This window comes from Thunnus maccoyii, chromosome 19 (genome assembly GCF_910596095.1).
Source record: "Thunnus maccoyii chromosome 19, fThuMac1.1, whole genome shotgun sequence".
NCBI classification, from domain to species: domain Eukaryota; kingdom Metazoa; phylum Chordata; class Actinopteri; order Scombriformes; family Scombridae; genus Thunnus; species Thunnus maccoyii.
This window is the reverse complement of record NC_056551.1, coordinates 21,273,068-21,561,425: the sequence shown is the minus strand read 5'-3', so window position 1 is coordinate 21,561,425 and position 288,358 is coordinate 21,273,068. Positions and strand designations below refer to the sequence as shown.

At 39.8% G+C, this 288,358-nt stretch overlaps 7 protein-coding genes and 2 long non-coding RNA genes across 24 annotated transcripts; 4 read left to right on the top strand and 5 right to left on the bottom strand.

Moving 5' to 3' along the window:
- Positions 1 to 11,794: 11,794 nt before the first annotated feature.
- Positions 11,795 to 15,647, bottom strand: LOC121885927. Its single transcript, XR_006092635.1, has 3 exons — positions 15,372 to 15,647; positions 14,427 to 14,566; positions 11,795 to 14,327 (listed from the first exon to the last, which is right to left on the bottom strand). It is a non-coding gene; the product is annotated as an uncharacterized LOC121885927 (long non-coding RNA).
- A 15,147-nt stretch (positions 15,648 to 30,794) lies between these two features.
- Positions 30,795 to 37,280, bottom strand: LOC121885571. The gene is made up of 2 exons (XR_006092584.1): positions 36,660 to 37,280; positions 30,795 to 32,093 (listed from the first exon to the last, which is right to left on the bottom strand). It is a non-coding gene; the product is annotated as an uncharacterized LOC121885571 (long non-coding RNA).
- ppp1r26 (protein phosphatase 1, regulatory subunit 26) lies at positions 36,192 to 49,217 on the top strand. The gene is made up of 5 exons (XM_042395167.1): positions 36,192 to 36,396; positions 42,382 to 45,754; positions 48,072 to 48,186; positions 48,370 to 48,455; positions 48,526 to 49,217. The coding sequence occupies exons 2-5, from the start codon at positions 42,453 to 42,455 to the stop codon at positions 48,563 to 48,565; spliced, it is 3,543 nt and encodes a 1,180-aa protein (XP_042251101.1). The 5' UTR covers positions 36,192 to 36,396; positions 42,382 to 42,452; the 3' UTR covers positions 48,566 to 49,217.
- A 704-nt stretch (positions 49,218 to 49,921) lies between these two features.
- On the top strand, positions 49,922 to 53,158 carry mrps2 (mitochondrial ribosomal protein S2). Its single transcript, XM_042395160.1, has 4 exons — positions 49,922 to 50,031; positions 50,249 to 50,365; positions 51,328 to 51,448; positions 52,191 to 53,158. Exons 1-4 carry the CDS (start codon positions 49,968 to 49,970, stop codon positions 52,735 to 52,737), a joined length of 849 nt encoding a protein of 282 aa, XP_042251094.1. The 5' UTR covers positions 49,922 to 49,967; the 3' UTR covers positions 52,738 to 53,158.
- Positions 53,159 to 57,013: 3,855 nt separating this feature from the next.
- On the top strand, positions 57,014 to 64,125 carry dipk1b (divergent protein kinase domain 1B). Its single transcript, XM_042395487.1, has 5 exons — positions 57,014 to 57,666; positions 58,247 to 58,381; positions 61,359 to 61,466; positions 62,089 to 62,265; positions 62,604 to 64,125. The coding sequence occupies exons 1-5, from the start codon at positions 57,598 to 57,600 to the stop codon at positions 63,414 to 63,416; spliced, it is 1,302 nt and encodes a 433-aa protein (XP_042251421.1). The 5' UTR covers positions 57,014 to 57,597; the 3' UTR covers positions 63,417 to 64,125.
- Positions 64,126 to 66,194: 2,069 nt separating this feature from the next.
- On the bottom strand, positions 66,195 to 70,107 carry LOC121885820 (proteoglycan 4-like). The gene is made up of 2 exons (XM_042395591.1): positions 69,268 to 70,107; positions 66,195 to 68,563 (listed from the first exon to the last, which is right to left on the bottom strand). Exons 1-2 carry the CDS (start codon positions 69,455 to 69,457, stop codon positions 66,501 to 66,503), a joined length of 2,253 nt encoding a protein of 750 aa, XP_042251525.1. The 5' UTR covers positions 69,458 to 70,107; the 3' UTR covers positions 66,195 to 66,500.
- A 1,074-nt stretch (positions 70,108 to 71,181) lies between these two features.
- On the top strand, positions 71,182 to 95,408 carry ttll11 (tubulin tyrosine ligase-like family, member 11). 2 transcript variants are annotated; one of them, XM_042395192.1, is made up of 11 exons: positions 71,979 to 72,064; positions 72,219 to 72,453; positions 77,669 to 77,768; positions 78,094 to 78,227; positions 81,035 to 81,325; positions 81,446 to 81,730; positions 81,831 to 81,926; positions 82,015 to 82,127; positions 90,364 to 90,609; positions 90,690 to 90,796; positions 93,628 to 95,408. In XM_042395192.1, the coding sequence occupies exons 2-11, from the start codon at positions 72,298 to 72,300 to the stop codon at positions 93,939 to 93,941; spliced, it is 1,842 nt and encodes a 613-aa protein (XP_042251126.1). In that variant the 5' UTR covers positions 71,979 to 72,064; positions 72,219 to 72,297; the 3' UTR covers positions 93,942 to 95,408. The 2 variants fall into 2 exon arrangements, with proteins under 2 accessions (XP_042251125.1, XP_042251126.1); XM_042395191.1 differs by having other exon boundaries at positions 71,182 to 72,453.
- Positions 95,409 to 98,193: 2,785 nt separating this feature from the next.
- LOC121885269 (disabled homolog 2-interacting protein-like) lies at positions 98,194 to 247,328 on the bottom strand. 15 transcript variants are annotated; one of them, XM_042394554.1, is made up of 19 exons: positions 243,729 to 244,452; positions 242,471 to 242,595; positions 235,654 to 235,783; positions 182,456 to 182,577; positions 174,665 to 174,783; positions 136,678 to 136,831; positions 134,730 to 134,828; positions 131,454 to 132,008; positions 118,140 to 118,284; positions 116,799 to 116,943; positions 116,051 to 116,287; positions 115,751 to 115,952; positions 114,104 to 114,291; positions 111,317 to 112,226; positions 109,178 to 109,315; positions 104,020 to 104,222; positions 103,848 to 103,935; positions 101,984 to 102,173; positions 98,194 to 100,169 (listed from the first exon to the last, which is right to left on the bottom strand). In XM_042394554.1, exons 1-18 carry the CDS (start codon positions 243,826 to 243,828, stop codon positions 102,006 to 102,008), a joined length of 3,828 nt encoding a protein of 1,275 aa, XP_042250488.1. In that variant the 5' UTR covers positions 243,829 to 244,452; the 3' UTR covers positions 98,194 to 100,169; positions 101,984 to 102,005. The 15 variants fall into 15 exon arrangements, with proteins under 15 accessions (XP_042250488.1, XP_042250492.1, XP_042250491.1 ...); XM_042394558.1 differs by lacking the exon at positions 243,729 to 244,452 and adding an exon at positions 247,290 to 247,328 and having other exon boundaries at positions 98,194 to 102,173; XM_042394557.1 differs by lacking the exon at positions 243,729 to 244,452 and adding an exon at positions 247,178 to 247,283 and having other exon boundaries at positions 98,194 to 102,173.
- Positions 247,329 to 266,449: 19,121 nt separating this feature from the next.
- zgc:63972 (protein CutA homolog) lies at positions 266,450 to 271,725 on the bottom strand. Its single transcript, XM_042395847.1, has 6 exons — positions 271,621 to 271,725; positions 270,947 to 271,095; positions 269,400 to 269,459; positions 268,499 to 268,544; positions 268,359 to 268,408; positions 266,450 to 267,520 (listed from the first exon to the last, which is right to left on the bottom strand). The coding sequence occupies exons 1-6, from the start codon at positions 271,723 to 271,725 to the stop codon at positions 267,418 to 267,420; spliced, it is 513 nt and encodes a 170-aa protein (XP_042251781.1). The 3' UTR covers positions 266,450 to 267,417.
- Positions 271,726 to 288,358: the final 16,633 nt, after the last annotated feature.

Genomic DNA, 288,358 nt, shown 5'->3' with positions numbered 1-288,358 from the left:
GGAGTTTCCTCATTGGCCGTTACTCTTTCAAAATGAATCGGCGTGAGATGATGGAAGCGACGCAGTGACTGTCTCCGTGACTTTCTGCTCCGAGCTCTGACGCTCTCAGCTCCGATGTTAAATGCAGTGAAGTGAACTGTTTAAACAGACGCGTACCAGCATCTCTGCGTCTCCCCCTCTACATCCAGTGTCTCGACAGGCAGGAGAGACGCTCCGTGGTGCATTTGGATTTTATGACTGAAATAATACCAGGCTGCAAGCTTTGTATTTCTCTGACATTTACAACATGGTAAAACATGAGACTCATATAACTGTTATATCATTTTAGTGTGGGACAGCTGCTCTGCAGATGCGCTTGATTTGACAGTTACTGCAGTAACTGGGCGGAGATAAGCTGCCTGAATTTGCGCCCAAAATGCTGATGTCAAAACTTTCATTTATAATTTGAGAGAGAGAGAGCACACAATTAAAATGAGAGACATCTGCAGAGTGAAACAGATGAAAGAGCAGGGGGAGTTAACAATAATTAGAATAGTTATAATTAGAAGTAAAATCAGTTCCCTTTCAAATCAAATATCACAAGATATGAGTGGAAAGTATGGTTGTTGCAACTGCATTTATAACCTTTTGTTTTGACTCAAACATAGCTTAACTATGTCATGTGATATGCTACACCGGGACCCCTACAGAAAATTGCGAATGAACATTTAATATCCAGGAATTCACATTATAGACACTACCACTGACTATCCCTGTAACACATTGGCCATAAACGGTCGGTCCACCCATATACTAGGTTTTGACCTAGTCTTGTTTTTGGTAATTTACAAAACTGGTTATTTTTTTATATCTAACTGTGCTCAAGAATTCACGTAAATGAGAAACGTCAAATTAAAATGCATAATTTCAATGACCAGTTACATTTTAATATCACCGCGCCAATCACAACACATCATTAGGTAGAGACAAATGTATTTTGCCACTGTTAGCTAGCTAGCGTTCTCTGTGGATCCTGCTTCAGAAAACATGTCTCTATCCACCGTGTTGGAAAATAAACTGATGGAACTATCAGCAGACAGCAGCCTGAAGCTTCAGCTCACACAAGTTAACCTTTCTGGATACTGGCTGCCAGTCAGTATCCCTCTCTGTCAAAACAGGCTATCAAATTTCTGTTGCTTTTCACCACCACCTATTTACTGAGTTTCCATTGTGACTGTCACAAAATCAAAGGCAAGGAACAAACAACAACAACAAAGCTACTTGGAATGCTACTCTGCACGTCAGCTTCACAGTCATCCCACCACAACTTTTTTGTCATGTTATGTTTATTTATGTATTTATGTATGTATGTATTTATTTATTTATTTATTTATTTAAATCAGAACCCCTGATTTAGGGGAAATGCTAAAGAATAGCTGCTACATGCACAAGACTTCAATTCACATAAAAAATACACTTTTTTACAGCAAACAAGTCACACTGCATGGTGGAGTTTGAGGATGGTCCACTGTTCCTACTGTGAAAGGATGACTTTAAGGGAAATGCAACATTAAATTAAAATGCATTTACATTGGGAGATTTTTTTCTTCTTTATTATGAATTTTAAGCTATTTTATTTAACTACACATAAATTGTATACTGTACAGTGTATTATACTGACAAAATTATACATTTATACATTACTAAATTGTTAATACATTCACAACATAAACTTCATGCTCAGTGTTTCCTGTTTGGTGTCTGTGTAGTGCTTGCCTGCCTCCTGCATCTAAATTCTCTTCACACTATAAAAATACTTAATTGATTATTTTGTAATCACCCGGTAACATGCCACCATAAAATCTTGTGTTCGACATGTATGGATGCATTTTATTGCAAATTGATTCCTTCACTCAGAGTGTTGGTTTAAAGGAGACTTATCGTGCTTTTTGTGATTTTGTGGTCAAAGGTCCAAAACTTGAGGTGAATGGATGTAAAAAAAGTCCCCTGTAAGTCAAGAGAAAGGGCTTCAGCCTATCCTGAATGCTCCTTTTGCAAAGGTACCTCTACTTCCTTCTTCATGTGGATGTCTGATTGTTCGCCCATGCCCACAAACAGCCATCCGTTCCGTAGTCTTTGTTGCTAAGGTCATTTCACCAGTTGTTCGCGTTGTCCACTAGCATATTTCAGATCGGATTCGAGCTCAAACATGTACAAATGTATTTGAGAAATTTCTATTTTGAGTAAAGAACGAGAAAAAGAAATGTAGCCTAATACTTATACTACTGTTTGTCTACGTAGCCTTTAGGACCACCGGAAGTCTGCCAACAGCCAGAGGAGGAGCTTAAAGAAACAAGAGCTAAAACGGCCTGTTTCAGACAGAGGCTGAACTGAGGGGCTGCATAAAGAGCCAGTATAAGGTAAATAAGGAACTGTAAATCATGTAAAGATGTCCCAGTAGAGCCCCAAAATAATTTACCATGTTGTAAATGTCAGAGAAATACAAATATGGTTTTCTTTTACTCGTTTTCAAAAGGTACAATAAATACTGTGGCAGGTATGCCAGGGCCATGAGCTTTGTGCTACATACCTATTCAGTTCAGCTTCCAATCAATCTTGGAATGAAATGGCTAGTACCAATGCACAATAGATGTAAGATAAATGGATCACAGAAAATCAAATTGGGGGATTCGTACAATGGCAGCATAAATACCTATGGGAATACATATGTGAGAATGCTCTTCATTGATCACAACTCTGCATTCAGTTCCATCATTCCCTCAAAATTTGTCTCTAAGCTCATTGATCTTGGGCTGGAGACCTCCCTCTGCAGCTTCCTGATGGGCAGGCCCTAGTTGGTGATAATCAGGAACCACACCTCCTCCTCGTTGATCCTCAGCACGGGCGTACCACAGGGCTGTGTGCTCAGCCCCCTTCTGTATTCCCTGTTCACTTATGACTGTGCTGCCAAGCACAGCTCCAATGTTATCATTAAGTTTACTAACGACATGACCATCCTGGGCCTCATCACGGACAACGATGAGATGGTCTACAGAGAGGAAGTGAAGACACTAACCAGCTGCTGCCAGGACAACAAACTCTCTCTCAACGTCAGTAAAACTAAAGAGATGATCAGGGACTACAGGAGACAGCACCCATCCACACTGGTGATGCTGAGGTTGAATGGGTCAGCAGCTTCAAGTTCCTTAGTGTGCACATCACTGAGGACCTCTCCTGGTCACTAAACATGGACACCATGGTCAGAAAGTTCGCAAGCAGCTCTATTTCCTGAGGAGACTGAGGAAGTTTAGCATGAAAGCCAGCATCCTCACAAACTTCTACAGGTGCACCATTGAGAGCTTGCTAACAGGCTGCATCATGGTCTGGTACAGGACCTGCTCTGCCCACAGCCACATATCATTACAGAGAGTGGTGGAGGCGGCACAGCACATCACCAGCAACAGACTCCCTGCTATTCAGGATATCTTCCACCCGCAGTGCCTGTGGAAAGCACACAGCATCATCAAGGACCACAGCCACCCACCACACAGACTGTTCTCCTTGTTACCGTCTGGCAGACGATACAGGAGCATGGCCACATGTATCACCAGGCCATCAGGCTTCTCAACTCATGCATCTGAATACTCCACATTGCATATTTGCTTACCTGCTTGTCTGCACTGTCTACTGTTTACTGCACTGCTTACATAAAAAATTCACTATCAACCATGACTGCTGCTATTGAACCAGGACTAGGACTGCTACATACCCAATGTGCAATACTGTTGTATGTACTCATCACTTATTGCTGAGCTGACCTGTTTTCTCATCCAACACATTTCATTGTACCATTGACCTACATATGACTAATAAAACTGAACTGAACTAAATTTTGCAATCTAATCTAATCTCATTACATTGTCTTAAATAGATGTGACAGAAATCCAAATATATAGGATCATTATGCCATAGATTCAAAGTCTGTTCCAAGAAAACAATAGCCAAGAGTTTTAATAACACAATCTGACAGTATATTAAATCCTTGTAGCTTTAATGCTATTACATTGTCCTGTGCAATTGCGTCCAAGTTTGCAATTATCTTTTGATCAGCAGAGAGAGTTTATTAGAGGTGTTATAGATTACACACCTGTCTCAGGGTATCAGATAATCCCCCAACTCTAAAGCATTAATTTATTTATTTTCTAATTCAATCAGATATCAGAATAATGTTGTATTTTCTTGTTACAGAGTGAAATGTAAAGTTCACTTCTTGTGTCTCATCACAACTTACATTTTCTCTTGTCTCTGTAGTTTCACCTCACACAAACTCTCAGGCTCAGCATTCCCTTTCTTTTATTTCCTCTGCAACTTTAACTATCTTTCTTCCTTTACCGCCTAACTTGTGCTTGATATGCAAAAAGCAATAAACATTCTTTTTACTGTTGATCCCTGGATGTGTCTTATGCAGTAGATTTCCGAGCAGTATATGCATAATTTCCTTCCCAGAGTCACCTTCTTCATTTACTGTTACTTGAACGCTGCACACCAACAGAAAAACATCCCTAAAAGAACATGAAACATCAGCTGTGACAGTCATTTGCTTCACATTCATCCAGTGGCAACACCGCTAGAATTTAAACATGTTTCTTCTTTAGAAATAAATGGAACAGTTCAAATAAGATTATAAGGCAGCTGTGGGTGTTTTTGTGCAGAACAGAAATAACTCAGGAAGAGGTACATTTTGAAATGTGCTGTTCACAGATTACAAGAAAACATCATAAAATATCATCAAAACCGTATTATTTCCAAATTAGTCTACAACAACTTCCAAAAGAACTTAATTAGGGGAAGAACTGTTGTCTAAGAAACCTAAAATGAAACTTGTGGAGATTTCAATAATCACCATTTTAGATTTTAGTTGTTAAAGGGGAACTTGACCTATTTTACACATAAGAGCCTGTTTATAGTCATAGTGAGTGGTGTTTAGCCTGTGAAAACAGTTGAATATGTATAATGTCTTCTTTGGCTCTGGTGGAGCTTTGTCAAATTTGAGAAAAGCCAAGATAGAGCCTGATAATGTCATCAATTATCTTAACTTGGTCTTGGAGACCAAACATTTTCAATAGAAAAACTGGAAGTCTGGAGTTTGAAAGACATTTAAGAGGGGATCTAACAAAAAGATATTATTGGTTGCATTATGGGATCCTGTTTTTGGACCTTGACCCAAGCCCCAAGGAAGTGTGCTTGGCTTTGAAGCCAATTTGACATAGTGGCCAAATCATGTAATTACAACCTCTGGGACCCAAAAAGCATTTATCCCGCACACAATCATTGGAAAATGAGCGGCTATAAAATGATGGATAATTTTTTAAGCCTCATAACATGCACGAAATGACTCGTTGCACTCAGCTCTCTCTCTGGTGTGCATGCTCTATGGGTGCTGCATGAATTTGTATACCCAGAGTTAACCCCGGTTTTTCAGCAAATATCTGTTTCGCTACTTTCTTTACCAGAGGACAATTTTTTTTCATAGAGAGCACATGTTATGGACAAAAATATCTCATAGCCTTCATCTACATCTTCCACATAGACTTTATTCCAATCTTGATTCATTAGTTCTTCTTTAAAGGCATACTATGCAGGATTTGTCGGTTGCTGTTTGTAACATTCAAAGTTGGCCCCTCCCCGGCTCAATGACACCAGATCCATCCCTACATCCCCAAATGTATCAATGCATGATCCTGGTGTTCTATATACACAACTTATAAATATATCTTTTGATTTCTCAATCTCAATTTCTACAATGATACATTGTCTATAGCAAGTGACATACTACTCACAAATTTAATTTTATAATTTTATCAATGTATAAAGCAATTCCTCCACCCTTTTTTTTAAAATCCTATTAATAAAAATCCTCTCATATCCCTCATTTTTGACCATAGCAGCTTGATCTTCGTTGAAACAAGTCTCAGAGATCGCTTTTACAGTAAATTTCTTGTCATGTTGTCTTAAACAATGTTGGATCTTTGAAAAGTTTGTATTAAGGCTCCTGCTATTGAAATGTCTTATTGATGTCACTCCATCTATTTTCACATTTTTAATAAACTGTTCTTCAGTGTAGTATTCACTGAAGATTATGCATGTTGTGGTAAAAATGATTCTCAGGATCAATATCTCTCTCCGTATCTTATAATTTATGCTTTGTGTAGTCAAAAGTTTTCAGTCCTAGACTTTCATATCTCGTATGCTTTTTGGTTGCCAATCATATTCTTCAGATGGTGATAAATAACATCTTTATTTAATGTCTGTTTTTTAATGTTTTTTTTTATATTTCATATTAATGTATATAGTACATAATAGAAATGCACAGGAGAGAAATGATGGATGTGCTGTATATGATCAAGCTGTATCATATTCCCAACAGTAACTGTGTTTGCGTTCTTTCATTGTGATGTTTGATAGGGAGTGACAGTAGGAAGGTTCGCCTTGTCCCACTACTGAATAGGAGACTACTGCAAATACTATACTACATGCAATCACTGTGTTTACCGTCTTTCACTCACTGTGATAAAGGTTTGCAATAGAAATGGCTTTGCAGGATGTCTGTTATTGAAAAGGAGCAGATAACTGAGTCTCCAACTTCCTTAGACTCCCTTGTCTTCACTATCAACAATCTCGACTGACATCAGAAAGTTGTGGGAGCCCATGGCAGCTTCAGTATGTGCATAAGTTCCAAAGCTACTCAAGCTACTAAATGGTAAATCCACCTCAAACAACATGATCACTTTCAGGTTTGTTAAGATTCTTGTAAAAATCAAACATGTATTACAGTATGTATGGCCCGAGCTGGCCTGACTCTCAGTTCAGAAGCAAGAGATTTAAATCTCTTTACAAGATAATGTGTTTTGACCGACAAAGGTGCCCTGCCTTATCTCTGGTAGGAAAGTGCAGACAGTCCGCAGTCTTTAAAAGCAGTTTTCAAAGGTCACATCATTGTGCATATGTGTGTGTGGTTTAGAAAAAGAATCAGGGTAAATTGGAGGTCAAAGTGGAGTCAGGAAAGAGGATTACAGGATTCATCGGAAAAAAATGGAGAGTTCCAACTTTAAAAGGAAGATCTTTCCACTGAGGTAGGATGCTAAAAGCGTTAGGGCTAGTCCAGATTAATCAATATGGTTTTGAAATCTTATTAGTGGAGTTTGAGAGATCTGTCTGTGTGACGGATACAATCAAACAATCTATTCGCGTAAAACGTGTAACAGTATATCTGATCTGCATGTGTCATTAGTCCATTTTGATTTTACTAATTCAATGCGATGCAACATAAAGGTACATCTTTCATTCTTCTCCTGTGTGTCATGGAAGCAGTTCTCTCCATCACTCTCCTCACGTGTTGTTTACAGTGTTTCCTGGAGAAATGTGGCCTGACAGTTGAAATGATCCAGGTAAAGCAGGAGCGTCCTTGGACTATGCCTGCAGGGAATTCTAATAAGATGAAAAATGCCAGAAGTGCAAGGGCTTTCAGACAGCCTGCGAAGGAAATATGCAAAAATAAAAAAGCCAACAATTTATCCACAGCATGAATTACCAGCTATTGTTAGCTTGGACTGCCTTTGTGTAGGCACACACTGGACTGGAATAAATGATAATTTATCCTTATTGTAACAGGAACAATTTTTTTTGGCTATCTTTCCATTAAGCTTTTCCCCTCTGCTAAAATATTCATACATCATCAATGAAACACAAAAGTGTTCAACGTGAAGATACATGCGAATTAACAGGCCAAAGTCCTCATAGTATCTAATATAAGATGTGTTGAAATAAAAGCTGTAAATAGATACAGACAATGACACAGTAACCTACTAATCCCGTAGCACACATCCTGGGTATCTCACACACTGACACACTAGCATGCACACACAACCATGCAACAGTGGTCATCCCCAGATAAATGGGCAGAGAGATGTGGTGTGACAGGCCATTGAGCCCTCTACAGCTTTAATGAGGCCTGCAGCCAGCAGGGACTGACTGGAGTAGGTATACCAGTATGTTTCCATTACTACTGTACAACAGCAGCAGCTGAAGATCCTATAGAAATGACAGGACACATAAGGCCCAGTGCACAGACTGGGCCATATGTGTCACTGTGGAAGCACTTACTGGAGCTCTGGGATCTGGAAACCAAATAAAGCTGCCTGGACACAGAAAGAGGAGATGAGATGTTATCAACTTCCTTCCTAGAAGATGCATAGTACTTCCCTAGAAAATGTAATTAGAAGCTGTATTTGAGATATATTTAACTGTTAAAAGGCATACTGCTCTGACAGAGATACAGGAAATTTTAGAAAAATTGCAATTTTGATGTTTGGTCATTTATCTTACATCCTTTGTGCATTAGTACTAGACATTTCATTCCAAGATTCATGGAAGCTGAACTGAACAGGTATCACAAAGCTCATGGCCCAGGCATACCTGCCACAGTATTTACTGTACCTTTTGTAAACAACAACAAAAAAAATGTAAAAGTGGACATATCATGCACTTTTCCAGGTCTATATTTTTTGTTACCGGAATATCTTTGCATGATTTACAGTTAAAAACACTCCTTATTTATCTTATACTGTACCTTTATGCAGCCCCTTAGTTCAGCCTCTGTCTGAAACAGGTCATTTTAGCCCCTGTCTCTTTAAGGCCCCTCTCCCGATGAGCCCACTCTGTTCTGATTGGTTTGTTTCGAGAAGCTGCCCCTTGGCAGACTTCCTGCGGCTCATCCCTACATCCGAACATGTTCAAGCCTGATTCCAATCCACATATGCGAATGGACAATGTGAACAACCTATGGAACAAACTTAGCAACAAAGACTACTGAACAAATGGCCATTTGTGGGCATGCACAAACAATCTGATGTCATCACGAGGTGGAAGTAGAGGTAACTTTGCAAAGAAGCGTTCAGGGCAGGATGAAGCCCTGGCTTTTGACTTGCAGGGAGCATTTTTACATAGGCTCATTTCAAGTTTTGGACATTTGACCAGGTTTAACATGGACATCCGGTATCATGACAGTATAAAAATAACAGAAAATCATAAAAAGCATGCTACGTGTCCTTTAATATCCTGTCATTTTCAAAGGAAAAGCACACTGACAGGCTTGACATATTCAAAAGAGGAGACAGGTGAACTTCTCCTGCACAGAATTCAGTTGGGTGCTCTGCTTTAAAAACAGGAAACAGCAGTGTTTGTTTTTTCCAAAACAAAGTCAGAAAAATGATGACACTCCAGAGGTCAAAAAACAGCAAAAGAATCATCGATCTTTTGGGTTAATTTATTTATAGGCTGACAAATCTGCTGATGCGCTTGTACAGTATGACAACTTTGAGCTTGCTATTTAATTCTTTTTTAAATTTCTCTTTATATCTTTTCTCCTTTTCTTTTTTATACATATTTGTTTAATTTATTTATACATATTTATTTATTCATTCTTTCTTCAATTCATTCTTTCATTTTTTTCTTTTCCCCCTCTTTTTTTGTATAATTGGAGGCTCTCCTTGCAAGTGCACAAGGTGCAATAGCTTTCTGTTGTAATGATGTGTCCTTTAAAAACAGAGTTCAATGCTGTCATACATACTCTGTTAAAGGCCTCATGCCAAAACATGCCACCAGATCTGCCAGCCTATAAACTGTAAATAATTTAACCCAAAATATCAACACATGAGGTGATTCTTCTGCTTTATTTTATTTATTGTTTTTTACCTCTGCCTTTTTTTTCCTGACATTCCAGTACAAACAGGTTCTACATATTTTGTGTGGGGGGATGAAAAATGCAACTAGACTCCCCATTTTTGCTTTTTAAAGATTATGCCTCTATGTTTTCATCATCAACATTATCAGTGTACCAATATATTCATTGTATTCAAAGCATGTCACATTCAATTTGTCATCTCATGCTGTTCTACGTGCACGTGAATTGAATGTGAGTAAAAAATATGGAAATCCACCCAGGCAGTTCTCACTTCATTTTTGTGGTCCAGTATAGATTTGGACATCACAATAGGGCCACAGGGCACAACCCATCCACCATGTCATTATTCTTTTATTCCCAGAGTAGAGACTCCTTTTTGTCATTTCCCCTGGGCTGAGCTGAGTCCATTTGAAGAACCCATGGGCCTCCAGACCTGAGTACCCGGAGGGAAAGAGATGAGCAGAATAAAAAAAAAGGAGAAGTAACACAGCAAAACAGGGGGTTAGACAGAGAGAATAGCAGAAAATGTAGGAGGACTAACAATAGATGTGGATCTGAGAGTGGCACAGGTGGAGAACATTTCAGTGTGTGAGTGAGTCTGTGAAAATTAGGAATTGTAGAATTGGTAGAAAATCATTACACACTGTTCTTTAGCTTTGCACCATTGTTGTTGATAAATGCTTTGCAAAACCATGAACAAGGAAACCGACAAGAGAAAAGCTGCAGATGTCTCAGAATCAGATTTAAGCATTTTAAAATACTGTATGTAAAATGCTACAGATATACAACACATTTTAAAAATCATCATAATGTAGAAATGTGTGCTTGCATCTACTTCATTTTGCACATCTGTCAAATAATTCATTCATAAATACACTGTATAAGTTATATAATGTGCACATAATATGCAATATACATTATTTATTATGTATATAATTTTCAAAATGTTCAAGTGCTGTTACTTCTTGTGCTAGTACTCTCTGATTGTCTTATATCACATTCACAGTTGCTGCAATGACCCATTTTCTATACGGAGATCATTAAAGTTTCATGTGAATCCAGCGAAAGGGGAATAAAAACATAACACGGCTTAAGATTTTAACAGTGCATCTTTGGACCCAGAATAAAACATCACAGGATGAATTTTATAAAACAAAGAATAAATAGACAAAAAAACAAGTGAATCACTGGGGATAGAGTGTTGTGTGTTTGTTGGAGGGTATGTGTGGCTAGTGGGGTGTACGACAGAGTATGAATAAGTATGAAAGTATCTATAATCACGTAAAACAAAATTCAAAAACATTATATGTTCAAAATGAGAAATCACATGAGAGGTTATTCATATTTTATTTTCATTTAAACATGTTAGTTTGCTTATTTATATGTTTTTGTGTATGGATTACCAGAAGATGCATGTTTTGTAAAATAGCAGTGTCTTGTAATCCCATGTAGGGTAGGCCCGATGTCTGGCATGACACAGAAATAAAAATACAACTAACTATCAGGGTGAGGCTGTTATTATCAACAAATCCAATTAAAAGATAAAAATCAAAAATGTGTTTGTTGATCACTTAATATTTTATGACTCTCAGCTTGTCTGTGGCACTCAGCCCCGAGCCCATTGGTTCCAAATGAGGGAAGAGGGAAATATTACAGTTTTTTCTTGATTGCTCAGACACTTTCTTGAAATTATGCTCCATTTCCTAAAACTCTAAACACAAGTGCATAATGGCGCACTCATCTTCACAAACTTCACAAACTTGTCAAAAGCAAACTCTCCACTCAAAACCATGTAGTCTCACATCTAAACCAGACTTTGCCTTCAGACATCATACAAAAGCCATCAAATACACAAAAACTACGAAAATAGCCATTACACACGGATGTGATCAATTCAAAACACTACTGTAAAAACCTGTTACTGTAATGAATAATGGCACTTATGGTTTTCCCCCAAGAACAACCTCTTTACATAATGGACACAATATAAAGACACAACACATGTATACATTTTCAAAAATTTTAATTTCTTAATGTATTGTAGTAAAATAAACTGAAATTGAGTGAAAAAGTAAATGTACTGTGAAAACATGCAACTGATTAAGAATACAGTAAAATAATTTTTATGTATTTACCAATATAAACCAATGAAAAAAAACCAATTTGAACATAAAGAAAGAAATCACATTTATTCTGCCTCAGGTCTTTGTGGATCCATTGTTCCAAAACAAGTGAGCTGACCCATGACCCTGTTATCTATCTATCCCGAGGTTCTGATTGGTGTGTGAACAATTTTGACTCTTAATGTTTCCACTCTGAGAATTGTGTGTTAATTGGGTTGCGGCTGTGATGACTTGAGTTAATGATATCGAATACCAGTGCTTTCTAAATGAGCACATGAGTGAAAACAGGGGAATAGTGTTGATAGTTTTGGGGAAATGGGTCTGTTTTTTGGTAGATGGCGTCATGGTTTGGGATTTTTAGTTAATAGGTCCAGTTATAGTGTGTAAGCAATCGATGTGCATCCAACTGAAGTAACAAGAAGAAAAACACATTTTTTAGCGAAGGGGGACTTTAAGGCAGTAGGATGGTATAAGTGGGATTCACTTACATAAACTATAACACCCATGTTCAGTGTTATGAAGGAACATGTTAACAGGGTGCAATGATGTGCCTCATAGACGATGAAGCCCTGTGGCACAGAGGATCATGTTTTGGCCTCACAGACAAAACGTGTTAGTAGTATCAATTAATTGCTGACCATGTTGATGTTTTCATTTGGAAAATTTTTGTCTGTAAAGTTATTGTTTTTTAAAGGATACAAAGAAAAAGAGCAATCTCAAATTTGATGCATTGATGGACAGTATTAATGACCATTGTCCTCTAATTTTAATAATGTGGTGTTATTTAGTCTGCTCTATAGCTAATTAATCTGTTTCATAGCTACAGTTTGTTTCTGTATTTGCAGCAGCCAGTGACATAGCTGACACAAGAATATTAAGTTGAAGTGAATGCGACCAACTATAATATTTTTCCAGCTGACATGTGTGATGGGTTCACTTGGCTAACTTCTGGGTTCCGTAGCCTTTGATTTAATTTATTGTTCTCCATCTCAGTTCAGTGGCTGCTGGCTTTGGAGGGGGCGAAGGTTATAATAAATGCTCAGAGTCTTTGGACCTCAATATCTTTGTCAAAATACAGAGTGACATTCCAGTTGAATAGACTCTGAGTGCTATAAACAGCAAGGCATTGTGTTGTAAAATGGCTTCATGCCCTTATTTCCCTTTTGCCTGCTGTGTACTGAGTGCTCTGACACAACCATGACAGATGCAGCCTGGTAAAGTGTGTCTGGGTCCGACAACTCGGCCTCCACCTGACCACCTTCATAAGCACTCTGCCATGAAGACCTGAACACTGTACCCCTTGTACACACATCATGACAATATAAATATCAAATGATTACATGTACACAAGATCAAACTGTTCATTAAGGAAACTCTCATGAACTAGCTATGAAAAGTGCATGTTAAAGACATCTGAACTGACATGCATATGGTATGATCAGAGGAAGGCACACTGTCTATCCAAGCTTACAAATGTACATTAATAATTCAGCTGCAGTTTTGTTCAGATCCACGCTGTACGGTTCATCTGGCTGCTGCCAACAGACTGATGTCTCGTCTCCTACGCACAACCCTCCTGAGGCGTCTATTTCCAATGCAAGACCAAACTTTGGAGAATCAAATTGACACAGTCGCAAGGATCATCGTAAGTTGAACATTCTATGCTAAAACACTGAAGGAAATCACTCTTATGCTTGGTGCATATTTTTATTTCATATTTGTATTTCACCATTTTTTAGATTTTCACCCAAAGTCATAATTAATGAATCTACGTTTTCAATAGTAGAGAGAATGTCTTTTGTCACTCTTTGGCTGTCTTCTTTGTTGGTTTAGCTCTATTTTGGCTAAATTAATTGACATAGCCTGAGTGAAAGAGAAGAGTGTAGAATAAGATCAGGTTGTTGTCATCTTGTGACACATTTTGGCACAAGCTGTTCTCTGTGTCCTGCAGGTCAATTACAACAAATAGCATCAGTGTTAGTATAAGTTTGTGGTGTTGAGCAAATGTCTACTACCTCCATCAACCTACATTGTCATATCTACTTCCAAATTCCAGTCCAATCCACACTGATGCTGAGCAAGCTGCTGCTTATCTAAAAAAAAATCATACAGACTAGAATCTATTATACTTGAAATGCCCAGAATGCTTGTGTCTTGATTGTATCTGACTGATAAAATTTCAATTATGTGCCTTGAATTGGCAACAATCTTTAGGGAGGGATTCCTTATTAAAATCCTGATACCTGTCAGCTGTTGTAATTTACCTGCTCCGCCTTTCATTCAGAGTGCAGACTTCCATTACACTTTTTTCAATTGAGTTTCCCCAGGGGAGCCAGTGCATCGCTAAATAAATTGCTCTTTTTCCAACAAATAAGTTTTAAGCCTTTGATCCATGGAGAATTAAACTGTGCTTCCTGGAAGTGTGGCCATGGACAACCGCACAGAACCTGAGCATGTGGCCTAAGTCCAGACTCGCCAGCATCCTGTCAACAGAAATGAATGGGCCATTAGCTCAGTGCAACTTCTTCACCTCCCATAAGCTGCCACTACAGCAAAGTCTCTCGCAGCAAATCCCAAATCACCTCAGGTACGTGGGCCTCCAGGCATGCCAAGAAACCCTAAGCCTTTCTCAGCAGAAGGTAGTGCTCAACCTCTAGTCCCAGAAGATGAAGATCACATCAGAGGGAGCATAGTGGGCTGAACAACTGAGAGAAAAAAAGACCTGTATTCACAGAGAGAACAGAAAAAATACTGATAAGAAAAACTGCTTGTTCTATTCTCTGATATTTTTCTACCGTCACATCATAAAACAGGTCAAACAGACATGTCAGTCATCTTTATCAAAATCATTTTCACTAAATCTCATCATTAAATTTTTAGTCAGGTTCTCGGTTTCAATAAAACCACAGCCAAACAATTGAAATAAACAAGACAAGCAGCATGCTGTTTCACATCACATTCAATTATATTACCAGTTCAAACATTTGGAAATATAAACCATGAATAATACTTGAAAACAAATCTGATGCCATTAATAGTATATGTCAACGGCACTAATAACAATCTCAAGACAGATTGTTAACTTTGAAATAAAAAAAGGACACACAAACAAATCAATCCTTCCAGACAGAACTATAATTTTGCGCCATGCACAAGTATTGGTTTATGAGTTTGTTTGATCTATTTGTATTTGTCTTATTTTTGTTATGGTAGAGACAGCTCTGACACTCACCATGGTGTTATTTGGATGTGTTATGGCAAAATTGAAAGGGAAGTGGTCAATATGTGTATGTTTTTAGTTGCGATTTTGAAGCTGTAATAAACTATTTTTGACTGCCAGAGTGGAAGAAAGTAGACCCCAACACAAACTTAATAACAAAGCCTTGATATGCCAATTTATCCGATTCCTATTGCGGACCAGATAAACAAACACATTCTTTACTTACACATCCAACAGGAACACAGCAATATGGGCATCCCACTGGAATCTAGACTACCTGTCAAGTGCAAGACCAATATTCACTCACTCTTTGGATCTGGTTTGGTCCACCAACTTCTCAGAAAAAATATACGGTATGTGTGTCTTGCTGGTTTGGTAGATGTTCAGCTGTCTTCACTAGCCACTTGTTTACTTCAGCTCTCCACCAATTCACGCTGGGCAGGCAGTGCACAGTCAGATGGTGTCCACTTGAAAAGCCGAAAGGGTTGTATAAGAAACAGGATAAGAAGGTCTGTTAAGGGACCAGCATGTAGGATTTAGTGGCATCTAGTGGTGAGGTTGCAGATTGCAACCAAATGAATACACCTCCCCTCGCTCCCCCATTCCAAGCGTGTAGGAGAGCCTACGATGGCTGCAAAACTCGGAAAAAACGCAAAAGGCCCTCTATAGAGCCAGTGTTTGGTTTGTGCGTTCTTTGCTACCGTAGCAACATGGCAGGCTCCATGGAAGGGGACCCATCTACTATGTATATATAAAGGGCTCATTCTAAAAAGCACAATTCTTATTTTCATGGGATTACACACTAATTAAACATACATATTAAACATACTTATGAATATTATATTCCATTTCTGCCAAGTCCGTTCTGCTAGATGCTACGAAATTCTACACACTGCACCTTTAAAACTGTGAGAACTCAAGAAGCTAACCAAGACAAAAAGAAAAAAGAAAGAAAGAAGAAAAACAGCTGCATAGAGCGGCGGACAAGGGTGTTGATTAGCTATAGGTTCCGCAGCACAAGCAATCCCTTAACGCTGTGGGGATTTGTGTCAGAGTTGTATTTATTATTTTGTATTCCCTCCGAGTTTTCTTCCAGACTGAAATATCTCAACAACTATTGGATTGATTACCATGGAATATAGTACATCATTCATGGTCTCCAGATGGTTCCTAGTCACTTTGGTGATCTCTTGAATTTTCCTCTGGTTCCACCACTTGCAGGTCAACAAGTTTTCACTTATCCATTGAAATATTTCAATATCCAGTTGAATGAATTACAATACTGTGGCGATCCCCTGACTTTCTATCTAGCACCATCACCATAAATTTCATCAAGTTCAATACTTTGGTTTATGACCAAATACCTGCAAAACTCAGCTTTATTTAATTAGCAAATGTTAGAATGCTAACATGCTAAACTAAAATGAAGAAGAAACTAAGACTATGGTAACTATATCTGCTAAATATCCATTTTTTAGCATTGTCGTTGTGAACATGTGAGCATGCTGACGTTATAATTTAGCTCAAAGCACCACTGTGCCTAAATACAGCTTCACATGGCTGCTAGCATGGCTGTAGACTGCATGCTAGTACAGTATGCAAGTAAATTGATATGAATTGCATCTTGAGGTTGCTGGGATTACTTAGAACTGAACTTTAGGAGGTATAATAGACACACATTAGTTGTAATTGTGCACTTGTCTCGGTAAAATGAGCCAAAGTCAGTTATCTCATTCATTGTAGCTGCAGGCTTGTCTGTTTTTTTCTCCTCAACTGAGATAGACGACAGACAGAAGAGAAAGACTTATTCTTCAAACAAAATGACAACCGGGAGTCAAGAAAAGAGCAGATTCAAAATGCAGTGGGTGTTAGCAACATTTTCAGAAGTAAGAATGGCAGCCTTACATTTTTTTTTATCATTTCTTGACACCGACTGTAAGTACCAGTGAGTATAGTAAACTGCTGCAAACTGCGACCAGGAAAAGTTAAACCAATATAAAGGTTGACCGCTGAAAATACCACATCTGATAGGTTCAAGTTATAATGGAACAATCAAGGATGCTGAAATTAAAAGATTATAATGTTTTTAAGGACAGGCATGAGGTTAGTTGTTGTAAGTCTGATATAGCTGATGCCTCTATGAATCTCCATTGTTGTCCATTGACTATTAGAACAAAAGTGCTTGGTCTATCTGGGAATTTGTGATGATTGTGGTGCGTAATTGTGACTCCTTTGAATCTCTGTGACCTCTTGCTGGTAAGATGTATTTTTTAGCAAACCAGAAATACAGCCTGTCATCTGTAGTTCCCACATTTATTCAAAAAAGATACCCAGTACCAGGACAATTGGTCTTTCTTACCCTACACAGCGCTCGTGTGCACACACTGCTTACAGTGCTGGTTCACACTGTGTCCTCCTTCCAGGCACATTCATCAGTTTACAGAGCTGATATTAAATTGTACTTCTTGTGGTTCACACTGGATCTTTCCTCCAAGCCTCCTCACAGCACGACAGAGGACAAAATAAGCATGAACAACATAGCAATTTCTGTGATTATAGGCCTATGTGTTGTGGTGAAAAATGAGCATAGAAAAAAATGTTTCTCTCCTGTGCAAGCTGCTTTGAATCATTCTCATTTCTATGCAGCTGTGATTGCTGGCTAGTTAGCATACAGTTAATGTTTCATAGCAGTAGCTTTGAATTTCATATGCATCTCAGAGACTTAATGTGATGAACTAGCTTCGATAGAGGTTAAAGTGAATCACATTAAGAATTGTTTGAAAAAGCACTCATTGAGAATGTAACTTCAATTAACTCAATTCCAATAGACAGACATTGCAGCTTGCAATTCCAGTTCAATTCAATTTCAATTTCATTTCAGTTTTTTGTTTACCAATGATGTGGTAGAACTATATATGAAGAAACCAAGTACAAAATCTAATTATGGGTCACGTCTACTAGCATGAAAGTGGGATGGATTAAGCTCAAAATTAAAATAAATCTTTAAATGCTACATTAGTGTGTAGTGTGTGAAAGACAGAAAAAGTAGCCTGTGCTGAAGTTGTTGTTTTAATACCTACAGAACTGTTTGATTCAGCTATGTGTTTTGCACATATGAATTTTTTAGAGGATTCCATGAACACAAAAAGGCCTCCTGGGAAATTCCCCTTTTGTCCAAATCTGTGATAGCAGTGGGTCTTCTCCAGTAGTCTGTCTGGTATGTTTCCACACTCCTGTTGTGGGATATTAGTTTGGAGCGGATAGACAGAAAATTTAAACATAATGGGCAGAAAGGCGAGATGGAAAAGAACAGTAAAGTTGCCAATAATGGGGTGTCAACCTGATATAGATCTTTACTGCCCCCCACTGGTGGAGATATACAAGTAATTTACTATTGAACAGTGACTGAAAGAAAGAAGAAAGCATTTTTTAATTCCTAGATATGAGCATGTGGTTTTTAATCATTATGTTCCCTTGAGTAATTTCTATGGCATTATGATAGTACAGTTTACACTACTGTAAAATGCCCAACCTTTATTATTTTTTTCCCACATGATTCAGTAGCCTACACCTGTGATTAGTATTCTCACATGCTGGTAGGCTCCCTCTGGCTACATCAACATTTCCTCCATCTTTTCAAACATGTTCCTCACACTCTAGCTGAAAAAAGTAGGGCTCTGGAACATTACGCTATCTCTGAAAACCTTTAGGCACTACAGTGTTGTCTCCTAGCAACCAACAAAAAGGGTTGCCAGTGCAGAGAGAGGTGACATTATCCCAAACCACCATCCAGTGATTCCGTGTCTATAGTGGAGTACTTGCATATCCATGTTTTATTGAAAGTAATATGTGGCTGAAGACCACAGAGGAGCAGTTTTTCTGGGTTTTTTTTTTTGTTTGTTTGTTTGTTTGTTTTTCATAGATTGCTTTAACTGCCACAGGTAAACCATTTGGATCAATAATGCAGCATCTTACCAAGCTTCTGTGGGGCTTTTTTTCCACCCATAAAAAAAGTTGATAAATAACTAGATTGAATGTTTGTTCCCATTTTCACCTGAGCCAGACTGTGCATTATAAATTATGCGATAAGCTATGTCCTCTGAGGAGAAAGCTTAACTTAATGGATTGGCTCCTTTCAGTATTTTGGTAATTTCTCTTTGAAAAATGTAGGAATGCATAAAAGTAGATAAAACTCTTGAAAGCTTTTACCCTGGAGCCTCACTCGATATATACATAGCCTGACATGGAAGCAGGACAGAGCACACAGGAACAAACATTTTGACCTGCTACAGAAGCTGAATTTATATTTCATGCCAGCTGCACTGCTGTAGAGATACAGGGAATCTTTTCAGTGGAGATTTCATATTTTCACTATGCCTCTACATATCTTTTTTGCCTTGTATAAATGTTGAGTCGGCTTGATGCTATAATACAGCAGGATAATGTGGAAACAATGTAGGGCAGCGTAGCTCTGCTGGGAAATTCTGATCTCTACACCTGCCAGGCACCTCTCAACCTGCATGGACAATTGCAGTAAAGGAGAGTCCAGCCTTATCTGAAAGATTGGTTCCAGATCCAGAGTTATCACTCAATATCCTGCACTAGCTCCGGCTTATTCAATCAGAGAGGAAAAGTCACGTCTCAATAGTCAGTTTCTGAAGCCAAGGTGTCAACCCGTCAAGCCCCCCTGCTTTTGCCTGTCACACAACTGACAATGCACCGGACTTGATCCTTCACCTGTTCTTGCGGGTTATAAGCCCATTTGGAGGCATAGCACCATGTTGTTTCTTTTGTCTGAGTCTGAACTAGCTACTAGGTGAGCGGCCAGAAAGTCCATACCAGGGCTGACTCCAGGAGAAAACCCCACATTCCCTATTCCAGCCAAGGTCACTGTTTTCTGTTGGAGCCAGTTCATAGGGACCTAAGGGCCCCCTTGCCCCAAACCAGTTTGCTTTGAGAAACCCTCTCAGGAGCTACTGGCCCTGACAATGCAGCTCTCAGGGTCAAAGGGGCAAACAGACCTCTTAATGACATGATGGGGGGTGGTTGCACACTATCTTCCAATATCAAAATGCAATTACAAAGTCTATTTTACATTAAAACTGCAAATCAATATTAAAATTACAACTGTGTTGTAGTGTTGCTCATAGTGACAATTATCATCCAAGCCTGCAGTTCTCAACAGCTCTATGGAGCATTTTAGCATCCTTCAACTGATTGTTTTGGTGTTATGGATCATAATTTTACTGATTTTGGTTCATTCTCACTGCTATCATCAACTCTATTTGCAGCCACAATGCTCTGATAAACTCACTATACACCGCTACCCAGCACCAAACTGAAGGCAAAGTCAGTAACTAGCTGGTGAACATAGCGGTGCATTTAGCTGCTAAAGAGCCAGATGTTTTTCTCGGGAGTTGGTTGAGACCAAAAACAGAGCTAAAACAAGAGTGAATATTTGACTTGCATTCATCATGTGGACAGAAACATGACTTCAAATGAATGCTAATGTTGCTCTGTGTCTGCTGGATGTGTAAATAAACAACTGTTTGCTAACAAATTCAACTTTATAAGAGGATAATATGTTGATTTTGTGTTTTTCTGCCAAACTTTTGGCAGCAAGTGGCCAGAAAAAGTAATTAACACTACTTAAAATATACAATTAACATTCATGGTCTTAGTTCAGCAATATCAAACATGATATCATTGAAAACCCAAAGGGAGGGTTATAACATAAATAATTCTAAATAATGCTAAATAAAAAGCTGCTGTGGAGATGGTTAAAAGAGACTTGCTCCTAAAAGGATAAGTTCAATATTCATTGTATGTAAACCTTACTAGACATATACTATTCAAAGTTCCTGCACACTGTAAGGTTTTACTGACAGGTGTGTAGAATCAAAAACTCTTGTCTTGACAAATAGTTTATTTATGTGTATAATACAAAACTGTTAGCTTTTAATAGTATATTCCTAGAAAAGAAAGAGAGTCCAAGTGATGAACTGAGTGCAGGATTCTGTGGTTTTCTTTTCTAGGCATACAGTATTACAAGCTACAACAATTTAACATAATATAAATAATTAAAAATATGTTGTATTAGTGTTCGTTTGATAGCTGTTCATGCACATTTACATATTCCTATCCCCCATTTATGCTCTTTTATCAGAGTTAGATGTTCATTTGTTCATCTGCATGATGGAACAGACTCCATCACTTCTGTGTGTGTGCATGAGGGAATAAGAGAAAGACAGAAGAGGCACATTTTGTGAATCTGTTTGGATTGTCCCAACCTCCTGTATAAATTATGGCAGAGATGTGTCATAGAAGGTGAGAATATTAAATGTGAAATTGACTTTCAGTATGCATTTTCATATCGGCAAACGATGTGCATTCGGACATGAAAATGTAAAGTGAGTTTTTTTGTGTGCATTGTATGAAAACTAAATGCTATTGTGGATTTGCATTTTCATTTGAATTATGGCTGCATTGCAATTCCATACAGTGAAAGCATAAATCTACTCAGAGAATGAGAGTGTATTTTAGACTACACCTCCACACCTCTCCACTTCTCAAGTAATCCCTTGGCACCACACCCATCACACATACACACACAAGAAAACACACACATTCACGCTTACACCCCCACTATTCCCCAGTGTGACATGCATATTTTATAGACAACCTTTCACTCCAATCTCAGTCCTGAACCTGCGGGGGCATTCTGGTTAAAAGTCACATCGACTAGGTAAACATTTTCTTGCAGGCTGCCAAAAAACTCAGCAGGTTATGTGATAACTTCCATCAGTGTTAATCTTGGCATCTGAGTGGATCAGGATCAGGACTTATGGAACTGTCACCCCACTCAAAAACAATGTTCTTTTCTGTTATATTTAGTATTTATTGTTGACTAATATAATAAATGGTGCTGACTCTAACTGTAGATCAGAATCTGTGGATTTTTAATACTGGATGTTAAGTCTGTATATTGATCTATATCATATTTTGTTACATTTTGTATGCTGGTTTGCATTTGTGTAAGTTTTATTTTGCTTTAGACTTTGTAATATAATCTTGTATGCCAAAACACTATTCAATTTTGTTCGATGCACATCATTTAGCGATGACAAATTTAGCTTCCTTGTTTCATTTAGAGTTGCAGCAATTAGTCAATTAATCGATGAGTTGATCAACAGAAAATTAATAATTTCCAGCTCCTTAAATGTGACTATGTGACTGACGATTTTTTTAGTCCTCTATTATGGTAAACTGAATGTCTTCAGGTTATAGACTGTTGGTTGGGTCAAAACAAGACATCTGAGGTCATCATCTCGTGCTTTGGGAAACAGTGAACGACATTTTTCAACATTTTCTGATATTTTATAGATCGAACAACTAATCAAGAAAATAATCGACAGATTAATTGATAATAATTTGTTAGTTTTCACTAATAGGCATAAAAAAGTACTCATTTTATGCATTTTTATTTCTATATCACATCTTCCCTCCAAAATGACCTCTCTAGTTACATATAATCCAGCATTTTTCTATGATAGCAGGTTTAGTGAAGAGGCGACAGCTCAACTTAACTGGCAAGCTTTGCGTTACACAACGGATTCTTTCTGTCAAAACATGATGTACAGATGTGTAAATGCTGGTCTATTGAATGAAGTCTCCTGTGTTTATCAGTGTTCATGGCAACGCTGTTCCACACTGAGCCTTCAGGGAGAAAGGAAGGCATTGCACATGATGTCATCTGGGCTTATAATGAGGTTGGATGTGGTTGTAAAAGCCCCAGAGGAAGAATTACTTGGAAAAAATAAAGGACCCATGGGGATACCATATGAGACATATGGATATATTTTGTAATTCACAAACACTCTCAAAGGCATTGGGTGTCAGCTGCTGAAAGCTCGGGAAGTTATGATTACAAAGGTGAATGCAACTGTTTTTAAATATTTATGGTTTCTCATTGCTCAATACTGTATATTACCAGTTACATTTAGGAAAATGAATGTTCCTTTCTTCCAGAGCAAAAACAAAAACAAGCTCATAAGTCCTCATAATGCACTTCTTGGAAGATATTTCTCTTCAACCAGACAAGCTCTACAGTTTGATAGATTGTGGAGTGGTTTGTATTACAAGTTCATCTTTAAGATAAAACATTAAAGTAGCAAATTGAGGTGTTTCTGTATGCAGTAGATGATATATTATATATCATAGATACAAAAGGATGTGAAATTAAAGGAAAAGCAACATTAAGTGTGTTAGTGAGACCACCATGAAGCCTGATAAACAGACTGAATTAACATTTTGTTTCACTTTATTCAGCCTGACATTGTCTTCAATTTAGAAGATTTCTTGTGCTGTATTTTGTTTTGTTTTGCACTAACAAATCAGTAGCAAGTGACATATCTGTCCCAACATAATTTTAAGTTGATACAGAGGCTGCATTAGTGACTGCTAAGAGCAGTTAATATTTCTCACATTGGCTAAAGAAATATGTATTAAGAGTTGTTATTTCCGTAAGTCGACTTACAAGACAGCTGTGTTGATCTCATCCACTCTTGTCACCATTTGTCTGGCCATTTTTCTGTTGCTTTTTTCCATGAATGTTGTTTGTTAGCTAGCTAGAAATTAGATGATGTCCCCGCTCCTAATCGTGTCTGCTCTTGATTGTCTCAATTATTCCTCTGACTAGGCAAAACAGCCATCATGGGCAGCAATTCAGAGGTCTGGAAATGGGCTACCGCTATGAGCCTCTAGCACATCTTCAGTGCTTCTTTACAAAAAAAAAAAGTCTCCAAGTCTCTCGGACTCTACTTGAGGGATAAACACCATTCTTCCAAAAGATATTCCCTCATTTGGTGTTTTGAGGAAGGTGATGGACATATTGCTCCAAAATCTCCCGTAGCTGAGTTGAGGTCTGGTGACTGTAAAGGCCACAACATATGATTCACATCATCTTCATACCCATCAAACAATTCAATGACCCTCATGCCCTGTATAGAAGCATCAGTATGTAGTCTTTGTTTCTCCTCTCATTTACTTGGGTTTTTCCTTTAATTTGTATATATATATATACATATGTATATATAGTCTAGTAGTAGATATGTCTACTGTGGTACAACACAACACAGACTTAATAAATACACATTTCATTTATCTAAATATCAAGTGTCTGATTTCATGGGCAAAATCCGTATCAGAAATTACTCATTTCACTCACTTATTGCATGGAAAATTTCAAACATATCTTATTCTATAGGATAGAAAAGATGCTATTACATTCTGAAAAGAAAACACACTACTATTCTCTGATGCCATGTTTTGTTGAGCTTTTGAAATAATTTCCATTTCACAGGGAAAAAAAAAAAAAAGTCTCTCCAACATGTACACTGATAATCTACGATAAGCACCATCCTACAAAAAGATTAATCAAATTCAAATGACAGAGTGAGTGAGTGGAAAAAGTGAGTGAAAAAACTCCCAAGTGCATTACTGCCATGTTATTTTCATGACAGGAACTCATCAGATCAGCATTCCCTATGGAGTGGAGGTGTTGAGGGCACACATCTACTCTCTCTCTCTCTCTCTGTGTCTCTCTCTCTCTCTGTGTCTCTCTCTCTCTCTCTCTCTCTCTCTCTCTCTCTGTCTCTCTCTCTCTCTCTCTCTATCTCTCTTGCTCTCTCTGGAATATTCCATTAAGCAGAGAAAAGGGGGTCTGGAGGACAGCTGGGCACAGCCAACCTGCTGAGAGAGAAATTAAATGTACTTTCTTCACTAATCAATACCCCACTGTGTGGAGATGATAGTTGTAGGGGTTAGAAATTGAGTGTTTATCTGGTATGACATTGTCCTCAAAGCTGAAGGGGTCATCGCAAAGTTTAGCTAAAAATACAGGCTCGCTAAATCAGCCTTTTATCTCACCTGTCTCTGGGTGACCTATGATAAATGAATTCATAAAAGAGATAAATGTATTTTTTCATGAGCTAATGTATTCCTTGATGGTCCCTAGATTGAATTAATTTTCACCAAGTATATAATAATAATGAAATAAACGTTCTTATGTATCCTATGGTGTCCCACCATCATTTGTCATTTCATGCCACTCATTTTCATCCAGTCTGAATTTGAAATGTCTATTCTGGAGCACACTGGAAGTACTGTGGTACAGCCTCCACCTCCTCCCACCCATTTTCAACCATGCTACACCAGACAATCACATTCCCATACTGCACATGCCATCAAATGATTACAGACAATGCAAAATGGACAAAAATGACATCTGATCCAAAGACAGACTGTTGTTGTTGTTGTTGAATGTTGTCTCTGAGGTCGAGAGAGAAAAGTGATTATGCAACAGGGCCTCTGTGTGACATTGCAGAGCATTACAATGCCCTGACTGTGAAAAAGCAAGGACATAAACTTGTAATGATAAATATGCATACCACAGTGAAAGCCTTCGACATCTGCAATAGCAGGAGAGCCAAATGGAAAAGGACAAACGCTCATGTTCACTTGTTGATCAATAGCAAACATGCTGATAAACAGTACTTTCCCCTGAGTGGGATACAAGCGCAAATTAAACATGGCACAAATGCTGAGCTGAATTAAGCAGATTTCCCTTCTTGATTATATTGGTATTTTTACAAATGCATCTAAGGTTGCTGTGGAGAAGGATCCAGAATACTGCTAATAAACAGAAAAGAAAAAAAAAGAAAGTAGAATCTCTTGATGTGACAGTTTGCCTTTTCATGATACCGCAGCTCTGCCATCAGCCTCTCCTGGTGTTGTGCATATTCACGTTAATAGGATGTCAAAGATCAGTGAATCATCCTATATGTCAAACCTGACAGGCTAAGTCATTGTTTTTTATCTGAGAGGCTCATATTCACCCCCAGAATAGAAAAGCTCAGGGGAAAATAACCTGCCAAAATGTAAATCAATCATAAAACAATATGATTGACACAGTTTAGATGTAGGTACCTTCAGTATACAAAATGAATTTCAACCCTATTCAGCCACTGGTGTTGTCTTATTTATGTCTGTGTATACGACAGCCCAGATGGTAAAAAGATTCAGTATTTTACTGAAGGCTATTGAAATGCAACTTACATCCACAGGCTGCTTTGTTATCACTAAGTTGGAGGAACATAACCAACTTTTATTATTTTGTTTGACATGCCATTTTCTTGATTTGTTTGTAGATGATACTGAACAGTCAAAATGTTTGCTTACTCAGTTGAGATATTCAATAATTTGTGAAAATGGTTTTCCACCCAGAAACTGAGTTTGATGCTCTTTATACTCTGTCAGTATATTGTAAGAATTATTACTGGCTTAAATATGCTGCTATTCGTTTTTCTTTTCAATACATATCAACACCGGCCCACTGTGTTTGTGTGTGGGTGGACCTGCATATGTGCATGTGTGCTGAGTGGGAGCAGGGGCACAGCTGGGGTCTTGGCTTTCTCTCTAAACACTATCTTCAAGCCTTTTTACATCTCATTGTAAAACCACCTCTTACCAACTCTTGAGCTCTCCTTCTTTCTACAGTATCTTTGTGTCTGCATGCTTTGTCCTGTTTTTTCCTTGTCACTTCTTACTGCTGCAGTGTTGTCCATCTCATATGTACTGTATAAATTGCGACATCCCTTCTTCTTTATGATTATTGCCCTCCAGCAAGTTAAATCTAATTATTAATCAGATTTGATCTCTAACAACAGACACAACCCAAGATTCCTATTCAACACCATGGATAAGGTCACTAAAACAAACCTGCCCACACCGGTGTCCTGCTTTGCAGCTGAGGTTTTTAACAACTTTTTCATTGAAAAGATTGAGCTAATCAGGAATAATATTACTGGTAAGGCTGTGTGCCTCTCCTCTGATCCCTTCCACCTTCTACTTCTTTCTCATACAAATTATAAAACCATTAGCCACTTTTTTCAGTTTGATCCAGTTGATTCAAACACTCTCTCTCAAATTGTCACTAGCTCCAAACTAACCACATGTTCTGGATCCCATCCCTGGCAACCTCATTAAAGACCTGTTCACTGTTATTGGAAATCCTCTTGACATCATCAATAAATCCCTCAGTTCTGGTATCGTTCCCACTGCTTTAAAAACAGCTGTGGTTACACCATTATTAAAAACATCCAACCTTGACCCACAAACTCTAAACAATTTTAGACTGATCCCAAATCTCACATTCATGTCCAAACTGTTAGAAAAGGTGGTTGCTACCCATCTATCCAGTAATAACCTCTTTGATGAGTTTCAGTTTGGTTTCAGACTCAAATACTCTACTGAAACTAAGGTAACTAACAATCAATTAATTGATTCGGACTCTGATCTCTCATCTGTTTTGCTGTTACTTGATTTAAGTGCCGCCTTTGACACTGTGGACTGCGACACCCTACTACGACATCTTGAGAACCTTATTGGTCTCAATGGGTTGGCACTTTCTTGGTTTCATTCATACCTCAGTAATAGAACAGAAAGCGTTACATACAATAATACAATGTTTTCCTGCTCTAAGGTCAAATACAGTGTCACACAGGGATCAGTACTCAGACCACTTCTGTTTTGTGTTTTCTTGTTGCCTTTGGGTCACATTTTCAAAAAACACAACATAATGTATCACTTCCACATTGATGACACACAAATCTATCTTCCTGTAACAGTCAATTACTCCTCCCAGCTGGTTAAATTTGAGACGTGTTTGTCAGACGTCCATCACTGGATGTGCAATAATTAATTAATGTGAGATGCTGCTTGTTGGTCCAGCTAGATTCACATCACTTTTTTACAGACTTTTACATTTATCTTGATGGCTGCACAATTTCTCAGACCCATACAATTAAGAATCTGGGAATAGTATTCAATCCATCTCTTACATTTGAGCCGCATATCAAGTATAAAACACAAACTGCCTTCTTCCACCTTCGTAAAATTGCCCAAATACGCCCCATTTTATCAAATTAAGATGCTGAAATCCATGACTTCATAATATCTAGAATAGACTACGCAATGTACTTTTCTCTGGCCTACCTGAGACAGCAACAAAAGGTCTTCAACTGGTCCAGAACGCAGCTCCCAGACTCCTCATAATTTCTAAAAAGCTGGATCATATAACACCAGTACTAATGTCTCTGCATTGGCTACTGGTTCATGCAAGAGCTGATTTCAAAATCCGCCTTCTTACCCATGAGGCTTTAAATATATTGGCTCCCTCATATATCTCCAGCCTTATAGCTCCATATACTCCATCACGTCCTTGACGTTCCCTTGGTGCCAGTTACTTAATTGTTCCGCGATTCAATAAGAACGCTTTTGGTGGTCGAGTCGTCACCCACCAAGCTCCACCTCTCTGGAATAATCTACCACTGCACATTTGGGAGGCAAGCTCTGTTAGTACTTTCAAATCCAGGCTGAAAACACATCTTTTTTCTGTTTACTATGGCTGTTCCTAATTTTACCAGCTGGGATCCCAAATCACTAACTGTTTTCCTCCTTGACATGTAGCTATCCCAACCGTGTTGGGATTATATGACCCTGTTTTAAAATGACTGGCCTAAACATTGTTATATTAACATTACTACCTGTGTATGTGTGTGTGAGTGCGTGTGTATGTGTGTGCATACTTTTACATGTAATATCGTGTGCTTCAATTTTCTGTTGTTGTTTTTATTGACTTGTAAAGTGTACAGAGACTCTCTAGGTGATGTGCACTTTAAATAAACTGAAGTTGAAGTTGAAGTTATTGCATGTTGTATTAGCTCAGGTGAACCCCAAGAAGGAAACTGCAGAAACAGACAGGGCTGCAAACAAGTACCAGCTGACTCCTACAGCTTCCTTTGGACAGGTATATTGGCAAAAAGGCTCATCTGCCTTCCTTTTCCAAACCACCAGCTGTGAAATCACACACACATGCCAGTAAGACATGTGCACTTTTGGTTTTTGACAGGCGCATTAAGAAAAATAATGGCCCTGCCAAGTGGCATTTCGAGCTCTGGATCAGTTTCATATTGGTTAATAAACATTAGCCATCATATCACGTTGTCAGGCTCCTCTAAGGAGCTGATGCAGCATGAAAACAGAGAAATTAAGATTGAACTTTGCAGTGTGATTGAGGCTGTTACTGTACTACCTTTCTCTTATTTGAATACTACAAATACTGCATAGAAAAAAAACTGAAGCTCCACAGTGGATCTCTGCTGCCCCCTATAGCAGCAATACTACAGGAGTTATGACCAATATAATACATTAAATGTATACAAAGTATACACTAAATGTCTAATTTGAGAAATCCAACCTCATATCGGAGGTTTTGCAAAATATATACTAAGGATGGAAAGGTTTCCATGTGAGAATGAAAAGTTTATGATCACTGCAGATGCTGCTAGTGCATCTTGATGCTGTGATTCACAGCAGAACATGAAGTGCACACTCCTCATTACTGGTTTATTAGACTAAAGTTCAGAGTACCATGTGTTGTCATGCTCCTGGGTCTCACATTGACTGTTATCATACTGTATGTAGAGATGATTGGAACTGAATAAATATGCACTATTTCAACCAAAGGCATTATGGAAGTTGTAGTTGCAAATGAAGTATATGAGAATATGTGAAATCTTACTGGTCTCTAGATCAATAGAGTGACTCTAATAAAACATTAATTTTATGGTTTTGTAAGTTACATTTAATATATATATATACATTTTTATCAATGCTGTGCACTTTTAAAACTGTGCTTATGTCTGTTTGGAGAAACTAATGATAGAGGAAGTACTTTGTGTCTGTTCTTACGCAGGTCTACACTACCACCTGGTGGTGCATTGCAGAAAAACACACTCAAACATAATGTAGTTCTATTATGTAGGGATGAACAATAACTTTAATTGCTATTAAATGTGATCATGATTTCAGTTTAGCAGGTGGTGGAATATGTTATGACGTAACTGGCAACATTTCTGTTTTTTTGCAAAGTAATGAAATGTATTTGGCAATGTTAAGATTCATAAATCAATCTGGATTTATTCATAAACCCTAATCAAGTCAAGTCACAATCTGTTCATGCAGATCGTGACAAATCAAGCTCCATGGAGATTGCAGCAGGTGTTGTTCAAGATTAATTCCTGTTTTATTTTCAGTTTTTTTTCTAAATAACAATGGGGATTAACACAACTGTGTATGTAACAGCACATCACTTAACTATTGTGTGTGTGTGGGGGTGTGTGTTCTACACCAGTCTTACACTTCTCCCTTTGGACTATACCATTTGTCTTTTTGAGTACAATTTCATGTTTCTTGTTCTCGCAAGTCCAGTGAGGAGAATTAGTTGTGGTATGGTTAGTTTTCTTATCACTTTCTTTTGTAAAAATCTTGTTCCAACTGTGTGGGTTTTTAGCACATGTTCTATTTTCTGCTTGCTTCTGCTTTTGCTCCTTAAATTCCAACAAATTATGGATTTCATGTGATCCATTCCAGCTTTGATGAGCACCTTCAGGCTCACTGGATAATGAGCACACACAAACGTGGTTGAAATTAATGCAGTTTGAGGCAGTTTCAGGTTTTCTAGATTAATGCCAACATTGGTTTAATTTATGGCCTGTCCAGGAAACCGGTTGCAGATTCTTTGAGGACTTGTTTCCTTGACATCGAATAGTATGAGAACTGACATTCTGGGAAAGGACACAGATAAATGATTGTGAGCACACAATCAGAATCAGAATCAGAACCTGTTTTATTAGCCAAGTATGCAATGATACAAAGAATGTGTCTTGGCGTTTGATCCTGGGATATCAAAACTTGAAATGAGATATTGACTGTACAAAGGAAATATGGACTGTGCTATGAACAAAGAAATGAAGTGTATGAAACGTATGAAGGTGACAAGTGCAAAAATTAAATGTGACATGTAATAAAAATGCAATAAATAATTAAATTATTTAACAGTGTAGGTAGAATGCAATGTATAATGTTAAAACCAGTTTGATGAAATATATGAAAGTGACAAGTGCAAGGATTAAATAAGGAATGTGAAATTTAAAGTCCCGTTTGATAACAGTACAGTTCAGGTTATTATGAATCTCAGTCTTTTTCCTGAGGGAAGAAGTTCAGAGAGTCTGTGTCCAGGGTGGGATGGGTCAGAGATGATCTTGTTTCAAATGATGCGCTGCAGCCACTAACTGTCCTCTTCAGTTGCTGCACTGTACCAAACAGTGAAAGATGATGTGAGGATAGACTCAATGATGGCAGTGTAGATAAAAGGCTGCCTGCATCAGGTTGAGCTTCCTCAGCTGCCTCAGGAAGAACATCCTCTGTTGGACCTTCTTGGTCACAAGTATTTGGACTTATGACATAGTCTCATACAGTATTGTGGTTGGTCTTTCTGTCTGCAGTGACTCATCCTTTGTCCATAATCGAAACAAAAAGTATAGGTCAGAGTAGAAGCTAGGCTAATCATCAAGATCCAGAAAGAAAAATTCAGGTCAGGACAAGGTGTTAGTAAGTTCCACCTGCCTCAGGGAACCAGTTTCTGCACCACCCTCTTCTCAAATAACTACAAGGTCTAGCCTTGTTAATGTATTCGGCAGGACTAAATACTAATTGCCAGCAATTACCTGCACTTCCCTGCAAATCCTACAGAGCAGGACGGGAAATAATTAAAACCCTGTGGAGCTTTTGACCATCTGAAGTGCTGTAGAGCAATGTTTGCATCATATGTTTTAGCAGGCATGCAGGGATACACATGCATATTGCAAGCATTGCAGGGGTGACATGATATACATTTCTGCCCTTTGCAGAGATGCAAAAGCTGCAAGCTATTGTGAACAATGCAAGTTTCATAACTTTGAAAAAGAATATTTTACAAATGTTATAGTGATAAACACTGAATGTAGTTCTTCAGGTATTATGCTCCCGCTTGTCCTCCGAGGCTGAATTGAGGAGAGTTGCTGTCCATGGTGCTGAACCTCTTTTTTCACTTTGGTGCCTCTCTGCCTGCATGGCTAAGCTTCCACAGCTGACAGCATTTTTTGGAGAGGAAGTGGCAGGAGAGATAGGGAGAGAAAGTCAGGCTGCTTTGTATTTCCATCATGCCTTTTATTTATTAACAAATGAGTGATGTGGTCCTCTGACGCCTATTCTCGGTGCAACGTCTGACTCAATTATCACCAAAACGCAAACAACTAGCCCACCATTTTTTCATTTGTATGTAAATGAAAATGCCAAATGACCCGGCAAAGTGCATTTCAAGGTCAGGGTAATACCAATATGTTGTAGTGCTGCCATTTAAAATAGGGCTGTAATGGTCCAGTCACATTACTGCTGGTGCAACTCAATTTCCTGCAGTGAATACCAGCGTGAAAGGAACTGCATAGTTAGTGTGAACAAGAGGCCAAAATTGGGGGAAGAATGCCTTTTTCTGTCTCTCAGAGGAGAAGATCCCAAATGTTATCTACTCAGAGTAGTACAATTGCAGAATATTGGCTCCTTGTGCTTCAGCACTTTCTCATGGGAACACAAAACTGTCTTAGGAGGCGCACTGATTTTGCCTGCACAAGCGAAACACAATGTGAGCAGAAGACTGACATGCCATAAAAGACTCATATGGTTTCCTTTTATTTTTTACAGAGAAAATTAACTTTTTTTTACTACTATAGTAGTCATAGTCAGATTACTTTACTTATTGAAACCTGAAATTAAGATGAAAATACAAATGAAGTCACATCTGTTAACAAAATTAAACATTAAGGTGCAAGCTGAGGACCATTAATTGCCAGTTGCACATTTCACTTGAGTCACAGGCCTCTTTTTTAGCGATATCTCCAAGAATCTTTCCCTTTTACTTTATATTTCCACATGGCTCATTGCGGGGGAAGATGGGATCTGCATGTTGAAAATTAGGCCTGTGAAAAAACTTAACCCAAACTATAACCTACTTAACCCACTCAGTTACTTATAGAACTATCTAAATAAAGTATGATCCACAATTACTAGCACAAACCTAAAGTATTGATTAATAATGGTTTATTCATGGCAGACACGCATGTTGTGGAATGAGCACAGCAGCAGCTTAGCATAGCCCACATCCATTTAGCACCTATTGTAATTATAGGGACTGTTTATACAAGCCATGCAACTAGGCACAATGCTCACAAAACTGGGATGCCTGGCCAGTTTTCTCTATGCACAGATTTCACGTCAATATATAAAGAAACTTTACAATTGTTGTCATTGATTCATATATGTGTATAAATGTCTGCTTTAAAAGTAATAGAAAAAAATCACATAGGCCTGGCCACAACTCCAGACATCATGAGGATGAGGAGGAATTTGTGGAGAATGTGAAGAGCATGAAAGAGTTAAACATCAATCTGGAAGTGTGTGGTGAAATGTCAGAGCTGAAGTCGGGACAGTTTTAGACTTGAGAATCTAAATTCTCATTGGATGAAATATTATAGCATGAAATCAGTTAGTGCGTAAAATGCTCTTTGGCTACAGTGGGAACTGTGGAAATTCTAATTATAATGTAGATGTTACTTTTTCTGACAGGCTTAAACTGATTTATAGTGACTCAGTTTACTCTTTTAGTATCTGTTGTACTTATTTATGCTATTCTGGCACCTTTATTAGTGTTCTCATCTGCATTTATTGATGTTTACCAAATGTGTGATATAAGACTATCATTAATATGTATACATGATTTATGAAATATTATAGTTTTCCAACAGCACTCACCATTTTTTAAAATGAACAATAGCTCAGAGTTTAGATATATGCTCTGTATCACTCCAATTCTAATACAATTATTATTAAGAATATTTAATAATGGTGACATAAAGGACTTTAAAGGACATGTTTGTTCACTTTTTGCTTTATTTAGGTTTACTGAATATGTACAATACAAAGACTTTTTCACTAAATGTATCTCAAAGTGTACTCTCATATTTTACCCAATATAACAATGTATAACAAGGCAACTTCCAATCTAAATGGACCAAAAGTTGTTCAAAAAGTAGTAATATCTCTGTGCTTGTCACTTACAGTCCAAATATGGCCATCCAGACATAATTGGCTGAAAGTTTATATCGAAAGTATTTTAAATATGTTCCCAATAAACAAATGCACAGCCAGACATGGCTTAGATGTACTGTCCTGTTTGGCATTACAAATATTTTCCATATTGGATTATTTATTTTATAGGCATAAATTGTAGTAGACTCAACTGGCCAGAAGATGGGCTTCAGTTAACCCTTCAGTTAACTCAGCTCTTCTGTGAACACCTTGACTCTTGAGCCCCTTTAACTTTTTTGCACTTTGTTGATTGTTGCACCACTTTCTTGTTGTTTATGGTATTTCTTATGTACTTGTCTACTTCCAGTTGTTTCTTACTTTAATTAAAAAATGAATTAATTAAATTGAAATTTAAAAAAAAAAAAAAACACTCTGTCTAGCGCTGTTTCTCGTTGCACTTGTACCTGGTCAGCTACTTAAGAATTAATACTAGGACTCTTGAGTCACTGTCCTCTAAAGCTTGATTGTCTTGCCAAATGATGAAATGTAAATATAACCCTGTTTTAAGGTTACACTGTCAAATCAATAAACCTTTATAAGAGGAGTCTCAATCAATAATCCTGTGATCTGTTACATGCATGATACGAGTCCTTTCAGGTCTGCTGGTGTCTAAAGAAAAACTCAGAATCCTAAAATTGTGACATGCTGAGGATTTTTTTTATGGGAACCGATATAATGGGAACTGATGGGAATGGAAACTGGTGGGAATTTATAACCAGCATTTGAAATTACATTTATGTAAACAGCGAATGTGAAATGACTAAAGGTGTCATCTTTGAGCTCAGATGCCATTTTGTATTTAGAGGTTGAATCACTAGTGACTTTTTAATGTTGAGCAGGTAATGCAGCCTCTTCACTTGGCTTTTAGCAAAGCTTTAAATCACTGTGTTGGTAAATCCAATGTAATTGTGATTCTCGGATGTTTTAATGTTGATGTTGTTGGAGGTTTATGGCCACACCAGCTGGTTAGGTGCAGTTCTTCCTTTTGGGACATATTATATTGCTAAGTTGAATTATTCTTGGCAAATGCATCACCTTTTAGTATATTGTACTGGTATATGTAAGGGATAATGCCCAACAAGGTGTCCATTATCAGGAATTAATGGATGACGGAGAGGCCAGAACTGTCCGACACACAGGTGCTAAATGGACACAATAGTACACAATCTGCAAAATACCTCTTTAGAGGTATTTTGTATAAGTGGTGTACTGACTTACAGATATACATCTTGTCAGGAACTTTTTCTTGAGGATGCAAGTTGTGAATCCACCAATGTGACAGACTACCAAAACTAAAATGTATATACTGGAATGATACGAAACTTCAATTTTTTATAGGTTTAGGCTTATATCTTCTTTGTAAACCTTGCAATATCAACTTAAATACTCATTTCAGTGAAGGGTCACAGGGCATGAACTCTAATTGAGAATATAAACTGAATGTAAGAAAAGAATAATTCTCTTTTCCTGGATTTTGAATGTTATTTTTAATGTCTGTATTGTCTGAAATCAATTTTAAAACACACCACAAATGGGGATACTCTTTACAAAGGCGATCTTTATAAAGGCGGTGGTTGTTGTTAAGTTGTAAGTTTGTTCAGTACTTTATCCTCATATGAAAATACAGATGAGATCGATGTCTAAATGACCCCCAAAACACTGACATGTGACCTCATGGAAACATTATAGCTGCGTTTTAGAAGCATAATACAGATATTACAATAAAACTTTAAAATATCAAGCAGATATCATGTCGAAAATGCACTGGAAATTGTAAGATAATGTAAGTTTTTCCAACACAACAGTTGATATCAGACTCTGGGATACTATACTTTTTAAAAATATATTTATATATATGCATTTGTTATTGTAGCCTACACTAAATTGTTCCCAGAAATGCCTGATTTAAATAATCATTATAGGCTTGACTATTTAAAATTGGACATTTCACTGTGTTTTTTTAAAATAATAATGTGAAATATGGTCATACAAAACGTAAGCGAACATATTTTCCGGGTAAAAAGGGTGATGCCATGTTTGAAAGGGTCCACGCTTGGCTGGACCCAGGGTTTAAGGAAGCTTGTCCGCCCGGCCGGCAGTCAGAGGGGGACTCGACGGCGAGAGCTTCGGGAGGTTGTGTGAGCCGGTGACGGACGCCGAAATATCTCCACGACGGCTCACCTAGCATCCTAAATCAACGCAGCAATGAACAAACTCTTTCTGTAGCGGTCGTTTTGTGTCATATCCAGGTGAGTTAAACTTGTGCACTGTCTGGTTTGCGGCTCTAGCTGTGTGAAAATAGCCGAGGCTAGGAGTGTACGCTGTGGCTCAATACAAAGCCTTTCTTTGCGGGAGAAAATGCCGGGGCTGCAGCAGCCGGGAGGCCCGCCTGTGTCTTTCAAGTCACCGACTAGCCGCGGTTATCCCTCCAACGTATCGCACCATCTCGCTCTTCTCTCCTTAAAATGTAACCTTTCTGTGTTATACACTACCTTAACTGGACATTACTTACGTTTAACGCGTTTAACAACCAAACGCGGTTGGTTTTTGACAACCGTGGCCGGTACCAAGAAACATGGTTGCTCTGCGGAGTCTCCTAGCGCTGCACGCCGGGCATCGGTGCAGTCCGCGCCGCTAGAGGGTTACGGGGATAGCCGGGGTTGCTGTGTTGCAAGCAGGAAACAGTCCCGGGTAAAAAAAAAAATGCACGCAACAACACGTTTCGTTATGTAATACTGAATTTGCGACTCACTAATGTTGGCACGTCTGTCTAAAACTTTCTTTGTACACATGATATGTCAAACTAAGTTGGCATACGTTTTCAGCTCGGTTTATGTGCTTTTTTTGGCATTTATCCGCGGGGCGTCTACAGTCGTTACGTGAGGTTGTTTTCTACCAGTTATAATCTGTGATGAGTATGTTTCAAAGGTGGGTATATAATCTCTTGGTGTCAGGCTGTAGTCGGGTTGCCCATTCGCCCCTGCAGGTTGCACACTGAGCCAGAAGGGAGGATTTACATTTTTGGTGGGTACAGGCTAGCAGAAGCTCCTGCATAGCGACTCCTCGGCGGGGTTAATGTCCTTTCGACAGCTTGTTCGTGCAGGCACCACTAGTGGCTGTTGCGGGGTGTAACTTTGAGCACAGGACAGTCTCATAGCAGTCCTGGGTTCAAAATGCTACATTATCGGGGGTGATATTTGTGTGCAAGAATTGGTAATTAAAGGACAGCTTCACAATTTTTTCCAAGTCTGTCCTAAAACAACAGTCAGGTGCCCAAATCGACACTGACAGATGTTTTGCTTGCTGTAATCATTCCTCCTGTTCATACTGGCCATTAAGAGCTGCCTTCATAATGCACTTTCAATGTAAGGGTTGGTGGACAAAATCCACAGCCCTCCCTCTATGCAAAAAGTTTATTTTAAGCTAAAATCAGGCTTCAGCTGTCCAAATTGGTCAAATCAAGTCAATATATTTCAAAGTTGTTGTCATTTTAGTGCCACACTCCCTTCCACTGCAGCTGAACAAGAAAACACTGCCCATTGAGACCCAACGAGAGTTTTTTGTTTTTTTTTAACTAAAAAGACTGTTACTGTGGAAGATACCCAATTATTTGACAAACTTAGGCACCTGAAGCCTCATATTATCTTCAGATACACTTTTGAAAACATTTTTGCTCAAAATGACCACTGTGGATTTTGTCCCCCATCACTTACAATGGAAGCACATTTAAAGGGGATCTTCTAATGGTCAGTATGAACAGGAGGAATTATTAGGCTACATTGAGAAAAAACTGTTTCAATTTTCATATGGGCACCTGATTGTTGTTTTTAAGACAGACCTAAAAAATTGTGAACCTATCCTTATAATCCTCCCAAATACACATGTTTGCACCATTTCACAGAGCACAACTAAGATGCAGTCTTGTAGAATATGTCTAGCTCATGTCAAAGAACATAACTTTGTGTTTATAACATGCAAAACCCAAAATATATTCACTAGCAGTCCATAATCAAGATGTATGAAACTAGGCCAGCAACTAACAATTAGGCTATTTTAATTACTTATCAATCTGCTGATTTATTTCCACAATTAATCAATGAATCATTTGGTCAATAAAACATCAGAAAATGGTGAAAAACACCCATCACAACATCCTGAATTATAAGGTGATATCCTCAAATGTGTTATTTTATCCAACCAACAGCCCCAAAATATTAAATTTACAGCAATATAAGACCAGGAAAAGCAACAAATTCTCAAATTTGAGAGCCTTGAACCAGAAAATGTTTGGCATTTTTGCTTAAAAAATTCATCAAACAATTATTTGATTATCAAATTAGTTGCAGATAAATTTTCTGTCGATCAACAAATTGGTTAAGTGACTAATCATTGCATCTCTATATTAAACCCAGTTTCATTTACTCGAGTACTGTACGTAACAGTGCAATGTGTAGAATTTAGTGGCATTTAGCAGAGCAGACTTGACCTGAAAATAAGAATCGTGTTTTCGTTACCTTAGAATGAGTCCTTTATATCTTCCAAGGAAGCGGGTCCTCTTCTACAGAGCCTGCCATGTTGCACCGCCATGTTACTACAGTAGCCCAGAACGGACAAACAAAACACTGGCTCTAGAGAGGGTCTTTCACGTCTTTTACGAGTTTTACGGCCACCGCAGGTTCCCCTAGATGCTTGCCAAGGGAGGGGGAGGGGTTTCAATTGGTTGCAATGTGCAACCTCACCACTAGATATCACTAAATGCTACATACGGAGCTTTTAAACAGTTAATTTTTTGTTAATTGAACTTGTCTTGAACATTTCCAGTTTACCCCTGCTCTATGGCATTTCAAAAGGGAATATTGCATTTTTTACTCCACTACAGATGATCTGAAAGAAAGCTAGATGCAGATTAAGATCTATAACGGTGCATTGTTGTACAATTATTATTATACAATGTAACATTAAATAAAAACAGCTGAACTACATTAAACCCCAGAGTATATTAAGTAGTTAAAATCTGCTCCACCCTCACCTGCTACAACATTAAAATTGATTCATCAGTAATGATAATCTAATAATATAATGTGTAATAACATGACATAGAGGTGCCATTCTTCCTGCCTAAAGAGTACTAAGAGTTATCATTTTCATTTCATTATCATTACATTTACAGCATAACATCATTGCATTTGTGGATAATACTTCTGTACTTCAGTAAAATCTTCAATGCAGAACTTTTACTTGTCAGGGACTATTTTTACATTGTGACACTGCTGAGTAAAAGATCTGAATACTTTTGACACCACTGATTGGACTCCAACCTCTTCATGACCTGACGTCTTCTACTATTTATTTGGTATTGAATTACACAGCAGGATGTGTGCGCAGTAAGAGCTGTCCATCAAAGAGTGAACGAAGAGCGCTTAAACAACCTCCGATGCAGAATTAAAATTGAGGGAGTGGAACAATTGGATAAACAGGATAATTTAACACCATTCATTTGAGTGAGTGGATTCAGTAATGACAGCTTTGGATTCAGGATGGCAGCTGTATTAAAACACAGCTGCCATCCTGTCACTGACACTCCTGGTGCATACATAACCGGACCAGCCACAACAACCTGTAACTTCAGTTCCTGCAGCTATGACAATAATCGAGAGATTAATCGATAATGAAAATAATCATTAGTTGCAGCCCTACCACAATACCCGATGGGCTCAATAAACTAATATCTGCTGTTCTTAAATTGATAAAGTGGGATCTGCGGACCTCTATTGGCGCACACAAAAGTGATGGTTTTATTTTGCCACTGTAATCTTAGGAGGACTACAACTAACGATTATTTTCATTATCAATTATTGAGACAGCTATTTGTCAATTAGTCATTTGGTCTATAAAATGTCAGAAAATGGTGAAAAACGTCAATCTGTGTTTCCCAAACCCCAAGATGACGTCCTCAAATGTCGTCTTTTGTCCCAACCGACAGTCCACAACCCAAAGATATTCAGTTTATTAGTTTATTTTTTCTTTAAAAAATGTCCCAAAACAATTATTAAAATAGTTGCAATTAATTTTCTGTCCATTGACAAACCAATTAAATGACTTATCATTGGGGATCTAAATCTTAGCATTAGGAGAGCATGTATAAAAGTGACCTGAGATCATAGATTTCTTTCACCTTTTTTATTATTTGGAGTTGAACTGTGTTTAAAGAGTGTATCTTAATCAGCTGAAGTGGATTGTTTAATAACTACACCAGAACAGTTCCTAATACTTCTTTCTTATTTTTTTAAACATTTTCCACCCAAAGCCACAATCGAATCATCAAAGAGGGAAACAATGAACTAGTCCGAGAGTGAGCTGCGATAATGACGTGTGCAATGAAAAATCATCATATTTCATGATAGAGTGGAATATTGTTTTGAAATGCAGTTGTATTTTTTTTCTTGGAATAAAATGTATTAACGCTCCAACCAGAGCTTCAGGGAATCCCGTAGGCTGGATTAATAACCGAGCTAATTGGGCAACAGCCCTGATGTCTCAGACCCTCAGGGGCCCGAAGGCCCCAGGTTCATTGTGTGGCAATTACACTGTGGAAATTTGATTTATTCAGATATAAATTAAATTATAAGGGCCTAAAGTGTCTCTTGCATTTTTAATCTCAATCTAATCCTAATCTGTTTCTAATCCTAAACCCTGTTTAGTAGGGGGATGTCAAAATCAACTTTTAATACCTTAGTTACAGTTGACCTTATGTTTATGTCAACCTTGGCTTGTTTCACTTTGTGTGTTGATTGCGTATTGGACCGTCATTTTGCATTTGTTCATCTTGAAGCAACTGTAGAACACATCTGCAGGTTTTTGCGGCCATCGGAAAACTTGCTTTTTTTGGCATGCTCCAAAGTTTTGGCTGGAAGACCTGAGTTTATCTGCCATAATTTTTCAGAGCTGTAATGAAGTCCATTCTTTCCCTCAGAGTGACAGAATGTTGATGCACTTGAACTCTTCAGTTCTAGTGGTTTCATACTCAACAGATTCCCTGTAGTGTTTTGGTGTAGAACTGAGAAATCACTTTTATGCACTTGACTTGACTAGAAAATGGGTCCAAAACAAGACTATGAGGAGGCATTGGACATGCTGTGCATGGCACGCAAATGTCTCAAGTCTCCCAGAAATTCCATGAACCGCCAACAAATGAGCACCAACTCCTGCACCCCCAAGCAGCAAGGGAAATCTCCCAAAACTATGCAGCACCATTACATTTACATGATAACACAGTCTGCATAAGTGGTGCAGGGTGGTTGCAATGAGTTCCTCCACTGGATGGCAGCAGTGCGCTGACAATGCCCATTCAGTTCGACATTCAGGATGTGTAGATGTGTGCTTTGAGATCTATTTTGATCAAATATCACTTGTGTGAATTTGACTATATTTCCAAGTTGATGTGCATATCTTCTTAATTTAATTAAGTCAAATTGTAGGCTATGCAACTGACAATTGTTAGTATGGAGGTACTTTTTTATTTTACAAAAAGTCATGTTTTCTTTTGTCAGAGTGAGAGCTCAACAATAGTGGCAGACATAAATTGCAGCATCTTCAATACTGAAAGATTAGTCCCTTAATTGACCAGTTAATCAAATGAAGTGCACTAGTCAACAACAATTTTTGTAATTGATTGTTAGTTATTTATCAAGGAAAAATGTCAAACCTTTACTGGTTCTAATACTTTAAATGCTGATTTTCTTTAGATTTTTTAGACTGTTGGTAGAACAAAACAAGCAATTTGAAAACCTTATATTTTTGCTGTGGGCACATTCACAATGTTCTTACATTTCATAGAATAAACAATTATTGTAAAAATAATCAGCAGATTAACTGATAATGAAAATTGTGAGTTGCAGACCTCATTTTGTGTGGCAGTAGTCAATAGTAGTACTCAGCTACCTGAAACTCCCTTGAAACATCCCTCAAATCTTCCTGAAATAAATTCTCATAGTTCAAGATGTCCATGCATGATTAGTCAACATGTAAATTTAGACATCTTTAGACACATTTTTGTGGGTGGGCCCATTTGCAATATTGCAGCTCTCACAAAACACCACAGATCTGGCGTGTTGATACAGAATGACTATATGCCATCAAAATACTTTTACATAATCACATAAAAATTCAACATATTGGGGCTTTAATTATCAGTGCAGTTTGACTTACCTGTCTCTGTTTGTTTTTTCTCACAGATTGAACAATGTGATTGTTCTTGGAGGCAGCCGCACTCCTATGGTCCAGGACCTCACCTTACTTCACTAGAATGTACTTGATGAATGTACCTCCTGTCGCAGCGACTCACACAGAATGGAGAAAATGTGGCCCACCTGGAGGCTATAGCCTTCCAATCTGCTTCAATGACTCTGACACTGAGTTGTCCACCAGAGGCACACCTATCTCGGATAAGGTCCAGATGATCATAGAGAGTCTAAGGAGCACCCAGTCCTCACTCGAGATGGGCGACGAGATCGAGGGAAATGTGCTATCAGGACAGGAAGGTCATCCCCAAGTCTGCAAGGTTGCAGTGGGTTCTTTTGTAGGAGCCAAGTCCAAAACTAAAGGTCCCACTGAAAACCAGCAGGCAGGTGTTTCCTCCCCAATCAACCATGAGAGCAGTGACTCTGACAGCGATGATTCTGTGGACAGAGGAATTGAGGAGGCAATACTGGAATACCTGAAGGAAAAGGATGATCACAAACGCAAGGCGGAACCATGCACCACTTTCCTCCAAACATCCAAAATTCCCAGGAAAAACCCACCTATTCCTGAGGTTTCCAAACAGAACTCTGACAGCAATACATTTTTGATTGCAAGCAACCAGTTTCCAAAAAGTGTCAAAGCTGAGACCCCCACAGCACCAGCTGTCATACCTATAAAAAAGTATATCAAAAACAAGGCCTTTCTTAATGACAACACGGTTAAGAAATTGGAGTCAAATAAATCAGCCAAAAGTTTACAATTGGCCAAAGAGCAGGCAAAGAGCCCTTCAAAAACAATCGACCTCCTTAACAAAATAAAGTCCCCAGTCACAGTTAAGGAGGAGGAAGATTCAAATGATTCCAGTAGTGATGATGGCATCGAGGAGGCCATTCAAAGATATCAGTTGGAGCAAAAGGAGCAGCAGAACAGAAGGGAAGCATTCAAGTCGCCTGCATTCGAAGAGGAGTCTGACTCTACAAGTGATGATGGGATTGAGGAAGCTATTCGCAGCTACCAGCTTGAGCAGCTGAAAGAGAAGAGCGTCCTGAAACCGTTCTTACACAAGCAAAAGCCCATAAGTAAGTCATTAATACAGGCTGTTGGAAGTACAAGCACGGAAAACATGAAGAAACACAAAGTGAGAAAGAAAAAGAACAGAGCAGAGAGAGAAGTGAAATCTGTTCTACCTCCATCTGTTTTCATACCCAAGAACACACTTTCTGACAGCCAGAGAGGTAAAGGGAATGGATTACTTTCACTGAAAGTTGAAAGTTTTAAGGAGCAACCTACACCTGCTCCTCCAAAGGCCAATACAACTGCAGAGCTCATGTGTGCTGAGGCAATATTGGACATCTCAAAGACTGTTATGCCTGTGACCTTCCAACATAGTGTCGGCCTGAGCAGCTGTGCCCGCAACGAAACTTCCTTGCAGTCTTCACTTCCTGACAACTGCCCAGATGATGAAAGTGACGAAAGCTCTATTGACAGCGAAGATGGGATTGAGCAAGAAATCAGGAAATTTCTTGAGCAGAAGGCACAGATGCACAACAAGCCACCCAGCTCTGCTGTGACTCAAGAGCCAAAAAGTATGAACGAACCAGAGAAGATGAAAACAAAACAAGTTGCAACCCAAAAGAAACCTCCAAGATTGTCCTTGACACAGAGAAGAAAACACAAAGAGGAAAACTGTAGTGTTTCCAACGCATCAGGGATAGATGATGTTAAAGATACAGCCCCTAAACCTTTACATGAGCATAGACAAGAATCAAGCCCATTGGTATCTTCCCAGAGAAGTCAAACACAGCCAATAACTGGATTACACAACACAGATCAAAGTGGAGACAAAAGCAGCTCACTTGACAGTGATGAGGACTTAGACACAGCTATAAAAGACCTGCTCAAGACAAAAAAGAAGTCAAAGAAAAAGACAAGAGACTTAAAGCGGAAATCAAGGAAGTGCCTCAAGGAGGAAAAACCACTGCTAGCGAATGCTTTACAGGCCAAAAAGTTAAAACCTGATCCTATTTCCAAGCGTAGTGCTTTGAAAAAGGTTCAAAAGAGTAAAGATGACATGAGAGACAAGTCTACATTGAGTAAAAAGACAATTTTGCAACATAAACAAACTAGCAAGAGTAAAGAGCATAACATGCATGAGGATGAAACAGAGAAATTGAAAGGGACTGAGGGTCAAGACACCCCACTGCTATACAATGCTCAGACTCAGACAGCTCTTCAGATAAAGGAAGACAGCAGTTCAGTAGACAGCGATGATAGCATTGAGCAAGAGATCAGAAGGTTTCTGGCTGAAAAGGCCAAAGTTTCCACTGCAGAGAAAAGTAAAGACGGAGAGGTGTCAAGGAATGGTACTGTCATGGTTGGTACCCCACTTCAAGATGAAGACAGTAAACAGGAAAATCAGCTGGCTGAAATTCCAAGGAAAAGTATCACTCCCCTTTCTGGACGATCTCCTCTGAGTAGTCCCGAAAGTAAACCACCTCAAGATAGGCCGCAACTTCCAACGCCACTGAGTCTGCCGCCAGACAACTCTATCTATTCTGTCAGTGCACAATCATGTCTATCCTCAGTCCAGTCCTGCAGCCCCAGTCTTTTGGAGCCAGCAGACGGGGCAGGGGTTGCTAGATCTGAGCAAAGGTGGCCTTCAACTGGGAGAGGTGATATCCAGGATGTCACTCCACAGATGGAGAGAGTTCGGCCAGTTTTGAATCCCAACATTGCTCATTCTCGCTCTGAGTCAATCAAGTGGCGCCAGAGCCTTGGACTCCCCACTAGTGACAAAAGGACTCTCAGTCGAACTCCATTCCATATCACCTCGTCTAAGATCAGCGAGACTGCATCAGAAATTCCTCCATATCAAGGTCGGGGCATCGACCTCAAATCGCAGACTCCAGTCACTGTTTGGTCCTCTGCAAGGACCAGCAGAGCACCTTTCACCTGCTCTACAGAGAAAACTGTAAATACCACGTTTCGACCGCCTGTTTTGAATCTTTTTTCCGCTGCCAGGGAGCTCCCAGGAATGTCATTTACACGGAGCTTTGCGCCTGGCCACAGTTCGCAGTGCCCTATAGAAGAAGAAACAGAGAGTATGGTGCACATGTCTAAAGACAAGAGCGTGTTTGTCGAACTGGAATCTGATAGGACCAATCATGTCCAGGTCAGAAGCAGGGAAAGGAGCGAGGGAAAGGAGAGAGCGAACTTGCTAAGTGAGATAAAAAGAGAGGGCGAGAGCATGAAGATAGATGATAAAGAAGTACATCCAGAAAGAACAGAGGAAGAATTTATAGATGAGGCAGATTGTGAGTCAGACAACAGGAGAAATCCAGAGAAGAAGCAGGGCTTTTCCACATTGTAAGTATTTCTTTGGCCACTATGTCGCACATAGCATCATAATCCAATTTCATCACTTGATTGTGCCCTGCTAATAAATATAATGTAGGTTATGATCAAGTTCATTTATAGGCTCTAAGGGAATGTTTGTTGATAAGAAAAACGAAAACAGGCATTTTTAAAATGTGTTTGTACATTTATATGGCTATGTAACACAACAGCAGCATCATGAAACTTTTTTTTGTGCTCTGAGATTAATTCATATCACTGAACCTTTTGAAAAGCAATACGGTGACATTTTGGCTCAGGAGGCAGACTGGCATGAAAATTAACCTCTTAATATGATAAAATAAAGGTTAAGGCCAAATGCTTAAAATTAGGATGTATCTTTTTTATGTAGTGGGACAACACGATGAACAAAGTTCATCAGAAAAATACTTGCTGTTATCACATAACCTTACGCAATTTACCTGAGATAGGTTTACTTTAAGTGGAAGACCTTTTTATGTGCAAAAGTTAAAAAGTCTTTATTGCTGATGTTATTGTAATATGTTTCCAACACTGCCTTCATGAAGGGTATTTCAGTAAAAACCCCAAAACACAACATAGGCTATATTGTACAATTAGATTCGATCCATTCACGTTCAGCTGTACAGCTTGGTGTGAAACAGAGAAGAGACCAGTTAAAACACTATTGGATAATTAATCAGCAGCTGTTTTTTTATCATCAGTTAATTGTTTCAGACATTTTCAAGCAAAAACATCCAATATTTTCTGGTTTCTGCTTCTCAAATATCAGGATTCGCTGCATTTCTTTGTCAAATAGCAAATTGAATATTTTGGGGTTTTTTGACTGTTGGGTCAGCCAGAACAAGACATGAAGATTATGAGAAATTGTGATGGGCATTTTTTTACTTTTTTACATTTCAAACAATCAGTTTGAATAATTGGCAGATGAATCAATTCTTAAAATAACCTTTTAAACATTATTAGCTATGTTATAAAAACTTATGTAACGTGATTACATTTATTAAAATAATTTGAATTATGTTAGAAAATTAGACAAGTTAATAGAACGAGACCAAAGCACGAAAACCAACTCTTCATTTTAAACTGGTTATTTTATCACCCAGCACTTATCTCTTTCTAAATTCTGAAGTCTTTCACTGATCGATTTTGATGACTGAAACTCTGACCAGACTGCGCTCCTGGAATATTCATTCACCCCCACAACTTATGAAGCATAATACATTTTGCTGTGACTGAACCTGCCCAGTTGTCAACCATTTACTTTATATACACTCTTTAGTTGTGGTTGCTGGTGTGGTCAGCCCATACTTTACTCTTTCCTCCCCAAGTAGTACCTTCCATCCAACTTGAAAAATGTGTCTTTACTTCATCCCTCACCCCAAAGAACATTTTTTTCATCTCACACTGCTGGAGCTCTAAATCAGTCCCTTCCTTTTGTGCTTTTAATGATGATTATTTCAGAAAATTTCCCCTCTCACCTCACCTACAAATGCAGGATCGCCTTTTTAACTTTTGCACATAAAGAGTAAATAATCCAGGGTACACTTCTAAAACAAGTTATTCCCTTCACCCTCAGTATATACCTTTTTTTTTAGGGCAATTTCAGAACGACAGTCGGTACTGGAAAACCAAAAAACCAAGCAGGGATGCAATCTTGTATCCTTTCAAGTACCACAGAGATATTAATATACTACATTTCCCAACATTATTTCTTTTTCAGACACTGAGCCCTTAGTTCACTGTGTGGTTTAAATTCATACATTTTTAATAATCAGTTGTCAGTGAAAGCCACTACAGCAGTCTTGGACTTCTGACCTCTATGACTGAAGTGTTCCAGATGCCACAGAAGCCACACATTTACTCGTCTCTGTCGCTCTGTCTTACTAGACTTGATATTTAGTGTGTTCATTTCTTTCTGTCATGTAAAAGTTTTCTTGAATTTCCTATGTGAAAAAAAAGGCTATTTATTTTTGTTTATCAAAAAAAAAAAGTTACTGAACATGCTGTGCATTGCCAGGTTTTGTAAATATTTTGTAAGAGGTGTTTTCTTTTCTTTTACTCTTTCAGATAAAAAAAAAAAAAAACTTGCTGTGTCTTTTAAGTGCATCTGTGTAATAAAGAGTGGAATCAAAGCAACAATGCGTCTTCTTCATTAATAATATATCATTTATAATATTGGAACACTCCTCATGGTGATGGAAAATCTACCGTCTTTTAATTTACGAGCTATACTCACTGGCTTGAAGATGGTCTATGAAATGAATGACTGGGGAGTGGTCTCATGCATGTGCTGCTCTGCTTTGCTCAGGTCTTTGTCCAGTGCCATTGACCCTGGCATCACCTTCAGACCTTGCATAGCTCTTACCACAGAGGAGAGAAGCAGGACGTTCAACAGGAAGTACCTGACTGATAAATACAAGAAGGTACCATTATGTAGAAACAAGACAGAGTTTGCACCACTTCACTATTTGTATCCCTTTAAATCATTCAATGACATGTTAGCTATGCTCACTAGTCAATCATTTGCAAGAAAACTCAGAATATTTCTTTTACTTTGGCTGTCGAATCCAGAGATTGTGAAATACTGTATTGCACAATGTTTGCAGGCGACAGCTGCTCTGAGTAGTGTTTTCGTGCAGAAGAAGACTGTGCAACATGTCAAAAGAAAGCTTCAGTTCATTTCGGTGAACAGGTACGTGATCCAAATGGTTTTAACTCCACAAGTGGTCGCAGTAAAATAAGACTATTTTCATCTTTTTCAGGAGAAATGAAGCGCCGACCCTGCACAACATAAATAAATAAAAAGTAATTATGCATTTGAAACATTCATGTGTTTGATATTACAACATGAGGGCTGTTTTTGATAATTATTTTGAATTTTGTAAAGTTTTTGTTTCTGTAAGGTTGGATGTTTCAGGATAATGGCAATTTTTCATTTTGGATTTGACCTTTTTTAACTTTTTCTTTTAGTTGGGATTTTGGAAAAATCGTTTATGCCATGTTTTGTAATGTTACAATTTATATATTAAGGACATTCTACAAAATATATAACATTAAATGGCAGAAAGTTTTTGTTCAAATAGATGAGGACAATTCTTTGTCTTTTTTTCCCCTTGTTTTGAACCATTAAGTGAACCCTAAATTCCAGGAACTGCCTGAATATTCTGCCATTTTTCTTGACTTTATTGTCTTATTGTTGTTGTCTCTTTTCATGTTGCTCGTGAAAAATCAGAGTTCAGAGAGGTTTCAGGCTTTCAAGTTAGTTGCAGTTCTTAAAAACTCATATTTGCTCACCCTGTACCAGAGAGATAGCATCAACATTTTGTCATAATACAGCTGTTGTTATTGTAAGAAGAATATTTGTTCTATATAAGGAGATGTTGCGTAACATTAACACTTGTAATGTTAGTAGGATTGTATTTATAAATAAAGTTGTTAAATGAAAAAAAAATCACTTGGGCTCATGGGTATTGTAGTCTATGATAGAAAACTGCCACAACAGTACTTACTACACAGCAATTCATGAACTACAAACTGACTGCAGAATATTTTATTTTTATTTGTCCAGAATATGCAAACAAGAGACATTTATTAAGGAATGAGCTGGGACATAAAGGGATTAAACACATGGACCTTAAAACAATCTTCACAAACAATCTTGGAAATTCTGGTTTGAAACATATCCTTACCTTTAAAAAAAAAACATATTCTTAACTTAAACCAATGTCTTTCTTGAGTTTCTGTAAATAATGATTAGTTGGACGAAAAGGATTTTAAAAGATATCTTGACTTTGTTAATTAAAAAAGAATGTATGCAGCAATAGCCAAACTCTTTCTCAACAAATATATCCAGTAAATGTGGACCAATATGATAAAGCAGGGGGTGTACTTATGATGTCTTGTTGAAAAAGTTGATGGATTGTTTTATTCTTAATGTGTTCACTCTATGCTATGAGGAACAAGTTTTCCCAACTTGTTTCAAAGACAATTAAGAAAAAAGTTGGTGTTGAATAAATTCAACATAATTATAGTGTTGACCATTTTCGTTAAATAACTGAATTAGCAATGAAATATTATATCCTCCACCTGTCTTCAAGACACAGGACTGATGGCAAAAATATAAGGAATATGTAACACAACAGTAGGTGGCGATAATACTTCGGCTGGCTGCTATTAAAACCAAGAAGAAGAACTACAGACACGCATGCGCACTTTGCTGACCTTCTGGGGTAAGCAAGTAAGCATGGCAGCCCGGACACTGATGAAAGGTATCTTTACATAATTATTTTTAATTGTCCAATGCAGTGAATATTTTGTGTTTATGTCACAAGTGTTAGAAATAACGGTGACATTGTTTTGCATGTAATTGTGCTTGTAATTCTAACCAAGAAAACTAGCAACTTAGCTTACAGCTAGCGTAAGTAGTAGCCAGCTGGGTACAAGTTAATATCAGTTATTTAACTGATATTTGTGTCTCATATTAAGGACTATGGGGGCTACGGTACTCACGGGCTGCTACGATCGGGTTTTCCTGTGGTGGACAACATTATACCACCGCAGCGTCCATCAAACCACCTCAACTCCAAACTGACGATGTTTCAGGTGAGCTAACAGATGTAGCAGCATATGATATAACGTTAACTTACTTGGTACTGTGTTTTGTCTCCAGACTTTGAACAATATTATTCCTATAAATATAAGTACATTCACTCAAATACTGTACTTAAGTACAATTTGGAGGTACTTGTACTTTATATGAGTATTTCCATTTGATGCCACTTCCACATTTCAGAGGGAAATATTGTACTTTCTACACTACGTTTATTTGACAGCCTTAGTTACTTTTCAGATAAAATATTTGACACAATGGATAATATAACACGCTTTTAAAATACAACACATTGTTAAAGATTAAACCAGTTGTTTCCAACCTTTTTGGCTTTTGACATCTTACAAAAAGCAGTGTGTAGTCGGGGTCACATTTTAGATGTCTATGAGTTGTTAACAGCTCCACCAAATAGTGATTTTCCCCTCTAAACTTCTCACATGGTTTAATTTCAATAAATGTTCAAATGATCCAATATTTCACCATAAATCAAAGATTAGAGAAAAAGTCCTAAAACTGAAAACAGATTTGTGTATCAGAACTTTGTTTTTTCTTCTTTTCTCTCCCATTAATCATCTCACGACCCCTCAGATTTATCTGGTGACCCTTTGGAGGGGCCCGACCCCTAGGTTGGGAACCACTGGACTAAACTAGCTAACTGTATATGAAGTAATTCGATATAGCTCCACCACAACAGTAACATGCCGCTCTAACACTGATGCTTCAGTATTAATAATCTAATGATGTCATATATAATAATATATCAGTCAGAGGGACCAAACCACTACTTTTACTACAGAACTTTATTTACATTTTGCTGATAATACATGTATTTTACTTGAGTATGATTTTTCATGCATGACTTTTACTTGTAATAGAGTATTTTTACATTACTGTATTGGTACTTTTATTTAACTAAAGGATCTGAATATTTCTTCCAACACTTTCTTACACACAGAAAAAATTATGAGCCTGCCACTCCAGAAGCCAGACTTTTTCCGTGTGTCTGAGCTCTTCTCGTTGAAAGACCTGTTCGACGCCAGAGTGCATCTTGGTCATAAAAAGGGCTGCAGGCACAGGTTGGTATGACTTTTATCCACAGCTCATTGAATTGTTTGACTAATGTGTGTCACAGGGATTAGCAGTCATTAGAGACATAGGGATGGGAATTTTTGATATAATCTAGACCTGCCACTATTACTCAATTACTCCATCGATATAACAATTAATCAGCAACAATTTTGATAATAGGTTAAGCTATTATTTAAGTAAAAATGGCATAAATTCACTGGTTCCAGCTTCCCAAATGTGAATCTTTTATGGTTTTCATACTACTCTATAATAAACTGATTATTTTTAGGTTTTGGACTATGTCAAGTCAATTTTATTTGTGTAGCCCAATATCACAAATTGCCTCAGGCGGCTATAATGGATTTATTATGTATATGAAAAATGCGATCATTCCAGTCGCCTCAAAAACAGAATAGGACCTGAGCCAAACGACCTCCATCATCATGGAGACTTGGGAAGACGACAGACTACACATATACACAAGGGAAGCTCATATCACAACATTGACATACACAGAGGAAGAGGAGACAAGCTACCACATACAAGGGAGACAGAAAGATAATATATGTACAGTATAGGTTGTGTTTTACAGCTTTTGCTGAAATACCCCTAATGAAGGCAGTGATGGAAACACATTACAATTGGCTGCAAGTTTAGGTTCAGTATCCTGCTGCGTTGTCTAATTTAAGGACTAAATCCCATTTTAATTTACGACTTCTTTAACCTGACAGTAATTTTGCTTTTTCTTAGGCTTATGGAGCCATACCTTTATGGCTGCCGTTTGGACCATGATATAATCGACCTCGACCAGACCGTGGAGCACCTTCAGCAAGCCCTGAACTTCACCGCCCACATAGCGTACCGCGGAGGCATCATACTGTTCATTAGCCGCCGGCGTCAATTCGGCCACCTGGTGGAGAGCACCGCTAAGGACTGTGGAGAGTACGCCCATACGCGGTACTGGCAGGGTGGCCTCCTTACCAACGCCCCCACCCAGTACGGCCCAGGAGTCCGCTTACCAGACCTCATCATCTTCCTCTCCACTCTCAACAATGTGTTTCAGCCGCACGTGGCGATCAGAGATGCGGCCAAGATGAACATTCCCACGGTGGGTGTGGTGGACTCAAACTGCAACCCCAGCCTGGTGACGTACCCTGTGCCTGGGAATGATGACACTCCAGCTGCCATGGAGCTGTACTGTCGCTTATTTAAGATGACCATTAGCCGTGCCAAGGACAAAAGAAGACAGATGGAGCTACTGCATGGCCTGACGGCACCCTCCTCACCAAGCTCGTGACATAACATATTCTTATAAAATAAAAGACATTCAATAACGCAGTTAAGAGTCAAGACTGTCTGCCGCTCCCCTTCATCTTGCATCTGCACTTGGAAAAGATCCGATGTTTGCGTTCAGGGCCGCAGTGCTGTCTTGTGTTACGGATGAATGTTGTGTGTATGTCACTCATTAATGTATCTTGTTTCTGTAACATATGGTCTTTCTCATTTAATATTTTTCTTACAGTATATCTTTAAAGATGCATCGCAACTATGTCCACATTGTAACTGCCGTGCACCGCTGATACAAGAATTTTTACATGGACTGCCATATTCTGACTTTTGACAATCTCATTTAGACAGGACTTTGTGTTACTGTTGCATTCATGTTCACGATCCCAGGCTGTAGAACATAACCCAAACTAAAATCCTTTTCATGACAACGGAGTGTCAAGTCTCACTCTTATTTTCCTGGATCTAAACTTCCTGTCATGTTGCAACTGTGGTGTACAATTGAGGTTAATGTTTGGACATATTTTGCAGGGAACACAGTTTAAACCCAGTCATTTTATGGCAAAACATAAGAGTAAAACATGTGTGAAGCTTATGGTAGACAGGCTGCTCCAAAGAGTGTGTAAACATCTTCTAATGCCTTTTGAGTAATCTGGCAATTTTGAACTACTTATACCCTTCATACACTTTATAAAGTGTATTCTGACAGTGACCCTATTCCGCTTCAGGGAAATTCATAAGCAAACAACGCTTCATCATTCAGGTTGTTGTTCTTCTAATTGGATTAATATTCATATGTAAACATCGTGTTTAGATATGAAATTTCTTTCCACAAGCAAGAAGAAAAGCACCTCTGCTAAAGGTCTTCAAGATAAACAAGTTGTGCAGTTTCTAATAAAATATGCATCACACAGTGTTGTCATTTCTGTTCATCTTACTGATTTATTTCAGTAGAAAACTAATGGTTTGAATTCTGGAGATAATTAATATTCCTTTGTTTTTGTATAATATATTTGTTCAATAGCTCTTTTTTTCCGCCAGTTTGGTGGTTGAACAGACTCAGCTAGACTAATACATTCAGTTAAACTCAGATTTTTATTGTCTCACAAGAGGAATTTCTTTTTTGCAGCAAAGGCAGCACAAAACATTAAGTATAAATGCAATAAAAATACATGATCGGATCTTATTTACTGAGAAACTCTCAGATTGAGTGATGTACAGTTTTAACTTGCATGGTAGACCCATACTAACAGTACAACTTTATGAAGAAGTCTCAGTAAATTAAAAAAAACAACTTTTTTTTTTATGGCACCACCACTCCATTATGTGTTTTTCACAGATTTACAAGAACAGAGGACAATGACATACAGTATAACACCTATTATTCCACTGTAGGCTGTTTGTGAACTACATGAAGTTTTGTCACTCTCACTTCCTGTAGCAAAGAGCAGGACCCCCAGTGATCCCACAATAAGAAACTCATCAGCTATGAGCAAATCATCTTATTCATATTTGTCCTGCTGGAACCAATTCAAGGACTTCCTCTGAGTAATCCTGAGTTGTTTGACAAATACAGGTCTTGTCAGTCCAGGAAGGGGATTTCCTCTTGTGCAATCCTTCCCAAGGTTTCTTCCAGTTTCGCTTGTTAAAAAGTGTCATTTGAAGTTTGTCCTTGCCCGCTTGGGGAGGGAATGTCCTTACTACTTGGGTGTGGCATAACTTTACTACATGAATTGTTCTGTTCTCTTATATCAACAAAAAACAAACATTTCCTCAACACAAATTGAATTCTCAACTAATTCAGAGTTCAAGGAACAAGAAACGCCACTTAATCTAGTCAATACTCCACTCCACTTCTCTGTTTCCTATTCTATTTCTGGGACGAGGTGCTTTATCTTCTACTTCTCTTTTAGCACAGTGTGGAATTTGACTTGTGAAATGAAGGATTTTCAACTGATACAGGCTATGCCCATTTTTGCCTGGAAATATTCTCTGCCATTTAGGATTTTTTGCTTCCGTTGGTACATATTTCACCTAATCTTCACCAAACTTGGTTAATATCATATTTAGATGACCCAGGACAAAACTTATGAGTTCACTTCTGGGTGTCACTTATCATTTGTCTGTAATTGGTTGCCAAACTTTTGAAGGTGTGGATGATGCCCATATTGGGCCAGAACTTTCCAGTGTTAGATTGGATTGCAACCTAATTTGGGAATGTTGTACATAAAACAACACTGCACAAGTGTGTAACATTTGATATAATTCTACCCACAGTAAAGTAACATTGTAACATAATATTTCTTCAATCTTGTTGTCTTTAATAAAATGAAATTTGGTACACCAGGTCTCCATGAGAATCTGCACGGCATACTGAATCATGGCACCGATAGCCCTACCCTTAAAATACCACCATACTACTTATTAACTGCAATATCTCTTAAACGTAATATACCATGGTAACCAAATTCTGCAAAGTTGCATAGATGGGGATGCTGAACAAGTGTGTTGTATTTTCAACAATGCTTTGCAAGTTATTCCGGCTGTCAGCATGTAGCCCACTTTTTTAGGTAGTCTGCCAACTGTAGGACAATGCAGGAGATATCTAACATTTGGTGTCAGACTGTTTTCAGTCGTTGACTGTCTCAAGTCTGTGATCCCAGAGGACACTTATATCTCCCCTGGTGATTCTATGTCGGACCTGAACTATAAACTGGACTTTTGCCTTTGGTCTGATTTACGGCAAGTGACACACCTGCTCAGCTGGACTGAGGTCAGGTGATGACAATGCCAGTGGAGAACATTACATATACAGCAGAGTAAAGTCCATCATTCAGATGGACTTTACTGCTCTCTACTTATCAGCTGCTAGTTTCTTCTGGCTGTTTCCAGGTTATCCTGGTGCAGTCACTGGATGAGTTTATGCATCAGCATACCAATGGAGGTCCCACACCTGTCAAATAGGACACATGACATTTATTATATTTATATTTCTTTACTTTGCAGTCTGCATGCACAAAAACAATGCTGGTAATGTAAACATTTGTGAGCTTAATAAATCAAAAACGCATGTCAAAACACCCCTAATCCCTACATATATGACTGAAGAGGTTTCAGTTAATTCACTTCTCCCATAACTTTAAGTAGAAATTTCACATAGCAAATAATCTAAATGATGTGCAAAAGCTGATAATAATAAAGGAGTAACGTTAGCATAAAACCGCAGTTTGTTAGCTACCAATCAATTAGCATTGCTAGCGTTGGTTATCCTCTGAAGCTAACAGTTAGCTACGGTGGTGGGCAGGTAAATAACTTAAGCTGTGTTTGGTTGGAAAGGTTAACTTGATAAAGTCATGCACACAACAAGACAAACAGACCACAAACATACAGTTGAACTCACCTGTACGTAACTTTGAAAATCCCTTGGTTGGTTCCGCCGCCTCTGTTTCTTTCTTTCTTTCTTTTTTACATAGTTTTATCTCCAACGTGTGTAAAAGAAGTTATGAATTATGTTCATTATTTAGGCTATTTGTTTATTTATTTATTGTGGCCTCTCCTTAAATTGAGCTGCGGCCAACACGCTTCAAAACGCGCAACTTTTACTTTGAAGGCGAGCTGTCTCTGTTTCCGGCTCCCGACTTCCTGTTTCAATTTTCTTTGCATAGGTTGGATAATGGAACAAGCGGACACTTTAGCGTGCTGAATTGTATTACACCTCTTAAGACAATTAAATCTGGTAATACCCTCAAAAATTGGGGTTTTCAACAACTGCAAATGAATTATACTTCATGCACGGACATTGATGCTACTTTGTACTTCTACTCCACAACAATGCAGGAGGAAATATTGTACTTTTTATTCATCTACTTTTATTTGACAGCCAGTTACTTACTTCAGATTAAACTTTTACATTAAATAATGTAGCTATATAATATATAATTTTATAAAATACAAAAAGTTAAAGATTAAATTAGTAGTTCCCAAACTTTTTGGCTTATCACCCCTGTGTGTGCCCAAAGAGGTACTAGAACTTTCCAACATTTCACAAAAAAAGTTTGTTTATTCTTCTTTCCTACACCCAGGTGATATCACAGTCACAACTGCCAAGTAGACTACTTTTACTTTACTTTAAGTACATTTAGCTAATAATTCTTCTGCACTTTTACTTCAGTAGGATCTTAAATGTAGGAAGTACATTTGCTTAAGTAAAGGATCTGAGTCATGGATGTATTATAAGAGCTCTTATTATGCATCCATGATCTGAGTGTTTCCTCCACTACTGTAAATATGTAAAGGCAGGGTGACCTGTGTTTCCTCAATAAGGACAGGAAACGCAGGCAAGATTTTTTGTCGGAGGTACAAAACCATGGCACAGCTGAGGTCCCGCATCTTTCCCTTTAAAGAAGCGCAGTGATGAGTCGCGGGGAGAGAGAGGCTGCGAGCTCACCGGGAGACCCGCTGGCTATTTATGTGTCACAATTATGATCAGTGTCGACGAACAGACTGTTTCTTACATTCATGGGATTCGCTTGTGATGGCAGCTGGACGCTGAAGAGGAGATCCTGAGATTTTTCTGGCTCATATGGAGCTGAAATCTGAAGGACGCGCTATTATTTTTCTCCGGCGAATGATTTTTGATCAAAGAACTGGATTATGAAACCAATTTGTATAAACCATTTATGCTTTGTCAGCCCCGTGTGCTGTCAAAAAAGATTTAAAGGCTGAGGAAATTATCATGGCATATGCTGCGCGTAATTATTAGATTGAGTTTTGTGTGGGTTTTTGCGACGCATGGCGTAGGTTGCAGTGAGGATGTGATCAGACAGGAATCCCTGGTTTCTCGCTCCGCTGCCTCCCAACAGAGTCGCTCATGATGCCCAGAGCTTTGCGGAGACTGGTTCATTTGGTGCTATTCTGCCCTCTGTCCAAAGCCCTGCAGGTACGGACAAGCATGCTGCAGCTGCTTTTGTTGCCATAAAACGGTCCACACACGGTTTACCTGCGTGCATGTCAAACACACAGGGCAAAATCTGCGTCGATGGCTTCCTTGTACAGTGCTCATAAATCACATATCATAATTAACATATCGGCTATCTCGGTTTTCTCTTAAAGTCAGCTGTTCATTCATTCATCCATTGTTGTGTGCAGGCCTCAGCAGTGGGAAGTAATTAAATACATTTACTCAAGTACTGTAGCCTACTTGAGTACAATTTTGAGGTACTCGCACTTTATTTGGATATTTCCATTTTATGCTACTTTATGTTTTACTCCACTACATTTATTTACAACAACAACTTGAACTTGTGATCAATTTAATTTGTTACATTGTTATATATGATTATATGAACATTGAAGTACTGCTTACATGTTAATGCCACAATGATCCAATAATATAATAACATAATACTGCCAGAGGCCATTCTGCATAATGAGTATTTTTTACTTTTAATACTTTACATTTTGTTGCTAATACCTCTGTACTGTTACTTACTGTATTTTCTTCTCTCTCCCCTCCAAAGAGTCGTCTCCCAGCCATCAAGGTGAAATACCTTCTCCTGGCATGGCTGGGCATCCTCATTGCCAGCTGGGTCATCTACATGCAGTATGCCTCCTACTCTGAGCTCTGCCGTGGGCATGTCTGCCATATGGTCATTGTAAGTATGGTTTCTCAGTTTCATGAAAATCAATATCATAACTTTATCAGTGTGACAGTGACAAAACTGATCATCAAAATGATCATTTTAGTCATCTATCAAGCAAAAATGCCAAACATTTGCTGGTTGCATCTTCTCAAATGCGATGATTTTAAGCTTTTCTTTGTCAAAAATGATAGTAAACTGAAGGTCTTTGCATTTTTGCATCATCTTGGTCTCTAAGAAGCTAAAAGGGGCATTTTTCTCTACTTTCTGACATTTTACAGACAAAATGATTAATCAAGAAAATAATCAACAGTGAAAATAATCGTTAGATGTAGCCCTAATATCAGGATGGTACAGGAAGGTGAGGAATCATAAATTTAGGTTACTTCATCATCATGTCTTCACATTCAGCTGCTCAACCAAATCTGTACTCCAGTGTGGTTATGCTTTGCCCAGCTTTATTGATTTAATATCATGTTACTGATTTAATGGTCACTTAGTGGTGTATAACCACAGTATAAGATCCGCATAACAGGTGCACCACAGGGCAAATCCAATATAGGAGGACTATAATTACACACATTCAAATCAATACAGAAGTGATTTGTTTTGAGCCGAAAATACACTATTATATGTCTACAATCTGGCAAATTTATACAATTTTGGAGTATGTTAGAGGAAGATTTGGACCCAGCTAATTTGTTGTTGTTCTAGCTGTGTCTTAGACCTGCAGACAATCCTAAGGCAGAAAAAGAAGAATAGGCATAATACAGGCTACATAGAATAAGAAAATAACTTTCCAGCTGCTGCAGTAAAGCGCTTCAACACCTAAATAGTATGCAAGGTTTCAAAACAAGGTCGACTGGACAGGAGGACTTTTTTGAGGAAGATGAGGGACAGTTTAGGGACTGCTTGTGTTGGCCTCCTATTTCAAACAAGACCTTTAATGCAGGGCAAAGATACAGCCTATAGCTTAACTACTCTCCTACTGTGTCCAGCTGTTCCCAGAGGTTTCAGCTGTCGAGAACAGAACAGGCATTGACATTTAACGAGTCTCCGAGGAACAGGACGGTGATTTACAGGAAAACTAATTAATGCACGATGAAAGATCAATGATGGAAACTCAATATAGCCAATAATCAGATCTGCACAGCAGTGTGTGTGTGATTGCATGTTCACGGATGTACAGTTAGTGAACGTGTGTGCCGTTGTTTTAGACGGTACACACAATGATTGGAAAAAGGGGGAAACAGCTTGCTTTGCTCTGCCTCGGGCATCTGATTATATAGTGCAAACTACAATGAGTGACCTATATCAGTACAAACAGTGCTGGAGTACATTGGTGAAGCAGGTCACAAATGTCCATGAAAGATCTTAAGGAACACCTTCTTCCCCCCAGTTCCCAATTTTTAATCTTTGTGCAAAATTTCTGGGTTGTAACAGCAGCTTGCATTGTCTTCTTTTGAACATAAATGCCATTTAAAACAATGCAATCTTAATGGCTGCAGTTTGGTGCTCCTGTTTAGTAGGATGATTGCAAAAGCTTGCATTGAGTAAAGGTTGGAGGTGAGTAGAAAAAAATAAATTGAGGTGGTTGGTATACCTTGATATGACTTGTGTTTTTAATTCATTAGCTTCAGATCCTTTTGCCTTGTGTGTTACTGAGGTTTCATACTCCATCTGTGTGAGTGTGAAGGTTGACACATCACATGACCTCTGATGGCTGCTTCTGAGCCAACTGGAGGAGTTTCCACCACATCAGAGCTGACTACTGTACATTTAAAGCCCACATACAGTACGATTGCATTTTTAGAAACATATTCACACATTGTTATCAACAGAATATCTGTTTGCACAAATGTATTGTCAGTTAATGTCTTTTATTATTTGACTTGACTGCTGTTCATATTTTAGCAAGTTATTCACAGTATAGGTACACACTATTGGAGTGCAATAGTGTGTACCTATACAAACCTATAATAATTGTGCCACAGTAAATGAAATCACGTCAGATTGTAGTGTGTTTAATGATGTGTTGATAGTTATAAATGTATCAAAATGCAATGGAACATTTGTGTATACTGAGATCAAAATAGCCTTACTAGGTAAATGCCATTTAAGGAAAAGTTTGTGATTTTTCATGTTTGTCTTAAAACTATAGACAGGTGTCAATATGCACATTAAAACAGGTTTTGCCTGCTGTAATGATTCCTCCTGTTCATACTGGTCAATAAGAGATCCCCTCTTAATACACTTAATACCTATCACATTAATATCAGCATGAAACTCAAACACTTAGTCGAAATCCAAGTTTGATTATTATACTCGTATACTTATATACTAGCACTGGTAGTATAGTATGGTACCCTGTGCTGTTTAGAAAGTTATGAGACAACATTACTGATATTTGCAATGCAGAGCTTTTGCAGTCGATTAAGATTTTTGCCACACTTGGACTTGACCTCCTTGGCATCTCTTTATCCATCTTCCCTAAATTGTCTAATTAAGTCCAAATGTTTGGACATACATTTTGGGATGCCATGTGTCATCTGGCTGTGCTTAGAGTGTTGCTCTGGACATACATTCCAGTAATTTTTTCTCTTCCCATGTGTGGAAATACTTGTTGTTATTTTTGATGGTAAACCATCCTGTACCTGTGCCCTTTAGCAGGTGGAGATATGAGATTTGCGGAGCAAGTTGGTCTGTGGTGGAATAAGTTGAGATGTTAGAAATTCATGGCACACGTGAACAGAGGAAGTGGAGGCAAAAAAAAGGCTAGTTAGAGGACAATGACTTATGTCAGTAAACAATGTCCGCATAGGTTCTGGTAAGTGTTTACTGACATTGGAGGGTGAAATAAACAGAAGTCTTAAAATACTTGATGTATATACTTGATGTTGGATTTAGCTTTGCAAGAGAGTGAAACACTTGGGAGATTTTCCTGTCGGTTTCCTGTTGTTAACTCAGTGCATTTCCTGTTTCCTTTTTACAGTGTGATCACTACAGAAGAGGTATAATATCAGGCTCATCCTGCAAGGCATTGTGTGATCAGAGATCTCTAACCCTGCAGCGCTGCATGTCCACCTCCTCTACGCATCAGGTAAAATAAACACGGACCGCACACACACACCTACTCAGTAAATCTCGACTAAAGAAAACAGTCAGGTTCCAAACAACCACAAGTTGCACAAGCATTTTGCACATTTAAAATGTTTTATTCATATAACTGTTGTGGCACAGTTTTCATTAATGCTTTTAAAATATTAGCACATAACTCTCAGGCTGTGGAATATTCAAATTCAACCCCCCCCCCCTCACACACACACACACACACACACACACACACACACTTCAGTAAATGGTAAATATAATGTCAATAAGATGACATTCTCACTTCATTAGGGAAGAACATTTAATTTGTTTTTCTAAAGGAAAACAAAATTTAGTATAGGGGTTACCCACTAAATCAGTAAAAATAACACCAAAAATTGGACCACAGGAGAAATGTTTGGTCTATATTTGGTATCAAATAGAAAATATGTTTTATTTCATGTGAAAAGCGTAGTGCTCATTTGAATAACAGCTAATTGTAAATCAGTGTGAAAAGCAGACCTGTAGGCAGTTGTAGTAAATCATAAATGCCTGTAATAACAAATAATAACAAAAACATAGCATGCAGACATATTGCATTTCTTACTGTCCTCACACTTTTCTCCTTGCAGGTGTACAGTGGACTGTGGAAGGAGAGACCTGTTGTGATCAAGTGCAATATTGAGGATCAAGTGAAGACCGACGGGACTCCGGACTCTGTGCTGCGACAGGAGATGAGCTTGTTTGACAAACCCACACGTGGAACCTCTATGGATGAATTTAAAGAGATGCTGCACAGTTTCCTCAAGGTATTTTTTTCTCAGTTAATTATAATCTGTCATAATAAGATATATTGTATGGAACAACTATCCAGCACCCGATTAGACTCCAGATCAACTTTTGTGTGGAAATCAACCAAATCAATTGAAAATTCAGTTGCGTAGTTGCCTAATATATACAAATAAATGTGCCAATATGTATGAGTATGTGTAAAAAGTATGTGAATCAATTCATCTCAGATATAGAAACGCAAGGTAAACACAGGCTGTATTAAGGGATTGTGTTACAGACTACATATTAATTACTTATTTGATGTTTTTATTAATTACCACACAATAACCAAATTGTGTCTACCCCCTTCCTGCAGGCTAACCTTGGTGAGCAGCCATCTTTGAGCACTTTGGTGGACAGGATCATCACCCTGGCCGATGTCAACCAGGATGGAAAAGTGTCTCTGGCGGAAGCCAAGTCTATCTGGGCTCTTCTCCAGATCAATGAGTTCCTCCTGATGGTGGCACTGCAGGAGAAGGAGCACACCCCCAAACTGCTAGGCTTCTGTGGAGACTTGTATGTGACAGAACGTGTGGGCCACAGCTCCCTCTACAGGCTAGAGGTGCCTCATTACCTGGAGGCTCTGGTCCCAGAGGCCTTGAGTTCCAGCCTGAACCACTGGCTCGCACCAGCCTGGCCCCGCAGGGCTCGCATCACCATCGGCCTGCTGGAGTTTGTGGAAGAGGTCTTCCATGGGTCCTACGGGAGTTTCCTAATATGTGATGCCAGTCCTCGCCACGTGGGCTACAACGCAAAATATGACTGCAAGATGGCCAATCTGCGCAGTGTGGCATCTGAGGCAGTTGTTCGGGGATATTTGAGGGGACGCCGCTGTGAGACAAATGCAGACTGTACATATGGCCGTGACTGCACGGCCACCTGTGATCGACTAGTGAAGCAGTGTAATACTGAGGTTGTACAGCCCAATCTTGCCAAGGTGTGTGTGTTGCTGCAGGATTTTCTGCTTTTTGGAGCACCTTCAGATCTCCGTGGGGATCTGGAAAAGCAGCTACGCACATGTGTGACACTCAGCGGTCTGGCAAGCCAGATGGAGGTTCACCACTCTCTAGTCCTTAACAACCTGAAGACATTATTGTGGAAGAAAATTTCTAACACCCAGTACTCTTGAAAGCAGGTTGAGACCATTCAATCTGTATTTCTACATAATGAGTTAATTCTTACATGAAAATATGAATAGTTATTGCTGATAAAACTTTGCAAAATGTTTTAGAGGGTGGTGGTGTAAATGTATTTTCACTCTACATTGACTGTGAATAACAGGAAACTGTGAAATAATGAATATACAATATGAAACAGCAGATAAAACAAACTTGTTCCCTTAAAACTCATAAATGCCCTGTCATGCCTTTTTTTTTCAAATGCTTTATTTTGAGAAGCACATTCATCTATTTAGACATATTGTTCTCAGGACATTGCCAATAATTTTATTTGTAAAATTCTGTAATTAAATAATTTGTTTTTAAAATAAAGAAACCAACACTGGATGATTTAAAGATTAATACATCTTTTGTCTGTTCTCAGTAGAGACAGAATGTCAAATTGTGATGAGGTGTGACAGTTTTTATACAACTGTAAATAATGTTAGACCATTGTTGTTTCCTGTGTATAGGTGAATCTGCATTTAAAGCAGAGATAAGATACAAATAATGGATGGAACAATGCAGTTTTACAGTAGCCCTGAAATGTCCTTCCTTGCATTCATCTGATATTGATAATGCATTCAAATCAAACATGAAACAGACTGGAGTTGTAAAGGATGATCAGATATGATTAAACCTCACTGGTCTACTAATCCATAAATAAAGTTGGTTCAAAAAATGATTTTTCTCCACATTTTTCTTCATAACCTGGTTCTGGTGTTTGATACATAAGCAGGAGTTAATACTGCACAGGCTCATGCCAACGTATTATCTACTCAGGAAGGTGTTTTACCCTAACATTTGAAACATCACTTTTCACAGTATAAAGAATAAATTTATTATGAGACCAGCATGTTTTAGCTCATGGGTCCGTGCATGAAGTATAATTCGTTTGCATGGAACAGGCGGACACTTTAGTGCGCTGAATTGTATTGCACCTCTTAAGACAATGAAATCTGGTAATAACCCCAAAAATTGGGGTTTTTATTATACAACGTGAACAACTGCAAATGAATTATACTTCATGCACGGACCCTCATGGCCTTTATCAGGGTTTTAGACATTTAAATAACATGGGTACAAAACAAAAAAGTCAATTAGTTGTGTACAAGGACACACTTGTCAGCCAATGACTGCCATTATGGACCTAATATGGTGTCATTTATGTCCATTACTGGATACACTCCTTGCCTATCTGCCAATCTGGGGATGTGATTGGCCTCAAACCACATGACCACATACCCAACCCGTTTGCTGTATGTGTGAATACCCCACTGGCTGACGTGTGTCTGTTTGTATATGATTGGTTTTCTTATACGTTTTGTTTTAACCTTTGTAAAAAAAAATTTTGGTTGTTTCACAACCATCTTATTTAAATGTCTAAAACCCCTAAAATGTCTAAAACCTTGATGAAGGCCACAAACCTACATGATTATACTTAGCACCATAGTATGTACAGTATACACTTCAATAAAGAATTTATGTATGGTGGTGCCTTTCAATTTAATACAATAAGTCTATGATATGAACATCGCTAGTTCTATTTTATCAGATCATAAATTGACATACATTTGTTTAAATGAAAATCCAAAACAAATGCAAAAGTCCTGTGGTCACTGAAAAGTTAAAAAACAAAATTCTTTCAGACACTCTTTTTGTAAAACAGGTAAATTTAAAATATTAAATTAGGCAAGGACATAAAAGAGTCTAATTCAGACAGGGGTGGAACATTTACAGTATGTTTGAACAGTGATGATGTTTTGCTGAAATAAAGACATCTGAGAGTAGAACAAGTTCTTGGCAAAGCAGTGTATGTCATTTTGATTGCCAAGACCCACTCAAGACATCACTGGTTCAACTGAAGATTATCGTACCTTTACAAATAAATACAATAAATACACTAAATATTCACTGTTTGTGTTTATTGTATACTGCTGTTGTAAAAATGTTACAATGTTTAGAAAAAAAAATTTTTATTCAAGGATTGTACTGAACCAGTTATGTAGCCTAAGCCTCACTTGTACCTGAATTGTGCTTCTTCACGACTGCAATAACTTTAGAAGTATGAAATATGATATCTAGGGGTGGTGTGCCCGAATACAAATACATTATTCGGCAAAGCACAAATAGTGTTTTGTTTTGTTTTTACGAATATTTATTTTGTACAAATATTTTAAAAATTATTTGTTTTTGGGAAGAAAAAAAATGTATGGTATGTCAAATACCTGCATGTCTCTTTCCTCTGCTCCACTGTTATGTCCATCAGCAGGTATAAACAAGGGGAGTCACATCCACCTGCTACATGATGCACATTTCCTACTGACACATGCAAAGTGCTCCCAAGGGACTCTCCATAACATGTTGTTCCCCTTCTCCTTTCCACAAAGTTAGGTTGTAAAAAAATAGGCAATAAATGAAAAGTGCAAAGCAATAATCGCCTTTGAAGTTCTTCCCTACATGTTACAGGGCGTGCTGTCTCTGTGTTATGGGTGTATAAATAGGTGGAGGTCTGCCTGCAATGAGGCAATGAGTAAAGCTTTAGTTCAGTAGTCAGTGCAGTGGTCCATCTATGATCTGGGAGACTCCAGTTCAAGACTCGGTGTGGGGACCTCTTTTGTAAGGTAGTTTATTCATGAACACTTATTGTAACACTTTAATATTCTAAAATTAAAAGTGAAATAAAAACAAACAAATAAAAACAAAAACAGGATTTTAAAGCGTCTTTCCACTTCTATTAAAATACAAATACAAATGATTTTGCTGCCTCAACAAATATAGATACAAATACAAATACTGGCCCCTCTGCACATCCCTAATGACAACTGTACAATTAATTTTAAGTATTCTATTGATATAAGAAGCCAGAGGAATTAATGTTGTGAAGTCATGCCAAACCTAAGTAGTAAGGACACCCCCCTCAAGCGGGCAAGGAAAAACTCCCAATTATACCTTTTAACAGGTGAAACTGGAAGAAACCTTGGGAAGGACCACACAAGAGGAGATCTCCTTCCTAGACTGATAGGTGCCAAGTGGGAAGCATGACAAAACTGAGATCAGGGCCTGTATTTATCAAACAAATCAGGATTATTCAGAAGAAGTCCTAGAATTGTTTTTTGTAGGACAAAATATGAATAAGATGATTTGCTCATAGCTAAAAAGTGTCTTGTTGTGGGATTACTGGGGGTTCTGCTCTTTGCTACCTGCTGATATTGGGACTGAAGACTAGGTTGCAAAGTGATGTTACGCAACCTGGCAGAGTGAGGTTGAAGGTCACTGAACTGTGCCTGCACATGGCTGTATCTAATAATATGAACAGTATGTGCTAAATTGGTGTATGCAGAGGACTCCGGAGACACTTGTGACAGATTCATACTGTTTGTGCCCTTGGACACAACACCTCGTCTACTGTAGGCAGTGCCCTTTTTGCTATTAGACAGGTTGCTTTCTGCACCAGTTCTTTTTGTCACAGGTTGTGCCCTGGTTCTTATTGGCGCTAGTTCTGGATCTGCAATAGGCCCTCCCTTTGGTCTGTATGGAACCCGTAACCGAGATGATCTACACTTTTCCTCTAACTTTTGTAGCTCCAGATGCCTGTTTACTGTAGGCTCTATATCCACCCAAATTGGCCCCAATTCCCTGTCAACTGCAGACCCTTCTATGGGTTTATTGTGATAAGGACAGTCAGTCAGACGGCAAGTAAAGACACCACTGACACGTCCCTTGGTTGATTTTTGTCCCTGTGAAGCAGCTTTTTGTGGGATAGGTGGGAGCACTTGCCATGCAGATGGTAGAGATGGTTTTGTCTCCTTTTGATGGGGAATCCTGTCTGTTGATACCCGACGTTTCTTATCCCTCTCTCCACGCAGTGGTGGCACTGGTCTCAGTTGACTAGTAGAGGTAGGTATCTCTTCAGCAGTGAGACCAACACTCTCCTGTCGATGGGGAATCCTGTCTGTTGATATCCGACGTTTCTTAACTCTCTCTCCACGCAGTGGTGGCACTGGTCTTGGTTGACTAGTAGAGGTAGGTATCTCTTCAGCAGTGAGACCAACATTCTCCTGTCGATGGGGAATCCTGTCTGTTGATACCCGATGTTTCTTAACTCTCTTGCTATGCAGAGGTGGCACCGGTCTTGGTTGACTAGTAGAGGCAGGTATCTCTTCAGCAGTGAGACCAACACACTCCTGTTGATGGGGAACCCTGTCTGTTGATACCCGACGTTTCTTAACTCTCTCTCCATGCGGTGGTGGCACTGGTCTTGGTTGACTAGTAGAGGTAGGTATCTCTTCAGCAGTGAGACCAACACTCTTCTGTCGATGGGGAACCCTGTCTGTTGATACCCGACGTTTCTTAACTCTCTCTCCATGCGGTGGTGGCACTGGTCTTGGTTGACTAGGAAAGGCAGGTATCTCTTCAGCAGTGAGACCAACATTCTCCTGTCGATGGGGAATCCTGTCTGTTGATACCCGATGTTTCTTAACTCTCTTGCTATGCAGAGGTGGCACTGGTCTTGGTTGACTAGTAGAGGCAGGTATCTCTTCAGCAGTGAGACCAACACTCTCCTGTTGATGGGGAATCCTGTCTGTTGATACCTGAAGTTTCTTAACCCTCTCTCCATGCGGTGGTGGCACTGGTCTTGGTTGACTAGGAAAGGCAGGTATCTCTTCAGCAGTGAGACCAACACTCTCCTGTCGATGGGGAATCCTGTCTGTTGATACCCGATGTTTCTTAACTCTCTCGCTATGCGGAGGTGGCACTGGTCTTGGTTGACTAGTAGAGGCAGGTATCTCTTCAGCAATGAGACCAACACTCTCCTGTCGATGGGGAATCCTGTCTGTTGATACCCGATGTTTCTTAACTCTCTCTCCATGCGGTGGTGGCACTGGTCTTGGTTGACTAGTAAAGACAGGTATCTCCTCAGCAGTGAGACCAACACTCTCTTGTCGATGGGGAACCCTGACTGAAGAAACTCTACGTGTCTTTCGGCACACCTCAGGGGGAGGTGATACAGTGAAGGATTCAGAGGATGCACTGGGCATTGTGGATATAGGAGAAGGAGGGTCCTCCAGGAATGTTTTTGGCGTCTCTGACCTCTCTCTTCTCAATATGTTATTCTCTGCAAAGGACCATAAAAAACAGGAATAAAACATTTTTTAAAAATAAAAAACATGGATATGGGTACAAAACATTGATCTCACTATTAATACATTACACAGTTCAATCAAGTATCTGTAATTTTTCCAGATCTGTATAGTGCATACTTTGTCTAGAATAGACCTGATGTAAAAAAGCAAAAGTAATATGTTTGACAGCTGAGTGAATCGTTAGGAAAATGGTTTCCTAAAAACCAAACTATTTATTAGAGTTAATGATCACCACTGGGCATTGCAAGCAAAGATTAAAAAACATATTCAAGACTTTATGACCACAATGGTCGGCTGATTACAGGTGAACTTCTCAATGTGTAAACCAAAGCAATGAGGAGAATCACTTGACATAGGCCCGTTTGTCTTTGACATTGTGTCATTTAATTTAATGGGAAATTGAGCATGAAATATCAAGAACAAACTCATGGTGCTCTTTGATTTTCCAGGTTCAAACTAAATTAACAGCCCATATCATCCTGCATATAATGAATTGAAACTGCTGACGATTCTTTACTTAAATCTTAAAGTAAAGAACATTATCTGTACATATAACTATCTATATGATATCATATTTATAGATTTTAGCCTATGCTTGCAGTTAACTGCATGTTTGATCCTTAGATTCTCTTCTTCTACACATTGATGCCTAAATCAAAATACCACTCTGACTTACCCCACTGCTCTTGATACCTAAAGGCGACATCCTTGATATCTCTTGATTCCTCTTTGCTGAAATGTGTCATTTCATTCACATGTGTAGACAGAAATTTCGGTGTGTCAAATGGCTGTGTGAGGAGTGTTGCTCTGGACATACACTCCAGCAAGCTTTTCATTCCATACGGTAAAGATTTTCTAGTATTCATCTTTGACAGTTATAACGGTCCTTTACTTAAGACAACGTGTGAAAATGTGTGCAGAATGTCTGGTTTGCACTGGTTTGTGCAGCAGTTCCAATTTGTTCCTTTGTGGTGTCATAGAGGGAAGATTCCGTTCTGTTACACACACACACACATGCACACACACACAAGATTTGTCAACATATTATTGCTTATAAATATTTAGTATTTGCAATAAAATTATTATTGTACACACATTTAGCAAAGTGGACTAGAAGAATACCACTGTGGTAATCTGTTGAGTAAAACAAACTTAAGACAATCAGCAAAATAACGGAAGCACAGTGCATGAATCCACATGATAGTGACAAGAATTTCATTATTTCTAAGCATGTGAAACCACCATAAAATGGCCCTCATCAGCGTATATAAAGGTGTTCCATTGTCACTATTTAGTTATCCATAAAATGTTTAGTTTTCTTTTGGGATAGGCAGATCTAGATGTCTCCCTATGTTACACAACCGTGGTCCCTGATCTCTCCTTGATTGGCCATGATTGATATAATACAGCATCAGTTTCTAGCTGTTCTGCAGGTGTATTAATTACATTGAATGGTTAGATCACTCAGTTTCATTACTGTGGATTGATTTACAGAATGTGTATGTTTGAATGTGTGTGCTTATGTTGAACCAGTGACTTCAGATACAGTTATTTTTGATCATTAAATTTTTGGTCTTTCAGTCATTTTTGATGAGTATCAACTTGTGATCACTGTTTGTCTTTACCAATGCAGGGTTATTTTGTCTTTGGAGTATCATCATGACCTTTATTTCTGCAAATCAGCGCAGATCTTTTGAAAACCTTTTTAAAATAAACTTGTCTTCTTTTGCTTTTTCACCCTCTTACAACTTAATATTTTGTGGGTTGTGCACTTGTGTTCATGCTTTTATGAATCACAGCTTTTTCTGTTTTCTCTCTTTCTTCTCTCCCTTCTGTAAACACTTTATAACAACTGTCTTAAATATGTTATTTATAATTATTATTACGCTTTATTTATTCAGGAAATCTCATTGAGATCGAGATCTCTTTTGCAATAGAGACCTGAGAACAAATTACATACACACAGGATCACAATAAGAAGGTTCATTCACATCACAACCGCAAAACAATCAACAGACACAAGTACTTTAAACCATCACAAACATTATGGAGAAAATCAGCTAGTAAAATTTTAGTTCCTCGAAGGAACAAGTTTCTAAGCTTTTGCAGTTCATTCCAGCAGTAAATAAAGTTTGCTTACTTACTGTTGTTTTATGTGTTCATATATAGGTCTACATACAGGGAGCAGTACTATATTTTTGTGTGTAAAACTGCGGTATTTGTTTGAGGACTTAAACTCTTTATTATTCGCTAGAGTAGGGGGATACAGCCACTGAAACATGGCACCCCCTTATTGCCTTCAGGTGCTGTCGGAAATAATACTTTCTCCTAGCTGGATACCAATTGAAAAGGTAAATAGTATGGGTATAAAGAATTTCAGGGGTACCATTCCCCGTCTATAAACCATAGATAAATACATATAGAAAACTGCACTCGGTTGTATGTGTTATTTTGTGTTTGTTTTTAGTTATTGAACTGACAGCTGTAGTTTGTGTTTTTCTACACAGAAACCATGCACACTGACGTATGAAAATCAAACTGTGATTGACATTCGCAATCTGATAAACACCGCTAATTTTCCGTCTTTATTTATAGTTAATAAGCAATAAGTCGAGAGGCAAAAAAAAAGACTTCTAAAATTAGGAGTTAAGAGGAGCCCAAAGGCAGCAGCAGGGTTCATAGCAGATGGAGGCTGGACAATCGACGGTTCTGCCTTCTGTTCAACAGCACAGAGACGAAAAAAACATACACAGAGCAACGAGACGACCATGGGCATAATCACACCGCCGGTGGCAGCTATAAAAAAGTAGATAACGGTGCCTGTCAGGTAAAGTCTGCCATGAGTTAAAGCTAATTTCGCCAACGGCACTCAGAACCATAATGTTAGCTTAGACGCTAAATGAAGTTTGACAGGCTAACGTCAGGTTTAGCTCCAGTGTTGGCTACAAGCGCTGCCACTAGCAGCTAGGGCAGTCTAACGCCAGCTTGTGAGAGCCGCTAGCCTTTATGAAGTTGCTCGTTGAATTATTGTGGCAGTTGGCTAATGGCGTTAGCTAGCGTTAACGTTAGATGTCAGCCGGTCGTAGCTAACCCGTATAACGTTGAAGACTGAGAGCATATCTCCACCGTCTGCTCCCTCTCTCTGGAAAATTACGCGACTGAAGGAAATGGCTTTTACTGTTTAATTAGCCTTTTGAGCTAGCAATGCGTACTACATTATTTCAGAATAACGTTAGCTTGCCGGCGTCGGATTACTGTTCTCTGTGGTACAACTGTGCCCAGCCCAGCAGCGTAAGTTATAGCATTTCGCATAATGAGTGATCATTATGTAAAAGTCAAGGTTCAACTCGAGCAAATGAAATCATTTGGCGAGGATGCGGAGAAGCAGGGTGTGGATACTGACGAGCAGGAGGTGCCAGTGTCTTCTCCCCCTGCTTCTGTCTCACCAGACCCTCAAAGCATCACCATAGCAGGTAGAGATGCGGCCAACACCTCCATCACTTATAAACATAGGGGTAAAAGTCGCAGTAAGCCTGGAAAAGATGACAAGAACTCTTGTGGGAAACATATGTCAGACCTGTCATTGCACGGCTCTGTTTCTGGCCATATTGGGAAAAACTTGAATAGGCTAGGGAATGAACGGACGCTCCATATCAGAGGAACTGGAAAGATACTGCAGGGCAGGTCGGAGACCAATGGAAACTATATGACAATCCATCCATCCAAAAACATCCCAGAAACACGCCGTGAGGACGGATTCAAACATGCAAGGAAGAGAAGACCTGTGACGGTGGATACCTCGAAAGCCAAAACCTCGTTGGAGGCACTGAAGTTGAGCATCAAGCAGCTGCAGTGGAAAGAGGTAAGAGGAAAGAGGTGTGCTGCATGTTTGTCTTGCAGTAAATGTTATTCACCCTTTTACTGTGTCGATTTCATTCTTTTGAGACAATGGGGTGGTTCAAGAAAGCAGCAGTGATTTGTTTCATCCAGAGAGGACATCAGCTGCTCAGTGCATCAGTGTTTCATTTGGATGACAACCAGCTTGAGCTCGGGTCATGATGGATGTGCAAGGATGAAAAACTCTTTTTCTTCTAGCTTAACAAAACAACAACCGCCTTCCCTGATTTAGTTGTCCCTTTTTGTTTTTTTAAATGGTGACTCAAGCCATTTAGGGGGTTCAGTTTGATCAAAAACCTGCATAAGCATGCATCTCAATGGCACAGTCTTTAAGACCTGCTGGGATTCAGTAGTGTCTGAAGTCATAGCTATTAGAGAGCATCTGTAATGCTAGCAACCATTTTGCCACCAGCAATATAACAGTTGCCCTGACTGGAGAGTCTTCTTTTGATTGATATGGGGGGGTTGATGAGCTGGGTTCAGATTTGAGGGGTCATGCATAAGTAAACTAGGACTGCAAATAACCGTTGTTTTCATTATCGATCAATCTGCAGATTATTTTCTGGATTTTGGTCTTTAAAATGTCTGAGAGTAGTGAAAAATGCCGGTTGTCATTTCTTTGAGCTCATGGTGGTGTCTTCATATGTCTTGTTTTGTCAGATCAACAAGCCAAAATCAAAAGATATTCAGTTTATTGTCACACGATACAGAAAAGCATCACATATTCACATTTGAGAGGCTGAAACAACAGATAATTTTCTGTCGATCAACTAATCGTTACATCTCTAGAAACATGAGGATTTAATAGAGATTTATGAAAGTCAAATAGATTTCATGGAGCAAGTTTTGACATCTTTGCTGAAAAAAAAACTTATTCACATTACTCATTTTATTCATCTAAGTGTCTAAAGTCCAAATATATTCAGTTTACTATCATATATGACAAAAAAGCATGAAATCATTACATTTAAGAAGCATTAAGAACCAGCAAATATATGGCATTTTTGCATGAAAAATAGCTAAAAAGATTATTCGATTATCAACATAGTTGCTGATTAACCTTCTGTGGATGGGCTAATCGATTAGTTGACAAATTTTTGCAGCTCTAAGGCAAAGGCTACCTGAGGTGTCTCTAAAAATATGTTCTTAATCATGAAAAATGTACAGCTGGACTTGTATGAAATTTCGGTGTTTTTAAATGAATCTTATTAAACTAATTTATTGAAATGGGTAATAGAAGCATTGTTTATATTGAAAGCTGCAGCACCTTATACAAAACTTTCTGTGTATATGTCTATGTGTTTGTCATAAACTGAACATGAAGTTGGCCCTACTGATCTCTTAGAAAGTGGACAGAGGTCTTGATCTAATGGTAAGATAAAGGAGTACTTGTCTAAAGATATGTTGATGAATATGCCCATTCATTAACCTGCATTGAATATGATCTTGGAAATCTGTTGGAGATAAATGTGTCATCAACCCTGTCTGACCAACTGTAAAATAACCTATATGGACACTAAAATGGATTAATGGAGTTGCTTTCTCGATGACTTCTTATTGTTTCCTATTGCTTATTTATTTCCAGTATCTCTATCAAAGTTTGCACTGAAGAAGTAATTGATGGAGATCATTAATTAGATGACTTGATCACCTCCAAGCCACAACTTGAAAATGTCAGTTTGATGCCTCTAATCTAAGAAAAGATGCCCTGATGAAAGTTGTTCTGAATGAAAAGAAATGGCTTTAAAATATTTATGAGAGAACTAATTGATCCAGCTCTCCGTTCTCTGAGCCACAAACACCATCTGGTCTTTTCACAAAGCAGTTTGAATGTCAATAATACCTGTCATCAGCCATTATTAACATGCTCTCCATTATGCATGAGAAGTAAAGAAGGGCAATGCAATGAGACAGGTGAAGTAAAGACTTTACTTATCACCGGTGACCGCGCGGTGACACTTAAGCCCAACCAGGTCTGCTATCGGAAACGGTCGACAGTAGGCCTATACATTACCACGCTTTTGTACTCATGATGCACCCCCAACAAAGTCAAGGGCTCTATAGATCCTGTGTCACTTTGAAAGTACCTGTCAACATCTTTTGAAGGGTTGAAACTCCAGTAGCTTCGCTCTATTCGTATGTAAATTATAAAATCCCTTAAGCAATTCGTCACACACATAACAGCTACGTAGGTTTACAACAGAGGATACTCGATACTTTTGGAAAGTTTATGAGGGCATTTTTATGAGTGTGATATATTCTTTTTTCTTGGCCTTAATGTTGATTTACATCTAAATTACTACGTCTTTACATCTACAGTAATTTCTGGCCTGAGAGAGTGCTTGACTTTCAGCATATGGTATTTTCTTAAACAGTGGGAATGATTAGCCTTAAGCTCCTCTAATCCAATAGACTCTAAGTCCTGATTTAAGCAGAGAGAATGGCAAGCCCGAGGGTCGGAGCGACAACTTCAAAAAATTAGACTAATAACTGCATTTAATCAGAGGTTTCCTATTTTTATTAGGATCCTACAGATTAAACTGACATTTTGAATTAAAGTACGTAAGCCTGCCACCTAGAGGCTTCCTTAGAACATGTTTGGGAAAATAACGGCCCTGCATATCTGAAACTGGAAATGCTATTTACCACAGGCATGACAGAGAGGATGTTCCCAGTTGCTGCTTTCTTACTACGGTAGCTAAGACAGAATGAGCCAGGCTGGGCTTCATTGAGCAATGTGTATTCATTCACAAAAAGGCTCAGAAAATGAACATGTGACTAAGTCCACCATAAAGGGTTGAATATGGTCCTATTTCTACCTCTCCATATATAAAGGAGATGGCTATTTTTGGCCCTGATCCCTAGTAACTACTCAAATTAATTTAACCTCCTTCCCTGATGCGATTAGACAGTTACACGCTGGAAACTCTGTGGAAGTATTTATAGCTGTCAAGCAGGGTTTCCCTGTTTCACATGCTCACATGTTTAGTCATTAATGAGGAGCAGTTCTGTCACAGATCTATCTTGTAGCTGGGCAGCAGGGTGGGTCGTATCAGAGTAGAATTCAGGAGTGGTAATGATATCCCGCTGACCTTCCAATGCTACTTGACTTAGAGTCATGGATTTTTTTTGTAGGGCAAGTGGAAGAGAAATTTACTTGCCCCACCGGACAAGTTCAAAGTCATAAATAAATGAATAAATAGACCATGTGTCTTCACGTTATGTGCCACTCATTACTCTACTCGCTATTTGATTAAATGAATACATTCAGAATAACAAATGCATTTTTTCCCCCATGATATGTCCAACTCAGAATGGGATAGCTCAGTGCGTAGGTTGTGTGTTTAGCGAGGTTGTGGGGGGTTGCCCTCATGTTGGTGCACTTAATACCAGGAACCACACTTTTTATTTCTCTAAATGTGTGGAAATCTGATGTTTTCACATCACAGATGTTGAACAACAGCATATAAGTCCCAGTGAAATGGAAGTTACAGCGTCTGTAGCTTCTGTACTGTCATTGTTATCCACACAAGTGACTTTTGTCAAGCCCTGGTAAAATAAAGTTCAATTGAATTATTCTCATCTCACTGTTGATGATTTGAAACTCAAATAGGGGTATGCCTTTTTAAAATTCCATTTTGTATGGATTAGGGCTTCAACAAATGATTATTTTTTTCTTATCAATTAGCCCATTAGTTGTTTGGGCTATAAAATGTCAGAAAATGGTAAAACATATCAGTTTCCCAAAACTCAAGGTGCAACCTTAAATGTCCCAACCAACAACAATCAATAACCCGAAGATATTCAGTTTACTATCATAGAAGACTAAAAAAACGAGAAAATATTCAAATTTAAGAACCTGGGACGAGAGTATTTGGACTTTTTTTTTCTTAAAAAATTACTCAAAACAATGATCAATATCAAAAAAAGACCAATTATCCAAATAGTTGAGTAATTTTCTGTTGATTGACTAATCAATTAATGGATTGGATGCAGCTCTGGTTAAGGATGTAGTGTGATCCCACAGACTATAAGAACAGAGAAAGCCAAAAATAAAATGTAAATAAATAAATAAAAATGTATAGCGAGTACTACAGTGTTACACCATTTTATTGCCTGTTTGGAACTCTACGATTGATTACAGTGCACATAGATATTTTATGTTGAACGTTAATTTTCTTATTTAAACAGTTGGGAGAAAACTTCCCTGATGTCACAGGATTAATCGTCCTGTTATAAGTAGCTGCATCACAACCACTGAGGTTACACCACAGTCACATGAGTATTTGTGTTGCGCCCACAAGCTGAAAGCATCTCCTGTATTTCTGTTTAAATGAGACTATAATTATGACTTTGATTAATACAGTGTGTGTAAAGAGAGCATCAACCTAGTTTGTTAAAAAGCTGAATGTAAATTTGACAGAACATAACATAAATCATCCAGTAACAGACCTCAGCGGCTAATGAAATTGGTACAGAGTGCTTCAATTAATGAAATGCTGAGCAGCAGTGCATAGAGGAGATATAAAAGCTGTCTTAGTAGCCGTTCATGTATCAGTCAGGGGTCCAAACACTGCTGGAACTCATTTTTTGTTTCAAGAACTTGTTTAAGAAAGGATACTTGTCTGTTCTTTGATATGAGATGGCATATAGGGCTGAATATTCAAACATTTTATACTTAAACTTGTATAGAGTTTGTACTTGATTATCTGTCAATCAAACAATGACTGTAATATTCTGTCATTTTAACTGAATTGTAACAACACATTTGGTGCCCAGTATGCGGATTATGACGTGTGAGTGCAGGCAGAAATAGAGACGTAGTGGACAAAAGCCGTGCCTTGTGCCAGTAGGATTTTCTAGCTCTCTAAATCCTTTTATAGTCACATCCTCCCCTCTTCCCCAGCTCATCACAATACAACAAGCACTACCAACCATCTTTAGGAGAGATTATCCCTGCACTCTGGGATCAACGGAGACAAACACCTTACCAATGTTCTGAGTCATACTAACAGATTAAGACTTTATTCTATTTACAGATGCAAGAAAGCATGTTTTTTCTAAATATAATTGTTTTAATCTAAGCATAATTATTTTAATCTGTCTTATCATTCTTTGTTTTTATAGTTCATCCTCTGTCACTTTTATTTTATTTCTCCCCCCTCCTTTCTTTTCTGCAGTTTCCTCTGGGAAGACGAGCAGCCTGTGATATCTACTGGCATGGTGTTTCCTTCCATGACAATGAAAATATTGTCTCAGGGCAGGTGAACAAGTTCCCAGGTATTTCACTGCCTCCTTACTCCTTCTTCTTCTACACTTTCTCTTGACATAGAGCATGTACATGCTTGGAAGGGGAAGGGGAAGAGGAGGAGGAGGGGTATTCAGATGTTTGCAATCTGCAACCTCACCACTAGATGCCACTAAATCCTACACACTTCACCTTTAAAGCCTCACTGATCCTTGATTGCTCCAGTGCTGACCTTTTCACGCCATAGTAATAATCATTACTTTTGAGACTCTTTAGTAAGAAATGTACACCCAAATCTACATCACTTAAGTATCCTGACTTGTATTCATCTCTGAGACTATGCTTTGTGCATTGCAGGAATGATTGAAATGCTGAGGAAGATCAACCTGAGTCGCGCAATGCGGACTATGCAGGAGATGTTCCCAGAAGAGTACGACTTCTATCCCCGTTCCTGGATCCTACCTGAGGAGTATCAGCAGTTCGCCACACAGGTATCGTGTACACACAAGACACCCTGTTTGCTCCAGAGCAGCTGCAATAGTTACATAAATGTAATGATAATAAAAGGGTTATAGTGATGATTGCACTTCTGGAGATCTGTGCAATAACTAGATACTGTGTCTTGGCTGAGCAGAACTGAGCAGCCATGTAACTGTATCATAAAATATTGCATTGGCTCTGATCACACGGATAAGATGACAAAAAATATGTGTATACAACAATGCATAAAAGGAGATTTAAAAAAAGTATGTAATGGAGGTTTTTATTTAAGAATTTATCTTTATTTTACCTGGTAAATTGAGGTCAGAAATGTACTTTGCAAGGGAGACTTGGCTAAGATGGCTCCATAAAAAGTTGCAGAAAAAAATGCAAAACTCAGGCAACAGATAAAACAATACTAAAAAAACAAATCACAATGCTAAGAAGGGTAAGATAAGCTTAGAACAGAGATGTAATTTAGCATATAATTTATAGAAAATATCAAAGTTCTCAGTAAAACTCCTTTTGCAGATTAATCCAGGTTACTATAGCAGAAACCATTAAGGCTGTCTTTCTCGTTCTGTCCTTAAATTAAGGACACACAGCAGATATGTCTTGATAGAAATAAACACAATATAAAAATAAGGCTTTAAAAATATCAATGACCAAGACGCCATAGGGACAGAGATGGCTAGTTTCTTTTTGCCATCTTCCCTCCTCTCTGTAATCTGAACTTGCATTGTGGAGTGTGACCTGCTTTGATTTGTTGTTTCATGTACTTGCTTCGTTGCTCACTTTCCACAAGGGCAAAAGACAGATACTTATTTATGGTCTGTCATCTGGCACCTCTTAAAGGATATGGTTGGCAATTTTCTATATTTTTCTTTTGCAGAGCCAAACCACCAATGAACTCATCCTACTTTAAAGTAGTGTGTGTGTGTGTATCCAAAGCCTGATATATCTTATTCCTCTGTGGCATAGACCTCCGTTGTTGTCCTTGGCGACGGAGAGTTTGGTCATGTTAGTTTGTTTAGAAACGGCTCCAAAGACTAATAACAGTGATCATGTTTTCAGTCTCCAAAGAGTAGTTCCTTGCTACATATTACAACCTCTTAACTTTATACCGAAAGTTATTTAAAATGTACAAAGTAGTACAAAGTCCTGAAGTTGCCACCAGCCATATCCTAACACATGGGTGAATGTAGTAGGATTATCCATCAAAGGAAATACAGTATATTTAATATACAGATATTCGTCCAGTCATCCAGACCAAGGCATCAGGTTTTCAAGAATAACCTTTTAAAATCTTGCGCTTTGTTATCAAATGTTTTTCTCAGTGCCGTGAAGTCACTGACTTTTACTTTAGGTCAAATATGCAACCCTTAAATTTGTAATCTTTGTAATCTGATTGATTTTGGCAGGAGGCAGATTAATCTGGGTTTCTATTGACAGTAATGATATCATTGAGGGGTTTTAAGTTTTCAGTGATGTATTATTGGTGGAGTAATTGCAAGGGCAGATGGTCAAACGTTCTGATTCAAGGAAATTATGAATTGCAACTATATATTTTGTCCAGCAGGGGGCACCAGAAGACTGCAAAACTACTTCTCACCAGACAGAGCTATTAAAGTCTAAGGCTTTCCTTCCTTAATTAATTAAATACTTGTTCTGTATGTCACAGTGTCTATAAATCAGCAAGCATTAGACACTCAAGCCAAATAAATATTACATCTATTAGTTTTACAATCTATCTGAAACAGAAATATTTATAAGGCTTGGCTTTGACTTTGCATGATACATGCACTATTTAGTTTTATGATTCTGTAACATTTCTGGAGAACTTAAGCTTGTAGGTAGAGATAAAGTCCAAGTGAGTTTATGCAAAATGAGATTATTATGAGACTTATTCAAAATCCAAGTAATCTAAAGCCTTGATGACTGCTGCCTGGTTTACATGGATATAGTTCGGCTAGAAGTTAAATTCATTTAACCATGTAATACAGCAAGGAACTCTTTGAGGGTTCAGCTCTGGAAATAAGTTAGCTACAATTTCTTCTATATAATGTTGGCTTCAGAACTTTGTCATGTTCTCATGTCGTGTTAATGTTGGACATTTGTTATTAGACTTAGAAGCAAGTAACTAACATTAGTAAATAATGAATTTGCAAATTTGGAAGATAAAAAGTAACTTAAAGGTGCCCTGTGGAGTTTTCCTGTAAAGGAGCAAAGTTTCTTATTACAGTCTGTTTCTCATTAAAACACATTGTGTGTATCCCTGAAGTCTAACAAATTTGTTGAATGTATTTCTTTCCTCATAAAGCATGTGCAAACCTGATTTTTTTTATTTATTTATTTTTAACATTTCGAAACCTGCATTGTTTACTTATAGCAAGCCTCTTCTTTGCTGCCTTTTGCCTTCTTTGCTGCCTAGTGCATTACTGCGTTCCTTGGTGCATTACTGTCACCTGTAGATCAGTGGAATAGTGTGAACAAATTGGCAGGAATGTGTATTGCATCACCCGCACATGTGTGTCCTTGTGTACAAGACAATCAAAACGGGGACCCACTCAGGAAAACAACACTCCGAAGCACTGTCGGTAGTCAAAAACTCTATAGAGTACCTTTTAGCTTGAATGTAAAATTAAATCTCTCCTGTAAATGTAAATGTAACTGTATAATTATATTGTCACATTTTAAATTCTGAGCATTTGCAGTTTAGTTTGGTTTGGTTTTGGATCTTGGTTTGAAGGAATGTAAATCAAGTGATACCAATAGCCGATGAAGATTTTTTTCTTCTCCACTCCCACCTCTGCTATAGATTCGCATGGTGAAGGAGAACGATCCTACACTGAATCCCACCTTCATTGTCAAGCCAGATGGAGGCTCTCAGGGGGACGGCATCTACCTCATCCGTGACCCTACTGATCTAAAACTCATGGCGGGCTCACAGGCCAAACAATCTGTAGTCCAGGAGTACATCCACAAGCCGCTACTCATTGACAAGCTCAAGTTCGATATCCGCCTCTACGTGCTGATAAAGTCCATGGAGCCATTGGAGATCTATATTGCCAAGGAAGGCCTGACACGCTTTTGCACCGAACCCTACCAGGTAGCCATGACGCCAGCAGGTTCCCCTTAAAGTTGTTAATTTGCTTTGATGCTCTGAAACATTGGCATACAGAATTCAAGTAATCTGATCTTTAAAATCACTCCTCCTCTGATTTTGTAGGAGCCAAGTCAGAAGAATCTGAGCCACGTCTTCATGCACCTTACAAACTACTCCCTCAACGTCCACAGTGGCAACTTTGTCCACTCAGACAGCCAGAGCACAGGCAGCAAGCGCACCCTCTCCAGTGTGCTGTACAGGCTGGCAGCTAAAGGTGTCGACATCAAGAAAGTGTGGTCGGACATAATTGCTCTCGTCATCAAGACTGTCATCGCTGTGGTGCCTGAACTTAAAGTCTACTATCAGGCTGATATACCTCCTGGTAAACCTGGACCTACATGTTTCCAGGTGAGTAGCCTGTAATTTACACTTTGTTGAGGGTAGAACGTAAATTCTTATGTAAAATACATCTAAGATGAATGTATTTAAGCATATGTTTGTGTCTCAGATATTAGGTTTTGACATCTTACTGATGAAGAACCTGAAGCCAGTATTACTAGAGGTCAACTCCAACCCTAGTATGAGAATAGAGCATGAACAGGAGGTAAGAGTGAATGTCAACATCTGTACAATAATAGTATTGTCATCATTATTATTCACTTTGTTATAATAAATGTTTGTGTGTATTCCAGGTGACACCAGGAGTTTTTGAGTATGTTCCCAGTCCAGTAGATGAAGAGGTCAAAGTGGGTGTGATCAGGGACACACTGCGCCTTATGGACCCTGGTCACAAGAAACCCTCAATGTAAATACACACTCTTGCACACATGACGTATAGCTTGAAGTTGTAGTTCTTACATCCTCCGCCCTTTGCCTGCTGCTCTTAAGGCTTTTACACACTTTTTGGAATTGTTGTTTTTGTACTTTTACACAGAACATGAATATTAATGCGGTGAAAAAGCAATGTACTTCTTTTCAGAATGAGGTTGATAAAGGTATCAACCAATCACAAAGCATAATCTGCACAGACAGCTGTCTGTCGCCAAAGCCCAAGTGTGGTGTTGATGCGAAATGTAAATATCCCGCTGTATGTGTTTTGAACTTATTCATCGTATCTACATTGATTGATTGAGGCTCCTGGTCTGTCTGTACGCTCGCCTGTTTACTGCAGGCAGACAGGTTGGCTCACTCGCTATGGTGGGCGGGGACATAAAGCCAATGAATCAATATATTGATTCATGTATGATGTGTCATCATATATATCATCATCATCATATATTTATAAATACAAACACTTGTCGATTTCTTCCCGTGGAGGCTGTCAGTCAGCTTGATGAAGGCAGCTGTCCTCTCAGCTCCCCGGGAGCTGCTGCTGACAGACGGCTGCCTCTGTGGACAGACGCTGAACATAGGTAGGAGATCATCATCCAGTGATGATGATCTTGTCCTACTTCCTCCTCACTCGACAAAAGGAAGAGGAGAGCATTATATCCGTTCAATCCGCACCAACTCCGACCTGTGTTCAGCGCGTCTCTGTCCACAGAAGCAGCCGTCTTTCAGCAGCAGTTCCCGGGGAGCTGAGAAGACAGCGGCCGGACAAACTGCCTTCACCACGCTGACTGACAGCAGAATGAGCTGTTGCAAATTCGTGTTTCTGTGTTTCTGTTGCAAATTCGTATCGCTGCCGGTATAAATAGTTTTAATGCGAAATATTCTCAGGCGAGTATTTCACATTTTTGTGTCGTTTATTTGTCACGTCCCCAGTGTGTAAAGGTCTTTAAGAGTCCACTTTTAAGGGCATGATATCTTACTCTGCCTGTCCCTCCTCAGAGCCCAGCTCTGCAACTCTCTCACAGCTCTCCATAAGCCTGTTAAATGGAAAAATTAAACTCAGCTGAGCCATGGTGAAAATTCACACATTACTGTACAAGTCTGGTGGCTCAATCTCTCCAGCTGACTGGCCCAGTGTGCTGCCTGGCAATAAATCTCCTCTACCATTCGGGTTTGTTTTTTTTTTTCCCCCTTTCTCAATCTGTTTTTCTTCTATGACAAGAGGATTTACTGTTTCTATTTTACTACCATCTCCATTTCTTGCCTCTTTCTCTCCTCCTTCTCCCTCTTTCTTTCCTCACTCCTTTTTTTGCCTCCCTGCCAGATTATCTTCATATATCAGATATTTGATCTGCTTTCTTCTGCAAGTGAGAGGGATATATTCTTGGGGATAATACCCACTTTACCATTATATTCATGACCAGTAATATATTGATATAATCCCCCTATAATATGTTTAATCCTCGTTCCCCCTGCATTGCTACCATATATTTCCACATCCAGCTAGAATCAGCAGAACCATATTCTGTTCTTGTCTATGGATGAATTACACTGCAAGGTAAACTACAAATTTAAAGTTATGTTCCTGTCTGCATACTTTCAGAGACCCCTAATAAGATGTTGACTTAGATATCAGGGATTACTTAAAACCTGTATCTGTATCTTCACATTACATACAAGGGGCAACCCAAAAAATCTCTTAATTGTTGAAAAAAAACTTTCATAAATCTTCTAATCCCCTTCAAAGTACTCTCCTTGAAATGCAACACACTTGTCCCAGTACTTCTCCCGTTCCTGGAAACATTTCCTATCGTCATCTTTTGTCACAATGTCCAGAACCTCCTGCGTTTCTTCCTGGATTTCTTCCACGGTGACAAATCTTCTCCCTTTCTGTCCCAATTTTAGTTTCACCAAGCTGCAGGCTAGCAGTAAATCTGATAACTACTCCCGTGCTATCCATGGCTACCAGGAATGTTCGGGTCCCCCCTCGTAGTATAGCTTAAATATTTAATCAATTACTCAATTGACAGAAAATTAAGCTCCAACCATTTATATAATCAGATAACCGTTTTCAAGTAAAAATGCCAAATATTATTTTGTTCCAGCCTGATACTGTGTGTATCTAGTTCCATGTTGTTCACTGCTTTACTGTAGACGCAAACAGATACTTTATCTCCACATTTTAAGCCTCCTCAAGCTATTTAAGTAGTGGCAGAATATCTTTTTAGAAAATCCCAAAGTTAGACAGTATTTACAATCTGCAGTCATGTGGTGAAAAGAGCTTAAGTTGTGTAAGTAAGCTTAAGTGCAGATCGGGGCAGTGCACATCATCAAGGCAACAAGTGCAGTGATCTTTAATAAGATTTAATTCATTGTCTCATTAAAAGTGTATCACAGCTTACAGTGAGCTGGAGAGGAAGTAGTGACACCGACAGGAACAGGGTTTATAATGTGAAGGACTGAGTGCTTCAGGAAAAATATAATTATTTCCTAAGCATGTATATTTATAGACAGCAATGATACCAACAAGTAATTCTGAAAGACAATAATGACATAAAATAACAAGTATCAGTAGACAGTCAGGTAATTGGGTGCAGGTGTGTGTGAGATGTGGTCAGAGATCTGGGATGCTGATTGGATTTCAGGTTTGGCTGGTGACTACAGGATATCAGAACAGGATGGTGACTATCATCATGGGAGCGTCGGTCAGAATGCCAGTAGAATGAATAACCAAAATTCAGATTTTATTTACATACACAAGGTAAAAAAACAGACACACATGGGCTGGTGAAAAGTTGAGTATGAGGATCAGTATTCATGCACAGAGACAATGCTGCCCTGTGAGAAAGAGAGTGAGGGGAAAAAAAGCAGCAACTTAAGTAGGAGTGAACAGGTGCACACAATCAGGTAAATGAGCGGAGGCAGAGATCCAGGTGCACTATGATCAACTATTGAGGGACCGTGAAGGGCACTACATAGAGTGGAATGGAAAGAACAGGGAGTAAAGGAGTCAAACAAATAGGGAATGGTGCTTTCTTCAGTACACTGATTATTAACAGTCTCAGCTATTAAATAATTAAGACTATAAGACTAAAAAAAACGAAGGCCAAAACATTTAAATAAATCTTTCTTCATGATAAACTCAAACTGCAGTAAAAAATTCTGTTGTGATTCAACATAATTCTGAAAATCTGTGCACCCCAAACACAAAGATTTATTAGTATTCATGTCAGGTTGTGATTGCAGAGAAGTGTGTACTGTCAGCTTTGCAGATAGCGACTGAGTCATGTGGTTGAGGGGGTAGATATGCTAATTATGTCCCAACTAGCTAGTGCTAATGTTTATTAAATTATCCATTAGATTGGATATGCTCCGAAAAATGTAATCATCACTGTGGCCAAACAACTTGGGCACAAAATAAGAAGTCATTAATCATTCAGTTCCACGGTTTGTTCTTTGTGTGTTTGCATGGGCACCAAAGGCAGACACATTGCACATACATGTTTTGTCTGATGGAGGACACACTTGTTTGCAACATTTGTTGAATTATTTTAAATCAAACCTTTTTTGTGGCACTGCTTGTAGAAGCTGAAACTAAAACAATCTATCATCCAATATTCACCTAACAGCATGACAAGATACGATATGATGATGATAAGGCTGGTGAATTTCTATATTTTTCTCATTGTCAACAAATCTCATGTTCAGAGCCAAACCAACAATGAATTGATCTACTTACAAGTATTGTGTGTGTATCCAAAACCTGATAAATCTTATTCCTCTGTGTGGTAGACCTCCGTTGTTGTCCAAGAAATGGCTCCAAAGACTAATAACAACAATCAAATTTCCAGTCTCCAGAGAGCAGTTCCTTGTAAGGCAGACACAATTCTGTTTACAGAGCTTCGCTAGCTTATTGTGCTACATATCACAACCTCTTGACTTTGTACTGAAGTTCTTTTGAGAAATTTACAATGTAGTAAACTTACCGTGACCATAATCTTTGCAACAGTGTGGCTCATTGATATGTTCTTAATAGTTTGTGGAGGTCTATGGCACAGAGGAATAAGATACTGTATGTTAGGCTTTAGATACAAACACAATACTTGTGAGTAGGATGATTTCATTGTTGGGTTGGCTCTGCATATCAGATTTTTTTGACAATAAGAAAAATACAGAAAATTCCGAGTCTTAAGAAATGAATAAAGCTAACATAATTGATGCTAGCTTTATGGAAAATTTGATCGCTGATTAAAACTTTGTGATAGAACTAAACAGTCTTTTAAATGGCATTTTAAGAGGTTTGATGCCATACTATCACAGAATAAAATCTCAAGGACCCCAGTGGATTATAGCCTTTAATAAGAAGAAATGACTGCATTCACATGCATAGATTAAGATTTTGATTCAGTTAAGTTGCATTTTAACAGGGAAGCAATGATTTTGTTTTTCTTTTTGTTCTGCAAACTTGTAGAATCATTACCAAACCGTCATTCGGAGCACAAACAAAATGTTCTCAGCATCGTTGTGGGAGGTTAAGTGATTTGTTTACTGGACAGATGGTCTACCAGTACAGTAAGTAAATATACCTGCGCTGTTGTTTGCCAACAGCTGTTCTGCAGTGGGATGGATGAGATTCAGTCATTTAGAACGCAGGTTTTTAGACTAAATTCACTGCCTGCATGAATTTCACTTGTCAAGATGAAGTGAAAGAGAGGCGAGAACTGACCGGGCACACAATACGACAGTACAGCTGAGTAAAACAAACAGTGAGGCTGTTTAAAGGAGACAGAATGAGAGCTTATGTAAGAGAGATAAGTAAATACAAAATGGCTGAACAAAGGGGGTAAAAAAAGTGGCATTTGAGATAGATGGGGAATTAAGAGAAGGAGGGTGTGATGATATCAGTGACTCTGAGACATGTACTTCTGTCACCCAGCTCATTAATCCTGTGTATTATGTCTCAGAGGGTGATTTATGAGACATTATGTGAGGTACAAGGGTAGGTGAGAACAAAAAGAGGATATTGATATGTATACATACCTTCAAATTGGGTGCGAGGGGCATGATTACAAAGGCATCATCTGCATGAAAAAGAATAACAGATGCCGAGGTGGATTCGGTGCAACCCAAGGTAACTAAATGTTTTCAAGCTACATTTTAAGCCCCAGTTTAAGTTCTCTGATGATGCGGGTGTTTGGATAGGAATGATCCCTTGATATCGTAATGATTAGTAATATTAACATGTTTTAAGGCCTTTACGTGTACAACAAAAGCTTATTGTTACCTGTGGGAGACTATTTTCCTTGTGTGTGTGTGTGTGTGTTTTGCTATGACTCATACTTTGAGAAAAGCTCAGGCAGTCAATTTCTGATGTATGTCATGGAGATAAATTTACAGACACGTTGATTTCCTTTCATTGACTCTTGACAGGGCGCGGTACCTTTTTCGAAGATTTATTCACCAGGAGGCCAGAAATAACTTTCATGCAGGTTAATGACAGCTGAATTAGGGCTAGTCCTCCTTGTGCACACTCAACTAACATTTGGCACCTGGCCTCTGTATCTCTTTTTAATAACCTGCCATCCTTCACCTTTTACCCTTCTCACTCGGCCTCCATCATCTCCTTCTGTCCGTCCGCTGACAGTGTTTGTAGACGTTCCCCTCTCTCTCTGTCTGTCTGACTGTCAGCTTCTGTTGAAGACGTGTCCGTTTTTAGCCCGAGCTCGTCCTGTCTAAATAGATGTGGGTGGTGTCCTTCTGGCTGCTGTGGGATGATTGATTCTATTAAACATTCAGCAGCGCTCGCTCAGTGCCATTCACACTGCTTACTAATTCATGGAGAAAGAAACTGCCTCATAAAAGTCACCAGTACTGTATCTCCTTGATGTGAATATAACTCTGTGTTTCTCTTTGTTACATGCGTGTCTTTATGCACATATGTGTTGATAGGTGTAGTCCTTAGGGGCCTTGCGCACACACACACACACATATAGGTGTTTTCAGCTGTTCTCGCTTATTAGACATCACGCTCACGTTAAAGGTGTGAGGTGCTATAACGGGAATTATGTGAGGTCACAGGACTCGATGTACTTGTAAGAATGATAAAGGTATAATTTTTACTGCTCTGACAGATGCAGCAAAGCTACCAGGAGCTATCAGGCGAAAATCATTTAAATCACATGTGTGGGTTTACCACGGATGTATTAATAAAACTGGATACTGTGTTCCAAGATGGCACACCAATCATTCCAATGAAAGTCGCTTACCATACACCAAAAAAAAACTTGTAAGCTTCCACATCATTGGGCTGATAAGGTACGCCCATGAGAGTCCTTTTTTTTGCGGCTCCCTGCACACATGAATACCATTAACATAAATGATTCTGCTCTTTGAGGATTCTTAAAGGTACCTTGTTCAGTTTTTGACCACTAGTGGTGCTATGAAGCTATACACATCCCTGCCAATTTTTACACTACTTCACTGATCGACAGGTGGAGGTAAAGCGGCAAGAAACTAGCAATATACCAGCAAAATACAGGGAAGAAGACCGCCGGCTAGCAAGCGTGGATGTAAACAATGCAGGTTTCTGGATGTTCAAAAAAAAATTGGCTTTGCAAATATTTCATGAGGGGGGAAAAAATGCATTCATCATGTCTTTTTAGGCCTTAAGGATATACACAATGCATTTTGGTTAAAAAAACAAAAACATAACTTTGTTCAAAGGAAAACCTCAGGACACCTAAATTTTATTGGATTACATTCTGTGACATTACATAAAGTCACCTCAAAGCATTTGTGATGCTCAGAAAGACTTTTTGTGTGTAGACTGCCGAACATGTAGAATGCAATGCTACCACATAAATCATTCGTAAAGCCTTCTTGAAATCTTTTGAAGCCAAGTGGTGCTTTATTTATATAGAAGTCCTACATCTTTGTGCCTCTTAACCACCTTTGTGCTGCAGTAGAGTGATAGGCTGAATCTAAGGTTGATGGAGCTCTTATGGCCAATTTAAACCTGCAGTGCAGAACTTTTGTCTTTACATTCTGGCAGTGAGAGTAAATAGGAGTTACCTGGATGTAAGGACAGTCTGCCCCGGTTGACAGTCGCAAACCAATCAATGCTGGTTGATGTAAGACACATCATTACAGGTGTGCCAGTGTGGGAATGTCATACCAGACACCAGGTTTAAAAAACTCTGTATACTGTGAAATACAGAGATATTTATCTGGCGGTGATAGGCTTAATCAGCATTGTGTGAACTCATTTGGCAAAGGCTTGAATATAACGGATGTTTATTGATATGTTAAAGTCCCACACTCCAGCTTTAAGTAACTAACTTAAGTGCTTTTATATTTCTGCTTCCGTCTGCATTGAAAGTATCAAACATGATTAAAATAAAGAACCTCAAAACGCACAATTTGTGCACCATCAGTAGTTGCAGTGCAATTGGCAACATGAGTCTTTGTGTAAGCACAGGCTTTATTTGAATACTGTCCCTCACTGAATAAAACTGCAGAGAACTACTGTGGTTTTTCAAGAGCCATCACCAGGGTATACAGTGTTTTATGAGTCACACTTCTGCCCTCATCCCAAGTCGCCTTCCTCTCTGGGATTTGTTTCACTCTATTATGTATCCAAACTTGTTGAGGTGTATCAGCTTTCTCTTTTATAAGAATTAAACACTGCTTTCTAAATGTTAAGTGTCGAACCTCTTGCTCCTGATGCAGGTACTCGTCAGTACAGTCAGTGAAAAGGCTGTATGGAGGTTGTAAGATGCGGGAATGGAAAAAAAAAAAGAGTTGAGGCCAGGATTTATCCTTCATACAACATTATTCTTCCTGTTTACCCTGCCAAGCCGGGCTGTAAGTGCAGACTCAAGTGAAAAGCTCGGTGCATTTATCTACCTCAGGTGGTTGGCTGTAACTCAGCTGACAAAAGCTCTCTGGGTTGGCCTTACGATCTTGTGCTTCAACCCCGTAGAGCCTGAAGGCCATTACTCAGCCCTGCTGCTAGACAGCACAAAAAGCAATAAATATATATATATAGAGCTTTTGCTTTTATAGTTGTTCCTTTGTGGAAAGACTTCAAAGCTGCTGGTAAAATGCTCGGTCAACTTGCTAATAAAGCGAAAAGAAGGGTCTGTCATTTAAATACAGCGCGATAGATTTATAATTCTCCTTCCTGTCTTGTTGTTATTCTGTGACAAAAGTTCTCAACCAAAGGCTGGTGGCTTTGAACACGGGGAGGAGATTCCCATGGAGGCGGAGTCCCAAGACAGGAACCCGGATGACGGAGGAGCTCTGCCCTCGCTGTGTCTGAAGCAGGTCTACCCCAAGTACACCAAACAGTTCAACTACCTGAGGCTGGTGGAGCGAATCGCAGCTCTGTTCATACGCTTCCTCGGGGTCAAGGGCAACATGCGTCTGGGTCCCACCGCCTTCCGAACCTTCATCAGGTACGAATTATTTCAGGTAAAAATGAAAAACCCAAAACATACCGACTGAGATATAAGAATATTTTCTTCACTGTGTTTAGGACCTGTAAACTGAGCAACAGTAACTTCACCATGGCTTCAGTGGACATCCTCTACATAGACATCACACGACGTTGGTCAGGAGCGATGCCCGACTCTAGAGAAGCAGGTAACACTCATATATATATATATATATATATATACACAACACTCAAACAAAAGTATCCCTGGGAAACAACATGTAGAGGACAGAGAGCCCGGTATCCTTGAGACTCGGAGTAAATAATGTGCTTGGAGATAATTGCTTGTCATTCTTTGTCAGATTTCTTTCTGACACTGTGCTCCCATAATTGAAATGAGCTGAGATCACAATGTGACAGCGAAGAGACTCTCCCGACATGAATTATTCAGACATTGCACCTTGCAGGGAGTGTTTGCAAGGCATAGCGGATGGATGGAGATCACATGGACCAGGATGGAAAGGCCTGTACAGAATTTCAAATGAGCTCATACGTATTCAGGGAGACTGGAGTCAGGGTCTGTTATTTCTGTGTATGTGCACTGGAGGATTTACAGGGAATCAGGAGGATTCATAACGCTCGCAAAAAATAAACAGTTATGAAGTTTTTTTTTTTTTTTTCAGTTTTGTTTGGGATACGAGACAAAGTTTTAGAAGGACACATGAAGGAATTTATGTAAATGCTCCCCTGCACTCCTCCTCTGATCTGTAATATATATCTATATCTATATATATATATATCTATATATAATATATGTTTTTAGTTCCACTGCAAATGACCTACCAACTTATATTGGTCCAGTGCGAATCAGCATTTTATTAATGTGGTGTTTTTATTCCACTCCATGAATTCCTTGATCCCTCTGCTTCCACTTATAATATAGAGAATAATAGAGACCGCAGTAGAAAATATTAAGGAGACCTTTGGGTAAATATCAGCTCTTGCTCGGCTCATGCTCTCGTTATCTGCCACCCACATGTGAAATTATGGCAGCGTATTGTTGTCATTATTTCGAAACTTTTTCTCGCGGGTGTAGGTTACAATATCATGTCTCCAGGCACTGACTGGATCTTTTTCTTGTTTTAACAGCGTATGGAAGTTTCTTGTTATAACAACTTTTATGTTATAATGAGAATTTTTTTTTTTTTTTTTAATGAGATATGTTCATTTTGTGAGATAAAGAGAAAGTTATATAACGTATAACAAGATAAAGTTTTATGTTGTTAATACAAGAGAGTTTCTATTTAAAACAGAATCATTTAGTATCTAGTACTGAGTAAATAATGTCACTATAATAGGAAACTATCTTGTTAACACAAGAAAAATATCTTATTATTATCCAGTATCCATTATTATTAATGGTGGCAGCAATACAATGCTGTATAAAATAAACAAAGCCTTTAATAAAATAAAATGATTACATCAGTTCTTCTAATCATCTTTAACCCTTTAAAAGCAGCAGGCTGTTAACTTTTTAATGAGCCGAGAGGAGAGTCCAGGCTGTGGCGAAAACACACAAAGATTAATATATAGCAGCATATTAGCATATATTATATTAATATCTGAAATGTTATTATACAGAACTTCAAATTTCAATACGCAGCATCCCAAATATGTTTCAAGGGCAAATGTTAAATTTACATTTCAAAAACAATTTGTGATGATGGAAACCAGTTTTAGGTGTCCTGTCTGTTGACTATATACTTTTTTCATTAGTTGATTAAAGAGGTTATTATCATGCACATGAAAGTGTATCCTGATATGACTGTCACTATTGTAAATACTTCAATCTGCCATTTTCCGTAACTGAGAATTCAGTAATAATCCTGCTGCAGGCCGACAGTAAAAGTGGTAAAAGTCTCGTCATCCAACAAGCTATGAAAATGTCTCACCAGATGTTCTTAGAAGATGTAAAAGTGAGTAAAAACAGCATCATGGAAGGTGTTTATACCTCCACAGTTTGCATATGTAACTTTTTTTTATGCCTCTGTGCTGGTGACAGTCCGTCCTGTTCTCGTTAACGCGATATCTCAGCAACGCTTTGAAAGAATTTCTTCAAATTTGGCACAAACGTCCACTTGGACTCCAGGATGAACTGATTAGAATTTGGTGGTCAAAGGTCACTGTGACCTCATGAAACACGTTTTTGGCCGTAACTCAAGAATTGATACGCTAATTATGACAATGTTTCACACATATCTCTAATAGGTTAAAATGATGAAGTGCTGACATTTTCATATCCAAAAGGTCGAAGTTCAACTTCACTGTGACATCATGATGTTCTGCACAAACACTTTTCTGGCCGTTATTGGCTGGCCGGAGATTGTGACCATGTTTCACATTTGGTGGGACACTGAACTGGTGACACTAATCTCGGCTCCCACCTTGAAACTGTGGTGATTGTTTAGATCTTCTATGCTGCCGGGTTGAAGATGTGTGTGAAGCATCCACGTTTTCACGAATTTGTAGCTTCTTTGCAGCAACATCCGTATCTGAAGCATCGTCTACTGTCACGGCTACAACTTTATATTTAATCAGAATCAGCTTTATCGGCCAAGCATGTGAACACATACAAGGAAAACACACTTAATACCTTTTTATTAAATTCCTTCAAAGTCTTCACTACAAATATTACATGAGTCTGGACAGACATGGACATAACTGCTACTTGACTGGTCGGCGGAGTCGTACAACTGCAGTATTTCTAGTTTTTCTTTCTTCCATCTGTCTCCCTCAGCAGCAGAACGCCTCTAGCATTTGCTAATTCTGCCACTGATTAGCATAATCTAAAATAGCTTTTCCTTTTTCTTATAAACTGTGATGGCCGCTGTTTGGACTAGTATAATTGATTAACTAGCAGCAGTATGAAAAATCCTGGAAACAGGTACAGTAGTGGTATCACTGACTGTGTCATTGACTGTATAATTTCTTCTTTTTAAATGGCAGTTTTCATGTTTACCTTTCCTCCTCTGTTTTTCAGGTATGGGACTACAAGCGTTCGTGGAATCCTTTTTCTACCTGGCGGGTCGCAGGTTCAAATCCCTGCCGCTGAGGGGACAGGCAGCGTCACTGCTGGAGCTGTGCGAGGCTCAGCTCGAGTCCCAGTCGGGCGTCGAAGACAGACGCTCCGTGAGCTGCAGCAGGGCGTTGCCGCGAGCCATCAAGACTCAGACGCTCGGCCTCACCAACCCTCAGCTCTGTTCCCCGGCTCCCCTACGAAGGGCGGCCAGCCAGGACTACCGGCTGCATCAAAGACTCAAGCCTCGCACTCTCAGGGCCAACGTGGAGAACTGACGAGAGATAGGGCTCCAACTAGTCGTCCAACTCCCAAACACTACCTTTAGCCTCCTCCTGTAGAGCTGGGAAATTAGGTGTCCATCTCTCCTCTGCAGCTACAGCAAAGAGGGGAGGTGATGGGAGGTGAGAGAAGAACTAGTTTGACTCCTGCTGGCTGACTTGCAGGAGGACAGTTCTCAGCCTGATTGCTTTTTCCTCAGAGGAGGAAGTTGTCCACGGGGGGGGGAGGGGTTGGAACGGTAATAGAGAAAGAAATATAAGGAGGTTGGTGCATTTCTTCCTCTTCTTTCTGGTGTGATCATATATGACCAGTGTGGTCCAGTCAGGAAGAGGATTAAAGGATTGCTTTTAATATACTTACTGATTCTACAGGGCAGCTATTTGCTCCCCTTCACCTTTTGTCTGGCAACACTTAACACTGAAACCAACTTTCTTTTCAGGGATAATATTAGATACTCCGGCTTCACATTCAACGCATTTTACACGCATCACACATAAATGGGTGTAAGGGAGTGTCCTTAGTATGTATATTCTTGACTTTGCACAACAACTTTGCACAGAAATGGATGTGAGTGTGAGTGTGGACATATTGTGTGTGTTTGAGTGTGTGTATGTACTCTACTGTACATATATATATATATATTTTTTTTTTGTGTTTAGCTCAATGGTGAAAGCCAGTGGCTCAGCTGTGCATCCCAGCTCCTAGAGCCCATTAGCGATGAGTTAAGTGAATTCAAAGGGAATATTCAAAAGGAGAAAAGGTCACGTCGCCATTTATCCTCTTTCACTTCTGCAGCTATTCCAGTCAGGCAGCCTCAGACCTCCAGCGATGAAGTAAGAGAAAAATGTTTCTAGGACAACTACCTTACAGCCACAAAACTGCCATGAGGGATTAATTATTTCCCCCCAAGTAATTGCATGGCACAGAATTTCACAATTTAGACCAATGCATTTTTTTTTTTCTTTTTCTAAAATGACAATTGTAATAAAATCTTATATCATTGTGTGATGTGGTTGCCAGTTACACATAAAATGACCACTGGTGGATGCCAACCTGAAAGGTCGTAGATCGTTACTGTAATTTCAGCTTATTTACACTACGGTTACTTACTGAACAAAAAATGTTTGAATTGTTTGTTCTCTCTGTTAGTTTTATACCAAGATTGTTAAATTAACTTGTGACATGCAGACCAAGAATCAAACGTGATGTGTTACACTTACTTACAAAAGAACACTGAAGCTTATTTAACACCTGCAGCGTGGGCAGCTGTTTAAATACATACAGGGAACTAAACATGTAAAAAAGATCTCTGCTATGCATACTGTAGGACAAAAGTATTTATTACAGTATGTATCTGAAAACATGAAGTAGATTTATAAGATTATTCACAGTGATGGATCATATGAATGAAATGTATTGATAGAACTGCAAAAAATCAAATAAAATTAATTTTGCTCTTTGAACCGAAGATGTGTGTGTTGATTTGGCTTCTGCTCTGATACTGGACATTTAATTTTATACAAATTTAAGAGTAATTTTCAGGTATTGCATGGTTGATAGGATATTTTACAGAGAGTGGTGGAACTTTGTACAAATTATAAGAAAAAGTATTATATTGTTTAGTTGGTAAGTGCAGATTTTATTTAGGTTCATACATAGTTAATTTGCAAAAATTCTTAATAAATTAGAAAATACTTAGTTTTCAGTGTGAAGTTTTGTGTGTCAAACTACATATTAAAAACGCCATAATGAGTGCATTTCCTGTGTGCTACCAAATGACATAAACCTTTCAAAGAAATGTCCTATGAAGTCAATTACACAGCAGCTACTTTTAAGAGTTGTCAAGTGGGTACTTAATGACTCAACACTTTTTTGTTTTTCTTTATAATTTGTATAAAATTGCATCACTGTGTCTGTGAAATGCCCTCAAAATTAGCTGTCGCGTATTTGGAAATTACTCTTCCAACTACTGCTATTTCTGAGAAAATAACACAAAATTGCGGGAACTGTATAATGTCTGTCTTGAACAGGCTAATAGCCTGAAATGGCTCTTTTTCTACATGTTTTAAGACCTTCGAAATGCTTCACAGCTCAACCATCTGCCAATGTTTTCTCGACCTTCTGTTGCAGACGCTCTGTGCCAGTTGATGCTGTATCTCCAGTGTCTTAAGTTTTCATACTTTTGTTTTGTTGCCCAGCGGTGAGTCACACTGTTGCACTGAGTTTCATGTTCCTTCATTACAATGAACATGGGCACCGTAGTTAATTTTGATTCAATCCAACATAAACCAGCCTGCTGCTGGAAATAGTCACAAGAGCACCAAATCCACAGCTGACAACAGTCCCCAACAAAATCATTATTTCAGTCCTGTTTGACTAAAGTTTGCTGAAACCTGCAGTTCCCATCTGTCTTTGGAGATTTGCCTTTCCCAAAAAAGGTGGAACTTTATATTTGTGGTACATTTTTAAAGCTGTCCTAGTCAGTATTTTTTATACAAAATTAAATTAAAAGATTGTGTATTGTTAAAGGGACAAACATAGAAAACTATCATCAGACTTTTCAGTTCCTCTCAAGTCTGGTTTTAGCAACTTTCAGCTTATTGTTTTGGTTTTATTAGCAAAAAAGCAAAAAAAAAAAGCTTATATATCCCCATTATACACTACCTACCCAGCACCAAACAACAGACAGAGCCACTAACAGCTAAATATTTCCTCAGCAGTGAGTGGAGACCAAACAGGAGCTAGAAAGAGAGTGAACTAGACTCGCAGCAATTCACTTATAAGTAAGAATTTAGAACAGAAAGGTAATTAGAAACTATTTTAATAAGCGACTCCTTGGGTGTCTTCAAGAAGATGTCATCTCAGGCTCTGGGAACGTGCAGATGAATGTTTTTCACTATATTCTGACATTTTGTAGAGTGAACAATTTATCTATTAATTAAGAAAATGATCAGCAGGTTAATTGACAATGACAAAGGGGACATACCTTCATCAGGTGTAATAACTGACGACTCCGAATGAATACTAAAGTCGCTCCATGTCTGCTCGATGTGTGAAAAAGCAACCATTCACCAACATGTTCACCATTCAAACTTTAGAAGTTGATAATATGTCAGTGTTGTGTTTACAGCTTGTTGCACCGCCCCCAAGTGGCCAAAAAAAGTACTTAGAGTCGGACTAACATTTGTTGACAATAAGATAAATATGGAATTTATTCATTCAATATAAACTTAATTAAGTGACAAAACAGATTAGTCTTTTAAGAAAGGTGCATTGAGCAAATACCATTTAGTACATGTGTATCCATTCACCAGCTTTATGTGCATTTTTTTGCATCATCTGCACATCCCACTGTGGCTCATTTTCCTTGGTTTTAACAATATTTAGTTTAGTATAAAATAGATATTCAAAGCACACATCTCTGATTTGGTTTTTCCATTTGGAGATGTTTTGAAGTGGAATATAAGTGCACACTTCTTGGCTGTTGCACTGCTCTTGGCGAGAAACCGTCTTTCCATCAACAAGTGGCCTTAATATGTGGCTATGTCTCCTCGCCTTTGATACCTTCGAGCCATACAGGGGGAGCGTTGGAGAGTGGTAGGACTGGTAACTTGTTTTATTAGCTTGATGTTCTAAATGCATGTCTGTGCCTCGGGGAGCCTGTTCTACTTGGCCAAGTAAATAAGTGAGCCTCTCAGGGAGCAATTAACAGCAGGAGCTTCCTTTAAAACACACATGACGAGATCTGCTGTTAATGAGGTCCACTTTCCCCTTTACTATCACATATAATCATTTTTAAGAGTTTCATACTGCATATCTCTTGCTTTTGAGCTACACTTAGAAGCAGTGTGATGCATTTTTATGAAACCTTGAGCTCAATGTTACTCCTACAGCTATTGGGGAGACATTTTGCTAGAAAATCCTCTCCATTTCTGTTGTGAAGGCCATTTCAGGCTTTCTCATACCCACTGCAGGGAATAACAATCAGGCAGTATGTAGGTCAGGCTTGCTGAGAAGTAGGCATCAGTCTTTCACATCCCTCCATCATACATACCCTCCTTTGGACCCCGAGACTGAGCATATGTTCATTCTAGCTGCTTGTAATCTATCTAGGACTGCTTGAGTATGTAATGAATGCAATTCATCTCACATGCACTCAAATTAAAGTTCATCTACATTTCATAATAACAAATCGTCACAAAGAACAATACGCAAAAGGCTATGAGAGACAGACACAAGGGACAAAGGTTTAAAATAGCTAAATAAAACTTTAATAGGTCTAGTTGCAAATGTACATAAATTGCACAGCCACAGTTTGTCAACACAAATTCCTCTGTACATTATTGTTTTGTCACTGTCGTCAAAGGAAGCAGAATCCAGCAAATACTTTATACTTTCAACATACTTACAAAAGTATTTTCTACAAGATAATAGAAAACATACAACATCTTTTACTTTATTTATAGCTTTATATTTTTGATTGATCTTTCTGACGGACTGGCTTAACTGTGTGAGGAGTGAGCTCATGGTTTTTTGACTCCGTAAACTCAATAAAATTAGATCAGAGGTGGGAACACGGATGGGCTAAAAGAACTGATAGCTGAGTACTTAAATTAGAAACCAATATGTGTAGCGATATATATGTGACAGCCTTTTATCAGTTATTATTGTACACTACAGTTTAAAGTGAGACTGTGTAACTTTTGCTGAATATCGACCACTGCTAAATGCTAATCCGCTGTCATGCTAATGAGCAGTTTAGCATTTAGCTCAACAATTGTTTGGCATTTAGCGAAGAATTTGGCTAAAATGCTAAGCTATTGTAACAGTAGCAAGTGGAGAAAAGTCAGTGCTTTGAATCATGAGCATTATACAGCAAACCTAAAATTAGGTAACATTAGCTAACCTTAGCCACCAAAAGCTACTGTTTATAATAGACCAAATAAGGCTGTAGCGGTCAAATCTTCGACTGTTTAGCAGAAAAATGCTAAGCTATTGTAACAGTAACACAAATAAGTCTGAACTTTATCAGTATTGTGCCTTATACAGCAAAATCTCTGTAAAATTTGCTAATAGCCACCAAATGCTAGTGGTTATGACAGTGTGTGAATTGCGTTTTATTGCTTTAGAATTCAACTTTTTATTCATGAGAGGCAAAATGTGTTTTTTCCTTCTGTTAAAAGTTACACAGTCTCATTTTAAACTGCAGTTGTACAATATTGTTTTGGCACTGAATGCCTGGTAAGATATGATGAGGAGAAAAGTCCAGTATCTTCAGTTTGAGGCTGTTCTTTTCTATTCAAACAGAAAAAAAAAGCTAAATAGTTGTGTTTGCACTGATATAGCAGTTTGTGAATAATCATACCAAAATCCCTTTCTTTCGGTTTTTAACTTTAACTTAACCAAGTTTTTAAACATCTCAAACAGGTTTCGTGCTCAAAAGAAAAAAAAAAGAAAAAAAAAAAAAAAAGAAAAGCTACTTATAAACACCAACCACTGAACATAAAAGTGCTTCGAGCTAGACTGATGAGAAATACAGGATTGTGCTTGCGAATCTCATCGAGACTGGACTGCTTGGCCTGAAACCAACGAGGCGTCCTCCACGACTTCCCAAGAGTCAAACTCCTACTTACCTAGTCAGCTTTTTTTTTGGCTAGTGATATTACACTCTAAATACAATAAAAAACAATAGCTTTAACAGGGAGAACACTGAAAGGTTAATTTAATTGTATAGTTCTACCCAGTGAGGACAGGTGACCGACTGAGCTATTTTGTATTTACAATATCCATAATGATACAGCAGAGTTTGAGCACAAGATACATTTACAAAAAGCTCTTGTTAACATTAGGTAAAAATAGTGTGAGCATTTTATTTACACTTTCCCAGGCTGTCCAGCCTCTTGATACACTCAGTTATCATATATATTTACTGTATATGTCTGCAGCAAGCCATTCATCAACATCATCATCATTATCATCATCATCATCATCATCATCACCACCTTCCAATTGGCAACAAAAGAAAACAAATAGTGATACCAATGCTATCATTGGTTCTAGAGCAAGGATGAAGCATGCAGAGCCTCACACTATAGTCTGTTACAGGTAAGAAAAATGAATACAAAAATATACAAAATACAGATGCTGAGATGGAGCTATGGGATCTGAGAGCGATGACAGGAACGATTTGAAGGACCTCTTTAAGACCGACTGTGAGTTAGCATCTTCACATTCAGAAGAACCGGGTGGAGGGTTGGTTGGGTGGGGTGGAGTGGGTGGGGTGGGGGTAAGAAAAAGAGACAAAGACAGGAGATGAGAAGAGAGATGATGCCACTAAGGTTAACAGAGTCACAGTTTGGATGCAGCATACTTCATTACCACTGACAAACAAAGCAGTTAAAAGAGAAATATGTTGTAACTAAGGAGGCCATTAGCACAATGGCTCACCAGTCCAGTGTATACTATGAGCGAGTGCGTCCAAAACACGTCTCTCTCAATAGCTCTTGTGCTACTAGAGCAAGAAGACCACACACACACGTATATATATATATATATAACTCATGAGCCAACCGAAAAATCTACATCTGGGTTTAACTGATCTGTCTTTGGGAGCAGTGACGAGCACCAGGAGAAGAACCGATCACTTGACGGTGCAAGTTGTGCAAGCTACGCCGGAGGTGTTTGAACTACTGTTACAGAAATTACTCTTACATGTAGCGCGTACTGTATGTAAAGGGTTAAACGTCTTGGGAGTTTTTTTTTTTTTTTTGATGGATTGGCTGAGGCGATGGTGCTGATCACTGCTCTGGTGTGGTCTCTTCCTCCAGGGCTCTAAAGCAAGCTACACACTACAGTCTTTCATCGTCAGAGAAAATAAAACTAGATCTCACTCCTAAATAAAGGGCTGCTTTTATATTTGAGATTATCAAATATAGGTATATGTGTGTATATTCTATAGAAGAAAAAAAAAACAAACAAAAGAAATGCATACATCTATATTAAATTTCATTAATATAGTATCACATAGAATTCATTTACTTTAGTTTTCATAATACATTTAAGTGTGTACAATTTTATTTTTGTATTCTTTACAAATCCACAGTATAAGTTGTGCCTTTTTTTTTTTTTTTTTTTTGCAGAAACAGGGGAGAAAGTCGAGGTGTGTTCCTTACTTAAGGCGTTTCATGTACCAATAGCTTTTCACAAAGTGCACTACATAGGTATGGAGGGGGGAAGCAAAGGGGGGGAGGGGTAGGGTGGGGGGGGGAAGTGGGACGTTCAGGAACACACCCGAGGAGTGAAAAGGGAAATAGAGAAGATTGTTTTGGACTAAAAATATCTTTTTTTCTTTTAGCTCCTATTTGGTTCTTTATAAACAATGATTTTCAAATAAAGCACTAGAAATGAATCCTCTCCAGACAACTAAAGTGATAATCCTCAATGTGTGTTATTGTTATTAAGTGGGTCCACTTGGTCGTCAAGAGGAAGAAGAATAAAGAGAAAGAGAAAGAGAGAGAGAGAGAGAGAGAGAGAGAGACGAGGAGAGGAGGGTTGCTAGGGCGACCGTTGTCTGGCGGTCGTCGCTGTGTGTGGTTATATAGTGGTTCGTCCCGGGCGTAGGCAGGGTCTTGAATTGTCCCAGCGACTGCATACATCCACTGGCAAAGTGTTTGACTGATGGACAGCTTTGAGTTTCGTATGTACAAGCTCTGCACCGCCTCCTCTGGCCGTCGCCCTCGTGATGAAGGCCGTCTGGTGATCTTGTTCTCTTGGTGATCTGTCCGTCATGCCAGATCCCACCTCTTTTTGGCTGGCTAACCCCCCAATCAGAGCGAGGTCCTGACTCCCACACTGTGTCCAAAAAGTGGAAATGTCTTCCAAAAAAAGTACTGTCCGCTTTTAAAAATACACACACACGCACACGCACGCACACTTGCACACATCTTGGCGGTCTTTCAAAACTGGCATGCATCCGTGCATGCACGTATAGACGTCCTCTCGTTTATTAACTGTACACACGCAGGCACGCGACACTCACTCGTGGGCAGATGCCAGTCTGTCTAGCAGTTGCTGCTGTTCCTAAACTCTCCGTTCTCAGTAATCTGCAGTTTGGTGGGGTTGGTGGGGGAGATGCCGTTGCGGGTCTGCATGCTGTAGCGCTCCTTCAGCTGGGTCAGCGCGCTCATCAGACGGGCGTTGGCCGCATCCAACGATGCTATACGCTTCTCCTGCACACACACGTATAAATACAGTCAGAGAGACAGTCTTAACAAACAAAAACATGTCATATATATAGCTCATTTCAACAAGATGAACGCCTCTCGTTCATGGGTGGGTGCATGTTTGCAAAGATTTGATCTTTTGCTTCAACATCCCCGGATTTCTTCTTTTGTTTCATTCAGAAAAAATGTCACAGAAAAAGTAAAAAGTAAACTTCACAGTGCTGAGCTTCAAGTCCTGCTGTGAGGAATCAGCAGGGGACAACAGTGTCAGTAGAAGCAAAAGGGGAACTGAAAGAATTAGAAAATGTTATTACAGCTGTCAATGTTGCTCTGCCACAGAAATGGCACAGAAAGGAAGTTGTTTTGCTAAAGGAAAGTGGTCCATGACTAATACTGGAGGTGACCAAAGGGACACGACTATGGTCACGACCTGCATTAAGACCTTGAGGCAGCTGCGGCATAAGATACTTTCAAACTGTAGTTGTTAAAATATGCCGATAAAACCATAAAATCTAGAAAAAAAAAGTTGCAGAAACTCTTCAGTATACTGGCAGTTTTATATCAGATTTTAACTTTTATTTTACTTGATTTCATTCACTCATTTAAACTCCAAATATCTTCACATTAAAGCATTTTAATTCCTGACTCAAATAGGTGTTCATGACTCTTACAACAGGTTTGCACTACTCATAAATTTCATTTGTACCTAAGAGAAAATTTTAAGTAAAATCAGTGAATTCTTTTACTCGTGCCACTTCAGAACGGATCTGTTTGAATGAGTGCTTCTTGCATAAAAGCCTTTATATCAGTTGTATAATGGCGGCGGAGCTGAACCGCGGGAGCGAGCTTCCCTCAATGTCTTTGTAATGAGCTTTTCATTTTCATTCTGTCTGTTTACTGTGGAAGACAACTTATTGCCTTACTGCGGCGTGTTTGTTTACAGATGCAAAGTCTCATTACTTGGAGCGTGAAGGAGATTAATTACCTATGCATGTTCGCGTCTGGCTTTGTGTAAATGCCATGTTGTATTTTTCTTTCCTGTTCTGTTGTAAAACCACTAATAATTAATCTCCAAAGATGCACATATGTGCTTCACTGTGTGTGTTTGCTTATATATATATGTATAATGCACACTTTTTCAAGAGTATACATGAAACGGTATCCAGAGACGACTGTAACAAACACGCACAGCAGCGTTTAATCCTTTATGGCAACACTTCTTCCCACACAATCACTCTCTGGTTAGTTTAATATTATATTCCCAACAATCAATATTCAGAATTCCAGCAACATTTCCCTTGTTTTCTAAGAAGGATTTTAAACACGGTTTTATATGAATAGGAACCACTATGGATTATAGAGGAGCTACATATTGGCAGAAAAGATAAATGTATAAATCTCTGTTTTATAAGAGAGAGAGAGAGAGAGGGGGGGGGGGGGGGGCTGAGATGTTCTGCTCAGCCATTCAAGCTTGTCAACGCCAGCGCTGAGACAGCTATGAATTAAACATCTCTTTGTATTTCAGTGACCCTTTGTCTCCTCAAGCAGAAAACAAAAGTGACAGCACATACAAATGTGAAAAACACAGACAGAAAGTACTGACAAAATTAGATGCAACCTGTGACTAGCGGGCGCTTGGATTTTCCTGTCAGTCAACATATTGCGAAAGCCTAAACTGACCTGTGCGTCGATGATCTTCTGTTTAGAGTCCACCACCGCCTGCATGTCTGAGTGATCCTTCTTCAGCTCCTCTTCCACTGACATTAACCTGGAGATGTAAAGAAGAGGATGAAGTCTAAGTAATAGAAGCACAAAGCTGCATGTCAACAGAACAGCATCTTCCTCTTCCTACCTGCTGATGATGCCCTTCATCTGGAGGTCCTTGTCGTCCTGCTGTCTGCGCAGGCGCTCCTCAGACTCCTCCAGCCTGGCCTGGTACTCCATCAACACCTTCTGGGCCTGCTCGTCCTGACCCTTCAGACGGGCCTCGTACTCCTCCAGCTTCTGCACCGACGCCCGCAGCTTCTCCTGCAGCACCGCGATCTCCTGCTGGTACTGAACAAAGAAGAAGCAGAGAGAGAGGAAGAGATTATCATCATCGCCTTGGTCGTTATCGTAATGATGATCATCATCGTCATCATCAGCCCTATCGGCGGGCTCGTCTTCTTCGTTACAAAGCTGACAAGAACAAAAAAAAAGGAATCTCTCAGCCAGACCTGAGAGTACAATTTCTTTTTCGGATCTCAGGAAATCACACGGTTCAATTACGAGCCACTTTCATTAAAGCACTTTTATACTGAACTTGTATCGCTGCAAAACTTTCCTCACATTTTTTTTTTTTTTTTGCCTTTTAAACTCAATATATTTTTCCTTCCAATCAGGCAATACTTCTACTGATATTGATAAGCTTTCATCATTACTAGAAAATCTTTCAGCTCTTAATAAATCCAAAAAAACAGAATTAAATTCAACTGTTTTCCCCTTTGAAACAAAGACTTTCTGACCTGTTGAGAAGTTAAACTGGCAAAAAAAAAAAAAAAAACAGATAGTGAAAAAGAGAAGGACGGTTAGACTGAACGAAACAAAAGGAGGGGGGGTGAGAAGGGTGGGATGCAACCTGTGAAGTAGGAGTATAGCCTGTGAAATAAGCCCTGAAAATCTCTTCCTGGAGTTTCTTTCAGGCGAGGAGAAAAAACGATTGTAGGAATCAAATCCCTTCTGGATAGAAAACAACACATTCCCTATAACTCTGAAGGATACTGTGGTCAGTCAGCGTGTCACTGGAAGACCAGTGAGAGTGACATCACAGACAGGACGACCTGACAGTGATTAAGGAAGAAGTGATAAAACTTCAGGTTTGATTTGACCAGTTTGCTTGATTTAGTTAAACCGTTGTCTTTAGTCAACGGTTTAACTAAATGTCAATCGTAGTCTGTAGTCAATTGTGGTTTTAGGGAAACCTGTTACATCCCATCAGGCTTCATTCTTACTTTGTTTCCTGATAATGTTTTTTTTCCACTTGATCCTGTCACAGAACAAGTGGACCAAAAGAAGTCACCAGACTAAACTAAAAATGACGGCTGCACACTATGACAAAAAAAGGAATTGTTATACCGTACCTGAGGAAAGTCTGGTTTTAACGAGATTCTTTTCATGTTACAATAATTTTATATGAATTATTCCATTTTAATCAGAAATTCTTGTTGTAACAAGGTATAATTTAATGTGGTTATATCACAAAATGTTCATGTTATTACACAAAGTCGATAAATCTTGTTTCTCATTATAACAACATTCCAATTTATCTCATTCAAACAGGAAACTTTTCACCTTATAACTCGGTATGTTGTTATAACACACACACACACACACACACACACACAAAGACAAACAAGATCCACTTCCTGCCTGAAGACAAGAGGTTTATTTAGCCTTCACTGGCTTTATAATTTAATAACGACTGGCTGTACGGTTCGATTAAGTCTTATTTCATGCTTGTGATGAGACACGTTGAGGTTATCGTTCGTCTGTCCATCCTTCATCTATCTACGTGTTGAACAGGTCACCAGTCTATCACAAGGCTGATACATACAGACAGATAATCATACTCACATTCATAGAGTCAAGGTGTGGCTATCATACATATATTTTTGTCCAGATTAAAAACTGTATGTAAAACTGTAGTTGGAGGGAATAGAGAGAGGTAGAGTCTGTGTTCAGGACCGCTGACAGACAGACGATGGGATATCGGCCTTTGGTATTTATGAGAGGCCGTGAACTGAACGCACATTTTAAGCACGCCATCTTTTCTAATGTCATCTGGCCTTGTGCTTATTGCTGGCGCTGTCAGGAGCAGCGACTGAAAGGTAACAGATGTCTGTACTTGTCAGGTAACAACTGCATCACCGCGCAGGCTGTTAGCAGCTCATTTTCACTCAATCACAGGTTTAACCCGACTGTGCACACGGTAACGGCTCACGATTATAATACACCCGAGTGTCTTTTTAGGCGCTTTTTCTCAAATTTATCAGGTTATAACGAGTAGAGTTTCTTATTTTAAGGATAAATTAGAGATTTGCTTGTTTTGTGTAATAACAGAAAAGTTTCATGTTATAACAAGTGATGACTAGAAATGTTTCTCGTTACAAATTGGGATGTAATTTGAATAGTAATAACAAGACAATATGTCATAATAACATATAAAATATAAAATAAATGAGAACCTGAGCAAGTATTTTGTTGTCATAGTGAAAGTAATACAGCAAGTTTATCTGCATATTACATCTGAACAAACTCCAGATCATTACTCAGCAATAATTGATGGAGAACAATGTGAAAGACAAACTATCAGAGCACCCTGAATGATCAGAGATTCAATTACACACTGTGAGGATGCTGCTGGGATCATTTATCTCTCCTCGTCACCTTCTCTTATTTTTCCCGCATCACTCTCCCGCCTACCACTGGGACATTTTTCCCATCATCCCTCTCTTCCCAGGAGGAAGTGACCTCAAAAAGATTTATCTTATCGGCCTCCTCGACCCTTTCTCCATCTCTAATATCCCCCCTTGCTCTTGTCATTACGTCCCCTGAGAGTGAATGACATCTACTGTATCTATAGCTGCCTTTGTCCTGCCTCTCAGTCCCTGCAGCGATCTCCCTCGAACACGCGACTCAGCGACTCTGCTCGGTAACCAGCGACGTCTTTCTCTACGCTCTTTTCTCTTACCTGCAACCTCCTTTTCTATCTTTAACATCTGATCTCAACTCAGAGGAACCTTTTCTCTCTGAATTGTTTGAAAGAAAAACTCCAATTAATCAGATGTTAGTGAGGAAGGTTTTGCTGAAATATAAAATTGTGTCTTTATTTTTGAGTATTTTGACCTTGCACAGTGTCAACAATCATATATCTGTATACATTAGATGATAAACAGTGTGCCATTTCATTGTTTTTCAGTGTTACAGTTGTTTGTTGCAGATGTGTATTTGAAATTCAAGCGACTAAAGAATATAAATGTTGTATACAAAAGAGAATGGAGGATAAAGGTCATCTGCACAGATGCAGCTCCGTCCCTGCTGTATTACATTTGATGAGAACATCATGGAGTAAGTAGATTTTATTTCAAACGATCCTGACACGATTATCAAGAGACAGCACCATCCGTCCTCTGCATCATGGATAATTAGGCTCAAATATCAAATATGCACAGAAAAAAGATCTGCTGCAGTCCAACAGATCCTTCCACATCAAACTACATTTATTTTTCAATAAAGTTAGACATGTATTTTTGAACTAATTTGCTTCGTTCACTAGTTTCACATGTGCTAATAAATGATGCAATTAAGCGACTAAAGACTTTGTGTAAATGTTTTATGTTGCTTTATTTATCGATCGATAGCGTGAGTTAACTAGTGATTCATTATAACCATAAGCTTCTCACAATCCCCTTCTTATGTGTTTTGGTATTGTTGATTTATCTAAGATTTAATATTCATGCATGTGCTTGTTTTTCGGGGATAAATTCTCCCAGAAAAATTCTCGTTGCTGCTCGGATTGTTTGAGAAACTTCTTCAAATAGCAGAGCCGTCTCTGCGAAATCTTACCGTCTAACAGTTTTCTATGAATGTTCATTTCCTTGAGGTTAGTTTCTCTGACTGAAATGTTGAAACTATAGTTCTTTTGTTCATCTGTATTATTCTTGAATGTATATCTTATATCTGTATATGCAAATGAATTTGACCAAACTATGGACCATTAGCAGGAGCATGAGTCTGAGCTGCTGTGGAAGATTTTCTTGTCGCTGCTCTGGTATTTTAAGGTTGCTGCGGCTTCTTTGTTAGACTGAAGTTATTGCCTTCTTTGGTTGCTCTCCCTGCCTGGGCTTCTGGCTTCCATAAAGTATGAGCTATATTAGGATGACAGGTTTGTATTCATTATGGATGGAGAAAAAAAAAGAAAAAAGAAAAAAAAAGAAAAAAGGGGGAGCATATGGCAGCCAATCAAAAGCGTAGAAGCGAAGCTGAGGGGTGAATGGTTGTAAAGGTTGCTGAGAAGAGAAGCGAGCGGGAACGTAGGCAGAGGAAGCAGCAGGAAAAAAAAAGCTTCTTTCTGTCTCTCTGTTTTCTCACAGAGATGCAAACGCACACAAAGCTCAAACACGTCTGTGTGAATGTACTGCATGTGCATACACACACACGTACACATTCACACACCTGCTTTTGGCTATTAAGTTCATTCCACAGATGGTAAGAAAGAGGGAGTAAAGTAGTGAGGGGTGTGTGGCGTTCCTGAGGTGGAGGGAGGTTTGTTTTTTTTTTTTAATGAAACTATAATATCCATTATTGTAGAAGTATCAAATTGTTTTCCATCACCTTCTTTAGATTAGCTCATCCTACGATACACAGAATGTTGTCCTGAGACAGGAAGTATATTAGAAACCATTAGATGTGGTCGTATTTTCGCTACTGGCACATGCTGATGTTCTCTTCTGGTTATATTTAGCCTCATAATTATTTTGCCTGTAATAACCGCTTTCTGCCATTACTGCTGTTGCTATGACTTCCCTGAAGTTGACAGCTGCAACAAAAGCTCTCACTGTTGGTTGTGAATCAGAACCGATAAACAGCCTGAACGTCGGCGAAAAGCCAATTTCACAAAAACGGGGAGATTGACGCATTATAGGGTCACATGCGGTGCCAGACTGTTGTACAATGCATCCTATTAACTTCAGTTTAATGATATAAACGCTCATATTATGGCTTTAAGTGATAATTTGGGTATGTCTAACAGACCTCAGGCTTAGAGGAAAGGCGAGGGCGAAGTGGGGGGGGGGGGTAGATACAGCAGATAATTAAGTGTAGAAGGGGTGTTTTGAGGGAGGTATATGAGGGAGCTAATGAGAGGAAGAGGAGAGGAAGGACAGTTAAGTGGGCGAAGGGCTGAAGGTTGAGGTGGTTTGTGAAAAAGGAGGGTTGGTAGAAGTCAAAGGTTGGATGAGGAGGCAGGTTACCTTCTCCACCTGAGTCAGATCCTCTCTGTTTCTCAGTGACTCTGGCTCCATCCCCTCATGGTCTAAATACTGCACATTCATATTCAATAGCCAGGCGGCTGTGCGGTCCAGCGCACTGGGGTTCACTGGGGAGGGGGCCTAGTAAAACCAACACAACACACACACACACACGTACATGAGCTGAGTGCAAGTGACGGGGAGGAGGAGGAGGGGGAAGGGGAAGGGGAAGGGGAGGGGGGGGAGTGGAGGAGGAGGAGGAGGAGGAGGAGGGAGGTTGCAATCACAGCACAGAAACAACAGAAATAAGCTTGAAATGCGCTAACTCATCTGGATTGAAAGCAGGTGGGATGGATACGCACTCCTGTTCTGCAAGCTCACACATACGCCGTAGCACACACCTCCGAGCGCTGATTTAAACACGTGTGAGTGAGCGTGCGCACACCTACAGACACATGTACGGTGTCATACATGAGGAAGGTATCTACTATAAGCCCTGGAGGCAGATACTGGCAGGTGAAGTAAGGTGCGTGTGTGTGTTTATATATCTGCCAGTTATCGGATGGACAGATGAGTAGAGAGGGTGGCTGTGGGCTGTTATAGTACATGAGAGGAAACGTAGGATGTTTTTATGCTCATTTGCATTGAAAGCTTTTTCAAAAGGCTGAAATATTTGATTCAGGAAACGGAATAAAACAGAATAAAAGTATAAACTTAAATAGACCGTAGGTGTCAAAGCCCTTTGTAGTGACAATTAATTGATGACCTGTTAGAAAAAAGTTCATTTTAATGCAGACAGATTGAATTAAGATATGAATTCACATTAATTTAGGGTCAAAATCCTGCTTTCTGTTAATAAATGATTTTATCTCGGGCTACGTCACCCATAACATTACATTACAATGGGAAGGACTTTAGAATTTAGAGTTTGATTCATTAATTAGTTGATAATCAAGCTAAAAATAGCAATAAAAATATAAAAATAATCAATTTAATAATAGATTAAAAACACCTAAAATCATTTCCAGCTTTTCATATGTGAGCATTTTCTGCTGTTCTCTGTTTTATATCATTATAAACTGAATATCTTTGGGTTTTGGACTGTTGGTGGAACAAAACAAGATATATGAAGATGTTACTCTGTGCTCTGGGAAATTAATGGACAGTTGTCCTATTACTTTTTGACATTTTGCAGACTGAACAATTAATTGATAATAAAAAAAAAAAATCAACAATAGTTGCAGCCCTAGTAGAATTTAAATCTGACCTGACAACACTCATTTTCACAGATTGTCTAAAAAAAACTAAAAACAAAAAACTTTTAAAGATACTATGATCACATAGAGGTAAAAATCTTTAAAGTCCTCAACTTAAATGTACGTTCATTATCAGTAGTTGAAGCAGCAAAGCTAAAGTTCCCTAAATGTACAAATTAAATAAAGGATTGGTGCTGTTAATTAGCCAGTTAATCTAATGGCAAGAGAGCAAGGCATCATGGTTAATATGCAGATGCCCTTCAGCCAGTCACCAAGGGCAACCATTGACCAGTGTTTTTTAATTAGAGCCTATAATCATGACCTGCCAGTAATGGAAAGACTTGACGGTGAAGGCATGGGAAAGAAACCTCCCACTGTGTCCACAAACACCGACACACACATTGTTATCTATACACTGACTCAGTGATATATCTGTTTGTATCCATGCGGTCTGTTTTTCTGTTGCCTTGTGCGCACGTGTGAGCACATACTGTATATCACTAGTTAATAAGATGCTAATCGTGCCTCCGCCACCCTCATTCTCAGCCCATTAAACTTGACCAGTAAAAACAGTGGTGAAGTGATGAGCTGCCTGTATGCAAATTACTGTTATTACACGCACAATAACTGTAGTTCATTAGGGCACAATGTGCAGTGTCTGTGCTGAGTCCACCCACACAGCCCTTCTCAACATGCTATGAGACAAATGGGCGTTTTTGTAATTGCAACTTTTTCTATCACTGTAATTTCTGGTGATTACACGGACTGAGTCAGCTACTGTATAGCTGACTGTCTTGATTAATGTCCTGATCACTATCGTCCTCAGTTGTTGTAAGTTAAACGTGTGTGTGTGTGCGCTACTGTCGATGCTCCGCGTGTCCCGTACCTGTTTGTGCTGAGCCCTCTGCTTGGTCTCAGGACTGTCACCTTTGGAGGAGGAGGACTGCTGTCGTAACCGAGCCCCGCTGCCCGGCCAGTCGGGTGACGATGTCATCATGCTGCCGGAGGACGGCCGGGGGTAGGGTCCGCTGTTGAGCAGGTTTGGAGGCGTGCGGCCCCGCGTGATGCTCTGAGGTGGAGGTTGGTCTATCCTCCGCTGCGGGCCGGCGCTGTTCTGTCTGGGGACGGTGGGCTGGTGCTGCATTTCTGTCAGGGACAGCTGTCGGCGGTTGAACTCGCCCGAGCGCCTGGTGTACTCGTCCCCGCTGCTCCCGCCACCGCCGCCACCACCACCTCCCCCGCCGCCGCCGCCTCCTCCACCGTGGTTCAAGAAGGCGTGTTTCCCTCCTGCTGGTCCGTCCTCGTTGTTGCTATGGGAACTGACGGAACTGTGGCATTCGGAGCCTGAGTCGGTCATTCCACGAGGGGACACGGGCAGGCAAGCGGCCATCTGGTACACTGGGTTCTGGAAGGACAGGGGGGCTAGTAACTGGGCGGGTCGGCCTGGGGTGCTTTCTGTACCTGGGGTGGTGGGGGTCTGGCCTGGCCTCCTCAAGGTGGGACCTCCAGGGATGTTGCCCTGTGGGACTCTAGCTGACCAGCCGCCACCAGGGGCCGGGCCTTCACCCATGACGTCTGAGGTACTGGGACCTGGGCCACTTTCCAGACTGCGGGGGTCTTGGAGGTCCACCATGGACAGACTCTTGCTGCCATTGGCCATGCCCAGGTCAGGCTCGTTGGTCTCAGAGTAGCTCGAGCTGCGTGCTGGGGAAGGCTGGATCCCTGAGCTCCTTGTCACAAAAAATATGTCCTTATTTTCTGGGGTTGGGGAGGGTAACCTGGTGAAGTCGACCAATCTGAGAGAGAAAACATAGAGAAACAGACCAAAAATAAAATAAATCTGGATAAATCTGGATAATCTAGATAAAAAAAATGGTTCAGATAGCACAAAATATGTCACCCGATCAGAATGAAACAAAATATGTAACGTAAAACCAAAGGGCAGTCTAAAAAACATAACAATAAACAATAAAAACAAAGAAGACCAATCAAACATATCAAACAAACATACTGTACCACTGGAAATTTGTAATCTGAAAAATTTCAATATGTGTGGCTTCTATGCTCGTTCGCTTCGTCCCCTCACCTTCCCGTTCTTCCTTCCCTTCTGCCAGCAGATGGAGGCTTTATTGCCAGTAGACGATTACCTTGACAGACGTGATTTATCTTCCAATAATCTCTATCATTCACATCACGCTCGTCTCCTCCCTCTTTTCTGTGTCCTTCTTCCTCTGTTCCATTACCCTTCCTTACTAACTTCTTTCTCCCCTTCATTCTGCTCAATTTCTTCCCTCTTTTTTTTTCTCCCAACCTTGGTACTGTCTCCTTTTCATTCTCCTACTTTTCATGTCACTGGTCGGCGGACGAAAAGCAATTAGGTGAGAAGGCAGAGCTCATTCGGATGCTGTTTCGGTCTCACGGCATGCTGATGAGGATACACCTCACGCACGTCAATATATAAGCAGACAATTTATTGCGATAAAGAGAGTAGGCTCTGACATTAAGTCATATAGGGACATCACTTTATGCTTCTATTGATCGTGGCCTCCTGATGAGCATAATGATATCAGCTGTCTGGCTCTCTGGCTTCCTGTTTCTCTACTTGTCTCCTCTTCCAGTACAGTATTCTCTCATCTCGTCTGTTCTCTTGTAGCGGTGTATTTACCGGTCTTCCTGAAGCACAGTATCGTTACATTCATCAATCTTTCAGTGTCACCTTGCCATTGTTGAGCCAGGGAGCAAGAGGACTGGAGATAAGTGAGATAAGCTGCTGTCTGAGTGTGTATTCATCCACAGGTGAATAAAAGAAAGGTTTTTTCCTCTGGCTGATGTAAACAAGCAGGGGTGACGCTCTCGCTGTGTCACGGCCTCACATGACAAAACGTTTTAACACTCGAGCAGAATAGGCGGTGTGAGGGAGCTGACTGGTGTCTAGTATCATCGTTGGCTTCGTCACAAATGATGCATTCAATCAGTGTGTGAAATATCCTTTGACGACCGGGGATTCTTGTGTAGTTTTTGTATAAAGTCTCTAAATCAATTCCAGACCCGTAGTTAAAGATGCCAAGAACCGGCTGCTGGCGTAGGCAGTAAAGGCAAAAAAACTTGGAGCACCAGGGAATAAATAAATGATGAAAAATACTGTAAATAAACACAGGTATGTCAGCAGATTGTAGAGGAAAAAGGCTCCGGGATTTAATTGTAACCGACCTTCTAAAAACCAGTGAGCTGTTCCAAAAGAATCAAAGTTTATCTCATTCGGAGAACAGCGGCCAAGAAGCAAATCTTTAAACCCCGTTTGTTATTTGTTTGTTTTGTGATATAAGTGCTGTTCAAGGACTTTCTGTTATATTTTGCACATGGACTCATATGTATTTTAGTTATTGGACTTTTAAATGAGTTGTTTTTTTTTCAAATATGCAGGAGGAGGAACACAACAGCAGATAGTTTGCACAGCTATAACTGGCAGCTCTGATATCCAAGCCAGCAGCTGTGGCCACATTATACATTAGCTGTCTGTTCACTGTAAGATGACCTTTATTGTGCTGCTCAGTTTAAAAAAAAACAAACATAATTAGCTTCATCTTTGAGAACCCAACAAAATGTTTAGTGGGTCTGAGACACCATATTTCACACACTGCTTCTACTAGATGAGATATTAACTGTTTCTTACCCTGACAGATCGTTGTCGATGACCATCTTCTGCAGGCCGGTCGAGATGCTGCAACTTGCCTCAGCGGTAGGCGAACCCATGTGCTCTGAGGACTGTCCGGGTGTCATCTGGACACAGGACGGGTTAGACAGAGCTGTGTTCACTTCCCGCAGGATCCTGGGCAGAGGGCCCAGCTTGGAGGCGGCGCTCTGTGGAGAGAAACGAGAACATTTAACGTGGACATGAAACGTGCATGTTTTGGCGCTGGCATTGCCCAAGTCATGACCCCAATGTTTTCGTAATTTCTACCTAGCTATCTAGCTAGCAAGCCGCCATTTTGGAGTGACATCATTGCCTATGTAACAGGGTTGGTTGGACACCGGGTGCGCTCCTTTTCCTGCAGCCGGGGCACAATCCGGTGAGACATCTCTTAAACGATGTGATCAAGGTTTATTGTGTCATTAATTGTTGATGAGATAATGATGCAACAGTGAAAAAATGATACCAGCAATCACCTGCTGGCTGCTCTGCTGTATGTTAAGTGTTATGAAAGTGTTGCCTGAAAGATCTTGTCCTCTATGTTGACTGCAAACCCTGGAGTCAGTGCCCATAGGAGGGCTCTCTCTGTTTTGTCCTTGTCTTTGTCTTCTTCTGTCCTGTGGCTCCCCAGTCTCTATCTTTCACTGTCTCTACCACTGTATCTGTGGAACTCGGTCAGTCCAACCAACCCTGTGATGTCACAGGTTATAGTGCTGCAAGATGGTGGCGCCCTTGCCACGAAACATATAACGCAGTTTGTCTTTTCTTTTATACGTTTATATTTGTCAAATTTGTTATATAATTGTTGATTAGAGTGGAAATCCTTTTAGTAAATTAACTTCATTGATTGCTTCATATCAACTTGAAGTTTCAAGCAGTTTGAAGTAGTTTGGTTGAATTTCATGTTTAGATATATTTTTATTTAAGTTATTTCCCCTATGCCATACAATCTCTCTTATTCGGACAACATGCTGAATAATGAAATAGGCCGGCCAGTCTGACTGACTGGAGTTTTAACCTGAGTCACTGTAATTTCTGAATTATTGAAAAGACAAGGTTTCTGAGAGCTGCATGCTCTATCGTTGATAAAAAAAGGAACATGGATCTACCCTTTATCTAATTATTACCAACTTCCAATCTGCTACCACAGCTAATGTAAATGTCCTTCTAAATCCATTAATATGCCTCACCCAGCCTCCGAGGCTTCGCAGTGGTCTCCCCTTGTGCACTGCTTATGCAATGCAATAATAAATTATTGATTGATGTACGATAAACATCACCTAATGTAGTCTAAGCACGATTCAAACCCTGAAGTTTGTGATGATGCACTCAAGATGTTTGGGCCTTCAGGAACAAGTTGGATCTACAGAATATCCATCCATCCATCCATCCATCCATCTATCTCTTTATCTCTTTATCTGTATATTTTTTACGGAAACAAATGAATTACAGTTCTCAGTATAAGAATATGGAATATTGGACCCTGCAACAACAAGGTGCTGGCTTTACTACTATCATTTTTGCTGCAAGTGTCCCTTATGTAACACTAAATCCCCTTAAAAATATTCCATCATATTCATTACCCAATATTACAAAAATACATATTGCTACAAGCAGAACTGTCTGTACCTGATCCATCTGAGACACCACCTCAGAGAGGAGGGAGTGCAGGGTGGAGAGTTCCCTGCCGAGGTCGATATACCCCTCAAAGCCTGCCGTGTTGGAGATTGTCTCTGGGTTTGAGATTTCCAGCAAGAAGCGCTGCATATTGGTCCACTCGTGCTCCAGGAACTGGTTCATGAAGGACATGTACTCTTCCTTGTTACCGAATCTGAAGACGAACAAGGGCAGAGAAAAGGTTTATTTGGCTAAAAAGAAACTGATTCAAACACATGAATAAAAAAACAAGCAAAAAAAACAAACACTCACTTGGTGAAGTTGGCCAGATTTTGGGTGACTTTAGCGATGAGCGTGAGCGTACGTGCCGTGCGGTCATCGGGGTATTCCTGCATCAGATTGAAAAGTGACGGGGACATGATGGCCGGACAGAGAAACCGCAGGAACAAGGACGCACTGATCAAACGCTCGCTGATGTCCGGTCGACCCCGGTTGCTGCATTCCTGCCGCCACGACGCGAACACCTCTTTCAGTTCCCGTGGAAAAACGCTATCGAGAATGAAAAGACAGGACAGATATTGTTAAACGATCTATACTTCACAGCACATGAATGGGATTTTAACTGTAGGTATACAAAAATGGTTCATAATAGCTTGTATGTCAACTTGTGTTCCCTGTTCCTTTTTTTGTCAAAGCAGTTTGTGTGTGTTTGGCATAATTCCTCTTCCTATTGATGTATTCTCAAAGCATAATTCGAAGACAGATGATTCGACCATTTTGGAGCTCTGGTGGTTGAGTTGCTTTAAGATCCTTCAGGGCTAAAGTCTCCTGTTTCCAGGAGACGATATGTAAATTACAACATTTTCATGCTGTATATTTTTTCTTCACATTTATATCGGAGTCCATGCAATCAAGCAAAATAGACATCATTTATTGTGAAGTCTGGTGCAGTATGTGCCGTTAGTCAACTGCCTTTAAGAGTAAAGCAAAACGTTTATGACTCCGTACTTATTGTGTGCGGATTTCTCCAGAAAAAACAGAATTGTGTTCCAGTATTCACCAGTATGAGTTGATGATTTTGCAGAAGGCCAGCTCACAGCACATCTTCAGGTTACTCTGGTGTTCTGGCAGGTCACCTGATGAACATTTGGACGGATCCACCTCACAGTTCTCATCTGACTCATACAGAGCCTTGATAAACTCACCTGAAAAAAAAGGAAGTAAGAAGTTAAGGAACGAATGGCTTTTAAGGGATGTAGATGTCAGTTTCTTAGTGTATCTGTGAGGCAAATACAGCAGGGAAAAGGAATTGTGATGACTTTGGTCTGATATTGTCCTAACCACGAACCAAAAAAAAGGAAGTAAGCTTGACCTATGACGATAAACACAACGACCGAAAGATCCAGAGCATCCCATGTCTTTTTTGTTCGTTTGGGTAAAAGCCTGTAAAGGGTGACCATCTTTGTTTGTCATCCCACTCTAAACAGAATGATAGAAACGGGGATAGGAGTGTGTCTGTGCTGTCTCTGGTGGTCTCAAGTGAGGCTTGTCTGTCCTTGTGTTACCCCAGTTGCAATTTCAATGATTTCAATAGTTTAGCTTGACACCAAACAAGAGAAGCTCCACCAGTGCGGTGATGCATAATTTACCAGCCCTCAATATTTCTCTGAAGCAACCCCCGAGAGAGACATGCAAGGAAACAAGGCAGCAAAACATCACATAAACGTGTCTCCGTCTGCAAAGACAGCCAAGAAGAGAGACACACGCAGAACGGCGAAAAAACACACGTCGAGCATTAATATAAGCAGCAAACAGAGAAAGAGGTAATGACTGCCAAGAAGGATGTGTGCCGTTTGTAGATTAAACTACCACTGAGTACGTTTCTGAATCGGGCAGGGAGAAAAGCACACAGAGCATACAGAGTGCTTATTGTTGGAATTGCAGACAGACAAACACACTTGATCTAACCTTGGATTAACATTGTAGGAGCGAGACTAGGAGGGTCAAACAATCACCTCATGATAGTTTTCAACAACTGTCAGTGGTTTAGAGTACCTGCAATGCTTGTCACAGCTGGACAAAAATGTATTTCATCTATTTATTTTCATATTTGCTGTAGACATTTTCTTCTGTTTGTCTCTTGAATCTGGGACTCCATTTGAATTACTCCTGAATAATATTCCTGATCATTTAATTTACTGATGTTACACTTATGTAAACAGTTTCTAGATGGGGTATAAACAGAAATCAGAGGAAAGCTCTTGGTACATGCAGTAGAACAAATGGAAATACATTAAAATAGTATCTTCAAGTATGGACACGTCGTGTTTTTTTTCCTCCAAAACTATTTCAGCCTTTTCTGAGATGAAAAGCGGTAGATTATAGCCTCTGCTCCACTCACCGAGGGCGTCCTGCAGGTACTTCTGTCCCACCAGCTTGAGGTATTCCTCAATAGCCTTTGTTGCTAATGTGTTCTCTCTGAAGATGAGGTGCTCGTTCTCCCCGCAGCGGTCCACCTCTGACATCATCAAGTCTGTGAGGAAGTCCTGCAGAGAAAATAAAAACAAGACAAGAACAGGGTCAACTGCGAGTCCCATAATTCTATGTGATTACCTACACTTAAGAAATAAACGGATACAGATGTCTGTTTCTTTATCGTGTGAACTGAATGCTGCATTTGAACGGAGATTTTTGCTATTTGGAAAACAGATGAAAAGATATTAAAAAAAACAGAGTTGGTGGTGGAAGTTAATACAGTAACAAGAGGATTATAATGGTCTGATTATTGTAATCTGATTCATCCTCTTCCTCTGTTTAATCTGTTTACATTACTTAGATCTTCTGTGATTTCAGACACTGTTATTCCCCACCTGTGCTTTGCCCCTTACAGTAACTGATCATCTGATCAGTCTCTTGCCTGCACACCTGCTCCTAATCACTAATCTAACACAGCATATTTACAGTCCTTGGCCACTATTCATCCGTTTGCCACACTGTACTTAGTTGCCGTAGATCTGTAGTGCTTCTGTTTAGTTTGTTGGTTCATGACTATCTGCTAGTTTGTCAATCTAGTAAACACTTCCTTACCTGACCCTGATTCTTTGGGGGGTTACAAGTCTCTTGTGTTAAAGGAGGGTGTCAATTAAATAACTTAAAATCACTGCTAAATGATTGAATGATGAAAAAATACACAAGTGCATAATTTATCCCTGCCCCTAAACGAAACATGTGATGAACACAAGCCTGCAAACAAACTAGCTTGAACGTAAATGAAACTATTAGCTTAAACCTGCAGCGACTGTAACTGTATTTTGGCCACTTGGGGGCAGTGGAAACAAACTGCAAACTAAACACTGACTAACTTTAAATTTTGAGGTTGATACGGCAACTTGTGAAACAGTTGCTAACTCCTGCGGGAAATATCCTGCTATTCACTTTCTAACTGCGCCACTATTTTCACCAGCTAGTTGCTAACTTAGCCTGTCTGCTATGTGGTGCTGGGCAGGTAGCATATAATGGGTTTCCAGAGCTTTTTTTTTACTGAAAGCTGCTGCTTACGTCAGAAAACTACTCTGATGAGCGATGAGAGTGAACCAAACAATAAGCTGCGGGCCATAAACCAAAAACAATGAGCGCTACGTAGAACTGAGAGGAACTACAGAGCTGGGTGACAATTCTCTGTGGGTTTCTCATACATACACATGGTCATTTAATCCATTGTTAATATTACAGTTGTTTATAACAGCTTTAATAACATTATGTTAACTAGAAAATCTTAATCTTTCCTTCGGAGGCTATAAAAGTTAGCAGCGTGGCTCAATAAGTCACATGCAGAATGAAGCACTTTCATTAACTCCTGACACAGCGGGCCATGATAAGTCCTGGTATCACTAATCACCTTTATCAGTTGCATCTGCGCTCTGAGTGTGAGATGGAATAAAACTGTGTCTCAATTCACTACACTTCCACGCTGCGACAGGTTTTAAAATCACATTTTTATGACCACCGAATGGGAACAAAGTGGAATTGTGTCATCACAACAAAATGGAGTGAAACAAAATTGTTCTATTAATGTCATGCCTTTGAATGTGACATATCCTGGAGCTAGAACTCAGTATGCAGAGAAAGAACCACATGTTTACCACGAAATAGGCAAAAAAAAAAAAAAAATGGTGACAGGACTCATTTTTTCATATAATGACAGCAAACATTTTCTTCACTTTCATTCAAATGCTCAAAGGGTGATTTCTGGCACCTCTTTTGCTGTGCAGTGAGTCAATGAAGACGGAGAAAATGCTAGTCTGTTTGCCACTCATGGAAATGGAGAGTAGCAAATAAATAAAGTCAACTGACAAAAATACGGATGTACTGTACGTCATAACCAGGAAGCTACACGACCCGAGTTTTTTACCAAAGTCACCATCACTTAAAAACAACACGTCAAACTTAAAATGTGTTTCATCTTTCTTCTTAGCTGGAAGTGTGAATTATTTAGATTGAATGCTCTTATTTACTTATCTTTGATAAAATAACTCTCTTAAAAGTAATATCCATAAGGAATATATAGTATCCATCAGGTGAAGAGAAATAATTGGTGGAGACAGGCATTAAGGCTCCCAAAATCCAACGTCTGAGAGAGAGAGAGAGAGATGGAAACGGAGCCATCTGGGGATGAATCATCCCCCTGTTTAGATCCCTTCAACAAATTTCTGGGTGTACTCTTATGCAAGTCCCCTGGCATCTTGTTAAACTAGGGAAACCAGCGTAGCAGTGAGGGAGGGAAGAGAGGCAAGTGACAGATGTACAGAGAGAAATAGAGAAGGAGAGGAAGAAGAGACAGACTGGTGGTCTTTAAAGAACAGAGAGGAGGAGGTGGAAAGAATGCGACAGAGCCTCTCAGACGGTTTCTATAGCTGCTGCAGGAGCCTGTTATCCGGCTAATCAAAGATACACCGCGGGGAGCCAATCATCCACTGATGTGTAGCGAAAGGAGGCTTTTTGGTTAATGCATTAACACATTCCGCGCATGCAACCCCCCCCCCCCCCCCACACACACATACAGTAAACTTAAGTTGAACAAATGCGCATATCAATAAATATTTAAATGAAATCCAGAGTGCAGCATTAGAGAAGCTTTTTGAGTATGTTTCAGCGTGTGAGTTTCTGGTAATGAGACAAATCAGCGTTACAGTCTAGGTGATGTTTAGCTGTTTCTTGATACAAAGGTGTTACAGCAATGGTAAAAGAATATTTTCAACAATGCATCTGACATCTCCGAGTCGTATTTTGTCGAGAACTCGCTGGACAGTAAGGAGTTCGTGCCTTATTATAAATAAGGCATTCAGCAGAGAACAGCACACATAACACACAGATGCCTGAGGAAACCTGACCTTTTGTGGTGTATGGACACCCATCCCATCATTAGACTAGGGGTCTTGTTTCTTTCTTTTTTTTTTATTGGAAGAAAATGTCATCCCAATTATGATCTTTCCTCAAACCTCTACCCCTCTGTGGCTCTCTCTCTGCCTCCCTCCTCTCCTCTGTCCTCTCTGCTCCGCACTGCTTATGTGGCCACTGAAGCGAAGCAAATCCAGGCCTGATTAGAGAGGATGGTCAGATGAAATGGAAGAGGAGAGAGACAGAGAGAGAGGGAAACTGAGAGAGAGAGAGAGACATCAAAGAGACAGAATAATAACAGAATATTTTTCTGTTGGTAGTCTAAAACAAAAAAAAAGAAAAGAAAATGACATCCAACCACCTCTGACAATAATCTCTTGCAGTGACCCGCTAAGGGTAGACATTTGTTGAGCCTACCGACGTCTAGTGTGTTTATTCATGCCAGCTTGGAGCTAAAAAAAAATAACACTACCGTATCGAGAGATTAGAGGGACTATAATGGTGGTTTTGCATATTTCTGCTCTCCTTCAAGTACAAACCACACATTATGTCAACCAGTTTTCAACATATATATGTTTTTAAGATTGATTTCTTTGCTTTCAGTTGGCAACTGGTTTCCACTCATTCCAGTTTGCTGTTTGTTATGACAGCATGGTAATGCAGTTGAAAGCAGGACTATTGTGACAACTCTTGCATTCACAGACACATCAACAACACTAATTTCTGAGAGAGTCTGCAGCACTGACTGAAGCTTTGTTGTAGGAAATTCAAACCAGGAAGATTATTGTACTGTGTTAACAAGTCTACAGTCACGCTAGCACACTCTGTGAGGCTGACAATGCTAACATGCTGATGTTTAACAGGTATGTTCACCATCTTAGTTTAATGTTTTAGAATGTTAACATTTGCCGCCAAGGGACGACAATAGAAATAATTTGGGGACTTATCGTTATATCCCTGACAAAATCTGATATGTTGTATCTTATAAATATAGTAGAATGGTGTCAATAAACCAAACAAATGAATTAGCATGAAACACAAAAGTACAGCAGAGGGTGATGGGAATGTTATTAGTTTTGCAGGGTATTTGGTAATAAACTGGACTATCAAAAATTTTGACCTCATGATGGCGCAAGAGGAGAAGTCAGGGGATCGCTAAAGTCATTTGGATATATTGCCTGTCTACCATGAACACCTGTATGAAATGTTTAAACTTTTCTAACTAATAAAACACAAGCCAAAGTACAGTCATTGTAAAAGATACCTCTGGTATTTCTACCATAGTGACATCTGTGGAAACCAGTGACTGCCTGAAAGGTAGGAAATCAATGAACAGTAACAGTAAGTAAATATATGATTTGTAGTTACAACATGCAGAACCACCAGCATGATTATAGAAGTCTCTCTTTCACTGAGCAATCGTGTCCTAAAAAGATACTGGAACTCCTTTCTTTTCCCTCCAGTCATCCTTCAGCCTCGTCACTGACTCCCTCAATCCTGCAGCCAGCCCCTCCTCCTCCTCCCTCTGCTTCAGTGCTAATAAGGAGAAGTGGAACGCTCTCTGTATCGCTGCCACATCTCATCAGCTAAACCATGCCTCAAAAAACCCAACACCCCCCCAACACACAGTACACAGAGAAAGGAGGTTGATATGAAGATGGGGTCGGGGTGGAGGGTAGATAGTGCAAAGCGGCTGATCATATCTAATAAATAGCAGGGAACAGAGTCCTGTTTGAAAAGATGAGAAGCTCCCTGGAGATGGGCTTACTTGCCAGGAAAAACTCATAAAGTCTTGTCCATTGCACCCCTGTCTGTGCAGTGCTTACATCTCTATTCAGCAATATTCCACTGCACATTGTGCAGAGGCCTCATGTTTTGGAGCTGAACTATAAAAAAAAAAACAACTCCCATACTGAGTTCAGAAAAGACAACACAATTATGATCAGAAATCTCACTGCAAGAGTCTCACACGCACTGAAACACAATCAGACATATCTGAACACAGAACAGGACACGATGATGTTCGTTTTAATTGACATGCTGTGCCTTGAAAAGCTAGGACATTGAGTCTGTGAAAGACAAGAGAGAGAAAAAAGTAGCCAAAAAAGAACCTATGCTTTTAACCCACCCAGATGTTTTTCCTGTGTTTCTATGGCAATATAAAGCAGAGAAATCCAAATGTGAGAGCAATACAGCACCTTAAAAGGATAGAGCAAGAGCAAGAGAGAAAGGGGTGAAATAACATAACATGTTCTTGTAAATTCAGCCTCATTACTAGAAGAGTGCACTTAGTAGAGTGCAGATTTCCGCCAGGTGTGTCTGAGGGCATGGGTTCATCTAACTTCACTTAATAAGGTAACAAAAACAGGGCAATAAGTCCAAACTTCTTGATTTAAACGTTGTTATTTATTAAGAACATTTGGTTGTAACACACCACACAAAATAAAAGAGTTGAATCTCACTCAGTTGTTCCTTCCAGCTCAATGACAGTTAAGATGGTGGCAAAGCTAACAAAAACAGGATTTATTCATCTTGTATCGTGCTTAACTTTAGTGGATCATAACATATCGGGTATGGAATTAATCTGCAGATGCTCCGGTTCAAGATGAGACCAAACTTCTTCTACGGATATCAGGTTTTAAGCCACAACAAAGGCCAAAACATGGCCTGCAACAGACTTGTTTTTAGCCAAGCCGATTGCTGGAAATGCCTTTTGCTGCAGTGGTTGATCACTTGCGGCCCCTACCGGCTGATTAAAAGGAGCGAGGAATCAGCACTTAGTGGTGGCATAAACGTGTTATACAGTAACCTCTGGGGCTGAAAAATGAAGCCAATGTAGAAGTGCCAAAACCTGCAGTTCCTCGAATAGCCACTTGAGGCTGGCTGCAAAAGTGACTCAATCCCATAGACCCCCATGTTAAAATGTCCAACTTTACAGCAGAAATAAACATGTTTACAACCTGGTACAAAAAACGGTTTTGGTCTCTATAGCTGATTTCCCTGTTCATGACAACTGTACGGGGAGTGAACTTTTATATAACTCACCCGTTTAAAATTTATCTAGGCTTGAAGTTATGCATAATTAAGGGCATGGCTGCTTTGAATAACAGCTGGGTGCCGTCACAGGCAAGTCACTACCACAGCGCCAGCATTGATTAGGTAATGTAACCATGGTGTAACCCCAGATTCACAGAGTACAGGCGTAGCCGTCACTATTTCAGTGTGTTTTCAGTTAATGAAAGTTAGTTGTAACATTTTAGTCGCCTAAAAAATAATTTTTCAGCATTCGGTTGTACTAAAAGACTCTCTAAAGAGTCGGATGCTCAGTCTTTTCTGGTAAGTACATTTTGTCAATGGTTTTAAGCCTGCTTTTCACTAGTGAAAATAAGCATTAGCATTATCACAGTTAACCATAGACTGTAAATGCACCGTGCTAACCAAGCTAGCAGCTAGCATTAGGGTCAGCTCTACCCTCTCGTCCAAATATGGTTACTTCTGGCTCCAATAATCCAAGATGGCGATGGTCAAAATGCAAACTCAAAGCTTCAAAATGGGAATCCACAAACCCATAGGTATTACAGTCTATGCTCCAGGCTTACAGCTGGCAGGGATAAAAACTGTCCTGGAGAGTATGTGGATGTCTACAATATGCATTGGAATTAGTGCACTGTATATTGTGCAAAATGTAGAAAAATGATGCTGACATAATGGCCGAATCATGTTTTTTCTTGTGTGGTCTATAAACAAAATATTAAAATGTATTCCTACTAGAGCCTACTTTTCTTTTAGATTGTCCTCCTGTTGAACTATTATTCCAATATAAGAAAATGTGTTATTTGTGTATATTACATTCCAACAGAGCATGAGTAAACATATTCATTTTAGCATAAATTCTAACGTCTTGTTCATAGATTGTTTTTACCTTGTGAATGGATAGAAACACCATTATTGGAAAAGTCATGGACTGTGGAACTAATGGAATTCATTAGAAAACAAACAAAATGGAAATTACCTTATGATGCTTTGAGAGTTCATATTCAGGTAAATATATATCCCACAAGGCAGCAAATACACCTATTTAGATCATTTAAATAACAAAGTTTGGGTTCAATAATTGGTAATTTTATCGCAGGTAGGTAAGACGGCGACAAATTGAATGTGAGGAGGAAAAAGAAACCCTATTACATTAACAATTTGACTGATCGATGAGTCTGGTTTTCGAGCCTTGGGCAAGGGCTGAGGAGAGACTCTGGGGAAGAAAACAGGAACCACAGCAGCCACTCCATCCTTTCCTCTCCTCGTCTTTCCATTTCTCTCTCTGCCTCCCCTGGTCTTTCTCCCTAGAGACTGGTGGCTAGTATTACAGCGTTATAGCCTGCAGCTCTTCCTGTGAGGGTCACATTGGGTTGACGGAGCGAACTGGAGGCTGAATGGAAATGGAAGCGGCTCCTCCCGTAGGCGCAGAGGCTTGTCATTCAACAGAAAAAAAACAGGAAAAACTGTAGCTTGCTGAGCATATTCCCTGTGAGTCTGTGTTTCTGTGTGTGGGCGTCTGCTATATTAAGTGTTGATGTCATTAGTCTGCAACATCCTGTAATGCATATTTGATTATTAAATGGAAATTTTGCCCACTTCAACATCAAGCCTCGTATTAAGTCTTAAAATCTTATTTGAAATATGCCAGTTGGTTAACATATTTCCACTTGTTTCTATTACATTTACATTTTTTTCCAGGGTTTTCGAGAGGGGTGTCATCATTTTGGCTAGAATAAGGTATACTGTATGTTAAATTATCTCACACAAATGGCTCATTATTTCTCAAATACATGTTTAAAAACAAGACTGAGAGTCTGTGAGGCTTCAGATAGGCACAGTGGTGCTTTGAGTTAAGGTTAATATGTAAACATTTTCACATTGACATTGATAACATGCTGATATTTAGTATGTATAGTATAGTGTACCATGTTCACCATCTTAGTTTAGCGTGTTAGCATGCTGCCATTTGTTAAGTAGCACTACAGTGAACACAAAGTACAGCTGTGGCTGATGGGAATGTCTTCAGTTTTAAAACAAATGGGATTTATCTTCTTATTATTTATCGTGCATGTTGTATGTCTTCAGTTTTGCAGGTGTTTGGTCATAAACCAAAGTACTGTGCAAATTTAACTTTTGAGCTGATGAGAGAAAAAAATCTTATAATCATTCATCCTGAAGGGGACGAACTGTATATATGTCTGTAAAGAATTTCATGGCAATCCATCCAGTACTTGTTGAAATATTTCAGTCTGGACCAAAGAGGTGGACCAATGGACCGACAAACTGAACACTGTCATCCCTACGAGCCAAAAAAATCCCCCAAGTTATTTAAACATTAACTTTTATGATATCAGCTCTTGTCACTTGACAAGTGCTGCACACTGTAGGTGCTTCAAAAAGAGGCAAATTGTATCCCAAAGGTTGTGCTGTGATGGAGTCCTGCAGGCAAGAGAACACCTGGATGATCAAAAGTGACCTGGTGCAAAAAAATGTGATGAATAAGATAGCTAAGATGAATTTGACTTGGGGTGAGGCTCAGTGCGTTGTCAAGGACAGGGAACAATTGAAGGAACTCTTAATTTATGTATGAACTACTTAACACCGGATCTTATTCATAAATTTTATTTTATTTGTGTGAAGAATCTATTGATTTTCATTTCATTTTTGTATATTTCAGGGCTTGATTTGTACGCCTTTCTTTGCATATGTATGTGATAAATGCAAAATGAACTGAAAAAAGACAGACACATACACAGAGGAGAGACGGGGAAGAAGAGACAGTGTGTGTTTTCTTAGTGCCAACGCAGCCGACAGGAGGCTTCCAGATCAATGTGTCGAGAATCACGTTGTACGGCTGAATGTTTTCCTCTGCAGCCTGCTGCTGTTTGGCACCACAGCCAGAGACTGTGTTGCTGCAAGGTGAAACTACATTTCTCTAAATGCTCCCTCCCTTTTGTCTTTCCCCCCCTTCTCTTCATCTTAGGTGTCTTCACCTTTCTCTGTTTGGCTGTTTCCAGCTCTCTTCCATCACTCCACGCTGTCAGGGGATAGTCAATATAAATCATCCGTGAATTATTAAACAGTCTGGGAATATGATGCACTGCCTTTGTAGTACAGATTTTTACAGGAAAGACTATGAGGAGAGCGAGTGAGTTGATGTGCTTTGAATTTATTTCCTGTTCTGGTTGGAGCCTATAGATCTGTGGCTTTATGACTACGGTAGCTGACATCTTCTGTTCTCTATGTGCCCTCTTTCTCTCACTCAAATACACTTTACACACACACACACCCACACACACACCGTACGTCTGTCTCCTCCAACATCTTAGTTCATCACAGGCTACACTTCTTCTGTGGTGAATGATACAGATTACAGCTATTAAAAAACTCTGGAAACTCAGACAAAGCTCTATATATGGAAGAAAAAAAGACGCCAGCACATACTGTACTGGAGAAGCCGATTGTTACTGTCAAATATAATAAAAAAAAAACAATATTTGCAACTTCTCTGTTACTAGAGAGAGTATTGACGAGTGGCTAGCTTGATACGAACACTCACTGGCCCTCTCAGGGGACAACTGATTGAATTCAAAGCCATGTTAAAAAAAAAAAAAAAAAGCCCAGAGGAATACAGAACTACCAGAGCCCTTCATGTCATGTTAATAAATCATTTGTCACACCATATTATGTGCGTACCACAAACTATCGCCCGTGCGCCACAGCTGTGGTGATGAGCATCACTGCCCACCGATGACAGCGCCGAATGCATTAATAAGATGCTTCACATAACTAGCGGAGAATAACTGTGCTGCGGGGCTGGCGACAATTTACCACAGAGGATGTGGAGAGGAGAGACTCATATTTTTTGCCCTCTTAAGCAGGGCCGTTAGTTTACCTTCAGGAGCAATAACATAAAAAAAAAAGCAATGGCATAATAACCAGAACACCACCCTCCTCTGGCCAGTTATCATAAGGATAAATCCTCCTTATCGTCGCTTCCAAAAGTCGGTGCGGCAGAGAGGAGCAAAATTAGAACATCATCTTCCTGAGGGCTGAGGCGTCGAGAAGACTAGATCAATAACGCAGGAGGATTCATGCCAGGAGTGGATATTTTCAGATGAAAGAAAGGTGAACTTCTGCAGGCAATTCCAACACAGCAGAGGGTTGCTATTGTTACTGTGGGGCTTCTAATAGTAATGTTTGGGTGTGTGGACATAACAGCATTTCCCACAGGGCAGGAGACGGCCCCCGTGTCGTGACCTTACACCGCTAGGAGATCTGCAGAAATGTTATGGTTAGATTTCTCTTTTTTTTTTGATTTCAGCTGGATTTACAGTCTTAAAATCAACCCACACCCATAGGATCACATAATCTCCCACCACATATATCTTAATACCACCGCAGGCCTACTTGTTCATGCATAAAATTGGATAAATGACCTGCGATCACCTGCTAATGTCTTGTGACTACACATAGGTGTGTGCGTATAAAGTTAGCATCTGTGCGGCGACGCGGGGCGTGCCCGTCGTGCTCACCAACGCATCTAGACATCAATACAGCATCGGTAATGACATCTCTCCGGAGAGCTTTGGCCTCGAGACGCGACGAAGCGTGAAAGAGAGATGAGGGAAGACAAAGACGGAAAGTGGGGAGAGAACGAGGGGAGAAAGAGCGAGTGTTCAACGGAGCAGAATGTTCAGGGTGTAATTATTCGGTGATGGGTGATAAAGTGACACAGGAAGAAACAGAAGTCTGGAAGTGTTGCATACTAATGACCGTTACGACCTGCAATCTGCATCTCTTAACAACAGCCAGCTGCAATTAGAAGCTGCTCCCCACCTGTACGCAGCTGATTTAGCACGATGCACATCAAGCAGCAGAACTTACTCCATCCTTCAGCAGAGCTACAAAGAGTTACTGCTGCATCTCCCAAAAAAAAAAATAAAAAAAAGCTCACCTCCTGTTCACCCCTGCTGGATGACAGGAAGGGTGTAACATCTTATGCAAATATAACGCAAAGTCTTCAGCTCTGACCTATACGAAACAGACACTGACGCATGGATTTCACTTGAGACTGGATAGCTGGAAGACTACGAGAATACCAGGGAGGGGGGGGCTAAACAACCAAGGGCTCCATTACATTTGCAGGAAAACAATATAACCAGGCTTACAGGATTTTCCATAGTTTATCTTGGACATTGCTCGATTCCTAAATATAACTCACCGATGTTAGGGGAGGCCGCACCCTGCTTGGCAACGGATGAAAAAAAAAAGGACTTAATCATCGGGATTGTAAATGAATAAACCATGCAACATACGTCATGATATATGTATATATGCTCCATCTATGCGGCATCAAAGGATGTCTTAATTAGCCCTTTAGAATATTTTAGAATAAGTGGTTTGTTGGTAGGGCTGTGTGATGCTGTATTTGGCATGACTTGACTGCTCTATCCATCAAGGCTGAAGCGAAAACACGCACTCGAGTGTGTACGCGAGTGTAGTGCCTAAATATGTCAGACCACTTCACAATGTCTCGAATGATGAAAGTCTTTTTTTTAAGAAAAGGAAGCTGCAGTAGCTAACAGCAGAAACACTCGACATTTCAACACAGCTTTCATTAATTCTTCCTGTTTATGACTAAAGAAAACTGTGGCTCTGTAATAACAGCCCCTCAAAGGTAGAATTGAAAGGGTTTTTTTTCATGTGCGGTGTCTTGAACACAGATGTGGTGAGGACATTATTTGAGGGTCTCTCTCATGATAAGCAACCTTGAGATATCATCTCTGTGCCAGCCGTGTTTTTTTACAAGCATCCAAGTGTCCCCGGCTTCCAGAAACCTTAGCCAGGAAGAGAAACCAGGAGGTGGGGGAAAGAAGTAAAAGTTTTAGTGCTTTTGCACAGAAGGTAGGGATTAATTGAAAGTAATCAAGGATGTGACTGTCTCTCCAGGGAGCTGTAGAGGCCTTCTCCCCCCATCAATCAGCAGCTATCAGTCCCGAGCCTAAACTGGCAGACTGGCAGTACAGTGTGGATAGATATCACTTCTTAAGCACTAATCATTCATCATTCCGCTGAGCCCTGATAAAGACGGAGAAAGTTTCAAAGCTCTGTTGACGAGATATCGTCACGAAGAGCTTAATTGAAGCACGAGTGGTCGCTGGCGACTGACGAGGCAGAGAGGACGAAGATGATGCTGCGGCGATGAAAGCAGCCTGAGTTATTTCGGTCTTCAATGACGAGGACAACAAGATGCCTATTTCCTGTCCTGATTTTTTATAGTTGGCCAAAAATACTTTGTCCGTTGCAAATGCTTTGGAATTGAATAAATCCATCATTATATTTATTTATTCAACATTCATCATATTATTAAACTTCTTCCAGACTGAAACTAATTCTTTTCATGAATTAATCTGCAGATAACGTTCTAAATTTATCAGTAAATTGCTTCTTGGTCAGTCAAATACCAGAAAATAGTGAAAAATGTCCATTTTTAATTTTCCAGAACACAATTTGACGTCTTCAAATGTCTTGTTTGGTTTGCCAACAACAGACTGAAGCCAAAGAAATTTAGTTTACGATGATGTAAAACAGAGAGGCGGCAAATCATTTTCACTTAAATAAAATAACTTACACAACTAATCTGTTATCAAAATTGTGTCTGACTTCCTGATGATTCATTATTCGACAAATCAATTCAGCTCTAAACTTTTACATCCTTTATTCATTAGCAGCCAATAAGATGACTTCCCTTCTCACCTCATACTCTGCTGTTTGTGTATGCAGGGTCAAAATGATGTCAACAACTGTTTCACCGCCCTCCAAAGACAAAAGTTGTGCAGTCAAAGTAAAGTAAAATACAGCTTCGGATCGATGAAGATTATCTGAGTCCGACGGCCTGCTGTCATGGGAGACCGGGCTCCTACTGTGGTAGACTAATCTCCCCCATGCTTGCGATGCTACAGACAGCGGTGGATATATTGTGCTTCTGTCCTGCATCGGTATGCCGTGAAGCACTGCAGGGGATACATGTAAGGGATTAGCTTGAGTTAAAAATGTAATACAGGCTGGTGCACCGAGAGGAAATCACCTGTCTGTCTGGTCTTTGTCTGTGTGTTATTACGGCTATGGGGTTCAAAAGTTCATAAGATGAGCAGGCAGCTGAGGGGTAGTTAACCTCACTGTACTTTATAATGTCTCGTCAGTACTCATGGCGAGATAATCGTCCGGAGAGTACAAATGTGGGGAAAAATGGAAATAAATCTTGTTATTGGTACTTTACCTTGGCCTTGCCAGTGCTCTGTAGAATGTGCACCAGTGCACACGCCATCTCTTCCTTGTTCTTGACGCTAATCCCGGGCTCAAGCACCGAGCACAGCAGCATGTAGTTATTGGTGGTGTACTCTGCAAACTCCTTGTACATCTCCATGGGAAGGATGTTCATACTCTGATAGCGTGCCTTGATCCTGATCATAGGTCCAGATGTCTTGCCTTTAGGGGGGTTGGGTGTGCTGACTGGATACCACTTCTCCACAAACTGTCGCCCGGTAACAGCTGCGACGGGGATATTAACGAGTCCGATGTAATTATTTTTATCTTTCTTTTTCTTCTTGTCCGTGTCTTTGTAGAGGTGGGCCGTGATGCTCATGACAGCGGGCAGGTTGTTGAACTCAAAGTGCTCTCCCCAAAAGACGTTGTCAGCCTTGAGCTTACAGGTGGTGCGGGCGTAGAGTGAGTCATCCAGACAAAGCTCGCAGAAGTATTTCTTTTTGGCTGGCAGGTCCTTGGCCTCGATGATCCACAGCCTCAACATGTTCTCCACCCGACGGCTGTTGTCCTGGAGACAGAAGATGATAGATAGTGGTTTAGTAAGGTCTTTAAACACAGTTTTGCCAACAATCACACCACTGGGAAGTTGAAGAAAAAATTTATTTCAGCGGGAGGACATGTACTGGATGACAATCACTGACCTGAGAATGAATCTAACAACATATTAAGAAGATCTTATAAACAAAATAACTCAAACGCCGTCCGCTTCAAACCCTGATTTTGAAGTTTCACCTTTTCAAAAGACAAACATTTCAGAAAGTACTTCATCACTTCACAGTAGCGATTCAAAATCCGCTCTCTCTCTCCTGTTTCCAGTCATTAAAGAGCTACGAAAAATCTCACTCCTACATTATTTCACAGAGTACTCACCCATTCTTATGTCATCAATTGATTTTGCCAGGAGCAGGGCATATTTTTGGGCCATTATTCAGATTGCCTTGAAAACTACCTCGGAAAATGAGGCAATGAAAAGAGGAACTAATAATTACATTATTAAAAAGAAATACCAGAGCCTCTAATCGCAAGGAGAGCATTGGGATGTTTGAACTACTGGTAGCTTCTCTTAAGAAAACTCAACATTATCTGGATGCTTTTCATGCTGTCGACAAAAACACCGTCCTGTGTAATACGACTGAATTTATCTCGAATGCTTTTATGGCTCTTCATAATTAAATTCTGTCTCATATGAGGTGTTTCTGAACATTTCATCTTATCTTTAATGCGTCTGCGGGTCATTCAAGGTGTATCCTTATGAGGTGAAAGCTAAAAGTCAAGGCATGAAAAAAAAAAAAAGGTGTATAGGCGACTCTAGTCAAACATCAGGAGATGTGCGGGTCAAGAGGATCGTGTCTCACCGTCACCTTCTTGTAGAAAGTAGAAGAGATCTCATTATCTGTGAGAAAAACTAGCTCAAAGAGATAGCAGAGCCTTTCCACAGAACTCTCCAAAACATTGCAGAGGCATTTTTCATAGCTCTTAAAATAACAAGTCAGGGCCCCTAAAAGAAATATTTATTTCCATCCACTGTCCAACAAAAAAAAAAAAAACTCAATTTCCCTTCACTCCCAATTCCCACATTCTCCACACGTTTATCCACAAACACCACATTCATCTCCTAATCGACTCTCGCACCCGGATCTCGAGACGTTTCGAGTGATCGAGGTTCATCCTACACAAATCCTGAGAACAACTCCTCCTTTAGACATTGGCAGTGATAAGCAACCATTTCCCTTCCTTATTTATCTCTACCCGAAGATGCCTAAAGATTTCATGTGCTGAGTCAGCCAGCGCGCCCTAATCAGAGAACAGCTCTACTAAATAGGAAATCAACAACGTCTCATCAAACACTGTGTCTTCTATTCTGCTTTGTCCCTAAACGTCCTTCTTGTATGTAACATCTACATCTTTACAGGCTTACACCCCTTGAAGAATGATGCATTAATCCTGATGATTAATTTACTCTTATTGTCAAGTCAGTTTGCCTTGTTAGAAGTGTTACCCTCTCCAAATGTATGTCTGTTGACACAACCGAATTTACCTTACCTTTACTGTAAATAAAGGTGCTCCATACAGTCAAATAGAAATTAAACCTTGTTACGTGTATCTCTTCATTCACCCTGAAGTGCATTTGCTATCAAACACCATCCCGCATAGATGATACCCTCTGTAAATTGCCTATTATCATAATTACCCGTAATTATCCTCCCTCTTATACAGGAGTTGAATTGTGCAGGTTCAGCGTTTGGACCACCGTGTGTTTCATTTACACTGATTATCTCTGGCAGATAGGTATTGAACATGACTGAATGTATTTTTTTTCTTTCCTTGTCTTTACTATGTGAGCATCTCCTTCCTCCTACCGAACACCAGCAACAAGAAAAGGGCGAGGTCATGGTATCAAATATTGACCTGCAAATCAAAAAGTCAACACGGTTGAGTTCTGAGTGTATCCTTCTTAACAACCTGTCCGTTTTTTTTCTCTGTTGATCGATATGTGCTCTGTTATTGTAGATCATTATAGATTAAGATTTAGTCCTTTAGGAGCAAAATATATATTTCAGTGAATAAAATGACTGACTTGTAAGGTTTCTTGAATCGTTTTCTTGTCCTCCCTTTGCTGGAGATTTCATAAAATTACAGAGAACTCCAAATAATTCCAGTATCTGCTTCCATTTTTTTTACATTTGACAAAAAACACTGCATCTAATCTCTCAAAATCATACAATAATTAAAAATGCACGTTAACATAGAGGAATAGCACAGCGCTGCAAAAAAGAGCTGAGGACGACGAGGACTTAAACGCCATTAGGAAACTTTTTTGCTGAAGTTCTAATTAGTGAGTAATTTGCTAAATAATGACAGATGAAGGAGCAAAGATGCTGTGAGATTAGGATTTACTTCTCGGCTCGACATGTTTGCCACTCTCCCTCTGACACAGCTGTGTTTGTCGAGATTGCAGATGGTGTCGATGCACAAAGGAGAAAACAGTCTTGGTATTTTTCCCTGCGACGTGTGCCCTCTGCTCTCGAGGTGCACGGTGCAGGAGGATCGCAGCTGGATTTAAAATGATCAGATTGCATTGCTGTATGAGTTACAACACCGTATAGCTCGCTGCGTTCGCCCTAATCAATGTAGCAACGTGTGGTTTGGAATTGGGACACTTGTATATACTCAAGTGTTGATTGCTTCACACAGTCTCATCCCACCTACTGTGTATTTACACACGTACCTTGTTGGGTTGTACTGCTCTCCTCAGGTTCTCCATCCATTTGTCTCTCTCGGCTGATGAACGGCAGGAAAAGCATTTGCTTCCTGTGGAGGTGGTGACCTACCGCCGTGACAGAAGAAGAAGGAGGGAAATTAATATTTTAATAATCAAACTTCATGCAAAACAACGCCAGAGAAAAAGTGGGACAGAAACAGTTTTTTCTAAACTTATTTCATTAATATTACAATGACAAAGAAGCACATCAACACACACACACACATATACAAAAGTGGATATAAGGAGACTGAAGATGACTTGGCAGTGTTCAGGGATGCCTGAGTGGTGTGAACGGACGGAGGAATGAGATGAGTGCTTGGCATGATGGGTGATAACTGGATAATTTAAAAAAATGCAGAGAAAGAACAGAGAGCAGGAAATAGCATAAAGACACAGAATGATGTAATCAGCCAGATAACAGTGGAGAGATTTACGGTGTCTACAGTAGGCAGCGTAAGATAGAAAGTATTCAGGGATTTCTGTCTCCCTCAGGCTCTCAAAGGCTCCCAGCTGTGGCTAACAGCTACAGCTGCAACTGTCTGTTTGTACACACATCATGCTAACACTTACAGTAATTAGAAGCAATGTCTTTCATAATCTGTTGGAAATTACACCACTGATGATCACGGGGATGTTGCTACTTAAAGAATATGGCTGTCGATTTTGTATTTTTCTTATTATCAACATATCTCATGTGCAGAGCCAAACCGACAATGAATTGATCCTACTTACAAGTATTGTGTGTGTATCCAAAGCCTGATATATCTTACACCGCTGTGCTGTGGACCTCTGTTGTTGTCCAAAAACTATTAAAACTGTGGCATCTGCCTTACACAGAACTGCTCTCCGGAGAGTGGAAACGTGATTGCTGTTATTAGTCTTTGGAGCTGTTTCTAAACAAACTACTGTAATCGTTATCTTTGGGGTGAAGCAACATGTCACCAAGTGCAGCAGTCTGGCACATTGACGTGTTCATAATACGGAGGTCTACAGCACAGAGGAAAAGATATATCAGGCTTTGGATATACACGCACAATACTTTTAAGTGGGGTCATTTCATTGTTGATTTGGCTCTGCACATGAGATTTGTTAATAATAAAAAATATATATAGATAATCATCAGCCTTATCCTTTAGGTAAAGGATTGGAATACTTCTTCCACTATTTTATAAGCCTCAGCCAGTGTTGCTATGGTGAAGAGAGCAAATCACAGCTATAGCAAAATTTTAAAATGCTTTGTTGTTCCCCTTGGGAGCTAATCACAGCATCATAACTTCATCAAAAATTAACCCAGAATCCAAAAGCAAACTAATTTAAACTGCTGAATGTTTTATCAGCCTTCTACAAAGCGTAATCTTAAGCTTCTGCTAGGCATTAGTGATACATGCGGCAGAACTTACAACGATGGCAGCGGAACAAGCTTCAAACACAACATTGACATATCATCTCCTTCTTTAGTTATGGTCAAAGTGTCAGCAAACAGTTGCCTATTAACACATCCTGCGGATATGGAGCGACATTATCATTCAGTTGGAGTGGAGGCGTCTGTCCACCCGATTGAAGTCCGATATTCACTCTCCTTCCTGCTCTGTTTTTGGTCTCCCCCAATTTCTGGAGGAAATATCCAGCTCATTATCAGCTAAATGCTCCAATATGTTCATCAGCTAGTGAACTAAAGTGAACTTTTAGAGCTTTTGCTGCTGAGATGCATGCAGAGATATAGTGTCATGATAATTCTCTGTGGGTTTGTTACTATGGAAAACCCCTTTCACATTACACTCAGTCATTTGACCCATTATTTATACAAAAATATTGATTGGTGCAGCTTTATGCTTGGAGATTGGATGTTTCTGACCGTGGATAATGAGTAACTGTGTCTGCATTTACTCTATGTGCGTTTGCGGCACCTCACCTCAAAGCAGTAGTCCTGCCCGAGGATGCTGCTGTGAACAGGCTTGATGATAACCTCGTCCTCCATACTTAGGTCCAGGGCTTCCACAGCGCTGCTGGGGCTGAGCAATGACTCATGGGAGCGAGACTCCTTCAGCCTTGGCATCAGATGAGATCTAAAGGGAGAGAAGAAGAAGAGGGAGATAACTGAGTCACCCTGCAGAGGAAGTGAGAGAGAGGAAGCATATGTATTGCGCATATTAGCGGGTGTTCATGGTGAGTGTGAGAGAAGAAAGTGTGAGGATGACGAGGAGAGGATGCATGACTTGCTTCTAAGTCAGCGAGTCTTCGGCATGACAAGCTTGCACACTGTATCAGCACATGCTCATGCACTCACTCGCTAATGGATGCTTTGTGATTTCTCATTTACAACTTGAAACATCAATGAATGAATGACAAAGCATGAAAGATTTGAATCAAGCTGTACTGCAAACCGATGCGGTGGAACCACTATAAATGGGAAGCAATTCATATCATTGATTATCAGGTCAGGCTTGGACAATTTCCATATTGTGATAATGGCCGAGTGCTTCACAGTGATAAACCACTTGCTATCTGTTTTGTGGAGCATAATTCAACAAACACACACCGCAGAAACTGCACTGTTCTCATAACTCTGTCAACTCTTTCTCCCATTTTCACAGGAGCTCACCTCATAAAATGTTCAATATTCTGACAAAAACAGCCATGGAGCCTGATTTCTCTGCCATTTTTTAGCCAGAGAAGATTAGGAGACAAAGTAAAGAGCTTTCCAATGTTTGCTATGTTTGATGTCGCCCTACTTCCTGTGTTTTTATAAGAGTTAAGAGTGAGTGACTGTCACTGGGAAAGAGCAAATGTCTCCATGCAGTGTACAATCACTAAGCACTTTATTAAGAACGCCTGTGCAATCCAATGCAGGGTGTTGGTGGTGGATTCAATTGAAAAGTATTCCTAACATTTTGTTTAAAATACACGAGGGTGTCAAAATATTAGGAACACCTTTCAATATAATGCATTCCAGTACACTACCAGCACCCACTACCACCTCAATAATAAACATAAAGTAGAATTATCACCTTTCTGATAATGTCAACAAAAACTGAAAATGTATAAGCTTCATCAAAGTAGTATTTATGGCAGAGCTGTTGTATTTGATTATATTGGATATTTGGACCAACATTTTGCTTTTCTAACCATCTAACCATCGACAACTACCAGTTATGCTGAAGTACTTAAATTTAAAGGATAAGGCTGGCAATTTTCTATATTTTTCTTATTGTCATGCAGAGCCACACCAACAATGAACTGTGCCTTCTTATTAGCATTGTGTATCCAATGCTTGATATATAATTTTCCTCTGTGCAGAAGATTATGGTCACAGTCGTTTGTTTAGAAACAGCTCCAAAGTCTATTAATAGCGATCATGTTTTCGGTCTCAGGAGAGTAGTTCTGTGTAAAACAGATGCCACTGCACATGCGCAGGAATGCGGCTCAGTTTACAGTGCTTTGCTAGCTTGTTGTACCACATATCATAAACCTCTTGACTGTGTACTGATGGTCTTTGTGAAATGTACAATGTAGAACAAAGTGAAGAGATTGTGATATGTAGCACAACGCTGTAATCTTCAGGGAGAAGGAAGATGTCACCCGATGAGCCAGTGTTGCCTATTGACGTGCTTTTGGACAACAACGGAGGTCTACCATGCAGAGGAATAAGATATATCAGGCTTTAGATACACACATAATACTTGTAAGTAGGATCAATTCATTGTTGATTTGTTGACAATAAGAAAAATATAGAAAATGGCCAGTCATATCCTTTAAATTATTCTCCAAACATGCCATAAAGAGAGCTAAAAGTGAGTCATCTTAGGTCACATACAGAGTCAAACACCAGCCCTCTGTGCTCTTGCGTTTCCATTAACCATCAACCTTACCCCGTCGTCCAGTCAGCCTCACAGTCATAAGAGGATGAAAAGCTAAATATACTAGTGGGGGATGTAAGCAGTGACATAAACATTACCCCCTGACACTCACACACTGGCAGGATGAAGAAGACAGGGGTTCAATTACTAGTGTAATGAGTGAGAACGTTATTTTAATAATGCCCTCTATGGAGGGCTTACACACTAATCCCATGTATGCGTGTGAGCTTGTGTGAGTGTGTGTGCACTGTACATCTTTTCTGTGGACTAAAAGAAGAGCATTCCAGGAAAAAAAAAAAAAAAAAAAAATGCAGCAGGCGTAATGAAAGATTAGTGACCGCATGCGGCCCTTTGTACAGTCAGCCAGCTTTACTGTTAAATCCTCTGTCCAATGTGAAGTAGACAATGATCTCAACTCTCTATGCCCCTTTTTTTCTTGCTCACACACACACACACACACACACACACACACAGAAGCACATTTTACCCTCTGAAAAAAAACATACAACCAAAAAACACATATGTGCAAACACCTCAAGGATAGCTTTGCAATGAGAATCCAGTTTTACTAGCTCCTACTATATGCCAAAGCACAGCTGCAGAGGAAGCGTCTTTGCATCTAGATCTGCTTTGTGATTGGCTGACTGGGTACTGGGCAGAACAGAGAGCGAGTCAAGTGAGCGGAGAGGAGCGGAAACAGGGGCTTTCTGGTGGGATGTGCTGTTGTGGAGACAGGAAGGGATGAGAACCTTATACGTGAACCTTGGTCAACAGACCCCGAACCTGCATGATGATGTTTCTACATCTCACAAACAGACTAATTGAGGGAAACATTTATATAAAATGAGCTCAGGGATGGTTGAACAAACTGGTCTTCACTATGCCTGGTCCTAACTGCTAAGTTGGTGTTTGTTAAGACCAGTCTTTAGGATGGACTTTACGTCGGTTGCACCAACCAAACTTAAGCCTAGTCTTAACTATGCCCGGTCTTGCGCATCCATGTGAATGCCCATAAGACTATGGCGATTGCCTAGCAACACGTGTTGCTAGGATACATTGTTAACAATCTCCTCTGTCTTGCTAATTTGTAGCTAATCATTTCTAATTTGCGGCAACATTATGGAAGATCAAAGAAAAAGAAAAGGCAATTTCACAGACATTTAGATAAGAAAATTAATAGAGCTGTACAGCCAGCTGACTGCCAAGCAGTCCAAAATAATAACAAATAAGACGAAGCAGTTGACTTGAAGAGAAATAACGGAGGCCGTAAATTATTGTTCGGACTTGAGCAGCCTTCGTTCAGAAAATGATGTATGGAAAAAGTTGAAAGACCTACGGAGTGAGGCAAAGATTTTGACTTTATGCCTGCTCCTGACTAGGCGAAAGATTTACGCCCGGTCTTAGAGAGAAGAAGGCTTAAGCCTGGATGGTGCAACCGGCGTATTAGGCCTATCAGGTTAGGACATAGAACACCGAGTTACGATCGACTCAGCTTAAGACCAGGCGTAAGCCCTGTTGGTACAGCCGGCCCCCAGCAGACCAGAACACAACTCACAACTCTCTGTGCAGTAGTCGATCAGCTGTGTGTTTCTTTCATTAAAAAAAAAAAGAAAAGGTACAATGCAATAAATGTTATCAGACATTTTAATTAACTAGTAGCACATTTCTAACATTTAGCCACAACTAATCGGAAGCATGTAAGCATTTTTCCTGTGAAAATGGACTGGAACATGCTGCCAGAGTGGCTTGCCAATAGCAGCTCCTCTGGAGTAATTTCCCGCATGTAGTACAGAGAAATTGCTACAGAAAGAGGAATCCAATCTCAAAAATAAATATATTTTATTCTTCTATTATGATTTTCTTTTTCTCTCGGCATATCGTATTATAAGAACATTAGTGTCAGTGGAGATGGTGGGAGACTGTGAAAGTACGAACTGATGAATAATAATGCTGCCTGTCATCTGTATGGCGCTGTATTAAATTGTACTGTAACGTGTAATTTACAGCCTTTTGGTCGGACACTTTGTAATAATGACAATGAGAGACTGTCTGGCGTGTGAAATCTGCTCATAACTTCTATATCACCCGTTTTGACACACTGTTCATGTCAGCCACCGCAAATAACAACTCGCATTACAAGAAGGGCTCGCTGTTCTCGTCTCCTCGTTTCTCTATTCTTTGGTCCCCCCCCCCCCCAAGCATCTTCTATTCTCAGCAAAAGTCCTTCTTTGTCCTTGACAATCCTCCGATACTCTCTGCCTGCGTTTCCCTTCTATCCTCTCTTTCTCTCGCTCAGTGTTTACCTGAGGTGGGAGGTCTAGTTTATATTAGGTGGATTCTTTGGTACACTTCTTTCCATCCCCGCTCGCTCCTCTTTCAGTGTTCTGTTTATCTCTCGCTCTCTGTTTATCTCCTGTCTCCTCTCTTGGCGACCGATCAATCTATCCCTCTTCATCTTCTGGACTTCATTCAGGCAATCTAAATATTTCAGATGTTATGCAGGAGATACACGGGCATCTGACAGTTCAGAAACTTCTATACAGCTTCTATACGCAGACCCAACTATATGCAACCCTGTAGTGAAATACATAATTAAAAAGGTCAAGCCATAAAGAACAGTCTTTGTAAAGAATTACAGGTGATGTTGCAAAGAGCACAGTTCATATTGTATCTATAATGCCTTATACCTGGACACATAAAGGGACTGCTTGTGTGAAGAGTGTGTTTTGCATTTCATTTATTTTCCATTAAAGTTAGTGAAATTTCAGCAAGATAAGTGTGAATTGGTGCGTGTTTCCATTAGGTATGTTTATGTAAATACACTTAAAAAGATGTGACATGGTTACATAATTAATGGAGCACCAGTAACATCATGGCATTTCATTGCTGCCTCCCAACTAAATGGCATTTGTAGCTGCGGTGGTTTTTTATCAGTGATAGTGATAGTCAAATCTGTTTCTGTCAGCCTTTTTGATGTTGTTCCTCTTTCGGTATGCCAACTTTTACACTTTAGTCAACTGCAGAATCTTTTTTTTGCAAGATTTCTGGGGATATTTCAGAATTCTCCCATCGGTTTTTTTTTTTATGCACAAGATGAAAACTTAAAAACGAGTTTGAAAGGAGTAGGGATGAAGAGTGAAAATGCCCTCGATAACTCTTCGCTCGGTGAAGGCCACATGCCGCAACACAGTTAAATAAAGTAGATCTTCTTCAGTGGTGCTGAGTTATCTTTTACACTGAGATTTTCATCATCTGAACACTTAGTTGGCTGCTGAAGTAAATGTACGTTCACTATTTTGGAATTTATGTCACTGCATTAGGCCAAATCCTATCAGCACGGTCTGACAACTAGACGCTCTGTGCCCTGCTAAGGTTCAATAGAAACTCAGTTAGGAGTAAGTGCCGGGGAGAGTAGAGCAGAGTAATGGATTCTGAGTGTGTCTGGGCTGCACCCAGCATGCTTTGTCTCTGCATCCTGTAAAGAGAGTTCATCTGATAGCCTGTCTGGGATCTGATATAGTCTGAAACCTCAGGCCCATATAGGCGTCAGAGCACTTAGACTTCTAACACACTGACTTGCTGGCTAGCTGGCTGCACCACAGGGGACTATGTTTGTACTGATAGCTCAAGATAGGCTGAATTAATGTACTGCAAATCCAAATAACGGCACTCTGAAACTCTACATCCTGTGAGAGTATGCGCTGTTTCGTAACAATCACATGTACAACAACAACAGCACATTAAAGTCCATGTGAAGAGGTGCTAATCTTCACATAGGAAATAACAGCCTCTTTGTTCTGAGCTTCAACTCACGTTACTGTAATAAACAACAGGCGTAATTGCCCTAATGACCAAATCTAAAGCTTCTGACAACATAAAAACAAAATGAAGTATTAAAATTAAGAGTTAAGTGGCCCTGATGAAGTCCTCTTGCTAACTATGTTTACTGTGGTTACAGCCCTGCACTTTGTTTACACAGTATTTTGCTTTGCCTTTAGACCGGCATTTACACCGATCGATACACTTTCCACTTACAGACTGGCACAGCAATTATTTGTTAACTTTTGATGAGCCACAATTCTCTCTGTCGAATAAAACACATGAGAGTATCCATGACGTGAAGGAGAAGGAGAGGCTGGTAGTACCTGCAAGGTCAAAATGTTGCAAAAATGATTTTTTTTGCTAGTAAAAATTAGGGGGAGGGGATGTACTGTAAGGAGTGCCAGCGCTGGTATTCCTATGGAGGATAAAACTAATCGACTTAAGACAGATAGTCTGCAATATAGATATAATGTCATTTTAAAGGAAAAAAACCTGAATGAATGAGTTGAGTAATGAATGCAGATGGCTACATGAGGTTTGAGGGGTCCTTGGCTAGTTTGATGAGTATGAAAACGATGTGAATCATACACTACGGGCTTCACAGATGACAGACTGTCACCCGATTCAACACCTATGGGAGATTTCGGAGCCATGTGTAAGACAGCACTCTCTACCACCATCATCAAAAATGAGGGAATATATTTTGAAAAGCAGTTCTAGAGGCAACACCTCACTAAGAGTGTCTGTATACCATTACAACATCTTAACATGTTTTCCACGATGCGAGCCCGAGCACAAGCATGAATATCGCCTTTTACAGTGTTAAGAGACAAATCTGGTCTTAATGAGCTTGGCCAACATGTAGGTATGAAACCAGATGAGATGATTTGGAAAGAACTGCGGCGCAGTGGATAGACAGGTGGTTTAGTGTACTTAGGGCGAGGTTGCAAAGTTTTCATCATGTTTGTCCTTGCAGCGTTCTCCTAACAGCTGGCTTGGCTTGGAGATGGTGCTTAAAATCGAAAAAAATCCTAGCCAGTCGGCAACACCGACCGCTCTGTAAACACCTGAGCCCTAACTCCAACATCAAAGCGGAAAAAAAAACATCACAGTTAACAGAAAAACGCACACACACACACACAATCACACAGTAATTGTTCAAGCTTGATTATGAAACACATGCACTGCAGAGACAGGCAACCGGACAAATAAACCATTATTCATGCATCAAGCCTCACACAATGAAGTGTCCATTATTCCCACTGCTTTGTCGCTGACTCAGTGGAAAGGACCACAGGCCGCGATGAAACAACTAAGTGTCTGTCACATTGCAGAGTGCTCTGTCACGGGCCTGATCGCTCATTTGATCCAAGCAGATGTGGTTGGTGTTTCTCAGTGCTCAGCATGAATAATGAGGCACTATCGGCTCAGAGAGCAGCTTGCTGCATATAGACTCAGAATTGTACCTCAGAAAGACAACGGATTTAGTAATCCTGTAAAAAAAAAAAAAGTGTTTTTTGTGCATCAACTCGCCATCTGTCGATTGTCATCTGCGCCGAAGTGAACAGGTGGGTGATGGGTAGTGAGAGAATATAGACAACAAAACAAAACAAATGTCTGGCCCATGGCGAGAGGCTGAAAGAAGTGTAGTCGAGAAGGGGCAAAGGAGAGAGACGAGGGGGATCCTGTCAGTTGCTGCTGGTGCAGAACGGTGGATGTGTGAGCTGAACCACTGACATGTGGCTGCCTTGGAGCCCAAACACCAATCAGGACGGCTAGAAGATCCAGTCAACAGAACAGCAGAGCAAACCTCATTCACTGTCAAAGTCAGACACACTGCTGGAGAGAGAATGATCTCCGGAGACCGAGACAGGTTGAGATGGATGGGGAAGCGAGCTTGAGATGCAGCAGTTAATGTGACGGCCTCCGCTACCGGTCCCTCTGCCGATAAGCCTAAGAGGAAAATTTCCACACATCACATCAAGACTGACACTCTAAATCAAAAAGCTCCCTTTCTGCTCATCCATCCGTGACCTCCGTGAGTCTTGATTGGCTGTGCCGTATGGCTATGAAAGCGATAACAATGACAGAGAAAGGAGAAAAAAAAAAAAAGAAGCAAAAATGTTCATTTAGACAGATGGGCAACATAGATGAGCGGGCACAGTCAAATCTATGTTGCTCCACATTTAGTGCATTAGTGCTTTGCGGCACCTGTGCTGGTTGATGGCTTCGGCTCTTTGGGCTCTCGCACTGCCAGCGGTCTAATGCATACAAGACAAAAGAGAGATTACGCTGGAAAGAGGGAAGAGAGAGAGACGCTGCCCCCGGGCATCAATGCACCAAACAAGAGGGAATAAAAAACTGAAGCTATGGTGTGACCACTTATGTGAAGAAAACTAAGGGACCTATAGATGGGGGCGCACATTAGCTCAAAGTATAGAGGGAGTCCTCTAGGCCGCACAAAGACGGCCTTTCATTTACAGGGAGGAAGGAAGCTTTTAAAGGCAAGAATGAGGCACATGCAAACACACGCACACACCCCTCCCTGCTAAAGAAACACACATACACAGGAAAGGACGGAGCTAGCTTTAGCATTTGGTATCTCCTAAAAGCTCCTTCCCTTTTTTAGGAGTCTGCAGGGATGCCTGACTCAGAGCGCTGGCAGACGCGCTACATTGTGGGAAAGCTTGGCTGGTAACTGAGATCAGGTGGTTGGAGAACAACTGTTGGAAGAGCTAACACAGCCATTGAGCCAGGCTGTCTAGTAACACACATACACACGCATGCACAGCTTGATTACAGTGAGAGAGAGCGGCCTCCCTGCTAGGCTGGGAGGTAATTCAGTGTAACATCTGCTAGGACACTCACTGCAGGAGACCAATACGGAGCGCTGAAGAGCTGCTGTGGAGCAAGGGGGACGGGCTGGGGTTTTGGCTCTGAAGTCATGTGCTGAATGAAAGAGAACAGAACAGCTGGCCGCGAATATAACCGCTGGATGCAGAAGATCGCGCTAGCAGCTGCGAAACTTAGCATGCCAATTACCTGTGATGATCTGTGCGGACGGTTAAGTTTTTAACATTCGGGATGATTTCATCGGGGTATTACTTTGTGCCAAACTCTGCAGGATGTCAAACATGTGGCGAATCCTTTTCAATCATCTTATTTCTCTTATTGAGTTTTAAGAGCCAAGAGTCAAAGGGTCATCGGAGCACATTATGTAGCTTCTACAGTACAATAGACTGTGTTACATCCAATGAATGTCTGCCTGTGGCTGTTTGTCCAAACATTGCAATGACAGAGAAATTATAATGAGGTCAAAGGTCACACTAATGAGTGACTCTTTAAGTAGCAGCTAAGGACAGAGGAGAAAGGTCAAATGTCATATAAATGACTAATGGTCTTCTGGGAACTCAAGCATCAGTGTGATTGGTATATTGATGATTTAAACAATGCACTTTATGTAACATGTGAGAAAAAAAACGCATAATTGATTGAAAATGGCTTCATGATGAATAAACACAGTTTGTTTTTTGTCATACAGCCCGGTGGAATACTCTTGTCTCGCGACTTCATGTCCCTGCCTGGCACAGTTTTACCCACACACACATTCACACACCACGCTGCCAGAAATGGGAGGAACAGAAGAAGAAAATACAGCGTGTTCTTTAAAATGCTTTCGCCTTTAGAAACTGTGTTACAGTAACGCCTCACATATGACCCATGAATTATTTATCGCAATGAAATGCAATACACAGTATTTACAGAACAAGCATATATATGAGTGTTTGCATCACTACAATGGTTTAAAAGACATTAAAGGATAAGTTCAAAATAAGTTTTACAAACAATACTCACATGTCCGTATGTAAGTTTAAAGTCTTTTAGTACAATACTCTCTGTTTGTGTTACCCCTCCACCGTAGCTCAGCAAGACATCAGAAATGATGTCTGGTGGAACAAAAGGCCTCATATTAGCTTGACAGTTTGCACTAAAGAGGACTGTGGATTTTGTCTAGTGCTGCAACTAATAGGTTTATTTTCATTATCGATTAATCTGACAATTATTAATTGATTAGTTGTGAGAGTGGTGAGAAATGTCAAATACTGTTTCCCAAAGCCCAAGGAAGCCCAAGAAACCAGAAAATATGAATTTGTATTATATTATATTCATTTAAAAAGGTTGAAACCAGAGAATTTTGGCAAATGATTATCAAAATAGTTCTGTCAATCGACTAATTGATTAACTGACTAATCGTTGCAACTCTAATTTTGTCCCCCATCTCTTACCGTGGAATTGCATTAGGAACAACTGCAGTGACCAATAACTCTTTCAGTGTACAGATGGGCATTCAAGACGGACTTGAAAAACTGTAACATTTATCTAATTCTATTTTTCTTGGAGGACTGAGCAGAAGAACTGAAAAGAACTTTATTCCTCTTTTTTTTAAATCTCTGTCCTAAATAACTTCATTACCAAAGTTGAGGAAAAACAAAAAACTTTTACTTAACTTACACTATGAATAATAATTTGAATGTGGGAATGGTGAGGTCATGGGCCAGAGACTGATTATTTCATCAGCAAAAAACATAAATAAAATATTCTGTAGCTATTGTTTCTTTGTTAAATTTGTGCCACCTGCGCATTTTATAATACACAGCAGCAACCTGACTGCTAAACAATAAATACAAATATGAATAACTGATTCATCCATACTGCAGGGACATTAATCAGTTCTTAATAAATCAGATATCTGACTTTCTGAAATATGTGTTAGACAATGGCTGCTTCCTGAGTATGCAATTGTGATAATTATAGACGCTTTTAAAAATCAGCCACCTCAACCCGCTTTGAAACTTGCCAACAAACAACCTTGACGGGTCAGGTTCTATTCATTATTTCAAACCTAAGGAAATGGATTTTTACAACAAAAGAAACATCTTTTTTTTTACTTTTCGCTTTGTAATTCAAAGTACTTACACAGCAGCATAAGCACTCATTAAATTCTGCACTGAAATACCACAGCAGAGTGAAGAGTAGAAGATAGAGAGGCAAAGATGATATAGTTATCACCATAGTAAGACAGGGGGATAGTGCAAAAAACGCTGGCCTAACTGGGCCAATCTCTGTCCAATTAACTGACTTATCCTCTGGCTTCGGGCCATCCAGCAAGCCTTACTGTCAAACCCTGAAGGGCACCGACGTGTCAGAGGGGGTTTGAGAAGCTGCCCTTCCACGTTATAACCTGACTTTATTAGAAAAAAAGCAGGAGAAAAGACAATTTCATGGCGCGAATCAGTGAAATATCACACTGTATATATGTCGTATTACTAACATCCTCCAATAGCATATACACTCACACAATAGATCTATTCTACTCTGAGTTTTTCCTGTTCTTCTTCCTCATTGGCCGTTATCGATTTGTCATTTTATTACACCAGCTGTGGAATTAGAAGTATGCTTTAACCAGACAGCGCCACAGAGACAATAATTAACTATTAGGGGCAAGACAAGTCACATATTAGCAGGTATGACTCAGCCTTGACCGTGAGGCTGAGAATACTTATGGCACGCTAAGGTCAGAGACATGGTGTATGTGTGTGTGCATCTGTGCTCATGTGCTTGTGTGTATGTGTGTAAGCTTATATGATACCGCTGTACGTTTGCAAGGAAAAGAAAAACCAAACTGCATCCAAAAAATGTATAATTATCATTCCGATCTGTGTGGCACGAATTGAGAAAAAAAACCCCATAAATTAGTTACAAGCAAGAAAGCTTTTTCTCTTGAACTATTGCGTAACTGTTAAGTGCTTGGGGAACTGATGAACTATATGTGCAAAAGAAGTAGAGGAGATGAGGAAGTGTGTGTTTTTCACTTCTTGACCTGAATATTCAAACACCCCCGTGGCATTGGACAAAGAAACAGGCAAACACTCAAGTTCACAAGGAGAAAAAGAGGGCAGAGACTTCTCTTCCCACACAACACGGCAAAAAACTCTTGACTGCAAATACAATATCTAGGTATTTGAAAACACAACCTTTCCCATTTTGTTCTGGTTTTTATATTTATTAATATCAGATGTAGACAGGTGAGGTTGCTTTAGCACATAATTGCCTCTAAATTGTAGAGAGTGCTGTCAATACTGACATCTTATTTGCACTCTAAAGCCAAGATTTGCCTCTGGCACTGAATAGTTTTCATGTTCAAGTCTGAACGTGTCCTCCTTTTTCTCTCAGCACCTTCCTCTCCAACTATTCAGCTTTACTGCAATATTCCTCTTTTTTAATTAACTATCCTGACCTTTCTATACATTCCAAACTCAGGCAGAAAGTACTTTATGGCATTTTATCAAGCAAAAAAAATAGTTACTCAAAGCCACACTGCACAGTCCCCAGTGAACCGTGGGGGTGGATGCAAAGACAGAGGTTACATGAATAAAGCGTTAAAACAAAATGACACTTACGATCTACTGAATATGTGAAACATGGTCCAGCAGCAGAACCTCTCCTAGCTGGATCCCTTAAAAAGCACGACTTCTCTTTGGGTCGCATTCCTCGCTAGTGGCTGGTCTCAGTGTTTTCCCGACTATTTTTGAGTCTCTGGGAACGTGGCTGGAGCCTCTGCCCTCTGAGTTACACCACACCGCTCCCAAAGGATGTCTGTTGCTACGAACACACCCCTCTCCACATCTCATTTAAAAAGACAGCGCTGTTATATAGGACGAGCCTGCCTATACTCTGAGGAAACATTATATTGCTATGAAGTAATTGCGTAAACCCTATCGTGCCATGGATTTATGAAGGTAGAGGTGGTTAGAAATACAGCTATTTATAAGAGAATACTTTAATGTAAACATAATTAATTATCAGATATATCCTACTGCAAATTAGTGCTCAAGTGTGCAGCTTTTTTGTAAGTTGGAGTCAGATATACCATCTCTGTGCTACTTATATTAAAGGTCAGAGCTGACTCCTACCGTCTTTGTTCTTAATAGAGGGATATAAAATTAAACCACAACAGGGTGACAAAGGGAAGAGGATGACAGCTTGTTATGAAGTTATTTAGGTGCTACACACTGTAGAAATATAATAAAAATCTATATCGTTAAAGCTGAAGTGTCAGTCCCTGTGATACAGTTGCTCTGTCATCATCAGATCTGTCTCCCCTTGCTTTTTTTCTCACACTGACATAGACCCCGAGCTGGCAGCCAGGAAGTCAGCCTGCCTCCTCCCTCCCTCCCTCCCTCCCTGTTTCCCTGTAGCAGGAAACAATGGCTCAGCCTTCAGCACCACGCTCTGTGGGAAAATTGCTGGATCCTTGGACTGTGGGGGTGAGGGACTCCAGGAAAAGGGAGGAAAAAAAAAGGAGGAAGGCCAAAAAAAAAAAAAGGGGAATGAGGGAGTGAGAGAGAAGAGGAGAAAATGAGGCCAGCCAGGTTTAGGGAGGAACTACCAGATGTATCGTATAGTTGTTTTCGCACAGCTGGCGTCCATGTAAGGGAAGACTGATGTCACAGCTGAGACACGCTGTCAGAACACACTTCGATGTTTGAGCTCCGAAAAAAAAAAAAAAAGCCAAAAGCCCCAGAAACGCCAGTCATTGCCTGTGAAATTATTATATGGAAACAGGTCCGGTTTGACATGCACCAGTTTCAGTATTTCTTATTAAAAAAGCTTCCTGGACGACGGGGGAATAGTTGAGCTCAATCATTAAACAGTCTGCAGATATTACATAGACGTCATTATGTAAAAGCTGGTAGCAGTCTCCTACCGTAACAATGGAATGAATTGTTAACTCAGCAGCGGAAAGGTCCTCGGACCCCAAAGGTGGACAGGATCTTCAGCTCCAAAACATTATAAATATCATTCAGGAGGTGAAACCGGAGGAGGTTTTGATGTACTCGCTCACCTCAGTGAATGCAATAGACTACAGTTGCTTGCTCATATCAAAAATAAACAGACCTGCGTGCCTTGCTGTCGTGGAGACTGGGCTGGTTAAAGGTTAACTACAAAGCCAAAGCAAAGCCTGGAGACTAAATACTCTAGGGGATTTCCTCATTCCTCTGGTCTGGGTTGCGATAATATCATACCTCATTGAGTTATTTGGAGTGTGACTGTTCCCAAATATAATGTGGGACAGGGCGAGGCTATTCTATCTATGGTATATGTTTGTAATCACTGTAGCAGGAGGGGAATGCAGAAAGGCTATCTCAAAATCTTCATTATTCACAGGAAAATGCATTTCAAACAATGGTCTTCTGTACTTTATGAGTCATGTGGCTGCATGACTTCTTACATTTTGCATGTGTTTATGTGCGTTAATGTGTGGAAACAAGCTTTCCGTGCACACACACACATACGCATGCACACACAAAGAGAAATGCATTTGTATTCCATGTGATTTTGTGAGAAAAATCCATGTCAAATCGTGCCAAGGAGCGTGTGGGTGGGTATGCGCGAGGTCATGAGCCAAGTGTACAGCAGCAGACGGCAACAGCACGGGGTCATGAGAGAGGGTTGGAGAGACGGGGGCCCTCTCTGCTAACTGTCTGTCTGTAGGCAGTCCCTGAGAGGCCTCGCCTCTGAGAAGTTATTCCCCTGCTAACCACTAACCTGCTTAGTAGAGCACCACCTGCCTGCACAGAGGTAAAGAAAAAGGAGGGAGGGGAGCGGAGGAGAGTAGTCGTGTGGATACAGTGCATTCCAGGCAAGCTTCCACAAGTCTGTATTGCTGAGAGAGAGAGGTGGGTGGCGGATGGAGAGAGAGGGTAAGAGACACGTTGGACAAGTAGATGTTGATAGAAGGCAGGGAAGAGGAGGGCAGAGGGAGAAATAAAGATAGAAAGGAGCAAATGAAGAGACTGACAAGACCGAGAAGAGCAAATGCAACTCACATCAACACTCCAGAGACTAAAGTAGAGAGAATATTAATATTACTGCAATGAGGAGGACTGCAAGATCAAGAATAATAACGTTTTACTGCTATGGCACTGAATCTGGCCTGGAAGTGATTAAGTTTCATTAGACACCTCTGCTGTTAAATTTAAAAATGTAATCTCTCTTATATGTAGTAGGGTTGGGGGGAAATTACAATACATAGCATGCTAGAAAGATTTGCTATACCGTAAATACTGAGATAACCATCCCTTTAATATCTCTGGTTGTATTATACTGTATATTATATAATATGGCTATATAATATTAGATTTTGAGAATGTTTGCATCAATGTAATGAAATATCTTGACAAAACAGGCAGCTAAAGGATAGGGCTAGCATTATTATACATTTTTCATATAGTAAACAAAAGCTATGAAAAGACCAAATCTGTTGTTTGTCCCTCAATACTCTCCGTCCTAGTTTGTGGCTATCGAATGCTAATACTTTTTTGGCGCTTTTTACAGGCAGCAAAGCCACAGTGTTATTCTCACAGTCTCTGATCACACCAAATTTCACCTGTACGTTCAACTCGGCCTTCGATGATGTAATGTCCACAATGTTGTGTTCACCATTGGCTGTTTTTGTTTTCAGGTCATCCTTTGTGATCCGTTAGCTGTTAGCCTACATTGCTGTTTCATCAGTGACTTCCTATTGCTTAACCGGATGTGATTTGAGGGGTTAAAGATTGTGTCATGGGCATTATTATTCAACTGGTTTAGATGCTTTATTTTAATTTGTTTTATTTAATTTTTTCCTTCTCTTGTTGATTTTTTTTGTTCATTTTTGCCTGTGATTTAATATAAATGTTACTTTTTGCAGATTACCCAACCAGGAGGTTTATGGCACAGAGGAATATGCTATATCTATAATAGTGACATCAGTGACTTTGACGGCGACATCGGCTCTCAAGTGGGGGTTTTGTCTTTGTGAAAGAAAGATATAAAGACAGAGATATCAGGATGAGAGAGGAAGGACAGAAGAAGACATGTAGGACTGCTGCTTGAGAGCTCTCCTCTTCTGTTGATCCTATTGACTGTTCGCTACGGCCTTCGGGGCTAGCAGAGAACGAATGAGTGATTCAATTATTGACAACGCAGATCGCTGCCCCATCATGAGCATATGCTCCTCTTTCATCCTCTCCCAGGCAGGCAGGCAGGGTTGAGGAGATCCAGGATAATGTTAGTGAATGTCTTTGATGCGAACCGCTTGAACCATTTTTCATTCACAAAGGCGATGGCAGGCTAGCTGATATTCCAACCTCTGATTTGCTGACGCACATCACAAATTTTAAAGCGTTAAAGTCATTGATTGCAAGCTCTTCGAAATTAAGGCATGTCATTCTCTCTTTCTTTCATGCTACATTTTAATTTGCCACTTTAAATCCTTCTCAAATTGATTATTTTGACCAAAACCGGCCTAAATGTGTTTTTGTGTGTGTTAAAGTGAATCCTTTATGCTTGAATGTGATTGTTTGGTTTTAAATAAAGCATTTAAAATGTGTTACACAAACCTGTTAGTGAGGGCTACAACAAAGGACTGTATAAAACTTATCCTGTAGGGTTGGTTCTCATTCCAAAACTTTGCTCCAGGTGTGTCTGTTACACCACAGACACAAAAGACTTATCTCCCTTTAAGACTTTAATGAACTTGAGCAACAGTACAACAACATGGGTGTGGTTATGTGTGTACGGTGCTGAAAAGAGAAATAAATAACATTGTGCAAGCTATCATATACAATACATAGAGCAGCATATATACTGTATAATATAAATGCACTAAATCTTAAACCCCTAATAATTGCATAATCTTAATGCAGTGTAACTACTTTGGCATGTAAACAATGCACTCAATAATACAAACATGGAGAAAGGGCATTCAGGCAATCACTACTACCTAATCAACAACCTTCTAGCTAGCAGGTGCAGAGTCTAGCAAAGCATGTTAACTAATTTAAGCTAAATCGCCAACGCTAACATAAGGTCACAAGAATTATCAACTACTACAAAAACCGTATTCGATCAATCGCAACTGACTGATATAGTCTCTGGACGGCAGACGTCAACCTCTCTCCTCTCTTCACTCTCCACTCTCTTCTCTTGTGTGGCTGCTCTAGGTGTCCAGCCTGCCCAATAGACAGCCTTTTGTAAATTAAAATACAGGAAGTTTTTGAATATCTGATGCAAAAACTGATACAAAAACCACTATGCACTGAAACTTAACTATTACTGCTGCAAATATAAACACCAAACATGTACACTGCACATTAAAATTGCATATAATACATTGGAAAATTAAGAAAAGCTTGAATTAGATAACTGTTTCTAGAAAAAATACACACACTAGCCGTGAGCAATACTTTCTTGGATGTTCATGATTGTGTGGTCATGTTGATTAAGTGTTAACCTGTGGCTGTTTCTCCCCCCTCCCTTTCTAAACCGCCAATGGTTAAGACCTCTTGACCCCCCCAGTCGAGTAGCCCCCGGGTGCGGCGCTGGCTCGCTCCTCCCTCTCTCCCTCTACATGTGTCTGATCAAATGCTCTGCTCCACTTCATCAGCTCTCAGTAAATCAATGGACATCACAGAGATGATCTATGACAGAGTAATTACACAGAGACAAAACACTCAGAATGACTCGGAGAGATGGGAAGGAGTAGCAGAAAGATATTGTACAATGGTAAGCTTTATTTTTGCCCTTTTCGTGCATACATGCTTATAAAGGATTGGATTATATTTACCATTGTGTTTAATTTCATAAGATGAAAGTTGTACATTACATAAGTTCAGTCCAAGAGCAGAATTTGAGAGCAACATCCTGGAAGGTGAATGAATATTGCATAACAGGTTTAGTCACCCAGAATGAACTGGTACACAACATATTGGGGCATAAATTGCTTCCTCTTTTCCACCATGTTTCTCCACTTCATGTTTGTTATAACCACCTCTCCCTCTTTCTCCAACTGCATATCTACTGTAAGTCTGTAAAAATGACTTTCTCTAGGTTACTGGTTAGCAAGACCTGTCATAAAACAGGATTGTTGGAACACACTAAACCCACATGCTTCAAACATATGCATATCTGCATACAATATGTGCACATATATCAATTCGCGCAAAAAAAACATTTGCACATGCATGCAAGCAGATGCACTACCCGAGGCTAGGGAAAAAAAAACAAAAAAAACAGGAATCACACTGTTACTGCATACAAACACAGACTGACACAAATGCTCGTAGCGTAATATGTAGAAGTCGAGCTCTGTTTTATTCTGGAGGGCTCGACAGCAGGCTACAAACAAGAGGACCACCAGCTGAGCTCTCTCACAGCAACGTATCTGCATACTGCAGTAAACAAGCAGGAGAAAAACCATCAAACTATCATTTATGTGTTTACTAAACCAAAGATGACTTTCTCCTGTGAAGCTACCTCAGAGGAAAATAATTGTTTGGTTAGATGCTGTTCTGCGACGGAAACTATTTAACTCTTCCTTCATAATGTGGCAGGGAAGCCTGAACAGCCACTGACAGCCTCATTGTTGATCTTTTTAATGAGTAATGCATAAAAATAAATAACTAGGCTATTAATTAACTCTCCATGTGTGGCTGCTGTATAATGTCATGCATGCAAATAGCGTGTACAGTACGGTTTATGTGATTACTGCTGCAACTGTATATGGTGTGTGTGTGTGTGTGTGTGGTGCATTAACTGGACCATGAATATTTGTGAAAAAAAACATTAAATCATGATCCGGAAATGCATTTAAATAAAATGTAAATAAATCTTGGCAGCTGACATCTTAATTTGTACTGGTAGACATAATACAATTTCTTAAAACGACATAGCTAAGAATATTAGAGCATAGCAGATTACAAATACTTACTCACTGGAGCCTTGACGAAACGATGACTAACCACCGAGAGTAGCCTTTCCAATCATCTCATCCTTCCGTATGCAGACAACATGATGTTTCTATAATGGAATGAGCTGTTGCTTTGTGAGGCTCCAAAAACACTCCTATCCTTGGGCCACAATCGCCTCTTCAAACTGCTAATTGCCTCCAACATACAACTAGGACTGTGGATGCCAGTCCAAATCAGCGGCTGACCTCACAGCATGGCCCAGTCATCTGATTTGTGTTAGCTGGCTGCCCTCCGTCACACAGGCCAGCTTTGTGTGATGTTGCTACATTTAGGATATGTTCAGCACTCACAATTAAAACCCCATCCCTGCATCGCTGTCTCTGGTGTTTAATATCAAATATACTATGAATGAAAGCCATTTGGGAGTTGAAGCAATTATATAATAATGACTGAGTATCCTGAATTAACGCTGGATGTAGTAATGTGTGTGTGTGTGTGTGTGCACAGGAGAGCAGCCTCCCTTGCATTGTCACTGATAGAGAGAAGCGAAAGGAAGAAGAGGACAGCACAGCTGGAGTATAAACAGCACACAGAGGCAGAGGAGTGTAAACAGTCTCAATGAAGCATCCTCTACACGCAGAGTCCACATTTCTATCCGTGGACGCACATTCACAAAAAAAAAACAAAAAACATAATCTCCCACTGCATTAACCCAAGCAAACCGACGCACAAAGGACAGCGAGTGACATGTGAAAAGCAGAATAACACTCACCAGGCATTGTCAGAATTCCACAGAACAATCGAAGGCAGGCGGAGAGAGAAACCAAGGCTGAGCCAGAACAAGAGGGGAGAGAGGAAAAAAAAAAAAAAGAAAAAAGAAAAAGAAAGGCAGGGATGGATGAGGGCAGAGGCGCTTTCAAAGCTCCATTTTTTTTTTCTCCTCCTGCTGCCGATGCAGACTGCCGCTCGCCTCTCTTCTTCTTTACTTGTGGTTCTCTTCCTCTTTCTCTCCCTGACTCCTTCTCTCTTTCCTCCCGCTGCTGCTTTAAGGCGAGGGGTGGAGAATAAGCGCTACAGTGCTCTCTCTCTCTCTCTCTTGCTGCCCCCTCTCCTCCTTTCTCTTTCTCCCACCCTCCCTTGCTCACCCTGCACAGAGCATGCCCTACTTCCTGTGTTGTCTCTGAAATGGGACACACTCTATTCTCTCTTCTGTTTGTTTTCCTTCACTCCGCGTGAATGAATTTAAGGGTACCCTGACACTTGACTCTGATTTGGGAATGACAATGATTTGTCCCCCTTTCTCCTCTGCTGTCTCTCTCCCCCCTCTCACTAACTCCAGCTAAACCTCTCCCTTTCCTCTGTCAGTGATTGACTGCACCTCCCATCTCTGTCTCCTTGCGCAGGGAGGAGCCTGCATATGGTGTGCGGGGGATCACATGCATGTGTGTGTGGTGCAGCCTAGCTTGGCCCTGCCCCCCCCCCCCCTCTCTCTTGTGTTGCTCTGGTGGGAGTGTGTTTGTGCTCTTTGTCCTGTCAACTCTGGTGCGAGGTGTGCTGCTTTCCCTGCCAGCTACTACCGCTGCTTCTGCCACCGCTGTTGTTGGGACCAGGGTGCGGTGGGAGAGTGGGCGTGTGTTCGCATGTGGTGCCAACCGGCCCAGAGCGTGGACTCGGTTCAGCTGGGAGACTACGACTCATGCTGGGGCTCAGACAGAAAAAAGGACTGTACATATGAGGCTGGAGCTCAGCTTTGGCAAAGTGACTTGGCCGATGGGGCCAGCCAAAGGGTTGGTAGTAGTGAGGCTGGAATGTGGGTGGGAGGGTTTTACCATGCTCAATTTGAGCTAGGATTGGTAGACTGGCAAAGGAGGTAGGGTTGAGACTGAGGCTATTTCTAGAGCGTACACACTGGCAGAGCTGGCACAGGGGGATAAAAGGCCAAGCAGGACACACAGATAAGGCAGGGCAGCTGTGGAGAGCTAGTTCAGAAGCCTCTAATCTGCACTCCCTGCACGTCTGCAATGATGTCATCAAATATGACATCACCCTTACCCCATATTCTCCCGGACACATGACGCACACACATACACACACACCAGTGTGAGTATACACATATTGACCACACAATAGAGTGTGGAGGAGGGTATGGTAAGTATTGAACTCTGAGTTCACTCCCATTCTAAACAAAGGCACCGGTCACGGGCACATTGTATGGTTTAAAATTACAAAATCATAAAAAGCATCTCGGTAGCATGCAGCTGGCCACCTGTTTCCTCCTGAAGATGATAAATAAGAGTTCTGCTTTAAACGTCTCTAGTGATGAGTGATTATAATTTCACACAAAGCCCGTAAGGTTTGCATTGTCATTTTATTCCCCGAGGTGTTGTCTGTACAGTAAGTATTAATACAACTTAGATGTGAAGCGTAAAGACTGTAAAGTAGATAAATACAAACAATGATTGCAAGTTCATTAAAGCCTGTCTCAGAAGACTGCTGAGAATAAAACTACTTACTGTATCTGTAACAGCATCTGTACTTACTGAAACATTACAACATCTTATTCTTAAAAAGCTTTTTTACTTTATTAAATAGTAATAGTAGAGTCATGGACAGGAAAGGTAGGGAGAAAGACTGGGATGCAACAAAGGTTCCCAACCGGAATAAAATTGGGGACATTGAGGTTATGTGGTATGTGTATGAACTACTCAGCTACTTGATGCCCTGCAAATATCGATTTTTATGTAATCTCAGCACGGACTGTTATGGATTATAGATTAATTATTTATCCTTACAGTGAGAGCAGTGTCAGATGCAATCAAGTGCAAGAGCCCTGCAACTGAAGTATTCAAAAGTTTCTTTTTTTTGTATTGCATTTCGTTAAGGTAAGGTCTTTCTTTGATTGGTTCGCTCTAGAGACACATATCTGTGAGCACATTTTTTTGAAACTACATAGGAGAATTTCAAACCTGTCATGCAAAACAACTGTGATAGCTCAGCCTAGCTGTGGAAAAAATACATTTACTAACAAAACTTGAGTTATATCATTATAAATTGCAGCAGAAACATTTCACATTTGCAGTTAGGGCTGGGTGATGTACTGTATTAATTTGCAGGGAAACAAATAAACTCCTGAATCGACCACAAGCTTGAAAAGAATTTGATTATATTTTTTGGCCATAACACTCAGCCCTATTTGCAGTCCATTCTCTTGACTAGATATTTCTTTTCTTTCTGCAGTGTGCAGTAGGTAATAACTTTATTGATATATGCACATACAATTAACACACAGTATGCACTCCCATTTCCTCAGGATTTCAGGTGAAAGGTGATAATTGTATTGATATTATTAAAATGTGTCAAAAAACCCCCCTTCCTGCTGATTTTAACAATGAAGGTTTTTATACCACAGTGAAAGAAATGCTTATTATTTTAATGCCAAAAATCTGTTCTCACTGTTAATAGAAGCATGGCCATAACTATAATGGTTGTAATGTTATGTCTGGCTCCTTTTAGGGTCTCTTTTTAAAATTGAGCTTAATGAGGGTTTTATCAGGAGGACTTTTTCATTTATAACTTCTCTTCGCAATGCCTCTTGGCTCCTGTCCGTTCACATATACAGTTTCCCTCCATCATTCTATCAGTTTAAAATCTAGGAAGCAACTCCTTTCTGGTTCACTTAATCCAATTAAGTAAGCCTAAAGCTACCACTCCTCTCACTTCCCACACACGAGCCAATCGCTAATCACCATCCCTTTTATCAGTCCAATTAGCTGCACTTGTAGCACGCCGCTTCCAGCTCCTGCAGCTGATGCCAACATTCAATCACCACCTTCCCCGCCACCACCAGCATCAAGACTCCATCTACAATCAGAGTGATGATGATCTGGTGGGTTTTGTGTGGTGCTGGCCAGTCTTGTGGTTCATCTCTAAATGCTGGGCATGGACCCCAGATATCAATTTTTTACCAACAATGTTTTGTATCTATGAATGAGTCTATCCTGATTTAATTATCATAACATACATGAAAATGTAATGAAAGGAAAATATGGCTGCTCTATGACATTACCTTTTGATGACCAAACCATTTTCAATTTTAATTTCTAGGCCATCATTGAAATTAAGTGAGTACTGAACAGCATATCCAAACGGCTGCCGTCAAATCAGATTTAAACATTGTAGCCTCATTATGTTAAAAGCTATCTAATCACAATTTTCCAAATACCTCTGAAGGTAGTATTGGTCTAAAAATATACTCTCTATCTGCACAAGTGAAATTATGAACATAAACGCATCTAGAAAACTTTCCGCAGTTCAACAAAATTTTCATTTTGATGATAGGTCAAATAACTGTAAAAATGTGAAAGGTGTCACTAACAGTTAATTAATAAATAACTGCAGGTCCCTTCGACTCTATATTGGAGTATTTTAGCATCTTTAAACTAACTGGTTTGGTTTTAAGGCCAGCAATTTTACTGTTTTGCTTCAGTCTTAACACTCTTTCAGCTAAAAAAGGTCTGATAAACCCACTCTATGCTGCATTGAACTGCTGAAGGAGTTGGTGGAGACCAAACCGGAGCTACAAGGAGAGTGAATATTAGAATTAGATCCGCTGGGTGGCCAGAAACACAGCTCTAAATTGATGCTAATGTTGCTCCCTATCTGATGGATGTGCAAATGTTTGCTAAAACTTTCAACATTATCAACTTCATAAGGTGGTAATATGTAAATGTTGTGTCTACAGCTTGTTGCACTGCCCCAAGTTACTCTATAAGGTGTGCACTACTGTAAAGTACAAGATATTTGTGAAGAGTGAAATGCTAAGCACTCTGTCACTGTATTATTAAATGTAATTAAATGTATTTAAATTGAAAAATATGCTCCATAGAAAGGACACAAGTGCAGTTTGAGTGCAGGGAGCTATTTGAGAAGGTTTGTAAATGCATCCAAAGATGAATGTCTGACCCAGACGCAATCCAGCTCACAACGACAGCACACAGATAGCATAGCCTTTAAAAAGGTTACTGAGATCTGTCTGTAGCCGTCTCATCTCTCCTTCACTACAGTGTTTGTGCCTGTATTTACAGTTCTCCACGGAAGAGCATTCACTGCAGTGCAATGACAGTCATCAATAAAGAATGTAATTTTGGTTATTTTGTAAATGTTAATGTGAGTGACATGAGAGCACACGATAAAACTGAATACACCTTTTGACTTTTGAAGTAACCCAATCACATGCTAAAAGGACGAGCTATGAGCAGGCAGAGAGGTAAAGCAGGCAGCTCGGCACCTTGGTGCTTAAATGTTTGTTTCTATCTAGGTCAGACTGCACCAGCGGAGCTGTGCTGCTGTTACGCCACATACACCACCAGCTTCTCTTTTAATTGAGTTTAATTCCGTTGAGCCATATGAGGTAAATATTACGCAATAGTTCTGACTGAGCAAGTATTAGTTTTTTATCAAAAAGAATGACAAATAACGGGCAGTGCCCATTATTAATCATTATACGAATGTGAGTCTATCTACTATATAGATGTGTGATGTGATGGTCATATTAATGCCTAGAAAAAAAGGCTACATTTAAGACTTAATAAAATAAGACTAAAAGATTTAAATAATAAAGAATATAAAATAGCAATACAGAGTACATACTGATTACAGGACCAATATCAGTATTACTGTAATTTTAGCAGAGTTGATCCCAGTTTAGCCTGTTCTTCCTCAATAACGACAGGGGTCACACTGACTGTGCCTTAATGCAGACACACCCACACACCACGACAGTCTGACCTTGATGAGGCGCCGTCTGGAAAAGGCACAGTGAGTGGTGGATAATGAAGCACACCAGAAGCCCATCAAGCTTCATCACTGCTGAATCCAAGTTTCAAGTGCTCTACCACACCAAGGTTTCGTCTTTATAACATAACAATATGAGATATCTATACAGAATAAAAATAACAGCAGTGAAAAAAAAAGAGTTAAGAACACAGTTGATCTAGTCAAAATACAGTGGGGAGACATGAGTTTTACAACTTGAAGGTTTCCAGTGATGCAGCATTGCTAACACAGACAGGAAGGCCATTCCAAAAGAATGAATGATTTTTTTTTTTTTGCAACTGGAGTCTTGTGAACAAAGATTGTGCACTGACTTGTATGAGGTAATACAGTGTGACATGTAGTCAAGTGATTCCTTGATCTCCTTTACCCAGTTTGAGCACACGTTTACTCAGAACATCCAGAGCATTTAGAGAGGCTGGCCTGTCTGGACGAACAGAGCAAGAAGCATCAGACTGTGTTTTGTTGCTGCAATGTGAGCTAGCTGTGACTTGGATCAGTCCGTGTAAACTCAAAAGGGACCGGTCCAAATTTGGATGGAAAGCTAGCTTGCCTGTGATGTGCAATTGAGCAATCCAGGTCACTGCTGACTTGCATCTGCAGAAACACAAGCGAGGGTGACACTTATCAGTCTGCTGAAATCTAAAAAAAGAGGTTGCCTTTTGCATATTATCTGAACATCCGAGATAGGCAGATGGTAACTGATAAAATCCTTCCTTCCTCCAAGTGCTATAATTATAGTAAATTATGATGTTGTGCAAATTTCACCTGACTTTTGCTCTTAGTATCATGTTATGACATAGTTATTACTCTACATGGTCTTCTTCTCTTCACACAGAATAGAAGTGACACTATGTATCTCCCAAAGGCAAAATCTCTTGAAGCCAGTGCCTCACATCTCCATCTCCACACAGAATCATATACTTTACTTGCAGAAAACAGAAACAGAAACAACAACAAAAAACAAACTACTTCTCTGTCAATCTTAGTTTACATTTCCTGCAACTTAGCCTAATTTTTTTGCCCCATTAATACTGTCAGAGTAAAAACCCAGATGTAAGTGTTGTAATTTTAAGATATATCATTTATTTGGATGACCCACCAAAACTGATTTGCCAATAAATTTATTTTCTTTTTTTAAATTTTATTTGTGCAAGCATTATTTCTATCTTTCAAAGCTCAGCTGGAAATGCAAGTGAAGCTGCCAGCACGTCCTCACAAGAAAAATGACAGTATAGGTCTAAAATTAAGGCTGGCAAAAATTACCTATAGTTACTTTACTTCATAGTTACTAGAGGCTATAATAATTATGACACAGCTCAGATGACAGCAATATAAATTGACTTGATAAGATGATTTTTCCCTTGTTAGAAGGGTTGGGTGGATGGTTAGGAGATCACTGTTCGCGTCCCATTTCCAACTACGAGTGTCATGTTTCCAACCGCGGGTCGGAACATTTTTTTCTAAAAACCATAAGGTTGTGGTGTTTACTGTTGCCATGATCACAAAGGCTCAAGTCATCATTTTTAACCCAAAACATGATCTTTCCCTACACCCAACCAAGTTGTTTTTGTGCCTAAACCTAACCAGACCTTAACCATAATTATTTTTTAACAGCAATTTGTAATGCTTTTGGAAAGCCAGGGTGCATCGCTACATCGGCTAGATGGAACGTCATCTAACCATAAGTTGTTTTTGGCGGTCTGAATTTTAGACCTATATTGTCAGTTGTTTTTATGAGGATGTGTTGGAAACTGCAGATTAATTGAAAAGTCTGATATGCTATCATACTGTACCGACTAGAAAAATTCCGTCTCTAATTGGATGTTAGCTCTTGAATGCAATGATGTTTTGCGGCAAGTTCTCAAGTGATTAATATGTCATTGCTTTTCATCAGCACATTATCCCCCTTTAGGGATCAACCACCCCAATAAATCATCAACCTGTTGAAAACACTGGTGTATCTGACTCTTTACTCTTTTACCATACACTTTACCTCTTTTCCTTTAATTTTCATAGAGTGAAACTATGACAGAGATAATGACGCTCCAAGAAGGCTACATAGTTTCTAATATTTATAATATCTGTGCATGATAAATAACTAAAAATCCTGCAACCAGGGTAGATTAAAGAGAGGCATGAATGAGTAAATGAGTGTTTGCATGCGTACTGAGCAGTCCTCTAAAGGGATGCGCAAGGCGCTGCTTTGATGGGGCCCTCGGTATTCTTGTCACGCCCAAGGCCCTATCCATTACAGCTCATTACCCGGGAGAGAATGAAAGAGAGGAGACCCTTGGCCATACTCGCCCCAGCTCACAGAAAGCCCAGCAGGGTTAAACATTGACTGAGCCACCAAAACCCACCATCTGGGCAGGTGTCAACACCAATAAGATAGCTCCAGGTATGATTCTGCTGCAAATCATGCAGACTATAAAGTGATCAGAGTAGTAATATACAATAAAGCTTCCTAGATTACTAACATGAGACTCAGCTGTCACAATGTAAATCTCACACATTCTGTCTATTTACTATAGGGATGAAGGATGCACATTTTCCCTTTATGGGAGTAAATAACAAGCAAAATATTTTCTTACTATGCTGTGCTGAGAAGTGGAACCAAGGCCATGTGAAATCTAATTGCACATTAGCATATTATAATGGCACCTTCAATTGCAAAGCTTTCTTCGATTTCTTGGAAGGACTATGCTTACAGCTGTTAGCTGAATCTGAAAGGATCTTTGGGGGGTACAATTTGTGCATCACTTAATTTGTTCAGTGTACAAACAATACTTTAATACAGTATACAATCACCTTAATAAGCTTCTAGCGTATTGTTATTATTATTATTAATAAACTTTTATCTAACCAGGTGAATCCCATTGAAATTACAAGATCTCTTTTTCAATGGAGCCCTTGCCACGATAGCAGCAAAACAGTGTTTCAAACAACATACAAGCAAACAATCGAAACACATAGAACAAAACATACAGCGGCAACTCACAGAATCATGCGCCTAGAAAGACAGACAGGAGGAAACGGATCTAGCCAAGGAAGCAATTACAAATTCCAATTGAATTTGCCTCTAAACCCTTCACTATATTTTAAATGCCCTAATCAGGATCAGCTCATCTAGCTGCAAATCTGTCTGTGTGTGGTTTCGGGCTGCAGGGCAGAGAACATAAAGGCCTGTTTGCCAAATTCAGTGCAAACTTAGGGATGGACAGTAAGAGGGTGCCATTTGAGTGCAAACAATAATTACTAGTTTTGAGTGAGATATACCCACAAAGGTAAGAGGGGAGCAGACCGAGGATGGACTTATAAATAAATATGTACCAGTGAGTGAGTCTGCACAAGGCCAACGAAGGCCACAGAACTCTGGCATATAGGGTGCAATGGTGAGTGAGAGCTTTGCAGCCTGTGACAAACCTCAGAGCGCTGTGGTAACCAGTATCCAGCCAATACAAGCACTGGGCAGGAGCTGCATGTACAGCAGATCATCATAGTCAAGCAAGGGAAGGAACGTAGCCTCAACCAGTTTTTTCCTGGCAACATAGGAAAAGTAGGATTTGTTTCTAAATTAAAAACTTAGCTTAAGCTTCAGTTTCCTTACTAAGTTTTCAATGTGAAGTTTAAAAGTTAAATGATCATCATTTAAAATACCTAGATACTTGTACTGTGACAGTAATTCAATCTGACTGCCCTGCAAGGTTACAATGTTAGGAAGAAAAGCTAAAGTCTTCCTGGCATTAGACAACAACATCAGTTTAGTTTTTGTAGTATTCAACACAAGTTGCAGATCAACCATGACTCTACAATACCAAAGGCAGACTGCAAATACTCAAGTGATTGAGCAAGGGTAGCACCACAGCAGTAAATGACGTCAGCATAAAAATGAAACTGTGCATTAGGAACATTTTGATCAGGTTGTTTAAATGGATAGTAAACAAAAGTGGACCCAAAACAGAACCTTGGGGGACTCCTGACACAACATGGCTTCCACTGGCCTCTCTCAGCTGTGGTAGATGTCCACTTTCAGTCGCTGAATTGAAATTTTGTGATAGAGTGAGATCATTCAGTACATTTTCAGAAATTTGAACTTTGATACAGACATTTTAATATTCAACAGCAAAACTTACCGCTTTCATTAAGCTGGTTCTGATGCTCTTTTTATGAGAGTGTTTGAACAACCAACACATGCAGTGACTGAAACAAATCTCACTCTGAAGACTGACTTTATCTTAGTTAGTTAATTTACTTTAGCTACTTTGAGCACTCTATGTACCAGAAGGTCTAACCTTGGATATCAGTTTAGTTCTGTTTGACTATGGCAGAACACTAACAGAAAAAACACACATACACACACACACTTGTGCCTTGGTGTTGCAACTTCAAAACTGAATAGCTATCTCTATCCTTGAAACAAAGGAAGAGCACTCTGTTTATGAAAGCAGGACAAATCAGCCTTTTCAAAACACCCACCTCTGCCTAAGCACCTGAACACCACATTACTCTTGGATTAATAAAATCCTCATTATAATCTCAAGTAGAAATAGATAATGCAATGAAGCTTTGCTTTGGTAATCATCACCGAATTAGAGGCATTAAGTTTTGAGATGCTATTGATGGGTTCATTTAATCCATTCTTGTTTGTGTGGGATACAGCTTAATAATGCACAGCGGTAGAAGAAATCTGCTCAGAACAACACATTGTTATGGAGTCACAGGAGTGCCATAAAAAAAAGAATAAATCTGTAAAAGAATAAGAAAATAAATGTGGAAATATAAAGACAAATAACAAAAATATAAAAGAATAATTATAAGCATTTTCATATATTTTCACATTTATTTGTTCATTTATTTCTGTATATATAAAAATATATAAATATATTTATTCACTGCATATATATTCCTCTTTTTTGGTATATTTTTTATTTATTTATTTTATATAATGTCATTTATTTATTTATATTTGTCCCTTTATTTTTCCTTATTCTTTTTCCTATTGCTTCCTGCCCAGGCTGAGTAGTCAATTCCTGCATGCATGAATGTTGCTTTGGCGGGAGCTTTTTAGCCGGACAACAGGAAGTAGACGTGATGCGGACTTGCGCATGCACAGTGTGAATTTGGTAGTGGTTTGAATCAGGGAAGGAAACGTCATAGCAGAAGTGGAACAACAATTAAGGAGAGTTGTCCAACAATTTCTTCTAACACTTGCTCAGTTTTGAACTGGACTATATTTTGAGGATGGTAAAGATGTCATGGAGAGTCTTGGGCAAATATCTGCACTGACCAATACCTACATTGATGAGGTTGTGTGGTGCAATCTTGAAGAGTGCGCACTGCACTGCACAAGTCTGTGTCACGTCTACTCCCTGTTGTCCATGCTAAGAAGTTCTCGCCAAAGCTGGATTGATGTGTGCCTGAATTAACTACTCAGCCTTGACAGGAAGGCCCGCCCAAAGCCGGCTGATTGACAGCTTGGCCCTTCAAGAAATAGCAAAAGCAACAGGGAACATAATAAGGAAAAATAAAGGGATAAAAATAAATAAATTACATTATATAAAAATGAATAAATAAATAAATTTTAAAAATATACAGAAAAAAGTTGAGTAATTTATCTGCAAAAAAATAAATATATCTTTTTAAAAATATATTAATAAATATATACATAAATAAATGAACAAATAAATGTGAAAATTTATAATTATCTTTTATATTTTATTATTTGCCTTTATATTTCTGTATTTATTTATTCTTTTATTTAGTTTATTTGATTTTTTCAGTCATTTTCAACTTGAACAACTCAAATACAAATGTAAATAAATAATAAACTAACATTACTTTTGAAGCAGTGACATTTATTTCTCTTTATATTTCCATATTTTTTTATTTACTTATTTATTCTTTTACTTATTCCTCTTTATATCTCCACTTTTATTTTCTTATTCTTTTACAGATGTATTCATTTTTATGGCACTCATATGACTCCATACTTTATTACCTTAAGAGCTCTGTGTCATCTACACCAAATCATGCTGATGCATTGCAAATGATATAGCGAGAAGGGGTAGGAAGCCAAAGAGAGGGAGAAACATGCACTCTCCCTCTACCTAATTATACTGCTGTAATGAACATAATGAAAGCACTGCTGTTGTTTTTCTTCAGATTGGCAAAAAATCTGTAATTGGGCATTTGATTGTTGTCACTAGTTATTACTTCTCTAGACAGTGTCCAGGCCTATAAAAAGTGAATGGACACAGAACACAATGATCATTTCACATCATTTACTGATGTATGAGAGAAATTTCAGATTATTTTCATTATCAAATAATCTGCAGATTATTTTCCCGATTGATCACTTAGTCTATTGAATGTTAAAAAAATAGTGATGTTTTGAGTCTAAAACCTTAAGATATTCAATTTACTGTCATATATGACAAAGAGAAACAGAAAACTGTCACACATGAGAAGCTGGAACCATAAATATTTGGCATTTTTGTTTGAAAAATGACTGGAAATGATTGTTAGATTATCTTATCCTATTAATTTTCTGTTAATTGATGAGATGACTGGGGAAAAAGGAAAATGAAGTGGTGGCAAAGAACGCATTTTTGCCCCCAGAATAAGAGAAGATAACAAGCTTGAGAGTAAGAAAATGATGACAAATGTGAACAAGAGCAGGGGTGAGGAGGAGATTGTTGGTGCAGTGGCATGAAATGAAGTAGAAGAGGGCAGAGAGAGGTGAGAAGAGGATCTAGGGACAAATGTGTGAGCAATGGATTGGATTTAATGTAGCAGAAATCCACCAGTGAACTGCAGCTTCAAACAACAGCTCCAAACCTAACTATGACTATGAGAAAAAAGGAGGAAATTTTGGGGAGGGGACAGAAGATGTAGAGAGAGGGATAGAGACAAATGAGAGCAAAGCAAAAATGGGCCAGAGACAGAAAGCAAGAGAGTCAAATGGCTTATAATATGAAGGGATAATAGATACTAGGGGCTGGGAGAGCAAAAAATGAATGTCGGTAAGTAAGTGAGTGAGATGGTGGTGGGAGATAGGAAGAAGAAAAAGGGAGGAAGCAATAGAAAAGGTTGGATATTACAGTCGGACCACCTAGGGAATGTTTACAGGATTTAATAACTCTAAATGTCATCACTTTATTGGATTTATGGATGGATGTCTCGCTCTCTCTCTCACTATTCTGCTCTCTTTCCATCTTTCTCACACACACATGTACATACACACTTCGACACCCCCACCTGCAACAATTACCATGGTACCCATTGCAGCTTTATGGAAAGATGACAGGGGGGGGTTGTATCAAGGGCTCTGGAATCCTGTTACAGGCCACCATTCAGAGTTATAAGGGAAAGCTTCTTACGACATGCTGATAACACTGCTTCACTACTTTACTGTATATGGTCACTGAAATTCTAACATTATTCCTGTCAATCCAAAGCAAGATAAACTGAGTGTTTGGAATAGAAATACAACTCTTAAGTCCATACTATTAAACAAAATGACAAGACTCTAATTAGTGTCGGTGTCAAGCGGTAACCTCCGGCGCTGAAAAATGAAGCTTAAGCAGAAATACCAAAAACTGCAGTTCCTCGAATAGCCACTTGAGGCTGGCTCCAAAAGTGAGTCAATCCCCATAGACCCCTGTGTTAAAATGCCCAACTTTACTGTAGAAATAAATATGTTGACAGCCTGGTACAAAAAATGGTTTTGGCTCATGACAACTGTACTGGGGGTGAATTTTTATATAAATCACCCATCTAAATTTTATTAAGACTTAAAATGATGCATAATTAAGGGTGTGGCTGCTTTGAGGCAACCATGCTAACCAAGCTAGCTGTTAGCGTTAGGGTCAGCTCCACCCTCTCGTCCAGATATGGTCACTTCTGGCTCCAAAAATCAAAGATGGCAACGGTCAAAATGTAAACGCAAGGCTTCAAAACAGGAGTCCACAAACCAATGGTTGACATCATGGTGTCATGTCCTATGTCCATTGTTTTTTTTACAGTCTATGGTCTATGCAGATATGCAACACACCTTTCAATGCTACTATGACTACTACTATCATGTCTCAAGAGGAATTTTGATCTTCTAGTCTTTGCTATTTTCATCATATCTCAGAGGAGCAGTTCCAGGGTTGCTGCTAGCATTGAGGAGATAGAGATCATGTCTTCTGTAGTGTTTGTGGATATGTGGGTGTTTATATGACATGAGGAGGAGTTTGTAATTACACAGAAATTACACATGGTGTGTCTATCTTTAAATATGACGATAATTATTAGTAATTTAAAAAAAAAAACAACAGGCATTTTATTCCTGCAACTGTGGATCATGTAGGAGAGATACAATTCACAAAAAATATTACTAAACAGTTAAACAAATAAATAAAATGTGAAAATAATTTAGAATACTACTGCCTTGAATGTTTCAAAATAAAGTACATGGTGGACTTTCCCTGTGCTTTATGTTGGTGATGTCATGTCTTTGTCTTATCTTAATTGTAGCTTGAGCTAGCTTCATTTTCTATATGTTTTATCTTGTGTTGGCAAAAAGCAGGGTATGTCCTGGACAGGACATCACAGGGCTGATACACATTGACAGAATGAGAACTTACAAAAACATGACTGACCTAGGAGAGCAGGAAGGTCTATAACATCGATCAGCATACAGTATAGGATTCTATGCAATGCAAACATATTTAATTAAAGCTTATGCTGAACAAACTGTCTGAGACAAGTGACACATGGAGCAGAAATGAGGAGAGAAGTACGAATGTAATAAATCATTTCAGCCATTTTATCAATCTGCTCACATTTAGGGCTGAAGTCGTTGAGTGACGGCAAAAAAAAACAAAAAACAGCTTCCCTGCTGTGTTACAGGAGCAGTCATTTGATAAAAACACATGAATCATTGGTACCCACAGTGCTCAGAAGTTCAGTTACCCATATACAGACACACACACACAGATATGCAAATAATTACAGACACAGAATCACGAACACAATCACAATCCGTTCTATCCAACCACTACTGTGGCCACAAAAGTCCCACAAGGCAAGTTTTCCCATTACATAATGAGGAGCTGGACAGACAGGAAGATGGGTGTTAGGTGCTATCGACAGCAATGATGTAATAAGTGATTTGTGTGCACTCAGGGAAGCTGCATGTATTTATTTACATAGAGGGCGAGATTTCATAGGTGTGGCAGGATGTTATGAGCCCAGAAGGAGCAGTCAATGTCAGTCAAGACCCCAGTACACAAACACACACACTAAAGCTCTGCATTCTTGTGCACTTCATGAGACAAACAATACATAAATGACCCTGAATTACAATAGCCAGCAACATCTGGCATGATGCAACAGAGGAGAGAGTGTGAGACAGCGAGGAAGGGAAACACAGAGATGGATTTTTTTATTTATTATTAGATAGGCTTCGGTGATAATTAAAAGCGGTTTTCTTGTAAGCAAACAAAATGTATTTTTACATTCAGTGTTTCTCCACAAAACATACTATGTGTATCCTTGAGATCTAACAATCCCGTGTTGTTTACATCAATGTTGACTAGCCTAGTCTTCTTCTTCTTCACTGCATTTATTGGCACACTTTTGCGTGCTACTGCCACCAACAGTCCATCAGTGGAATAGCGGGACACCATCGGCAGGAATGTGCAATGTGTCGCTCGCCTCACATGGACCCGCTTATAAAAACAAAAAACAACTGCTCTACAGTGTCATGAACTCCAGTTTGAAGTATTCATTTCTATTTATAAAAGAAACATTCATGATAAAAATTCATATCTGTCAAGTTCTGGGGAATATCTGATACGATCAACCCCACAGTGGACTGTCCTGTCCTTCTAAAGATCTCTGCTCTCTCTCTCTCTGTGTGTTCAAACCACTGTGATATTCATCAGTGTATCAAGGCAAGGTCGGTGTAGATCAGATGAGGGAGCAGCAGCTAGAAAGGGTCAGATCATCTCTGATAAAAGTACAAGCTGCAGAGAAGATCACAGAGCAGCAGAGAGCAATAAGAGTACAGTGCATCATGAGGTTGTACCAGGCCATAACATACACACACCTTTTTAAGGTCACAAGCACGGGATAGTATTAATCAAAGCCTACAAAGGTAAACCTAATGAGCAAGTTACAGCTGCAGATTAGCTCATGAGTTTGATATTTATGAGGTATCTATTGATGGGTGGGGATTGACAGGAGGACTATGAGTTTGAAGGATTTGAGGAGGATAATACCCGGTCTCAACCATCTACAATCATTACATCTTTCTCTCAATGTTTGCTCTGAAAGGTCAGACTCATTAAAACTCAGTCCAATGTCTGTAATTAGTTTTACAAAAGCTGAGCACCTGTCAGTTTATTATGTGATTTAACATTATGAATTGTCAGTTATAGCACACACATCAAGTCAATGTATGGTGATACAGGAGGTATATCCTTTTACAGGAAAACACACAATTATTAATGATTTATTGTCATTTATACCTATAAATCGAAGCTGTCACGCCACAAACCATAAAATAAACCTTGACTCACAATTACTTCCTTGTAATGGTTAGAATTGCTTCCTCATTTCTGAAGAGCCTTCTTTTTATAAGTAACTCCTGAACATTTTCTACAATTATTTCACTGTAACATTTATTGCCTAGTTCCTCATCCTGTGGCCCTGATAATTACCTCGACCGCCACAGTGAGAGCTAAAATGGAAACTGTGCACCCTGTCACGATGCCTATCTCCAGGAAGTACACCTGAAAACAGCGATTTCACTATATTTTAAAGATGCATTCGACGTATAAATAGATAGTGTGTTTAATTTAGGCGAAACAACCCCATCGTTTATTTTGTGTGTGTTGCTTCGTGCGTAAACACATCGCTGTGTTTCTGCTTTGCTAAAGATAGAAGTGTTACAGGAGTGTCCAACCTGTGATTAACGCAGATGAATATTTCATTTTAGTAGTCCAGCTGCTCCTCATCTGCAGGTCTCTCTCCTGAGACCGCCTCGGGCTACAAGGCCAAACAATGTCATCACAGCTCACCAACACACCGACACTGTGTGTGTGTGTGTGTGTGTGTGTGTGTTTACATGATGCTGTGTATCTGCTCTCTCTCTCCACATTATTATGATAAAAAAATATGTGCAAATGTAATTGGAGAATATATTAAGAATACTGTGCGTGGCAATCAACTTCATCTACAGTAAATAACTGAAATATATACATAACTCTCTTACGAGGCATAATAACGGTCAGTGTTTGCGATGTGAGCTGAATACTAAATCTTCTCTGAACGCGCTGCATCTCTCACATTAAAAGGCTGCATATCTGCACACCGGGGAGTTTTCAGGGTATAGGATTCCCTCCCTCCATCCCGCATCCCTTGTTCGTCTGATCATCTCTCTTCCCTCTTCCTCCGGTTCCCGAGCCCTGTCTTCTTCCGCAGTATTTTCTGCCCTGTGGGGAGGCTGCTCCCAGGCTGACAGGGAGTGTCACTGACTCCTCTCGCAGCACCATTACTCTCTCGTTCTGCATCTTTTTCATGCTTTCTCCCTCTATTTCACACATACACAAAAGCGCACACACATAAACATGTGCTACTATGTGCATCCCTTTTTCCACATAACATCCTAAAAGAGTGATAGCGCTGGAGTGGCGTTTCTCTCTTCTTCTACAATATGGGTATATGTGTGTGGAGACCTGTCGTTACATAGGAGTCAATGTGTGCATTTCCAAGTGAGGTGTGTGTGGTTTGTGTATTCCTGTGTTATACCAGGTGAGATAAGACACCTCCTGGACGTTCCAATTTTCTGTCCGATATTTGCCTTCTTCGCCGTGCGCTTTATCAGCGGGAAACACATAAATGCTGATAGGTTAGGAAACGTTACTACTGTTTGAAAAATAGAGAAAAGGAGAGGGAGGGAGGGAGGAGGCGATGAGGATGAAATTGGAGAGTGATGAGTTTGAAATGGATAGAAGGGAGCGAGGCTGGAAAGATAGTCGCTATAAAAAAAAAGGAGTAGAAGTGGGAAAGAGAATGAGAAAAGACAGTGGGACAAAGAGGAGGAGGTATGAGCTCATTTTGTCCGACTTGCACCGGGGGAACAGTTCACCATGTTCCACGCTGAACAATCGGTAGTGTTCCCTTGTGATAGTCTTGACAGTGATGTTAATGCCTCATTAAAAGTACGGAGAGGGACAGCGACTCAGCTCCGAGTTCTGAAACCAAAAGCCGTAGAACATCTCTTCAAACGAAGCCCCCTTCCATTAATTAAACCTCACAGATGGACACCTTGGCTTTCTTCCAGGCGCAGCAAAGATAGGTGCTGGAAATGATAGCTGTTACTCGTGCTTGCATGGAAAGACAGACTAAAAAAAAAAAATCCACGGTGAGCAGGCGGTGCGATTAGAGGTCAGCATAGCTTGGTCTGGAATCCTAATTGACATCGTTAGGCGGGGCAACTGTTTGCCAAGAGGCTGAACTCCGGAGGAAATTAGTCGAAGTTAGCAAAAACTGGCAATTATCACAGCCTGAGGCAAGACACCACCTCACGGGTAACGCTGTGGGCAGGAGACACAACATATTGCAGATACTGTATAGTTTAGACTCTGATGCTAAAGATGGCCAGGACTGATAGAGATGTATGTAATGCGGCATAGTGAGCAAGGGAAGAATTATATGTATTATACGTGCTACAAACAGAAAATCTATTTAAATAAATAAATGAACATAACTCCCACAGTGTGAAGTGTTTACTGCCAGGGAGCTCATATCTTGGGTATGCTGTTATATTTGACTGTGCTTACTGCCACCATGTGTTTGGCATTTAAAAAAAAGCATTAGCATGTGTGATGTGTCTATTATTGGGAGGAAAAGCAGATTTGACGGCCTCGCTGCTCGTTCCTGAGGACGGGTCTAACAGCTGGTGTCTTATTAGTTGGTGATGCTTCAGGTGATAAACTTTCCTTTTTCCCATCTTTGTTTGCACAGGTTTTCAGCTTAGTTAACGTTCTACATCTCCTATCTGCTTTGTGTCAGACTTTAAGTGGCCTAGGCCTGTTAAACTGTCTTATCTTCTTTATGGTCGGGGTTGTTCTGACTGTTTGGGTGTCCCTTTCTGTGCTAAAAGTTTCCCTCGGTGAGAGCTCATCTCTCTTGACGACTATACGTCTTCTGGTACCGAAACAATAGCGTGTGGTGTATTTGACTCAACGGACTTCGCTGTAACTATTTTGGCATTTCCATATTGAAGACATTTTAGGACGAAAGTGATCATATTGCCGAGGTCTAATGCTAACACAAAGCAAAATAAATCATACTTCAGCATTGATGCGCGGTCATGAGTTGAATGCCGCAAAACCCGCCATGCCATGACACTGCAGAGGACAGGACATTCAAGATGTATTACAGTGAGAAAAAAAAAGAAAGAGCTGACAACACTAAAGAAAAAATGTCAACAGTGACCTAAATATCTTGCCATCAGGCAAAGAAAGGCACCAGAACAGAAAAGACATATGGATACTGGAACATAGAGCGGCGTCACCACAACGCAACAAACACTTACCTGTCATTGTCGACGCTCCTGAAGCCAGGCAGGATGTGTCTGAAGCTGGAGTTGCGGTCGAGTTTGGGTTGACTCTTGGTGCGTTTTATCGAACCCTTCAACCGTCGACTTAGAAAGCCCTGACGGAAAGAAAGAAAGACAGACAGTCAGTAAAACAGCGTCCCGGCTGGTTTCTGAGGGAAGTCTCCGAGATGTCAATCATCATTCTCAACTGGGCAGCGGGACAGAACATATTAATACCGACATTTACACTCAACGTCCTAAATTCGGTGATGCCAGATGTCATGAATAGTTAAAAGGGTAATAAATGAGTATAGATATTCATATCAGAGTCAGAGTGATGTTCGCAGTCGGAGAAGTCGGGACAAGGTCAAACACGTTACATGAATTCAAAGTAACATATAATACCAACACATTCAAAGACAAAACCTCGACAAAAAAGAACACTGTCAAAGATGACAGACGTAATAAGCTGGTAGGTAATATTTCTGGCAAAATTATAGATTGCTTCCCACTTACCATGTATGTGTTTGTGACAAATTGCGTGACGTACAAACGTCGTGTTTTGTAATCATTTTCATATGCTAATTCGACGGATACACCCCTTTATTAGTTTTCTCAGTCTTCTCTTCCTCTGAGTATGTGTGTTTACTTCTCCTAACATCTGCAATCACACTCCCCAAGCACCTCGCCGTCTCCATAGCAACTGTTGGCTGGCATTAAGAGCGAGAGAATATGAAAAAAAAAGAGATGTGGTGCAGAAATGGCAGGATGTTCTGAGTTTTTGGACACAAAAACCTAATCTTTTTTTTTTTTTTTCCAGCTTCTTTTTTTTTTCTTCCTTCGATTTCACTGCAGGGAAGAAGGTCAAGAAGGAGAAGAAGAAGAAGAAGAGGGGGACGAAAAAGAAGGACTGTGAATAAGAAGGCATATAGGAGTGTTGATAGAGCAACTTAGGAGGGCGGCACGAAGAAGACAGAACTTAACAAGTCAGCCGGTATGCAGGAGAGAGTACTAAACCGGGGTAGCGTTCAGCCTCAGGTGTAGCTTTTCAATACAAACAAACAACACAGCGGCGGATTCGTACGCCGAATAACAGACTGAGCGCCTTGAAGAAACACACGTTTTAACCTTAGAGACATACCTACAGTGCCTCAACCTCGTGTCAGTCTTATGTATACACATTTTTGACAAGATGGCGAGAGGCGACATGCGGTGAGAAGACCTCCCTCCCTCCCAGTCAGGCCATTAACACACCTGTATAATTACCACCTACAGTGTGAATAGGTCGCCCCAGGCAACAATGGAATAGAGATAATTAGAGAGGGGCTTTCAGACAGCCTGCCAGCTGATCACAGAGGAGTCGCTGCAATCTGATGAACAACACCTGTCATTAGGAAGCACTCTGGTCTACGGACTGTTGTCTGTGTTTGAAATCACCCCCTATTTACTATATAGTGCGCTATATGTAATGACCGCCATTTTTATGTGAGTGCACTAAATCTGGTTTATCCAGTATATAGTGGATAATTATATAGGGAGTAGTGAAATCAACAAGTGAATAAAGGACTTGCTAATGTCAGTATATTTAAGCTCACACCAATCGTGGGAGTTTCATTATTGTCTGCTTATGTGACCAAAAACAACTGCTGTGCCCCTAATTCAAAGTTTTGAGTTGCTCACACTGCAAAACTGACAATATTAAAACTCCAAACAGTCAGTACTGACAATAAAAAAAAGGCTTAAATCTGAAGTGTACTGTGTATGTTCAATATTGTTTTGTATGCTAAGAATAAACACAAATTGCAGAGTGGTGGTGAGACAGCTTGTGGAAGATCTTGGAAGTTCAGTTTACTTGACATGGGGAGCGCTACTCCGCCTGTGAAAACAGTTGTGTAATTCTGTTGCTCTGGAGAGAGGGAGCTGTCTAAAGTCAAGGTAAAAGTAAAAATACATCACACTCAGTTTGAACTGGGAGACAACAGATTTATAACGGAGTCTATGTTACAAACTGGGGCATGGAGTTTGGAAGATGTGGGTATTTACCAGGCGGGGTGATGCATTATAGGAAATGTAGGATCCGGCATGACTGTAGCTTGACCTATACTAGTGGCAGAAAATCAGGATGTCTTGGCCCTTTGCTGCTTTGATTTTGACCGTTCTTTTTTTAAAAAAAATATGTCTCTTGCTAGCCTCCAAACTTTGTTGAAGTCCGACGCTAAATTACTTTAGAACCTCTTTAAATCTTTGCCTTCAGAAGCATTCTCACGTCAAGGTTTGATGTCTGCTGGCATCAGTGTTGTATAATTTCCTGTTAGCGCACTGATGTCTTGTATTCTAACTGCAAAAATGTGTATACTGTCTGAAAACTGGACACAGATTATGTCTATGGATGTGCTGCATGGTAGCCGTAAGATCTAAATTCTTATTGTCAATTAAAGTAGGGGCGGTAATGACGTGTAACATCAACAAACAGACTCAAACATAACAGAGAAAATGAATTATTTATCATTTTTCATCATCATCATGCAATGACATCAGCAATAGCTATTGTCTGCATGCTGGATAATGATAAGACTTTGGGGTTTTGGTGGTAACTCTTCATTTATAGCTGAATCTGACAAGGTATATGAAAGCCTAGAGATAAGTGGGCAGCAAATGGCTATACTATTGCTACCTGCCACCGGTGAACTCTGTTGAAGGGCTATTAGCTAAATGAATAGGGCTGAGTCACCGCTGTTGCTATGAGCGAGACACCTGGGGTTCCAGTCAGGGTCGCTTCCTGAATCTAATTCTCACTCCCTTTCTTAACTATTGGACTGTATTAAAAAACATCATTTACTCCGTATGTGCATGTGAGTACGTGGGCATGTGGTTAGATTAGCACGGGCGTCATTCTAAACAATGAGAAACATGAGTCAGACTGTGCAGTGGGAATGTCGTTTCCGTTGACTGTATTTAGCATCACCCTGAAATCAGATCCTTCAACGACATGACAGAAGGACCTGAGGAGAGGCAAAAGATTTAGACTTTTTTAGATGCTAAAGACGGCAGTGCGGTAGAAAATCGATAACATCCACACATACATGCAAACACCTTCTCTCATTTCCGCATATCATCATTCACAATCCTCTCCAAATTCATAGTAATTCCGCGCCCCCCCCCCCCCGTAGCCCTTAGAGAGTGTGTGTGCCTTCTGCTGTTGGCATATTCACAGCTAACAAATTAAAATGCTTCTCTGTTTCCCATCCGCAGAAATAAGTCAGTGAATAGAGACCTGTCCCTGCCGGCGAGGTGGATTGATTAGTGGCTGCTTGTTCTGTTTTTACTTCTCTCCTTCCACTGATGGATGGACTCTGAAAAAAAAAATGGAGGGAGAAATAGAACGGCAGGAGAGTAAAAGTAGAAGCTATAATTTCTCTGATTATATTGTATTCTTTGCTCTCCCTTTCACTGCGGACAACAATGTGACATTAAGGAACACCGCTCTCTAATTCAATCAGCCCTGTCGAGGGCTTCTGCCAAGGGTAAAGGTTAGCTGATATGAATGGCCTATTTTCTCACTTATAATCAGTCAGTAAAGATGACTGATGCCTATATTAACACCGAACCCCACGGGAGGCGAGACACGCTGGGAGCTCCGCAAAATGTTAGCATTTAATTCGCCTTCAGCACCCGCTCGTATGAGATGACTGAAGAGAGCGAGAGGAGGAAAAAAAAGTATGCAGGAAGAGGGATAAAGAAAGAGACATATAGAGAGAGAGAGAAAAAAAAGAGAGAGAGGACAGAAATAGAGGTGAGACCAGTCAAAAAATTGAGAAAATTACAGCGAGTGCCTGCCCAGAGAAGAATGAGCTATAGGAGCTGGATAAATGGGAAAAAAAAGAGGGGAGCACAATGTGGAGGTGGCAGAGCATGAGTTGATAGAAAAAAAGCAATAAAATGGAACTAAATGAAGGGGAAAGTGAGGAGAAAAGTACAGCAAATGAGTGACAAGGTCGCTGACAGATCGGGGCTCAGCAGAGGCCACGGCGCTGACTGCACGGAGAATCTGAGAGAAGCCGGAACAAAAGACGGTGAAATACAGTAGAGTGAGGTTTGTCTCTGTCTGCGGTTTATATTTCAGTCGTTATCTTAGCGGATATGTCCATATAAAAACAACGTTACGAAATGCCTCACACGGGGCAACAAATTAAACACATACATTTGAAAGACAGATAAAACCAATTCCAGTGTGAGATCAAACGAGAGGAAAAGAAACAGAAATAAAAAGTCAAGTAGAATCAGAGATTTAAAAGAAGTCGCTGAGTCACCATATGACACTACTCATAACATACAAAGGAAGAGATGTCTGACATTGGTTACATAAACTGATATGTACAAAGCTTGACTTCTCCCTATTATGTCTCGCTGTACGTGACTCATTTTTAAAAATAACATGACCAGTGACTCCAACATGCACAATTGACACCTGATGAACTATCATTGTTCTATTGTGTGGTACAGAAATTTGCAAATTGACCTACGGGAATACAATTTCCCAGTGTGCTTGGGTGAATAATACCTATAAATCACAGCGTAGTGAGTTTGCATGAATGAATACAGGATGTAAATAATGTTGACATCCCCCCCTCATTTATTAATTTCTGACATCACAATGCTGTCCCTTTTATAGAAGCTTTCATTTAGCAAACACTTACTTATACACAGAAACATGATAAGGCTATAACATCCAGTGCAGCATAACACGGGGAGGGGGGGTGGGGGGGCATTACAGCGTCACATGTTAGCGTGAATTTCAATGAGCTCTTTAATTATTCCACATTTTCTACAGTTGACAGCTAATTAGAAGAAGGAGGGGATGGAATAATCTGATTCAACATGCGTCCTCGAAGGAGAGGAGAGGCTGGTATTCAACCCGAAACCTCCAACCCCCGTCTCTCATTGTGCTCGCTCCGGAGGGAATTCGACGGGGGGGGGGTTGTGGAAAGAATGTGTTTGTCCATATTTACTATGTTAGCTTGTTTACATTGCAAATGTGTGTAAGTTTACTTCTGCGCATGCCTGTGTGTGTGTATATGAGAGAGAGAGAGAGAAAGAGAGAGAGCAAGCATAACAGACATGCATACTTGATTATAATCTCAGTCTGCCCAAACCCATTAAATCAGCACTAAGAGGACGGCTCAATTTTACTGCTTTGCTTTTTTTAGTTTTCTTTTTTTTTTTTCATGAAATTAAAGCAAATGCTTGCAACAAGTTAATTCTATTCCCTTGGCTTGGCAATTCCAGGCTTCCTTAATGGGGGCTGATAGAATCAGTGCCTGGACAATCAGCAGGGTGTTCCCTGCTTCCACATCAACCTCTCTTGTCCTCCTCTAGTACAACCAGATGAAAACAAGAAACCTACCTGTCCAATTAGACCCCCCGCTATTATCTGAGAGGAGAAGAGAGGTAGGGAGAATGGAGTCAGCTAGAGATTGGATAAGAAGCTAAATCACAATTGAGAATCAATCCAGTCGGCTGGTTGCAATCAGCGGGACGTGGAACGTGACAGACTTAGATAAGGTTTGTTTGTCTGCTCTTTAAACAAGCGGAGAAGAAGACAAACTAGCAACTTGTAACTTTTATATTTAATATATGCAATCCTCTAGTATTTCTGAACTGTCTGTTGAAGATTAAGCTTTGGAGAGATTTTTAGTTTCTCTCCATACCTACTGGTGAGGAATTGATTTTTGGGGGATGTGCTTCTGTGTGTGTGTGTGTGAACGTGGCATCCATTTGTGTGTTGGAGACACTGTATCTAGTCTCTGCGAAGAACATGAGAGAAAAACATTTTGACAGATTTAGCTCAAGGCCTAGGAGGGGTACTTTAGATGTCACCACAACTCTTTTCACTGGAGGGAGAAAAGTGAGGGGTGGTTTGTCATTACTAAGTGGGAGTGGGAGATGCAGGAGAGAAGGAGGAGAAGACAACCGCCTGCATGCACGTCTTCCTGTTTGCATAGTTGTGTGTGTGCCACCATGCTTGTATCCTATAGTTGTATCTATCTGCTTACTTTATCTCCTTAGTTTTTCTAATTATTTATCCTTAAAATGCATTAATTTAAGCAGAAACAACATTTTGAAAAAGTTAATGAACAGTTGCTTTGGTAGGAGCTGGCTGTGCTACCGTTAAGAGGCCAGAAGGGGGCAGTATGACGGAAAAGTGCAGGAAAGGGTTCAACACTGTCTGGGGAAGCTTTGTGCAAGAAGTCACTGCTGCTGCCTAGCAATAAGCTCACACAAGTAAGTGAAGTGGTCATGTGATTGAGACAGGATGACTTTGCTGCAGTGCTCCGATTCTTTTTCCCTTCCCTGGAGAGTACAAGGAGCTGCTTAAGAGACACTTAATCAATATTTAGCCCCACTATCTGACCCTTTCTGTCTCCTACAAGCTTTCTTTTTTTTATATATATATCTATATATATCTATATATCCACTCATTCATGTCAGGCCTTATCAAAATAGACATAAAAAAAAGAAAAAGAAATGACTCAATTCACAGTCTCTGTGTAAAAATGAATCTAAAATACGATAAATCTGTCAGGGAGACAATAAAAAGAGAGAACACATTCACGCACACGCTGACACACACACACACACACAGCATGTAACAATTCATAAACCCTGGAAACACAATTTCCGCTGTTTTATATGAACAGATGAGAGTTCAACCATTTCTAATCAAATCCCATCAAAGTTGTGGGGATTTTATATGTTGACTTTAAATGTCGGCGACTCCTAAAATCAGCTTCGACTGTTTTTAAGTCATGAAACGCTTTATTCTCGCTCAGCGGGTGGTCCGACGCCGGTCTATTTGTTCTATTTTCTGTGGGCTTTTAACAAAGCTTAAGAGACGTCCCGATTTGTTCTTTTGTAGAGACTGAACGCTATTTTTTTGGGTGAAACGTGGTTGATGATGGTGATTAAAAAGGAGATGAAAAAGGAGAAAATGAGAAAGAAATACAGGAAGTGTATCTTTTCTATTTTCAGAAAGAATAAAATATCTTCTAGCCCTGAACTCGACCCGTCAGTTTACCTGCGGAGCCGTTACAAAAGGCGGAAAGTTTACAAAAAAAAGTTGGCGGATTGTTTATGAGAGACTGATCGTTCACCTCTGGGTTGTCGTCTCCCCGCTCATTATTTATTAATGGAAATATGCACTGCTAATTGCTAATTAGCTTTAAATTGATGACTCATGGCGGAATTTTTTGCTTCATTAACTGGCTGTTTATCTATTGAATTAAACATGGCAGAAAGCATACCGGATTTGAATTAGAGCAAGATGACAGACAAAGGCCTGCTGTGTGTGTGTGTGTATGTTTGACAGAGAGGAGGAGAGACAGTGTGCTTAGAAGTGAGTGAGTGACCGTGTCGCTCGTGCACAGGTGCGGGGAGTGTGCGTGCGTGCGTCGGCTTACTTGAAGCATGTTGCCGTTATTCAGTGTGAAATGCGATGAAAAAAAAAATCACACAGGATGTACAAAGGCAACGGAGCACAGTGCGGTGAACGTAAACTCGAGATGTGTAGATGTGTAGACGACGCTAAACATCAAAGGACCCGTTCCAACTTCTGGAGTAAATGAGTTTCAGATTGGCTTGGGTCCATCTGGCCGCCAGACCGGGGTTTTTGTAGACATTGATCTATAACTAACAGCCCGCAACGGCGAACTGAGGCGGTAACGGAGACAAAGTCAGAGAGTTTAAAACAAATAGAGAAGACAAGAGACGGAACATAAAAAACAAACTCACAGTACTCACGGTGACTCTGAAAGGTGTGGCGGCGGTGGACGTGGCCTCCATGGTGGGTGCGGCCTTGTCTGAGGCGCTGCCTGGCATGCTGCGTCGGCGTCCTGTCCTCTCTGGAGGAGACTCTGCGAACACAGAGAGAGAGAGATCTTAGAAACTGCAAAAATTGGCACTTAAATTGTGAAAAATATATGTTTTTTAACGAGGAGATTGATACCACTCCTGTGTCTGTCCATTAACTACACTTAGCTTAGCTTAGCTTAGCTTAGCATACAGACTAGAAGCAGCCATCTCTAAATCTCACTACTTAACAAGTGGCATGATCTAAATAAACAGGATATAATGTGTTAATTAGTGATATTTGAGCTTGGACAGGAGTCAGGTTAGCTATTTCCCCCTGCTTCCAGTCTTAATGCTAAGGTGAGCCAATCACCTGCTAGCTCTAGGTTCCTATTTAGCATACAGACATGAGAGCAGTATCCAGTTTCTCATCTAACTCAATTTTTTCCCCATAATTTCAAACTTCAAACATTTTCCAATCCCCACGAAGCACTCTGTGTGATTGGCTGTGAGTGTGTGTTATCACTCTCCAGAAGCTCCAGTCCACTTGACCTACCTGTCTCTACGCTGTCTGAAGAATCCAGAGCACCCAGAGGAAACTCACACAAACACAAGGGGGAGAACGTACAAACTCCAAAGAGAAAAACAACCTAAACAGAGCTTTAAACTGAGCTACAACGCTGAACCACAGGCACAGCTTTGACACTAACAGCGTGGTGGAAATGGAAAAGGGTATAGAGTTTAGGGTGCCACGTAGGCTGGAGAGACTGGGTTCAATTTCAAACTTAAAGACGTTTTTTTGTGGTGCAATGAAAGGTTGCAAATGGGTGAAACTTGCTTAGAAAATGACAAACCCAAAGCCTAGGATGTTTAAAGCATTCAACATGTTCACCTTTTGACTTTATATGTGATTTGATTCAAAGAACACTACCTACTGTATTCCTCCATGAACATATCTGTTAACTCACATAGGGAGTAAAACACTTTTTCCTGTGCTTTCCATTCTTTATCTTCCCATCCTTGCCCCAGTTACTGAACTTGTCTGTATATGTTATCATTCTATCTTGTGCATACATCTAATTCTTTGCCCGAACCAGACAAACAGTAGAGAGCGAAGTATCACATCAGCGTGAAAGCGATGTTGAAGAGTTCTGGAGTCAAAGACTGAGCATAAGTGTGCAGCAAGCAGCAAATCTGGACATGTCCGAGAGGAATGCGAGTGATGCTGAGCATGCAAGTCTCATGCAAGCAGACTTCAGATAGCCATCATCGCTAACTATAAGCTCATAACACAGAGCGAACTAACAACATGTTAGGATTTCTCATTTTGGGATACCACACACTAAAAAGTAAAACAGAAAATGTGTATCATGCTGATTAAATATTGGCACCATCTACAGCCCTTTGTGAAACACATGGGGTCATGCCATCGCTGAGGCCATGTTAGATTATATAAATGAGACTTATGACTGCGACATTGGAAACTAATCAAATTAGTATTAAGTATGTGTTGCAGAGTGACTCTAAAAAGGATGAAACTGAGTTAGGAAACATATTCCTCACACACACACACACACACTACACTGTAGTACAGAATGCGTATCAGGAGTGTTCATCATTTTACTGGGAACTCCATGCAGACTGGTGATTCAATCATCTCCAGATTTGGTAAGCAACATCTCTGGATGCCTGAGACTAAAAATTATTGATCAAGCACCATAAGCTAAACAAGTTTCACTTCATGAACAAAAGAAAAATAATGAGATGTAATTAGTGAACACTGCATATAACCTCAGCATATCAATCATCAGGACGTTTTTGGATGTGGTAGTACTCATTACTACAACTGTTTTCTTAATTTAACACTTCAAACTAATCTGTAAAATCAACATGCAACAAGATGTGGCCAATACATGGTACAACAGTACTGAGGTTGACAGTGCTTGGACACCAACTCCAGAAAATGTAACTAAACAAAATCAAGAAGCACTGATTTGCATATTCTACTGTAAGTGTAAAATGAGAAATAATTTATTCTTTTGGACTGTACTGACTGAAATTGGATGGACAAAATATTGTGCCAAATGTATTTGCGCCTAACATAATATTTGCATTTAGAACATCTCTAATAGATGAGTACACAATTGGAAGATGTTTTTGTCAGAGCTATCCTGTCTATTAGCTTGTCAAGCTGAGCTGTGCTAAATTAGCTGTCTGCTGTTTAACAGGCCTGTTGACTGAATTAGCGTAGATTGTCATTGACGAATGGATGGAGGAATAGCGCTTCCCGCCATGCAGAGCGCCGGCTTCCGTCTCAACCCACACAACTCTTCAACCTAACATAAACATGGGGGTCCGCAACAACAAACAGCTGACGAACACAACACGTTCTGACACCGAGCAGACGTCCTCTCCCTGCAAAATCAAATCTCCGTAATTGAAAACTGGAACCATCTGGATGCTCGGAGCGGTGATCCGTTTCTCTGTGGCGGTGAGGAGGATTTGATTTTAAACTAGTTTAGTCTCTGTGTCACGGAGACGTGTTAAGGCTTTCTTGGTTGAAATGTACCAGAGAAATTTGGAGTTAGAGAGAGGACATCTGTGTTAACCTCTTTAACTACATTGGTACATAGAAGGACACAATACTCTCAGGAGATGACTGATAAGAGTTGGTTCACTCTGGTCTAACTGTATGTACGGACAAGTTGTTTGTTTCAACTTGAGTGAAAAATTTGTGCTTAACCCGGAGCTTTATCAGTCTGTTTCATAAACGTAGAGATAGGAGAGGAAAAGGGAGAGAGTCTGGAGGGAAATAACAGAAGGAACCAGAGTTACTGCTGAGTTCTGAGTTCAGTCAGAGGCTGAACTGAACACAAACACACACATCAAAAGACATGGTTGGTGCATCCATGGCTAACTAGTTTACAGCTAATGTACAGATGGTATTTTGACTGTTTGGGGGTGAAAAAACACAAATTTTCAAACGGGGGGTCAAACAGGGGTCTGAACACACCACACCTATTAAATATTTAAGGTGTGTGGCCATACGAGACTTATCTGTTGCAGTATTTTTCTTTTTAGATTCTTACCAGTCAAAACTAATGTTTTTATTCACAAGTATCAATTTTTTTAGGGTGTCAAGTCTCAGGTAGCTTAACTTAATTAGCTTAGCAGTCAAATCAAAGTCAAGTAGGTCAAGTCTCAGGTCTACAGCTCTGACTAAGGCCCAGAGGTCGATCACAACATGAGCAATGTATTACTAAACATTTTCACATTTTGTAGAAGGGTGACCGGGCTGTTCATGTCTCATCCTGGAGGTTCTGTTTTATGCAACAATAAACTTTCCACTTGATGTTAGGAAATAACTGCTGTGGTAAAGTGGGCCAATGGAAAACCCGTCCGATCCATTTAATAAAGACTGGTACAACAACAGAACATTTCAAATACACAAAAAAATACTTCTTCATTGTAACAAACAAATATGGCAGCACTGAAATATCTGCTGCTGTGATTTAATCCTTTTAAATCTTAAAATCATTCATGAGCAAACAGGGCTGATAAGGTAATCATGAAAATTGACTGAATTAAGTCGGTGTGAACTTCTGTGTCTCTAGTCACTGGATTTACCCCCTCTAGTCTGCTTTACTTCTTAACGGATATCTCCCCACTTGTACACAGCTGGCTGCTAAAAGCGCTCAGAGGAAAACTTGCACTCTCTCTCTCACACACACACATACACACATCATTTTGTTGTGAACTAATTGTTGTGTGAAATTACAGTGCATGCTTCCACATGATTTTGCCATCTGCGTGTAATGTATCTCTACAAATGCATGGAAGATTTCCCTTGCTATAACTCGTTCCTGTGTCTGACTCCAAGCCCTCTAACCAACAGCAGATAGTAAACGGATCCGTGCACATGGTGCTACATCAGATTGAGGTCTTCCATAAAACTTCAATTAAAAGCACAAATTGCCCAAACTGAACCCTGAAGTAAATCATCAAAGAGCTGTTTTGCACGGCATGTGCTGGTTGATCTCAGATTGTTAACACCTGTTTAGAGGGGCCTGCCTCGCAGTTGTTGATTAGGCTTTTTCATTATCTGGAGGTCTGCGCTGTAATTGTATGTTGGGAGGCATCCGGCGTGCAAGGCTGCATTTTGTACGGTCAATCAAAGGGTTAGAGGGCCCGCAAACAAACTGCTGTTGTGTCAAAAGGTTCAACCGCAAAGTTGTAGCCTTTAGACCATCGACAGCAGAGGTCAGCAATTAGGTTCCACCATGGGCCTGGTTTTTCACGATTATTCATTTGGCGGCCATTATATTTTGTTTATTGTAAGACTGATTTATAACACTTCAGGATTGTACTGGAGGGCAGATTTGGCTAAAAATGACTCATTTTCAAATAGATGTTCTGTGTTGCACTTCAAGATTAGACAAATACTTCATTGGTTATCCATACATGACAAACATTGGCCTGCTTCATTTATGGTTGATTGAAAGTGCTGTTGAAAAAGATTGCATTGACACACCATTACTGGTAGACTGCCCCATTTATGTGTTTGTGAAGAACAAATGGCTAAAGTTGTGGAATTAAAACAGTGTAAGGATTCACATATTAAAATGTATTTTCAGGTAGGTTAAGTACATAATGACAGCAACATGCACTGTTCAAATATCATGGTGCAACCATGGTGTCAATGTCTCTCCTCATATAGGGGCAGTGTTTGATGTAACTAGGTTATATTCATTGTGATTTATTCGGTTATCTTCAGTTGATTTGTGAAAACTTCTGTAGAAGGTTTAATGAAAACTATGATAGTAAAAACTTTTCTTTTTCTTTTTTTTATCAGGGAGCCAAATATATTTGCAGGAGGGCTCAATTTTCCCCAAGAGTCACCATTTGCCTACCACTGATCTACAGTTTTTTTTTTTTTACATTAACCTCCTTTCCAATTTATTCCCTTCCTATACATCATGCTCTTCATCCTCTATTATCTTCTGCTTTTTCCCTTGACCCTCCACCTTCTTCTCCTTATCATGATCGTATCATTGCAATTTTCCTTCACAAATTCCCTTTCTTCCCTCCTGATTAATGTTCTCTTTAAACCTCTATCTCTGACTTTTCTTATCTACAGAAAATAGTAACATTGGTGCTTTTCCTCTTCATATCCTAAATCCAATCAAATTCTCATCTGTCGTTCTTCTTCGTTCCACTTCTCTTCCTTTTTATTACCTATTCTTATAAACAGTGGCCCGCTTCATTTACGGTTGATTGAGAGCGCTGTTGTCGTTGCCTTAGAAAAAGATTCCATTGACTGCTTCCTATTTGTGTTTGTTACCCCAAAAACCCATACCACCATCTCTCCATCTACCATCTATCCACAAATAGAGCCTCTGTCTCTCTTCCACTTTCCTCCAGGCATCCTCAGTAGGTTAATGGGACCCTGAAAGTGCCAGCGAGAGCCCTGCGGGGCCTAAAGATCTATCTATCTGTGTATGTATCAATCTAAACCTTTCTTTCCTTCCTTCCCTCCTTCCTTCCTTCCATTAACATTCAGTAATATAGGTCAAACTGCATATTTCCTTAGTGCTTCCCAACCAGGCGTGCTCCATCCAGAGACCAGTGCCAGCTGACCTTTCCTTCCTCTCAGACCTGAGCAGCACAGGATATTCAAGCTTACAAAATGACTGTGGACGAGGGTGGGAGAGAGGAAAGGTTCAAATCTCTCCTATACTTCTGAAAAATAACATATTCGAGCGTTGAGTTGTGTAGAGACACAGTCTGCTGGGCAGGCAGGTGGCAGTGTGTCACAAACACTGATATAATACAAACAAGGCAACTGATCCAAGAGGGAAAAAACAGGAACGATGACGAACATTTGGCATGAGAACTTATTTTTAGTGTGACTGTGCCAAAAGTGCTGCGCTGGTAGAATGATAATGATGGTTGACTCTCTAAACAAACATTGTTCTTTTGCCTGGAGTGATGTGCTTTATGATCTTTTAGTGCTGGAGGAGTTGGCTGTGCTGAGTGGCTCTGTGTCACGTTTGTAATCATTCGGCAGACTTGGAGTTGGATGATTTCTGTCACATGCATAACTGTATTCCAATTATGCGCACACGTCCGCTAAAAAGCAATTAGACTTGAGTTTCATGATCTGCGTTTTACGTGCAGGTTGCTGTTTTTGGCGTCCGACCGGAATCGTTTTTGTCCAGGGACACGTCACCGTCCGAACAATTTTTGCTGGGTTCCCAAACTCATGTCTCTTCCTCACGTCTCCAAGCGAGGATGTGAGAGGGGGATGCGAGGACAGAGGAAGTGAATTCATCGAACGAGACGTCCTCACTCACTCCGGCGTCATTTTGAGGAGACGACGACTACTCGTGACGTACAGCATCACAACCGTCGAATATGTAGAAGTCGGCTATCATTATATGTAGCAATTACTAAGTAACAGTTTAAAGTTAAAGTTTAAACATAAAACTCATGTATAATTAACACTTTACACTGTTAGTTAATGATATCTACGCAGTCATAGTGATAGCTGGAAGGAAAACATCTGATAACTGCTCTTTTGTATCATTTGATTGTAGATCTATAGCAGCGTCTGGCTGTTTTAAGACATAAACAATTAAAATCTGGTGATTAAAGAAAGAACAGAACTGATGGAAAGGAGCAATAAAAACAGCTGCAGCCTACAGAATATGTTTAAAAGAAATATTGCTTATTTAGTTTGTGAAAGTCTGACATCTTTTTCAGGCTCAGGATGATTTTATATGAGAAACGCGACTGTGTGGCGTCATATTATTTTCCTGAAGGAGCTGAGACGGAAACGGAAAAAACGAAACGGAAAAGAAGAAAGGAGAAGCCTTTGGCTTATGAAGAAAAAATGAAGTTACAAGAGCGTTTTTTTTTGTTGTTGATTGATTCACAGACATTGATTCATGATTAAGTCATTTTTTAAAGTCATATTTTCCTGAAGGAACTGAGATGTACTTGAAATGGAAAAGAAGAAAGGAGAAGCCTTTTGGGTAAATGAAGAAAAATAATAAGTTACAAGAGTGTTTTTTATGATTGATTCATGATTCAGTAATTCTTATTTTATGAACACATATGAAAAGCTGCTGTTGGTGTCGCCGTTCCTGTTCCACGAGTAGTTTTCCTGATCTGCTGTATTACGATCATATATATTAATATTACTACATTAAAGCCTGAATGTTAACTGTCCTAATATTCAATCAAAGGGGTGTTGCTGTCTGGTAGGATACACCTGTGGTTCTTTGCTCTAAGCTCTTCAAAGAGACTCCTCTCTCCTCACCTCCTCTGAGGTACATTGAAGGGTTTGGAAGATCCACGATGATGACGGAGGGAGAGTGATTTCACAGCCGGAGAACGGAGGAGAGAGGACTCGAGGAAGCATAAATTAGCTTAATGAAAAGCACCCCAGGTTTGCTAGCTGATAGTCTTCTTCTTCCTCCCTGCCTTTCCTGACACAATGCTACATTTGTTGGCACTTTACCTCCACCAACTATCAATCAATAGCATGAAACTGGCGGCAGAAATGCGTATCGAGTAGCCTTCATCGAAACATTCCTCCCTAGTGCTATAAGTAGTCAAAAACTCACCATATTATCACCATTTAGGTTGATAGGACCAACGAGTTATCACTTATTTAACTCCTGAGGAAAATATCTGGCTCTTTAGCAGCTAATTGCATCACTATGTTCACCAGCAAGTCTCTAACTTTGTCTGTCTGCTACTTATTGTTGCATGACTTTTATTTATTATATTATTTGCCTGTTGTGGCTGAAAAAAAAAAGGGCGGTGACAGTAAACCAAAACAGTAAAGTTGTTGGTAGTAAAACCAAACACGCTATAAAGCTCTGTAGAGCTGAGAGAAACTGCAGGGTGGGGTGAAAATGATTGGCGAGTTCATCGGTACCAGCGACGGCTTTCACATACAAATAGTCATTTGATCCATTGTTAATATAGAATATTGATTATAGCTGCTTTAAAGTGTGTATTTAAAGTAGGTAGAAATATAATCCAACTCTTGTTTGTCGAGCTTATGAACAGAGAGTGTGAGTACAGGGCTCTGTTATCAATAGCAGCACGTGTCGGCATGTCAAGATGTCTGTACCCTCAGGGCTGAAAAATAGCCTCCGAAGAGAATGCCGAGTTCTTGTGTTATGACAGGAGGGAAAAACAGAGGAGAATTCAAACACACACACATATGCATTTCTCTGTGGGCCGATGAAATGTACTGCAAAAAAAAAAAAAATCACAGACTGTCAGGCAGTGTTTACTGTGTTCTCTCTACCTGGAGGGCTATCTTCTCTCAGTCCGCCCTGGCCTTTCATCCTCCCTCTTTCACAAATACATCACTTTCCTGTTTTTCCCCCCTCAAGTATGAGACAACTAGAACTTGTCTTGACTGGCTGATGGTGCTGCGTCTGTCTGGAATATAAACTGTGAATTAACATCGATCAAAGAACAATCTGCAAGAGAGAAGATTTATTTATTTATATCATAAGAAGGCATGGTCTCATTAGGTTGAATATCTGACTCCCCAGCTGGACGGTGAACCATGTAATAGGGGTCAAATACAGTAGAACAGGCGGGCACATCTGTATGTTTTAGTCTAAAAAAAAATGTTGAGAAAAAGAGGGGAGAGAGTGTTTCCTTGCGTGTGTACACAGAGACTATGAGTTAACGCTGAACTGTGAGGACAGCGCTGGACTTTTGACCCCTGAGATTCAGTATTTACTCAGCGCAGAGATGATGGGGGGTGATAAAGAAGTGTCTGCTCTGTCTCCTCGGAGCGACTCTGTGGACACCAGGGAGTAAAAGAGAATCGTTTCGACCTACAACCACCACTAGAGCAGATAGTCAACAGTCACTTTCTGCTAACATTGAGCCTTTACCTTAAAGTTGACTGTGGGCTGATAAAACAAAAGATCACAGCAGCCTAAACTTATACTAGACTTCAGTATTGACACCTCAAAATGGAATATGACAAACAATATAGTATATAGTAGAAGATACTGGGAGCATGAAGCAACCTTACAAACTAAAAACTTCTATATTTTACCATTTTCAAGCGATATCCAGAGAGAGAGAGGCTCTGCTCAGTGTTTAGTTTGGCATACGCATGCCTTTGTCTCAAGTGTGTTATGGGAAGGGGAGGAGGAAGAGGACTGCGAAAAAAAAAAGGAGAGTGGGGTGCAGAAGGAGGAAGTTTGTGTTTGTGCAGAGGGCGACACAGCAGCAACATTCCTGCGACTGCTGACTGAGATCCTACTAAGTCCAATAACATCGATCAGCAGACGCGCAGATATGAAGCACTGACACCATGTGCGGGCTCGGTGTCAGTTGATAACGTTACCGAATGACATATGACAGCTCTTTGACATGTTTTCCCTCCAAAAAGGTTGCACGGGGGGATGCTTAGAGAATGACAGGGCCCACTTTATTGGCAAAGTTGTAGTTAAGATGGTGTAATCTTGAATATTTGGGGCTTAGGGATTGGTGAACGCATTTAATAAAATTTGTTTTCATCCCTTTTCATAGCATATTGTGGTTACATTTTATTCTGTCCCTGTGTGTTTTTGTACATATACAGTAAATACATGTAAAAATAACTCTGCTAGCTTGCACATACTGTCTGCTGTATGTTAACAGGCTGTTTTTAGGGGGGAGCGATGATGGAAATGATCTTCTATAGTTCCACAGCTATTTCTCTAAAACCCTTCCCTGGCTCTGCCTTGTAATCTGAGTGGATATCTATGGATTAAGGGGGGGGGGGATTAGCCTGCACCTGTCCCCCCCACCTCCCTCCCCCCCGTTATTGGACTCTTTCGGGTGCTCCGAAGCACTGCGTCATCTGGCCCCATCTCCAGATGATTCACCGGGCTGAGGGAAACGAGGCTAGGCGAGGACACAGAGACTCCAGAAACGTGGATTAAGATCAGAAAAAGTAATCCTGGGTTAAACACTGAGATGATGTGGAGAGAGTGATTGCTATATTCACTGCCTTTCCCCTCTGCCTTGCGTCTCTGCTTCCTCTCTTATGATCTCAAATGCATCTAAAATACGGAGCTGTCTTCTCCTCCTCCTAAATCAAAAATGATCAAAGAATTAAGTTCTCTGTTTCGGTTAGTGAAGCCTTTGTTTTACTAAAACATGATCCAATCTGAAAAAAAAGGATGTTCAGGCACAAACAGATCAAAAGGCTAATGTGTTTTAGAGAAAACAGGAAGTGATTAAATTGTCTGTGAAGTTAAGGTCTGAACTTGACACCGCATCGCTCTGAATCTCCCATCGTGTTAATATTTAAAGTAGATTAACACTTTGCAAATTATTAACACAGATGTTTGGGGGGGGTTTTTTGTGGCTAATTATTAATACAGATGTTTTTCCAGACTTCCTATGTTTAGGTGTAAGTGTGACTCTGGCATCCGAAACTGAGTCATTCTGTGTTGTTGTGCCTGTGTTTCCCATCACTCGGGATGATTTCTCTCCTCACTTCCCATCAGCAAAAACTCTGGCTACATCATAAGCAGCTCGACAGAAAAAAACTAAGCATGACGCGGTAGTCGTAGATCAGAAGTGTTTCTTGGTAATGACCCTCTCAGAATACGATTACGTGCAATAACTGTCAGAGGTAATGCATTATTGAGTTGTTATTGAGTAGTTCGAACACTGTCTTGCGAGCTGCTGGCTGTAACTCTTTTTACTGTTATGTGATATTTCTATGCTGTCGTTGCTTCGCTTCTGGTGCTGCGTAATGTGACGCGTACGGTCGGTGCTTTCACTGGAAGCGTCACAGAGCAGCCCACATCTGTTAGTACAGGTGTGTTTAAAGGATAGGGGAAAGAACAGACTCACTTCCTGGAGCTTCAGGCAGATTTTCCTGGACCTGGATACTGGTCTTGTTATATGTAAATTGGACTTGGTGTAATCCTACTGTTGGACTTTTTATTATTGCTACAGCTTTTGTTGTGTGATTGTCTTTTTCCCCTAATTATGGCTCCTACTGAGTCCAAACTTCCTGTGTAGACTTTTCTTCTTGTTTTTTCCCCTGTAATTTTTTTCTTTTGGTTTTTATGTAGTTGTTCTGAGGCAACCATTGTTGATTTGGACCTGTGAAGCCCTTTGGAAGATTGTAGGTGATGTTAAGCTATGCAAAGACTTATTTTCTCTACTGTGGCTGCTTTAATGTTTTATTAATAATGGATTATAAACTTGGAAGTATTGTGGCTTTAAGATTAGATTGCTAGGAATATAAGCAGGTTTTATTTAGAGTAAGGGTTAATATGACTTTATGGTTAGATGAAAGTTAAAATGACTTTAAAGTTTAGCTTAAAAAGGTTTAAGACTGAGAAGAAAGATGAGACAGATGTGTGTTACCAGCTGGTGTTTAGGTGATGCGTTGCCACTTTTTATGTAAAAATATGGGTGTGCGAGAATAAAGTGTGATCAAAGGAGAAAAAAGGAATGGCAAGTTATTTATGCCAGACTTTGCATAAAAACACACCTCAGGGCAGTCTGTCTGATAGTGTTCAAAACAATATGATGCCAGGATGACATCTCATGGCAGCCAAAGTAAGGAATCTGTCAACATGAGAGAGGAAATAAGAGACAGAAACTTTGACTTCCACTTTTTCAGAGACCTAATTTTTTTCCCACCATCAAGTCTTAATAGAGCTAAGACAGCTTTCCTTTACAGTTGAAAACTGTTATGTGTTATACAAGAGCTCTGTCAAAAATATATATATAAAAAAAGGAAAAAGAGACAGATGATTAATTCTGTTCCAAAAAAATTACAGCATTCAATTCACAGGACAATTCAGAACAAAGAGTGTGATTGCATCAAGAGCTTCAAAACACGCCAGCATAACAAGTCAGATCACACAATGCCGCTCTCTCTTTCTCTGCTCGTCTCGCTGCCGTTCTCTCTTTGAGATAAGTGGTAATTTCATATGTAAATGTCACCGACTCTCGGCAAAAGACGGGGAAACAGATCCAGAGTGATGTGAGGTTAAACTGAACTGATATAAGATTTTCCGTTGGCAGATAACGACACACACACACACGCATACACACACATACTGTGAAAACAATAACACATGAGCTCATGCAACTGCCACCTGACCTGTCCCAGTGACGGTGAATACGTCAAGAAGGGGCTACAGTAACTTCCTCGAGATAAAACACTCACAGATCTGTTCGTGGCTGTGCTGAGAACAAAAAAAAAAAAAAAAACTCTTCGTATATATACTGCGCTGCCGGGCCTCAAGAGTGAGAAACATTTCTGCAGTATCACATCATCTAGCTTCAGGCAAACAGAACTGTTCACTGGAGAAAAGTTGCTTTTTTCACAGCACAAACCTCATTTTAATGAATTTGAGAAAACACACACACACACTGAGGGGGTGGACAGTGAGAATAAAAACTTTTATCATGGTGCATGTCATTATTATATTGTACTATGGTTATATATTCACTATATTGTGATACTGTATTGTGGGAAATGTTCTGGAAATTCTTCAGGAATTTATAGATACATAATCAGACCTGAATGTCTGTTAAATACCTCAATAATCAGAGTAAACATGGTTATCTAAAAATAACAAAAGCCAGTAGGTAGTCCTTCTCTATTTGCAACATGCAGTGTGTTTAAATGAACTTAAGTGACCTGATTACCATCTGCTTTCTGCAGGAACTTGATTTCACTCAGTCGATCAGTCATGTAAACGAGAAACCTGGTTTCACTGATCAGTATTGGGGGACTAGAGACTCCTGATTTCTACTATAACATGCTAGCTCATGAATTTGTGAAACCAGATTTCTGATTGGCTTTTCACATTACCAGATGTGTGTGACACAGACTTAAAAGATTTTTGGCCACTAAGGGGCATCGGAAACAAGATGTGAACACTGTACTAATGTGTTATAATATCTTATTAAGTTGTTATAGCCGATATATTTGCAAATAGATGCCTATTTATACAGATACGAGCAACATTAGTATTCATTTGGACTTGGGTTTTCTGGCCACCTGGTGAATGTTCAAATGTTCACTAGCTAGTTGCTAACTTTGTCCGTCTGCTGTTTGGTGCTGGACACATATCATAGCCGCCTGCCAGCGGTGGAAACAAGCCATGCCAGAAGGCGCCTCCTTTAGTGAGATACCCAGCGAGGTTTGAAAGAGAACAGTAAAGTTTCAGGCTGTTAAACAAAACAATGAGGTGAAAGATGCTGTAAAACTGCGTACAGCTGGGAGGAACTGCGTAGTTGGGTGATAATTCTGACTACAAGCAACACCTTTCACATAAATGTATGTATAATATGTAACATATAACGTCATGTGGTTGAAGTGCCAACCCCACCAAGGAACCTTCTCAGCTCAACTATTACTGTTTTACTATTTGTAAAATTCAGATATATTGGCACCTGCATACTAGAGCGCATGTAAATGTGCTGCCTGATTTCCTGTTTTGACTCTGCAACTTTTCTGTTTGCATGAAAATGTACTCACAGCCTACCTTCATCTCACAATTTATATGTGTTAAGTCATCTCACCCAACCGTACACACATACCAGCAACACAATTAGTGGAACTTAAACAATACTGCCCATGATGTGAAACCAAAGACAACCGCTCTAACATTCTGTTCAGCAACAATTTCAGTAATCACTTATCTATTCAATAATAATTCCTCTAGAGTCATCAGATTAGGACAAGTGAACATCTAATGAATTCAGCCCTCTAGAGAACAACTATTATATTCTCTCTGGAACATAAGCATTGATAAACAGTGGTGCACAGTTACCAGTTTCTGCTCCTACAAAAATCAAAGCGTGCATTGCTCCTGAAGCAGCGTCTCCTTCCCTGTGTTAGCTGAATTAATGCGTAGCTTGTAAAAGTTTTGTGTGGGGGATCTTGCATTTAGCCACAAAGATCAAGGCAGAGGCAGAGTGTGTTTGCATGTTTGTCTTTGTACATGAGCTCCAAATGCATGTGTGCTTGCGTGTTCTTTTGAGAACCGACTGATACAGAGGGAGAGACTTCAAAGCTCCTCTTTCATCAGCTAGAGAAGAGAAGAGGAAAAAAAAAAAAAAAAAGACAGACCGAGCACCTACTCTCTGACTGTCTTTCTCGCGTGACCGTGTCTGGCTTCGTCTATCTCTTCCTTTTGTCAAACTACGCTCACCTACCGTGAGAAAGATGAATACAAGCAAAGTTCGGTTTCAAAGAGAGTGAGTTTGTCTGATGTTTTCCTGACTGAGCTATTTGTCTCTAGAAACTTTGCATCATATTCACAGCAACAGATATGCAACACAGTTCTACTTAATATCCTGGTTGGTAAGTTATAGCAGCTTGGAAAAAATAAAAAAAATAAAAAATCCATAGCCGGTAGATTTTCAGAGATACTTCTTTTTCTCTCAATTCAAGTAACTTGAGCTAAACCCTGGGGGCAGACTTATCAATATAACCTTGCAGTTCAAACACTGCCTCCAGCAGTAAGTACAGCAATACTGAGAGGAAGCAGAAAAGCAGCAAAGTGAAGAAACAGAGTGCTTGAGGACATGGACTAACAGAAAAAGAAGTAGTTATGCAGTGCAAAAAAAACAACAAAACACTAACTAACTGACTTAAAAGCTTTTTCTGGGTTGCTAAGAAGCCAAATCTGCACAGGAAAAACTGCCTGAACAGGGAGGAACCCTGTGAGTTGACACTGAGCCGTCAGCTGTTGGTGGTGTGATTTGAAAGTAGCATCACCTTGTGAAGTGTGACGCCAAAGTGTCATCTCGCTCCCGTCTCTCATGAACACACACACACACACATATGAGCAAAAACACAACCCCGACAGCAGAGTCACAACAACACCATAAGCTTCTAAAAATAATGTTACTATAAAAGAAGTTCTCATATGAGCAATAAAACAGAGGAACTGGGGAAGCGCTTCTTCTCCGTGGTATGTTATGTTACTTTCACAGATTGCAGCTTACATGTGCAAAGAGAAATACTTCAACAAATGTGCACTTGCTATTAAGAATAAGACAAAATTATCATCAGCCTGTGATCTACAGCTACAGCTACAGTATGTTGTAGAAACAATGCTACTAGACTGTACTTGTGTTGTTTACCAGGCTAAAACTGCTGTATGGTGAACATTTTTTGCAGTAGTAGTAGTAGTATTTATTACCCCTGCTGGCAGCCGTCCTGGTGCGACTGCGGGACCGGCTGCGCTGACGCTGCAGTCGGGACTTGCCCAGGAATCTGTAGTAGTATGAGGGTCTCCCAGATCCCTTCCTAGAGACCCCAGCCATGGTGCTAATTCCTAGTCTGAAGCCCACACAACACAAAGTCTCAGCGGCACTGAAAGTCCTCTTGAATCTGGTATCAGCGCAGATAAACTCAAGTTGTCATGGACTGCTACTCTTGTTTATCGCAAACTTCACTTGAAAGTCCTCTCGGAGACACTCGGCTACTTAAATCCTCGTGGATTATGTCAGTGTCAAATCCAGTCCATTGTCAGAGCCTTTCCCATCGGAGTGAGAGGAGATCAAACCATCAAACATCCACTTCTAGCTCAATGCTTGCGTCCTGTCCTGCAAGCTGTGAGAGTTCTGCTCCACCTTTAAACACTCCCCCTCAAAGTTTCCCACAGAGAGATCCCAGAGGCATTATCCGGAATACTGTGTGAGTGTGTATCCTGACTGACAGGAAAGCTGTTCCTGTTCCCAGTTCCAGAGTACACTAAAGGAATTTTATAGATAGACAGAAAGACAGTCCCCCTGTTTCATAAAGCAGTGAATGAGTCCCTTGTAGCACAGTTATATGCATCTAGAAGCACTATCTCTAACTCTTGTGAGTCTGTGTGAGTGTGTGCAACAAAGAGAGAGTATGCTATGTAGTTGAGAACAAGAGGAGAAAAGTTTGAGCTGCATAGAAAACACGTGTAGATACAGGCTTGGAATGGAATGGAGTTTACAAGACAGGTATCAGATTACAACCCATCAACCGACCTAATCCGTTAGAGATGCAAAGACAAAACAGCGACCGCTTCAGTGAAGAAGTCTGACTCATAAATAATGTCACCATCCCCCGCTGCTATTGACTCCAGATCCAGTCACGGTTTCAGTCACATTCCAGGTTTTACAACATAACCACTTTAATTTGCCTCCCTTGGCAAGAGAGGGATGGCAGGGTGCGACAGCCTATCAGAAGCACATGTAAATAGGCTGTTAAGAGTGTCAAACGGCCAATCAGAGTCTGCTCTGATAAGAGGGTCCGGGAGCTGGACCATAGTCCACCAGAAGACACAATGACAATTGTGCACATTTGCATGGATGCGCATAGGAGTGCATTTTCACACTGTGATTCTGACTTCACAAGAAACTGTGACTGAACAGTTAAAGGGAAAATTCACTGTGAATGTGATGATTTCTTAAAACCATATATAGTAGACATGTTCAATTATTTTTGAAATTGGTGCCGAATGACCAGAGGAAACTGGGAAAAAGGCTGGTGATTCCCCATACAGCTCTTAAGGGGGAATCCTACAACAACCAGAATGCATTGTGTGCGTCCCGTCCAATCAGACTGACTGACTCTAGTGACGGTGTGTTCACAGTCAGCAGAGCATCAAAGACAAAGTTAGTGAGCAGCAGCATTATATCTCTGTACTGAGGCTTATTTTTATGTACAAAAAGTTTTTCCTCATCGAGTCTGGATATATCATATCAGTGTGCAAGGATCATAACACAAACGGCGTGCTGGAGTCAGTTACATTATGTGGATTGATGCAAACTTATCAAGTGCTACAGGGTGCCGCTGCAAGCTACAGGCAACACAGTCATATATAATATTCTGTCAGAACACCAAGTCAGGTTTACCAAAGCACTGCAAAGTTTGTTGCAGCACAGAGTCTGTCTCCTTCCTCCTCAGCGGGCACCGGTCGATGGTGCAGCCGCCTGTCCAGCTGCAGGCGCCTCTCTCTCGGCTGCTGCTGTTACAGATCCCGCAGTCGCTTCCTCCTCCATACTCTGTTTTGTCTGATTCCACAGCACTATATTTGGCCTCATAAGTTACATTATATTGTAAAGCTAGTTGTTTGCTTGTGTTAGTGTTTGTTAGGAATCACAGAGGAGTCAGGCTGCAGCTACAACTTCACTCTGGTGGGCACTTCCTCTTCCAGACTGTTGTGTCTGATTCAACAACGTGATATTTGAAAGTATTTAGTAGTATGATATTTTAGTGTCTGCTTTTCCCTATCACTTGCATATTATAGTAGGAGGGAGTGTTTTTGGGAGACCCACGTTTTACCGTCCTTGAAGGCACCGCTACAGAAAATGCGGAAACGTAATTCGTAGTCTAAAGCAAATCTCCAAAGTCTGCAAGATGATGGTTTTGCATCAACCGTTGGACTTTTGCCGGAAAAAGAAGAAGCTCTGGTTGCATGCAACATGGAGGGAAGTTAAACATTGTTATTTGCATATACTACCCTTTAAATATTGAACTTACATATATTGTTGTGTACTATTGTTGAGCTATTGTAGTGTACTATTGAGCTAATCTCACATACTACTGGACCCATCAGCCTAATATTTTCTGTGCACATTTATGACTGTATGTTCAAGGACCTCTCGTGGTTGCAGTAATTCACAATCTTTGAAAAAACAATTTTATATCACTATTCCTTAAAAGCTTATAGTAAAGCTTAGACTTTCGTCTTTTCAGCAGTCCTCGCCATTTTTCAATATGCATTAGGACATTGCAAAAGGCATTTCCAGCAACCAGCTGGACTAAAAACAAGGCTTACCTAGTCTGTTGCAGGCCACATTTTGGCCTTTGTTGTGGCTTAAAAACTGACATCCATAGAAAAATTTGGTCTCATCTTGAATCAGAGCTTTTGCAGATGAATTTCATACTCAATATGTTATGATCCACTAAAGTTAGGCATGATACAAGATGAATAAATCCCTGTTTTTGTTATCTTTGCCGCCATTTTGACTGTAAGGGAGCCAGAAGAGACAATTGACAGAGATTCAACTCTTCTTTGTTTGGGAGGGGAGAGGAAGGTAGGGAGGGGTTTCATTTTGTGTGGTGTGTTACAACAAAATGTTCTAAATAAATAACAAAATATTCTAAATAAACAATTGAGAAGTTTGGACTCATCGTCCCATTTATTGTTTCCTTATTACGTTTATACAATTAGACAAACCCAGGACGCTCAGTCACATTACCATTACACCAGTCTATACATCACAACACATATACAACGCTTCTTTAAAAACTTTGCATACATCTATATAAGAGAACTTACACAACTGGTGGAGATTTGCACCCTACTGAGTGCACTCTTCTAGTTTTCTCATGATATGATGTTGAATTTCTATAGATGTATAACATATGATGACAGAGTATGTGTTGGAGCTTTGTGTGGAGTGGCCATTGACCCAAGTCACACTCGGTAGAGGGCAGTCAGCTGGCGCCACTCACTTCCTCTGATTGGCCTGTTGCTTACAAAGCGACACAAATTCACTCTACAGCAAAGTAAAACCAATGGCTACCTTTTGAATGTTTCAATTTGTCACATATTTTTATAAACAGGAGGGTGGTTTTAGGAATTTATATTCAGCAGAATCAGAGATTGTGATTAAATGTCTGCAGCGTATCAAGCGACACACGATGTCCTTGTCCTGCCATCCCACAGGAACCCCCTGGTTCATTTCTGTCCCTGTCACAAACAGCTGGGACATTGTTTGACAGTACATATTTGTACATAACAACATTAGATGAATATAATGATAATAAAATAACTAATGAGATGTGGTTGAAAACAAGTGGAACTCGTGCTTTTTGTCAATGAATTCTACTTTTATCAAATTACCAAATCAAAACAAATTAGTGACTAAATTTCCATTAGTAGCCACAATGTTTTATTTAGGAGACATAAAAGCAGAACTGGGTATTTTGCATCTGTTAGCCACAATGGTCGAATAGAGGAACAAAAGCAACAGAGACCGAAACTTGAAATATATCGACAGAACATAAAATGACAGGCCAAAGTCACAGAACTGACCACACTGTGATTGGCAAGTGCTTTCTGGGAAGAACAGAAATAACACAGCGATGACCGCAAAGACATCACAGAATGTAACGCAGATAAAAATGGTAACAAATATGCATGATGGGAAATAAAGTGCAAATTAACTTCTCTGTTTTCAACATCTTCCAAAGTCCCGAAAAACAAATGAATTTATATGTTGATTGTATCGACGTCTTCCTCTCCTTCCTTCACGTACTCTCATTTACCTTCAGTGGCTGTTCAATTGTTAACTGCTTGTTGCTAGTGAGAGCAGGGGGGACCATAACGCTGCACGCTGTGTGGAGTTTTTTGTCATTACCTCAGCTCATAAACTCACAACGACAGAAAGCAGCAGTGTGCATATGTGTCTGTAGGTCTCTAACACAGGCTTGGACTGTTTCCTCAGTCCTGCAGAGAGCATTTAGGAGGAATATTAGCAGGTATACATCACTCCAGAGTGAGCAGGAGCCTCGTGTCGGGCAGCAGAGGGAACGTAAAGGCCTTCAGGCTTCACACTGATGCTGCTGGGCTCGTGAAACATCCTGAAGACGCTCTTAACATGTAACTCTCACACTCATGGAGAAACCAGTGATATACACACAGTGTGTCTAGGTTTTTTAAGACCTAGCCTGTAATTTCACATAAATACAGTTGAACCCATATGACTAACAGTGGTTCTTGTTCACACACAAAGAGACACGTGTGAGGCCAGGCCAATTTTTTAATTACAAAGCAGGCTGATTTGTCTTGCCTGCATAATAGTCACTGTGGGAATAGCTACCTACAATGACTTCTTGTTAGACAGACCAGAGCCCCATAGACAGACAGGCCAGAGAATCGGGGTCATGCAGAGTTCGAGTGCTGCTGCTGACTTCCCCTGGCTCGATGACAGAGACACCAGTGAGATGTGAGAGGGCCAATCAAAGGTCAAGAAAAAAAAGGTAAAGAAAAACCACAGGCTTTTGTTTTAATGTGAATGCCGCTGGATAGAGGTGCATCATCAATGATTGCCAAAATTGGTCTGTAATAGTGGATATTGACTATATTATAAGAGGCAAAATATCCTGCAGATGAATAATAGGACAACCAAGTAAATGTTGCACGTTAATCTATAAATCAGATTTGGATCTATAACATACCTGAGGATACCCAACAACATGGAAGACAAGGATAACGTGACTACGATGACATAAAGCTTGTTAAGCAACCTGCTGCCTTTCTTTATTCTTTTAGCTCTATTCAGTGCGGACTGTGTGCTATCTTATCACTATGCGCATTGCAAAAATGTAAAAACAAATATTAGAGAAACTACAGTCTTGTAACAAGCCAGCCTCCCTGCAAAATATATACCCATGAAAATCCATGCTAACATATGTTCAAGTTCATCAGATTTTGAGTTCTATTATCACTGAAACTTCCCTCAAATTCTTTAGTGTGTGGGTCTGTTACCCAGCGAAAGACTTCCACCAACTCTGTTCACAATGTCTGCCTGGAAAAATATCAGATAATGAAGAAACCTTTTGTAGTAGTAAGACATAACAACTTTGAATATCAATTCCTTCTGAAGTACAATATATCTATTGTAACAGCAATAAACATCTTCAAACTGATAAGTAGTGTAGTCTAACCAAAAGATAACATTATACTAATAGCTTGCACAGCCAGCCAGTAGAGGATAGCCTGCAGTAAACATGCTAGCAGATTAAAATGCTTATAACGGTAGAGCTAGCTTGACTACCCCTGTCAGTCATGTGACCTTCGCCTTTCAAGTCGTAGTGGTCCCTCGAGAGACTCCTGTAAGACACGCGAGGACGCTAACAATAGAATGTTAAAGCTTCTTAGCCTTTTCGCTAATACCCCTACAGTACATGACTGCTGTTAGCATACAACAATACAACTGGTTAAGGCTAACATGGTGTGTGTGTGTGTAGAAAGAACCTTCTACTTAAATGCTTGAATGAGGTGTAATAGTGATAAAGACGATTTGCAAGTTGCTTTGCACATTGATGGCATTACTTAAAAACCTAGCATTCCATTAGCTATTTAATAGCACATTTTTTCCAGTCAGTCAGCATACAGAGTGGAAAAGGTTTGGAAACAACAATGTCTTTGCAGGCAGATATAAACACACTAATGACTTGAACATACATTTATCAAGATGAATGCATTTAGCTGACTGAAGTGATCAGCACAGTCCATTAAGTGTGCTGAATGCGGAGTTTGCAGGTGAATTCCCCGCTTATCTATATGACCAAAACACCCAGGACTCGACCACAAAGGCCCGACATTATGGTGTATTGCAGCACGTAGGGTTTAATGATTGCATGTTACTCAAACACAACAAAAATCTGGAGGGTAGAATATGTCTGCCTGCCTTTTTGAGAGCAAAAAAGAAACCCTGAAGACAGGAGATGTAAAAGTAACCACCCACCAGATCTGGAACCACACAGAGACAGACAGAAGCAGATAGAAGAAATAAATGTCTTACCTGTTAAGGAGACCAGTGGAGAGAGAAGGGTCAGAGCCGACATGGCAGCAAACAGGAAAAAGAAAAAAAGAAAAATGCCAAGTTAGACAAGACTGGTATTGAAAAAGCAATACTTCCTTTGCAGGTTTTATTACACTGAAGTTGAGGGCACAATTCTGTAACCTGGCAAATTACTTTAACAGCAAGAGCTAGAAAAAGTAGAATGTGTGTAACTATCTGTACGCCTCAGGAACCCGAGGTATTATAAGTTTTGAAATGGTAGTTTTAGAACAATTAACATTTTAAACTACCGTGCGCATATAAGCATAATTCACATGTTCTCAGGGTTACCTGACATCATCAGTTTTGCTCTAGTTTCACCCACAACACCGGTAGCTCTCAACATCATTTATACATATAAATATATTTATAAGAGCCAAGATCTAAGAGCATTTACTGAGACATCACAGTAAAAAGCCTTCTGAGAGTTGCAGATATAAATTACTGAGAAAGAAAATGTCCCAAAACCAAAAAAAAAGTCACTGAACCTGTTAAAGCTCCGAAGCATTGCTTAGAAATGCAAGTTAGGTATCCAGCTGAGGAGAAAATGGAACTAATTCCGTTTTCAGAGCAAACAAAAAGACAGATGTATCAATTCTTAACACAGCTCACTCTGTTGTCTCAGCGTAGACGGTGGGCCTCACACACACACACACACACAGTTGCACATACCATATAGGCTATTGCATCTGAAATATAGCCAGCCATTAGAGCCTCAGAGGGAGTCACGGGGGGACTGCTCTAAAATAACAGACCAGACCCCGCATGTGATAATAAACCATAAAGACTCAAGGACTGGACGTCTGGGCAAAACTGGTGTCTGGAAATGACAAAACGTATTAGTATGGATTACGAGCGGCGGATAAGCCGAATTGATAGCTACTGCTGCTTGAATCTCCTTGGGCAGATCGTAGTTTACCCTCTAAGAGGCGACTTAACTTTATTACATATAATAAAGTCACGACTGCTTTGGTGTAAACAGCAACAAAGTCTCGTAGATGTTACACAGAGAACAGAGTTTTTTTTCTGTATCTCTTTCTGATAAAGGTTAACTATGTGGTGCATGGTGATATAGTGGAATAGACAGTGTAAGAATAGTCATTATTCTAGTATTTATAAGGAAAACACATGCAATTTCCCACAATACTAGCAATGGGTAGGTGAAATTTGTGTTATGTCATCAGTTAAATAGAATAGACAATGCAAGAAATATAACTCCCTTGCTTGGCAATTTGTCTTTTTTTTACTTAATGTTGTTATAACAGTTGAACAAACTGTAATTTTGTGGAACAGACATCTACATTTACATCATTTATATCTATACTGGGTAGACTCACAGTGAGCTCAATGGTATACCAAAACTGTATCAATACTGACCCCTTCTGGAAAACATGGGGACATACAACTCATGGCAGCACACAGTTTGTTTAACTTCCACGACTGAGTCATTGTACCACAGAACCAGTATTTACCGAAACACGTTGTATTACAGCACAATAAAACCTAAAATATCTTATGAAATTAAAATGACCACAGCTGCAATGAAGCTGAGTCTTCAATCTGATTCACTTTTATTGTTGTGGTTGGACTGTGGTTATACAGCTGTACAGTAACAAAGTTAGAAAACAAATAGAGGTAATGACATGGTTGTATAGCAGATATGTTATTGTGCTACATGTTCATGCTGGCTGCACAATATCTTAATAGTGATGCCCCATTCAAATCCTTATCTGCATGAATCCACAAAAATTTGGCAGAAAAGAGATAAAGAGGTGGACAGAGAAAGCAGCGAGCCATCTCTAATGATAGATAAAAGACCGTCTGTTCTTCAGCCAAAGTTTTCATCACAAGGAAAGTGGAGCATTTGAGTGGATTAAAGGGATGCCCATAAGAAAAATCAAAGCCTGTGTGAAATCTCTGGCTATCGGAACTGACGTCCAATGAATGCACAGATATTCGGGAATAAAAACAACCTCATATTTCCTCAAAAATAAAAGGAAAGTTTTACAAAACTGCTAAGCAGAGACAGGGGAATTACGGACGCCAAGATGCCTCACTTCCTTGTGCAATATCCATTTTTGTCCCTCTAGAATCATCCACCAACTGAATTATGTGATCAAAGTCAAATCTGATTTGTAAAACTTCAACGTACGCCGTAGAACTTTGAGAACATTGTCATTGACAGATGACAGATCGTTAAAGTTTACAGACACAAAATAAATTCTTCAAAGTCTGACCATGCTGACTAGTACTCCTGCTGCTATAGTGATAGACTGGTGCCATCTATCCATGCTGCCTTTTCTTCCTCCTCTCATTCAAGCCTCCTACTCCCTCTAAGCCCCGGAGTAAAGGCCAAATTGCAGAATGTCCCGTCCCAAGCAGAACTCATTATACAAGACTAGAGATAGAAAGAGAACAGAGGAGTCTGTGTGACACTGTTCGCCGGAGACAGATAGGCGAGATGGAGGACGAGGAGGAGGAGGAGGAGGAGAGGGGATGAACTCTTTTTTTTTTTTGTCATGATTAAAGGAATAAAGAGCACAAATAAGGAGCGAGGGAGCGGAGGAAGAGATGAGAGAGATCTCGCTAATGAAGCGACCACTTGAGACAACCGCGGAAAGTCAAACACGTTCATGCGCCATCATGCTCGGTCACAAGCTAGTTGGGATTTAAATACCGATTCTGTACACGCGCACACACACACACACACACGCTCCACATGTCCGCTGCTTGTGGCCGGCTAAGTATAATAGTAAACAGCTTCGTATTATCATAGAAAAACAAGTGATTTTGGAGAATTAGTGGTTATAGTGACGCAGGAAGAGCCACTAAGCTGTATGTTTGATAACTCTGAAATGAACTTAAAGTATGTTAATTACATTTGAATCACAATGAGATCTACTCCTGCCACCCTTCCCTGCACTTGTGGAAATTGACACTGTACATACTTAAAAAGCTATGTCAATGTAGATGAGATAATGTTCTGTAAATGTAATATGGAAACAACCTACCAAGCATGATTAATATAAGCATTAACTTTGAAATGCTCATGTTAAAAATGTCCACAATCCTAACTGCTAACATCCATGCAGTCATCCATTTCTGCAGTTGACCTGTAAATACATAAGCATAACTCACTCTTATCCATCTATCTTTCTCTCTTACTCACTCTCTCCTTTTTTCTCTATCAAAATAAAGCTTTTTAAAGCTCCTCTGCAGACATGTATTAAGACGTACAAAGATACTCTGCCTGGAACAATAATGTGTGTCTGATATGGTTTTTTCCATAAAAACAGGAGTATGAGTCTTCATCTCATCAAACTTCATCTCTGGTCTTCTCATTAGCGCAGGTAGTCTTGCTTTTAATTTGACAGGTTTAAATTACACAAGACAAGTTTACACTAATTGACATTGTGGGTTTATGTGATGTGCTGCTGTGTGTTGCTTTGTATTTTGTCTGGTGTGTTCTGTATTGTTTTTTGGTTTGTACTGTTTGTTGTTGTGCTGTTTTGATTGTGGGGGACTGCGGATGTAAATTAGCTTTGAGCTAACTCTGGTGCAGTGCATTTTTAATGTTAAAAATTGTACACTGTCCCGATAAATAAATGTAATCCAAAAAAAAAAAAAAAAATTGTAATGAAACACAAAAAGATGAGAGCTAAGTGTCCAGCAGATCTTCTCGCTGCACAGCCAACATTGCATCATGTAAGTAGCAGATGAACAACAACAATAATCAAACAGAACAGCTATTAAAACTGTTCTGTTAAGAATGCAGAGAAGAAAAATAACAGCATGAGAATATGGACTAATAATGAAAAAGTTATACTTGAAAATATCCTAAATTTTTAACACCTCTACCTCCAACTGCTACCTCATAGCTGCTTTATTTGGCAGCCCGGCTGTGTGGATTCAAGCTTAGCCAGAGGTCTCTCCGGCGGCTGTGCACCTATTTTCTTATCTCCCTCCTCCACTGGTGGGCTTCATATCTTATGGGGCCCCGTAGAGCCGCAAAACACAATAGTGAAGCTCACACCACAGAGGCAATCCTATGAGCTGATCTTACCGGCTCACATTACGTATATAACACGGCGCCGAACAATAGAGACAACACCTGCCTCCGACATTTGGACAAACGCTTGTGTCGATGCAACGAGCAGAAGACGGCCTTTACATGACTCACACTCTCAAAATCTGTCTCGTCGTTCAGTTCGATTCCAGTTTCGGTCTAATTATACTTTATTTTACAAAATAAATTTAACACATTATTATAGTGACGTGTAGAGATAGATGCAACAATGTGAAAATCAATCTCAGACTGTTTAAAACATTCTAACAAGGGCTGCAGCTAACAATTATTTGGATAAAAGTTTTTTTTTTTGTGTAAGACAATTGTGAAAATCCTCTTACATTCAATTTGCAATCATATTAAAACAGAGAAAAGCACCGAATCCTTCTGTTTGAGCAGCTGAGCCCTGAAAATGTTTGTTATTTCTGCTTGATAAATAACTTGATTATTAAAGTTGTTTATTTCAACACCGATTCTACCTGTTACTTTTACTACTGTCCCTCTCACGCTCTCGACGACACGGTTCACACACACGCACACACACACACACAATGAGGCCATACGATCCACACATCAAAGAGACAATGTCAGGATTACAGTGTGAATAGCCCACATTCTGTTGTTGACATTTAAGCGAATGCTTACACAGGGAAATCTGTTCCAATCAATCCTCTATGGATCAAACAAATAACCACATGGCTCGCGAACACAACACAGGGACCGGCAAAACAACACACACACACACACAAAGGCTGCTGGACACTTTGTAAAAAAAATACACCCAAACTCAGATCTGCATACTCATCCTCACCTAAGACAGACAGATTGAAGCTTCATTGATCCCTCTGGAGGGTTGGAGCCTCTGCACAGACACTCACGTAATACAGTGTAAGCCCCTTCACAGGTTTTCACTGTCCATCTCCTCTTAGTTCTTTTGCTTAGTTTATTCTTATTTAATCTACATGGCGGCTCCCCCCTTTTAAATCCCGGGTCACTATGGGAGAGGAATGAAAGAATAAAAAGGCATAAATCAGCGTTGTATTGTTTTGTTGAGGCAGATTAGAAACTTACCAATATGCCAAAACCATGTGAACAATCTGTTGTTATAATTCTCTGGAATAGAAATAAAACAAAACTCACATCTGTTCTCTTGAAGTAACGTAATCCGCGCTGTATTTTGAACATGCTGTACAGATGAACCTGGTGTCACTACGAGCTCTGCTTACCTAAAAGCAGTTTTATTGATTTTTCTCCTTGTTTTCTGGAATTTTGCTCAGCTGTAAATAAATTATGAGTTTATTCAAAGTGTTGAAATATTGTCCCCGTAATAAAGCCGAAGTCTTTCATGTGAGACATCTGTAATAGTCTCACAGGACAGGCTGTAAAGATACACTCAAAAAAAAAAAAAAAAAAAAAAAAAAATTAGAGGACGGCGAGAGCCAGGAAGCTGGTTTTATAGGTAACGAAACATGTCATTACAGAAGTGGGACTGTAGTGCTTCAATTATCCTCCTCTTAGTTCATTCCTCAGCCTTTTATTGCTGCCCTTTATAACGTTCCCTTCTCTTTTGTACATGTAAGGAAGAATCACCGTTTTTTTGTCTTCACTTTCTTTTCTTTTCCCCCCTGCTCGTTCACATTTAAAGACTGCACATAACTCTACTCTAACAAAAAAAAAAACAACAACATGTGCTTATATATACAGTGCATGTCTGTGCTGATATCTTGAGGTGGCATTAAGTGGATTAGCGGTATTAGAGCGGATTATCTTTAAATACCTACACATCTCATTTAAGTAAAGATAATATCTGATCTTGTTGCCTGTTTTATTCTGTAATACTCCGTGTTCTTTATGTTGGAATTCATGGAATTCAGTCACAGCCCACATAAGGGTCGCCACGTCCCGTTCAGCCACAGAGGCTCCATTGTGGATATGAACAATAGGCATAATTTGTTAAAATGGCCATGTGAAATTTAAGTGGTCCGCAGAGTCAGACTAAGGAGGGGGTTCCTGAGGTTTTGGCAGCGATACAGGCGATAGCGGAGCTGGCAGTTAACGCTACTATAAAAAAAACGTCCATCCGTCAACCGCCGGCCTTTTATATGTGTGATGTGTTGACTGTTAATTTAGCTCTCACCTGCGTGTGCACGGCCTGGCGCACGAGCACCGGCTTCCATCTCTCTGATTGTAGTGGCTACGGTAAGTCAGTGCACTGCGAAGGTTACTATGCATGAACAAAAACGGGCTCGTACAGAGGTGATCCTTTCAAACAAAGTCAAACAGATAGACATGTTGTGCCATATTATGACAATGACTTAATAAATGAATGAATGGATTATACACACTGTTTACAACTCAGTCATAAATATATGTAATTAAATTCTGCTTTTCATCTAACTTTTTAATCATAAGAACTACAGGATGATTATTTCTATGAATATCTAAGTCTGTCATATTGATGATACATATCTGCATCATCTCACCCATCAGCTGCCTCAACTCACATGTCTGCAAACCCGTATCTCCTCCTGCAAGGTTTGTGAGCCCCCAGAAACGAAGGTGTTAACTTCACTCCCCGTTTTAATATATATTTCTTTGCGTTTGTTTACAACAACTCCATACCCCTACAGCACAGACCAGGATGGAGCAACCATAAGAATTATCCAGTTGTGTTAAAAAAAAAAAAATATTGTACCCCACAGCCTTACATGCATATCCTTTTGATCTCTGCTCAATTTAAATTCACAGCGAGAATTTTTCTGGGCTGACCTGCAGGGTCAGAGTGTACCAGAAAGACGCTAATTAAAAACTAACAGTATGTTCGGTTTTTGGCTGTTTTGTGGTTCCTGCAGAATACGAGTTCGCAATGCTTTTTTTTCGTTAAAAGCTCCCCGATGTTTTCTTTTCAATATTTTGTAATGCTATTCCTGTTTTTACTGCTCAAACGGATAAAAAAAAACTGAATCCAATTTGGCATGCTTTTTTTTTTTAAGTGACTTCCCTCCTTGGAATGTTAAGCAAAATCTTAAATGCGAGCCTGCAGCTGCTTCGAAATAAAACACTTCCAAGAAGATGTTTTTGCTTATATTTCAATAATATTTTACAATATGTGCCATCTGACTTAGTGTATAGAGAAGGTCTAAATCAGTAGTATGCACTAGATTCATCTACCAATAAAGCAAACAAAATGGTTTTGGCAAGAACGCTTATGACATCCCCTGAACTACAGGAAGGATTTACTGTGAATTAGAAGCAGGAAGTGAATACTTAGTAGTCACTCTTGGCTGTCAAGAAGGATAATTAATTCCTTGCACCATAAAAGTTGGTCTCGCTCTATTTTTAGGCGCGTGCTTTGCATCATTCTGAAAGACTAGTTCAGAAAACAGCACGACTCCTTTATATCTGTCAGATAAACAGTTTAAACAGCAGGCTTCTAAGAGGCGCAAGTCAACTGGAAAGACAAACAGGTGCTTATTGCAAGTTTTGAGAAAACATTAAAGCTTTAACAACTGATCAAGCTGAACAAGACTTTTCCAATTCTCTTTTATGAGGAGACAGAGTTGGCAACAATCGTTCTGATCGCAGTTAGCACGCTGTAGGTAGCTTACTTAGCCCCCGTGGAAATCTGCTAACATGTCTGCACACATTGACAGACGGACAAAGACATGCATGAAGCAAAGAGAAACATCACAACTTAAAATGAACTCTATTTGTAACTGAACGTGGCCTGAACTGAACGTCCACATCCCAAGGTATAAACATTAATCACACAACCTCTCCCCACCCACCCGACACATGCTCAGACCCATTACGGGTGTGTTTGTGTGAACGTGTGAATGTCTGTGTCCTGGTAGTGAAGCCAGAGGCAGGAATACACAGAGATTCTGTATTTTAATGCATTCATTCACTCCATTCAGGGACTGCACCTTTTTCTCAAAGTGGTACAGCCTCGATGACAAAAGATAGTGCTTTGGTGTGGGTGTGCATGTGCCTGTATGTGTGTAGCTATTCAGAGAGATCGAGGGCAGGACACAGGAGGAGTACAACTATCTAGGACAGTGCAGTCTTCACAAGTTGGTTGTACAAAAACACTGACAAGCAACTAGAATGGGGCTATTATAACCTCAGCTAATCTCCTCTTTAACTATATGTTACAACAGCATATTTGCTGACAAACTTGAACACAAATTGCTGTATGATCAGTCATTAAAATAGCTGTGGGAAGTTTGTGTGTGAGTATGTATGCACTGGAGGTCGAGGAGGGAGGTGGGGGGAGAGTTATGTGACAGGAAGTGATGTACGTCGGAGGGAGAGGGGAACCTTTGGGAGTGGAGTTCTTCCCCCCCCCCCGTTTCCTGTTTTCTGTTTTGTCTCAGCACGTCAGGCCACCTACTTACATCATCGACGTGATTCCTCTCACTCCCACGGTGCCTGTGTGTATATGATAAACTGAGAGAAGACTGTAAGATAAACTGAGAAAGAGAACTGATAAACAAAGAGCTCTCTCCCCTCGGACGGTGAGTGCAGTAATCCGTCATGAAAGGTGTGTTCGAAAAGTGTCACGAACATATCTTGCAGTTGCTATCGGGACGCCCTCTCTCATGCATAAAAAAAAAAAAAAAAAATCCCCCTTGTTGTCAAGGAAATAAGATAATTTACTTCTATTTACAGGAAATAAACTTATGAAATTTAATCTGTTATGTGTCATTTGGTATATTAATCAGTCTCTCTCAGGAGGAAGAGTGTGTTTTTTTGTTCGGTTTGAATAGCGACTCTGTGGAACATCTACTGATCCCTTTGCTGGTTACCATAGAAACAATGAAATCTTCGTAACCCTATGCCTATGAAAAAAAAGATTTGGCGTGTGAATTATGTAGTTAAAAGTCTTAAATGTCGATGAACAGGTGGCCGTTTTGCTTTTTTTTTTTTATGTGTGAATGTGAGTTCATGTGATAAAAAAAAAAAAAAGGGGCAGAAGATCACGAGGGAGTTTTCTGTTAAGTTTGTCTCCAACTGTCTCCCAAATGTTTATGTAGAGCATACATCGGAGCGCAACACTTTTTGTTTGCTTTCACTGATTTAACGCGTCGTTGCTCTCTGAAAACGCTACGCCCTCGGATCCTTTCAGCGTCACCCTCCTCGTCGCACGAGTCTGATAGTCGTTCTGTGGCATCTTTGAAAGATCCGTGACACGAGACGAGTTAGCGAGACTATCATCTCAAGTTCAAGGAGCTTTTCATCTGCGGTGCCTCATAAGTTAGAGAGCAGTCAAAGGTACAGCTTTAACAGCAGCAGAACTATAATGCTGTAGTTGAAAAGCTTTTTTTCTTTCAAAAAAATACATTATCCATGTTGGATTTTTCAGGGCTCAGCACCTTACAGCACATCTGTAAGCTATGTCTCCAAAAACCCTGCATATTCTCAGGGAGTACAGTAGAAAGACGTGTGCTTTTTTTTTTTTTCCTGCGCTCCGGTTTCATTTTGTTTTGACAGCCAGAGGCCTGGTTCAGTGATGGGCTTTTGTCTCCACAGATTTTATTATTTACCAGTCTGTGTGGCCCTCTGTGATGAAAGCCTGTTCATCTGTACATCATTGTCAAGGCAGATTTGGAAAGAGGATGGAGAAATATAAATATAATATAATATAAAACAGCAACAAAACCAACAGTAAAGATTCAATAGTTTGCCATTGTAGAGTATTTGAAGTTATCAGTCCTAATCAATTACTGATATTACTTGTTACTTTACTTTCACTATTCAGCCATCAGCTCTGTCAAAATTTGCCTTTAAAAAACTCATAATCAAAAAAACCCTCCACATCCACATGTTGCATCTTTTGTATTTAACACATGTAGAAATTAGAAAATGAGACGTTTGTGGTTTAACAAGCAGGCAGGATTTAGAAGGATTTACCGACCATCCAAAAGCTAGCGTCAGTGTAGCCTCAGTCACTTCACACGGCGCTACAGGAGTCTCGACCTCTCGCTGCACGAGTCACACGCCCTCCGGTTCTGAACTAAACTAGCGTCAAGTGACTCCTGAGCGTAAGTGTACCCGTGGGTAACATTATAAAGCCAGCTGAGAAAACACAACATGTGAAAAAAGACAACTTTCTCCTCCTCCAGAGACCATACTGATATCAAACCTCCCTTAATCCCGATAAGTCAGCGAGCAAGCCCCCCCCTCCAAGTGTATTAAGCGACGGAGCATTACTGGGATTATAACTGTAATCTAATTACTGAACTTCAAATTGTAATCCTTTCTACTACTTGTTACTGAAAAAAGTGATTACATTACTGTCATATGTTATAAAGTAATGTCTTACTCCCTAACACACTTGCTGCCCTTGTGACACTCTGTACTGACATGTTCATAGCTTTGCAGTAAAAAAAACAAGATGACGTGTGAAGGATAACACAAATACACACACACTAACACCTGATATAATCCTTATCCTATAAACTCAAGAGACATGCGGTATAATCATCATATGTCGCATACCAAAAAAAAAAAAAAAAAAGTGCATACAAAACAAGTAAATTAGACACTGAACCACTTGTGAAAACTCACAGGCGAGAGACCTGAAATGTTTGCTTTCTTATCTCTTGGCTCATTGAAAACTCGATGGGTGGTCCAGCTTCATGTGAATCAACACAACAAGGCTTTATCAAATAAGACTATACATACAGGAAATGTCACCCCCTTTTTACATATACGCAACACAACTACACTGATATCAAATATGCAAATAAATGTACATAATCTCACAGAACATTAACTTCTTGTGAGACATTTACATCTCAGAATTGTCTTTCCAACAACTTTGGCATAGCAATAGCTACTGTTGTACCTCTGTCTGACTGTACAAACCACACAGTGGTTATGAGTCATTGCCTTAGTACTTCTTCACACATCATTTTATTTAAATTCCCCACATTACCATACCGTATCATTACTCTGGTGGCATTATTTTACATTTTAAATGTACCTTCATGTCCCATCCATTCATTATGTCAACTTTCCATTTCTATACTCTTTCTCTACAAACCTTGACGACGGACCTCCGCCGAAAACAGAATTTGTATAATTTCTTTACTGTTGCTCAGGACAGATTTAATTTGTGAGATTGAATTGAGACTCTGTTTAAGCTAACCAGCAGAGAGAGAGAGCCAGACTGTAGTGATGACGTCATTGTAAGAGCTGCTGCATAGACGGTGAATAATGGAACAACTCCTGGGACATTAATGAAAGTGGCTGCGGTGATTGTGCTGGGATATGAGAACGCTCACTGGTTCACAGCTGGAAGGTCTACATTCAAACAAAATTAATTTGGACGGGGTATGTCAAACAAAGATCCTATGAAGCAGGACCAGATTGTTAAATGTCAACAGACAAACTCCAAAAAGTCTCAGTTTTGCAGACAGACAGTAGACAGTTTGCTCCTTTTGCAGATACCGATTTTTACGGACTTCCCCATTAAGTCTTCAATACCACCATAAATATATTGAGAATATCGAAGCACCTAAACTGTACTGTAACTCCATCTGTATGCATCATGGTGGCACACAGCATACATGCTGACACTGCAATGTGCCTTGTCAAATTCTAAGCCTACATGAATACAACCAGACACACAGTGAGCCCATACATCCGTTTAACTGGCAGCCTCAATGGAGGGCGTGCATGTCAAAAAGCTCAGTCAGGGTTAAATTCATTGTTTAGGGCCACATCTGCTAAAAGAGGCCGCATCATTTCGTTTATGAACGACTACATATGGACTCCAGCTGGATTCATCACAAGAGACAATTCATCAACATATTATTATGTTATTATCTCATTATGAGAGGCGTGCAAGGTCAGCAGACATGTAAAAACTGAGTGTCTGACTAATTGATTGCACCGGGCCAAATGTGCAGAGCAAATTTCACACTAATCAAGTCATTTGTTTTCAAGATGTTTTGACGGATGAAGATGTGTTCATTAGTCTTTACTTTTTTAACTTGCTAACTTTTTAAAGGGGATATGTCATTGCTTTTTGTGATTTTCTGTTATTTTTGTAGTGCTATGATGTTGGATGTCTATGTTAAACTTGTTCACAGACTTATAACTTGAGGTGAACGTATGTAAAAATGCTCCTTGTAAGTCAAAAACCAGGGCTTCAGCCTGCTCTGAACACTTTGTTTGCGGTGTTACCTCTACTTCCTCCTCGTGATGATGTCAGATTGTTTGCACACGCCCACAAATGGCTGCTCCATAGTCTTTGGTACTAAGGTTATTGCTCCATTGGCTGTTCAAGTTGTCTCAAACATGTACAGATGTATTTGAGAAGTTTACATATCCTCCAGAACTGCCGCTAGTCTCTTGGGGAAGCTAACCAACCAGGTTAGGCTCATCAGGAGGGGAGCCTTAAAGAGACAGGAGCTTAAACAGCTTGTTTCAGACAGAGGCTGAACTGAGGGGCTGCATAAAGAGCCAATAAAAGATAAATCAGGAGTCTTTTGAACCGCAAATCATGTAAAGATGATCCAGTGGAGCCCCAGATTATAAATACACACCTGAAAACATGCATATACATCCCCTTTAAAATCAAAATAAATGTAATAAAGAATTTACATACTATACATAGTAATTCAATTTATTCACAGCAAGATTTATAAGTAAGACCTTAATCTTAATTGTACATCTCTGTATGTGAGTGTATAGCCGTGAGCAGTAGGGGTAATTAGTTGGTTAGGAAGGGGCAAAAAAAGGAATTTAGCTACACAAAGCCTAGATTTGTGTGGCCCTAAATTCAGATTCCCAGCACTCTGTTGCCACAACAAAGATGAATAATGATAATGAATAATAATGAGTCATTTCTTAAGAAATTCTGATTCCATCTTTAAAAATGTGAATATTGTCTGGTTTCTTTCGTCTTCTATGACAGTAAACTGAATATATTTGGGCTTTTGATGATGTCACCTTGGGCTCTGGGAAACAATGATCAACATCTTTCACTATTTTCTGACATTTTATGGACCAAACAACTGAACAATGAATTGAGAAACTAACCAACAAATTAATCAATAATGAAAAATAATCGTTAGTTGCAGCCCTAATCTTAACGAACAATAAGTACTAGTGTTGACACAGAGGTTACGGCTGCACCCACAAGCCCACACATGCACTCTTGAAAGAAACAGACATGAACTAAACATTATCTCACACATTCATGGCCAGAATCCACATACACAGAGAAACCACCCCTTGTATATTACTGTGAAACATATATCAAAATCCCTTCAGTTGTCTGTGATTTATGACTCGAACAAATTACATAGCTGTTCTTCAGAGAGGAGTGGAGGGAGGGGTGAAAGAAAGCTGAAAAGAGAGTTGAGTAAACGAGGGCAGGTCCTGTTCTGCAAAAACTCTGTGAGCTACAGGAAAGTGTTTGTACGTGAGCCACGACGATTTGATGTTACAATACAGACGAGCCTGTCGTATGACAACTAAGTGCACTTGTCAGTTTCTTCATGTTGAAAGTCCAGTATGCTTTTCTATTGATCACCTTCTTGTGTCGACTTCGAATCAACAATAGTCTCTACCAACACTTTTTTTTTTTGATTTCACAATCGTTGCAAAACATCAAAACAAGTACATTCAAGACAAGCGATGTTAATCTTTCCTCAGTAGTGACGTTCTGGTTTTTTTTTTTTTTTAGGAGACAGTTTCACAATGGCTCTGTTGGCTGTCTTTCACCAAAAAGGTCACTCTTCATTAAGCACATCACAGCCCGCATTCAACACTGTGCTACATAACTGCAGGGATGAAGGGAGTGACAGACAGATAAAATACAGATCGATGTTAAAAATCTTACCAGGGGTCACGTATAAAAGTAAACTGTTGAAAAAATGAAATGCAAAAACAGTCCACGTAAGACAAAATAAAAGCTCTTGTTACTGTGTTTATCTAATAGCATTGAACAAGAGGATATCACTGGAATACACACCAGAGAGTTACAGGGGAAGGACAGGTAGAGATAACAGAGATATGCGAGTAATACCGGGATGCCATTATCTCTTTAGCCAGTGTGGCTACAGTTTTATCACAGCAGTTGATCACCAAGCAATCACTATCTATAAGGAACCGCTTCCATTTTCACTGCCTGAGAACACTTAGGTCAGCTACACCGCCTGAGCCACCGAAGATAAAGATGTAACAAAGAGTGAATGAGCTGACTCAATGACAGATTATATTAAGTTGTATTTTTTGTTATCAACCTTTATTGACGTTGCTATTCATTGTACTCACACTGTGGCCTGTGGTAAAATATTGCAATTTCTAGTGAGGTGTGAAAAATATAGTGTTGAAACATAAAGCTGATTAGCTGATACCAGTGTTTTGATAATCGCTACATCACCAGATCAGTCTTTTATCGAGCAAAAGTGCAAAAAATTCACTGATTTCAGCTTCTCAAATGAGAAGATTTGCTGTTTTTCAATAGTAAACTGAACATCTTTGAGTTTTGGGCTGTCTGTCAAACAAAACAAACATTATTTTTCACTATTTTCTCACATATCGTCGTTGAAATATTCATTAGTTGTTTAAAAAAATAACCGAAACATCATTCATTGATAATAAAAAACTCCTTAAACAAATCCTTGTCCATAAATCATCAATTATCTTATCTATCCGTACAACAGAATGTATTAGTCCAGATCACTGTTGACCTCCAGCCTCTCCTACGTCTTTCTCCTCTAATGATTCACACTGATCCTTGTCTGCTGTTCTGGTTCACTTGTCTTCCTCGCCACTGAGTCGGCCACCTTAGGAATGCCATTCCAGAAGTCGGTGCATAATTCCCGCTCAGTGTTCCCAGTAATCCCTCTTCTCCGGCTGTTCTGAGCCTACTTCCTTCCCCACGCAGCTGCTGGTCAACCCGGCTTGCTCTAATAATAGGACAACAATGCCCGCCCCACGCCCAGACACACAACACTGCACTACTGTTGCACAAAAGCTCAACATCTAAAAAAAAAACCAAAAAAGTTGTTTCGTGGAATCTGTAATATTTTAAAGTGTTTCTCAAGTTTAACACAAGTGACCTATAACGGATAACTCGCTTTATACAAAAAGGTCATAAAATTAAGATAAACTAATGTCACTACAGTTATAGACGTCCAACTCCAAGAGAGCAACTTCCTAAATTGTTGACATTCAGTACTTCTGTGTGGGTAACACACTGCAGCATGTAAACACATGTTGGTGGAGGAATGATGATGAGGTTGCACATTCAAGTGAGCTATCTGTGGTAAAGGAGTCAGAGAAGACACTGTAATCATGCAGGAGCTGATAAATGAAGACTACATACTGTTTAAGTACTTAAACACTAGCTTCTGCTTTTGCTACAGTAGGGTTGAAATGGGAATACTCCACACACACACACACACAGACACCAAATAGGTTATGAATAAGTGTCACATTCATGTTGCATGGTCCTGTCAACACACAACCACCAAAGAAAGAGAGGCATTAATCATAAGAGTCTGAGAGCGCTAGACCGACTTTTCCTTTCTCATCTTCTTCTGTCCCGCTTGTAGAAGCACAACTTAGAATCACATGTTACAGCTCTTTGTGTCTTTGAGTCTGACATTTCTTCTACAACCTCCACCACGTCCATAAAAAAAAAAGATAGTTTGCTTCTTCCTACCTCTACTTTGTGTCTTTCTCTGACAGATCAAGTGTGATAATGTTGCTTCCCTGGCACGTGAAAAAGCTTCCCTCCACACCTCCTCCTCTCCTTCAACCCCCCTCCGCCATTCCACCAAGAGAGCATTCCCAACAGAAAAACCTCACAATGTGTAACTCAGACCATAGCTTGGGTCTTTCCCCCTTACCCCCCCCCCCCACCTTTTCCTCTCACTGAAGTATTGGCCGGTGAAAAGGAGAAGGGAAAAAAAAAAAAGAGTGAGGAATGCTAGCGCTCACCTCAGACAAGGTCCCACTGCAGCAGGGAAAACAGAAAGAATATCATCCTCAATCCGCACAGAAAAACCAAAAGCAACAAGTAGTAACTCCAGAGATTCCTCCTCCTCCTCCTCCCCTCTCTCTCTCGCACTGCTGCTTCCTTGCTCTGTTCCCCCCCTCTGCCTCGCACTCATTCAGCCTGCAGTAGCTGCAGAAGACTGAGCAAGTATGCGTGTGTGTGTGAGAGTGTGTGTGTGTGTGTCTGTGTGTGGTGTGTGAGGGTGTGAGTGTATGGTCCTGTGGACTCCTGCAGGGGTATTGACTCAGGGTTCAGCCCCCCCCTCACCACCCCACCACCCAACCCCTCCTTCTCAGGCTCACAAAAAAAAAAAAAAACTCACCCACACACACACACACACACACAAACAGAGGGCAGGAGAGTATTCTCTTTGTCTTTTGTTGCTTTCTCTCACTTCCTTACTCTGTGCCTTCAAAATGTTTGTAACTCCCTGCTCTACACCCCCTTTCATATGAGAAAGCAAAAGGGACTGCGAGTGTGTGTGCGCGCACGCCGGGCTCGTGCACAGGGAATGCCGTCGTTCCTCGGCGCTCGAGGCTGAGAGGAGAAGGAGGAGGAGGAGGAGGAGGAGGAGAAGAAGGAGAAGGAGGTGGGGTTTAGACCTCGGAGAGCTGAATTCCTACCTCACGTCCAACCAATCGGAGGCCTTGTTGCGGCTGACCAAAAACCGCGGGGCCAGGCCCGGGCCTCACTACCACACTCCAGCTTTAAAGCATTAGTTGAAGTTTGCTATGCACTTAGACTACATTCTACAGCAGTGTTGTTGTCATTACTGTTTTTAGCTCGGACAATTACTTCTCTGTGTTTACGGTGGCATTTTGCTCTGCCTAATATTTCAACATTAAACATCTGATAAAAAAAATATTAGATAAAACACATTCTATGTTTATTACAATGGCAAGCCAAGGAAACTCTCTCTATAGTCATTTAAAACACACATTACTCTGTATGCTGATGGCAGAAAGTAGTTGAAATAGACTTGAAAAGAGCTAATAAGTCTCACCTAGAGCTTCCTTTCTCTATGAGGTTCATTTACTAACACAGGTAAGAGGTATGTCAGTGTAGGAAGCTGCTGTGTGGAGATGTCTGCTTGTCTCTTCCCACGTCCCTCCCTCCTTTCCTGTCAAAGAACAGTATTCTCATGTTTCTGCTGCTGTCCTTGGCCAGACATTTGTCAAGCAAGGCATTTGTCCACAGAAGTGACAGCAGACCCTCCCTCCCCCCTCCCTCCTCCTCCTCCTCTTCTTCACACCAGTTAACTTCTGGCTCCTTCAACTTCAACTTTTCCCCTTCCTCCTCCTCCTCTTTTCTTCTCACCACATCTAGTCACACTTACTGTAAGCCTTTAGGCTGTGTGTTGAGAAAATATCATGATGATCTTTCTTTGCACTGAAACTGTTAAACTGTTTGTTTTTATTCAAATTCAGCCTATTGTTATTCATCAGCACAGTTTCTTCCTTATTGTCAAAATGTGTGATTTCATGTGTCAGGAAAAAAAATAACAGGACGGCAAAAAAATCAGCTTTTATTATCAATTCATCTGCCAATTATCCTCTTGATTGATCAATTATTCATTCGGTTTATTAAATATTTAAATACATTGTGAAAAAAGCGGTGTGAACATGTGCGCATACAATATGTATGATACACAGAACACAAGGATGAATTAGTATTTACATTTATTTAAGCCTTTAATAGACCGTTTAGCTCAAATGTGTGTAGAAGGTGACTGACGTGACAAATATCGTGGTGACAGGTTTCCTTTATTGAGCTGATTCATCTATAATTAGGGTAATTATAATTATAGCAACACAGCATTAACAGAGCCAACAGGTTAGAATAAACCGATGACAGACGGCTCCGTGTTTCCTCCACTCCGCGCGTTTAGCGAGCTTCCAAAACCAAAAATGGAAACAGCCATGTTTCCAAACATATCCAGTAAATGTGAAACGATACAAATTGTTCTGGTGCAGAAGCAGCCTGTGACATTGTTGAAGATGAGATAAATATGTTGATCTATTACCTTCATGTGTTTCTTGCTTCTGAGGCATCCAGCGCTATAAACCTCTCCGGTTAAACATCTTATTGTGAGTTTAAACAGATAAGTTATTTGACACGGTTTGGCGTGTGGTTAGACCTTTTTTCTTTTGTTTAAGACTGACCAGATCACTTTCACATAGCGGGCTTAACTCAGTGTTTTTGATGAGAAGTGGAGTCACAAGCTAGCTGAGTACAGAAATAAGTAAGACGAATGGCAACAGGTATTTGCAGGTGTGTAGGGGTCTACAGTATGTTAGCTGATCTGATTAAATAATGACAGCGAATGACTAAAACTTAGCAGAGAAATACTTTGAACACAACCTCCCAGCTGCATGATATTCTTATATCACATAGCACATATTCTTGAAACGTTTTTTTAAGTGTTGTGACTTAAAAAGTGAAGCATGTGGTGGTAAAACAGTCTTCTAGAGCAAACTGAGGTTGGATCACTGAGACGAGAACGCTTGTTTAGGGCTTCAACAAACAATTACAAGTAAAAAAAAAAATGCTGAAAAAGAGGAAGTGACAGTAAAAACGGGAGAGATAGAGACCCGAAGGCTGAGGTGACATAGTGAGTGAGTACTTTGGTATGTGGGCTATAGAGTTACAGAGGGACAAAAAAGTGCAAGCCCTGAAGTCCACTTGTCCTATAGACGACTCTGACACGCCTCTCCTTTTATCTCGCTCTCTGTTTGTCTCCCTTTCCAAGTAATCCTTCACCCCCTGTCACTCTTGTTTATTTTTCTAAGTCTATCTGTGTGTGTTTATGTCTAAGGACGTGTGAAAAGTTAAGAACATGAATACTTTGTATGTAGACTATATTTAAACCAGTGTGTGTGTGTTTTGTATATGTGTTGATTTTTGTGTATGTAATGTGTACTGGATGTAAAAAATCTAATTCTCAGGGGTAAAAGTGGCGGTGTTCTTCAAAAAGATATCTATCCAGAAACAGCAGATATGTTAAGAGAACAGCAACAATGGAAAAATAGACAGGATATACAGCAGATGAAAAAAAAAAGAGAGCAGTATACCAGCAGCGAGCAGAAAGTTAAAGGACGGAAAAGATCCGGATCATCCGTGACAAACAAGAAACAAACAGTCTGTCTAATGTGCATCTATAGTATCCTAATCATCTGCACCGAGAAGTCATTCTGACTTCCCGTCCTCTGTTGAGTGCTTAAAAAAAAAAAAAAGTTCAAAATATTTGTGCTGAGGCACAATAAAGAAAATGACACTGCTCTCCTCAGAAAGCTGAGTCAGAGAAAAATTAACACATAAAACAGTCAAACTACATCAATTCAAATCAGAGTGTCTGGCTCGTGATTCGTCTCTGCAGCTGTCTCTCGCCAGTAAAAGCAGAGAGAGAGAGAGAAAAAAAAAAAAAGAAGTAATGTGTATTTCAGTTGAAGGAAGAGTTGGATATAGGACAGTCAGGAATGCCAACATCTGCCATTTTGAGGACAAAGGCACTTGTGTGCGGCACGTGGGGTCAGGCCGCTACCATGCCTACCATGCCAGCAAGTGCTTTTTGTGGAAGGATTCCAAAGGGAATTCAACTTATAAAAGGGGGCTAAAGCTGGGTCACCGTGGTGGGCCGGCGGTCTGACATGCCTATCATGCAACTGACTGGCTTGTTCACAGGTACGGCTCCAAATATGTCACACATACACACCCAAAAAGCTATCCTAATGCCACTACTACTGCTTCTACTTCACTCAGGTTGCTGTTCTGCACTTAAAACTGCGAGCAAATAGATAAAAAGCAGTAGGCTGAGGTGTTGAAATCTTGTTGCTACCTCTTTTGTGCATGTTTTCACTGATTGAACAACTGAAGTTACAATTATTTGTTGGATTGTAACAGACTGTGTCACTGATGTCTTGTCAAAACCTTACTTTGGTCTACATTTGAGAAAATCTTTCGTACAGTACACACAAGAACATGAGTTTCTGTCAGTATAACCTCACGATCACGGCTTTAGCATGACTTAAAAACATTGCAGATAGAATAGACGACACTAGAAATCAAACTTCTTAAAAGTTTTATGTTGCTGCTTTTCCAAAGCTCTTATTTAAGGCTCAAATTACAGCGTTTTCCCATCAGCGTTGGTACTGGACTAAATACCCTGGTGGATCATTGTAGATCTGTAACTGGGTAAACAACATAAACAATGAGGGAGGATAAACAAAAACGCTGATTAAAATCAGTTTATCTTGCGTTTCTAGCATCCCGATTTGATTAGAATCTCCCAGGAAAAGGCTTAAGTCTGCGAATATTCATGCTCGCTCTGACTTAACTGGTTTCCTTTCACATCCTAGTAATTATTTTCCAACTCTTTTTCTTCACCTCATTCTCTTCTCCCAGCTCTCACCCTCCCTGGCACTCTCACTGCTCAGTGTGGGACCGGCGCATTTACGTAAGATTTACAGAGACGTGAAAAGCACATTCCCAACATAAATTTGTTTGTGAGTGTGTAACAAGCTCATGGCTGTGCTGGCTCGGTTTCTGCCCCCTCGCAGTCACTTCGATTTAGACACACATAACACACTTCCAGCGGAGATACATACCACGGACACACACTGACACATGAACACGCTAGCGCCCACGCACCTCGAGCCCGCTAACGCGCTTAACATCTACGTTAACATACGGCGAAGCCACGGTTTACGTTCGTACCCGCAGTCTAATTTTCCATAAATCTCTATAGTTTTATATACTCTGCACTGCTTTTCTCTGTTTCTTGTCCTTCCCTCCCTTCATCCGTCCTCTCCCCACCCTTCTCCTCCTCCCCTTCCTTGGCAGCGCTCTGTTGACTGACAGTCTCCCATCAGGGAGGCTTTCTGACAAATGGGGCCAAATGGAGTCGTGCCACTGTTGCTGCTGGCCGCGAGTCAGCTCTCTGAGGTTATTGCTTAGCTCTGCTCTTACAGTGTTATTTATATCCACCATCACCAGACTAGTTTTAAGTGTTTGATGAACTTTTCATGTGTCATCTCCCGTGTGGACCTTACAGCTGTGGATCTTTTTGGATAGCGATCTGCTAGGTTTTATTACGCTTCTATACAGTATATTCAGGTGTGTGGGAAAATGCTGATTTTTTTTTTTTTTTTTTTTTGTACGACTGAATTCTTGCCAAGATTTCAAATTGTCACAATAAAACTGTCAAAGTGCAAGTCGAAAATCAGCTGGTCAGTAGCTATGTATGAGGTTAGAGGAGACAATAATGATGCATTTTTTATATTTGATTAATTGTTTCGGTCATTTTAAAGCAAAGATGTCAAACATTCCCCAGTTTCAGCCACTCATTTGTGAGGATTTGATAGTTTTCTTAGTCTGATATGATAGTAAATTGGACTGTTGGTTGAACAAACTGAAGAAGCCACCTTGAACTGGTCAAACCGGTCAAACACAAGCAGTTATTCAAATTACAAACTTGTTGTACTTTTAGGATTAGGGATAAAAAAATAAAATGTTTGATGCTACTGATAATCATGTAGTCTGAAAAGAGCCCGATAAAGAGAGTCTGGGAAAGAAGGAGGTAGAGAACGAGTGAGAGAAACTACACTGAAATTCTAATCTATTTGCAAATTGCTTCATTGTGGTTATGTACTATAACAGAAAAAAAAAAAAAAAACACAACATCACATTCAGAGGATTGCTACTCTGGAGACAGACATCTTTGTGGTGATTCGCCGTCTTCACAACATCCATCACAATCACACAACAGTAAATTATGAAGAAAAGCATGATGACTTCAGACTCATCTATATTTACTTTGTGTGTTTGTTTCACCACATACAAAAAAAAAAAAAAAAGTCTCAAACCGAGTCACTTGTAATCTGTGATCAGTGTGATTTGATTCGTCTTTGGAAAGGCAAACACAATTGCGGTTCCCGAGTTTTGGTTCCCAAGTGTAGGTCTTGAGGCTCCTTGGTCTCTGGGAGAATTTAGCCAAGAAGCAAACTGTATTAGAGACTCAGTTGCATTCTGAAATGTCCCAGTATACTCATTCATTCTTCTGAAACGATCACTAGGCTTTTAAAGTCACAGGACAAGCTGATCATAAAGAGACAGCTCTAAATATCAGTGTGAAAGTACCCCAAAATTCACTGAGGGTACATCAGGACCTGATTGTTCAAGCCACATTTGCACATAGTAAGGTATGCAATTATCCAAATATGTAGTGTAGTAAGAGCACGAATACGTCCTTGACCTCCATGAAGGACCACCTAGTCAAGTTTGTAGTAAATTTACCACATACAGCTCAACAAAGCTAGCAAACATAGACCAATCATGAGGTGAGTTGTCATCTTCTCTCTCTGTGTTGCTCTTCATCATCATGGCTCTTTTGTTCCCGGCGTTTCCTTTCTCATTTTGAGGTTTTTTGGTGAAGTACCATCCATTATGCAAATAGCCACAGCCAACGTGTGTGATGTTCTTTTTTTCTCTCTTCAGAAACATCCACAGTTTTCCCTACAGATAAAGTCAAATATGAACATGAAAGCAAAGTCCCATCTCAAGCAGCCACTCCGGATACGTTGAAGAATTTGAAATCCAGAGGTGAAATGCAATCGGTCTCAGACAATCTGAACGCGTGCCCTGAGAGCGACAAAGGTTTCTCTAATGAGCTTATGGTTCAGTACTGACGAGAAGGTGGGAAAACCAATGAGTAAAACATGCATAAATTAAGGTAATGCACACCACAAGACATAGCATGTTATTTAAAACTAGTCCTGACATTCTTTTCCAGCCCAACTGATCCAGTGACACTTGCCTTAACCTCTGGAGGTGCATGACAAGTGGCGTGCCTCTTTATCTTTACATGATCATTTACTGTAAATGCTGTATGTATGTAGAGCTGTATGTTGGGAGTCTTCAGAAAAAGAGTGACTATGTGGAACATTACGTTAAACCAAATGACAGCATGTGAGAGATAAAAGAATCGGCCCCAAAATAATAATTATTCATACAAATTCTACATTCTGTATCTCATTTACTACAGATGGGATGTTTATTTTGTTTAAATAAATAAAAGTCTTTACAGCAGCGATTTAAATGTACTTTCAACGGTTCCAAAAGGCAGTGGACTGACAAGCTATGGCATTTAAAACTTTTAAAGCTGCAATAATCTATATATTGAATATCAGCACTGAATAAAACAACATGTAAAGGATCACTCTTTGCCAGTCATCAGCCAATTCAGCAACTCTATGAGACATTTAGCCTCTTTTGGTGCATTGTTTTGGTTTCACAGCCTTCACATTTATTGGGCAGCTATTTCCAGCAAAAAGGTTCTGATCACCTTTACACTACCTGTCCATGACAGACAGATACAGTTAGTGACTACCTGGTGAAAAGAGTCAGATATCTGCTACATTTAAAACCTGCTTTTGTGGAGAGAGTTGGTGTGGACCAAATTCTGCAGCTAAAAATATGAGAGTGAATATTGGACTCACGTTAATGAGGTGCTAGAAACATAACTCCGAATGAATACGCTGATACATGAATACACTTCTTGGAATGTGTTTGCTGACATGCTAAAAGAATTGTTTGACATTTTGGGGAAATATGCACATTCATTGTCTCCCTGAGAGTTAAACAAGAAGATCAATACCACTCTAATGTAGCTTTATGCTTAGCATAAAGACTGGAAGCAGGGGGAAACAGCTAGCCTGGGTCTGTACAATTAAAAATGAAAGTATAAAAACAATTAAAGTTAAAAAATCTGACTAGCAGCACTTTGTTTAATCCGTACACAAACATAAATATAAAAACGACAAGCTTCACAGAGAGTTTCTTGTTGTAACTAAGCAATGTTATGTAAGCTAATCTCCCGCTAGCTCAAGTTTAACACAGATATGAGAGCGCTATTAATCTTGTCATCTAACTCTTGGCATGAAAGTGAATAAAATGATTCCACAAAATGTCAAACTACTCCTTTAACTGTGTCAGCTACTATGTTTTCCTGTTTCACAATGAAGCCCATTGACTGACTGCTTGACATTTATTTCATCCCTAACCCTCTCCTTACTATAATCATAACTCCTATCCCAGACCAGTCCAACCCCTAACCCCAAAACCGAGTCAGTGAAACGCTGAAAAAGCCTTTTAAAAGACGTTTGAACCGACCAGCATGACCTCACTTTGACAAAATGTCTTTCCACTTTAAAACTTAAGATTTATTCTCCAAAAGCTGTAAGTAAATGAACACAAACATGTTTACAACTGGACATCAGACAGACTAAACATGTCTTCATCTGCGTCTAAATCCTTTAGACAACACTCATCTGCCAAGGCTGTTCCCTCGCAGGGGCGAAGAAAGCTTTGTACACCAGAATGAACTTGACTTAACCATGAGGCCTGGCGCGAGATAGTCTTCCCTCTGTTAAAACTAGATTAAAACTTACAAGCTGACAGCCCTGTTCCTAAATTTACACACCCTGTACCACCCAGCACCGGAGTCTGACTAGATTTTAGCACATGACAACACAAGCAAGAATAAATCTTTTATTAAAAGCTGAACATTCTTCAAGACAAAAGCCCTGCAGCACTTTCACCCACAAGACCACAGTTTCATCTGGATAAAATCTGGGAATTTCAAAAGTGTAGTCAGAAACCCTAATTCACTTCAAAATGGAAAAATGAAAGAAAAGCTGCTTGTTTTGTTTTTTTTTGTGTTTTTTTTTTTTTCACAAAAGATGCTTTATAGCAAAAGAGAAGAAATCCTCAAAAGGTTTAATCCCCCTGTCTAATGAAAGTTCTGTCTGACACAAGTACAAACACACACACACACTCGCAAAAAAAAAAAAAAAAAAAAAAAAAATGTCCCTGTGTTTTCTCCTCCAGTACATGAGCAGGCATTCAACCTTTCCTCAACTAGGACAAAAACACGCAGACCTATTTACATGTCAATGAAGGCCATGGATAAGGACTTTTTTTATGCCTCTCCCTTTTTACTTCCTCCCTCGAACTTCCTCTCATCTCTGTGAGCTTCTATGAACTAGTAGATGTTCTCATTTGAACGCATGATAAAGGGATGGGCTCTTGTAAAAAAAAAAAGAAAATACTTTCGGTTTAGGTTTTAATTGGATTCTCAGTTGATTCCTGACAAAACTAGTGGGTGCACACTCCAGACTTGTGTAATAAAACAGAATATTATAGGCATCGATATGCTTATTGGGATAATAACATTGACAAAATGCTATTATTTGAGTGCTTCAAGTGTCCAGCATCAGTGATCCTCTGCTTTCTGTGGATAGAAACAGGACATAGCTATCATTTACAGTGCCTGTGCTACCATAGTCAGCTAGATGCAGATCAGCACCTACTTCATATGCAAAATACACAAAGCAATGTGTAATATATGATAAAAACATGCATATAGAAATGCATCTCTACCACCAGCTATTCTGCTCTTAGATTTGTTCCGAATAACAGCGATGATGTCTGTGTATATGCATCTGTTTGTGTGAGAGAGAGTGAAAATTGATGCCTGCCAGGCTTAGGAAGCATGAACTCTTCCTGAGGGCTTGCAAGCCTGAGGTGAGAGTGTAATGGGAAGATATCAGATTGTTGCCTTTTCTGCTCTCACTTTTCTATTTATATTGAACCTCAGTAGGGATCTTCAGAGGCTGCGTGCAATCGGGAAAGACTGTCTGCTTGGTTTGAGTATGAAGTTTGCGTGGAGTGATCATTCTATGCTGGGAGACTTTTACTGTGAAGGTGAGAATAAAAGCTCAGTGTTCTCACTTATTTCGGTTAGATTATTAACAGAGGGGTTTTTTCCTGCGTCTCAGGAGATGGATAAAAACGGTGAAGTTTTGTTTTTACCAAGTTTTCTTTCCCTTTTCTTTGTCTCTCCTTCTCTGTCATGGCAGACGGCCCAGCGCATAAAGCAATGTGGCTTAGACGCTGGCGAGGAGAAACTACGGTCTCTTGGAAATATGTTCTCTGTTGACTCATTCTGTTAACCACATTCTTCATCAGCAGCAGCACAGCATAGTCCTTCCCGTCAGCCATGAAGACAAAACATCGTCTTTTCTGGCCCAGTTAATAATACACCATTTTTTTTTCTGCCTTTTAACTATCTAGTTTAGGCTATAACATTTGGAGCAGTGGAGAAAAAAAAAAAAAAAAGCCAGCGGAAAATGAAGGGGAAGAGAAAGAGTGAGCACTCTCACTGGCCTACAGTGCAGTCTACATCCCCCTGGATTTATTTGTGTACATAACTCTTTTCTCTTTTCTGTCTCTCCCCTTCTCTTTCCCTCTGTCTCCCACTTTCATTCTTTCGTGCTGCTCTGTGTCTCTCACACAAACACCCACATGCGGCAACCACTACACAGCATTACAAATAGAAGGATTCACATAACCATCAAATTATCTTTTTTTTTTCTTTCTTCTTTTTTTAAACAGAAATGGTACACCCACGGCCGTCACATATGCCACAGTTAATTATTCCATTCAAAGAGCGAGAAAAGAGCTTCCTGTTCTACAAAGCTTCCACCGACACAGCCAAAAAAAAAAAAGTGAAGACCAGGCGAATCCCGGAGAGGTAACACAGCATCAACATCATTCCACGTACGGTTTTGAACTTTCTTAGCTACGTCGAAGCCAAAAAACTCTATAACCCGGTTATAGTAAGGATGAAAATTCAGCACTCTTTAGCAGGATGTTGATTTCATCACATTGACATGTAACACCCCTCACTCCTTGACCCCCCTAACCCAACAGAACAGACTGAAGTCCTATTCATCTGACCACAGAGGCCCTAGTCAACAGCTTAAGAGCCAAACGGAGAGCATAGTTGTAGTAGCGAGCTAACAGGAAAACCATGTGACCTAACTCTCTTGTTCGCCAACATGCTCTTCAACTTTTTCCACAGTATCACTCTCCTTTCTCATCTTTTCCTCCCTACAAAAAAAAAAAAAATCTCACTCACCATGCTGTGCCTCTGGATGGGTGCTGGTGTCGGGGTCCATGTTAAATTCACAGTGTGATGAGCGCCCGGATCAACACGCCCATATCCTGAGGCAAAGTTGACTCTGTGACTGAACTGCAATATTGAAACTACTTCTACAACCGCCTGTTTTTATCTCCTCCGTCGCTTTTTTCCGCCGCCGATGTCGTCTCTCTTCTCTCTCTCTTGCTGTTCTCTCTCTCTCTCTCTCTCCAGTCAGAGCTGCTGCTGGCTCTGGTCTGGCCCCTGCAGCCTGCCAGCTCAGCTCAGGCTTCTACCGCTGTGTTACATCTGTCTGACTGAGCCTCTCTCTGGAGAGTGGGGAAAGAGAGAGAGCGAGAGAGAGAGTATAGCGGAGCACTGAATGGGAGGGAGGAGAGAGAGAGAGAGAGAGAGACGGACAGAGAGAAAGAGAGAGAGAGAGAGAAGCAGTTTCCATGTTGTGGCGGTGGAGAGGGAGAGAGAGAGAGAGAGAGATATGGGTGGAGGAGGTTGTGGCGGTGCTATGGCTGAATGTTTCCACTTTGATCAATTTTACACTCTCAGCATATTTTTTTTTTTTTCCCCCCATCATAAAGAGATGAGATTAGTCTGGAAAGTTGATGTTTTCAGTTTTGAAAATTGCCAGAAGAATTGAGGAAACTTATCTAGCGCTGCTGCCTGGATGAAAATGAGTGTTAACAATGAGTGCGGCTGTCACAGTGCTGGTTTTAAATGGCACATGCCGCTTATTCTTGACTTGAATGGACAGCTTGTGTGGAAAGTTAATGAAATACCATATGTACCGACAACATGGCGAAACGACACGACAACTAGTATGCGTTTAACGTAGCTCGTTGTGGCTGGATCCCAATGAAAAAGGTATTATAAACACTTGAGAGCTGTGAAAAGTTCAGTAATTTTACAACTCCATCCTCCACAGCAACTCCCTGTTACTGCTTCATTATCAACTGACGGGGGGATACCATACCTCAATTGCCACCTGCACTCCATTAAAGTGCCCTCCTCCCCTTCCCCCCTTTCAACCACTGAACACAGCCAAATGGAGCCCAGCCAACATTTACTTTGAAAAACATTTTATCACAACTATCTAAGGTCTTTCATAAGATACATCTCTGCGTATCTGAGATGTTTTGAGTTCAAGACATTGATAAGAGAAAAAAAACTCCATTATTTAGTGGTGTGCTGGCTGCAGCCACTGGCACGAAATCAACAAATAGCATTCAGGCTAATGATAGCTAATTGTAATTATAAACTCTAAGGAGAGAGATGGAGGAAAGCTTCATTAAATTAAACATCACAGGGAATGCTAAGATACCTATAACACATATGAGACAGTATTTGGGCCACAAGGTATGTAAAAAATCATTCTTTCATCATCCAGCCTTTGGTCAGTCATCCAGTATTTAATCCTATCTAAAGTGTTACAGCCTCAGTGAAAATATTTATGGAGAAGTTAAAAACTAGAAAATAGGGCAGCGTATGCCCCAGTATCTTTAAAGAACCAAGAGTTCAGAACTTTTCCGAAAACTGCAACCAGAAAAACAAACTTTTTACCTCAGTAAAATTAAGTTTAGTTGTTCTGGTGGGAGCATAACAGCGCTCTCCGTCTCTCTCTCTCGCGCGCGTTTGTGCCAAAACCTCGACGGGTTCAAAAGAACAGAGGAGGCAGCCGCTCGCTATTCAGTCGGAGGATGAGATGAGATGAGAGCGCTCTCTGATTTGTTGTGGATTCCTATTCATCTTAGCGTAGTTTTTATTCATCACGCTGCTTGTTTAGTGCCTGTGCCACGCAAGGACAAGAGCAGGTGGGGCCGATGCATAATTTAGTAAAACATAGACTAGAGTGTTTGTAGTGGTGTGATTATTTGAAAGCCGTACAGGTGCACACACAAACAAACACACACACACGTGCACAAATGCAACTTTCATAGGTTAGACACAGAAAAGGGGACTGAAGCATGATTTCCTGTTTGCTTTTCAGGGATAAAATGACCAACAGCCCTTCTGTCAATATGATATTCAAAGAGGCAGAAACCTGTTTTTGTTCATGAGAAATATTCATTTACCAATAATCACATTAAGTGAGTTTTAATGAAGCTCTAGCAGTAGAATTGATGAATTTACATAAAGTTAAGATAAGATTGTTTTTGCCTCTGGTGTTTCTGTGTTCACTCAATGCTGCTTCTGATTTGTAATTGTTATTTTTCATCGTTGGTGACCGCTGGATTCAAATCTAAATGCCACTGCAGTCAGGTGATTAAAGTAAAAAGTTTGCTGTGAAATATAAATTTGACAGAATACCTCAAAAGGTGACAAAACGGCTTGAAATTTGTGTTTAAACGGCTGACATAATAACAGCCACGACCGTAATATATTAATATATTGTAATATATTCTAGCTTGACTATGGAAATCTGAATCAGCAGCTCAGAAATTATCTTACATAATCATCGTGGAAAAGTTTCAGAATGTCACTGGCAGAGTTGCAAAGGTACCCTGTAATTAGTGATCTAGCTGGCAGACTGTGTTTATTCTTTTAGCCTCTGTCTCCTCTCAGATAAACAAAAATCAACCTAATCATACAGATCCAGTATGATGTTTTCTCATCATCATCATCATCTCATCACTTGTATCGGTGAATATAAATCGCAAAAAAGGGGATGCACGTATGTCAAAACTCTCCCCCTGCTTTTTGATGTTGTATATATGTGTGATTTAGTTCTGCAGCCCTTGTATTATTCTAAAGGCGAATATGTGCTATGCAGAGAATGCTGGGTAAACAGCCATAACTTTGAAGAGACAGAAGGACGTCTCTGCTTGTCTCATTATACCCTCATCATACCATCGACGAGAAAGAAACTTCACTCGGGAGATAAAGAGTGTGAGAGAAGGAGACAAGTGTCCAAAACAAAGCACAAGAAAGAAGAAAACTGGAGGCCTGCCAGGCGTTTGAGCTGCACATACAGAGTAAAATGAAAAAAAAAAAAAGGGAAAGAAGGGTGTGTCGAGAAACATCTAACACATAATAATGCTGTAACTAAAAGAACAAACCTGAGGAATAAATACATTTCTTTATGTTAACTAAGGGATAAAGGATTTGTAAAAGTTTCAAAGAGCCACTTCTACTCTTGTTGTTAACAGAGAATTAAATGGCTCCCTCTACTGATCAAGGTGTGGTAAACCTGCAGATATCACTGTATAACAATCCAGCCCCAGATTCACTGACTCACTTATTATTTATTCAGACGGATGTGGAAAAACTGTGTGACAATTCCCGAGCATAGAGTGTCAGCAAAAAGCACAATACTGTTCCCAGCACTACAACCACAATAGTAAACACACAAGAATCTCGGTTGAAATTGCTTACACAACACTGCCGAACAGAGTATTATACAGTCTTTGTGCTGTCCAGTAACACTGTCACAGGGATATAGAGGGTAACATCACCTCAGGGAATTACTAAACTTAATAAAACCTAAACTTAATGTACTGTACAGAATACAGGGTGTAAATAAAATAATGTAATGACATCATGAAAAAGCACTTAAACTAATTAACCGCTGAACTCACTGATTTAAAGGTGGGTCATATTAGGTTACATGCCAGCTAACAACCCAGCAACAGCAACTGAGGGCTACAGATGCTTTAATGCCAAACCTGAGCGCCACCTAGTGTCGTATTTCCGCTACTCCTGTGTGTTCATCCTCATAAAAAACACATCCACAGACTCCACCGGTTTGAGCAGCTCCAGTCCTTGTAGTGGCACATCCAGGAAGTGATGGTATTACACTGTCAACGGAAGTGTCACGTTACACCTTGCACGTTTTGTGCAATGTGACGATTTATGTGCAGGTGACACATTGTGTAGTTTGGATACACAAAACATTTTTTCAGTGGTTGTCTTGAGTAGTACTGTGCGGTACAATGAAGCTGCAAGCTCTCCATCTAGTGGATATGAGGTAGAAAAAAAAAAAAAAGTCTCAGCAATTTTTAAACACTCAGCCAGGCATGTGAGCAATGCAAGGCTTACAAGCAGATATAAGTGTTGTGGTTGTATCACTGAGGAGCAGAAAGAGGTGCTTCTCTTAAGACATGTTGCCTGTTTGACCTTTGCACAGCACGACTATCTGCATATGAGAGCTTCTGTTTGACTTTAAGTCATTATTTAGTGGCATTGGACAGAAGATTGTAAACCAGAGCTAAGCCAGAAAAACTCCTTAGTCTCCACAGTCATTAATTATATTATATGTATAACCATGTTGAACAAGTGTTTAATATTTGATTTCTAGGTTATTAGTCATTCTAATTTAATTAAATGGCTTCAAGAAAGCAATTCAAGTATTTCCAGTGTAGGAGAGAGTGTGTGTGTGTGTGTGTGTGTGTGTGTGTGTCTTGATTACTGCAGAGGTGTGTCCTCAGGCTACTCACCGCTCTCAGTGGACAGCTGGCTGTGGAACTCTGGAAACTGGGTTTCCACTGGAACGCTTATGGTGCGTCGCAGAAGATGGACCTTGCATGACGCAGAGCGCCTCTCCTGCAAAAACAAGGAACGCATCCGCTGAGAAAGAAAGAGAAAAAGTGGAGACAGAAACACAGAGCGAGAAATTCAAGACAGATAAAAAGGGCTGAATAAACGGATCGAACGGCACAGATACAGAGTAGGCACACGGTGTTTGTAGCGTAAAGAAGAGGAATGAAAGCTAACGGGAAGAAAAATGGTGCCTGTAAGAAATGTATGAAAAGCACATACAATAGTCACTGAGGCTCCTTATCTATGTTGTTGTGGTTATTATGGTCACCGTGTTTAATGCTGTGTCAGGCCAACAAGGCACAATAGGCTGTTGAGCTCCTGATAAATGAGGAGTCATTGGATAAAACAGAACAGGCATTAGCAGCGCATCAGTCTATGTCAGCCCATATCTTCCTATAGCTTGCATACCAAATGTTTGGCTCTGAAAGATTAAATAGACAAAGAAAAGAGGATGACCATGGTGAGAAAGTGGTGAGTCAAAAGAGAAAAGGGGGGAAAAGGGCCTGCTGTCCTCCAAGAGGAGTGATAATGGCTTATCAAACATCCTCACACCTCTCAACTCAATGCAGCACTTTGTCTCCTTTTCTCTGTCCCTCTCTTTCTGTGTCCGTCTGTTTATCTCCCCGTCTCTCTCTCTTTCTCTCTCCAATCCTCTCTGCAGGTCACCTCTTTACTCGCCTCCGGAGACTCGAGTTTAAGAACAGCTCTCACTGACACCGTCTGTGACGTAAAGACAATTTCTTGTGATCTGAGCCGTAATGACTAAGCAATATGAGCTGTAATTTGAGTCTCACTACTCACTGCAACAATTTGTAGTGTCTGGGATTTATGGAACAGTACTGTAAGGGACAGGGTCTTGGGCAGGGAGTGGAGTATAATTTGTGGCTTTGTTATAATAATTAATCATTTAATAACCCATTAATTCACACACTTGCAGTATTCAATTATTCATTTGTCATACTCAGTGAATTAGTGGTAATTTATTGGACGGGTGGGTATAACCTACACTTAGATGTCTAAAATATTAATGGAGAGAAGGAAGAATATTTAAAAAAAAAAAAAAAAAAAAAAAGGTACAGTCACTAATTAAAAGTAATCATTTTAGTAAATGTGTACTTATGTTGCTCATCACTGGTCTTAATCTGAAATAAATCATTCCAGTCTGCCAGTTTTAAGTTAAAGCAGCCTGTATTTTAGCATATTTCACTGCACTTTGTTAACTGATGTTAGGCTTGTGACAGTAAGGCCAACTATGATCCAGTGAATGAAAAGTACACTGAATGAATCTGGAATTACAGAAATGCATGATGACGAATGGTTATCATCCACTGCTAAAGAACTTATTTGCAGGAGCTCTTGAGTGAGGTAGAAGCTGCTCAGGGAACGACCATTTTACTGCACATTCACTGGGTGACCATGTGGTGCCACTGTATGTATAAGAAGTGTTTCCGTCTTAGTGCAGGAAACAGTCTCTGGATAATGGGTAAACATGTTTAAAATACAGCATTCTGATAAGATACTCTCTAATTGTCATTGAAAGGGTTAACTGAGGAAAAACACTACAAATGGTAAACAGTGACGTATCTCTTACGTCTCTTTTAATTCAGTTAAGATAACTGCTTTTACCATGCGTGTAAGCACTGATTCTAATTACAACAGAAACGCAAACTGTACAGCCTGCTTGAATGAAGACTTTATTGAAACACTGGTGCAGCCACTTTAAGTATCCTCATATTCAGCAGGAACTTTTGACTGTTGACTCTAGCATAAACAAAACTAGGTCAAAACCTAGTATATATGACTGGACTGTGTATGAAACACTTGGGGGGGGGGGCTTTTAATTTGAAACAACAGTTACAGGAAGTGGCGACACGTGGCAACCGAGCCCCCCAGGAAACGCACCAGGCTTTGACCGAAACCAATTCGACATAGTTCGACTCCTGAGTACAAACTTCCGAGGACGGGAGGATGCAGTACTATCATTCTGCAATTATAACAGCAGCGTACTTGCTGACAGCAGCAGCTCAGCTTCAACACAACTACCTGACTGTACTGTGACAAAATCATCTCAAAGCTCAACAAACAGCTCACAAAAAATAACCTCATTGACAGAGATGCAGTTATTCAGTCTATAATGTAGCTATAATAAAAATCCAAACTGTTCTGTAGCTTAATAAAATAAGATGGAATTTAATATAGACTGATCTGTTCATTTTAATACAGTTATATTTATTGAAATGTGATGATATCTGTACATATAGAGCCCCAGAGGCAGAGCTTCACTTTACATTCAAACTAATGTGGCAGCTACAATTGTTAGATTTCATCTGTTAGACCAACATTTTTCTTCCAAAAGGAATTATATCATATATCAAAATGACATTAGAGCCAGCAGTATATTACCAAAGAGTCGCACAGATCGGTTCATCAGATCATGTTCTCCCCAGGATGACGACCGACGTTGACCAGCTGGTCTGACCCGGCCAGGGGATCCTCACATCTCCAAAATCGTCGGACCAATTTTGCAAATAGGCATTATTTGGATAAATTGATAACATATTGGGAATCTAAATGAAATATTAAAACCTAATAAAGTGACATATTAACAATCCTACAGTGAAAATTACAACAGCCTGGCTTAAAATCTCCACCATCACTGCTGGTTGGTGTGAAATGCATTCTGGGTTACTTAGTTGTCCAAAGCTCTGGCCACATTCAGCCGACCAATGGTGTAACTTCATCACTCAGTCACTCAGTCAGTCAGACACAGTTGCGTTTATAGGTCCGGCCCTGCTGTTGCTGTCCAGCCAAAAGACTAATTTGTGTCTAATCATTAGTACAGCTTTTAAAATATAGATGAGAGCGAGAAATAAATTAACCTTGATCACTACTTTTACACACAGTGGTCTTTGTGGGCCCGAGGAACGATCGAAGGATTCCCAACAAGCTGAAGGTGAAAATGAGAAAAGTCTAAACCCCTCCGGTATCACACTCTTCTTTCAGTTTTATTACCTTCATATTGAACCCCTCAAGAAATGTGACTCACTTGCTGAATGTTGAGATTGTTATCTCCTTGCGTGCAGTTTTGCATTCACTCCCTGTACTCCTCCCTTTTGTCTGTCTTTGTGTTTGTAGAAGCATCATTTGTCTTACGAATAGGGAAGTGTCACGTTGGCTGTACAAATGGCCGAGGGCCAAACCGCCTCCGGCAAACAGAGCCACGATCATTTATTAATTACACATACTATTGACAAATAACAATAAAAGCATCAGCTCTTTTTAGTGATACTGCTCCAATTCTGTTTTCTCATTGTCTCAGAGTACAAGATAACCATGAGTGTAAGGAGGAAAAATAGAAACCGGCATGGATGGAGAAAAAGGGAGAGTAAAAGAAAACAAACAAAAAAACCCAAACAAACAAAAAGTCAAGATATTAAAAGAGAATAATACAAAAAGGGATAACAGAAAAGCTGAAACAAGTTAGTTTCCCTGAGGCAAAAACTCCTTCACAGCCATCAATCAATCAAAGCATTTGTACAGGCATTCTGAAAGTCTTCTCTTTCTCTCCTTTTCAAACTTTATAGTTTTGTTGACTCTGGCTTTTGCTCACGGTGGCAATGAATGGAGGATCTCAATGTTTGTAAGCTAATTATAAAGCTTGCAGTTGGCTGACTTAGTATAGTATAAAGACTGGAAACAAACAGCTAGCCCGTCTCTGTCCAAATGTAACAATATCTGCCAACCAGCACCTCTAGAGTGCACTATTTAACACATTATATCTTGTTTGTTCAACTTATACAAAAACCAAAGTGTATAATAACAAATCGCCATTTAACAGGGGTTATGTGCCGGACTATTTCTCGGTTGGGACCAGTAACTTCCTGGAATCTCCGATGGTTGCTGGGCAACTGGTCCTAACCGAGAAATAGGGATTAAACACACAGGCTTCATATATCAAAGCTAACGGGCGACTTCCAACTACTCTCAGTTTTTAATTTGTGGCTGAATCTGAATTATTTAAGTATATTTCACAATGGCACAATTGTTTTTAGACGTGTTGCATTATGTATTGTATGCTTGGAGATACATTGCATCACAAGGATAAAAGGAACAAATGGGTTTTCCTCAGAGGAAGATAGAGGCTTCTCCTGAATCGTTTTCTATTACTGTACCTCTGACTATAGATGATGCCACAATTGCAAACACGGAGGATATACAGTGGTAACTATAGCGACTGAATGAGTCTGTGCAATATTTTTGTTGTCAACTTCGAATCAAATCAGTAATTTTCTTGAAATAACTGAAAACCTGATAATGCCATGACATGTCCGTCAGAAGTGCAGCTAAAAGTTTGACCTCGACTGTGTGATTGCCTTTTCACAACACTTAATGCTCTTCACTCATTCCTCTACACCTTGTTTAGCTGTCTAAGCCATGTTACCGCACCATCATCTAGCAAGCCATTATAAGACAGCGTTGTTGTTTTGACCTACAGTTTGCTGACATCCCAGAAATGCAGCAGTGTTAGAGATGACCTTTCAGAGTGTGGGTCTCTAGATGGATGCCTTTACATTTAAAAGCTGTTGTTCTTTGTTGCTGTGAAACAAAAAGCACTCTAGTGGAAAGGCTACCGCTGGGTCGATTCAAATAATTCCTCCCTGCGATTATTGCTCTATTTCAACAAAGCATAACTTGGTCATTGTGGACAAAGAAAAACCCAAACCACACTTTTCTCACATTGTTCCAGCAGGCAAATCCAGTAATAATGCACTGTATGTGTGCTCTGGGACTTTGAAACAGAACCCCATGTTTGGGTACTAGTCTACCCACATAATGGTTCTCAGATAGTGGCATCAGTTGAAGTTGATGCACCTTGGGACCTTGGGAGACCCTGGGAGACCTTTTTCCATACAAATTCACTCATATTCAAAAATCACATATTGAGCCAGTAGGTCCAATATACAGTGGGGATATAACGATTCATCTTTTTCTTTCCTGATACCAATTCCAATACCTCAACTCAGGGTATGTGCTGATTTCCAATCCAATATCTCTCCAATAGCTCTCTTTTTTTCCCCAAAATACAGTATAAAATATTTATACCCGATTGCATGGTACTGATTGTAATCTGATGTAAGGTAACATGAGACCAGGGATTGCTGTTTATAGTGATACTGTCAAACAAACTGCATTTACTGGGGATTGATTGCGTCTGACAAGCACTGATACTGATCCAGCATGTCCAATATACTGTATACAGGTGTAATACAAAGATATTTTGTGAAAGAATTTTTTTGTTGCTCATGAGTGATGGATTTGGCCATAAACCGACACTAATGTGCATGAGTTTTTTGGCACCCACAGCAGACGGTGCTTTCGGCAGTGAGCAGCTCTCACTACAATAAATGGGCTCAGGTTAATGTAGGACAGAGGTATGCCACTGTAGAAACTACACCAACTGACCAAACTCTATGCAGTAATAAAAACTACAAAAGGTATAAACTGTCTAAACTGTGCACTAACAGGAGAGTGAGGGAGATGTCAGTCATGATATTTTTCAGCAAAGATGAATAATTGGCCATGTTCAACAATAATTCTTAAACATTTACAAAATGCACATTTTTTCTCAATAAAATGTGTTTTTTTTTAACAAACTGCGTAAGCTTGTAACCCCAAATAAAGTTGGTATTTGAACAAAAGATTAAATGAGCACAAGTAAACAGAACCTTCATCCAAAATTGACTTCCACTAACATCTGTCCTCCAGGCGAAATGGGTGAAAACACCAGTGTGCGACGTGGGGCTTTAAATATACGCTCACACAAAGCTGTAAAACAAGAACATGATACTGCACATTGAGCAATGTAATTTAGATTAACCTGCTGACTCCTGACTTGTTCTTAACAGGACTTCTAATCTCACAGAAACTTGTATAATCCGGCGTGACATTAATCAAAACAATGGAGGCAAAGAGAGCCAGACTCAGCTTGCTCTGCATAATCTGGCTACTGGTCTCCGCTGTGGGATGAATTATTAACAAAGTGAGGCAATGGGAGGCCACAACACAGCAACAGTGGAAAGGAGAAAAGAGGGCGATATGAGGTGTAAGTGTTAATGAATGGTGTTGATGTTCAAGTATCAGACTTGTCCACATGGTGCACCTGCCTAGGCTGTGTAAATAAGCCATATTTCAAATGTGATTAAAACCATAGCCTTTCCACTGAGTCTAAATTAAATGTTTCACTGACAAAGTGACACATTGCAGTCATCAACAACAGACTTCTTCTCTTCTTTCAGCTGTTTCCGTTAGGGGTCGCCACATCAATCCCTGTTTCCGTCTCTTCCTGTCCTCTGCGTCTTCCTCTGTCGCACCAACCATGTCCATGTCCATGTCTTCCCTCACCGTATCCATAAACCTCCTTGTTCTTTTCCTCTTGCCTGGCAGCTCCATCTTCATCATCCTTCTCCCAATATAACCAATATCTCCCCTCTGTACACGTCTCTTTTCTCCAAACCGTCCAACCTGACCTTTCCCTCTAATATACTCATCCCTAATCCTGTCCGTCCTCGTCGCTCCCAATAAAAATCTCGAAATGAACTGCACGACTGTAAGAATGTGTTAGAAAATGTAGTGGAGAAACGGACAGACAAGAAAGACAACGGTGAAACAGAGGGACATGACAGACTACTAGAGATTGTACAGTCTGCTCCTCACCACCTCCTCTTCATTCAGAAGCAGCATCTGACAGTCAGCGACCACACAGTACTTTGGATTCCTCATGGTTCGCTCTTCATAGGAGTGTCCGCGTGACACCCAGTGTCGCGACGGACACCGCGCATCTAGAGAGGACACAGGAGAAGAAACACAGTGACAAACAATTATCAGTTTTGAAGGCAGAGAAAAAAAGGGAAGAAAAAGGTTTCTGGAAAAAATAAAATATTAGTTCGTACACTTGATAATGGAGTGGAATGGAGAGTCACAGTTTCAATAGTGGTGTCCTAAAAAACCCTTGAAATGAGGGATTAGGAGGCAGAAAATCAGTGGACAATTAGGATTCCTGTTTAATGCGCCTTTCATCCGTGTAAAAAGAGATTTGCTTTTCAACTTGTGCAAATAAATGTTTTTCTCAGTGAATGAAAAAAAACTATTTTCTTAATTAGAAATATCACTCGAGAGACAATGAATACCACATGCTCTCCACTTCTCTCCTTCTCTCTCTCTCTCGCCACCTTTTCACTTCAATCGTTCTGTGGATGTCAGGTGAAGAAAGGATAAATATGAAACAACTGAGACAGGCATAAATTGGATTCTCCTGCATCTCCGAATAATGAGGTGACATAAATCTCAGGAAAGCAATACATATGCTTTTTTCACATGCGATCCATCAACTCTCACACCTGGGGTTACTGTTACGGAGACACTGTGACTACATCAATCAACGTAGGACTTAATCTAAGAATTTCATTACTAATCTGTTTTGTGAAACAAACCCTTATCAGAGCCTCAGCTTTACACTCTGACACTGCATACAGTAAGAAAATATGTGTCTGATGGCTAAACTCAAACAGCCAGCAGACACAGACAAAGAGTGCAAAATCAACTTTTTTGTCCACCAGCCAAATGGCGAGTTACGTTCAAATTTTACCAGCCACTCAACAGATTACCATTGTTTCTTTTTTTGGCTGGTGAGTGAAGCAAATCTACCAGACACTTGCATATTTTACCAGCGTTTGGCTGGTGACTGGTGCTAATTTGTTGCCCTGAAGAGAAACAAAGAAAACGGCTTCTGGTAGGAATCAAAAGGTGTGGGTAGACATCCAAAAAAAACTTTAAAACAGGTGCTGTACCAAAGAAACAATGTACAAAAGAAAGAAAGAAAGAAAAAAGAAGAACACACTGTGTGCAGACTTTCCTCTTTCTTCTGGTAGGAATCAAACATCCACTACAACGTTTCTATGAAGATCTAGATCACCTGTTGGTGCATCTCTTGCGAGTTGTGTGTAGTTCAGAAAAGAGGCTTCTAAGTGGAGTATGTGGGTCAGAGTGTGCTGTTGTGCTGCTCTTGCTGCCATGAGGGTAACTCCATGCAGAGGAGAAGAGATGCACTGCACGATGCTGCACTGTGTTTCATCATATGATATACAACATACTAAATGTGTATATAGCCATACTTGAACAGCCACTGAGAAGGCACTTACATAAGGTTGTTTTCAAAGTGTTTGTTCGTCCGGTAGCGACTTTGAAACTGGATGTTTTCATCTCCTTTCATGGAAATGTAATAGTAGGAAATAGAATATGGAACGTATCAAATATCAGCGTGGTTCCCGAGACTCTTCAGTCATGCAGAGTTACAGAGTGAATTTTCAGTTCACTGAGACATTTATTATTTAGATATTGAGACTGAGAGTTTTTTTGTCTTCCATTTTTTAAGTTATCTCACTGACAATACTGTGGAACTGCACTGGACACGAGTGTGTCTAATGCACATAAAGCACACATGAAGTTTAGCCTTGCCATAAGCCTGTCAGTTTTGTCTCTTTGATCATTTTCTCTTAGCAACTGCTTCGTATCTCAGGTAGCCTCCTCGCCATGCCATTAAAGACTAAGTCACATTCGCATTAATGCACATACACACATGCGGGGGGCAGAGGGACAGAGTACACCCTACTGCATACGGCATCTGTCTGATCAGCTTACAGTCACGCTGTGGACAGGGGCAGGTCAAGTACACAGAGTTTTCCATTTAGCACAGACTCTTTAGAGGCAGGTTTTTTAATCCTGGTGTTGATTAAATTATGCAATTCAGAATCAGTTCTACAAGCTTTAGACTTATGGGAGAGAGACAGTCAAGAGAGACAAGAGACAGAAATGAAAGAAGCCTTTGCTTGGTAGCTTCATTTCCTTCGACGAGGCAAAAGGGGCGACACTCATAGCTCATTTCTCTGAGTCTTTTACCCTTGTATATAACAGCAAATATATTCAGCATATACTACAAAAGTAAGTAAGGACAAAAATAAAAGAAATCCCTGGTAAGAACAACTCAGGTTTACCAATGCACTAAATTTCTCTGTTTAAATGACCTTCTCAGCAGATCTTTGACAGAACTCATTGACTCCAGTTGACAGACAGACCCAAGGATGACTTGCTGATGTGATATAAATTATATGGATTTTTTTTCATGGCCTTGCTGCTGGTTTATTGATCAGGCTTATGACAGGTACACATTCTGTTGCCGATCGATATTTTGCAGGCACTGCTCTCTGAGGTCGTAGGCTAGGTGAATATACACAAATTGTGTTTTTCCCCCCCAGAGCAACATATTGTACTGTAGTCATTTTGCTAACTGTGAGACTTAATGAGGCAAGACTAACTCCATGATCAGAGCTACAGTAATTTGATTAAAGAATGAGTAGTATGTTCAACCCTCTGTTTGGCTACATAACATAATGAGGATGATGCTTATTTTGTTAAAACAATATTTGAGAACTGTGGTAATTATGAAAACAGATTAATTAGGCAGTTCATAGGCGTCCATTCATACTGTTGTCCATTTATGAAATATATTCACTGCACAATAAATGGCATTAGAACAAGCCAGTTACTTCCTAAGAAGTCTGACTTTATGATTTGCTTTATTCTTAGATCCCTCCACACATGTTTTAAGACATATAAAAATGCAATGCATTGAACAATAATTTGTGTCTGGTCTGGTTTTTCCACAAAAAAGACCAATTATTTCCTCATTAAAGTTCTTAAAAATGGCATGAGCTCATTTTTCCTCCATAAAATTCAGATTTAAGGTGAGTATTGAGAAACTTTCCTCCTTCGGCAGATGAATGTGAAAACACACATGGTGTATATATTGTTCTGAACAGTCAAACATCCAACTGAAGGAACAAGAAGAAAAACACATTTTTGAGTCAACTTTCAAACTAATTAAATGTTTTCTGGGGCTTTATGCAGCATCCGTGACATCTGTGACGGATGACAAATGAAAACTCAAATATCACAGATGCTCTAGAGAGCATTTCATTGGTTTTAGGCTAACCCATTGTTGCTAACTTTGGAGCTAACCCCCTTAACTTTTCCAGCACTTGGGGAAACAACAGACTTGACTTTTTAGCGTTTATTAACTGTTACACTGGAGTCTGTACTGTACATTTACTGCCAGGCTGACAATTTACTTCTAACCTTTTCCTCTGTTCCGCTCACATCCACCGTCACTTTCCTGCCGCTCACTCTTTCCCACTCGCTACGCAAACATACTATGCAATGCCGTATTCCTTGACGGAGTTACGCTACCAATAGTTTCCCACGCAACGACACAGAGGTAGACTCACGTACCGGAACAACGCCCATGGATCCATGACAACGCCGCACAGAGACTCCCAAACGCTACTGATTTCCGAATGAATGGATATTTGGCGTTATTTTTGACATTAAAAACTATTTTTTGGCCTGGCGGGAGTTCTTGTTGTTATAATTTTAGGAGATACACTGATTTAGTAAACGTTCAGTACGTTCAGTAAACGTTTGGTAAACGTTAGGACCTAGTGGTCTCCATTAGGTTGGGCGAGTTCAAAGTTCTGAAAACAACGGGGGTGTTTTGAATACACCTGTTTTCACAGGTAATTTGTTGTCTGTCCCTCCCGCTGCAAGAAATGATGGATTAATCCTGGAAGGCTGTTGATGTAGCACTTTTCTCCTTATGAAAGTAATACGGCAATTATTCGACCAATGAGAATTTGGTCGGACGAGAGCATATCGACCAACTAATCGACCAGTCGACCAGGAGACTACAGCCCTATTAGATACAACAACTACAATTGGAAATAAATAATCAGAAGTAATCAATTTAGGGCTGCAATTAACATTTATTTTCAGTTTCAATTAATCTGCAGATTATTTGCTTGATTAATTGATACATTTTCTGTGAATAGTTTAAAAAATACAATTTACCTTTGCCTAGAGCTAGGGCTGGCCGATATGGACAAAATCAAATATCACACTATTTTTGACCAATACCTCTATATTGACATTGCGACAATATTGTAAGGATGTTCTTGGTGCTTTCATAAAATATTTACACAATGAGATTTTTGATAAATAATCATCTGTAATGTGGATATCATGACTAAGTGGGTAATAATAATACAAATAGTCAGAACAGTCTGGTAAGTTCAGAAATCACATCACTGGTGTGGCTAACGTTAATAAACACCAATACATTGCCAAATGCAGTCTATGTAAATAACGGTTACTGCACTCACATCACAGAAAACAAAAGCAAAATTGGCTTGCCCAGACAACTAGCTTAATTTAGCAAATTAGCTGACTCCTTTCCCTAAGCCCTGCTGAGCATAAAATATAGAAACCCACATTAATATGACACGTATTGTAAGTTCATATACACTTTCTTACCTGCAAACAGAGCAATAGGATAAACGAATAATGTCATAGCAGCTCTTCATTCTCCTAACGGTGCTAAATTCAGACATGTTTTAAGACTGTATAAAAATATGGACGTAGTTACCGTGACGTCACCCGTTGGTTCCTGAAGAGCGGTTTTGAAGCTCAAAGTGAGCCGCTCCGGCCGTCGCCATCTTGGCAGTACGTGACGCTGCCTAACTCCCAGCCAATCAAAAATGGGTAAAGAGGCGGGCCGAATGGCTGAAACAAGCCACCTAACGGCTGGCGGACCTGTCACTCAAAGCAGCCCTGTCCTTCATTATGCATAACTTTACGGCTACATAAAATTTAAACGGGTGAGTTTTAAAAAAAATCACCCCCGTACAGTTGTCACGAAAGGGGAAATTAGCTATAGAGACCAAAACCATTTTTTGTACCAGGCTGTAAACACGTTTATTTCTGCTGTAAAGTTGGGTATTTTAACATGGGGGTCTATGGGAATTGACTCGCTTTTGGAGCCAGCCTCAAGTGGCCATTCAAGGAACTGCAGTTTTTGGCACTTCCGCATTGGCTTCATTTGCCGCTTGGTTTTAAGGTGTTCATTCACAGTGCCAGTTAGACATTTGCCAGCCGCTGCTGCCATCTACTGGCGATAAATGCGACCACACTAGAGCTGCATTAGATGAATGCTAATGAGCTTGTCTGTGACAATCAGGCTTATATTATAGTCAGAATATTTATTATAGTCAAAATATTTACTAATAATAATTACAGTCTAAATATAACAAGGAGCTACAATAATATTACAATTGATATTAAACAGATCTACCCACACAAGTGTTTTCACTTATTATACCTGATTAGATCTCTTCTCAAGCCTGTATGGCGATGTAGAGTTTGTGATTGACACTTAAATCACCCTGTTAGGTTTTTTGCAAGCTCATTACCATTCTTAACATGAAATGAGTTTCATGTAATCAACTTTTTCACATATATTTGACTTGGCATAGCACAAGTCAAATGTACAAAGGGATATATGTTATTAAGTACACCTGCAGCTGTACTTTTCATACTGTGACAAGTCAGAATGTCTGCTGTGATTGTGAATAAGATCTATATCCAGTTATCTTGAACCTGAAAAGGGGTCTAATCAAACGTCTAACTAACTGGAAACAGCTGTGTGGGTTTGTAGGGCTTTTAAATATTGACACAATTGTCTTTGTTATAATGTCCAGAAAATAAAGCTGGATAAAGCACTGTTGGACATGATATGAAGGATGTCAAGCCATTTTCTGTAGTGGAAGATGAAGGCTTAAGGAACTTTGATGCAGGCAAAATAAAAAATAAAGTGGCCTGTGTGAGCCAGCTACATCTAAGGCATAGCATATGTTTTTACTTGTCACAAGGGCAAACCACAGAGCACATCTGTACACAGGCTCTTTTGTCAAATATTTGCCCTTATGAAGGTCTAGTGATTGAAAGCTTTACTTTATTATTAAATACTTGCATTGGACCATAGTATGCTTTCTCCATATTTGAATTTGATTGTCTTAACAATCACCAGGGTAAACTTTAAATGTGGAGAGCATCAGTACAGTACAGTACAGTAGGCATTCAAAATTGTGGGAAACAGTCACTGAGAAACTGTCTGCTAAGCAGGCACATGTGGGCTTGCCACAGTTAAAACTAATACAGGAAGTAGATACAGTACAAGATGGTAAAACCCTTTCATGTTGCTCAGACCGTTACTAAAAGGCTCAAAAGGGTGTTGTGGATCAGCAGAAATGGCTGCACCAGAGCCAGCGTCAATACCAAGCTCAGCTCAGCCATCATAGTACAACCTCTTGACCATGCTGAACAGCCGCTGTGGAGATATACAAGCACAATCATTTTTAGCACTCGTCTGGCTCAAAGACAACGGATTTAATTAAATGACAATGTTCCCTCAGGGATGAATTATGTCCACCCAGGTATTTAAAAGGTATTTAAAAGAACCACACTTGGGGAAGGTCAGAAAACACATTGGATTACTGGGTCATTTTCAAGGCTATCTACATGTACTTGTTTAAATTTGCAGCTCATACAATACACGTATCCCTCATGTATCCAGAGTACTGTTTATGGTTCAATTTAAATTCATAAAATATTAGGCTACTACATCTTTATATAGTCTACGTGTTTGGTTTCGTTGAGTGTTTTTCCCAAATAAGAGGGCATGATTCAGTTACACGAGTCTGCTCTCTTTGTATTATGTTACCTTTGATTGTAGGGCAGTTATGTAATCTAGCACATTTTACTAAAGCTCAAAGGAATAGCATGGGGAAAGAGACAATAGATCATGTTTTTCATTGGGCTTGCACAGTGTGTCCATGATGCCACGGTGTCATGGATGAGTGTGTTTCATTCTGTGTGTAAAAGATAAGGAGTGCTCCAATCAGATAGCAGCTAGATGCTCTAATCTAGCTCAGCTGACAAGCATGGCCTCGTATTTGCATATATTTATAGCCATGCTGTGCTGCTACCTCCTGTGTTTTACATATTAGTGGCTGACTGAGAATATCAATAACTGTACAATGTTTGCATTTTATTCCTTGCATCGATAACTGTGCTCTGCAGAACGACGATAAACCCCGCCTTTCACCGGACGCTACAGAGTCCTTCCGTCAGACATTGAACAAATATAAAAGGCCTTAATGGTATTGGATCAATACTTTTAAGTTTGGAGGAGATGCCTCACAAACATTTTGTTTCCTCTGTTTCCTGTTCCAGTAACAGAAGAGTGAGTGACAGAAATAAATGGGAGAGGATGTGATCCAACATAAGTTCCAGAGTGAAGCATAAACACAGAAGATGTGAGAGTATGTGGAGGCTGACTTGTCGATTTACCAAGGCGGCTACGGTTGGAGCTTAATCCGAGAAAAACTGAAGTTTAGTGAGATCTTAAATTTAACTTCTTTTTTGTGGATATTTTAAGGTTTTGTTCATGAGTATTATAAATGCTATGAGAACACAGAGGTTGATATTGACTTACCATCACATAACAGTTTCTGCACCTACAGTACAGCTCACCTAAATCAGACTTTTGCAGAGGAGTTTTGGGATACTGGGTGGAGATGCAATTCTTCACTTTTCCTTTTAGAATCAATTTACATATTTTAATTTCAAAGTCTTGCTTTTATGGAGAAAAATATTTAAATAATTTGTGCATACTATATGACCATCATGTATAAAATGTATATAGCAGGAGGCTCCAAAATTTAAGATTTAATCTTTTCTGGTGATACTGTCACCTCATATTATTACTTTCACCTTGCACAAGCTAAAAAAGACCTTTCTCATGGTAGACTTGCCAAACACATGTGTAACTAATCACATTCATTTTGGCTGCATTACATTTACACTGTAGGTGTGTTAGTTCTAGGACCCTCCTTTTGCGCATTTGTTGGCTGATTGGAATTGCTTCTGACACCAAAAATGGGAGTACAGCCATGATTTATTTTATTAGTCACACCTGTGCTTTTCCTACTACACATAAAAAGTGTACGGCAAATAGCTTGGGGGGACAGTGTGGACTGAACTGATATTAGTCTTAAACCTGCTTAGATTTTCTACATATTACTTGCTGCTATATTTACACTGTGTCTCCTGAAATCTAAATCCTAAATCCTTATTCTCACTTGTCAATGTCACACTTGACAAGTGGTATGCCAATTGATACGGCAATATAAATACTGCATACACTTTCTTTTTGGGCTTCAGAAATCCTGTTTGTTTTCCTCTGGTTTATATAATATAAACAGTAGTGCAACAAAATATTTAAACTTTGAGAAATGGACATTGAAGAGGAAATGGGGTCAGAATCAGATGGTATGCGCTCATCATAACCCACTGAAGAATCACTTAGGAAGAGATGCATCCATTTAAATAGCAAGCTATAAATCCTGCCTGCCTACATGCCGCTGGCTACACCAGCATGCTCTGATGCAGCTTTGAGAGAATGAGAGCTCTTGGATTCTCTGTGCTGCTGATGGGAGGCTTCATCTTGTTTTCTGCTCATACAAAGAAACGCTGCAAAGGTATGCCCACATGCAGAGGCTGTGATTAAACTTCCTCTCAGAGCTCTCCGGAAATGCCATGCAAGCAAATAAATGCCATGAGCTTGGCACCTGTAATTGTCCACTGGCACAAATCACAACTTTGGGTGCAGGTGAAACAGAGACAGAGAGGATCCAAGTACACACACAAACAAGAGTTACAGCAGTTATAGCTCTAGAGGATGCCACACTGCCACTGACAACCACTCACTCGTATGGACTCAAGGGTCTCACTGAGCCATAGTTGTCAGGTAACAGACTGAAAGAGACGGCAGTATTAAATGAGCTCTAAGAGCATGAAGATACCACTGAGATGAGGCTAGAAGAGCCTTGTCTACCAGTCAATGGCACAATGGAGCAAGCTGGAAAAAGCAGAAAATGTCTCTGCAGTTCTCTCTGCTTTTGATACTCAGGGCATAAATATGAAGCTTGAGCAGTTTTGTTACTCCTGGTCATCAATTAAAATTTAATCTACAGTTGCAGCCCTCGGTCAAGTGAGGAATCGATCAAAGAGCGGTGTTCCAAATATGAATGTGTTCAAGCTCTAATGAATCACTGTCGCTGTACTTGGCAAACATGTTAAGGACACAGGAATTTGTCTTGCAAAACACTGGTGCAGATTTAACCCAAACAACTGAGAACTTGAGAGGTTCCAAATTAAACTTGGTTCAATGACAACAGAATGTCATACAGTGCAATGTGCAAGACAGCTCTACCTTTGTACCACCCGATGAGACCGACCTTCATCTCCTGCAAGATTTGTTTGTGCTTAGCTGTTCTTTGTTCAGTGAAATGTAGTGACCCTCCAGTATACTGAGCATTTCTTAGGTTGAAAAGAATCATTACAAGGTCTGATGCACACAGATCAAGTCTGCACAAACATCACTTGAGTTACAAATATACAACAGTTAAGCAAATAACTCTTAATTTCTTGTTTTTCTATCTAACAGGATATTGCTTTATATGTGTTACTGCTTTTACAAGGACTCAAGGAGGATATTTTCGGTAAATGCTTGGCATTGGAGGGAAAAAAAAATATTTCCTGACCAAGACCATAATCTAGGATGTTCATGGTTAAACTTTTGAGTTAGTAAGTCTTTGCATAAAGTTCTATATAATGAAAAATGTTGTGGATAATCAGTCTTTTACCTGGAGACAGGGAATCTGGGGAAAAAGGGGAAAACCTTTCAAAACCTTTGAAATCACATCACCAAGTGTGATTTGCTGTAGTACCATGATATGGCAGAGAGACTGAGAGTGACAGCTGGTTGCGCCTTGGGACAAACGCAGCCACTCTTTCCATTTTCCAAATTTCTCTTAGTTCACGGACTACTATGGAGACAATGTCTGAGAGAACAATGCAAGCCAACATATCAACAATTTGTTTTTTTAAGTTCTCTGAAGAACAGCTGGACTGTGAAAACAAAATGTGAAAAAAGGACTCTCTACAAGTAACATTGTGTCCCTGTGTTTCTGTCACAACAAGGCCTGCTAAAATGCACTTGGTGAAAAAAAGTCCTAAAAACAGCAAACTAATTCAATTGAATTTTAACGATAAGCAGAGAGCAAAAGTACCTGAGTACTATAATATAAGACAGTTTCATTATAATAAAAACACACACAAGGATTGAAGCAAGTCAGTAAGAAAGCATTTTAATTTACATTTTGCCTTGTGGCTGTGAACTCCACTCACCTTTACTTTCAAGCGTAGACTTTTTTTTTTTTTTTATATTTTTGAGATATTTTTCTTTGCTGGCATGTTGAGGGGGAGTTGCGTAGGCACTTTTGGATGTGGGGGATGTTTTTGTTACACACAGTGACCTAGACTTTGAACTCTCTCTGTAGCTGCCAGTTTAATATCCATTGTCTGACATTTTGAAATACGGACAAGTATCGAAACTAAAGTTACTTTTTTCCCCCCCTGAAATTACTATCCTGCTTTAAATTAGTGCCAGGTGTAAGTTTTACATGTTTGTTGTTTACTGAGAATTATTGTCTCAGAGTTTAGGATGAATTGAATCTTTGCCGACAGAATCTCTAAATTGAATCAAATTGCTGCTAGAGAACAGGGAGGGGATGTGATACTTAACCATTTTTTCTTCTCTGAACACAAAAGACCCAGAGTTTAGATGATGATCCCCTGAAAACGGGAGGAAATGGAATTTAAAACCTTTCGCAAAGGATGGCTTTTGGATTCATTATTGGAAAATTAAGTAGGATTAGAGGAGTTACTCTTTCTGCAAAATTCTTGTGCAAATAGCATAGCTGTACAATACTGTCAGTCAAAATACATTCTTGCATAGGATGGAGGTAAGCTGAGGATATGGTGAAGCTACACTTGAATGGCTTCACTCATAATTTTAACCATAACCACAATTCATCCTTGATTAATAATTTCATGTATTTCACAGTTCTGAGGATAGAGGATGTGATATGACTGTAAAGCCCTGTCCATGCATTTTTGATTTTGGGAAACATAAATACAATTGACTTTATGATTACATTGCATTATTTACTCAAAAAAAGTATTGTACATCTAGAGAAGAACAGAAAAGTAGAAATCGACCCCACAGCAGTATAATTAATTTTGTGTGCTGGTGAAATGCAGACATGATGTGAGAATCAATCGATCAACACTAGACTCACTTTAATTCTATTTTTGGACTTTTATAAATTATTATTATAATATATTTTTTGTTGCAGGTACAGACGGAGCAAATACTTCTTGTGTGTGCTTCATCAGACATGCTCATGTTTTTCAGTGAATTGTTAGTTTCATTTTGTCAAAGATGAGGTTTGGCAAGTATAGTCAGTGTATGTTTGTGTGTGTGTATGTGTGTCTTTTTGTCCGCTGTTCATAAATGGAAAATGCTGCATATTTCAGGAAATGTCAGTTGCCAGTTCTTTTCAGTGCAGTTTGGCTTTTTGATTAAGAGTTTTGCATATTCAAACGGTTATAGAAATGGTGCCAAGGCAATCAGAAATAATGTATTGTCATCAGAAAGGAAACCAGAGTAGCATGCACCAGAAATGCATAACTACAATTGGCTGTGAGTGCTCATTATTTACCTCTGTGTTACATTAAAAGAGTCAATTTCATTGGTGGTTTATACTTCTTCTCACCTTTTAACTCTCTGTAAACCTTCACATATCTATATCACTCTCACACACATTATGTAATCCTGCTTGCCACCTGCTATTGTCACTGCTGTAGGCCAGCACAACACACTTCAGGGTAAATTATGCCTTTCTTGCTCATGCTGAGATCGCACTACTAATAACACCCATCTGTCTAAGCAGCCCAAGTAAAAGCAAATTGTGCATCTGTACCACAGTCACCTTAGAGCTTCACTGCTGTGTTGTTCTGCTGTTGTTTTGCTCGCAGATTCAGTTCAGCAGAGGAGATGTGAATCAACTGAAACTGAAGGATGTACAGATAATGATTGCACCTGGGAGCTCGGATAAAACTGGTGATGGGTGACAGGCGAGGTGTCAGAGCAGGAGTGATGTTTGCTGTGTCAGTAAATCATTAACAACATTCTGGCAGCCACAACAACATTATGTTTTACTTCCTCCAAATGCCACTGTGCAAGTTGAAGTCAGATTTTAAAACTTAGTATTTTTGTAAGTCAATTAAACAAACTCCAACTGTGGAACTCAAGTACAAGGTCTCTCGAGAACATAGTGAAGATAATTACTGACTGTTTAATTGTACTGAATCTTATCTGAAGTGAGCATGTGACATGCCAAGAAACAGAAAAAGAAAGTATAGAGATCAGGGTCTTTGTATTAAAGCAAATGTTTTTCTTCCATTGGTACCATCTGTTCATTTACAGAATATTCTTTGATTCTTGATAAGGGATGCAAGGTACACAACGCATCTTTCACTAAGTCTGTTTACAGCTCATACACAGAAGAAAGGAAAAACTGAAAACACAAAAAACAAATTGATTGGTAACCTCTTCAATAGTCAGTTTTCCTGTCATCATGAAAAAGTAAACATTTACATCAAAATGAAGATCTAATTCATTTTAGTGACCTTTGCTGTGGTTACCAGGCTTTCTTCTTCTCCTGAATAGCAAAAGATTCCAATAAAATGTGTCTCACAACAAATAAAATGCAATATAGTCAACTTGGGTACGAGACCAACCAATAACCAAAGGAGAAATACTGAGTGCTCTCATGGGCCCTCAATCAGGAAATTCCCCAGGACTGGATGGCTACACTGTCCAATTTTATTAAAAAAATTCCAACCACACTTGATTGGCCCATTAATGGAGATGTATCTATATATCATTGTCAAGGGTGTGTTGCCTCCAATCTTGCAGGAGGCTCTGATCTTACTAATTTGCAAGCCAGAGAAGGACCCCACCCTACATAGTTTGTATTGTCCAATCTCGTTACTCAGCAGTGACTTAAAGTTGATTGCAAATGTTATTGCCCTTAGATTACAGAAATATCCCCCTTCACTAATAAATGAAGACCAGACCAGGTTCATTAGAAATAGAATGTCAACTAATAATTTAAGATGTCTTTTTCACATTATATCTGAAGGAGGAGCCTACAATAGTGGTATCCCTTGATGCTGAAAAAACATTTGGTCGAGTAGGTGCATCTTTTCAAGGGTTTAGAGCATTTTAGTTTTGGGAAATATTTCATCAACTGCATAAGACTCCTCTATGACAATCCAAAAGCCAGAGTGAGTACCAGTGGTGTGGTATCAGATCCCTTTCTTGTTGGTCGATCCACAAGACAGGGTTGCCCCTTGAGTCCCTTATTGTTCACATTGACATTGGAACCCCCTTGCTCAGAAGATAAGAGAGCATTCTTGCATTGTGGAGCTTTTAGTGGGAGTAAAAGAGCACAAAATTTCGATGTATGCTGATGATATTTCAGTATATCTGTCGAAACCCGCTCTATCATCGAAGGCCCTGTTGAGTGTGACAGACACCTTCAGTCAGTTTTCCGGTAATAAAATCAATCGGCTGAAGAGTGAGGTCCTTCCAATATCTAACTCAAACCCCCCTCCCTCTGGATCATACCTACCTTTTAAGATCAAATCAACCATTAAATATTTGGGAGTTGATACTGATGGGAAATTGGGCAATCTTGTAAAACTGAATTACACACCATTGATGGACAAAATTAATAAAGACCTGACTAAGTGGACTAGATGAGTGTTACTCATGTACTTATTTCAGTCCATACAAGTTGGACTCCCCAAATCCTTTTTTAGAAAATACAACTCCGTGGTTGTTAAATTTCTATGGAATGGTAAGGTCCTGGGAACAAAAAGAAGCACCTTGGCATTGCCTTTTGAAAGGGGTGGGCTAGGTCTACCAGACCCGTAACTCTGTTTCTGGACTGCCCAAATAAGGCCCCTGTGTTACTGGTTTAATAAGGAACACTGTCCAACATGGACCCAAATTGAAGCGCACATTCTCGTGGTACAAGACTTGTCCTACATCCCTTACTGTTTCACATCAAAAAATATTAAGACATTCACAGCTAATTCTATTCTTAGCTATTCAGTTGAGGTTTGGGAGGATGTTCATGAATATATGAGACAACCAATTTCCCTCTCCCCCAAGACACCCATCATACTCAGTAGCACTCTGCCACTAGCCTTAAGAGACCATTCTTTTGGGGTAAGGTCGCAGAAGGACATAAAAAATATAGAGGATCTATACCAAGGGGACACATTAATATCTTTGGGGGACTTGAGAGATGGTTATCAAATTCCAGCCACAAACTTCTTCAGATATTCACAGGTGCGACATTTCATACTGGGACGGTGCCACAATAGGCCCAAGTACTCCCCATTGGAATCTTAATTGCTCAAAGACAGGCTGAACAGACACACAGTATATCACAAATAGACAATTTACTATCTGAATATTCTAAGGCTAATACAATAGCACTAAAAAAGAAATGGGAAAGGGAATTTGAGATCCAGATCATAGATGATCACTGGAGCAATTAATGAGAAATTGCAGAGAATATGCATTAATATCAGGTATAAGCTCTGCAATTACAAATTTATACATAGAACATATCTTACGTCTGAGAGACTGAACCGTTTTAAAACCACTTCATGCTCTCTGTCCCCACTGCAAACTAGAGACTACGTTCATACATATGGTGTGGTCTTGTTCTTAGCTTAGATAGTGACTGGACATTGAGAATATTCTTGAAGACTTGACCAATCTGAATCTTCCCTCCTTAAGGATAAAAGGTTTTGTTAGCGTAGCTATTACGGCTGCCAAAAGATGCATCACATCTAACATCCCCTTTCCACCAACTCAAACTTAGTTGTGGTTCTGGGCTGGTGCTGCTTTGCAATTGGTTCAACTAGCGAATGCTGGTGGTCACCCACCATAAAATGGAAAAAAAGAAGAACTTAAAGCACAACAACAATAGCAGACAACATCACAGCTTTACAGTTTGGCTGTGTTCGAAATTGCATACTAACATACTGCCTATTACATGGTCAGTCAGTATATACTGCATACTGCCTACTAAATGAATGATTAAGTATGCCAGCAGACTGTTCACACTGAAGTATACTCGAGCAAGACTATGAAGTATACTCAAGCAAGACTGACTCACTTGACTGACTCTCATGACTGACAGCTGGCTTCGCCTGGCCAGCAGCTCCTCACATCTCTGAAAACATTGCTGTAAATTTCCAAACAGGCAATAATTTGGATAAACCGACCACACACTGGGAACGTCAATAGTTACTTTCTTGCCTGAAAAAATATTAAAACTCAATCAAGTGACACATTATCTGCAGTCTGAAGAGATACGGTGTATTTTGGTTTTGGTAGGTCACGATAATCCCATCCCCCCGCCCTTGACATAAGCGGTTCTTTGTCCTAGACCAGCTCTGGAACCAGTTTTCCTGGCTGAGAGCCAGTTCTTTGGCTGTCGAAACGTAAAGAACTGGTTCAAAACTAGGCACCGGCTCCAAATTGGCCCTCGAACTGCCTTGGTGGAAAAGGGATATGAGTGGATTCAATAACCTATGCCATGACAGGTAGCCCACAGCTGTTCCATAGGCCCTGGGATGCATGGATGAATTATATGCACTGGCGTCATTAACATCAGGCTTCTGGAGTTTTAGCCGGGAATGTTTTTTGACTAGCCCCAAATCTTTCTGACAGGAAAATATCTATAATCATCAGGTAATATAATTAATTTAATTCCTGACCACCCAATGGGGTAACGTCCTCTTGTATACAGGCTCAGTCCATCTGCAGCCCTCTTTTTCTCAGGTGTTGCATGCATGCTCATGTCCTCACCTGCGCTATGGTATGGACACGTGGCGTGCAATGCTGCTTCTGCTTCATGCGGTCTGTCAGGCTCACACAGCAGTAACACACTACATCAAAAAGGTAAGGTATAAACAAAAGTCCCACTAGTGACCGTGCTGCCCCTAGACTTGTCAACCACTGGTTTATTGAATAATGTAGCTAGGCAGACCCTAACTATATATCTGTGATATCTGCTGCTGGTGCATTCTGACATTTTTGCTGGAGAACATGGCTAAGGTAACGTAATTGGTACATGTCAATAAGCTAATTAGCGTAGGTTTTGTCATGTAGGCATAGATGACATGAGATAAATGATATAGGATACTTGGGGAGTTGGTAACACAATTTAGAGAAAAGCAAGATGGTCAAAACTCCTTATATTCCCTAAATGGTTGTACAAATAAGTGTTTCAATTCAATCTACTGTCATCAGGCTGCTGGTTTATTTTATTTGTACAACCCAAAGTGCTAAACATTACAGTAGTAATAACAATGTAAAAACATAATAAAAAAAGTAAAGTTTAAACACTGGTGCAATTTTCTTAACATTACTATTAAAATTAAATTTCAAATGAAATGTAATGTTTGTAGTAGTAATACAGTGCGGTAAAATTAAATGAATTTTAGGCAGTAGTGTTCCAAGCAGAACAGCAGGGACCACCCAAAAAATTCACACCCCCACCCCAGCCCCAGATGGTCTGGGCTTAGCCCCAGACCTTGACGACTCCTAGAAACCCCCTGCTAACATGGAATCTATTTAATTTACTAACTTTTAAGAATGTTTTATCTCTGTATCTTTACTTTGTGGGGTGAGAGTGATGTTCGCGGACCTGTCTGTGTGGGAGGTAGAAGGGTGTGTATGACGAGTGGATGGATGACAGTATGTGTTAAATGTAAGATGTAATATCTCTTATTATGGAACTGGTTTTATGTTTTGTTATGTTAAGTTTTGTTATCCTGTGAGCATGGAAAAAGAATAAACAGAAAAATTGGTTTAGACAAGAAACCCTGCCCAAATTAACCAAAATAAAGAAGCAAATGTTCAAATTTGACAAAACAAATTAAACAGGCACTAAGTGAAAAGGATAAAATGCAATGCTTTTAGGTTGAACTGGCAGAGAAAATGGTACAAAAATAAAAAATAAAAGGTAGTTGATTGGTAGTTTCATGTGGAAACGTATTAGTTGTGTGTTTTTATGCTTTTCAGAGTTTCCTCCCACAATCTAAACCCATGCAATAATAAACATTGTATACAATAAACTGGCAACCTATCCACATTTTTTCTCCAAAGCATTTCTGCCCAAGGAATGGGATGGGATCCCCTTGACACCAAAAACACTAAATTAAAATAAATACATTGTCACTTCAGCAGCAAATCAGGTAGCTGTTCACTCGTTTAAAAATATAGCTGATAATAAAAGTGTCAGTGAGTGAGAAGGCTCAAACTCAAGACATAATTAGCCTTTAATCTTAAGAGTCACTCAGCCTCATTATTCACTGCACTCAAGTTTTTATAGTTCCGAGAAAGGCTCACATTGAGAAGTCTTAATGAGTTAGATGCTGTTGTGCAACAAGAGAACAAAACAAGTTCTTATTACAATTCTCCTGATAATAAATGCCATAATTTACACCTCACACTTCAGTGCATTCAACATAGCATTCAGTTACTGTAAATCAAATTAAACCTCACCAGCAATGGATTTTTACCTCTGGGCTACCATTTAAATGGCTCCAATCAAATGAATTATGTAACTAATGAAAGATGAGTGCACAGTCTAGTTCCCAGTCCTATACCCAGCAGGGTCGTCCTCATCACCAAGGACAAGTATTAACCTCCACAGGCCAAGCACAGCCAATTTCTACAAACCAAACCACATGCTTTGATCTCTCACTTTTTAATTTAATATATGAACTGAATTCTTATAGCAGTCAGCACTCAAATTCTGCTGTCTCTATGGGACACTCAAAACAACACATAAGCTTTTACTCCATAGTCAGTTATGACAATTAATTTTAACATGAGACACACTTTAAGTTAAAGCAACGGGAAAAAAGGAGACCCCAGTTAAAGTAGCACAGGCCTTGTCATTTTATCTAGGTCAGAAGAATTCAATATTATCTAGTCCATATGTACTTTCACAGCTGTGCGTTGGGTGTGAGGCAGCTGTAGTAGCAGCTTAATCTACTCCTTTCAGCGCTGACATATGGAAAAAGGTGTACTTCTTATTTTCTACAATAACAATCATCATTATCACCTTGTATAGCACAACACATATACTCATGGACATACATAAGGGAAAAAGAAACACACAAACAGGAAAATAGACAGATGGATACACAGAGCGAGAGAGAGAGAGAGAGAATGGGAGAGAGAAACCAGGAAAGAAAATAAGAGTGTGGCATTTAGCAGTGAAATTAGGAGGGAAACAAGACAGAATATGATGTAGGAAAAGGAGGATAAGGGATGGATGACAGAGATGCACATCAAATTTTGTATTTACCTGACAGGGAATCACAGGACATGCTCTCTTGCTGCTGCATCTTGAATGCTGGTTCCAGTGTGAGTCTGTGTGTATGTATGTGCCACAGAGAGTGAGCAAGCCAGCACGCCTCACTGTGTGTTTTGATGACGGAGTCCGCGTAGCAGCTCAGGGAGTGAACGAGCGACCAACAAAGCCAGGAGGAAGGTAGGCCTATGGGAGAAGAAAATGAGCTTCTTTATTAGCCTGTCAAGTGTCTCCAATCTCATTCTCAATTTCTCTCATTCTCCTTCTCATTTCTCTGAGTCATTTTCTCTGAGTGAGTGTGTGTATGCCTTACACATAGCACATGTACTGCAGATGGAGATTTATGAGGTACACAAGAGGCAGGGAGATGGGAGGAGCATAAGGACGGTGGGATTTGTAGAGGTGCTGAACAGAGGAAGAAAGCAATCACCTTCAGTGTAGACTCACTCACTCAGGCACTGAGCCATTACTCTTCCCTCCCCTCCGCGTAACCTTGCAATGAGAACGCTGAGCCAATTCACTGCTTACATGTACCACAGCATTACTCTGGCACTGTGTGAGAGATCTTATCTTTCAGTTGAATTGAATTTGCGGTCAGTGGATGTCTTAGATGGCAAAATGCGCCTTTGTGTACAAAAGAGCGAACAAGAAAGCTACACACTCATTAAAGTTCACACAGCTTTTTACAATGTGCAACAAGTGCACAAACTTTTTCCTTGACTTCAGCTGATGGAGGTGTGTGTGTGTGTATGTATGTGCGTGTGTGTGTGCAGGCAGATCTATCCAAATTCATAAACTATATATTTTTTATTTTCCTTGTGTAACTATTCGTTTACATGTTAAAATGCACACTAAAATTCTGTTTGAAATGAAAATGAAGTATATACTTGGTTAGATTAATCAGATTCCTAACAATAATGCCATCCTTGACTGCTTGTGAGATGAATGAGAGCCTTCTCCTTCACTTGATTAAAACCCTGTAGCAATTAAATTACACCAGGTCTGGTACGTGCACTTAATATACAGTTGATAGATGTACTGTGTTTCCAAAACACTGTGTGATTATGCATGCCTGCTAACAAGCATGTCATTATGTATGCCTGGGTACTTTAAAGGAGCACTGAGCTCTGACTTTTTCCATGGATCTCACAGAAGGTTTATAGTTGCCTTAAAAAAACAACTAATATGACACTTCTTGGAATTGTTATGATTGGTGATGCAAATTCATTTGGTGATTGATTTGATTAGTTGGCATCACTCAAAAGTTTTATGTCTGTTAAGTTTACATCTTGAAAAGGTCACACCAATCTTTTCACACATCACTGTTTCTCACACTCCTGTTTTCTATATTTATTAGGCATGGCAATCATTTCTCATATACTGCAGCATGGAGAATGGCCATATTTTCCCCCAGATCTGAGCATCCTGGAATTCTGTAAACAGCAGATTTAGCTAAGCGTCCCTTTTTTCTGAGGCAGGTAGGAAGGTTTAAAGATCAGTCAGAAAAAATGAGTACCTTCCAAGTCAAGTGGGTTCATATTTTAAATACAATAACTCATTCTTAACCTATTTAAGAGTTCTTTCTTGGTCTACTGTGAGGGCACATTATTTAGGTTTAAACATGAACTTGTTTTTCTTAAAGCAAAATTAAATTAAAAAGGTAGATTATCTGCCCTTGGATGCATATCTTTGGTGCTGAATAATCGCATTGCACCTACGCAGGAAAGAGCAGCTTTTTGTCTAACAAAAAAGCTGGTCAGGGTCTCTCCCCCCAGCCCATTTGTAAAACTTTCTGCCGCTAATATATTCCTCCTACTCACAATGTATTCACCCTGCTCCTGCCCCCTTTTCCAGTTTGTGCCACTTTTCACCAGGATTGCACTTGCACCTGTGGTCACCATAATTGCAAAAACAAATAAGCCACAATCCTGTGAGTGTGTGTGCATGTTTGTGCAGGAGTTTTATTTTGCTCATCAGCTTCCTCTTAAAACAAAAAATACACAGTCAAACACACACATACATAATAAAAGCAACAGCATATCTATGTACAGTAGGTTCAGCTAGTCATGCTTTTAACTGTTATGTATTTCTTTTTAATAACTAATAGAAGTTTGCAAAAATTATCTTTCAAACGCAGCTGCAGGAATAAAACAAAAACAAGCAACAAAAAAAAAACAATGAACAAAAGAAAACCAAAAAAAAAGAAGAAAAAGCAAAGGATAAGTAACACTTGTTTAAGAAACAAAAAGGTGAAAAGATAATAATAATAATAATAATAATAATAATAATAATAGTAGGTGGATTTAATAATAGACTTGTATTATGACAGAGCATTTGACATTCACTTTGTTTTCTTCATGGTCTTGGGACATAATTTCTAATGAGTGGGTTCCATTTTTTTCAAATGTTTAGTTTTTTCATTCATTTACTTTAATCTACTTGTCTATTGTCCTGTGAAAGGTGCATCTTCACTGAGCCAATACATTTCCTTGCCATAACCAAGAGAATATTTAGTAAAAATGAATGTAGGATCCATCGCCGCTAAGCAACTTCCCTATGTCTTCAGCTGACTGGGTTCACAAAGCAATTAAGTTGGGTAGAAAATCATTGTTAAAGAGTGGAAATCTGTTGATTTTCCTCAGGCTTGGATGGTTCTCTCAACTTGGAATCGTAGCAGCTTATGAGAAATTATTGTTTAGGATGAATAATCAGGTTGATAGATATAGTCTGAAATGGAACAGTACCTCAGTCACATTAAAACCTCTCACAATCTAACAATCTAACAGTCCTCCTCTAACAGCCCTTTTGTTTGCAATTTGTCTTCCCTATAGCACACTGAATATGCTCCACATCGCTGTGGCCCTGAGCCAAGGGGGGGGGGGGGGGGGGGGGGGGGGGGGGGGGGGGGGGGGGGGGGGTTGTTCAGGGCCATAGCGATCAGCCCCCCCCTTTCATAACAAAAGGGGGGGGGCTTTAATGTTATTTTTGTACTCTACTATTTTGATGTACCCTTCCTAAATGTGTTATTTGAGTTCTTCTCTCTGTTTCTACATTGCTTAACGTTGTTATGTCTGTTTAAAAAACAAATAAAGTGTTGATCATAAAAAAAAAAAGAATGAGTGAGTACAAGCATGAATGAAAAATTAAAGGATACCATTTGATATGTGTATATTTTAACAGCTCTACTTCTATTGTATAACTGTGTTTGAGTTCCTACCTGTATTGCTCATAGCACTGTTGGACAACACTAAAGTACTACTGCTGTAAAAGGAATTCAATGTAAACTGGAAAAAGCCGAGCGATGTGACCTGCTCAATGGATGGGATGTCCAAAAAGTAAAGTGAACTATGACACTTTTTAAACAACACACAGCAGTGTGCAAAACGTGTCTTTTTCATGGTTTGGATTCTGATTTTAAGTTGGTAAAATGTTTGGTTCATTCTTTGAGAACTACACAGTAGCTCTGTACCGAAATTTCATGCTAATCCATCCAGTTCATAAAAAAATAAATAAAACAATGTTGGCTCACCATCTTTGTATTGTTAAATGTGTGTGTGTGTGTCTGTGTTTATCCTTGGTTTATTGAATTGCTCAGTGGGAGCACGTTATCAGCGTCTGTTTCTTACAGCTTATTCTTAATTATCCTGTTCCTAACTCTGCATCCCATGGAGAATTTAATGACAAACAGGAAGAAAAAGAGCCAGCCATATGTCTCTGTGTTTACACAACTTGGATAATATTCATGTGGAAATACAATACATGGTATTTCTTTAGTCACCTCTACCAATTAGGCTTTGATTCAATGTGCTGTATAGAAGGTTTTTACAGAAGCACAAAGAGAGATTCAGAGAGATAATTATTTATATATCTGATGTACAGTAATCCAGGAGTCATTGAAATTAGTAATACTCTGCAGCAATAATCTTGATAATGATACCAATATATGGGAAATTAATATTGTACCTTTTGTGTTATTTATACTCAAAGGAGCAAGTTGCACATGGCTGAGACATATATTTGACAATTATGCCATTTGACAATTATGTTGTGTGAAGAACTGGGTGCAAAGCTCTGAAATTCACACCTCCCTTCCTCTGTGATCCACAAATTGGTGGATGTTGCTTGTTGTCAGTGATGGAGGAGAGAAGAGAGGCTGTCCCAACACTGCTTTCAAATTACTGCCTGGTGGAAGCTGAGTGGTCAAGAGAGATGTAAGAAGAAGCAGAAAAGCATACTCTTCCATCAAGAGGGTGAAAATACTAGCTGGTTCTGTTTTTAATAGATATTTGTGCAAAAACACCAGGACACCTGCATTAATTCAATATGATTCACATGTGAATGCTTGATTAGTAACAGTGGCGTGCATTTTATGTGTATTGAAACACCACCACCTTGTGAGCATTCAGTCAAATTGCAGGATAGTCATTATTTGCAATGTTTATTACATAGTGTCATTTGTCACTAGAGTGCATTTATGTGCTTTGATGGCTGACAAATAAGTGTTTGTAAGTATAACTTCTTCAAACATAACATGAACACACAGACTTTACACACAAATCCATGTATGTACATGAATGGAAACGTATACATCACAGAAGATTGCAGATTGCAGCTTGTGCATATGCAACATCTCCCCTCCATGACCCCACACATGACTCAAGTTCACAGACAAAATAAAAACAATTTTAGACAAAATGAACAAAATTCAAAACAAAATAAACATTTCTTGAAAGCATTGTTTACTAATGGGAAATGCAGTCAGAGGCTATAAAGGTGCTGCAGATGACAGTACCCCCAGTTCTCTCTTTCCTGAAACCATGAGTATATGTTCCAGTGTCCAACAGGTCATAGATCTGATTTTTTCAGATGTCCAGGAGGAACAAGAAAACCATGATCATCTTCAGATGAAGCTGAAAGAGAGACGTTTTTGTCAAAGAAATGCAAAATATCAGGTCAAGATGGATGCACAAAATGTCATAAGGATGACCCCAGCGCCCATAAGGCCTGCAGTTACCCAATGCACTGCACATCACCTCAACATTCTACATGTACATCACACCAGCCATTGAAAAATTAACCTGGAGATGACAAATTTGGAGGGTTTCCATAAATGTGGAGACATCTGGAAAAGGTGTATAGGTCCAGAGGTGAGGCTACATCTAGTCTGCAGAGAGTGGAAGGGTGATTTTCCGTGCCATGATGCCACTGAGCATCGAGCCATCATTCTGGACTACAACCACAACAAAGGGGGTGTTGGCCACCTGGACAAGGTTATTGGAACTTACAGCTGCCGGAGGATGACTGCCTGCTGGCCCCAGGTCATCTTCCATGATTTCTTGATAGAAAACAAGACCAACCCTACCTGGATACCTGAAAAGCGGAACAAGAGGATGGTGTTCCTGGAGCAGCTGGGAAAAGCACTTGTAACCCCACACATTCAAAGAAGGGAGCACATCCCACAGCAACCTCTGCAGCGCTTTTGAAAGCTGTTCAGGGGGCTGAATCTTGTCCTGATCCACCATTTATGCTCTTCACGTTTTTGTTTTATATCTTTTATCTTATTCTTATCTATTGTTGTTGTTTATACACCTTGTGGGTGGGGGCAATGGTTCAAAAATGGGAGAAAAGTGCTAGTAATTCCTCATTGTAGAGAATATAGGAAAATATCACTATGTTGCCAAAAAAGTTCAAGACTGTTGTTTTGCTTCAATAAAATGCATTCAAATATACTTTCTGCATATGTCTGCTACTTTCTTAGGCTATATAAGTACTATCTCTTGCTAAAAAATTAATGTTTACACCTTTGCAGTAACTTTAGCAACAACAATAATAATAAACCTCTACTTTAGTAAAGAAAACAATGATGACCGGTGTGCTGTGTTGTAATTAAAATGAATGGTGTCCACTGATTAAATGCAGTCCTTCCGCACTATGAAGAGGGAAAACACAAAGTTTGTGATGAGTGACAGGTTGTTACTTTAGGGGTTTTGTGAAGGCGGGTCAGTTTTTGACCCTTAGGACAAGGGGAGTATACAGAATGTTAAGACTACACAAGGGTTAAACAATTTTAACTGAAGCCTTCCAACCAACCAATCAGAAAGAAGTATTTTCTATGGCTGTGATATAAAGCTCTAAATCTCCACAGTACATGGTGGAATTTACAGTGAAAAGGTCAGAGCAACAAAATAGTGTAAATGTCATGTATTGAACTATTGTTCAGCAGAGTACTTTCTGAACTCTTCGATCCAAAGCCTTCAAACAGCAGCCTGTACACATGGCTCGGTTTCCTCGCTCGGCTGCAATCCCTGCTGAGATAGACTTTGATATAATGATGTATCAGTCATCTGGAATAGCTTCATCCATCCACTTCATGTAAGCCAGGCTGCCGTCCCCCACTGGGAAGCTAAGGACTTCTGGATTTGCATAGGGGTGGACAGACCTTGAAGGGACACACACACACACACACACACAGACGAATTTGTCTTCAACACTTAATTGGTAACTTAACACAGAACTTTTCCCTCCAGTTTGTTCAGAGTGAAGCTCCCCAGTACACTTAAACGAGAAGGAGCAAGCCCTACCAGTTGAACCAAAAAACATGCTTTAAAACATAATTCTGATAACCCATTGTCCAAGTTCCGCATTCTGTTGTACTATAAGAGATGTTGTTTTCACTAATTGGCACATCAACACGTCTAATACTCTGATACTGCAATCAGAAATGGCCAAATCAGAAGAAATGTTGATAATGATCAACTCTTAATGGTTATTTCAAATAGAATATGTGCATCCTGCACCTGATATTCCTCCTGTGGATGTGTAAATACAGACAAAACAGTGTATCCGCCAACTTCTGCAATTACATAAAAAGTCACATCAATTAAATTTATGATCAAACACCCATAACGAAAATTTTAATCTAACATCTAAAAATCACTTTCAAGCTGCAGCAACTAAACCCTGTTCTACTACTTCTTCCAGTCACACTTATACACAGCAGCAGTAACCTAGGATGTGTGTGTGAGCAGCACGAAAATGCGCTTTTATGAATAAAATTATGTCATTTTTAATCACAGTGCAGGGCTTTTGGAGAACTGTGCTTGAGTGCTGGTGGTCGTATTTGTTAATCTCTTTGGCAACATGTAGCAAACTTAAGCACACAATAAGGGCCAATTCGAAAAGAACCATACTGAACCTTTAATGCAGGTCTACAGCATTCAGCGCTTGAAACTTACAGTTGAAATGATTTGAAATGAGCATATTAAGTAAAATCTCACCTCACATAATCTATGACTTGCTGGATCCTGGATGTCTTTGTTTTCACCAGCTGCAACAACAATTACATCTCATCTTACAGTTCTGCTTACATTTCTGTTGAGAACATGATGATCACAAAGGACATTCTCAGTGAGCTTACCATCAGAATTTCACTTGCATCCTGGATTTCACCTTTCCAATAATACCTAGAGAACATTCACACAAGACATTTGAACTCTAGCATGCACTATATACCAGTACATGGTGCAGAGCCTTTCAATTCTATAAAAAAAAAAAAACACTTTCATGAAAAACTGTATTTTCAAAAAGAACACAGCAATCAAACCCTCCCTAAACACTTATTATAGCCACTGTGATCTACAGTGATATTGTCAAACTGTTCCTGACAGGCTTTTATGGTCTGCAAAACTGCCTCTTTACTCTAAACATGGTGCTCTTTTTTTGTGGATTATGAAAGACAGCACAACACAAACTGAGAACCCATATTCAAGCTTGTACCATGTTAAATGTCAAAATAAATGTAGAAGATGAGAGAATAAATAAGCCTGGATGTAGCTGAAACTCATCCATTACACACTTGCACTCACATGTATAAACCCCTACTACCTCCACCACCACCCTCACCCCTCAACTAATCCAACCACATTATTTATTTTTAGCCTAAACCTCTGTTTGTTTAACAGGTTTAACGCTGCATTTTCTATTCAGTTTCCCTGTATAGCTTCAGTTCTTCCTTCCTTGTTCCTTTTGTGGTTATGCATTAACAGGAACACTAATCCATGCACATAAACATATGACCGCTTTAAAGTCTCACTGCCACTCAGTTGCTATAGATGGGAAAAATGAAAGCATTCAGATTCAGCCCATTCACCTCAGTTGTGTTTCCTTGGTAACCAGTATGTGCTAGAGACAAATATGAGGGGTATTTGTTTGTGTTTATGTGTGCATGTGTGAGGGACATTGCAACTTAACTAGTCCTTCTGATTGTGCATCAGCTGAAAGAAAGTTATGTCAAGTGTGGGTCAGGAAGTATGATTTACATTGTGGAGGTCCTGGCGAGAATGTTAATACTGGCAGCCAGCCGTCTTTTCATGATTGCCCTGGAAAAGAAGACAGAATGGCAGGGGGTGTAGATGGAGGACATGGAGATGGAAAGAGAGGAAAGAAAAGTTAAACACTTACAAGACACCAGCTGTTTTCCAATTACAGCATGAAACTGATCCCTTCATTATGGTGCTCTTCGAGACTTTTATGCAGTAAATTCAGAAAAAAGACAGTAAACTTTGCTCTTTGCTGCAGTTCAGCTCATATTATAGTTTATTACCAGCTTGGCTGTGCCTTCTCCCCTAATCATTGATTCTGAAGGAGGTGATTGACATATCTGGCAACTGCACTGTGGCTACTTTCTGTAATGACACGTGGTAAATAGATGGAGCTCATTTACGTGAAGCTAAAATGCCAACAAAGGAGACTGTATCTCGTCTCTAGACAGAACAGTCAAACTAATGTCTGGCTGACTGACTTTGAATTGTTTGAATCATTATAAGTAATTTGCAAACCACAAGCAACAAAGCAAAATAATTGAATTAGCATCCAGATTAAAGGAATAGTCTGATATTCTTGCCGAGTCAGATGAGAAGATCAATAACACTCTCGTCTGTATGTTAAATACAAAGCTACCTCCAGCAGCCGGTTTGCTTAGCGTAGCATAGAGACTTGAAACAGCAGGAAACAGCCAGCCTGGCTAGCTGTCTGAAAGTAAATCTGTCAACCAACACCTGTAAAACCCACTAATTAACATGTTATATTTTGTTTGTTTAATTTGTACAAATACTGAAGAATAAAAATGACATATGCCACACTATTTCTTATTGACGCAGTAAGGTTGCCAGGCAACCAACTGAGTCTCCAGGAAGTTGTTGTACCTGGTTAAGAGAGAAATGCCTCTATAAAACACTTCAGTTTTTGTTCAAATTAAACTAATGAGATATAACCAGTTACTTAGAGAGCTTTAGAAGTGCTGGTAGGTGGATTTTGATACTATCAGACAGAACCAGGCTAGCTGTTTCCCTCTGTTTACAGTCTTTATGCTAAGCTAAGCTAACTGGCTGTAGCATCATATTAACCATACAGACACCAGAGCGGTGTTAACCTTGTCATCCAGCCCCAGGTGAGAAAGCGAATAAGCAAATGACCCAAAATATCAAACTATTGTTACATCTATTACTATTGAAGTATTCCTTTTGAGGTATTTGAGCTAAGTCATTTAACATCAAAAATGAAAACCTGTGTTTCCAGTGTTTGGTTATACTTTTTTTTTTAGTGCTACAGTAGTGTGATGCAGAGTAGACTGTAAAATGTCACCTGATATCAATTCAAGTCAAGTCAATTTTTATTTGTGTAGCTCAATATCACAAATCACAAATATTTGCCTCAAGAGGCTTTACAATCTTTACAGCAATGCAACATTCTTGATCCTTATACCCTCAATTTGACTTTGAAAAACTCCCCTTTTACAGGGAAAAAATGGAAGAAACCTCAGGAAGAGCAACAGTGACTGTGCTGACCAGTCACTACTGTACTTTACCTGCCAATGTCCTTGGCTGTCTGTTCATTGGGATTGTTGATGAGAAGGACAGAGTGGTGGCCATGTACATAGCTCCCTGTGACGGCAGAATGCAGCTGGACCCCAAGGTACCACAACCCAGGATACATGGACACGGACAGGACCAAAAGCTAGAGAGGGTTGGGTGGAGTGCAATAAGGGACTTGAATGTTGGCATGTCAAAGTTACAAACACATTTGTGGCATCCCTGTGTGATGTTTGTACTAAATTATTTGGACATTTGGCTGTTTCATGTTATTTTATGTTTGGATGTGGGGAAGTTATCACTCAATTTAATTATCTGCTACCCTCTGAAAGGATTGCCATGTTTGGATTGGATTGGATTCAGTATTTATCCTCTTATTATTTGGTGCTGTCTGTCACAGATAAATGAGTATAGACCTTGGCTCGGATGCAGTGACCAATTTATAATCTGTCCTACTTCTGCAGAGCACAGCATCACAGCCAGACATACAGCAGAGATGCCCGTAAATCTAACGCAAATAATGTCAGAAAAAATACAATTTATAATAATTTTTTGGATTTCCCACGTCAGAGTCCTCTTGTTGTGGATTACTTATGTTTTCTCTTAAAGTTTTCATATATGAAATAATCATAAAAGTCCATAAAAATAATCACAGTAGCTCTCCTCTTACCAAACATGACATGAACAGAACCGACCGAAAGACAGAGTGGAAAACAGCCTCTTTATGGCATCGCTGGAACAGCCACTCCATCCTGTTAGTTGCAACAAATGTCATTCCCAGAGTCCGGCTGGTACAGATAATAAGAGGGACAAACTGTGCTGAACTGCATTCATAAAACCATGGAGACTCTCTTCTGGGATAATTAGCGTTCCATCATTTTTATAACCATTTCAACAGCTGCTTTGTGAAGGGGAAAATACAAAGAAAACTTATTACCTTTCGAGAAGAAGTGCATTGTGCTGACAGGTACTGTAGGTCGGATGGTCAAAGGCAGTGATAAATCTCTGTGCCGTTCAGTTGGTTGCTTAACACTTCCTGACACGCCGCCGACCAATAAAATTGCTGGTTCACCCCTGCTGGCCTGCCTCCGGGCCTAGGTCATAATCGGCTTTGGTGTCTTTACCATATAAACTCACTATCCTTCAGCCTCAGAGCACATTTGTAATAGCATTAAAAAAAGAGTTGTGAATCCACGAAATCAGGAGAAAATAAAACTGTTTTACAAAGGTTTATTCAGTTGTGGAAATAGACTACAGCCTTGTGAAAAATCACATTCCTATTATTATCCTTGAGTAACATATTTTTTTCACCTACTATACTGAACTGATGCTATGTACCTGTAATCAGTGGTTGGATGTAAGTACATTAACTCAAGTAGCCTACTGCACTTAAGAACATTTTTGAGGTACTTTAATATTTCCATTTTATGCTATAGCTCACTTCTTCTGCACCACATTTCTGAAGGAAATATTGTACTTTTGCTTCACTATGCTTAATTTATTTGCTGTACTAGTTAAAGTCTTTGTCAGGACATAGATTCTTCATCTCAGGTAGTAATTCCTGTTTAAACAAAGGTTAAAACAGCATTGATGCATTGTTATTTTAAAAACTATCCAAGTAGGAAACTACCCAACTCTATACAGTAAAGCCATTGAAAAAAGATCCACCTCAACCTGCTGCAACATTAAGAAGCTGGTTACTAATGCTTCAGAAATACTTATCAAATAATATTATAACATTCTGAAAGGGGCTATTCTACTGCATAATGAGTTATTTCACTTTTGATACTTTAATACATTTTCTCTGTGATACTTTTAAGTAAATGTACTTCTTCCACCGCTGCCCTATAATATTCCTGTTGGAACTTTTACTGGTTTACCGTAACAAACATGTTTTGTAAGATTAATAATAGGCTCCTGTTTTGGAACAAATATGACAAAACAAAACAATGGAAAGGGCTCACATTAATTTACCAAGAACATTACAATCAGCAGTCTCAGGACAGTAACAAAATCATTATAAGCTCTTCACTGTAGCTAGTTGTACACTTAATGCCAATGCCCAGCTAGTGAAATTTCAAAGACACCGTTCATATACAGTAAATTATAGTTAAGTTTAAGTGTTTGTTGCAGTAAAAGTAAGTAAAATAACTGTCATCAGTTTGTTAAAGGTACAGGGTGTAGGATTTAGTGGCATCTAGTGGTGAGCTTGCAGATTACAACCAAATGAATACCCCTCCCCCTCCCCTTCCTTACCTACAGTGGCCGCGACACTCACGAAAAACATGAAGTGTTTGGTTTGTCCATTCTGGGCTACTGTAGAAACATAATGCAACACGGTGGTCTCTGTGGAAGAGGACCCTATGTAGATATAAAAGGCTCATTCCTAGTTAACCAAAACACAACAGTTTTTATTTTCATGGGATTATACACTAATTAAAAAGTACTGAATATTATATTCATTTTCTACCAAGTCTGTTCTATTAGATGCCACTAAATTCTACACACTGCACCTTTAAGAGTGGAGGAAAATGAAATATGTAATAATTACAATTTTTTTTATACCTGGACACAACAATACACAGTATGGTTCTTATTGTGTAACTTTACATGTTCTGATTGTTATCATGTCATCTGCTCCTGCTGAAACTTCTTCTTTATTTAGAATTCATTCACAGTTTTTGGACTAAGCACCTGGACCAAAACTATGAAAACATGCAGAGATAAACAGCACAGAGACACTCTCATGCCAAAATACAGAGCCAAAGAAAAAAAGAAAAAAGAAAAGCCTTGAACTTCCCTCTGGCACTAAGATTCTCTCATTTGTGAATCTTATCTGTAGGCAAAAAGCCAATCACATGCAAACACACAGATGCATAGGTGTGGGTAAACTCACCACACACATCACCACCACTACCACCACCACCACCACCACCATCACACACAGTGAGTTGAGCAACTTGTCCTTTCAGATAAGCTAAACAGAAAACCCAAGGATTCTGCTAGGCTGCATGTGAATGAAGAAGATACAGACAAATCTTAAAGAAATATGAATAATGCAGAGGTGAGTTGTTGATGCAAGAACAAGCTTCAAGCTAATACAGCCTGCTTGGCATTTGCTGGCATCTGTGAAACAGAACACGGAAAACAATTTCAGTATTGCAGCTGTGTTTGTTGGTTGTGGTCATAATCTGTAATGAGATGTGTACCTACAGAAGTCAGTTCATAGAAATAGAAAAGTCAGTTCCTTGAAGCTTTGGGTTGTCAAAGAGTGCTTTTATGCAGGATGTCCACATGGGGGAGTTGTAGGTCCATGCATTTCTCTCTTGTTCACTCCCTCCTTCCTTTGTGAATAAATAAAATGTAGACTGTTCATTTAGCATATATAAAACTCTCATCGACTAAAATCAAATGTAAAGGCTCCAACACAGCAAGTTGTATGACTCATCCCGTTCCCTTTTTTTTTTCTTGACCTCTTCCCTGCTAGCCTTATGTACTTTGCTATGCCTGTCCCCACCTCCTCCTTCATCTGAAACGGCACAGATCAGAGAAAGAACAGCAGGGGGCGCCATGAGAGTCACAGCCTCAGAACAAACCAATTTATTTCCCAAGCTCACACGGGCTTCATTTGAGAGCCCATCAGAGAGCTCCAATAGAGCCACTTAAGCCACTGTTCCCCCAACATGAAAGAAGGCAACCGAAATAGAGAGATGGGAAGAAAGACGAGGAGCCTGAGGAGAGGCGTTTCATCTGCATGTTCTGGGGCATCACTCAGAGGGGTTCGCTTCCCCTAAGGAGTGCTGTGGCCTGTTTGTCCCTTAGAAGTCTAATGTGAAAAATTGGATAATTTTTATTTCTGTTTGTGCTTCTTGTCTGTTTATATATAATGAGGCCACAAGGTCTACAGTAAGAGCAGAGCAGAGAAAACCAGAGATGAGAAGAAGAAAGGCACAAAGGATTCTGGCTCTGCTCTGCCTGATTCTCCATTAAACTGCAGTTGTCTCTTGGTGGGATCAATGAAGTTACCTTGCTGTGAAATAATGTGAATGCTGGAAGGGAGAATTAGAGGGAGTGAGACAAGGATACAAAGACTTGAGTGAGGTACTGTACGTGAACACAAAAACAGGGAGGTTACACAGAGTGGAAACTCTGAAGGGCTTGATACAAGTATTTTGTGGACTCTCACTGCTGTTGCCGTTACTGCACTGAATGGGAAGTAGAGGAAGTAGGGAAAGAAACTGTGGACACTACCGGACACAGAGAGGTCAGATAAGTCCTAATGAAGGGCCTTTCCAGGTTGTGATTACCTCTAAAGGAAGAGACTGGTCCTCCCAAGGAGGTTAATTAAAAAAGTCATGGGGGCCGAGCAGGGAAGTGTCTCCATCACCGCTCTGAACCCTGGTGACCCCTCGATCCTCTTGGACAGACAAAACCATCCATCACAGCTGATTCCTGGGCTATCTGACTCCAGCTGGTGCCACTGAAATCCCTGAGTGACTAAAAACACAGAAGTGTATGTAGCAGCGCCACAACTCTGGCAAGCAGCAGGAAAAAAATACACCACCGCCAAGACATCCCCCACTGTCCCTCAAGTAATGAAACCTCTCCCCTCTCAAAGATCAGACAAACACCGTATCTTGTCATCTTCCCTCCATTCTGTTCCTCGATCTTCTCCTTTTTTTGCCCTCTGTGTCACAACTACTGAAGCACACAAGGCCATTTATCAGAAAACTGAACTGACTGTCATGTTGTTTATTTCGTCTGTGCTCTCCAGAACAGATTGCAAAAATAGTATTTATGTTGATTTAGCAACATGAGCACACTGTTCATATCCAAAACCACAGGTAAGTATTTAAGATTAATGCTTTTCAGGAGGAGAAAGCAGAATATAAGAGCATTGCCTTCCCGATCACAGCATGAACGAATCAGCCACCATGAATGAAAAAAAAATCCTCCAGCAATCCCTGCTGAGAAGAAAGGTTTGTCAATCCTATTTCCCTAGTTCTCGGAGACGAGGACAAAGGTGTGATAGTGTGGAGCGCCCTGATAGCCAAATGGCCACTGCGCATGCCACATAGCTGCAGCGTCACGGGTTTAATTCCAGCCAGGGACCCCTGTTGCATGTCATACCCATCTCTCTTTCCCCTTGTCTCCTGTCTGCCTCCTCACTGCCCACCATCCAATAAAAGCAAAAATGCCCCCCAAAAAATAATCTTTAAAAAAAAAAAAAAGCTGTGATAGTGTGAAAAATGGAGAGACACATTAGGACAGACTGACAGAGGGACAGAAAGAGAGAGAGAGAGGAGGAGAATAAAGGGATGAGAGGGGAGACAAAGAGAGAGAAATGGAGCGTTTTGGTTGATTGGGTTTGAGAGAGGAAATAGAGCCGGGAGCAGTCTTACAGGAAAAAGTTCAACATTTTCATAAATCTGTTCTTGCGGAGTTCACCTGCAGCGGCGGTAGGTTTAAATCATGTCATGCTTGATTGGTTGAGAGGGAGAAGCCAGTCCAGAGCGTGGCGGGCCACCTCCACCGCCGCAGAAAAAACCCCCCCCTGTGCTTCCTCATTACACTTTCCTCTCTGACTCGTCTGCAGCATAACCATTCCTCGTGCTGACGCAAGTAGAATGAGCTCATTCCCTCTCCATTCACAAGCTGAGTGTACCAAAATTCAGAGAAGGGGGAAGCATAATAAGTTCAGACTCCAAGTTAGAGTGCCTGCAGGCAATAAAGTGGAGGATGAACAGTGGAGACATGATGGAAACGAGTGGAAGAAGACTGTGTGTGTGTGTTTTGGGAATTACAGCTGAAAAAATAAGAAAAAAAAAACAGCAATTTTTTCACTGAAGTGTCCCAAATCCTCTTATAAGTATTTATTCTAACTATTTTCCAGGGGGAAGCATATGATTGACAAGTCTTCTCATTTAAAATAAAGAATTGAAATACACACGCATGCACACAATTCAGGTGAGGATTCCACATGATTACAACTCAGCATACAGGCGGGTTCATGGTTAGTGTCATGCTCATCTGCATGCATGGCTGCACTATCACACCGCATGCATTAAAAATACACATACAAATCATTTTCATATAATACATATTGTATATAAATGGACGGAAGCAAAACAAACTTCTAAAGGTTCAGTTCTGCAGAAATTCTGTCCGTAAAGGCAAGGTCATTGGGAAAAAAAGGGCACAGGATAAAAAAATCAATATATCCATCGATGTGCTGTCCAATGCAGATCAAACTTTGAGCTGGGTGTATAGTTACGATGTGGGTGTGTGTCTGGGAGTGTGTGTGTGTCAACCTCAGACACCATCAGAAAGTGGCATTATGGAAATGCAGGAATCGCCATGAAAAGGGCAGCCAGAGGCATGCTCAGGGCAACCTTTTATATACAGCACCTAATCAGCCAACCAACTGCCTTCGCCTATTTACCGCATTTATCAGTCGCCCTTAAAACCTGCAACCACTTCATCTAATCTCCTCTCCTCCTTCGTCATCCTCTCCGGTAAGAAAGAAGCAGCTTCTTTCCTGTATTAATTGTTTTCCACCTGGGCCTTGTTCAGCTCAGCTTATTATTCAGACCTTCACTGCCAGCCAGCTGATAACCTCCAACTGCTGTGCGCAATTAACAAGAGTTCACTTACTGTAGCGTCCAGAAGGAGGGATCCCTTTAGAGCTAGAGGAGAGATGGGGCAGGGAAGGTTAGGACAGAACAGGGAGGAAAAGGGAAGAAAAGAATAAGAGATAGAGAGGAAGAATGGGCATTGGACCTTTTTATGGTCATTCAAAGGGAAATCAATGCTAATAAATGGATGGTTCATGCATTTCAGTGATAAGGAAACGACCAGCTTAAGAGGATGCTTCACGTGCATGTTTGTGTGTGTGTGTGTGACTAGAAACTGATAAGAATTGTTTGGTATCAAGGAGGTACAACCCACTCTGCAAGGTACAGCAAACACAGATGTCCCAACCCATTAGGAACCGGTCTAAACTAAAGACCTGGTCAATATCCACGGTGCTGTATTGATTACGTGGCTGTGACTTGTTTGCTGTGGTTCAGATGATGCAGCCAATACACATGAACTGTTAGACAGTCTCTAATCAAAACAGGCTTTGTCAAAACATTATTTCCTCTAGTGGATTAATAGCCTTCAGAATGTCTTCAAAATTATGGAGGGAGTATAGTAATAGCAGAAAATGTACTGCAATCTAGGCAGTGCTGAAATTAAAAAGTTTTTGCTTTATAAAACCTTTCACACTTCTGAGTCAGTCTCAGTGAGGTACTGCCAACATGAAATTATTGTATGGTTAAAAAAAGATTAAAAAGATGTTTAGAAAAAAAAAAATTCAGTCTGCTTCACTTCTCAGAAACTGAATATGTTTTGTCATGCGTAACAAAATGTAGATATCCCTCCAGCTGCATTCAAACTGTACCACACACATCTGTAGCCGCCACTGTACCATAATGAAACCACAGCGCATTTATTTAAAATAATGTTACATTTGCTCAGCTGAACAAAGTTCCTGTCTATTGGTAGTAATTTCAGAAGCTTGGAGAAGCAAGGCAAAGTCAGGTGTGTGACTAGGTGGTGATGGTATGATTTTGTTTCTCAAAAGTGCTAATTAAAGTGGGAAGGTGTATAAAAATGCTACAAATTAGCAGTTCGTCCCTTGTGGGATCAAGTATTTTGCAGGTTGCATGAGTAAACATATTTGCTCTGCCTATTTATCTGCACATATTTGTTGGCCTCCACAGTTTCACAATGCTATAATGTGTATAGTTGGGAGGGTGGTGGTTTATAGCAGATAACAATGGAAGCAGGAGCGGCAGAGATCAAACGATTTTATTTCTGTTGTAACTGGGAGAAGGGGGCTCCTTTGGTGTCTCTTCTGGGAGTACTGCTCCAGATTCGGATATCCATTTTCCCTTTGTTTTCTCTCTTGGCCCTTTGAAATATTTAGCGAGAATCCCTGACTAACACATACACACAGACACGTATTAAGTGTGTGTGTGTATGTGTGTGTGCGTTTACAATCACTACTCTCCCTCCAGGCATCAATCATCAACTATGCACTCAACATCTGGATGCGGACAGTCTTTCCCTCAGGACAAGAACACTTCAGATCTCTTCATTTTAGCATAGAGCCCCTCCTGAGGGAGTGCTTCTCCCAGCCCAGCCTTGGCCCCTCATTTTATTTCACCACTGGAGGCTCCACTGTGGAGTCTCCCCCAGCCTCTCCATCTCTTTATTTGTCCATCTATCTCCCCCCCTCTGTTGAACCAGCACTACTATAACCACCCCCCACGGGTTGGACTTTTCCTGCTGTTTCCTCTTTTCTATACTTTCACCTGCAGATGTTGACAGTAAGACAAAGTATGCAGGTTTACCTTTTTAAAAGGTTAATATAAAACCCCCACTCAAAAATGTGTTTTGCTTATTGTTACTTCAGTTGGATGTTTGAGCTTCACTGTGCAGAATGATTTATGTGCAGAGTTTGATACTATAAGGCTGTTTTCATGTTTATATGCTGAAAAGGGAAACTCTTGGGTTTAAGTGCTGAGCCTTTGAGCAGGATCTGTGACATCACAACTGGTTGGGAAGCTATAATTGTGGTCCGCTATTCAACTTACACAAGTGTGATGTGGAAACTTGAATCCTCCAGTGCACGTACACTGAGAACGGACTTTTCAGTGAAGTAGCAGACATCTTGTGCTCAGCAGTTAAACTTTTGAAATGAACGCATCTGCATATTCATAGATTATGGATTTTTCAGAGACGGAGAAGAAGACGTCATTTTATCTGAACACACGTCTGGAGGGGATCTTTAATCAGAATCAGCTTACTTGGTGAAAGTATGTTTACACATACAATGACTCCGGCTTCTAGTGGCCCAAAATTACACACAACAATCCTTAGAACAATATACATGGACATACTACCGAAACAAGGACAACAAACAAAGATAATTAAATATAAACATATCACTATTACGTACAAGCAAGTAGGTGAAAAAATAGATACATGAATATAGAAACAACAAATGGACAACTACATACAATGTCTATATATAAAACTGTAAGTCGTAAACAGGAAACAAGTAGTGTAATAGTGTGTAAGGAGTGCTGAAATTAATATTAAAAGTGATATTAAAAATGTACTTTATATACATACAATATGTGGTTATGTACAGTATATACAGCCTGCTCAAATATATATTTATATGTATACATATTAATACAGGTTTTGTATTTTAAGCTAATTTAAATATTTATAATTTGTAGGTACAGTGGATGTTTTAGTGTTATAGGGTTATTGCACAGAAATTGTTTACTTACTGATTTGTCTTCATAAGTGTGACGGCATGTGGGAGAAAGCTGTTCTTGTGTCTGGTAATTTAACATAATTAATGTATGAACTGGTCAAGGTTAAGGCTATATATGACCTACCACAAGACTACACAGAGTATAATTAATGTTTATTTCATGACATCATATAATGCAACTGTACTACAGTCCCCAGCATGGCCTTTACCGTCAGTAGAGCTAAACCTCCAAGAATCTCTCTGCAATCTGTACCACCTTGTTAGTGCACATACACCATATGAGGTCTGTTGTATTAGTTATTCTAATGCATGTCTTGTTATCCATATAGATGAGAGAGGGAATAGACCAACAGATGGCCAGGGAAAGAGGGAATCACAAACATAAAATTATCCATCAGGAATGCGAGGATCACATTCATAGCCTGTACACACCTAAAGACTCACAGACAACACTCTCTGCCACAAAATATTCCGCTGCTCTCCAAGTCCGCTCAATTCTCTGCGATGTCTTGGCAATGAGCCAGTCAGCCGATTGTGGGTAAAAGTTGCAAAGGGATTGCTGGTCTAGATTTAATCTCTGCTCCCTTTCCAGGAGTTTCCTGCTGGATCTCTGTCATCTCCGGGTCTGAGAGATATTAAAGTGTATCAATAATATGGTTATTTCATGGTGATATGAATCTTCAAAAACTCCGACTTGTACAGGAGTATGCCCTGTTGGCTTTCAAACTACAGTGCAAATTTCATTAACTGTTTGCAAACACAGCTAGCTCTTCAATCTCTGGAGGAATTCCACATCCAATTTCAGAGCATTCATCTTCTAATAGAAAGCATTTGCTAAGCTAATTGGTGATGTATTTGTAAATGGGACACCACCTGGTGATTTACTTCAGAGTGACAGGATATATATGTATGCAAACTAGACTCTGGTTAGGATAATGAAACAGAACTGGAAATATATTGTAGACATTAATAGGTATGTTTGGGTTTTTCAAATGAGTGCCTAATATGCATTGATGGACTTTCATTGTTTCATTTGAGAAAAAAAAAAAAAAAGATTTCAGTGCTCACGTCATGTTCAAAAACCTGCCTATCAGTCTATTTGAAGACTGATAGTCATAAATTGTTTATTAATCCTGTATAGGACATTAGGTAAGATATGCTCTTAGCTGAAAAACAGATCCATTAGTGCATAACTGCATGGAAGGCGGAAAGGAAAAAAAAAAACTTAAAAGGTTTTCCTATTGCATCAGTTAGCTTATATTTGTCAGAGAACCCCTCAGATAGAAAGAGAGAGACAGGACAAAAGCAATGGCAAACAAGTCAGCAGAAAGCTGTAGGTAAAACTCATGCTAAGTAAGTGGTATCCTTTTGATTTTTCCACTGTTCTCATGAATCCTGTTCTGTGTTTATGCTGTGGCCCGGTGCCCTGCTTCTCCCATCTGACGCAATGAAGACAGACGAGCTGCTCTGAGATGTGCTCTATCTTCTGTTTTGTCTGATTTCCCCCCCCCCCCCCCCCCCCTTTAAGGGTTTCCTCTGACTGTCTCATACCTACATGGACTACATTAAAAATGTGTCATTTTCTTACACAACCATACCTTACTGCGCACATTGGGATGTGAAGACAAATTTATGGCACCGTGGGCATGGTCAACAGAGATGAACATGATACAGTTACAAGTTAATCAGGATCAGTTTTCACATAGTCGACATCTGCCATCAAGTCCAACCATTAAGAAATTATCTTTTTAATGCAAGTACTGTATATGAAGGGGAAATTGTGTGAAAAACTGCTTTCTACTTGCATAATCAATCATATTTAACTTAGATCAAGCTCCATGTGTTATTAATGCCTCAGATAATCAACCTGTAATGTAGGCTACATAATGAATGAATGTAAGCCATGGGCCTTGAGTAATGAAGTGAGGATGTACTTCACACTCCAAGGAAGTAGCTGGGCACCAAGTATAGCATTTGATTCATGTGTTTGGCCTACTCCAAACCCATTGGGACTGACTACAGAGGACCATTAGTTTTGTTGTCATTGCTAACTGCATCACACCGGAGACTTTGCGACATAGGGAGAATATTGCTTTTCCAATTTCACTCTCTTTTAGATATATGGACTCGTGATATACAATGAGATCATTGATTTTCACTCAAACCTTAAAATAATCCGGAAAACCTTGCTAGTAAGGACAAATTGCAAACAGAACGTATCAACGGCATTTCATTTTCCCTCTCAGCTCCTTCGCCGTCTGTCCATCAGTGGCTCATTCCACCCACTCAATCTCATCACTTGTCAAAACATTTTGCTGACTGCAGTGGTCCAGGTAATAACCGTGGCAGGGTGACGCAGTTAATAATATCAAGTGGACTTGAGAATTCCTGCCGCTCCCTCCTCATCGGCATCCTACGTATTGAAAATCAATGTCTATAATAATGGAAACCTATTGCCGTTCCCTGTGCATTCAGTATAGAGAACAAATCAACTGACTCTGTGTCAAACATATCAGTGATTCTTTATGACACTTGATTTCACCACTCAAACTGTTTACTGAAGCTCTCACTGAAAAGGGCAATAAGACAAATTTGTCAACAAGCCTTATTGTCCATAGTTCTATTTTTTTTGCTTTCCTTTCATTTTGGAAACTCAGGAATTTGCTAGTTTGAGTCCTTGACTTAAAAAGGAAAAAAAAGAAGAAAAAAACATGAAACCTACACACAAACATTCTTTATTTAACAAGTGTGTTGAAGATTTCAACTTCCTTCTCACGTAAAGCAGCAAGTTTCACAGGCTCTTGAACAGAAAAATCTTTGTAGCAAATATCATGACATAAAACTGGAATAAAATCACGATCCAAGTGAAAATTGGAGATGGCAGTACTCCCTGACTGGCCTATATAATAGGGTTTTTATGTGCAGCGGTATAAAAAAGAAACGTAGTGATCTGTGAAAAAGGGAAAAAAGGAAGAAAAATTACAAAGCGCCTCCAAGGGCCTGTCTCGTTATTATTAGTTTTAGATGAAAAACACAAACGCTACCCAAGAGGCAACGCCATGCAGCAGGCAGGCATTCTCTGACATTTGAAGAGGTGGCGGATTGGGAGTGGGAGAGCTGGAAAAGTTAAAAAAAACAAAAAAACCTACTGATCTACTCCATGAATAAAAGAAGTTGGCAAATCACGGCTGGGGACATTTTCTCCGCATATCACTGAGTCACGTAAGAGCATGACCCATTGACCAAATGTTTCCTGACATCAGTGCTTATGTTTTATGAATCACACTGAAAATATTTCATTCAAGAAATATTTTTTGAAATAAGATATAAATGCGAACATATGCCGGGTCTGACTCAGGCATATGCACGAAAACACATACACACAACTGCACACCCTCGCTCATATGTGCACGCTTGATTTCCTTGAGTTCCCCAAAGTTCACAGAAGGCATTCAAAAGTTTACAGTTGAAAAGTCTGCAGTCCTGAAAACTGTATGGCATAAAGAGATAATGGAGACTCCTGATATCTCGCCTGAAGAAATACTCTGCTTCTGTCTGTGGAAAAAGGCAGCCGCATCATTCTCAGCTATACCTGGAATGGTGAAGACAGGAACACAGGTGAGTAAGAGCAGCCAGCGTGGTATAAAAGTCAGGCTCAGTAGTCAGCAGTCAGAGCTTCACAAACAACATTTCAAAGCAGAGAAAAAAAAACCTCATTAACTTCAGTCAATAATTGATGAAGGTTTAAACTGGGTTTATTGGTTGAGTACATGACGGTTCATCATGGTACCAGTTTGTGACAAATGCAGGTTAGTCAAGCAAATGAGCATTATAGAATCATTAGTCTTCACAAACACACATCAACTCATGTAGTCAGTTATTCAACAGATATCCACAGTGGATTCAGTAAGACAGATAGGTTGTCAGGACACCTCTGCCTGTACACTAAGTGGTCAGCGGAGTTGTGTGCATATATTGTTTCATCAGAATATCATAAAAACATAAAAGGCAAAAGACAAAGTCAGTTTTCTTCACCTTTCTGCAAGACTGGCAGCATGACACTCAGAAATCCTCTGCTCATATATAGATGTCAATCACATCATCATGTGTTTAAAGACATCAGAGTGGGTGGTGCAAGTGTAAGTGTTGGCTGTCAGTCATTTTAACCAAGACAAAATAGCTAAGGCGAACTGACGTTTATTTTTAGTAATGTATAAATGACACTTGTTCACAACAAAAAAAAAAAAGTGTGGTGAAAAAAAAAAACGTTGATGGTAGTCATTGCATTCTAACACCAACCTCCATGCTACTGTTTGTTATTGGAAACTGTGATGCTGAACGGATGAGGAAACATAAGCGTAAAAGTAACAAGAAGAAAATAAAAACACATCTCACTGAAAAACTGTGTTAATAAAAAAAAAACAGTAGCACAAAATTAAAGGAAAGTGACTAAAGTAACGAGTGACTAAGCTTCTATAGGCAAGGCTGATGCATAGATTGCAGGTCCAGGAACTATTTTGACAGCTATTATTCAAGTCCCTATGTAAACAGTAATTTACATGCATATGTACTACAGTATAAATATAGACAAAGCAACAGGGTTTGTGCTTCAACACGAAGCAGTTCACCTCCTAATTACTGAGAGCTTCCTGAGAAACTAAAGTATCTTGGTTCACCTTTAGTCTTCAGCGGAGGAGTATGCAACACTAAGTTATGTTCTCACATAAATGGTGTCAAGTGAAACCAGTAGACCTGTTAGGTGCAGAGATACATGTTTATTTCAACGAATTATATTCCTCTAAAACACAAGCGATGGTCAGTGAGATCATCATTCCTGAGGAGAGACAGAGGTAAGAGTGAGACGAGCTGTGGAGAGTTCAAGTGAGGTGTGAGAGATACAGAAAGAAAATGCTGCTGAGGGAATGAATTCATACAAGATCCTGAGGGTGATTTACAGTAAAATATCTATATAGTAATTGATGTCCTAGCAAATGAAATATGAACAAAATTGATATTTAGCACGTAAATTAGAGGTCAAACAGATGTGTCTTTCCAATTTGTTCATATAATTGCAAACCTGTCTCCTAGAAACTACACTTTTATACTCTTACATTGCAACAGAAAATATGTTTTGAAGGAAATGGAAATTCAAATAAATTCCGTTTTCTGACAACATAATGAGTAAATGTTGCATAAATATCAGATACTGAACATGTGAATAAAATTGTTTAGTATTTAATTAAGCGTATTTAATGTTTGTAACGTCAAAATATCTGATCTTGCAACACAACATCTGCTTGCGGTTATGTTTAGACTCTGGCGGTACAGTAGTCTCACGCTTCAAGTCACTGCAGACTGTTTTCTGTATTACACCAGGAACCACGATCTTTCACACTACTTAACCAAAGTGTGTTTGTTACCTGAACCTAAACACACAAGGGACTCAGGAAGCCAATCCTGCATCTGCGGGTGTTAAAAAGGGATATTAAAATCCGTATGAGCTGCCTTTCCCCTTTATTATTCACAGATTTTTCTAACTGAGTCTTAACATTTTACATAAAACTGGGCCACACACAGAAGGGGTCTTATCTCACATGTGTCTTAGACCAGGGTTCCCCAGTTAGTTTTCCCCAAGAGCCAAATTATGTCAAGCATGCCAAGCCAAGGGCCAAAATGTCCGAGTTTTTTTCCCCATTGGGTCAGTAAAAGTTGTTTTATGTACAGATGTTGTTGTTGCTGCTATTACAATAATAAGTAATAATAATAAGTTTTATCATTGACACATATCACATATCAAAGGAATACACGCACACACACACACACACACACACACACACACACACACACACACACACACACACACACACACACACAGAAACAGAGACAGGAAGACAAATAGATAGAGACAGAGATTTTCAGTTTCTCACTTGTAAAATATGAGGTTAAATACCACAATAACACATTATCACATCATTACAGACCAGCTCGCTAGAGGAAAGGGAAGCAACATAGAACCAGGTGTTTTCGGTTGAATCAAGTTACTTATCAATAAGAAGGTAGATCATTTAAAAAGCAAATACACAAACAAAAGACGAAGGGTGTGTAGATGCTGTTCATATCAATAACCAAAGGAGGACTCCTAAACTAGAGCTACAACTAACTAACAGAAAGAAAACAATAAAAATAAAAACCTCACTTTCTAGACTTTCTAGTCTTTAGTGGCTTTGCAAAACATAAACACAATAAGAACAGCAACCCTGCTCCTAATGAAACAAAGAGAATGCTAAGTGTGTGTGTGTGTAATCAGTGACAGGCAGAGCTACACCTGGCCCAGTCCCAAAGCAGCAAATGAGGGCCTCATACTAGCTTCACAACAATAGATATCTACAGCAATGAGAAGCTCAGTTAGGGATCGAGTACTTCTCACTAGTTTCACAACAAAAGATATCTCCTCTCTTAACACAACAACACCGACACACAGGCACAGTGTGTCGAGGCACAGTGGTGAGCTCTTCACAATATCCCAGCTGCCTCGACTGACATGCCGGCCGGACATTTGTTGGTTCAGCCACCCTGATTGAATCTTCTGAAATGGAGTGCTGGACCAGGTGCCGCTCCAATCAGGATCACCGTGGGGGCCAGCCAGGAAGTGGGAGGAGTCTTGGGGACTAGAAACTGTTTGACATAAAAAAACTAAAGACAATGACTACACATATAAAAAACACACAAGGCAGGGGTTGGTGACAGCCGTAACCATTAGTTTCACACTTTTAGAATATGTGCTTATCGAATAATATCAGGCTTTACTATATAGCAAATACCAAATAGTATTATTTACTTTTCTTGTGGCAAACAATATAATTAGTTTTTAATTTTGTATTATTTTAATTTCTTTTTATATTATTCAATTGTTGTATTATATTTTACCAACTATAGTTTGCTGTTTTAGTAGTATTACCACTGTTTCTGTTCTCTCATTTCATATTTGTTCATTTTAATTAAGTTCTGTAGCATTTGTAGTATGAAAAGTGCTAAACAAATTAAATTATTAGTATTCTTGTTGTACTTATTATTATACCACAATAAGATTGACAAATGGACAAAAATAAATGGACATTCACTCACCAATCAGTGAGAGAAGTGAAAGCAATGGGATGAGGCAATCTCTCTGATGTTGAGCATGTATTCTGTTGTGGCAATCCTGAGGGTTGTTGGCATTAAAACTGGCAGCGTGCGTAGTGTTGAAGTGTTGCTTTAGATAATCTGCTTTGCAGACAGCTATGATCTACATGCATATCAAGCATGTCGGTTTAGCATCGCTAATATGCACCCCTGCTGTGAAATGCTCCCCCCACCCTCTTGGGATACATAGAGGTTACATGATTATATGATTTGACACAGTAAACCACATTACATTTTCAGGACAGCTGATATTCTGGAGATTCAGAAGGCTATTGTTCTCGACTTATATGAGTAACTTCTATGCAGGCTAACCCCGTTTAAAGCACATACTTTTGAACCTATAAATTGGTAAGAGAAGCTAGGATTATGAAGCTGCGTGAAATGCTGCGTGAAATACTTTCAACTTGCTCAAAAAAGAATCCATTTCATTTCCACAGAATAAGTTAGAAAGGTATTGGTTTATGTTCATTATTTTCCATTATAATTTGTGTGTTTTAAGGATTTTGTGTTGAGAAGGACATCAGTTATTTACACACAAAGAAAGAAGATTAAAATGTGAGCTAGTTTTTCCCCCCTTCGTTTGTTTGCAATATTAAAGTGAATGCAAGGGGGTGCGTTTCACGGCATGGACAGATCAGTCCAGTCAGATTTGAACTGGTGGTTTTCCTGGTTGACTTTTTTGTGCAGGCCGTGTTGTTCTTGGTTCAGGGCAGTTATTGATTATCTGTGACTTACTGGTAATAATTCGCTTAGATGACAAGCGGCTCAGCTGATGAGTGGCACTGTCTAATCGAGGACCGTAGAGAGCATGCAATAGGTTGTAGGTCAACTGTACAGTGGGATGAGGTCAAACTAAAGTAGAGCATCGCGCACTTTATTTCACATGTTGCGC

Excerpts from the sequence above, each read along its gene's own strand:
- ppp1r26 (XM_042395167.1), top strand. The coding sequence starts at position 42,453 with ATGTACTTGATGAATGTACCTCCTGTCGCAGCGACTCACACAGAATGG. Across the intron at positions 45,755-48,071 it reads AAGCAGGGCTTTTCCACATT|GTCTTTGTCCAGTGCCATTG; the intron begins GTAAGTATTTCT and ends TGCTTTGCTCAG. Across the intron at positions 48,456-48,525 it reads CAGTTCATTTCGGTGAACAG|GAGAAATGAAGCGCCGACCC; the intron begins GTACGTGATCCA and ends CATCTTTTTCAG.
- mrps2 (XM_042395160.1), top strand. The coding sequence starts at position 49,968 with ATGCGCACTTTGCTGACCTTCTGGGGTAAGCAAGTAAGCATGGCAGCC. Across the intron at positions 50,032-50,248 it reads AGCCCGGACACTGATGAAAG|GACTATGGGGGCTACGGTAC; the intron begins GTATCTTTACAT and ends TCTCATATTAAG. Across the intron at positions 51,449-52,190 it reads AAAAAGGGCTGCAGGCACAG|GCTTATGGAGCCATACCTTT; the intron begins GTTGGTATGACT and ends GCTTTTTCTTAG.
- dipk1b (XM_042395487.1), top strand. The coding sequence starts at position 57,598 with ATGATGCCCAGAGCTTTGCGGAGACTGGTTCATTTGGTGCTATTCTGC. Across the intron at positions 57,667-58,246 it reads CTCTGTCCAAAGCCCTGCAG|AGTCGTCTCCCAGCCATCAA; the intron begins GTACGGACAAGC and ends TCCCCTCCAAAG. Across the intron at positions 58,382-61,358 it reads ATGTCTGCCATATGGTCATT|TGTGATCACTACAGAAGAGG; the intron begins GTAAGTATGGTT and ends TCCTTTTTACAG.
- LOC121885820 (XM_042395591.1), bottom strand. The coding sequence starts at position 69,457 with ATGAATACTAGAAAATCTTTACCGTATGGAATGAAAAGCTTGCTGGAG. Across the intron at positions 68,564-69,267 it reads TAGGTATCAAGAGCAGTGGG|AGAATAACATATTGAGAAGA; the intron begins GTAAGTCAGAGT and ends GGTCCTTTGCAG.
- ttll11 (XM_042395191.1), top strand. The coding sequence starts at position 71,905 with ATGAGTGATCATTATGTAAAAGTCAAGGTTCAACTCGAGCAAATGAAA. Across the intron at positions 72,454-77,668 it reads AGCAGCTGCAGTGGAAAGAG|TTTCCTCTGGGAAGACGAGC; the intron begins GTAAGAGGAAAG and ends TCTTTTCTGCAG. Across the intron at positions 81,326-81,445 it reads TTTGCACCGAACCCTACCAG|GAGCCAAGTCAGAAGAATCT; the intron begins GTAGCCATGACG and ends CTGATTTTGTAG.
- LOC121885269 (XM_042394553.1), bottom strand. The coding sequence starts at position 243,828 with ATGGCAGCAAGAGCAGCACAACAGCACACTCTGACCCACATACTCCAC. Across the intron at positions 134,829-136,677 it reads GGCAGGACTACTGCTTTGAG|GTCACCACCTCCACAGGAAG; the intron begins GTGAGGTGCCGC and ends TCACGGCGGTAG. Across the intron at positions 118,285-131,453 it reads AGAGCACTGGCAAGGCCAAG|GACTTCCTCACAGACTTGAT; the intron begins GTAAAGTACCAA and ends TTTTCTCTGCAG.
- zgc:63972 (XM_042395847.1), bottom strand. The coding sequence starts at position 271,725 with ATGACATTTGTTGCAACTAACAGGATGGAGTGGCTGTTCCAGCGATGC. Across the intron at positions 271,096-271,620 it reads TTCTGTTCATGTCATGTTTG|CTTTTGGTCCTGTCCGTGTC; the intron begins GTAAGAGGAGAG and ends AACCCTCTCTAG. Across the intron at positions 267,521-268,358 it reads CAAGTCATAGATTATGTGAG|GTCTGTCCACCCCTATGCAA; the intron begins GTGAGATTTTAC and ends TGTCCCTTCAAG.